This window comes from Carcharodon carcharias, chromosome 5 (genome assembly GCF_017639515.1).
Source record: "Carcharodon carcharias isolate sCarCar2 chromosome 5, sCarCar2.pri, whole genome shotgun sequence".
NCBI classification, from domain to species: Eukaryota; Metazoa; Chordata; class Chondrichthyes; order Lamniformes; family Lamnidae; genus Carcharodon; species Carcharodon carcharias.
This window is the reverse complement of record NC_054471.1, coordinates 83,145,640-83,433,997: the sequence shown is the minus strand read 5'-3', so window position 1 is coordinate 83,433,997 and position 288,358 is coordinate 83,145,640. Positions and strand designations below refer to the sequence as shown.

General features: G+C 42.0%; 1 protein-coding gene across 2 annotated transcripts; it reads left to right on the top strand.

The window, feature by feature from the left end:
* Positions 1-53,006: 53,006 nt before the first annotated feature.
* On the top strand, positions 53,007-283,274 carry lmbrd1 (LMBR1 domain containing 1). 2 transcript variants are annotated; one of them, XM_041188277.1, is made up of 16 exons: positions 53,008-53,169; positions 70,862-71,038; positions 76,217-76,280; positions 121,851-121,948; positions 134,621-134,688; positions 153,128-153,216; positions 157,144-157,217; positions 203,396-203,521; positions 206,554-206,706; positions 211,399-211,463; positions 216,309-216,411; positions 225,586-225,690; positions 226,605-226,754; positions 250,031-250,115; positions 281,534-281,625; positions 282,586-283,274. In XM_041188277.1, exons 1-16 carry the CDS (start codon positions 53,110-53,112, stop codon positions 282,706-282,708), a joined length of 1,632 nt encoding a protein of 543 aa, XP_041044211.1. In that variant the 5' UTR covers positions 53,008-53,109; the 3' UTR covers positions 282,709-283,274. The 2 variants fall into 2 exon arrangements, with proteins under 2 accessions (XP_041044213.1, XP_041044211.1); XM_041188279.1 differs by lacking the exon at positions 281,534-281,625 and having other exon boundaries at positions 53,007-53,169.
* The last annotated feature ends 5,084 nt before the right edge of the window (positions 283,275-288,358 follow it).

Genomic DNA, 288,358 nt, shown 5'->3' with positions numbered 1-288,358 from the left:
CCCCATCCACTCTGTCCAGATCCTTCATGATTTTGAACACCTCTATCAAATCTCCTCTCAACCTTCTCTTCCCCAAGAAAAACAGTCCCAACTTCTCCAACCTAACTACTTATCTGAAGTTCCTCATCCCTGGAGCCATTCTCGCAAATCTTTCAGCTGGGACTGAGGTACAGATGCCAACTGACTTTCCCCCTGGGAAGGTACCAGCTCTAACAATGTGATCCTCTGCAGACTCCAGCTTAGACTCAGGCAAAGCATTGTCAATCTTCATGAACAACAGGAGATAAACTAGGCAATAATTGGTATATTGAGTGAAACTAAGATCTGAATGCCTCTCAGCCACTAAAAGCACAGTTGATTCTTCTAAAAAGGCAACAGAGACTTCATAAGCTGCATCCAACAATGGGAAAGATGGATCATTCACTAGGACCCCAATCTCTAAGTGATCACTCAGTCCTGCAAGGGTATCTTCCTCATCACTCTCTCGGAAGAGCCAGCTCAGGTCCAGCAGGTCTTCATGGGGATGGTGCAGTGCCGTATGTGTCCTCCACCTCTGGCCTTACTTCGTGAAGAATTGAGAGATTCATAACTTCCATGTCCGCCCAGGCTCGAGTGGATGATGTCTCTGTGAAAGGAAGGAACACACTGCTGAGTGTATAAACTTCCTCAGCTTCTGGCAGCTGCATTTCAACAGCTCCTAAATAAAAGGTTGAAGATTGTTGCATGAAAGAATGAGTCGCTCAAATAACAAGCTTTATCTGGTTTTTCTAGGATTCCTAGATGTATGTCAACATCACCACTCAATAAGGGTGTACGTTGATTGTGAAGAACATAGAGAGAATCAACAATCTGTCACTCCTTGCAGCTAAGAGGAGCAACAATCCTGCCTCTGATTGGAAGGTCAATGCCGCCTGGACCTTGTATCTTGATGCCTGATGAAGGGTCATTGGCTGAAAGCAGTCGAGGTCATCTGCAAATGTGTTAACAGCTGCTCCAGTATTGATTTTAAAAATAATATCGAAGCTTTGAACTTGTACTGTATCTGACCAGTAGCCTGGGTTAAGATTATCTACTTCCCCTAGGAACTCTGTAGGGTTGTCAATTTCAGGACTTCTTCGAAGGAATGTGTTTCATAAATACTTTCTTGTAAAATTTGACTGATTAAAATTATTAGATTTGCAGAAACACTTGAAATGGAAGCATCTGTGCCCCTGCTAGGCAGTCTTGGCGTCTATGCTGGGTTTCTGCGTCACAACGCAAGCATCTCAAAATGGCTACCAGAATGGAGTTTTTTGTCCTTTTGGCTTGCTTAGTGGTTTTTGTATAGGTTCGGCCGCTGCCCGTGGGCCTACCCTATCCATGGAGTCATGTGAAGCCTCGGTGTCACCAGAATTATAGCCTGATTCACTGCTCAGAGTTAGGGTCACTTCACCCACTGAACCACTTGCTCAATAACCGGGTTCGTGGCAGATTAAAAAATATATCAAAGGTTCTAATAATGGAATCAAAATCTGCGGTGGACTCTTGCATAACCTGCCTTAGGAGAATGTCATCTGTAATTGGACCTACTGCATAAAGAAAGGAACTAATTTGAAGCTTTGGCTCTTTTTCATGAAGACCTGATGCTGCTCAGTACCAGAGAAAATGGCGCTTCCATAACTCCCAGTCTGGCCTCTCTGAGGGCCCTTGAGGCAGTCAAACAGGTCAGGGAGGGGCAGGAACTGCTCACTAGGTACAGTCATTGTCACCTCTCTCTAGTGTGCCGCTGAAATTTCTTGAGCTGCTTTCGAAAGTTTCTTCACTCTTTGGTTCCTTCATTAACACCAATGTGTCTTTTACATTGATGCCTCTATCGCTGCCACCACGTTCTGGGATTGGGTCCTTCTGTCTTGGACTCTAGGCATGGAACTCGGTTCTTAGCAGATTGTAGACGTACTCTGATATCTGCTTAACACTTGTTTATTAGTACTACATCTAAACGCGTTACAGAGCAGGCATATATCTCTTAGGCATGATCCCAACCTCTCTCTCTCTCTCGGGCGAGAGAGAGAGTCTAACACATGACTGACTGGTGTCGGCAGTGCATCATTATCTATGTCTTTTAGGGAAGGAAATCTGCCGTCCTCACCTGGTCTGGCCTACATGTGACTCCAGACCCACAGCAATGTGGTTGACTCTTAAAAATGCCCTTTGAACAAGGGCAATTAGAGGTGGGCAATAAATGCTGGCCTAGCCAGCAATGCCCACATCCCACGAATGAATAATTTTAAAAAAGCATGTCTCATCTGTTAGCCCTTTACACTACACTCCAAAGCCAGAGGAAGGTCACAATTCTAGTTACTCCAGGAAGCAAAATAAACTTTTCAAACTCTCAGCATAAACCAGATGATGCACAAGTGTTCCAGTAACACCAATCTTCTCTGTCCCTCTCTCCTCCTATACTTTGTCCCTCAGTCATTGCATCAGCTGCCTCCATAAATTGAGAGGTAAGTTTTTGGAAATGGCAATCTCAAGAAAGTTCTAAACATATAAGTTACAGGCTCATTCTAGGGAGCTAAAGGGAATTTTTGCCAGATCAGCAATTAGCAGCATATGCCTGATAACTGTCTCCTTTTTGCAGGGCAGCTCAGTGAATACAACTTGACAGCAACCCCTGACAGGCTGATTAAGAGGATCATCAGATTTTTCACACTCACTGGATTCTCTCAAGATGTAAAGGATATTGATTCTATTAATGTGAATTTTGTATCCCCAGATTTAAACCCCCATATATCCATGTACCACAAAAGTTTCCAGTCTTTAAATGTGCAGGTCATTTCTGACAATAGGTGCTGTTTCTTGAATGTGACTTTGTGATACACTGGGAGTAGCCATCACGCTTTTATATCTTGTTCCTCCAGGATTTCTGCTTTATTTCAACAGAGATGGATGGAATGTTACAAGATGGCTACCGGATGGTAAAGGATACCCATGAGTCCCTTGGCCTATGACACCACTTTGTAGGATCTCTAGCCCTATGGAAAAGTGTTACAATAAAGTACAGATGAAGACAAGGGTAGGAACTGGGCAAGTCACTGGAATTCTCAAAGAAATGTTCCATAGGCAGTATATAGACACTGTAGTGCCTTGGAGTGTGCACCCAGCACAGAATCAGCAATTGTGGCAGCAAGCTATATGCTTCATAATTTTCCAATCATGAAAGGTCTGAAGGCAGAGTCCCCAGAGGATGTGGGAAAGATTAGAGATGACACTGGTTCTGAAGATCAAGCCCAATAAAAACAAAAAGCAGGTGCAGTGGCAACTGCTACAAGACAGCTGAAAGCCAGACTCATTTGGGACATCTTCACAGAATAATAAAGCAATTATTATTCGCACGAATCCTGGAAAAAGCTAGTCGTGGTAAATGGTTACATTTCAGACTGGAGGTTGGTAGACAGTGGTGTTTCCCAAGAGTCAGTGCTAGGCCACTCCTTTTTTTACAATATGACTTGGATTTTGGAATGCAGAGTAAAAGATCAAAATTTGCCAATGATACCAAACTCGGAGAAGCGGCAAACAGTGAGGATGATATGAATCACCTGTAACTTGGCATTGATAGGCTGGCAGAATGGGCAGGCAAGTATCAGGTGGAATTTAATACAGAGAAGTGTGAGGTGACGCATTTGGCAGAAGTGATAGGGACAGACAATATAGACTTAATGGCACAGTTTAAAGTGTGTGCAGGGACCTGGGGGTACATATGCATCAATCTTTGAAGGTGGCAGGACATATTGAGAGAGTGGTTAGCAAAGCATTTGGGATCTTGGGCTTGATAAATGGATGCATTGAGTACAAAAGCAGGGAAGTCATGAAGAGTCTTTAGAAAGCTCTGGCTAGGCCCCAAGTGGAGTATTGCATCCAGTTCTGGTCGCCACATGTCCAGAAGAATGGGAGGATCCTTCAGAGGATGCAGAGGAGATTTACCAGAATGTTTCAAGGGACATAGGAACTCAGCTTCAAGGTTAGGAGAAGTTGGGGTTGTTCTCCTTGGAGCAAAGGAGATTGAAGGGATCAAATAAATCGTTCTATCAAATCAATAGAAGCATACAGGATTATGACAGGTTTAGAGAAGATAGACAATGTTCCCATTAGCCAATAGTACATGGACTAGGGGACACAGATTAAAAGTTTTGGACAACAGGTGCAGGGGGAATATGAGGAGGAACTTTTGACACGGTGAGTGGTGCTGAGCTGGAACTTGCTGTCCACGAGGTCAGTGGAAACACAAACAAACAATGGTTTCAAAAGGAAATTGGATGGGCACTTGAAGGAAATAAACTTACAGGACTACAGGGATCGAGCAGGGGAAGCTGAATTGCTCCACAGAAAGCCAGCATACATTCGATGGGCTGAATGGCCTCTTTCTGTGCCATAAATGATTCTATTGCTCTATGACTGTAAAGACCTCCTTCCCAAGGCAGCCAGCTGAGCATGCATTGCCAGTGGCCATCAGGGTCACCACAGCCTGGATTTTGTTGCTACTGACTATTTCCAGGGATCTGCTGGGTCTCCAGGGTTTTACATTCCACCGAGCACCAGGTGACCAATGCCTTGTTATCCAAGGCTGCCACTTATTTTGACACTGATGAGGCCAGCCAGACACAGGGGGACTCTCAGGTTTGTTGCAGTGGCTGGATTTCCACAGGTACAGGGAGTCATAGACTGCACTCACATGGCAATCAAGGAGTTTTCAGGTCAGCCTGGAGTGTTTATCAATTGGAAGGGATTCCACTCCCTCTTGTGACCACTGGAAGGTCATTATGCATGTCTGGGAAGCTGCTGTGATTCATTCATTCTGTAACAGTCACATCTCTCACAGATTCCCACACCACCAGACAGAGTCATCTGATGGTTGTTTGGAGACAAGGGCCACCCTCTAAGAATGTGGCTGATGCCTCCTGTGAGAGGTACTGCCACTGATGCAGAGGCACAATACAACAGGCACCACATGATCACAAAGGTGATCATACAGTAAACTATAGGGTTGCTGAGTATGTAATTCAGGTGCCTGGACCGATTTCTCCATCTTCCATAAAGTGACCAAAAGATTGTGCCTGGGCCCATGAGTCTGGGCCAGCATGCACGCGGACACCTGCTGTGTCTGATTCTTCATGGAGGTGGACACTCTTCCAACAGAGGTGGACATCAGCGTGAATGTCGGAGATATCATGGAGCTCATGTTAGAGCTGGTCTCCTCTATTCTCTCTCCATTGTGCTCATTGCCACTGAAATTGCTGACAGCAGTTCCCACATTTCCAGTTACTGTTCCACAAGTTCCCTCTTTGTGGGCGAACCCGAGGCTCAGCAATGGTGTCCAGTTGAACAGTCTGTGGAGTGCCCAGTGCTCTCTAACAGGGACACTCCATTACAGTCCTTATCTCCAACAGCTGCTCCTGCTCACATGTTACAACCCAGCTATTGTAATGCAGGACCCATTGGGGTGTGCATACCTGTGCTGGTGGAGGATGTGTGTGTGACATAACCTCAGGAGTGCTGGGCCTCCTCTGAGGACTCCTCAGCCTCCTCCTGCACTGCTTCCTCATCACCCTTGAAATACCTGTGGGAGATGAAAGATATTGATTGGAACTGACGTGTGGAAAAGGCTCAAAGTCTACATAATGCATCTCTTGTCATTTCAGTTAGTGGTGACAGTAATTCAGTATGAGTGAGTGTTGTGTGCCAAGTGGTAGTGTGATAACTAATTCTGTCACCAGGCCTGTTGGAGACTCCTATGTGTCTATCGCCTTCGCCCAATGATTGTGCCATCCTGCTGATCTCCATAGTTTCCTCTTCCACAGCGGTCATTGTGGCTATGGCTGCAGGTCCTCTCCCCAGTTCTCTGTCTCCCTCTGGAGTTCTGCACTCTCTATTGCAATGAGAGAAAGCAGAGAGTTGCAAGTGTGAAAAGTGCAATGTGTGTAGATGAACGAATGAATGACAACATTTGTGGAGGGTGACTGCAAGGGATGGGGTGTGAGATGGCAATAAAATGAAGGTGAGTATGAGTGTTGGCTGTTAATTTGGGGATGTGAGGAGGTACCGAGAGATAGACAAATGAGTGGAGCTGCAAATTGTGTTGTCCTGAGGATTGTTGTGCAGGAGAAAGCTGGGGAAGTCAGAGTGTGGTGATTGGCATCTGAAAGTGGTTTGCCACTCACCTATCTTGACTTAATGAGACGACTGAAGCTTTTATACCACTGGATCCATGTTCCTGGAAGCATGCTGCTGCTGCTGTCTCCTTCTGAAACTTCCATTCACATCTGTTTAATCTGCATGGTTTGCCTCTTCCTCCCATCCAGAGGAAACAGCATATCTCTTATGGCCCTCATCACCTCCAGAGAAGAGGTGGAAAAGCAGAGCCTTTCCATGTCTTCCTCCCATGTTCTTGCTTCCATCTACTTTCACAAGCAAGGTTTCATGCAGATGTTCTGACCCTTGCCAGAGTCCCTTTAGATGGACATCCTTCCATTAACAGAGTGCAGGTCATCATTGTGCCTGCTCTGTAGTTGGGAAACGCGGAGGTGGGATGCTAATGCTGTGACTGAGTTAAAGAGCCACAGCAACTCCCATCACTAAAGCAATCAAGTTCCCGACCTGTCCTGCCTCCTGTCTCTGCTGCGAGCAGGTCAGTTTTAATAAATTCCACCCATTGGGCAGAATTTTACAGCCCCATTTTGGCAGGGACAAGGTCATAAAATGCAGTGGGCCGATATAAATCCCATTGATGACAGCAGGAACGTAAAATCCCGCTGTCGTAAAATTCAGCCCATTTTGTCCAATCCTGGGGACTACACTTTGGGAAGGACGGGCTGATTTTACAAGGACAGCAAAAGCCCTGTTGCCTGGGCTGAAATCAGGAGGCGACACCGCTTCAGTTATTTGGCAAGACCCGGGGATATCCCAATGATGGCTCTATTGGGCTGGTCTGCCAACCTTCTCACTGCTGGCAAATGGCATGTTGATGTGAAGACATCAGGCACCCCCTCAACACCATGCTGCACCATGTTGTCAACTTTTCCATCTCCAAGCACATTACCAAAGATCTGATGAAATTCCTGTCAATGTTAAGGCTTTGGAGACAGAATGGAAGAGATTACAATGGTTATATCAGATATACAGTTCATAAAAGGGTGATTCAGCCCAACCAGTCCGTGCCAGTGTTTCTGCTCCACTCGAGCCTCCCCTCATCTTTTCTCATCTAAATCTACCAGCCTCGCCTTCCCTCCATCATAAAGCCAGAAGTGGGAATGTTCACTGATGATTGCACAATGTTCAGTACTATTTGCAACTCTTCAGTTACTGAAGCAGACCATGTTCATATGCAGCAAGACCTGGACAATATCTAGGTTTGGGCTGATAAGTGGCAAATAACATTTGTGCCACACAAGTGTCAGGCAGTCATCACCTCTATCAAGAGAGAATCCAACCATCTTGCATTGACATTCAATAGTATTTGTTTGATGAGGCTGCACTCACTCTATGATTGACATGAAATAGTTGGTATATAGTTTTTAAAAAACTATTTATTTATACTATTTACATTCCCTTCTTCCTCATCCACTTGAGATTTACTAGAATGTTTCTAGGGTTGAGGGATTATAGTAACGTGGATAGGCTGGAGAAGCTGGGGCTGTTCTCCTTGGTGCATAGAGGACTAAGAGGAGATTTGATAAAGATGTCAAAAATCATGAAGGTTTTAGATTGAACAAGTAAAGAGAAACTCTTCCCAAGATCTGAAGGGATGATAACCTGAGGGCACACATTTAAGGTGATGGCAAAAGAACCAGAGGTGACATGAGAAAAAATATTTTTATACAACGAGTGATTAGAATTTTGAATGCACTGACCAATAGGGTGGGAGCTCTATAGATTCAATTGTAGCATCAAAACAGAATTAGATAAAAAGTTGAAAGAGATACAATTGTACAGATATGGTGCAAGAGCAGGGAAGTGGTTGCAGCATTTGCAACAACCTTCAGCCAGAAGAGCCGAGTGGATGATCCATCTCGGCCTCCTCCAGAGGTCCCCAGCATCACAGATGCCAGTGTTCAGCCAATTCGATTCACTCCACTTGATATCAAGAAATGGCTGAATGCATTGGGTACTACAAAGGCTGTGGACCCTGACAATATTCCAGCAATAGTACTGAAGACTTGTGCTCCAGAACTTGCTGCGCCCAGCCAAGCTGTTCCAGTTCAGCTACAACACTGGCATCTTCCCGGCTATGTGAAAAATTTCCCAGGTATGTCATGTACACAAAAAGCACAACAAATCCAACCTGGCCAATTACTGCCCCATCAGTCTCTCGATCAGCAACAAAGTGATGGAAGTGCTATCAAGCTGCACTTACTCACAATAACCTGCTCATCGATGCTCAGTTTGGGTTCTGCCAGGGCCACTCAGTTCCTGACCTCATTATGGCCTTGGTCCAAACATGGATAAAAGATTCTTGAGGTGAGGTGAGATGAGGTGAGAGCAACTGCCCTTGACATCAAGGCAGCATTTGACTGAGTGTGGCATCAAGGAGCCCTAGCAAAACTGGAATCAATGGGAATCAGGGGGAAAACTCTCTGCTGGTTCGAATCATACCTAGCACAAAGGAAGATGGTTGTGGACAATCATCTCAGTCCTGGGACATTAGTGCTGGAGTTCCTTAGGGTAGTGTCCTCAGCCCAACATCTTCAGCTGCCTCACCTTCCCTCCATCATAAAGCCAGAAGTGGGAATGTTCACTGATGAGTGTACAACGTTCAGTACTATTTGCAACTCTTCAGTTACTGAAGCAGACCATGTTCATATGCAGCAAGACCTGGAAAATATCCAGGTTTGGACTGATAAGTGGCAAATAACATTTGTGCCACGCAAGTGTCAGGCAATCACCACCTCTAACAAGAGAGAATCCAACCATCCTGCATTGATATTCAATAGTATTTGTTTTGATGAGGCTGCGCTCACTCTATGATTGACATGAGATAGTTGGTATATAGTTTTTAAAAAACTATTTATTTACAATATTTACAAGACTTCATGGTAAACACATGGTTCTATAGACATACACTATTCTGTGTCTTGCTCCCTTGGAGCCCCTTGGTCATCTGACCCTGATGTTATGCTCATATCATCATTAACATCATTTTCTAATTAACATAACAATTAACCCTTTACTCTACAAAATTAAAATTGCTGAATCCCCCACCATCAACACTCTGGGGGTTACTATTTGACCAGAAACTGAACTGGACTAGCCATATAAATACTGTGGCTACAAAAGCAAGTCAGAGGCTGGGGAATTCTGCAGTGAGTAACTCACCTCCTGACTCCCCAAAGCCTGTCCACCATCTACAAGGCACTAGTCAGGAGTGTGATGAAATACTCTCCACTTGCTTGGATGAGTGCGGCTCCAACAACACTCAAGAAGCTCAACACTATTCAGGACAAAGCATCCCTGCTAGACTGGTGCCCCATCCACCACCGTAAACATTCATTCTCTTGACCACCAACACACAGAGGCAGCAGTGTGCACTGTATACAAAATGTACTGCAGCAACTCACCACTCTCCTTCGCCAACACCTTCCAAACCCGCAACCTCTACCATCTAGATGGAAAAGCACAGCAGGCACATGGGAACACCACCACCTGCAAGTTCCCCTCCAAGTCACTCACCATCCTCTCTTGGAAATATATTGCCATTCCTTCACTGTCACTGGGTCAAAATCCTTGGAATTTCTCCCTAACAGCACTGTGGATGTACCTACAGCACATGGGCTGCATTCAAGAAGGCAGCTCTCAAGGACAATCAGAGATGGGCGATAAATGCTGGTTTAGCCAGCAATGTCCACATCCCGTGAATGAATAAAAAGAAATGGGACAAAACTGGATTTTTAAAAATTCTTCTGCCTTGTCCTTCCAGGTGGTAGTGGTCATAGGTTTGGAAGGCGCTGGTGCATATTCAAAGGGCTGAATGGCCTTCTTCTGTTCTGTACTATACTATGATTCTATGATTCTGCAGGGTGCTAATGGAGTGCTGATACCCTTGTGGGAAAACAGCCTCTGAGACACTCGCACCAGTTTGTCCAATAGTTCTTGTAAAATAATGGGTTAATAGCATTGGTAATGAGTTGGTGATGCATATCATGATGTAACAGTAACATCAGCAGTCATATGCAAGGGGCTGTGAAGAAAGTGGCTCAGTCCATACAAAGGAGAGAATGTATATAGTGTAAATTAAGCAATTTTGAAGAAACCTACCTGAGTTAGATCTAAGTCACTCGTGAGTAGAGGGAAACCTTCCCAATACAGTTTAGACCACAAGTTATCCAAATAGAAAATTAAATACTATTCAATGTGGAAACCAAACCACAAACTAATACTGGTAACAGGATTCAGGTTATCAGCAACCAGCAGGAGAATGAACCCCAGAAATATTTCCAAATGGACTAAGAGAGAGAGTCAACTGAATATTCTTTAATCCCTCTGAGATGCTTCCCTGTGTGCTTTGCAATTTGCTTAGTAACGATTATCTCCAGGTGATTCACAAAGACCTACAGCCCTTTATTGAGTTCACTGACTGGCTTGGATTTCACATGAAGTGAGTGAAGAGTTGGAGATGTTCCTGCAATAGCCACTTCTTTCATACTGCTCTATTATGTTTTAAAGTCTTCTCAGGTGTTGGCAAACACCCACACTGCAGACTCCACCATTATCCACAGCGATCCTACACTATGACATGAGGAACTTTAGTATTTTGATTAAAAACCCGGAATAAAAACATGATAGTAGATGCAAGGAGAAGCATTGTTGCAGAACTGGAATTCAGGAAGCTGGGCTTGTTCCCACTGGAGTTTAAAAGAGTGAGGGATGATTTGATTGAAGTATATAAGATCCTGAACAGTCTTAACAAGGTGGAAGTGGAAAGGTTGTTTTCTCTTGTGGGTGAGTCCAGAATTAGAAGGCACTGTTTTAAAATTAGGGGTCGCCCTTTTAGGACAGAGATGAGGAGAATTTTTTTCTCTCAGAGGGTTGTGCGACTTTGGAACTCTCTGCCTCAGAAGGTGGTGGAGGCTGAGTCATTGAATATTTTTAAGGTAGAGATAGATTCTTGTTAGGCAAGGGGATCAAAGGTTATTGGGGTAGATGGGAATGTGGAATTCGAAACACAAACAGGTCAGTCTTGACCTTATTGAATGGTGGAGCAGGCTCGAGGAGCCAAGTAGCCTACTTCTGCTCCTGATTTGTATGCTCGTAGAACTGATAAAGAATTTTAGTAGTATGATATAACACCCGCATTACAATAGTTGGAAAAACATTTGGCTGTTTTCTGATTATAAAATGTTGACCAAAGCTAACAGTTCTTCACTTTCACAAAACATCAGATTTCAGAATTAAGCAATAACTTAATTACTTTACACTATTTACCCTAACAATTTTCATCCATGATATTCTTTAGAGGTTTGACTACATATGGCTGCTTGAGATAACTTGTTTACTGGCAATCTGGATAATGCTTTCCTCAAATGATAGGGTGTGTAGGGATATTCAACAGTATATGGAGAATATTAACTTATCTTCAAAGAACCAGCCCAGGAACAAAAGCACACAGGTCTCTTTCTCTACAACAAATGGCAATTGCTAATTATCCCAAGGTGGAGAATATTAAAGCTTTGCTGTGGATTCTTTGCTCAGTTTATTTTGTAGTCAATGCATGACAAACACTGGGCTGAAACATTCAAGGGTATTTCACATTTTGGAAGGACAAGAAGCTAGGAGAAGGTTGTGAGGTAGCTCTGTTCATTAAGGATGACATTAGTCCAGTAGTGAGTGGTGATCTTAGCCCAAGATGTAGAATCAGTTTGGGTAAAGATAAGAAATAACAAATTTAAGAAGTCACTTCTGGGAGTAGTTTATAGGCCTCTTAACAATAGTTACACAAAAGAAAGCATATAAATGTAGTAATAATGGGGCTTATAAGAAACATACTGCAATAATCAAGGGCGATTTTAATCTTCATGTGGATTGGACAAATCAGTTTAGGAAAGGCAGCCTGGTAGATGAGTTCATAGAGTATATTTGGAAGAACTTCTTAGAGCAGTACGTTCTAGTGCCAAACAGGGAGTAGGTTATTTTAGACCTGGTAATGTACAATGACACAGGATTAATTAATCATCTCATAGTAAAGGAACCACTAGGAAACAGTGATCATAATATGATAGAATTTCACATTCAGTTTGAGGGTGAGACATGTGGGTCTAAGACTAATGCCTTAAACTTAAATAAAGGCAATTACAAGGGTGTAAGGACAGAGTTGACAAAAGTGAACGGGGAAAATTGGTTAAAGGGTAAGACATTAGAGAAGCAGTGGCAAGCATTTAAAGTGATATTTCATAACCATCAACAAAGATACATTCCATGAAGAAAGAAAGATCATCCATGACTAACCAAAGAAGTTAAGGATAGCATTAAATTTAATGAAAACTCATACAATGCTGTGAAGATTAGTGGTAGGTCAAAAGACTGGACAGATTTAAGAAAGCAGAAAAGAATAACTAAAGCAATTAATAAGGAGGGAGAAATTAATGTATGAGAGTAAGCTAGCTAGAAATATAACAACAGATAATAAGAGCTTCTACAACTATTTAAAAAGGGAAAGAGTAGCTAAAATGAGCATTGGTCCCTTAGAGGGTAAGACTAGGGAATTAATAATGGGAAACAAGGAGATGGCAGAAGTAGTGAAGAGGTATTTTGAAGAGGTCTGTCTTCACTGTAGAAGACACAAATAACATACAAAGAATAGTTGAAAATGAAGAGGTAAAGTGGGGGGTGAGGCAGTGGACGGGAAGAAATCAAAAGAATCACAATCACTATGGAAAGTTATTAGAATTAAAAGCTGAAAAGTTCCATGGAACCGATGGCCTGCATCCTAGGGTCTTAAAAGAAGTGGCAGCAGAGATAGTAGATGCATTGGTTATAATCTTCCAAAATTTCCTAGATTCTGGAAAGGTCCTAGCAGATTGGAAATTTGCAATTGTGACACCTCTATCCAAGAAAGGAGGGAAACAGAAGGCAAGAAGCAATAGACCAGTTGGCTTAACATTTTTATAGGGAAATTGCTAGAATCCATTATTTAGGAGGCTATAGCAGGACATTTGGAAAATCATAATACAATGAGACAGAATCAATATGGTTTTGTGAAAGGGAAATCATATTTGACTAATTTAATAGATTTCTTTGAGAAAATAACAAGCAAGGCGAATAAAGGGGGATCTGTAGATGTGGTGTATTTGGATTTCCAAAGACGTTCTATAAGGTGCTACATCAAAGGTTACTACACAAAATAAGATCCCACGGTGTAAGGGGTAACATAAATCCAGTATAAAAGTAGGAAAGTGTTGCTACAGCTGTGCAGAGCTTCGGTGAGATCGCCCATGGAATATTGTGTATAGTTTTGGTCTCCTTACTTAAGGAGGGATATAATTGAATTTGAAACAGTTCAGAGAAGGTTCACTCAACTAACTCCTGGGATGTAGGTGTATTTTATAAGGGAAAGTTGAGCAGGTTAGGCCTATACCCCTTGGAGTTTAGAAGATTGATAGGTGATCCTACTGAAACATGTAAGATCCTGGGGGACCTGACCTTCCTGCTGCTTGCCATTTAAATTCACCATCTTGCTCTCATGTTCACATTTCTGTACTCAGCTTCCTACAATATTCCAGTGAAGCCCAATGCAAGCTGGAGGAACAGCACCTCATATTCTGACTACAACCTTCTGGGCTCAACATTGGGTTCAACAATTTCAGAACTTGAGCTCTGACCCCCAAGTGCCAGTCTGTATCTTGTTCTCATGTTTTGTTTATGGACAGTGCTGACCTTTTTTTCTGCTATTATACATTCTGCTATTTTGCTTTCAGACAATGCTGACATTTATTTTGCTATTAACACCTACTCTGGACCAAAGCTTTTGTCTTTAATACTATCATTACCAGTTCCTTTGTTCTGTGTTCCATTACATCTTCCTGTCATTTACTCTCTCCTGCCCCCCCAACCTATCCCTGAACTTTCATTTTGCTCCACCTGCTTTCCACCCCTCTCCACTTTTTCAACAGCATTAAATCCATCACATTTCTACCTCCCTCCAGTTCTAAAGAAGATTCATACTGGACTCAAATGTTAATCCTGTTTCCCTCTCCACAGATGCTACCAGAGCTGCTGAGTTTTTCCGGCATTTTCTGTTTTTTATTTCAGATCCTGAACAGACTTGACAGGGTGGATGCTGAGAGGATGTTTCCCCTTGTGGGAGAGTCTAGAATTAAGAGACACAGTTTAAGAATTAGGTTGTGGCCCATTTAAGACTGAGATGAGGAGAAATTTAGGTCTGTGAAATTCAGTGCAAGGAACTCACAGTGAACTCTTGGTCCTGTTTGTCTCATGTCACTCAGTGAACCACAGTACCTTTGGATCAATTGTTGCAAAGGATCCAGATCAGATGAGTTGTTGCCTCAGGATTGTTAAAATCATTGCAGCCATTGTACTTCCTGGTTGACATCATGATCGCCATGAACCATCAACATGTGACATTTTAGGAAATCAATAGTCTTGTCCCCAAACAATCTTCCATTTTTCTCTAGCACCCTGGGAAGAGGTTAGAAGAGACAAAGGTTACAAACATCGGCAGCAGCAAATGAGAGCTGTGTAGTGACAAGGTAGAAAGGAGGGGGACAATAATATATGAAGAGAAAGTATAATTACAAGGGGTGGAAAAAGAGAAACAAAAAATAAAAGAAAAATGAAATAAGAAAAATCAAATAGTTTATTGCCATTTTAATATCATTCAGCTCTATTTTCAGTGATGACAGCCAGTGATACACTGGTGTAACAGAGCAGAATTTTATGAGTTTAACAGTTACTTTATATTGCGTACAATTCAAAGCCATATAGTCATCCCTTCTGAGTGATTTATGATTGACCGGGGTATTAAGGGTTGCAAAACCAAGGAAGGTAGATGGAGTTAAGATACAGATTAACCATGACATAACTGAATTGAGCACAATGCTGAAAGGCCCTAATGGCATACTCCTGTTCCCAAGTTACTATAATTTAGTTCATAGCACTTTTCCATTAGTCATTGACACATCCTGAGGTCGTGAAAGGTGCGACATGAATGTAAGTCTATTTTTTCTTTTTGATGGGAAATATACTTAGTTATTGTAATGGTTATTAAAGAAAATCAATAACTGGCGATGGTACTAAAAATGGTTACAAAGCTGTGAAGTCAGATCATCGGCCCTTTGGACTGACCGTATATTAGATGTGATTTGCCACTTTATGCTTTTGATGCAATACAGCGTCCTAAAGGGGGCGAAGATGGCATAGTGATAACGTCACAGGACAAGTAATCCAGATGCCCAGGTTAATCCTTTGGGGATACAGGTTCAAATCCCACCACAGCAGCTGGTGGAATTGAAGTTCAATTAATAAATCTGAATAAATTAATATAAAGCTGGTCTTGTTAATGGTGACCACGAAAACTATCATTGTTTGTTATCTAGTTCACTACCATCCTTATCCTTACCTAGTCCAGCTCATGCGTGACTCCAGACCCGCAGCAATGTGGTTGACTCTTAACTGCCCACTGAAATGGGATAGCAACCAACTTAGTTCAAGGGCAATTAGAGAAGGGCAACAAATGCTGGCCTTGTCAGCAACGCCCATATCCCATAAAAGAAATAAAATGTGTGGCTAACTTGCGACTGCTGGATGCCTCACAATTGAGATTTGCCTAATGGAGATAGCTCTGCATGATGCAGACAAAACAATATGTAAATAAACATATTTTTAATCAGATGATATTGTTATAACATATTGGTCAATATTCATATCAGTACTTAGACTATAGTGCACAGTTCTGCTCTCTATATTATGAAAAGGATATGAAGGTGAATGTACAAAAATATGACATCAGAACTGAGAAGTTAGACCAATCAGAAGATTGAACAGATGAGACTATTTCCTGTAGAGAAAAGAATGCTGAGAGGAGGTGTTCTTGTTACACTTTAAGCATAACATGGGCCAGGTGCAAAGGAAAGTTCCCATAACTCTTCTTTTAAAGGTCCCCGCTTCACACTAACACTGACAAAAAGCCTTTTTTTTAATCCTTTCATGGGATGTGGGCACTGCCGACAAGGCCAGCATTTGTTGCTCATTCCTAATTGCCCTTGAGACGTTGGTGTGTGTAGTGTAAGGGTATCTTGCATAGCAAGGTTTAATGTGGGACTGGGAAACAGTACTGCCCACAGTGTGATGTAATGAGACACATGAGCTGAGACTAGAGTCAGTTGTGGTCTGGACAGAGACCTGTCTTGAAGCAAGCATGGAGTTAGCTTACAGTTTGGGCTATACCCTGTATATTTATATAGTTATGTAGTATCAATAAACACTTAATGTTCAACCAAACAAGACTCAGAACCTCTTTGTGTGACCTACTGAACATACAACATGGTGGCAGCTAATGGAAAAACCTAGAACTTCAGAGAAGTTGGAGCAGAAATTCAAAAACTGGAAAATTACAGGAGCGGCATCCTTACCTGATGGAATGTACCTGAATTGAAGATACAGAGAGAAATCATCTGAAAGATGATCCATTGCAGAATTGGAAGTGGAAAGGCAGAAGAAAGTAAACTACTGTGCAGCTGAGGACTCTACAAGATCCTATGGAGGTCCATTGTGAATTCCCAGAGACTGCAGAGTCAAAGGGTCTAGCAGGGGTGAGCAAAAAAATTCAGTTCTATGACAGGACCAATTTAAAAAGCTTCAGTGCTGTAAAAAACAGTCAGAGCAGTCCATTTCTGAAAGCACTGCAGCCAGCCCACATTCACAATTGGCGCCATACCACGTGGTGGTCGAGCTCGTTGTAAGAAAAAAAGATTAAATGAATTAGAAGGTTTTAAAAACCTCAGCAAAAGCCACGAATCCACAGTCAAACACCTGAAAATCCTTCAATATTGCAGGGAAGGCTCAAAATAGTTGATTGAGTAAATCACTGCACAAAACTAATGACAAAGAGGTCAGGACTGCCAACACCACAGGAACCTGCCAAGATGCAACAAGTGCGGGAAGACTGAAAAACAGTCACTGTGGCGCCATCTTTAAAACCTGCACAGCATATAAACTGTTTTCACCTGAACTTAAAAGCAACCATGGGCAACAAATTAACCAAACCAATTTGGATTGATCCAAGCACCAGACCAAACTCAAGATTGGGAACTTTGGCAGAAAAGATTCTTAGTTTCAGGATTAGATTAAAAAAAGTCAGAAGCTGAACAAGTGAATACACTATTTTACTCAGTAGGTCTAATAGTCGATGATATTATTGTAACAATGAATAAACAGATCATCAGATAAATTGGATGAAGTTCTAAAATCATTCTTATACATATTTTAATCTAAGAAACAACAACATTTTAGAGAACAAAATTCAACAAATGTGTCCAAAAACCTGGAGAACCAATTGATACTTATAAACAAATTATACAGCTTAGCTGAAGCCTGTGACTACACTGACCTTAAGTCAGGACTCATAAGGGACAGAATTGTTGTCGGAGTGGCTGACTATGCCCTTTCAGACATACTACAGGCCAAGGAAGACAAATAGTCAGACAGTCTGAAATCTGCCAACAGCACCAATTTATTTTACATGGTGAAAGCAACCATGGTAGAGAGCAATCCCAATCATTCAGCTGGTAAAGCAACAAAGGAGCAGAGAGGCTTCAGGATAAGGAAGGTAATACCCAAGCCAACCACAAGAGGGTGGGTGACCATGTCAGCACTGTGGAGCCAAACAACCTCACAGGTAAGAGCAACGTTCAGCAACCTCAGTGCAGTGTTCGAACTGCAATTATCTGGGACATTTCAGAAATCTATGCAAAGTGTTATGACCGGTCCCTAGGCAAGGTCCTCCAATTCATTAACTTCCCCAAAGGAACCCTAATTTTGTTATGCTCCCAGGTGAGGATCAGTTAGCTGGTTCCCTTTCTTTATTCAAACACCTTAGTTGGTCACAACAAGGTTAATTTAAAAAGGATCCCTCCCCCTGTGGATACCTTTTCCCAGCCCAAATGTATTTATTTTTTTATAAAGAGCCAATTTAACTAAGCTTTCTTGATTCAAAGAAACAGTAAGTTTATTAGTTACTAAAATCCTTCAACACACATACACACAGGTCAGAAATGAGAAATTAAGAGTCCAAATAAAAGTTCAAAAAATATACAAATCAGTCCTTGGCTTGTCCGAGAGGCTCAGATGGTGGTATATTGCGGCCGTTAAGTTACCTGATTCAGTAGAGCTGACTTTGGCAGTTTTGCAGTTGGTTTGGAGGCACTTGGATCTGCAGGGTTGCTGAAGAGGCTGTCCTATTTACTTTTTGATTGTGGTTTCTGCTGAGCCTTGCCTCCAGCAATACAGAGAGAGAGAGAGATAGAGAGAGAGAGACTTTGCATGCAACTGCAGGAGTGACTAGTTGGTCGTCTTGTGCTGTCACTCTCACAGCACACCAGTACACACTGTACTTCTCTGCAGCTAGCTTTTTAACCATTTCCCCATGTATTCCATGAGAGGAAATTGTCATCTTGCATCTATCCCAGAACTATTTACAGATTCTGAGACATATAAATCAACAGAAAATTGATTTTTTGGGTGACTGCTGTGATGTGCAAATCAGTCTTTTATCTCTGCAACCACAGGAGATTAAAATTCAGTCTTTTGCATCTTTCCTATCTCCCTTTCAAGTGTCTCTGCTTGAAGCATGCCATTACACCTTATCAGGTGCACTCAATTTTCTCTCAGGACAGGTCTATCAGCATAATCCATATAGGAAGTTTCCAGAAAGTGGTCGCTTTACATTATCAGCCATCTTTTGCTCAGTGTCTTTCTTGTATTTCATTAAAAACACACACACCTTCTTTAAAATGTTCAATATGCCTGTAAGTAATTTGTGGCAGTAATCAACTTTTCATGATTAAAGCTAAGACACCCAGACGGGCAGAGGATCCCAAGCCACCCATGAGATAGAGGTACCAGACCAGGAAGAGACCCAACCATGCTTCTTGGCTGAGGTCAAGGACCCACACAGTGGACCACATGGAAAAAGAAAAACTAGGTTTCTATGATGAATGAATGGAGTGAACATTCCCTCCAGAAAGAATGGAACAAGCTGGTCATCCCCAGCAGAGCAGATGGGGAGTTGACAAATAAAATTTTAACTCCAAGGAGCAGAAAAAGCATACCAGAAGAAGACAACCAAGGGCCAGAAACACAGACTACAGCTCAAACAATGAAGCAACAAAGGTTACCCAAATCAACAGAGCCAACCACTCTGAATGTGACCAGAACAAGATCTGGAAGAATTGTCAAGCTTCTAGGCCACCTGAATTTATAAAGTCAGAGACTTGAGGGGGTTTGAGGGTGAAGGAGTAGCACAATTATAATGTAAATATGTTGGGTGAAGCGTTTGGGAGGTATATTCTTAGGGTGTCGGCACAGCAAGGGTTAATGTGGGACTGGGAAACAGTACCACTCACAGTGTGACATAAAGAGACCCATGACCTGAGACTAGAATCAATTGTGGACTGGACAGAAACCAGTGTAGAAGCAAGCATGGAGTTAGCTCATTGCATGTTTTATACTCTATATATATGTACATAGTTATATGTTACCAATGAATAGCTATTAGAAGCACATGATCAGCATGATTCACATGCACAAGGGAGAGGCCTCATCATGAGTGAGACACAGCCATGGTGAGTGTGGGTATTGGCAATTTGGTGCACAGTGGGAATTTGATGCAGAGAGGAAGAGGTGCTGTTTGCATTTTTTTCTTTGCTATCCAATGTCTTAAATCTACAGAAAATGGTCTTTCCCTGCTGCAGTGATTCAGGCTACAAGGGAGAGAAATGACTGGTAAGTAGTGGGTAAGGTCGGGTAAGTATTTGTTACTTTTATCGCTTATAGTTTAAGGTCTTTCTGTGGTTAATAGTTTGTATATTCTGTAGGAATGAGGATCATGAAAGAAGGGTCCTAGAGTAATTGTTTTAAAAGGTTAAATTTAAAGGGATGAGTCATGGCAGGGGAGCTCAAAGCCGTGGTGTGCTCCATGTGAGAAGCCAGGAACATTTCTAATGCCCGGGACCAGCATGTGTGCAGGAAGTGTGCCCAGCTGCAGTTCCTGGAAGCTCAGGTTTCAGAGCTGGAACGGCAGCTGGGGACACTGTGGAGTATCCGTGAACCTGAGGGCATCGGGGATAGCACATTTAGAGAGGTGATCACACCATATCTGAAGGGACATGAGGAAGGAAGGGTGTGGGTGACCATCAGGCAGTCCAAGAGAAACAGGCAGGTAGGTCAGGAGTGCCCTGGGCTCCCGCTCACAAATCAATATTCCATTTTGGAGGCTGATGAGGGTGCTCGTTCCTCCAGAGAGTGCAGACAGAGCCAAGCTTCTGGCACCACAAGCAGCCTGTCTGTACAGGAGGGGAGGAAGAGAGAAAGAGCAATAGTAATAGGGGATTCTATAGTCAGGGGAACAAATAGGTGCTACTGTGGCCATCAATGTGTCTCCAGGATGGTGTGTTGCCTCCCTGCTGCCAGGGTCTGGGATGTAACTGAACGGTTGCAGGGCATCCTGAAGGGGCGGGGGCGCGATGTGATAAGGCAGAGGTCATGGTACATGTTGGTACCAATGACATAGGTAGAAAATGGGATGAGGTCTTGCATCAAGAATTTAGGGAGCCAGGCAGTAGACTAAAAAGCAAGACCTCTCAGGTTGTAATCTCTGGATTACTCCTGGTGCCACATGCTAGCGAGCTCAGAAATAGGAGAATAGCACAGATGAATACGTGGCCTAAGAGTTGGTGCAGGAGGGAGGGTCTTAGATTCCTGGATCACTGGGACCGTTTCTGGGGAAGGTGGGACCTGTACAAGTGGGACAGTCTACATCTGAACCAGAGTGGGACCAACATCTTTGTGGGTGGGTTTGGTAATGCTGTTGGGAGGAGTTTAAACTAATTTGGCAGAGGGAGGGGACACAGAATGTTAGCAGAATAGGGACATATCATAATACAGTAAAACAATCAGGTCAGAGGGGGTGCAGCTGCATTAAGTTTCAAGGGAGTAAGTCAAGGCTGGATGGCCTCTACTTTAATGCCAGGAGTATTACAGGTAAAACGGATGAGTTAAGGGTAAGGATTGACATGTGGAATTGTGATATAGTAGCCATCACAGTGGTGTGGTTGAGGGAGGGGCAGGATTGGCAGCTCAACATTCTGGGACATAGAATCTTCAGACGAGACAAGGGAAGGGGTAAAAGAAGAGCAGGCATTGCATTATTAGTTAAGGAGTCAGTTACTGCAGTAAGGAGAGATGATATCTTGGAGGGGGCATCAAATGAAGCTTTGTGGGTAGAGCTTAGGAATAAAAAAGGGGCAGCCACATTGTTAGGTGTTTATTATAGATCCCCAGATAGTCAGCGAGAAATTGAGGAGCAAATATGTGCACAATTTGCAGAGGTGTGCAAAAACAATAACAGTAGAGTAATTATATTAGGTGATTTCAACTTTCCCAACATTAATTGGAATAGACATGGTGTTAAGGGCTTGGATGGAGTGGATTTCTTGAAATATGTACAGGAGAACTTTTTAGATCAATATGTAGAGGGTCCAACAAGGGATGGTGCGGTGCTGATCTAATTCTGGGGATAGGTGGCTGAGGCGTTGGTGGTGGAGCATTTTAGTGATAGCGACCACAACATGGTACAATTAAGCTTGTTATGGACAAAGAAATAGACACATTGCAAAAAAATGTTTTGGATTGGGAGAGAGCGGATTTCAGTAAAATAAGGCAGGATCTGGCCAAGGTAGGCTGGGAAGAGCGATTTGTGGGGAAATCTACAGAAGAGCAGTGGGGGGCATTCAAAAAGGAAGCAGGGAAGGTACAGGCTCAACATGTTCCCTCTAGGGTGATAGGAAGGAGTAGCAAGCCCAGAGAACCATGGATGACCAGAGATATTCAAGATACGATGAGAAGGAAAAGAGGGGCTTTTAGCAGGTACAAGGGAAGCAAATCAGCGGAGGCATTCATAAAGTACAGAAAGTGCAGGGTGGAGCTTAAGAAATAAATTAGGAGAGCAAAGAGGGGATATGAGAAAGCTCTGGCTGGTAAATGTAGGGAAAAACCCAAGATATTCTATAAGTATATCAATGGGAAGAGGATAACCAGGGAAAGAGTAGGGCCCATTCGGGACCAAGGGGGCAATCTATGGGTGAAGCCAGAGGACATCACTAGAGTGTTGAATGAATACTTCACGTCCATCTTCATCCAAGAGAATGAGGATGAAGGTATCGAGCTCGGGGAGAGAGACTGCAAGGTTCTTGAGCAAATTGATATAGGGAGTGACAAAGTATTGGAGGTATTGGCAGGCTTAAAAGTGGACAAATCTCCAGGTCCAGATGATTTGTGTCCCAGACTGCTGAGGGAGTCAAGGGAGGAGATTGCAGGGGCTCTGACCCAAATTTTTAATTGCTCTCTGGCCACAGGGAAGGTGCTAGATGACTGGAGAACAGCTAATGTGGTTCCGCTTTTTAAGAAGGGTTGTAGAGATAAGACAGGGAACTATAGGCCAGTGAGTCTCATGTCAGTGGTAGGGAAACTATTGGAGAAAATTCTGAAGGAGAGAATCTATCTCCACTTGGAGAGGCAAGGTTTGACCAGGGATAGTCAGCATGGCTTTCTCAGAGGGAGGTCATGCCTAACAAAGTTGATAGAATTTTTTTGAGGAGATGAGCAGGTTTGTAGTTGAGGGTAGTGCAGTCGACATAGTTTATGTGGATTTCAGCAAAGCCTTTGACAAGGTCCCACATGGGAGACTTATAAAGAAGGCAAATGCGCATGAGATACAGGGTAATTTGATAAGGTGGATTCAAAATTGTCTTAGTTGTAGGAGACAGAGGGTGATGACAGAAGGATGCTTCAGGGACTGGAAGCCAGTGTCTATGCTGGGTCCGCTATTATTCATCATTTATATAAACGACATAGATGACCATGTGGGGGGTAGAATTAGTAAGTTTGCGGATGACACAAAGATTGGCCAGGTGGTTAACAGTGAGGTTGAGTGTCTTGGGCTACAGGAAGACATAGACAGGATGGTCAAATGGGCGGATAAATGGCAGATGGAATTTAACCCTGAAAAGTGTGAGGTGATACACTTTGGAAGGAGTAATTTGACACTAGGAAGTTCTGAGGAAAAATGGACATTGGCGTGCATGTCCATAGATCTCTGAAGGCGGAGGGGCATGTTAGTGGGGTGGTGAAAAAGGCATATGGGACACTTGTCTGTATCAATCGAGGCATAGGTTACAAAAGTAGGGAGGTCATGTTGGAGTTGTATAGAACATTGGTGAGGCCACAGCTGGAGTACTGTGCGCAGTCCTGGTCGCCACATTATAGGAAGGATGTGATTGCACTGGAGGGGTGCAGAGGAGATTCACCAGGATGTTGCCTCGGGTGAAACATTTAAGTTATGAAGAGAGGTTGGATAGACTTGAGTTGTTTTCGCTGGAGCAGAGAAGACTGAGGGGCAAACTGATCGAGGTGTAGAAGATTATGAGGGGCATGGACAGGGTGGATAGGGAGCAGCTGTTCTCCTTAGTTGAAGGGTCAGTCACGTGGGGACACAAGTTCAAGGTGAGGGGCAGGAGGTTTAGGGGGATGTGAGGAAAATCTTTTTTACCCAGAGGGTGGTGACGGTCTTGAATGCACTGCCTGGTTGGGTGGTGGAGGCGGGTTGCCTCACATCATTTAAAAAGTATCTGGATGAGTACTTGGCCCATCATAACATTCAAGGTTATGGGCCAAGTGCTGGTAAATGGGATTAGGTAAGCAGGTCAGGTGTTTCTCACATGTCTGTGCAGACTCAATGGGCCAAAGGTTCTCTTCTGCACTCTGTGATTCTGTAATAATATTTAACCATAGAAGACTTAGAACCTCTCCATTAGACCTACTGAACATACAACAGTGTGATTTGCGTTCCTGAACCATTACAGCCCATCTGGTTTGAATACTCTCACAGTGCTGTTGGGGAGGGATTTGCAGGATTTTGACCCAACGACAGTAAAGGAATGGCGATATAGGTCCATGTCAGGATGATGTGTGGTTTGGAGGGGACTTGCAGTTGGTTGTGTTCCCATGTGTCTGCAGCAGATTGATTGGTGATGTCCATCTGGTTGTATTCCTTTTCAACTTTTCTGTAGCATTTTGATATAACTGAGTGGCTCGCTAGGTCATTTCAGAGAGTTGTGGCTCTGGAGTCACATGGTAATGTCATGATAAAACTGATTTCCTTCCCTAATGGAAATTAGTGAACTAGATTGGGCTTTTTTTAATGACAATTCATGATAGTTTCCTGGCACCATCACTGAGACTGGCTTCCAATTCCAGATTTTACTAATCAAATTTAAACTTCACCAGCTGCCATGGTGGGATTTGAACCCATGTCCCCAGAGCATTAATATCCAGTGATATTACCACTACACCACTATCTCCCTTTACTAGAAGCCATGAGAGTGATGAAAAGTTTTGCTAATGTATTGGTTTTGCTGTATATTGCTGACTGTAAAATGTACTGGCAGCTATTACAGATAAGCTAAGGACCCATAACTTCTTTAATTGTAAATGTTTAACATGTTGCTTGAGCTTTCCACTTTCAGAAAGTTCATCCAATAGATCAAAATAGCACAAGGATGGACATACTTGGAAAAGTGTTTCAGATTCCTAGAATATTGGGATAGGTTCTGGAGCAGGGGAAGCTGAGAGGAATGGACTTTACCTAAATTACAATGCCCTTGCAGAAAGGGCAAATAGGGCATTGGGAAGGGGCCGGGGCTGGGGGGGGGAGGATTTAAACAAGAAAAGTAAGAAAATTGGATCAATTTTTGATGGAAAAAATTCACAGGACAATGGGGAGAGGGCAGGGGATGGGTTCTAATTGGATAACTCTCCCAAAGAGCAGGCATAGACATGATGGGCCAAATGACCTCCTTTAGTGCTGTACCATTCTGATTTTATGAGGGGGGAAACAAAAATGATGAAAAGACATTAACTGTTTCAGTGAGAGGGGGAATGTCTTGAATGATACACTAATGTTTTTTAATACAAATTGAAGGAACACCGGGACCAAAAGGTTGATGCGACTTGCAAGACTATTTACTTCTCAAGGCATGGCAGCATGATTTCTGATGCTTATAACAACCTTGCAGCAGCCTAAATGCAGCAGTGGTTTGCTGTTAGTGTAATAAAACATGTTACTGAAGCAATGTGTCACATGACTTTTTCAAGGTTAAAAATCACACCACTGATATTGAATGATAAGGGTGATATCATTGATATTTTTCTTATTCAATTTATCTAGCATTTTAGAAAATTTGCTCAAGATGCAAGAAACTCTTTTAGTTCTTCAAAGCCTCTTCTTAACTCTTGCATCTTAAATTTTGTTTCAGCTGTCATGGTGTGTTTGCAGAATTTGCTTATGTTATCATGATGTGATTTCATTTTGTTCCCTCCCACCTGCCCAGTTTCTTCCTTCTCACTTATTTGCATGATTATGGAAGTTATTTTTCTTCTCTTCCTTATCCATGATATTTTTGTAATTTGGGCAAATGCTGTGATTGCTATAGCAGTGCCCTTCCAAGGTTTATCCCACTGGCAAATCTCCAGTAAATGGGAAAAGACCAGCGTAGTACAAAGACCTCTACACAATCTTCATTCGTTTGGCCAAGGCTTACCACACAGCCAGCTGAATGGTTCTGTGAAGACTACTGTCCAGGTCTGAATGCCCAATGACGCTTTTGTCCACATTCAGAACCAGTTAAATGATGGGATATTTGGTAAAATGAGTGATGATAAGCGGTGGTCCTTTGCTGCTTGACCAAACTCCTTTACTTCCTTGAGGAATTGACAACCTAAGTAGAATATGGTCAACCCTGTATATGGTGTATCTTAACTTCCAAAAAGCTTTTGAAAAGTACCCACACAAAAGATTATTTATTAAACTCAAAGTTATGGAGATTCAAGCTAAATCAAGGGAATGGATAAGGTAGGAAACAATAGGTTCTCATGAGAGGAGTTATGTCAAGGTGGAGGGAAGGACAAAGATGAGCGTCATCAAAGAGAATGGATTTGTAAAATCATGTCTACGAAACTAGTTTTGATTAAGTAACTAAGGCGGCAGATAAGGGAGTGTCTATGAATGTTATTTATATGGACTTCCAGAAGACATTTAATCAGGTTCCACATAACAAAACAATGGCAGCTCATGGAGTGGAGGCAACCTATTGGATTGGATAGAGAATAGGTTAGGAGTTGGAACCACAGAACCATGGAAAAGTTACAGCACAGAAAGAGGCCATTCAGCCCATTGTATCTGTGCCAGCCTAAAAGAGAAAATATAGAATCTAGTCACTCATTTTAATCCCAATTTCCAGCACCTGGTCCGTAGCCTTGCAGATTACAGTACTTCAGATGCAGATCCAGGTACCTTTTAAATGATTGAGCATCTCAGCCTCATCCACCAACTTAGGCAGTGAATTCCAGACACCCACCACCCTCTGGGTGAAGAAGTTTTTACTCATGTCCCCTCTAATCCTTCTACCAATTACCTTAAATCTGTGCCCCCTGGTAATTGACCTCTCCGCTAGGGGAAATAGGCCGTCCCTGGTTACTCCATCCAGGACCCTCATAATCTTGTACTTCTCAATCAGGTAACCCCTCAGCCTCCTCAGTTCCAAGGAAAACAACGCCAGCCTATCCAATCTTCCCTCATAGAGGTTAGAGATAAGGAATATGTACTCCAGTTGGCAGGATGTGAACTTTGGCGCCCCTTAGGGAACTGTACTGGGTCCACAACTTTTTGCTACATTTATAAATCTACTCTATTCCTTGGATGAAGGAATAGAAAGCTACATTGCAAACATTTGTTGACAACACTGGCCTGAATTTTACACACATATGTGTGCATGATCAGTGGGCCCGGAAGCAGATGCGTTATCCGCTCCTGCCTGCAATTGCAACCTGAATGTGATTCCACATTGGCTCAATGCTGCTGGCAGGGGCAGAATTGTGGCAGGTGCCAGGCCCAAAGGTGACTTGGAGGGGGTTTTTAAAACAGCCCTTCAGGCCGCCAGGAGTTGGTGAGGAGTCTCAGGGAGCTGTCCATGAAAGAGTGTAAGATTTTCTACTTGGTAGGAGCAATGGGCTCTGTATCTGCTGGCCATGCCAGTGGCTACTAATGTCTGGGTGGGTTGCTGAGAAATCCATGATATCTGTCATGAGATCTGTCACATATTGTGCAGTGTAGCGTGTTCGACCACAGCTTGCCTGTTAATTTATATGTGCCTCATATTAACCCTGAATTTTAGAGAATAAGATAAATATTGCAAATGGTTTTACTTTTCTGACTTTGTCTTGGAAAGTTTATTTTGATGTATTTAAAACCGTGGAATCTTGTAGCTTTATTCTCTTTGTAAGCACCTTGGCTCTCAAAATTTGTCTACTTTAAACAAAATGTTACTGGTCCTTAACCAGATCGTACCAAAATTTGGGGCTCTGGTCTAGGATTATAACACTATATACTCTATCAGTTTCTTTCAAAATTCTAGAAACCTCTATCAAATCACCCTTAAACCCGCTATATGCTAGGGATTACAAACTTGGTTTATGTAATCTCTCCTTGTAATCTAACTCTTGGAGCCCTGATAACATTCCGGTGAATTTGCACTGCACTCCCCCAGATGTGATCTATATCTTGTATAACTTGAGAAAAATATGCATCCAATGCGTACACAGCAAGGTCCCCCATACAGCAATTAGATAAATGACCAGGTAAACTGTTTTGATGATGTTGGTTCAGGGATAATGTCTTGCTCTTCTGTATGAGACCTTTTACATCCACATTAGAAGGCAGACAAAACCTTAGTTTAATGTTTCATTCAAAAGCCAGCAGCTCTGTGTTTCCTCAGTGCTGCATTGAAATGTTGGCCTAGAATATGTGCTCAAGTCCCTGAAGGGGAATTTGAATCAACAACCTTCTAATTCTGAGGTGAGAGTGCTACCTGAGCCAAGAATGACATTCAGTATAAGATTGCTAAAGACATAGAAAAATGTAACCTCGATTATTAGGGAAGGATAAGAGGATGAGCCTGAGGGAGAACAGTGTAAAGGACCGACAGTTAACATCAGTGCCAAGGAGTCAGATGAGTGCTTCTGAAGAAAGAAGGAGAAAACTTCATAATGTGACATCAGAGGAAGATGTCTAAGTGATTGCTTGGTGAGTATTACTTTTAGCTCTCTCTCCGAACCAGGGCAATAAATTAAGCTAGGAGCTGGGAAGTTAAACATTTAATCAGAGTTTTAAAAAGAGTGGAATTTGAGTGACCAGAGCTGTGCAGGGTCAAGCTGTCCCAGAAACGATGGGCAGAATCGTCCCAGATTTGCACAAAGTGTGCTAGCAGGCAGGTAAAACACCATTTTACCCGTCGGCCGCAATGGTGGCTTTTCACGCTGTATTGTCCAAAACCCGATGCATTAATTATGCATTGCCAGGAAACATGCCATTTCCATGGTGGGCGGGGTCTCATTCGCCCACCACACCATCACGTCGCCACTTCATCATACCGGTCACCATACTTAAAGTCCAGCCGCACGCACACCTCTCAGTGCTTCCAGCCCACAATTGCTGCACAGTAGACATGGCCCCGAAAGGCAAAAAGACTGCAGCCCCCAAGTTTAATGACTCAACGCTCGAGCACCTTTTGGACGCAGTGGAGGCTCTCTGTGATTTCCTTTACCACCGCTCTGGCCACAGAATGGGCAGCAACCTCACTAATCTGGCTTGGGAGGCAGTGATCAGTGCCAATGTCCTGCAAAAGAGGACAGCCATCCAGTGCCACTACAGAATGAATAGTCTTATCCGTTCCACCAGGGTAATTCATTCTTATCATCACTCTCAACTCACACACTCACAAACCCATCACATGTCCACAGGGATCTCACACCTCAAGGGACAACAGCACCATCTCTCACACACACCCCCACATCTCCATCAGGCTCATACCCTCTCGAGCTCACATCCTCATCCCATCCATGGCTCCGCTCACCACACAAACATTCCACGCAGTGTCATGTGTATTGCTCACACTTTCTCCATCTGTTTTCATACAGGAGATGCTGGCTCACATCAGCAGAGAGAGGTCCCACACCTGGGGTAGCAGGGCCCACATTAGACCCCTCACTCACTTTGAGAAGCGTGACATTGCTCTGACTGGTGAGGACGTGGACAATGCCTGCGGTGATGGTGAGGTCAGCGTGAGGATCCTGCACCACATCATCCCACTCTCAACACAACTCTCTCTCTCCTGCTTTTGACTCTGCTACCATGCACTAATTATCTCTACTTTGGTTCACAGGGAGCTCTGTCAAGCGACCGACACCCTCAGCCAGCCAGTCCCTCAGCTCCATCCATATCCTCACCTCCAGCCAAGAGGACACCTCCTCTATTGACCAGCTGGAATTAAGCAGCCTGGAAGACCCATCACAGTGTTTACCCACACCCTCCACTAGCGCAGAGACACACACCTCGGTGGGAGCTAGATCTAGAGCAGGCTCGGGTTCACAATCTGGTGGTCACCGCACGGACACATGTCCGCAGCAGGAGGAGGCAGGTTCAGGCGAGCTCCCTGGCACTCAGAGGACCGCTGGGGAAGAGGGATCTGTGAGGTTTGAATCAGATGACAAGCCTCTGGATTTAGCCTTCCAACTCATCCTGGAGAGTCAGCAGAAGGTAGGGGAACATCATGCAGAGCTGTTGGAAGTACTCAGCAGAGTAGCACATGAGTCGGAGGAGTGTGTCCACTTGCTCTCTGTTGAAATGGTGTCCATATGTGCACGTTTGGAGGTCTTCATTGGGAGGATGGCGGATGCCATGGAGACCCTGGTCCAACAGACTGCAGAGATGTGTACAGACCTGCACTCCATCGCAGAAGCCATGGGTGAGTTCCTGTAGTGGCAATGCGAGAGGGAAACAGGCACCTCGACTTCCATCCAGGTGCTCCTTCCCTTCAACGAATCAGGCCGGGGCCCTCAGACACCTGAAGGGAGGGGGAGCGGCAGCTGGACACCACTGGGTCATCCACTCAGGAATCTCAGAGGCTGTCCTCTCCCTCTGAGTCCACTTTGCTTGTGACCCCCTCAACCTCATCCTCTGTCACCACAGAGGGAGCAGCTGGTCCACAAGTGATTCTGGAGGGAAAAATGTGTGTGTGTGTGTGTGTGTGTGTGTGTGTGTGTGGCAGGGCCTTTCAGAGCCTCTTGCAAGCACTCTTCCATGCACATGAGTCCTTCACCTCAATGCTGCCTGCTGGGGTTCGCTTTCAGTTGTCTATCTGAGCTGACCCGCATCTCCGCCCACCCAATGATCACACTCTCATGCAGCACCTGATCCCGCCCACCATGACTCTAGTTTCACTTTTGACTTTGATGGCACGGTCTGGATTCACTTTTTGGTCTTTTCCCCTCCCTCAGTTACCAATTTCCTCTCCCTCATCACAGCTGACACCCTCGGCATCACCTTCCACCTCCCCTCCGTGCCTTACCAGCCGCAAACCTTTTCCTTCGGGGATGTGAATGTGTACATTCCCCTCCTTCCTGAAAATCTCACCTCCATCCACATTAACCTCCTGACCTCCTCCTTCCCATCCCCAGGGTTTGTGTCTGCCTCTGGGGCCCCACCAACCACCCTCGCTGTCCCTTCTATCACTACAATCGAATCCTCACCCTCCCAACTCACTCTGCCCTCGGTCATTCTTACTATTCCCTTACAACACGCCCACTCAGTATGCTCCCGATGAGGTAGTCATGGATGCATCAGATCCCTCCCTTGCACGTTCACCTGGATATCCCACTCCTAGATTCCTTCCCCCCTCCCAGAACCCCTTCCCCCCTCTGGACCCTTTCCCCCTCTGGACCCTTCCCTCCTCTGGACCCTTTCTCCCCTCTGAACTTCTTCCACCAAGAACTCCTTCTCACCTGGACACCCTTCCCCCCACTACCATTTAGTCCTCACATCCCCCGAACTACCTCCCTACCATCGCTTAGTCCCTCCCCATTTCTGACTCCCTCAGACACCTTTACTTCTTCCGCTATCCTTTGCCCTTCTCCACTCCCGACTCCTTCCTCCAGCCTTGCCTCTTCCTCCAACCTTACCCCTTCCCCCTTCCTGACTCCTTCAGATACCCATGCTTCTTCCTCCAGCTTTACTCCTCCCATCTTCCTGACTCCTTCCTCCACCCTTACTTCTTCTCCACCCTTCCTGCATCCCCTGCCTGCACTCCACCCCCCTCCTGGACTCCCTCCTTGCTCTGCACTCCTTCCTCCCCGTGCACTCCCCCACTCTCCACACACATGGCTTCCCCAGGACGCCTTCCCCTCTCTGCACTCCTTCCTCCCCTTGAACTCCTTCCTCTCTTGGCACTCCTTCCTCCCTCAGACTCCTTCCCCTCACTGCACTCCTTCCCTGCCAAACTCATTCCCTTACACCTTTCACATCCCTTATACCTACCTCCCCAGTTGCTATCTTCTCTCCCATTACCCCCTCCTCCCACACACTCCCCTCCCCCTCCCAACCTCACCTCCTCCTTAGATCTTCAATCCCCCCCTCCCAACTTCACCTCCCCAACTCCGTTGTTCCCTCCCCAACCACACCGCCTCAACACCTTCATTCCTCCCTGCGCAACCTTACCCTCTAACACTTTCTTCCCCTCACCCAATCTCACCACCTCTTCCTCTCCCTGTCGATCCTATACCTTCCTCTCCCACCTCCTCGACCATCATTCATTGTGAGCATTAACGGTGACTTTCCAACTTCCATGAGTTGCTTCGTGGCAACTTGTTCATGAGTCACTAAAAGTTAGCATGCAGTGCAGTAAGCAATAAGGAAAACATATGGTACGTTGGCCTTCATCGCAAGGGAATTTGAGTACAGGAGTAAAGATGTCTTGCTGCAATTGTAAAGAACCTTGGTGGGACCACGCCTGGAGTATTGTGTACAGTTTTGGTCCCCTTTTCTAAGGAGGGATATACTTACCATAGAGGGAGTGCAACGGAGATTCACTAGATTAATCCCTGGGGTGGCAGGATTGTCTTATGAGGAGAGATTGGGGAGAATGGGTCTGTATTCCCTAGAGTTTTGAAGACTGATGGGTGGCCTCATTGAAACTTACAAAAATCTTCCAGGGTGTAACAGGGTAAACGTAGATAAGATGTTTCCCCTAACTGGTGTGGGTAAAATGAAGGGATGTAATCTCAGGATAAGGGGTAGAGCATCCAAGACTGAGATGAGAAATTTCTTCACTCAGTTTTTTCTGCCCCAGGAGGCTTTGGAAGCTCAGTTATTGAGCATGTTCAAAACAGAAATCAATAGGTTTCTGGAGATAAATGATATCGGGCAACATGAAGATAGTGCAGGAAAGTGGCATTGAGGTAAGAACATAAGAACTAGGAGCAGGAGTAGGCAATTCAGCCCTTCGAGCCTGCCCCGCCATTTAATATGATCATGGCTGATCTCATTTCGACCTCAACTCCAATTTCCCACCCTCTCCCATAACCTTTCAACCCGTTACTAATTAAAAATCTGTCTATCTGTTCCTTAAATTTATTCAGCGTCCCAGCATCCACTGCACTCTGAGGTACTGAATTCCACAGATTCACAACCCTTTGAGAAAAATAATTCCTCATCTCTGACTTAAATCTACCGCTCCTTAGCCTAAAACTATGGCCTCTCATTCTAGAATGCTCCACGTCTACTTTGTCTATCCCCCTTAGCATCTTATATACCTCAATTAGATCTCCTCTCATCCTTCTAAACTCTAGTGAGTATAGGCCTATACTGCTCAATCTCTCCTATTAAGACAAGGTCCGCATCTCTGGAATCAATCTAGTGAACCTCCTCTGAACTGCCTCCAATGCAATTACATCCTTCCTCGAGTAAGGGGACAAAAACTGTGCACAGTACTCCAGGTGCAGTCTCACCAATGCCTTGTACAGTTGCAACAACACTTCCCTATTTTTATACTCTAGTCCTTTAGCAATAAATGCCAAAATTCCATTTGCCTTCCTTATTACCTGCTGTACCCGCATACTAGCTTTCGGTGATTCATGCACGAGGACACCCAGATCCCTCTGCACTGAAGCATTCTGAAGTTTCTCTCCATTTAAATAATAAGTCGCCTTTTTATTCTTCTGACCAAAATGGATAACCTCACACTTATTCACGTTAAACTCCATCTGCCAAATTTTGGTCCATTCCCCTAACCTGTCCATATCCACTTGTAAATTTCTTATGTCTTCGTTGCAACTTACTTTCCCATCTCTTTTGATGCCATCTGCAAACTTAGCTATAGAACCTTCTATCCCTGAATCCAAGTCATTAATATAGATTGTAAATAATTGGGTCCCAAGGACTGAACCCTGTGGCATCCCACTAGTTACAGCTTGCCATCCAGAAAAAGACCCATTTATCCCAACTTTGCTTTCTTTTGGTTAGCCAATCCTGTATCCAAGCTAATATATTACCCCTAACACCGTGAGATCTTATCTTGTGTATTAATCTTTTATGCGGCACCTTATCAAAGGCCTTCTGGAAGTCCAGATATACTACATCTACAGGATCCCCATTATCCACTTTGCTTGTTACATCTTCAAAGAACTCTAGCAAATTAGTCAAACATGATTTACTCTTCATAAAACCATGCTAACTCTGATGGATTGCATTTTGACTTTCCAAATGCCCCATTACCACTTCCTTAATAATGGATTCCAACAATTTCCAACATTAAACTAACTGGTCTATAGTTTCCTACCTTCTGCTTCCCCCACTTTTTGAATAAGGGCACTATATTAGCATTTTTCCAATCCACCGGAACCTTTCCAAAATCCAGGTAATTTTGGAATATTATAGCTAATGCATCCACCATCTCTGCTGCCACTTCCTTTCAGACCCTGGGATGCAGGCTATCAGGTCCTGGGGACTTTTCACCCTTTAATTCCAACAGTTTGCTCAGTACTTTTTCTCTAGTAATGGTGATTGTTCTAAGTTCCTCCTTCTCTATACCTCCTGCACTACCTGTTACTATTGGGGAGGTACTAGTGTCCTCCACCATGAAAACTGAGGCAAAATATTGATTAAGCATCTCTGCCATTTCTGCGTTCCCCACTATTAACTCCCCAGTCTCATCCTCCAAGGGACCCAATATTCGCTTTAGCTACTCTCTTTCCTTTTATATACTTGTAGAAGCTTTTGCTATCAGTTCTTACATTTTGCGCTAGTTTTCTTTCATAATTTATCTTTGACCTTTTTATTTTTTTTTAGTAATCCTTTGTTGATCTTTAAAAGTTTCCCAATCTTCCAGCCTGCCACTGACCTTTGCAATTTGGTATGCCTTCGTTTTTGCCTTTATGTTATCTTTAACTTACTTGCATTTTCCCCCTCTTACCATTTTTCTTCCTCTTTGGAATATATTTTACTTGGGAGAAATTGAATATCTCCTTAAATATCTACCACTGTTCATCAACTGTCCTACCTTGTAGTCTTCCTGCCCAATCCACTAGGGCCAAATCTGCCCTCATGCCTATGTAGTTACCTTTGTTTAACTCCAGAAAACTAGTGTGGGACTCAAGTTTCTCGATCTCAAACTGAACTTGAAATTCTAGCATGCTATGATAACTCTTCCCTTTACTATGAGATCATTAATTAATCCCATCTCATTACACAAAACCAAATCCAGAATAGCCTGCTCTCTGGTTGGTTCCACAACATATTGCTCCAAGAAACAATCTCTGATACTCTCCATTAACTCTCCCTCGAGGCTACCTTTGCCAATTTGATTAGTCCAGTCTATATGCATATTAAAATCACCCAAGATTATTGCCGTGCCTTTCTTACATGCTCCCAGTATTTCCTGGTTTATACTGTGCCCTACTGCTGAACTACTGTTTGGGGACCTATAGATTACTCCCACTAGGGACTTCTTTCCCTTGCTATTTCTTATTCCTACCCTGACTGACTATACATCCTGCTCTCCTGTGTCTATATCATTCCACACCATAGCACTGATCTCTTTCTTTACTAACAAAGCTACACCACCTGCTTTTCCTTCCTGCCTATCCTTCCAAAATACTGAGTACCCTTGGATGTTAAACTCCCAAACCTGTTCTCCCTGTAACCAGGTCTCAGCAATCACCTCCAAATCATATCTATTTATCTCTCTTTGCGCTGTTAGCTCATTAGTTTTATTCCGAATGCTACACGCATTCAGATACAAAGCCTTTAAGTTTGCTCTATTGTCAATTTTCCCTACTCTTATATGATTCTTTGGTGCAATATGGTGTTCACACACTCTGTCCCTTCCTTTCACTTTTTGGTAACAATCAGCCTTGTCACCAACCTCACTCTTACCCTCTCCTTAAACTTTGATTTTTTATATTTCTATGCAACTGAACCCTCCCCACAACTATTTAATTTGAAGTCCTTTCTACAACTCTAGTTATGCTATTCACCAGGACACTGGTCCCAGCATGATTCAAGTGGGGCCCGTCCGAATGGAATAGCTCCTTCTTTCCCCAGTACTGGTGCCAATATCCCATGAATTTGAACGCATTTCTCCCACACCAATCTTTGAGCCAATTAGTTCAAGGCTCAGGTAGCAAGCCAGAGATTATTACCTTTTTGGTTCTGCTTTTTAATTTAGCCCCTAGCTGCTCGTATTCCCTCAGCAGAACCTCTTTCCTTATTCTACCTATATCGTTGGTACCTACATGGACCACGACAACAGGATCTTTCCCCTCCCATTCCAAGTTCCTCTGCAGCCCAGATGAGATATCCTTAACCCTGGTACCAGGTAGGCAACACAGCCATCAGGGCTCTCGATCCTGGCTACAGAGAGCAGTATCTATTCCCCTAAATACACTATCCCCGATTATAACTACATTTCTCTTTTCTCCCCTGACTTGATTGATTCCCCATACCACGGTGCTATGGTCAGTTTGCTCAGCCTCCCTAAAGTCCCCACTCTCGTCCACACAGGAAGCTAGAATCTTGAACCTGTTGGATAAAGGCAAGGACTGAGGCTCCTGCAATGCTACTTCCTGGATCTTTCTACCTGTCTCACTCATAGTCCACCCTCCTGTCCCTGACCACTGGCTGAATTTAAGGTAGTTAATCTAAGGGTTGTGACTGTCCCCTGAAACACAGCGTCCAGGTAACTCTCCCCCTCCCTGATGTGTCACAGTGTCCGAAGCTCAGACTCCAGCTCATCAACTCTGAGCCAGAGTTCCTCGAGCAACCAACGTTTGCTACAGATGCGGTCACCAGGAACCACAATGAGCTCCACCAGCTCCCACATCATGCAGCTACAACACATCACCTGGCCCTGCATTTCTATTTTATTTAATTAGTTTTCAATTTGTTTTTAAATTTCCTACTTGTCTTTAGTTTATCAATCTGTAAAACATTTCTCCTATTTACCTTTAATCTGAAAGCAAGTTAGAATAGAGATTCAAAATTCACTTTTTAAAATCAACTGGAACTCACTCTCTCTGTTGAGTTGAAGTTGAAGTTGAAGCTGAAGTGTTAGGCCTCCGATCCTGGGTCCCAGTAGTCACCTTTAATCTGAAATCAATTTAGAAAAGGTAGTTCAAACTAACAGTTACTTACCAACCAATGAACTTACGGTTTTCTTGTGATGTCACTCTTGGTTTTTTTTTTGCAAAAATATACTTTATTCATAAATCTTCAACAACATTTCAAACCATTTCAAAATCACCGTCACAAAAATACAATCAGGTTCAACTTTTACAACATGAATCACAAGGTGTATCAGTACAAACAATGAATATTACAATCATTGGCAGACATTCATTTTGAGCTGTACATCCCGAGGGGCTCTTTACAGTTCCCAGCCCCTCGGTGCACTATGGCAGAAAGGTCTTAGGCAGCGACCCTACCCCATTGCGCCTTTGCGGCAGCGGTCCCAAGCTTCAGTGCGTCCCTCAGCACGTAGTCCTGGACTTTGGAATGTGCCAGTCTGCAACACTCGGTCGGGGACAACTCTTTGCACTGGAAGACCAATAAGTTACGGGCAGACCAAAGAGCGTCTTTCACCGAGTTGATGATCCTCCAGCTGCAGTTGATGTTTGTCTCGGTGTGTGTCCCTGGGAACAGCCCATAGAGCACAGAGCCTGTGTCACAGAACTGCTCGGGATGAACCTCAACAGAAACCATTGCATCTCTCTCCAGACCTTCTTTGCAAAGGCACAAGCAACAGTGCAGAGGGCACACTTCCCAGAGGTGAGCTTTTTAGTAAATTTTTTATTTGATCTAAATTAATTAAGTATAAAATAAGGCTAAATTGGTTGATTGATCAATTAGTTCATATACTAAAAACTGAAGCTAATATTATAATTTATCATATAATTACAGTCAATGCTCATTCAATTAATCAGATCTGTGGGATAAAGTTATAGTTAAATAACAACTGATAAACAAAAGAGGCTCTGAATTTTTCAGTAAGTTAAAATCTGAGATTTTTAGATAATAAGTTAAATAAAACACTTAATTAAACTCCCTATAAAATAAAGCAGCATCAGCTGAAGAGAAGCTGTTAATTGGTGAGTAGCTGATGAATCCTTATTATTTAAGTATTAAGTTTTAATGTCCCATCGATACAGCCATATAGGACAGCTCAGACTCTTGGAGTACGCATCCTGTTCCATGTGAGAACTCCAGGATGCATCCCATGTTGTGGATAATCATATGTGCAGGATATAACATCAGCTGGATAAGCTTGAGCACTTGGGTTCACAGCTTGAACAACAGCTGGAGCCACTGTACATCCATGAGTTTGAGAGGTTTGTGGATAATACATTGATGCAGCTTTAAGGTATGCAGAGAGAATGGGATTAAGTGTCTGTCAGATAGTCAAGAAGAGCTAGGCATGTAGTACAGAAATTCCCTGAGTGCATCCCAGTCTCCAACCAGTATTTAATTCTGAATATGGATGAGAGTGATTGTTCATCTGGGGAATGCACCACGGGTGACTCAGCTATACAAGAGGCTACAAGGAAGACTGGAAGAGCATTAGTGATAGGAAATTTGATAGTTAGGGGAATAGACTGGCATTTCTATAGCTGCAGATGTGAATCTAGGATGGTAAGTTGCATCCCTGGTGCCAGGGTCAAGGATGTCACTCAATGGCTGCAGAACATCCTGAGGGACAACATAGGCAGAAAGAGGGATATGGCCCTGCAGTCAGAATTTAGAGAACTAGGCAGGAAATTAACAAGTAGGACATCAAAAGTTGTAACCTCCAGATTACTCCTAGTACCATGCATAAGTGAGAATAGAAGTAGGAGGAGAGAGCAGATGAATGTGTGGCTGGAGAGATGATCCAGGAGGGAGGGCTTTGGATTCCTGGAATATTGACACAGTTCAGGTGGAGATGGGGTCTGTACGGGGCAGAAAGGTTGCTCCTGAACAGAGCTGGGATCAATTTCCTTGCAGGAGGATTTGCTAGTGCTATCGGGGAGGGTTTAATCTAACATGACAGGGGTTTGGGAACCAGGAAGTAATATTAGAGAGGAACCACCAAACTGCACAGGGAATTGAGAGAAAGGTAGAACTGGAATAGGAAATAGTAAGGTATTTAGTATTTAAGGTAGTAAGGTAAGGTATTCAAAGTAAGGGGGAATGTAATGAAGTCTAAATTAGGGTTCCCCTGCATAAATGTGAATGTGCGAAACATGGTAAATAAGATTGGTGAATTGTGGATGTAGATTGCCACATGGCAATATGATGTTGTGGCAATAATGGAACCTGGCTCAAGAAGGGGAGGACTGGGTGCTAAATATTCCTGGATACAAGATGTTCAGGAAAGATAGGTAGGAAGGAGTGAGGGGGTGGGGATGGGTGGTGGTGGCAAGATTGATTCAGGAAAATGATGCAGTGCTGGAGGGAGGTGTCCCAGAGGGGCCACGGATCGAATCTACTTGGATAAAGCTAAGAAACAATAAAGATACCATTACCTTGCTGGGTGTAGTCTATGGGCCACCAACTTGTGGGAAAGATGTAGAGGAACAAACATCCAAGGAAATTACAGAGAAGTGCAAAAATTATGGAGTAGTTAAAATGGAGAATTTTATTATGCTAATATACACTGATATAGTAGCAATGTAAAGGGTAGAGAGGATCAAGGGTTCCTAGAGTGTGTTCAGGACAATTTTCTACATCAGTATGTTTTCAATCCATTGAGAAAGGAGACCTGTTGCAAATGAAGTGGGCCAAGTGGATTAGGTGTTTGTAGGGAACATTTGAGGGACAGTGGTCTTTTTATCATAAGGTTTAGGTTGGCTATGGAAAAGACCAAGCAGCAATCCAGAGTAAGAATAATTAATTGGGAGAGGGCCAACTTCAATGGGGTAAGGATGGGTCTGGCCCAGGTAAATTTAAATCAAAGATTGGCAGGCAAAACCATAACTGAACTCCTTCTGCACAGGCACCCAAATCATGTAATCATCATTGACATTTACATCACAGAAGGAGGCCATTTGAAAGATCTATCCAATTAGTTCCACTCCCCTGCTCTTTGTTCATAGCTCTGAAAGTGTTTACCCTTCGTATGTGTTATATTGTTCTACTATTCCGATATGATTTAGGACCTATACGTTCATGCATATGTATACATTAATATACAGGGTGCCACAACACTCACTACTGTACTAGTCTGTGTATTGAATGAACAATGTATCAGTTTGTGGTACATGGTGCAATCTGAGAAATACATTCCATGAAGATCCAGCATTTGAGTTTAAAAGTGTGATTATTTCAAGCCTTTGTGAATCACAAGGTATAACAGCATGTTTATCACAATCCCTATTGAAAGTTACTATTGAATCTGCTGCCTTTCAGGGAACGCTTCCAGGTCATGTCAGCTGCATAAAAGTTTTCTCCTCACTCCTCTCTGGTTCTTTTGTCAATTACCTCATATTGATGTCCTCTGGTTACAGACCTTCCCAATGCTGCTCCGCCAACCCCACCACCATCACCACATTCTGCTAGTGCAAACAGTTTCTCTTGGATGAAGAGAAAATCTTCTGTATGTTATGAACTCAAATTCTTGGCTTTTACAGAGTTTTAAAAGACCTGTAGTCACAAATGGCTAAATGGTCACCAGCAAAGACCATTAGTGTCAACATCCAAAATTGCTAGTTTGCCTGAGTACTACAGAAACCACATCAACAACATCAAGGCGCATTACTGTTATCTAGGAAGTATGTTAATTTCGGATGGAAAGTGCAACTTAGAAATAAGCTGAAAGATTGGAACGGCTAAAGATGGATTTCAAAAAATGAAAAAAGGTTATGATTAACTCAAAATTATCTATGAAAACAAAGCTGAGAATCCTGGAATACTACATCACACCAATTTTGATAAACACAAATGAGTGTTGATAATCAGTTAAGCAATGCAGAGCAGAATTGAGGCTGCAGAGTTATGGTTTTTGAGATGAATAATGAAAATATCTCAGACAAGTCACACTATCAATGATGAGGTGCCAGTAAAATCTGAGACCAAAAGAACTCTGCTAACCAACATCAGAAAAAGACAGTTGGGATTTCTTGGGCACGGAGTAAGAAATCATGATTTCAAAAGTAGTCGTTTGGTAGTACAGAATTTGAGTATTGCTGAAAAAAGACATTTTGTCGAAGCTTTTCATCTTGTACTCATCAGGACAATCACAAGAATACCAGTGTCGAGGGAAAAACTATTTTCTACTGTATGAGAAGAGAGTGCTGATTGGTTGGCAAGTGTGACTGTGATTAATAGAAGTGTTGCCATGGAGGATGCACCAATTAATGATGACTGACAGTTAACTGCCATACATCGTTTGAAATTTAAACCAGGCACCTTGACTCTCATTGCCGCCTGGTTTAAATTTCAAATAATGCTTTACAGTTAACTTTCAGTCACCATTAGCTGGTGCATTCTCCATGGCAACACTTCCAGCAATCAGAGTCTACTTGCCAATCAATCAGCACTCTCTTCTCATACAGTATAAAGTTGTTCCTTCCCCTGACATTGGTATTCTTGTGATTGTCTTGATGAGTGCAAAATGAAAAGCTTCGAAAAAATGTCTTTTTTCAGCAATAGTCAAGATTTAGAAAGTCTGAAGCTGATGGGAAAGATCGATGGTAAAAGAGTTCAAAGTGGAGAAAGAACAATCTTTCTAAACAGCCTCGTAAACTGGATGAATGCACCACCAACAAAGATGATTCACGCTTCCAGAACAAGATTGACATGGAGATCCATGGTCACCAATGCCCTCTTAGGGCATGGTACCTGAAGAGAGAAAGAGAGAGACTGATAAAAAATATACTATTATCATAAAGATAAGAGCAGACAATTTATTTAAGACAGTTTTGTTTTGATGGTTTGTCTGAATTTTAAATTTCGGGAGTTGATTGAGCTCTGTTGTCATACTTTGCAGATGCAGGTGTTGCCAAAATAAAGAATCATGATACTGCATTGCTGATACAGGTCAGCAAGGTATTCCTGGCCATTAAAACACAGAGAACGTCACTCTCAAAGTCAAAAAGACATAAATCAAATTCATGTCTATATTGCAGTTACAGTTCAAAAAATACGAATCAAATTTATCAGGGCATCAGTATTATAGCGAGGAGGATATGAATCAATTTCATAGATCATGACACCTGCCATCCCTTCTCCCCATAATGTCTATTCTATTGGTTATTAGGACACCACACAAGGAAAACATACTTCAAAAAGCCCGGCAAACTTTGCTAAGTTGGCACTTATCGCTGTGATCAGTAAATCTTAACTCATACTGTTGTAAATAGAATGATTTATTATGATGAAGTGACACATAATTTTCCATTGTTTAAGTGAGCTACCAACACTAATGCAGCTCTTTAATGTGGCTAAACATGATGTTTATTAATAGTGTTCTTCTATATATATTGCAAATTAATAACTTCATGCAGGTAAAATTTAAGTCTTAATGCTAACCCTCCTGCTGTAACGTTTTCCAGCCCGTGGTGGTAAGTTCTCATTTCACTCAGTAACAACAGCAACCTAACAAATGAAAAGCTACCAGCTTGCTGATTTTACTTGCCCTCAGATTGCCTGGCTTTCCTTGCTGTTGCAGCTCAGGTAGCCATTCTATGAGAATTCATGGGTCTGAAGCTGTCTCCCATCACTGTAGTATAGTTCACTGACATAATAATGTATTATATGCACAAACCCCATGACCAGCTCTCTCTCTCCCTTAGGTATTTGGCATAAGTGGCTTTCCCCCAGCTCGGGGATGCTGTCTACTCAGGATTATGAGTTTCTGGCATGGGTCTTCATGTGACTGAACAGGTCAACTCTCAATCCACAGATCTTTGAGCACATGATTCAGGATGCCCCACAAGGTATTGGGATCCAGATTGGAGGATTTGCTTCCTTTTCTTTTCTTCTCTACCTCATCATTGAGATGTGGCTTAAAGCATGATGCAGTTTGATGGACAAGTTGTCACCACTTTGAACGATTGATAGCAAGCTCCTCCCAGTCATTAATGTTAATTTTGCTACACTTCAACGAGAGCTTCAAAGTGTCTTTGAAGCATTTTCTTTGTCCTCCCCAGGAACGTTGGCCATTGAGTGTTGAGAAAACAGCATCTGGTGGGGGAGAGGGTTTTCAGCCATCCGGACACAGCGTCTAGTCCATTGAAGTTGATGCTAATCAACTTTCCTTCGGTGTTAAAGTTACAACATATCATTTTTTCTTGAATGAATGTATGAAATTTGCATGGAAGTAATTCTGTTGTTTCAGTAGGTGGGCTGTGGGGGTCACTACCCGAATCCTTTTGATTATTTCTGGCTGTAGATTTATTACACTTGTGCCAAATAGCATTTGTTTGGCACACATTAATGATTTTTGTTTTCAATTCTCCACACTATTTAAATATAAAATGAAGCAAATAGATATAATTCTAATGTATATTTTGCAATGCGTTCCATTTTGAGTAAGTTGGACCTGAAAAGAATGTGAGAACCGACTGACTGTACACTGATTGTCTGATCTACTGTGATTGGTGCAACAACCTGAAGTTATTTCATTCATGTAGCCATGTTCCAATACTTTTCAAAGGTATAATTGCACTGTAATTGTCATCAAGCATTCACGTAATTTAAATAGGGGGGTTCCCCACAAGAACACTCCTGTCAAAGCTAAAATTGAAAGTGGATTTCCATGGAAAGCAGACAGGAGTACAAAGCACAAAATGTCACTATATGCTGATCTTACATTATGGGCAGGATTTTCCCCTCATTGGGGGTGAAGTTGAAGTGCAGGCACGCACAGACGTGCCTCCGATCAGCGCAGCCAATTGGGGGCGGTGGGGAGGGGGGGGGGTGTGTGGGCGCAGTGCCATTTTACATAGGCGGGCCACCAATTAAGGCCTGCCTTGCATGACATCTTCACGGAAGTGCTGTCAGGGCTTCCTGTGCGGGCGGGTAGGGGGGGTGGGGGCCTCCCAAACCTTAGAACGCGCTCTTTCTTGCAAAGAGCTGCATCAGGGAAATCGCCTCTACTGTCAAAAATATTAAAAATAGAAAAAAAAAATTCCCTGACATGAGTCGGGACATGTCCGTAATTTTAAAAAAAACTTTAAATACATTTTTTAAATCCTACATGAAACCTCACCCCGCCCGTGGATGAGGTTTCATGCTTTTGCTAATTCCCACCAGGGCTCCTGGCCTGCCCGCCAACCTCAGTTGGCCAATTGACAGGTTGGTGGGTGCATAGCTGATTTCGCTGCACCCCCGCCTGCCTGAAAATTTAAGTGGGGTGCGGTGAAGTTGGGAGTTCCACCCGACATCACTGCGTGTCTTACTACACGTCGGTGGGTAGGGAGCAGAGCTCGCTCACCGACAGGAAAATCCTGCCCTATGTCTCACAGCCCCAACAACTTTTAAAGTCTCAACCAACTAAGAGTACTCAGTGCTCCTGCCAGCGAGTGACAGAAGTTTTAGATTCTTGCTTTTTTTCAACTTCACAAGATCAGTAAAAATGAAGAAAGCCCTTCAGACTATTTGATGTTTCCCTTTCAGAACACCAACTTGCCAACTCCCCATTAAAACATGTAGCTTTTTCTGCAGCAAATTCAATGCATTGGTCTCAACAACCCCTCCTGGGAATCCCACAGCACATGTTGATCACTTTCTGTGTAAAAATATATTCTTTCTGGCATCTTCTCTAAACATACCCTCCACAATCTTAAACTTGTGTCTCCTTATGCTGCTGCCTGTGTACCTTAAAATATTCTGTGAGGTTTACCCTGTGTATCTTGTACATTACCCAGATTTCAAGAATTGAAAGCCTCATCTGATCTCATCATTCCTCAAAAGTATGACTCAACACCAAGGATCAGCCTTCTTACAGAGTATTAACAGTACAGAAACTGGTCAGTCATCTCAACAGGCACATGTGGCCTTTATGTTACATTTATCACCTCCCATCACCGCCTCCCACCATCATCTAGCCCCATCAACAACCCTTCTATTCTTTTGTCCCTCATGTGTTTATCCAGCTTCCCTTTAAATATATCTATTCTATTCACTGCAACCACATCATGTGGTAGCAAGCTCCATATTCCAACAACTCTTTTGAGAAAAATGTTTCTCCTGAAATCTCCATTGGATTTATTAGTGACTACCTTATAGTTCTGGCTGTAGTTTTAGTCTTGCCTGCAAGTGGAAACATCTTCTGCCTCATCAAACTCCTTCATAATCGTGAAGACCTCTGTCCTGGCATCCTTCAGCTTTCTCTTTCCTAGAGAACACAGCCACAACCTGTTTAATATTTTCTGACAGGTATAACTTTTCATTTCTGGTATGCTGGTAAATCTTTTTTGCACTTTCTCTGGTGCCTCTAGATCCTTTTTATAGTAAGGCAACCAGAACTGTTTGCAATACTCCATGTGTGGTCCAAACAAGATCCCATTAAAAAAAAACATAAATACTCTGTTTTTGAAGTCTAGCCTTGTAGAAAAGAACCCCAATCCTTTATTATGTGCTTAGTAACCTGCATTTTTACTGTATCCGTATCCCCAGATCCCTCTGTTGCTCTGCTCTGGGAAGCCTGGGATGTTTCCTGTTCCCGGGACCAGCATGTGTGCAGGAAGTGTGTCCAACTGCAGCTCCTGGAAGTTCGGGTTTCAGAGCTGGAACTGCAGCTGAGGACACTGTGGAGCACCCGTGAGTCTGAGAGCATCATGGATAGCACATTTAGAGAGGTGGTCACACCGCAGATGAAGGGACTTGAGGAAGGAAGGGAATAGGTGACCACTAGGCAGTCCAAGTAAAACAGGCAGGTAGTTCAGGAGTCCCCGCTCGCAAATCGGTATTCCGTTTTGGAGGCTGATGAAGGCGCTGGCTCCTCCAGGGAGTGCGGACAGAGTCAAGCTTCTGGCACCACAAGCAGGCTGTCTGTACGGGAGGGGAGGAAGGGAGGAAGAGCAATAGTAATAGGGGATTCTATAGTCAGGGGAACAGATAGATGCTACTGTGGCTGTCAACATAACTCCAGCATGGTACGTTGCCTCCCTGATGCCAGGGTCCGGGATGTCACTGAACGGCTGCAGGGCATCCTGAAGGGGGAGGATGATAAGGCAGAGGTCATGGTACATGTTGGTATCAATGACATAGGTAGAAAGATGGATGAGGTCTTGCATTAAGAATTCAGGGAGTTAGCAAGTAGACTTAAAAAGCAAGACCTCTCAGGTTGTAATCTCTGGATTACTCTCAGTGCCACGTGCTAGCGAGCTCAGGAATAGGAGAATAGCGCATATGAATATGTGGCTTAAGAGTTAGTGCAGGAGTGAGGGTTTTAGATTCCTGGATCACTGGGACTGTTTCTGGGGAAGGTGGGACCTGTACAAGCAGGATGGTCTACATCTGAACCAGAGCAGGAACAACATCCTTGCGGGTGGGTTTGTTAGTGCTGTTGGGAGGAGTTTAAACTAATTCGCAGAGGGAGGGGATACAATGTTTGCGGAATAGAGACACATCATAATATAGTAAAACAATCAAGTCAGAGCGCACAGCTGCAATAAGCTTCAAGGGAGTAAGGCAAGGCTGGATGGCCTCTACCTTAATGCCAGGAGTATTATAGGTAAAACGGATGAGTTAAGGGTGAGGATTGACACATGGAATTGTGATATAGTAGCCATTACTGAGACATGTTTGAGGGCAGGGCAGGATTGGCAGCTCAACATTCCGGGATATAGAATTTTCAGGCGAGACAAGGGAGGGGGTAAAAGAGGAGGAGGCATTGCATTATTAGTTAAGGAGTCAGTTACTGCAGTAAGGAGAGGTGATACTTGGAGGGGGCATTGAATGAAGCTTTGCGGGTAGAGCTTAGGAATAAAAAAGGGGCAGCCACATTATTAGGTGTTTATTATAGACCCCCAGATAGTCAACAGGAAATTAAGGAGCAAATATGTGCACAATTTGTGGAGGCGTGTTAAACCAACAACAATAGGGTAATTATATTAGGTGATTTTAACTTTCCCAACATTAATTGGGATAGACATAGTGTTAAGTTCTGTTGAAGGGTCATGAGGACTCGAAACATCAACTCTTTTCTTCTCTGCCGATGCTGCCAGACCAGCTGAGTTTTTCCAGGTAATTCTGTTTTTGTTTTGGATTTCCAGCATCCGCAGTTTTTTGTTTTTATCATAGTGTTAAGGGCTTGGATAGAGTGGATTTCTTGAAATGTGTACAGGAGAACCTTTTAGGTCAATATGTAGAGGATCCAACAAAGGACTGTGCATTGCTGGACCTAATTCTGGGGAATGAAGCTGGACAGGTGGCTGAGGTGGTGGTGGGTGAGCATTTTAGTGATAGCGACCACAACATAGTACAGTTTAAGTTTGTTACAGACAAAGAAATTGACAAATTTCTGGTAAAAGTATATTTTACTTATTCTATAAGTATATCAATGAGAAGAGGATAACCAGGGAAAGAGTAGGGTCCACAAGGGACCAAGGGGGCAATCTATGGGTGGAGTCAGAGAATATCACTAGAGTGTTGAATGAATACTTCACGTCCGTCTTCACCCAAGAAAATGAGGATGAAGGTATCAAACTCGGGGAGAGAGGCTGCAAGGTTCTTAAGCAAGTTGATATAGGGAGCAACAAAGTATTGGAGGTGTTGGCAGGCTGAAAAGTGGACAAATCTCCAGGTCCGAATGATTTGTGTCCCAGACTGCTGAGGGAGGCAAGGGAGGAGATTGCAGGGGCTCTGACCCAAATTTTTAATTGCTCTCTGGCCACAGGGGAGATGCCAGGGGACTAGAGAACAGCTAATGTGGTTCCGCTATTTAAGAGGTGTTGTAGAGATAAGCCAGGAAACTACAGGGTCTCACACCAGTGGTAGGGGAACTATTGGAGAAAGTTCTGAAGGAGAGTACCTATCTCCACCTGGAGAGGCAAGGTTTGATCAGGGATAGTCAGCATGGCTTTGTCAGAGGGAGGTTATGCCTAACAAATTTGATTGAATTTTTTGAGGGGGTGACTAGGTATGTAGATGAGGGTAGTGCAGTTGATGTAGTTTATATGGATTTCAGCAAAGCCTTTGACAAGGTCCTACATGGGAGACTTATAAAGAAGGCAAATGCACATGGGATACAGGGTAATTTGATAAGGTGGATTCAAAATTGGCTTAGTTGTAGCAGGCAGAGGGTGATGACAGAAGGAAGCTTTAGTGACTGGAAGCCAGTGTCCAGTGGTGTACCATAGGGATTTGTGCTGGGTTCCCTATTATTTGTCATTTATATATACAACATAGATGACTATGTGGGGGGTAGGATTAGTAAATTTGCGGATGACACAAATATTGGCTGATGGTTAACAGTGAGGTTGAGTGTCTTGGCTACAAGAAGATATAGACGGGATGGTCAAATGGGCAGATAAGTGGCAGATGGAATTTAACCCTGAAAAGTGTGAGGTGATACACCTCGGAAGGAGTAATTTTATAAGTAAGTATTCAATGAACGGCATGGCACTAGGAAGTTCTGAGGAACAAAGGGACCTTGGCGTGTCTGTCCATAGATCTCTGAAGGCTGAGTTAGTGGGGTGGTTAAAAAGGCATATGGGACACTTGCCTGTATCAATCGAGGCATAGATTACAAAAGTAGGGAGGTCATGTTGGAGTTGAATAGAACCTTGGTGATGCCACAGCTGGAGTAAAATGAGCAGTTCTGGTCGCCACATTATAGGAAGGATGTGATTGCACTGGATGGGGTGCAGAGAAGATTCACCAGGATGTTGCCTGGGATGAAACATTTAAGTTATGAAGAGAGGTTGGATAGACTTGAGTTGTTTCCGTTGGAGCAGAGAAGACGGAGGGGCGACCCGATCTGGGTGTACAAGATTATGAGGGGCATGGACATGGTGGATAGGGAGCAGCTGTTCCCCTTAGTTGAAGGTTCAGTCTCAAGGGGGCATAAGTTCAAGGTGAGGGGCAGGAGGTTTAGGGGGCATGTGAGGAAAAACTTTTTTACCCAGAGGGTGGTGACGGTCTGGAATGCACTGCCTGGGAGGGTGGTGGAGGCGGGTTGCCTCACATCCTTTAACAACTACCTGGATGTCATAACATTCAAAGTTATGGGCCAAGTGCTGGTAAATGGGATTAGGTAGGTCAGTCAGGTGTTTCTCATGTGTTGGTGTAAACTCGATGGGCTGAATGGCCTCCACTGCATTGTGATTCTCTGATTCTATTTAAACACTTATTTACCAGGTGCTATGTGACCTTCTTATTCTTTCTCCCAGTGTGTGGCACGTCATGCTTATCAAAATTGATGTTTATTTGCCAATTTAAACACCCATCCTACAAGTTTATTAATGCCTTCCTGTAATTTGTTGCACTCCTCTGTTTAAGCTGTACGCTCAATTTAATGTCATCTGCAAATTTTGAAATTGTATTTGAGACTAAATCATTTATGTAAATGCTGAACATCCGTGATCCCAGCACTGATCATTGCGGAACACCACTTCCCACCATTTGTGGTAGCTGTGGGAATCAGTGGGCTTATATATTGGTTGAGAACTTATTCCTAGAATTGGAGATAGAGAAGTCTAGGAAGGGAAGGGAATAGTTGGGGATCGACCATGTGAAGGCAAGGCATGGGTGGAAATTGAAAGCAAAATCGATGGAATTTTACAGCCTGGGGCAAGAGCAGTAAGTGGTACTGATACAGACATCAGTGTACTGAGGAGGGGAGGGGACTTGTGTAAGACTCAAATAAAGGATGTTCAATGTATTCCAATAACTTTTATTTGGAGTAAGTGAGTGGAGTAAAAGGGGAAGTTGTTTAATCTAAGAACAAGTTCAGCCAGGTGGAGGAGGATGGTGGTAGATGGAGACTGGTCAGGCCTCCATTCAAGGAAGAAAATAGGGCTCCTAGGCTGTCTGGATGGGTGATGGACATGTAGAGGGACTGGATATCATGGTGAAGAGGAGACGGTTAGCACCAGAAATTGGCAAGGTCATGTACATAGGTGGGAAGAGACTGGAAAAGGAGAAAAATAGGGTCGAGATGGCAAGAATCAGTTTAGTGTGGCAGGAACAAGCTGAAATGGTGGGTGTACCAGACCTCTTTATGGATTTTGGGTAAACGTGTGGAAGTGGGATGTTCAGAGTTGCAGGTGTTTGGAAGGGAGCGGAGTGCTTTGCCCTGGATGGTGTCAAGCTTCTTGAGTGTTGTGGGAGCTGCACTCATCCAGGCAAATGGGGAGTATTCCATCACACTCCTGACTTGTGCCTTGTAGATGGTGAACAGGCTTTGGGGAGTCAGGAAGTGAGTTACTCATTGCAGGATTCCCAGCCTCTGACCTGCTCTTGTTGCCACAATATTTATATGGCTAGTCCAGTTCGGTTTCTGGTCAATGTAGGATGTTGATAGTGGGGGATTCAGCAATGGCAATGCCATTGAATGTCAAGGGGCAATGGTTGAATTCTCTCTTGCTGGAGATGGTCATTGCCTGACACTTGCGTGGTGTGAATATTACTTGCCACATGTCAGCCCAAGTCTGGATATTATCCATGTCTAGCTGGATTTGGACATGGACTGCTTCAGTATCTGAGGAGCGGCGAATGGTGCTGAACATTGTGCAATCATCAGCAAATATCCCCTCTTCTGACCTTATGATGAAAGGAAGGTCATTGATGAAGCAGCTGAAGATGGTTGGGCCGAGGACACTACCCTGAGGAACTCCTGCAGCGATGTCCTTGAGCTGAGATGACTGACTGCCAAAAACCTCAAGCATCTTCCGTTGTGCTAGGTATGACTCCAACCAGTGGAGAGTTTTCCCCCTGATTCCCATTGACTCCAGTTTTGCTAGGGCTCCTTGATGTCACACTCAGTCAAATGCTGTCACTCTTGCTTCTCTTCGGGAGCTCAGCTCTTTTGTCCATGTTTTAACCAAGACTGTAATGAGGTCAGGAGCACTGGAGAAACCCAAACTGGTGCATAGGTTATTGCTAAGCAAGTCCCGCTTGATAGCACTGTTGATGCCCTTTCCATCATTTTACTGATGATCAAGAGTAGATAACTCAAAAAGCTTGACAGCATCCAGGACAAAGCAACCCGCTAGATTGGCACCCCATCCACAAACATTCACTCCCCCCACCACCGACGCACACTGGCAGCAGTGTATACCATCTACAAGATGCACTGCAGGAATTCACCAAGGCTCCTTAGACAGAACCTTCCAAACCCACGACCACTATCATCCAGAGGGACAAGGGCAGCAGATAGATGGGAACACCATCACGTGGAAGTTCCCCTCCAAGTCACTCACCATTCTGACTTGGAAATACATCGCCATTCCTTCACTTCCCTGGGTCAAAATTCTGGAACTTCCTTCTAACAGCACTGTGGATGTACCTACACCACATGAGCCACAGCGGTTCAAGAAGGCTGCTTCTTAAGGGCAACTAGGGATGCCAGTAATTGGCTGGGTTGGATTTGTCCTGCTTTTTGTGTACAGGACATACCTGGGCAATTTTCCACATAGCCAGTTAGATGCCAGTGTTGTAGCTGTACTGGAACAGCTTGGCTAGGTGCGCAGCAACTTCTGGAGCACAAGTCTTCAGTTCTATTGCCGGAATATTGTCAGGACCCATTGCCTTTGCAGTATCCAGTGCCTCCAGCCATTTCTTGATATCGCGTGGCGTGAATTGAATTGGCTGAAGACTGGCATCTGTGTTGCTGGGAACCTATGGAGGAGGCCGAGATAGATCATCCACTCAGCGCATCTGGCTGAAGATTGTGGGAAGAGGCTCAGGTTCCAGTCTCAGGTGCAGCCTTGGACTGGGAGTTGGGCAGAGCCTTGGGCTGTTGAGTCACTGCCTGGACTGATTTGGGGGTGAGACAGAGTAGGAAAGGAGAGGGAGAGAGAGAAAGAGAGACAGACAGAGTGGAAAGGAAAGAGACAGAAACAGACACATAGAATGGGAAGGGAGAAAGACAAAGTGGGATTTGGAGAAAGAGACAGACAGAATGAGTGGGAAAGAGAAAGAGACAGAAAGGGAAAGGAGGGAGAGAGTCACAGACAAAGTGGCAAAGGAGAGAGAGCGAGAAAGAGAGAGACAGAAAGAGAAAAAACAGTTGCGAGTAGCAACATCATCATTGCCAGCACACATAACAAAGCTCGTTAAGGAAAAGCAAACTCAGCCATCGCATTAAAGCAGTGGGTGAGATGAATATTTCTGTATTCTCTCTAAAAAAAAAATAAATTAAGTTGGTTTTTATGTGTGTGGACCATGACTGATTTTGTCCATGTGTGAGTGGCCCCTTGATAAGAAAAAGGTTCCCCACCCCTGTTGTAGATGGTACACACTGGGCCACGGTGTTTCAGTGGTGGAGGGGGTGAATGTTTAAGATGCCAATTAAGCAGGCTGCTTTGTTATGGTGACGGGTGGGGGTGGATAGGGTAGTGGGGAGTGTAAAGTGTGGTGGGGGTGGATTGGGTCATGGGGATAAGATTGATGGAGTTAGAAAGTGTGTTGGGGCTGTAGGTAGTAAAAGGTGGAGGGGATAAAGGGGGTGAGGGGTGTAGGGGGTATAGGTGGTTGAGAGGCTGAAGGGGTGGGGGTGTAGGGAGTAAAATGGGGTTTAAGGGTAAGGGGATAAATGGTGGTGGAGGTGTAGAAAGGATGGTTGGGGTATGTTGGGGTTGGGGGTGTAAGGGGTGGCTGGTGTTGGGGGTGAGGGTGTAGGAGGTGTAGGGAGTAAATGGGGATGTAAGGAGGAGATGGGGTAAAGGGAGCTGGAGGGTGCGTGTAGGGGGTGTAGGGGTAAAGGGTCATGGAGTGTAAGGAGTGGGGTTGTAGGCAGTGGCGGTTTGTAGGGAGTAAAGGCTGGTGGGAGTGTAGGGGTAAAGGCTGGTGGGAGTGTAGGGGTAAAGGTGGTGAGAGTGTAGGCGGTAAAGGTGGTGGGAATGTAGGGGATAAAGGTGGTGGGAATGTAAGGGATAATGGCGGTGGGAGTGTAGGGGGTACAGGCGGTGGGAGTGTAGGGGGTGGGGATATATGAGGGGTGTAAGGAATGAGGTGTAGAGGTGGTGAGTATAGTGGATGGTGGGGGCGGTGGGCAGGGGAGTTAACCTGCTGCTGTCTAAGCCAGTGAGGGCCAACCACCTCTCTGCCCTTTGATTGACAGGCGGCTGCGGCTGCGGCCTCGGGGAGGGGGAGGGCGCACGCGCACACGCACACGCACACGTGGTGCGGCTGCCGTTGCGCGCGCGCGTGGCGGCCGCGCGGACGGCTGGGTGTGCGCGCAAGCAGGTCCTCCCTGTTGTTAGGGGGTGAGCCGGGCCGGTTCGGGCTGGGTGGCGGAGGCTGTTCTCTGGGTTTTGGCGATGGGTTCGGTCTTGACCGAGTCCGTGTGGGGCTGGTCCATATTCTCCTTGGTTTTACTGGTAGGCCAAAGGCCCTGCCCGAGAGGCGGCCTCTCTGTATCCATTAATTAATGAGTCAAGTCCGTGTGTGTGTGGTTCAGGCCTGGGCTCTGGCGCATTCTTTAATAACAAGAATGAAGTGGCCAAATTCAGTTGGACACCCAGGAGTGTGTGTGTGTGTGGGAGAGAGAGAGAGAATGTGGATAGGGCCTGAGGAAGAGTAAAAATTCACAACATTAAACAACTGGTGTGTGTGTTTGTGTGGTCACATTCCAGTTTACATTTTAAAAAGTAATAAAATAACTTAATATTTAATAGCTAATAATTATTTCGATTTTACATAAAATCGATCTGAGATGTTAAAGTTTGTTTTTTCTTTCTCTTGGCAGAACTTGCTGAATATTTCCAGCATTTTGTTTTCTAATACACACCAGATAGCAAGCAGGGTCTTGATCTGCACTTCATTTTCTATTATACTTTATTTACATTTTATTTAAACAGACCTGAGGTATTAACTCTCCCACGACCCCTCCCCCCCGCTTCCCGTCTCTCTCTCTACAGAGCCTGCTGAATATCTGCAGCATTTTCTGTTTTTCTTTAATGCACTTCGGATGGCAAGCATGCTTTTGATCTCTGCGCTTCACTCTTTGCTGTTGCTAACTTTTCTGGCACTTGCAAAATCGAAACAGAGGCCTTTAACTTATGGTCCTTTCAAAATTGAGGTGAAAGATTTTTGTTTAGGCTAGGGTTATTGCAGGTGGAGTTAAGGAACAGATCACAGGACAACCTACCCAGTGCTGGAACAGGCCCAACAAGCTCCAGCTCTCTGCAGATGAGTGAGTGTACCACCCGTTTCTGCAACAATGCCTTTAATGTAGAAGCATGGCCTAAGATGTTTCAGAGAAATGTTATCGGACCGAATTGACACGAGCCAAAGAAGATAGTAGAGAAAAAAAGACTTGTATTTATATAGCCCTTGCATGACCTCAGCCTCAGGATGTTCCCCAAGTGTTTCAGAGGCAATGAAGTAGATTTGACGTGTGGTCACTGTTGTAGGAAATTTAGCAGCAAATTGGCACACAGCAAACCCCCACAAACAGCAAACTGATAATAACCAGATCAGCTGTGTTACTGTTGTTGTTTGAGGGATAAATATTGTCCAGGACACCAAGAAAAGTTCTTTGAATTAGTGCCATGGGATCATTTACATCGATCTGAAACAGCACATGGGGCAGTGGTTTAAGGTTTCACCTGAAAGTTGTCACCTCCCCCTGGGCAGCACTCCCTCTACACTGCACTGGGATGTCAGCCTTGATTCTTTGTGCTCAAGTCTTTGGAGTGGGACTTGATAATGTTACAAACTGAGGCAAGGTTTACACAGAAATCGAGGTGGTGAGGTAGAGGTTTGGTTTCTGAATGGTTGTAAATTCAACTATTGATGATGTGGCCAAAGGGATTGGGAGATGCTGAAGAGGACAGACTTGGAGAGTTCTTTGAGCACATGGAGGAGTTGGTTTTAGGATGGGGATGGTGTTCAGTGATCAGAAGGGGTAAGGCCCTGAATGGATTGGGCCTTGAAGATGATATTTAAAATTTGAGATGTTGGTGGACTGGGAGCCATTAGGTTCATCCTTTTTTGTATTATCCTGGTCAGAGGTGCCATTCTCCCCAGGCATGGATAATTTTACTTTGGAAATGCTGTAGCTGTTGCAAATGTCTTCATTACATTTATTTTTTGGTGACAGCTCTCTTTGGGAAACTACAACAGCTGTGGTTGGAGTTTTGCTTCCTCCTTTGAGTTTACAATTAAAAATTGTACCACTTTCATTAAAGTTGATGTACTGATCAGTGTTTACATAATATGATGAATTAAAAATAAGTTTCAAAAAGTTTACTTATGAAACAAGTGCTTGGAAAAGTTGGAAAAGCATGTTCCTTTGAAACCCATCCTCACGGTAAATTTATCTTTTATGCACTGCGGGCTTCTGGTTGTATCAATTTTGCTTGTAATTCAAGCAGAGAGACTGTTTGAATGTGCGTGTGCCATGTGATCCAGTTTGTACAATAATGCTCTTTTGAAACGACCACAAACTTCTTTTGTTCTGCAGTGTGTGGGTGCTCTTCATCTGAATTGGTGTGTATTTCTAGATGCTGTCATTGTGTTTGAATATAAATAATGCCACTTTTATAAGGGTGAAATACAATTATAGTAGAACAAAGTGAATGAAGCAGTGCTTAATAACCTCATCCGAGTGCTACCCATGTTCATGGGCCTATGCTCACTAAAGTTTAGAAGAATGAGAGATAATCTCATTGAGATTTATGAAATTCTGAGGGAACTTTACAAAGTTAGACACAATAGATTGTTCCCCCTGGCTGCTGAGTCTAAAACATGGGGAGACAATCTCAGTGTAAGCGATTGACCATTTAGGACTGAGACATGGCGAAGTTACTTCACCTCAGGATTGTGAATCTTTGGAATTCTCTACTCAAGATCTTCAGATGCTCAGTTGTTGAGTATATCCACGACAGAAGTTGATATTTTTTTTAACCCTGAGGCAATCGAGGGATATGGGGGTTGGGCAAGGAAGTAGAATTGAGGTCAACGATCAACCATGATTGTGTTGAATGGTCTTGTGTGAACCCTGGGGGCCCGCTCCTCTTATTTGTCATTCTATAAAATTCTAACAGGACTAGACAGGGTAGATGCAGGAACGATGTTCCCGATGATGGGGGAGTCCAGAACCAGGGGTCACAGTCTGAGGATATGGGCTAGAGCATTTAGGACTGAGATGAGGAGAAATTTCTTCACCCAGAGAGTGGTGAGCCTGTGGAATTCGCTACCACAGAAAGTAGTTGAGTTAGATATAGCTCTTGGGGTGAAAGGGATCAAAGGATATGGGGAGAAATCGGGAACAGGCTATTGAGTTGGATGATCAGCCATGATCATAACGAATGGCGGAGCAAACTTGAAGGGCCGAATGGCCTACTCCTATTTTCCATGTTTCTATATTTAACGTTTTTCTGCATGGATTTTGTAAACATTTGTTTATGGCTATTGTGGCTTTATTGCACACTGCAAAAGGTTGGTGTCTTGTAAGGTTAGCCTAGGTTGTACAGGGGTCAGGTAACAAAAGGGTTAGTTGAATTAAAACTTCTAGTCCCACCTCTTCATCTAGTTTTTCCTGTCAGCAGAATCTTGCTTTGATCTGGTGCCCATATGTGCCTTCTGGTTGGGTTCACAGTATTGTAATGTTCAGGAGTGGGAAATTTTTTTTTTATCCCTAACCAAGGGACACAGAGGACAGGCGCAGTCACCCCCACCACTCCAACAAAATGAGATAACTTGTAGTACAAATTCAGGGTTACACCTTAGACTTTTTGGAATCTTGTGGCTCACTAATTGCTGTGAGAACCTGCTAAGCTTGTGCAAAGCTCGAAGATTCTTGTCTGATTTTGACTGCTTTCATCTTGGATCATGTTGAGCTTTTCTGTAGGCAGTATGTATGAGGATTTGAAATATTCCTGTGGTGTTGTCGCTTGGGAATGGTGTGAGGAAATGATCATGGCAGTGGCTTTGATTCTGGACTAGCAACCCAGAGGTTGGAGAGCTCAAATCCCACAATGGCAAATTGCAAAATTGAACTCAATAAATCTAGTAAGTTTTGAACTAGGACCATAAAAATTAGGATGGAAGCTGCCAAATTGTTTCACATATCCAACTAATTTATTCATTTAGAAAGGATGTGAAGGTCTTAGGGCGGATGCAGAAAAGATTCATGAGGATGGTTCCAGGAATGAGGAATTTCAGTTATGTGGATAGATTGGAGAACCTGGGCTGATCTCCTTTGAGAAGAGAAGGCTGAGAGGAGATTTGATAGAGGTATTCAAAATCATGAGAAGACTGGACAGAGCAGATAGGGAAAAGCTGTCCCCATTGGTGGTAAGATCGATAACCAGAGGGCACAGATTTAAGGTGATTGGAAAAGAAGCAATGGCAACATGAAGTAAATCTTATTTCACGCAACAAATGGTTAGGATCTGGAATGCACTCTGAGTGGTGAAGGCAGATTCAATCATGGCTTTCAAAGGGAATTAGATAATTAACTGAAGAGATCAAATTTGCAGGGCTACAGAGAAAAGGTGGAGGAATAGGACGAGGTAAGTTGCCCTTGCAAAGAGCCACATGGAAGCGATGGGCCGAATAGTCTCCTATGCTGTAACCATTCTATGATTGTCTCCTAAGTCTTTCAGGGATGTACACCTGCCACCCTTACCTATTTTTGATTTGATTAACATGATTTTTTGATTTGCCTCTGGAGAATAGCTCTGGAATCAATCTAGCGAAACTCCTCTGAACCGCCTCCAGTGCAGCTACATCCTTCCTCAAGTAAGGGGACCAAAACTGTTCACAGTACTCCGGTTGCAGTCTCGCCAATGCCTTGTACAGTTGCAACAACACTTCCCTATTTTTGTACTCACTTCCTTTAGCAATAAATGCCAAAATTCCATTTGCCTTCCTTATTACCTGCTGTACCTGCATACTAGCTTTCAACGCTTCATGCACGAGGACACCCAGATCTCTCTGCACTGAAGCATTCTGGAATTTCTCTCCATTTAAATATCCTCCTCCAACACCTGGACTCCATTGTCCAGCTATGTGGGACAGCCCTCATCTAGTTCCATTCCCATCTATCTGTTATAATCATAAAATCCCCAAGGCTCTATCCTTGAGCCCCTCCTATTTCTCATGTACATTCTTGGTGACACTATCTAAAAATACATTGGTTTTCACATGTACACTAATGACACCTAGCGCTACCTCACCACCACCCCTCTGCCTCTAATTTGTCATACTACTTGCATGGCATCCTGTATTAGGTGTGCAAAAATTTCTTCCAGTTAAACATTTAGAACACTGACGTCATTATTCAATGCCAACACCCACCCACCCTCCTCCTCAAATTCTGTTCCCTACCGTTGGACTTCATCCCTCTTCCAGCTGAGGTGGAACCAGATTCCTTGCAATCACGGTGTCCTATTTGACTACGAGGTAAGCTTCCAACCATGCAACCACTCCATCAAGATGGCCAACCTAACTAAGTATGCCTGTCTCCATCCCTGCCTCAGCTTATCTTCTACTGAAACACTCATCCACACTTTTGTTACCTCTAAATTTGACTATTCCAGCTGTTACAAATGCAAAGTTTATAAGATTATGTTTTGGGATGGTCTCTTCAATTTATGGTAAAATGAAGGAATGAAGAGGGTCATGTGACATGTTCTGAATTCTGCAGTATCACAAACTTGGCTGGCTTGTTTGTTAAAGTTTAAAGAGGGGCCTAGATTGTTTTACTGGGAAAAAGGTACAAGATGTTCATGCCTGTGGACGATGGCAAGAGAATTTGTGCTGACTTTCGGTAGACTGTTAGTCTCTAAGCCCCACAGAGGGGTGTTAGAAATGTCAGGCTTTAAAAACAGTTATGCTTACAACTGTCAATTTAATTCTGAGGTGGAATGGAGCTGGGGGTTTAGAAGATGGTTAATTAGCATTTGTATTTGTGCACAAGGTGATTGGCGTTGCCATGGAGATGGGATCTGAGAGGACAACAGGCCAGAGAAAGCAACTGTAGTATCAACTTATAAGTTTCTCTTACGATATTCCTGAAATTCACAAACAAGTCCACAAGAATTTCAGAGAGAGAAAGCAGAGAGATAGAGGCAGCCAGTCTCTCTTTTCACCAAGTAGAATGTGGGTGGCAGCTCACTCTCAGATTGAAGGGACCAAACTCATGAGGATTTAAATAGGGCTGGAAGATTTGTCTAGCTTAGGCACGAGGGAGGAATCTCCAGGGCAACCCTCACTGTGAAAGTCAGTTTGGGGATTAAGTCTTGTACAGCTGGAAAAGGACAAAGGAAGCAAGCCATTGTGAGCTGAAAATAGCTTTGGACTGGTTCCTGGAGAATGAGAAATAATACTTAAAGGCTCCCGCTCCATGTCCCTATTTTTCTTTATTCGTTTACGGATTATGGGTAGGCCAGCATTTATTACCCATTCCTAGTTGTCCTTGAGAAGGTGGTGGTGAACTGCCTTCTCGAACTGCTGCAGTCCCTGTGATGTAGTACAAGCACAGTGCTTTTAAGAAGGGAGTTCCAGGATTTTGACCCAGTGACAGTGAAGGAACGGTGATATATTTCCAAACCAAGGTGATGTGTGGCTTGGAGGGAAACTTCCAGGTGATGGTGTTCCCATGTATCTGCTGCCCTTGTCCTTCTAGATGATAGTGGTTGTGGGTTTGGACGGTGCTGCCTAAGGAGTCTTGGTGAGTTTCTGCAGTGCATCTTGTAGATGGTACACACTGCTGCTACTGTGCATCGGTGGAGTGAGTGAATGTTTGTGGAAGGGGTGCCAATCAAGTGAGCTGCTTTGTCCTGGATGGTGTCAAGCTTCTTGAGTGTTGTGGGAGCTGCACTGATTCAGGCAAGTGGCGAGTATTTCATCACACTCCTAACTTGTGCATTGTAGGTGGTGGTTAGGCTTTGTGGAATCAGGAGGTGAGTTATTTGCTGCAGGATTCCTAGCCTCTGACCTGCTCTTGTAACCACAGAATTTTTATGGGTGGTCCAGTTCAGTTTCTGGTCCATGGTAACCCCTAGGAAGTTGATATTGGAGGATTCAATGCGGTGGTAATACCATTGAATGTCAAGGAGCAATGATTAGATTCTCTCTTGTTGGAGAGATGATCATTGCCTGACACTTGTGTGGCGTGAATGTTACTTGCCATTTGTCAGTCCAAGCATGGAATTTGTCCAGGTCTTGCTGCATTTGGGCACAGACAATTTCAGTACCTGAGTAGTCACGAGTGGTGCTGAGCATTGTGCAGTCATCAGCAAACATCCCCACTTCTGACCTTATGATGGAAGGAAGGTTTGTGAACGTTGAAGCAACTGAAGATGATTGGGCTGCGGGCTCTACCCTGAGGAACTCCTGCAATGGTATCCTGGATTTGAGATGATTGACCTCCAACAACCATGACCATCTTCCTTTGTGCTAGAAATGACTCCAACCCCCAGAGTGTTTTCTCCCTGATTCCTGTTGATCCCAGTTTTGCTAAGGCTCCTTGATGCTACCCTCAGTCAAATGCTGCCTTGATATCAAGGGCAGTCACCCTTACCTCACCTCACCTCAGGAGTTCAGCTCTTTTGTCCACGTTTAAACCAAGGCTGTAATGAGGTCAGGAGCTGAGTGACCCTGGCGGAACCCAAATCGAATGTCAGTGAGCAGGTTATTGCTAAGTCAGTGTTGCCTGATGGCATTGTTGATGACCCCTTCCATCACTTTATTGATGATCTGGAGTGCGAAAGTATACTGATGGGGTGGATTTGTCCTGCTTTTTGTGTACAGGACATATTTGGGCAATTTTTCACATTGCCAGATAGATGCTAGTGTTGTAACTGTACTGGAACAGATTGGCTAGGGGCACAGCAAGTTCTGGAGCACAAGTTTTCAGTTCTGTCGTCAGAATATTGTCAGGGCCCATAGCCTTTGCAGTTTCCAGTGCCTTTAGCTGTTGCTTGACATCATGTAGAATGAACCGAATTGGCTGAAGACTGGCACTTGTGATGCTGGGGATCTCCTTGAGGAGGCAGAGATAGATCATCCACTCGGCACTTCTGGCTGAAGATTGTTGCGAATGCTTCAGCTTTATCTTTTGCAATGATGTGCTGGGTTCTTCCATCATTGAGGATGGAAATATTTGTGGAGCCTTCTCCAGTGAGTTGTTTTAACCATCCATCACCATTCATGACTGGATGTGGCAGGACTATAGAGTTTAGATCTGATCCATTGGTTGTGGAATTGCTCAGTTCTGTTGATCACTTGCTGCGACAAGATTTCCGTATCTCTCTTTTGACTTGCTGCTTATGCTGTTGGGCACACAAGTAATCTTGTGTTATAGCTTCACCAGCTACCACCTCATTTTTTTTTAGGTATGCTGGTGCTGCTCCTGGCATGCCTCCTGCACTCTCTATTGAACCAGAGTTGATCCCCTGGCTTGGTGGTAATGGTAGAGTGGGAGATATGCCAGGCCATGAGGTTACAGATTGTGTTTGAGTACAATCCTGCTGCTGCTGATGGCCCACAGTACCTCTTGGATGCCCACCCTTGAGTTGCTAGATCTGTTCGGAATCTATCCTGTTCATCACGGTGGTAGTGCCACACAACACGATGTAGGAAACACTGAATGTGAAGGCGGGACTTCATCTCCACAACGACTGTGCGGTGGTCAAGCCTACCGATACTGTCATGGACAGATGCATCTGCGGCAGGCAGGTTAGTAAGGATGAGGGCAAGTATGTTTTCCCCTCTTATTGGTTCCCTCACCAGCTACAGCAGGCCCAGTCTAGCAGCTATGTCATTTAGGACTCGGCCAGCTCGGTCAGTAATGGTGCGACCAAGCCGCTCTTGATGATGGACATTGAAGCCCCCATCCAGAGTACATTCTGCGCCCTTGCCACTCAGTGCTTCCTCCAAGTAGTGTTTAACATGGAGGAACACTGATTCATCAGCTGAGGGAGGGTGGTACATGGTAATCAGCAGGAGGTTTTCTTGCCCAATTTTGACCTGACTTATGACTTCTGACTTCTTGGGGGCCGGAGTCGATGTTGAAGATTCAACCAAACCCCCACCCCCCGACTGTATACCATTGTGCCGCAACCTCTGCTGGGTGTCTCCTGCCTGTGGGACAGGGATGGTGAGGGTGGTGTCTGGGACATGATCTGTAAGGTATGATTCCGTGAGGATGTCTTTGTCAGGCTGTTGCTTGACTAGTCTGTGAGGCAGCTCTTCCAATTTTGGCAGAAGCCCCCATATGTTAGTAACGAGAACTTTGCAGGGCTAGGTTTGCCAATGTCGTTTCCGGTGCCTAGGTGGATGCCGGGTGGTTTGTCTGGTTTTATTCCTTTTTATTGACTTTGTAACTGAGCAGCTTGCTATTTGCCATTTCGGAGGGCATTTAACAGTCAACCACATTACTGAGTCTGGAGTCACATGTAGGCCAGGTGAGGTGAGGATGGCAGTAGCACACATAATGTAATAAAAGTAAGACAGTATGTAAATCTTATTAGATAAATACAGATAGTCACCTAGTCAGGATCAATACATTTCTCTCATTAATTAGCAAGGGAGAGATTTCAGAAGGTGGTGTGGTGATAATATTTCCTTCCCTAAAGAAAGAACATTAGTAAACTAGGTGGGTTTTTATGACAATCATTTTCATGGGCATCATTAGACTTTTAATTCCAGATTTTTACTGAGTTCAAATTCCACCATCTGCCATGGTGGTATTCAAACCTGGATCCCCAGAGCATTACCCTGGGTCTCTGAATTACCAATCCAGTGACAAAACCACTGCGCTTCTACCTCCCCCTATATATGCAATTATTCTGATTCTGGTTTCCTGCGCACCCCCTACTTTGCCCCACCATTGACAGTACAGCTTTAATTTGCCTTGACTCTATGCTTTTGAACTCCCTCCTAAACTTCTCGTCTTGCTTTTAAAGCCTGTTCAAAACAAATCTTTGAAATTGAGCCTATGGTTAGCCTTACTGATAGCTTGATTTTGTTCCCTCTTACTTCTCCGAAAAGCATATTGAGATATTTTGTATGTTAAAGATGCTATGTTAACACACAATTGTAATTTTGGGTTCACTGAGTAGGATTGCATTGCTTGTATTTTATCACTTGTGCATAAAGAGACCAGCCTTGTGTACTCTTCTCATCTATATCTTGATTCCTGATACTTACAAACATATCTTCTTGGTGTGCTTTCTTGAATGTCTCAATCTCTCTGGCTTTTACTTTTATCCTTTTTTATTTTTATCTTATTTGACCTCGAACAAAGAAACAAACTTGTGATTAATTTGTACTAAGTGCTGGGATCAGCAAAGGTCTGGTTGTTTGAACAAAGTGCTCCCACAGTGGAGGGAGTAGCAGAAGGCTGGAATTAGGATTAGGGTGTGAAGGAGGTGATGGGGCTGAGTGGAAGAGGAATTGGTCACTAAAGTTCAGCTACAAGAGAGGCATTTCAGAAAGAAAAGAAGTGAAGACTTGTGTTTATAAAACTGCTTTCTCAACCCTGGGGTGCCTGAAGCATTTTACAACCAATGAAGTGTTTTTGAAGTATAGGCGCTGTTGTAATTTAGGAAACGATATAACCAATATATGCACAGCAAGCTGCCAAAACCAGCTTCAAATTTAATGTTCAAATCATCTATTTTAGAGGCTGATCGTTGGGTAAATGTTCCCAGGGTACTAGAGGAGTTCCTGCTCTCCAATTGAATCGTGTGATCTTTTTCGTTCACCTGAAAGGGCAGATTAAGGTCCCATTTAAAAGCCGACCTCTCCAACAATACAATGTCCCTTCAACACAGTGATGAAGTTTTAAACTGGTTTATGTACCAATGCCTCAGAAGTGGAACTAGAGCCCACAACTTTCTGACTCCAAGGAAAGCATATTATCCACTGAGCCACAGTAGACACATGTCTAGGTGTATTGGACCTCCAGGAAAGGAGAAAATGCATGGTGTAAGGCTGAAGAGACAGAGGGGGTACAAAAAGTGAGCGCAAAGTGGGTGAGAAATTGAAATAATAGAGAAAGTGGACTAACTAAGGGTATTTAATGTTGGAAGATGGCAGAATGAAGGAAGGGGAGGGGGACCAAATGAACTTTTGGACCAGAAGAAAAATCCAAACAGGAAGGAAAGCCCCAAGAAAGTAATTTGGAAGGTGCATGAAATGGAAGGAAGAGGAATTATAATGGCAAGTGTTGGTTTGAGGGACGTTGGACTTCAAAATGCAGGGGGACGGATGATGAGTGGGGGGAGAAAAAGAATAGTAAATACGGACAAAGGAGAAACAGTAATAGAAGAAATTGGATATAACTAACAAGAACTGTGCTCATGATGCTGAACCATTGCAAGTACAGTTGAACAATTTGTATTACAATACCACTTTCTATAAAATATAGTTTTATACTTGAGATAACAATGTAATTATTTGAGCTGTTTTCTTCTGAGAATTTAAGTGTGCACAAATCATGAATGTTTTAAACTCACAGCAAATACCAATAGCCTAATTAGCCACATAACTGCTTCCACAAGATTTAATCTGCAATGATATATCGCGCATCATTAACCCTTCTTTCTTGGTTTATACCACACACTAGTGCACTGAAAAATAATGGGTTTATTTTTCTCTGGAGTACTCTAAAATATGTACTAAAAGCTTCCTTTGATTGTTAACTCAGGTGTGCATTTCACACTTGCCTTTTTTAGACCAAGCATTCTCTCTCATCTGTATACAGCACATTTCCTATGGCTTGCTGCCATCCTTTCACACCTATCCACTATTCATTTGTGTGTGGAAAGTTAGTGAGTACTCCAACATATTTGTAAAGTTGAGGAGTGTTCTTTTTGAAGCTGCTGCAGACTGTGTGTTTAATTGCTAGACTTGCCTCCCCATTAAAAACTGCAGATCTTCAAGTTGCTAGTATTTTCTGTTTTTCTTTTCTGATTTCATATATAGTGGATTTATTTATAGTGCTTTGTGACTTGATATAAGATCTGATCGATCATAGAGACGTGTATTGGTGTAGTGAGTTGTCTTCTCTGTGGTTGGGGCTAAGACCTTGATGGAGGTGGTGTTTTTAGCTTTGCTACACCTGTGGTTGACACTAATTTCATGAAATGGGAAATTGCTTGATTTCCCAATGATAGCATCCTTTGTTTTGAGCAGGATGAGCCAAAAAAAAACCCTCCCACAGTGAATTAGATCGCCAACTGAGTGCAAAATATAGTTGAAATTTGGTGGCATATGGAAAAGAAACTGTGCCAGTTGTAGAGCTCATGTTTATATTTCTTTAATGCAAACTAGACTCATGGAGGTGTGGAGATAATCTACAAAATAGAGGACAACTGTGTTCAACCTACACCGCCTTCACTCCAAAATCAAAAACCACTCCATCCTCAGCCATTGAGCTTCAGTATGTTGTGTACACGTGTGTGTGGGGGTGCATGTGCGTGCATGTGGACTTGTGTATACATACTCGTTCAGAAACTGAGCTCCAGGTCATTGTACACGCCTTCTCTGAATCATATGAGAAAATGGGCCTTTCACTAAACATCTGGAAAACCAAGGTCCTTTTCCAACTAGCTCTTCGCAAAACACTTCCCACTGTTGATTAACTTCAGTGGTGAGATCCTGGAAAATGTAAATAATTTTGCATATCTTGGGAATCTCCCCTCGATGAAGGCAGACATAGAAGTCAAAATTCTTCATTGCTTCCAAAGTGCCTGCTTAACTTTCGGCCAACCGAGGCAAAGAGTATTTGAGAACCAGGATATCAAATCCAGAAACTTAAGGTCATGATTCTCCAGGCAGTCATGATCCCCACACTCCTAAATGCTTCAGAGATTTCGACAGCTTACCAGTACCTCAAAGCACTCTCCAGCCTCTTCCCATCCTTTTTCATCCATCTCTAATCAGTGTTAACCCTCTACTCCCTTCTACCTCATATCATTACCTAACTTCCCCTAAATGCAGCAATATTATTCACCTCAACTACTCCCTGTGGTAATAAGTTACACATTCTCACCACTCTTTGGGCAAGTAATTTTCTTCTGAATTCCATAGTTATGCTCTTCCCCAAGATGAAGCATTCTCTCTGTATCCACTCTCAAAACCTTTCATAATTTGAAAGACCTCTTTTCGGTTACCCCTCAGCTTTTTTCAAGGGAAAAGAGACACAGCCTTTTCATGCTTTCCTGATAGGTATATCCATGCCATTTTGGTATCATCCTTGCAAATTCTTTTTTATACTCCCTCCTATACCCTTTTTATAATGTGGCATCCAGAACGCTACTGCAAGTGCGGCCTAACCAAGATTTGATACAAGTTTAGCATAATGTCTCAACTTTTCAATTCCATCCCTCTAGAAGTGAAACGGTAGTGCTGTGTTTGCTTTTGATATGGCCTTATTGTCTTGCACCACAACTTTTAGTGATTTGGTATATTTATACACGCAGACCTGTTAGCTCCTCCACCCAATGTAGATTAATTTTCCAAGTAATATTGACCACCTAGTTTTTCTTACCTCGATGTAATACATCATAGTGTTGAGATTCATTTGCTAATTATATATTTATTTTTCAAGTTTATTAATGTCATTTGTTGTAGGTCTTCATCAATGTTGACTATTCCTCCCAATTTGGTTTTTGATTTCAAAGTTTAAACTTTTAATACAAATTGTGAACAACAGTAGTTTGAGCACTGATCCCTGTGGGACCCCATTTCCCATCTTCTTCCACTTTGTATCTACATTTTCCTCCCTGTCTTTCAGCCAGCCATCTATCCCTCGTGCTAATTGTCCCTTAACTCTGCATACCTTGATCTTGTTCATTAGCCTATTATGTAACATCTTATTAGAGGCCTTTTGCAAATCTGGATATATTTCACCTTCTACTATATCCTTGTCTCCTTTTTTATTTCTTCAAAGAATTCAGTGATGATGTTCAAGTAAGACTTTTTTTAAAAATCCATGTTGACCGTTCATTATTATCTTTTATATTCGAGATGTTTTTCCATTTTCTCTATCATTGATGTTAAACTCTGTACTAAGGTCTACGGTTCCCTGAAAATGTTCCAGTTTTCTTCTTTAGATCTAATAATTGGAAGATTGATAGTCCCGTGTTTCTAGGTCTTGGGTCATTGAGATGGTAAGAAAATCTTCATAGCAAAAAGAATAGCAGAGCGTGCAAGCATGAAATCCAAATTAAATTGCATCCATTTTTATCAAGTGCATGAAGCTTAGTTTTTGGAACATAGGAACAGGAGTAGACTGTTCAGCCCATCAAGCCTTCTCCGCTCTTCAGTTAGATCATGCTGATAACTACCTCAATGCCATTTTCATGCATCTACTTGCTACATAGGCATGAGGGCAGATTTGGCCCTAGTGCACTGGGCAGGAAGACTACAAGGTAGGACAATTGATGAACAGTGGCAGATACCTAAGGAGATATTCAATTCCTCTCCAAGTAAAATATATTCCAAAGAGGAAGGAAGATGGTAAGAGGGGGGAAAAAGCATCCATTGCTAGGCAAGGAAGTTAAAGATAACATAAAGGCAAAAACTAAGGCATACCAAATTGCAAAGGTCAGTGGCAGGCTGGAAAAGTGGGAATGTTTTAAAGATCAACAAAGGGTTACTAAAAAAAAAATACAAAGAGCAAAGGTAAATTATGAAAGAAAACTAGCGCAAAATATAAAAATTGATAGCAAAAGCTTCTACAAGTATATAAAAGGAAAGAAAGTAGCTAAAGTGAATGTTGGTCCCTTGGAAGATGAGACTGGGGAGTTAATAATGGAGAATGCAGAAATGGCAGAGATGCTTAATCAGTATTTTGCCCCAGTTTTCATGGTGGAGGACACTAGTACCACCCTAATAGTAACAGGTAGTGCAGAGGGTATAGAGAAGGAGGAACTACGAATAATCACCATCACTAGAGAAAAAGTTCTGAGCAAACTGTTGGGATTAAAGGGTGACAAGTCCCCAGGACCTGATGGCCTACATCCCAGGGTATTAAAGGAAGTGGCAGCGGAGATAGTGCATGCATTGGCTATAATATTCCAAAATTCCCTGGATTCTGGAAAGGTTCCAGTGGATTGGAAAAATGATAATATAACGCCCTTACCTAGAAAGATGTGACAAGCAAAGTGGATAATGGGGATCCTGTAGATGTAATATATCCGCGTTTCCAGAAGGCCTTTGATAAAGTGCCGCACAAAAGAGTAATACACAAGATAAGATCACATGGAGTTAGGGGTAATATATTAGCTTGGATAGAGGATTGGCTAACCAACAGAAAGCAGAGTTGGCATAAATAGGTCTTATTCTGGATGGCAAGCTGTAACTAGAGGGGTGCCACAGGGTTCAGTCCTTGAGTCCCAACTGTTTACAATCTATATTAATGACTTGGATTCAGGGATAGAAGGTACTATAGCTAAGTTTGCAGATGGCATCAGAATAGATGGGAAATTAAGTTGCAATGAAGAAATAAGAAATTTACAAATATACTAATTAAAAATCTGTCTATCTCCTCCCTAAATTTATTCAGCATCCAGATGTGGACAGGTTAGGTGAATGGGCCAAAATTTGGCAGATGGAGTTTAACGTGGATAAGTGTGAGGTTATCCATTTTGGTCGGAAGAATAAATGGAGAGAAACGTCAGAGTGCTTAAGTGCAGAGAGATTTAGGTGTCCTCGTGCATGAATCGTTGAAAGCTAGTATGCAGGTACAGCAGATATTAAAGAAGGCAAATGAAATTTTGGCATTTATTGCTAAAGGAATAGAGTATAAAAATAGGGAAGTGTTGTTGCAACTGTACAAGGCATTGGTGAGACCGTACCTGGAGTACTGTGCACAGTTTTTGTCCCTTACTCAGGGAAGGATGTAGTTGCATTGGAGGCAGTTCAGAGGAGGTTCAGTTGATTGATTCCAGAGATGCGGGGCTTGTCTTAGTAGGAGAGATTGAGCAGTTTAGGCCTGTACTCACTAGAGTTTAGAAGGATGAGAGGACATCTAATTGAGGTATATACGATGCTAAAGGGGATAGACAAAGTTGACGTGGAGTGGATATTTCCCCTTCTGGGGCATTCTAGAACGAAAGGCCATAGTTTTAGGCTAAGGGGCAGTAGATTTAAATCAGAGATGAGGAATTATTTTTCTCAAAGGGTTGTGAATCTGTGGAATTCACTACCTCAGAGTGCAGTGGATGCTGGGATGCTGAATAAATTTAAGGAGGAGATAGCCAGATTTTTAATTAGTAACGGGTTGAAAGGTTATGGGGAGAGGGTGGGAAATTGCAGTTGAGGTCGAAATGAGATCAGCCATGATCGTATTGAGTGGCGGGGCAGGCTCGAAGGGCTGAATTGCCTACTCCTCCTAGTTCTTATGTTCTTACCTCAATGCCACTTTCCTGCACTATCTCCATATTGCCCGATATCATTTGTCTCCAGAAATCTATTGATTTCTGTTTTGAACATGCTCAATAACTGAGCTTCCAAAGCCTCCTGGGGCAGAAAATTCCAAAGATTCACTACCTACTGAATGAAGAAATTCCTCCTCATCTCAGTCTTAAATGGTCTACCCCTTATCCTGAGATTATATCCCTTCATTTTACACTCACCAGTTAGGGGAAGCATCTTATCTATGTCTGCCCTGTCACGACCTGGAAGATTTTTGTAAGTTTCAATGAGACTGCCCCTCAGTCTTCAAAACTCTAGAGAATACAGACCCATTCTCCCCAGTCTCTCCTCATAAGACAATCCTGCCAGCCAGGCATTAATCTGGTGAATCTCCGTTGCACTCCCTCTATGATATGTATATCCCTCCTTAGATAAGGGGACCAAAACTGTACACAATACTCCAGGCGTGGTCCCACCAAGGTTCTTTACAATTGCAGCAAGGCATCTTTACTCCTGTACTCAAATCCCCTTGCGATGAAGGCCAAAGTACCATTTGTTTTCCTTATTGCTTACTGCACCGCATGCTAACTTTTAGTGACTCATAAATAAGTTCTTCCAGGACCCTTCGGACATCTGCACTTCCCAACCCCTCACCATTTAAGAAATTTTCTGCCTTTCTATTTTTTCTATCAAAGTGAATAAACTTATTCACAATAAATTCCATCTCTCATATTCTAACCCATTCACTTAGCCTGTTCAAGTCTTCTTGAAGCCTCCTTGCACTTCCCTCACAATTCACATTCCCATCCAGTTTGCTGTTGTTGACAGACTTGGAAATATTACATTTGGTCCCCATATCCAAATCATTTATATAGATTGTGACTAGATGTGGACCTAGCACTGATCCTTGCAATATCCCACTGGTAACAGCCTGCCATCCTGAGAATAATCCATTTTTCCTACTCTGCTTTCTGTCTGAAAACGAATTCTCAATCCATACGAACATATTCCCCCCAATCCCACGCACTTTAATTTTCTTTACTAATTTACTGTGTGGGACCTTATCAAAAGCTTTCTGAAAATCCAAACACACCCCATCCACTGGTTCTCTTTCATCAATGCTGCAAGTAATACCCTCAAAAAAAACTCCGAGTTTGTCAATCATGATTTCCCTTTCATAAATTCATGTTGACTAATTTTACTATTCTTTCTCAATGTCCAGTTATCACATCCAGTTATCAGGTCTTAATCTTTGCAAAATAAAACTACATTGCATTACCATCTGTTTATAATATTATAGCCATAGATTAATTTTAACCATAGTAAATAACATTTTAATCACACCACTCAAAGGGTTTGTATCTACAAACCCAAGTTTGTTTCTGAGATGGTGATGCAGTTTTGAATGAATGTGGTCCAGTGTTGGCTCTACTAATACACAGACTTTCTCCACCATATATCAACTCCAATTCAAAATGATTTCAGTTTTAATTTCAATGCTGTCATAATTTTTTAAAATCGTCTTTAACGGGGTCCCATTGTACACCAAGACTTTTTGACAAGTTTTTTTGTGCTTGCCCTTTGGGACAAAACAGTTACTAATATATTGCTAAGATTGCAAGTTTATTTGAGATGTTGTGATTCAGTCAGATGTGATCATTTTCGTTAATTTCTTCATTTTCTGTCTTCTAGGCAATTTTAGTGTTTTGCTGGACATATATCCGTCGATACCAGAGTCAACAAGAAAGTGAGGTTGTCTCCACCATAACTGCTATTTGTGCACTTGCTGTCGCACTGATCAGTTCATCCCTGCTACCTGTTGACATATTCCTTGTTTCTTATATGAAAGACTCCAGAGGGTCTTACAAGGTACTGTACAAATTGAGGCTAAACTGAAGATCACTACCCTAGACATTCAAACTGTGCAATGATTTAAACACATTTGAAAATATAATTTTTACAGTGAAATGGTTATTTTCTAAAGCTAGTAATTCTATATGATTTAATACCGTGTGCAGTTTAATTTATTAGTTCCTGGTGCTTGCAGGGGAGAGGTTTAATTTACAGAGGAGGAAAATTAATTTTCCGCAGCAGTTATACTTGTTAGAAAATTAGTTGATGGATAGAAAGGTCATTTCTAGAAGTTGCAGGTTTGGCTTCAACTTGTAAAATAATTTAATCATCCCTCCTGAATTATGGAGTACTTTATAGGAACATAGTGAGTATAACTTAATTTATTCAGTTTCTGCGTTCAAGTTGAACAGTGTGGGATGCAAGGGGGTTGGGAGGGCAGCAGAGAAAGACTATACCGTTACACCAAAGAACCTTTGCTATACTGCTAACCTTGTGCCCGGATGCATGGTGTTATCATTGTAGATTGCTTTAGACATTCCTCTGTGAAAAATTATTGACCATTTTGAGGTCCTGCTCTGTAGGTTTGGATGAAAAGTAGAAACTTGATCAATCTGTTGTTACCAGCCACTTAAGTATTTGGTTACAGATCATGTTCATTAGTGATATTGTATGTGGCCATTAATTTATGTGACGTGTTACAAATGTAAAGAACATATCTTTTTATTTCTGTTGGACTGTGGATTAAAATTACAATGGCTGCAGTTTGAAGGACATCTCTACAGTGTGAGGGATATATACAATGTTGTTGTCCTGGAACAGTGCCATGAAAGACAGGATAGTGTCGAAGAGGAGTCCGGTCTAATGGGGTACGGCCTGACAGCAATGTTTTAATTGCCCCTTGACCAGGTGATCAGGGATTTTGTGAGAACAGTGCAGCTCCTAGCCTGAAAGGGAAAAGACCTAAACCTTCTTGCTCCTGTGTGTGTCAGATTCCAGTGATTCTACAATAATAGCTAGCTGGCTTTTTCTCCTCATATCTCTATAAACTGCTCTCTCTCTCTGAAAGACTCCCTGTCAAGCGGCAAAGGGGTAAATCACTGTTAGAGACATTGAAAGGCAAGTGCTCAACTAGTGAACTAAAGGCAAAGTGCTGAAAGACCACCTCGTGTCATCAAGAACTGAAAAGAATTGCAAGGCATCGATCAAAATCAATCCATCGAAGCTGGAATTGGTGCTATTGAACTATTTTATCCCACCCTTAAAATCCATGTTTTTGTGTGTCTTATGAGACTTGTATGTGTGAGTATAGGGATTTAAGAACGGGTAGAGTTTAGGTTATAGAGTTAGAAATTAGCAGTTCATATTTTTTTTGCCACGAGTTGAAGACGATTTGTTCAATAAACAATTATTTATGTATTAAGTTTACAAACCTGGAGATCGTATTTTCTTAACCTAAATTAAACAATTAGGTAGGTTGATCAAACCTTTTCACATTTGTCGCGGCTCAGGGAACAGGTGGGCTTGATATTGCAGTGCACTATCCCTAGTGAGTTGTGACACAAAGAATAGTACCAGATGTGATCAGTGTTGTTGCAGGGACGTTGACATTTTGGAGAACTGTTACATGTTTTGTGATTGACCTTGCCTTTTGGTAGCTGTGGCTAGCTTAAAGTGGTACACTTATGAGAGGCTTCTCAAATAGAAAGTCAACATGGTACAGTAGCATCACCTTTGAGTACACATTCACCTCCCTATTCTGCTAAATTGGCAAGTTTTCAGTGGTACTTCTCACCATTGAGATAGTTAACGTAAGTTGATTTGCAATGCAGCCGAATCTATTTTAATCTATTCTTTACCTATTAATTATCAAGCATACACAGTTTTTTTTGTTAAAGTGATATATTCTAAAATGGTAAATGTGTTAATAAGGTACCGACAACTTACACAAATAGTTGCATAGGCTTATACAACTATTTTACTCAGCAATTCACAATTTAATTAGGAATCTTAATCAAGTAATATTAAAGGTAAAAAGAAAACTACAAAAGCAATAAGTTTGAAATAAAGTGAAACTGCCTCAGTTTGCTGCCAAAATAAAAGATCAACATTCTTCCACAGATTAATCTTGCTGGGAAAGTGGTATAAAGGATGACCTCAAATTGCAGATATTTGTGTAACTTGGTGAAATCACATGTCTGAAGCATCCCCATGTGAATGACCCAACTTCTGCTAATACAGAGGGCTGTCCCTGTCCTGCAGTATCTGGTTTTCTCCAGCAAACGGTGAACAGTCACTTATTTGCATGCAATCCACTGTCAAATGTTTATGGGGCCAACAATTTTTGACTGATTTTTTTTTAAAAAAATGTTGTGAACAATGATGGCCAAACAGATTGTGAAGTGTTTTTGTTATAGTTGTCACTGCATCTGGTCAGGATGTGATCTCAGGTGCATGTCTTTATAGCATGATACCACAAGCGGAACAAAGAATTCTGCTCTATTCACCTGGCTTTCTCCCATCTTGAACAGTGGTGCCTACCGGCCTGCAGGCAACACTACTCGTCAGGCATTATTTAGCATTGATATTTGCTTCCTTGCCTCTGCTAGCACTGATGGAGAACAAGAGAGAGGGAGAGCTTGTATCCTGCACAACCGTAGGACACTCCAAAGCGTTTTACAGCTAATTGATTACACCTGAAATATAGTCACTGTAACGATGTAGGGAAATGCGGCAGCCAATTTGCGCACAGCAAGGGAACACAAAAAAACAGTGATCTAATGATCAGGTGTGTTTTTTTACCGATTTTGATTGAGGGATACATATTGTTGAGGGCACTACCTTATAACTTCTCACAAGAGGGCGTGCAGAGCCTCTGTTTAGTGTCTTATCCAAAATATGGCACCTCAAACACAGCAGCAGTCCCTTTGTATTGTAGTGGAATGTGAGGCTAGATTTTTGTACTCAAGTCTGGCTCAAATTACGTGGGATTAATCTTCAAAGTAAGATACTTTATACACTTGTGATCAGCTATACCATTATTTGGATAATTGAAGTGATTTGTTCCACAGTAAGGATCAATTTGGATAGACACAGGTACTTTAATAGTCAGATGTTTAATCGGTCAGTTATGTCTGCTCTGCTTGTTAGATACTTAAAAAATACCTTTTTCAACTTTACAAATCATCTCCATAGGGAGTCCTAAGAATTTCTCCTTTAGTTAAACAGCAGGATAACATATTTATCCCGTTCACCTTGACAACTCTATGTTCACTTGGCGCATACTGGCCAATTATCCAGTTTTTCTATAAATTTTTCAGTTTTCCGACAATTCCAGTCTGTAACCAGTGGCCTGTTCAAGTATTGTGTTCTAGGTCATTGTTACTACCACACGTTTAAAGGGCAAGTTGCATTGTAGGTTTATAACTAGTTTTCAACCACAGTGGGTCAGTTCCTATGGCCCCATTGGTGTGATCCTTGCCATGACTGGCCACCGGTTGTTTTTTTAGGTTGTTATTCCTAGGGAAACATGGGCACATATGCTGATCTCTGTAACCTGTTTTATCCTGGCATGATCAGTCACCTGCACCACTCACATTCTTCACATTTCCCCCCGAATAATACCCGGCCAACCCTCAGATGTACATTCTCCTGGGAGAGTGAAAAATAACAGGAAAAAGTACTAATTTTGGAAAATGTGGGGAATTTCTTAACTACCCTCCCCCCCAAAAAAAACAATCAGATAACTTTCAAGAGACCATGGTTACTGGGTGATGCAACCCCAGATAACATACTAAATTCCTGTGCCACACTCAGGAATTCATCTAGTGCCCTTATGATGTGAATCACACTCGGTGCAGGTGCCAGCAACTTATCCCAGTCGCGGTTGATTCTCTGTGAAAAAGAGTGGCTCTGAGCATCTAACTTTTTTTATTTACATAACTTGCACTGTCTTATAGTCTTCCTAAGCTATTGAATGTAAATAGTACTGGAGCAAGTCTAACTCTGTTGCTGTTCTTAAAGCTCTCATCAAAAATCTCCTCCAAATCTTTGATTTTATAAAATATAAATCCGTATCTGAGTCCACCCCAATAACTTAAGGCCCTTATACTAGAAGGGATAGTATTTCTTTAATGTTGTCAGGCTGTGAAGTGTTTGGTGGATTTGCTGATGAATATAGTTGTGCTGGTTTAATGTTGGTATGCAAGGAACTGGAAGAAGCACACTGAAGGTTCATTTGCTTTGGATCTGTAATTCCTCATATTCAAACTTCTGTATAAAGGAGGAGGCTTATAGTTCACAATCTTTTTTTTTAATGGCCTTAAGGAAAATTGTTGAGTCTGTCCTGGCTATTACTTTGTCAATCGTCACAATACAGAGATGGTTTGATATTCCCTTCCCTTTAAATATAATTGTCTCTTATTTACCAGACTTTCACCGTCTTTCCTCTCTTATTTATAATGGTTCTAAGACGTTCACCCTTTGTAGCTGCTGTGGTGGTACCTCCAGATATGGGGAGAGTAAATTGCACTCAAAGAATAGGGAAGATCATCAAAGATGGATAATCTTAATTTATTTTAGTACCCTTTTAAAATGACTCATCTTCCACTTCTTCTGCTGAGCCAAAACTTGGTAACTTCTTAATACTTCTTGACTGTATTGTTCAATTCTCTAGGTGACCAAACAACATTAGATAAAAATTAAAATGAAATGGGTAAAAGAGAAAAAGGGAAACAATGAAACGATCTCAATATCATTACCTCCAATCTGCCCTGGTTCCCTTTGCATCTGGCACCCTCTGTCTTTACCTGCAATCTTTTGTATCTTCTTCTTTCCTAGACTTGTCTTTTTAGGTTATGTTAGGGAGTGAAACAAAAATTGTAAATCAAACTCATCAGGTACATTTTACATTGCATTTCACTGGTGTCGTTTTAGTTTACAGTTTCTTGTGTGAAGTAAACATGTACATGGGACACCTGAGATGTGACAAACATGCCTCAACTTTTCTTCAGATAGAATTTGGTGCATTCTTAGGCTTTACATAGGTTTGAAAATACACTCTGACCACATGATTAAACTGAAAACCCACTTTATCCATAATGTTTTATCAGACTGCATAGTTGTTAATAGGAATTATTGTATCTGACCAAAACAAGGTGTAGCCCCCCCATTAACCTCATGTATGCTTTTTCTTAGGAATGGGCAGCAGATAACATCACAAGGCAGAATATTGAAGACACTGTGCTGTATGGATATTATAGTAGGTATTCTGATTTTTTAATTGTTTAGCAAATTTAATTTTACAACATACTTAAATCCTTGGTGGAGTTCAGGAAAATTGGTAATGGAGCAGGGTTGATTTTTCTGACAGTTGTTATTTTGAAGAGGTGTTTATGTTGGGGTGTTCTCTGTGCTTTTCTCCTGCAGTATTCCTGGTGCACAAAAAAAAATTCTTTGTTTTGGTCTTCCTTCCAGCTGGTAAAATACTATACTTATTGAGAGGTCATTTCTGAAACTTAATTTGATTGAATTTGCATGGAAGTTGCCCATTCTGGCTCTTCTTTGCTGCATGCTTTGGGTAATGGCTTACTGGAAACTATCAAGCAGATTTTGATGAATGGTGACTCAAATGATCAGTTGGAGGAGGAATTCATGTCAGGTTTAGTGTTATGATGTGGCCAGGTGCCAGTCAAAGTGGCAAATAGATGGCTAATAGCTGCCATTGATGTGGTAGAATTTAGAAGAAATTTTGAGATAAAAAAAGGCTATTAATTTCAGGAAAGAAAACTTTTTGAGGGTTTGAGGAAGGTCGTGCTATTGCTTATGGTATATACAGTGAGGAAACAGAACAGGTTTATTGATGTAACTGGAAAACTGCAAAGCAAATACATTTCACTGGGTTAGAAGTACCGTTGTTGCCAAATGGGCAATAAGAGATGCAATGCTGGGGATAAGGGAATCAACAATAAATTTATTTTAAATATAAACTACAGCTATGATCAAAGGCAAGGATGAGCATGGGGACAGCGTAAGAGGCAATGAAGTCTATTAGAAGAGACAAATTATTTAGAAAGAAAATAAGACATACATTTATGTAGAGCCTCTTGCAACCTCAATGTCCCAAAAGACTTTACAGCCAACGAAGCACTTGTGCAGCAGCCAATGTGTGCAAAGCAAACTCTCCCGAACAAGAAATGACAAGATAATCTGTTATCTATTTTAGCGATGTTGATTGTGAGAGAAATGTTGGTTAAGACTGCCCTGCTCTTTGAAATAATGCCATGGAATCTTGAACATCCACTGAGAGAACAGCCAGAGCCTTGGTTTAATATGACATTGGCAAAGACAGCACCTCCGACAGTGTAGCTGACCCTTCATTACTGTACTGGAGTGTCAGCCTAGAATTTTGTACACAAGTTTCTGGAGTAGGCCTTGAACCCCAATCTTGTGTCTCAGGCGAGAGTGAAACCCACTGAGTCACAGCTGACCACAGGATACATATTGGAATTGTAAAAGATTTTTATAAATACTCTTGGAGACAGCCTTAGGCCATTTAAATCAGAATTACCTGGAAAAACTCAGCAGGTCTGGCAGCATCTGTTGAAGGGTCATGAGGACTCGAAACGTCAACTCTTTTCTTCTCTGCCGATGCTGCCAGACCTGCTGAGTTTTTCCAGGTAATTCTGTTTTTGTTTTGGATTTCCAGCATCCGCAGTTTTTAGTTTTTATCATTTAAATCAGAGCTAGCTGTTCTCCTAGTTGAACATGACGCTGACAATATGGAAGGTTGCCCCAGTATGTCCTATCCACAAGAAAATAGCATATATCTAACTTGGCCAATTATAGGGCGTCAGCCACCTTATCATTAGGAAATTAATCAAAGGAGACATAATGCCTTCACAACAGCTGGACACCATTGACCTGCATAGCAATGTTCATTTTGGGTTTTGCTTGAGCTACTTAGCTCCACACCAATGAGAGCCTTGGTCCAGACTTTGTAATAACTGAACATCAAGGAAACGATGAGAAGATCTGCCCTCAATATTGAGGCAACATTTGGCGGTGGTCTCAAGCAGCTTCAGAAAACCTGAAGTCAGTGAGAGTCAAAGATCCAATGATTGGAGTCATGAATGATGCAACAAAAAGGAATGAAAGCAAAATACTGTGGATGCTGGAAATCTGAAAAGACTGGAAAAACTCAGCAGGTCTGACATCATCTGCAGAGAGAAAGGCAGCGTTAACGATTCGAGTCCAAATGACTCCTCTTCAGAGCTAAAGAGAAGTAGAAAGGGGGAGGAGCAGGTAAAGCAGGATAGAACATCAGCGATAGATGGGAGCTAACGAGAGATTGACAGATGTCATGGACACAAGATAAAGGGAGTGTTAATAGTGGTAAGGGTTAACAAAGGTGCTGTTAGTGGCATGAAGATAATATAGCAAAATGTGTGAATAGCAGAACAAGGGTCAGCACTCTGAAAGAACAACATAGAACAAGTGATAGATGGCCCTTTTGGGAGTGGGGTGGGGGAGGGGGCAGTGGTTGGGAAAAAAGGAAATGGAATGGTTGTGATTGTCCAATTGTCACAGTCGCAAGACATCTCTGCAGGAGTGTCCTGGGCCTAACTGTCTTCAGCTGCTTCATCAATTGCCTTCCTTCTGGACAGAAGTGGGTCTGCACAGTGTTCAGGATCATTCAGAGCTCTTCCGAAAAAGAAAACATCAATATTGTGAGAACACTATCATTAAATTGTCCTCGAGCCTCACTATCCTGATTTGTACAAGTAACTATACAAGCCTTCGATAGCAATGGGCACGTTTGACAGCTGGTGTTCTTGAAGGGGATGAGACCTAAATTGTGGTTGGATGTCTGTGGCCTGTGGGATTGGCTGCATGGATGAAAGTGGGATTTTTTATCTTAGGTTCTTGTTCTCCTATAGATGGGCATTAGGTGTTAAATTGGCCACAGGTATATTTTTCTCTGAAATTTTGATTCCCACTGCAGTTAACCTTTTTTAGTGATTGGGGAGTGTGATATGTTTAGCAGTGAGCATCAATGGGCTTGATGATTTTTTCCTGCCCCTTTTATCTCTCATTTCAGCAACATGTTACATTTTGAGAAAACGGCTCCTACAGTGCCTGCTTCAGTTTGATGGTGGCTTCGTGCTCTCCTACTGTAACCATCGGTCTGCATTGGCCAATGTCACTAAGCACATATCACTAACAAAATCTTTTAAAGCACTTCGATGTATCACAAGATGAATGGGTGAAAATCCTTTATCCTGAATGTAACCTTGGAAAACATCTATTGAGAGAGGTGACTTTCTCAGCATCTTTTATCCAAGTTCATTTCTTAACTAATTTCTACATAGCCAAACTGCTCCATATCAGACATCTAGCAAAGATGCCATCTTAAATTAAAGGTTGAGATGAGTTAGTTCTGGCCTCTCTTGTCACCAGCACTGTCACTCATGATCTGCTTTAAAATAGTATGGGAAAATTTGGTACAGCTTCCTGCAGTTGTCTTTAGCAGATAATGTTCTCAGGACTCCTGAAGAAATTTGGCTTTGTACAGCTTTTGCCGGACTGTTGCCAGTGGTCTTTGTTCTTCTCTGTTTATTTCCACTCCAGCTATATAACAAACAGTTGCCATTAACCTTGTGAAAGAAAAGGTCCTGGGCAACTGGCAATGTGTCAGCTTTCTTTATATCCTCGATGCCCAATGCACCTGCGCTTTTGCCAACTGCATAGTACAGATCCTTGTGAGGGGGGCTTTGGTCAAGAGAAAGGTCTGCCATATATAAGACTGTCCCTCTAGGATCCCGCTAATAGGTGAAAGCAATTGTGCTGTCACTGGTTTCTATGTTGTGCTTTCACAGAGCGCCGACCCTTCTGCTATTAATGCATTCTGCTCTTATCTTTATCTTATTTTTATGCCATTACCAGCACCTCCTTTACTCTTTACCACTACTGTTAACACTCCCTTTGTCTTGTGTCCATGACACCTTTGTCAATCACTCCTTAGCTCCCACCTATCCCTGGCCTTCTATCTTGCTCCACTTCCTCCACTCCCTCTCAAACAGTATAAAGTCCATCACATTTACGCTTCTCTTTAACTCTGAAGAAGTCACACAAACTCAACGTTACCTCTGTTTCTCTCTTCACAGATGCTGCTAGATCTGCTGAGATTTTCCAGCATTTTTCCTCTATGATTGTATATTTAAGAAGCTTTTGGATGTGCACTTGCGATCGCATGGCATACAAAGCTTTGGGCCTAGTGCTGGAAAATGGGATTAGAATAGTTAGGTACTTGTTTGACCGGCGCAGACTCGATGGGTGGAAGGGCCTTTTTCTGTGCTGTAGACGTTTGTGACTTTTTGTTTTTATCTTGGTAGTAGGTGTTTGAAGGAGTTTTGTTTCCCTGGCTTTCCATTTTGTTGCAAATCCCCCTTGTCGCAAACATTTCAATCTATAAAACTTGGAAAAGCTCATGAGCTTCAAAAAATGATGCACCACTGAAAACCAAACACTGATTATAGACCCATGACCAAGGCCAGTCAATAAATTTAAATTCCTTTTCATTATGTTGGATTTATGGAATTTTATTATTGATAACGAATCATGTTTATTTGTTTAGATTTGTGTGTCTGTAGTTGATGCGATGCATCGAGTATATTAGCATAGTGGGTGGGGCGGAGAGGTCAGTCTGCTTGTTGCCTATTACTTTTAGCTCTCGCTGTTGGCTATCAGTATAACTATTGCAAAAAGAGAACTGAGTGCGTAGACCTCTCCTGCCAGTATATAGTGTTGTGACGTAGCAGATGATGTGTGCCAGACAGATCAAATCCATGAGGGAAACGTGATCCTGCTATCACAATGGTTTTGCAATTTGAATTTATTTCGAGATGTGTGCATTGAATTCAGAAGTAATAAGTCCACTGAGACCTTTAAAGATTTTTAAAAAAAGCTAAATTAAAATATCTTAACAAAAGAAAAGGTGTCAAACACATATGTAAGATAAAAACAGAATTACCTGGAAAAACTCAGCAGGTCTGGCAGCATCGGCGGAGAAGAAAAGAGTTGACATTTCGAGTCCTCATGACCCTTCAGCAGAACTGAATATGTAAGATTCCAGTTACTTAATACTATAGCAAATATTCAAATTCCTACCTAACCTGACTCCCAAATATACCCAAAGGGTGTAAGGCAACAGTCCACACTATATTTTAAAATTAAAACAAAACAGGCCAGCACAATTACCATCTCTAAAGGCTGGATGCAACAGACTCATGCAGACATGGCTGGAGTTGTTTCTAAGGCTGTTTCGCAAGCTTCTGCTAGATATCACAGGGCCTCTTTCAACATAGCCTTTCATTCTCCCTTACATACATTTTCTCTCTTTTTAATCTGTAAATTCCATTGTCTCATATGTCTTTGAAAATGTACTTTCCCATAATATAAAACTTCTTGTGGTGCTAATATTGGCGGTAAGCTGTGGGAAAGATAAACGCACTGCTTGGCCTAGCTTCCTTGGCTAGGTATAAGCATCTTACTATTGCTTTGAAATTCAAACTGCCCCAATTTATCAAAAAAATGCAAATTCTCCTCGCACTTTACACTCTAAGTTATCAGCCATGTTTATGTATTTATCATTTCAGACTTCAAGACCAGCTGTCTCCAAATCAATTAAAACTCTCTCTCTCTCTCTCTCACACACACCACACACACACACACACACACACACACAGACACAATTAAATTACTTTTATAATAAATCACGATAATAATATGAAAATTATTATACTTTCGTAACAATAGGGCTTGCTGATGAAGAGGCTGTGTAGTGCCTTCCTATGATGACATACATAAACTAAGTATCTCTCTCTCTCTCTCTCTTTCTCTCTTTCTTTCTCTCTCTGTCTCGAGAGAGAGACAGAGACAGAGAACGAGACATTAAGGAAATAAGCCCTGACAGAAAATTTGGAACGGAATCCCATAGGCGATAATCTGTCCTCTATCAGGCAGCTTTCTGGGTACTAAGCAATACTGATTTCAACCCCGGGTCTCCATAATATTTTCCCAGGCCTGCGCCTTACAGAGGACACTCCAGCTTCGTGGTTTACATTGGCACAACAAGGGAAGAAACATTTACCGGTTGTAAGCTCTCGCTCGATTGGCGTAGTTCACGAACTAGGGGTTGCTTCTGACAGTGAGAGAGATCATAATGTTTCATTGGATAGGGGGAGGTGGTGGAGTAGTGGTATTGTCACTGGACTGATAATCTAGAGACCCAGGATAATGCTCTGGGAACCCAAGTTTGAATCCCACCATGGCAGATGGTGGAATTTGAATTCAATAAAAATCTGGAGTTAAAACATCTAATGATGACTATGAAACCATTGCCGATTGTTGTAAAAACCCATCTGGTTCACTAATGTCCTTTAGAGAAGGAAATCTGCTATCCTTACCTGGTCTGGCCTACATGTCACTCCAGACCCATATTAATGTGGTTGACTTTTAAAAATGCCCTCTAAACAAGGGCAATTAGGGATGGGTAATAAATGCTGCGACACAGCATTGCTGTGAACAAAGAACTTACAAGGCTCATTGTGGACATTGACCTACTGCAAGAAACTAGGCTCACTCAAACTGGATTCCGTAAAGAGAAACACTACATGTCTTCCTGGCAGGGGAAAATGCAAGAGGCCACATGTGAGAATGGAGTGGGTTTCACTGTGAAAAACACTTTGTGGTTATTGAACCCTCACCTCACCGAGGGCTCAGAGATGCTTCTTACACTTCGCTTGTCAATGAGTGCAGGCCCAGCTAACCTCGTGTGCATGTATGCCCCAACACTCGCCTACACTCCAGAGATCAAAGATCAATTCTGAGGCACTTGATGCTGCCATCAGCAGAATTCAAAGCACCAAGCGATTGTACCTTCTAGGGGACTTCACCTTAAGGGTGGGTAAGAACTATGCAGCTTGACCTGATTGGTTCTGATATAGAGTCATTCAGACTCAAAACGTTAACTCTCCGCAGATGCTGTCAGACCTGCTGAGTTTTTCCAGGTATTTTTGTTTTAGTTCTAGATTTCCAGCCTCTGCAGTATTTTGTTTTATGCAGCTTGGCCAATGTTCAAAGGGCACCAGGGAATCGGTAAGATTAACAAAAATGGACAGAGGTTGCTGGAGCTATGCTATTACCGCATGATGACCAGCTACTTCCAAACTAAGCCATGCCACAAGATGTACTGGAGACATCTGAGATCACATCACTGGCACCAGCAAGATCTCATCATCACCAGACGTACCACCTTCAACAGTATCATCACTCATAGCGTCACAATCAGCCCTACCTGGTGTGTAGCAAAGTTGGGCTTCACCAAAGGAAACTAAACCTCTTGTTACGGTGCACAATTATATTACAAATTTTTACAAAACTGTTTTAAACATTACACTTAAAAAAAAAAATAAGCCTTGGACTGAATTTAAAGACCATTTCAAAATGGCTCCAAGCCACCAGACAGAATTGTGGATTTCAGACTGGATCTCCTCTTCTGAGAGGATTCTGGTTCACTGTGGTCTAGTCGAGGAGATAATGAAGCTTTTTTGACGTCTCATTGTAAGAATGTAAATTGTGTCTTTACCAGGACAAAAGCTAAGGACTGTTCCCCCTTACTGGGAGATGACTTGGTATTTTGTACAGGTCACAAGATAACAGTGGGCATCTTAGCTTACCTGCAAAAAACATTGAAAAGAATCTTCTTGAACTACAAGCACCCAGAAACAAAATCTCTATGCCCTCATTGCTGCCAGAATCAAGTCTCAGCAGACTGCTTGGCACTGGACCAGTTAATATTGGTTAAAACTCTGAAACAGTATACAATCTGAGGATGCAGAGGGATGTATGAAGGAATCAAGAAAGCAACAGGCCCGGTAGTAACCAAGTCAGCTCCCTTGAAGACAAAGACGGGGATGATCATTATTGAACCTAGCAAGCAGATGGGAAGGTGGGTAGAGCACTATCTCAAATTCTACGCAATGGAGAATGTTGTCACTGAAGAGGCTCTGGGCACCATTCCAGCCTTTCCTGTCATGGCGGAGCTGTACAGCAAGCCCACACACTGCTGCGACATCTCCATGAACTTTTGTGTCTCTGCTGGAAGGAATGATTTGTGCCTCAAGGTATGTGTGTTGCAAATATAGTGACCTTGTACAAAAACAGAGGGGATCACAGTGACTGCAACTATGACTGAGGCATCTCCTTGTTAAGTATTGTGGGGAAGGTCTTTACTCGTGTTGCTCTATCCAGATTGCAGACCCTGGCATCTCGTTATCTACCCTGATCTCGGTGTAGCTTCAGAACTGACAGATCGAAAGTTAATATGATTTTCTCACTTTGGCAGTTGTCGGATGAGTACTGGCCTTCGACTTGTGAGATGAACAGACTCTTTAAACTTCTGTGGAAAACAGACTGCCCACCTGGACTTCTGGGCATCATTTCTTTGTCAGTTACAATGGAGCATCATTGGTGGCTTTCAAGATCAGCAGTGGGGTAAAGCAGGGCGGTGTCCTGGCACCAACTCTTTGGCATCTTTTTTTTCATGCTGCGATTGTACACTTTGACTCAAATGAGGATGTCTACCTGCATGCCAGAGCTGGAAGGAAAGCTATTCAACTTGGCAAGACTGCACACCAAGACCAAAGTGCGTAATGTCCTAGTTTATGAGTTGCTGTTTATTGATGACACTGCGCTGGCATCTCATACTGAATTTCACTTGCAACAGCTTGTAGATCGAATCCCCTGGGCACTTGAGTTTGGGCTGATAATCAGTGTCAGGAAAATCAAAGTTATGGGCCAGAATTTAGAGACCCCACCTTCCATCAACATCAATAGCCTCACTCTAGAGGATGTCAACAGTTTCACAGACCTTGGATCAACAATTACCAGCAACGTGTCCCTTGATGCCGAAATCAGCACCAGGATTGCCGAAGCTGCAGCTATCATGTCAAAATTGAGAAGTCGGGTGTGGACCAACAGCAAACTAACCGAAAATACAAAGTTCCGCGTGTGCCAGGCTTGTATTTTCAGCATCCTCCTTTACAGTAACAAGGCATGGACAACGTATGCAAGCCAAGAAAAGTGGCTGACAGTTTCCACCTCTGATGCCTCAGACAAATACTGGGCAGATCCTGCCAAGACAGAGTGCCGAGCATGGAAGTACATCGGCGTGCAGGGATCTCCAGCTTGTTTGCTCTCTCGAGTCAGCAGCGACTCTTTTGGCTGGGTTATGTGAGCCGAATGGATGACAGCCTCATCCCGGCGCTCATGTTCTCTGGCGAGCTTACTATTGGCATGAAACCAACAGGTCGCCCATTTCTGCGATGCAAGCAAGACTTTGAGTTGACTGCGATTGGAGTCGATGCATGGCAAGTTCTTGCTGTTGACCAGAGTGCCGAGAACCAAGCTGTCAGGAAGGGTGTGGAAAAGGAATGACCAAATGGCAGAAAAAGAGCCGGCCGGAAGGGGGAAAAAAAGCATCAGTTGACCTCGGATGAACACTATTTATCTGTGCCAGCTGCTGAAGGAACTGCCACTCATCAATCTGCTTCTACAGCCAAAACAGACTATGTTCAATACAGAAGTAGTATACACCCTGGGCATAGTCCATCATCTCCTGAGACGGACGGATGGCAATATATCAATATTGTACATTTGGATTCAGTTTTCACAATTTGTTTTTCTGTGAAAACTAATTTCCAATAAATTGACTTGGCATACAAAAAGTTGTAACTACAGTGGGACATCAGCATTCATGACTTAAGCTGCAGCTAGACCACATCAATTGTAAAAATGCTATTGTGTGCAAATATATAATTTTTGATGTGGTGAATTTAGAAATTTGGATGGGGGTAATGAACCCTGGAGCAAAATTTATTTCCTAATGTGTATTGCATAAATCTTGATGTTTGCAGATACCACGTTAAGAAAGGGAAAACATGAAGGTGCCCTTCTCTGGGAATAAGTGCCACAGTGGACAAGAGTTTTGTGAAGACTAGTTTGCTAGCATAAACCTGTGAAGGAAAATATTTGTGCTGGTAGTATACTCATTAACTGTAACGTCAAGCGTTACTACTAAAACATTTTGGTGAAACCACCTAAAAACAAAAAGTGGCTAAGTTGCTTGAAGATGAAGAATGAAGTTTGACCACCTGACTTCCCTCTCTGACCCCCAAGTTTGCTGATTATTGTTAACTGTTATTTTTTCTCAGGTCCCATTCCCCTTTCCTTCAAATCTGCTAGATCCATTGTCCTTGTAAATTGCTGCCCATTTCCAACTTTGTTTTCTTCTCCATACTCCTTGAAAATGCTGTCACCTCCCAAATTAACGGCCAACTTTCCCAGAATGCCGTGTTTGAATTTGTCCAATTCAGCTTCCGCCAGCTACAGTACTGAAACAGTTCTTATCAAAGTCACACAACATCCTATGCTCTTTGCCCTTCTCAACCAGCCTGCAGCCTTTGCATTGGTTGACTACACATTCCTCCTCCAGTTCTCATCCAGTTTGGTGGGACTGGACTCACCTGGTTCCATTCTTATCTACCCCGTCATAGCCAGAGGTTTGCCTGCAATGGCTTCTCTCCTTACTCCTGAACCATTAAAAATTTTCTCCAACCAAATATGGAGAAGACTGAAGCCATTGCCTTCAGTGTCTCCCCCCCCAAAACTCTGCTCCCCAGTCACTGACTCCATCCTGCTCCCTGGCACCTGAGGCTGAACCAAAGCAGACTGTTGACAACCTTGGTATTGTATCTGACTCTGAGATGAATTACTGACTACATATCCAGGCCATCACTAAGATTGCTTATTTCCACCTCCATAACATCGTCTGACTCTGCCCCTGTCTCAGCTCATCTGCTGGTGAAACCCTCATCTATGCCTTTGTTACCTCTGCACTTGACTATTCCAGTGCACTAGAGGCAAACCTCCCACTTTCCCACCCTTTGTAAACTTGAGACCATCCAAACTCTGCTGCCTATGTCCAAACTCCCACCAGGTCCTGGTCAGCCATCACCCCTGTGCTTGCTGGCATTGGCTAAGCAGTGCCTTGATTTTAAAATCATCTTCATTATCAAATGCCTCAGTGGCTTTGTCCCTTCCTATCTCTTAACCTCCTCCAGCTCTACAACCCTCCTTCAAATTTGCCATCATCACTTTTCTCAAGAAAACTCCTTCGATAGCACCTTCCAAAACTGCAACCACTACCACCTGGAAGAACAAGGGCAGCAGACACATGGAAATACCACGACTATGTCACTGTTTCTTCACTATCACCAGATCAGAATCCTGGAACTCCCTCCCTAACAGCACTGTGGGTGTACTTGAACCACAACGACTTCAGCGATTCAAGAAGGCAGCTCACCAGCACATCTCGAGGGTTAGCAGGGATGGGTAATAAACGCTAACCTTGTCAACAAGGTCCACATCCCATGAACAAAAAAAATCTGCTCTTCTCTAATTCTGGCCTCTTGAGCATCCTTGATTTCAATTGCTCCATCTTTGGTGGCTGTGCCTTCAGCTGCTAAGGTCCTAAACACTGGAATTGCTTCCCTAATTCAATCAATCTCTTTCTTTTCCCTTCAAGACACTCCTTAAAACCTACTTCTTTGACTAAGCTTTTGATCACCTGTCCTAATATCTTGAGGCTCAGTGTCAAATAACATTTAATATTGCTCCTGTGAAATGGCTTGGGATGTTAACTATGATAAATGGTGCTATAAAAATACAAATTGTTTCTGTAAGATGCATTACAATCTTCCTTACTATTAAAATATTTCTACACTCAGATTGCAAAAAGTGAAGTATAAAATGTCAGACAAGCGTTACAAGTATGAAAGCATTGCAGCTCCACCACAGTAACCAAATAATTTTACTAGGTTGATTCAAATTTACCCATAATCTCTCAAATGAAATTTGCAATTTCCTTGCAGCTGCTACGTTATTCCCTTACTTAACATTTTTTACTTAACTTTTTTAACTCGAAATATAAAAACAAATCCTTTCCATTGTATAAATAAAAACATATATCGTAATTTTAAAATTATATTGCACTTGTATAATTCATAAACCCAACAGGATTCAATAACTTTTTAACTTCAACATCCTACTCCAGTAAAGTCATAGTGGGGACCCAGGTACCATCGCCTCTTCTTCAGTTTTAGATCACTGTCTTCTCTGCCCTTGAGTGCAATCCCCTGACCATCTTTTAGCTAATTTAATAGAAACTGAGATTTTTTGTGTAGCTTCCTTGTACTCAAAATGTTGAAGTGTACTTCTAGACAGAGACTAATTTATTAGGAAAGGAATGGGTGTAATTGTGATATAAATAGAGCGATGTACAATTACCCACCCATTATATAAATCTCCCGTTTTTCATTCCCATTGAAGTCCGTGCAAGCGAGAGAAATGTATAACAGGCAGCTGAATTGTTGCTGGTTTTACACCATCACCCAAAGTCGCAATTACTCCCTATGTTATCCACTTTCCTAAAGCGACAACCTTTCATGTCAGCCTTTCCATTTGCTTGTGAAATTTTAAGTCCCACTCAGAGATTAAAAGCCAGAGTAAGTGTTCAGCTCTGCTGTACGGGTAGTAATCAGCCAGAGTAGATCGTCTATCTCTTACAATTTTAATAGATGATCAGTTACTGTTTTCTTTTAAAAAAATTTTTTTTCGATTAAAAATATTTCATTTGTGTATTTGTTGGAAATATGTAAAAAAGGAACAGTGCGGAAAATCTTACAGAGCCAGATTTTGCTGTCAAAATGACAGGCTAACAGTGCTCACTGTTGCTTATATGTGAATGACTTGAGCTGAGGAAGAAATGGGCAGTTAAATACCAATATCCAAAAGTTTCTGCCCAAATTGTGTCGCTTCACTGTTGGCTTCACAAAAGTGGCATTTTGCTGTCTGTCATGCACTGAATGCCATGAGTTGCTGCATTTGTATGGTTGATATGAATAACTCTGCAGCGGATATTTAAGGCTAGTAATTAGAAGTGCAAATGGTATGATAAGTAGTAATTATTGTCAACCTCTCCGGCACTGAACATTAACTATTACAAGTTTGAAGTTTTCTTCCTTAAGTTTTGAATTTTTCAGAGAAATTTTTAAAAAAATGTCATTTTATGTTTTTTCTTCCTTTTCCTTTGTCTCTTTTCCAGCTCTCTGAATCCAAATTCTCTTTCCCTTTCTTTATTTCACTTTATGTACCTATTTTGACATTGAATTGAACCCCTTTAATTTATCATCTCAGTCCTTCCAGTGTTTATTTCCCAATCCTTAAGCAGATACCCTGTTGGTTGCCCTGTTCACTGAGGACACAGGTGCCATGTTTCCCAAACTCCTGAGCTCGTCACTTTCAGTTACTTTGTGGGCACAGATTTTGAGTTCAAGGGTGTAGGAAAATGTCTTAACTAATGGCAGATGCTGTTCGATGCCCCGCTAAGTAAAGACTTTTAAAAATTGGAGTTTTGATTTTAAACATTGTTTAACCCTTTTCTGTCCTACCATGGAGTTGAACTAGGTTCAGATCATATTCTGGGAAAACAATACCATGGATGGCGTCCCTTTTAATGTATCTTGTAAGGCACTGTTGCCTGAAGTTGTCTCTTGTTTCTGCCCTGTGTGATCTCTGTGCATGGTGGAGCAACAATACATTTTTGTGTGTGCATGAATATCTTGTGTCATGACTTCTAAGGTTTTTAAACTCGTCAATTCCATTTCAATGTCGACGTCAGCCTTCCTTTATGCTCTTTTTAACATGATAGGTGCAGTGGCCTTCAGGCAGTTGTTACTGAAATTTGTCATATGCCCATCTGGGGTGCAATGGGTTAATTGATTGCATGCAGTGTTGAAAGCTGAACCTGGCCAGAACCTTGAGGCTGAAAGCTTTGCTAAGAGGATGGTTGGTAATTGAGTGGTTTTTGTTTAATAACTGAGCTGTGGTAAGAAGATTGAAATGGACATGCTTGTAACAAAGCTCGTGGTGGGCAGCCTTGCCAAAATATTGGCATGGGTCATAGGTGGAAAGAGACAACATAAAGATGGAAGCAGGATTAATAAGCAATCTCAATGGGACAGTGACATCAAGAGCACAGGAACAGGCAGCGAGGGGAGGGGACCATGACGTGTGACTTTGTGCCAAAATTGCTTATGACATTGAACTAAATAGGCGCGACAGAATTGTCTTCCCTTCTGCTCATAGCACCATGCAACCCACCATCCCCACCCCCCTTGCCCCTTTCCACCACCACTTCTTCCACCTTTGCAACACACAATGTAAGAAAATCAACATAGCCTTGTCCATCTATGTTTTCAATCCTTACTTGGGGTAACTCAGTGTACCCTGGTGTAACTGTACTTGTAGAATTATTTCCGTCTTAGGACCACATAGGTAACATATTAGTGATTGTCAACCAGTGCTGGGACCTCAACTATTTACAGTCTACATTAATGACTTGGATGAAGGGACCAAATAAATGATAGCTAGGAAAGTAAGTTGTCAAGAGTCTGCAAAGCAATATAGACAAGTTGAGTGGGCAAAAATTTAGCAGATGAAAAGTAGTATATGATTTAAATGGGGGAGAAATTGCAGAACTCAGTGGTACAGAGCGATCTGGGTGTCCTGGTATATGGATCACAACAAGTTAGTATGTAGGTACAGCAAGTGATAAGGAAGGCAAATGGAATGTTGGTGTCTATTGTAAGGGAAATAGAATGCAAAAGTAGGGAAGTTTTACTGCAGCTGTACAGGACATTGGTGAGATTACATCTGTGGTACAGATCTGTGTACAGTTTTGATCTCCTTTGAAAAGGATATAATTGAGTTAGAAGCGGTTCAGAGAACGTTAACTCATTCCTTGGATGAAAGGTTGAGCAGTTTGGTCCTAAACTTAGTGGAGTTTAGAAGAATGAGATGTGATCTTGAAACACATAAGACCCTGAGAGGACTTGATACGGTGGATATCCAGAGGATGCTTCTGCTTGTGGGGGAGACTAGAACTAGGGGACACAGTTTAAGAATTAAGAGGTGTATTTTTCAAGATGGAGATTAGGATGATTTTTTTCTCTGAGGGCCATTAGCCTGTAGAATTCTCATGCCCAGAGAGCAGTGAAGGGCTGGGTCATTGAATTTATCTAAAGCTGAGTGAAACAGATTTTTGATAGTGTGAGGAACCCATTTTTGAAAAATTTGAATTTTGGACATTCTCTCTCCTGAGTTATTTTTAAAAGTTTGCAGCATTAATTCGGGCTGAGAATACGCCATTCTTCAAGAAACCATGGAACAACAGAGATGTCCAGCAGGAACAACTGGAAAGGGAAGAGATACTTTGTGTAACTAAGTTAACGAAGAACTGCTATTGCCAGGCTAAAGACTCTTGTAGTTTGGTTTAAAAACAATTGTCCTAAGAAGTATTCTTTGAACATCTTAGTCTTTAAAACTTTCAGGGTGGGTGTGTGTGGGGGTGCCTTAGAAACAGGCTGCAAGAAAAATACTCTCTTGTCCTCTCTCTGCCCCACCTTTGTGTTAAACCTGCCTCAGAAACTTGTTTTGAAGAAGTAGTTTGTTTTATAATAAATCAACTTTTTTTGTTTACTGAAAGAAGCCTGGTTAGAGTCTGGGAATAAAGGTATCAAAGAGTAACAATCAGTCAGTTTTGTGGGTGAATTAAACATTTGAACTGCGGTTACAACCTGTGGAGAAGTGGGGCTAGAATTAACTGTTCACTCCTCCCATCTTGGCATCTTGGTCCGTAACAAAGACATGAGAGTCGAGGGTATTGGGGGGGGTGCAGTCAGGAAGGTGGAGTTGAGACCACAGTGAGATCAGCTATGATTTTATTGAATGGTGGAGCAGGCTCAAATGGCCGAGTGGCTTACTCCTGCTCCTAAATCCTCTGTTCCTATGCAACACACTGGAAAAGAAATGGTAATCATGGATTTTTCACTGATGTGAAAGTAATTCTAAAGTAAGAATTGAATAAAATGTTTATTTGAGTATTTTTTTTTAGAAACTTTAGTTTAAAGTTTTTTGTGATCATCTTTCTCTTTCCTGCATGGTGGACAGCCCAGAGAATTGTAGAGCACATAAATAGAATAATAGTAGATTTTATTTAAAAGGTCACTCTTCCTGTTAGGCAAATCTTGTAATCTTGTACTTCACTTTGACATGAGAAAGGAGTATTTTCCTTTCTACAGATCTGTACTTGCCTCTTTTTAGCAGTGTTATTGTGTTGTTCTGTCTTCCTCAACTCCCCCACCCCACTTCTAGTTTGGGATTGCAATTTTTCTGTTCTCCTTGAATAATAGTATGGAATTTGCACTTACCTGTTCAAAGCTTCAGCTCACTGCCACATAGTTTCTATTAATATCTGCTTGGATTCACTTTTACTTGTTGCCTCATTAACAAAAATGCATTGCTACATGTAGATGGAAACAAGCAAAACTTATCCCTAATAATTCTAAAGTAAGAATTGAATAAAATGTTTATTTGAGTATTATTTTCAATAATGTGCTTCTAAATGTATCTGCTACCATAACAGTTAAACATCCTACCAGTAGATGGAGGCAAAGTACTTTATGGAAATGCTAGTTACTGATGTACATAATCTATATGTTTGCATTGGTAATTTTCCTTCCTTTTGCTGATCACTAGATCAGGCCTGCAGTGCAATAGTGGACACTAAATTTACAAACATGTGTATTGTCCCATATGCATGAGAGACAACTTACATCTCGAAGCTGATTTTGTAAATAATTTGTTTTCATGAAAATCTTTATTCAGAATGAAAACCTCCTGGCAAGTCAATGGCTACAACAGTGTTACATGCCCAAACAGACAATCATCTAAATTAAAGCTTTTTTATATTGTAGGAAAATTTGCCTGCTTTAGCTCCTAAATGGGATATTTGTATGTGAGGATGATTTGTATCCCATAATGGCACAATTCTATCACTAGGATTTCAGTGAGAAGTACTGCAGGATGTGTGACATTTTCATATGGTGTACATTTAACATTGGAAATGTCCAGCAACGTGATTGCTTTTATATGTTAGCCCTTTCAAATGTTGGTTATGCCAGAATTTTGAACGATGAAACTGAATAGGCTGGAGGACTGATGGTGGTTGTGATGGCAGTAGAGGTTATGATTAATAGCATTCCACAAGATGTGCACTAATGCCATTGCTATTAATGCACAACACCGCAGCACTTCCCATACGCTGAAGCAATATGTTAAGGTAGAATTATATGTTCTCCATACTTTGTGGCAGGTTGCGATTGGGGATGCTTTCTTAATGGGGTTCACTTGCTATTCATGCTCTGCCAGGTTTAATGAATAAGTTACTTTATAGGGAGGTTCCCTTTTCATGTTCCCCTGCCATATGCACACCAGTTTCTGATCTCAATATTGATTAAGTTTCCTGCAACAAATGTCCATCATTATTTCCACCTCGAGGGCAGCAGCTTAATGAGAGAGGCTCGAATATCTCTTTTGTAAATTGCCACAACTACTAGCTGCTACTCTACATCTTGTAGATTCTCAAAAATTGCTCAGCTTTGTCTTTTGTGGTTAAAGTCTAAAACTATTTGGAATGACAGTTGTGCCTAAGTTCATCTTCGTTTTCTTGATGCTACTCCCACTCATTCACTTAAAGGAGTTTTAAAAAGATCAGTAGATCCTATAACACAGGCTCTCCCTTTCTTTGCTATCATGCACAATGGAAATCTTTATTTGAGACCTTAGCTTAATAGTTTAGCAGAGTTCCATGCACTGGCTATAACTCTGGTCTCAAAGCAACAAGTACATTTGTGACTGTAGGATAAGGGATAATACTGCAGCTGGTTAAGACTTGATATTCTCAGTTTAGCGACTAGTTTTTTTGCAAGATGACCACCTGTTCAACTCCAAGCTACCGTCTTTTTGATATTGTGTATTTAGAAAACATATCGACTGTCAAATACTCAGTTTAGTACCATGCTGCATGTGGGAGGCACAGTTGTGCCATTCTCTTGGATCAAGGTTATGGCGAAAATAGTTGGAACTTTATTTGAGAACTTGACTAAATTTGCCTTGCTGTTTGGATACATTTTACAGGTTACAAGAGCATTTTTATTCTACCATTACTCCTGTAAAGCAGTGTTATTGAGGAGAAGTTACTGATTAGCCATGGGTGTGCCTACAGCGACAATGGTTTGGCTGCGTGTGCTAATTTTAGCAGCCAATGCTGTAGGCAATTCAGATAAATAAGTCAGCAGCAAGATTGTCAAATTGTAGACTTAGTAAACTAGCCTGTAATTAACATAGCTTAATAGGTTAAAATGGAGGTCTTGTGGCACTGTGGGTAATGTCCCTGCCTCTGAGGCAGAAGCTTTGAGGTCAACTTCTACTCTAGGAAGATGCGTTCATAGGAGTTGTGATCCAGATTGGATTCTCTCTTGTTGAAAACAAAAACAGAATTACCTGGAAAAACTCAGCAGGTCTGGCAGCATCGGCCAAGAAGAAAAGAGTTGACGTTTCGAGTCCTCATGACCCTTCAACAGAACTGATTTTTCTTTACAAGGAGAGGAGTGAAATATAAGCTGGTTTAAGGTGTGTGTGTTGTGTGTGTGGGGGGTGGTCGTAGGGACAAACAAGCAGTGATAGGAGCAGATAATCAGAAGATGTCACAGACAAAAGAACACAGAGGTGTTGAAGTTCGTGATATTATCTAAACTTTAGTATCACCAATTTCAACACCTCTGTGATCTTTTGTTCTTTTGTCTGTGACATCTTTTGATTATCTGCTCCTATCACTGCTTGCTTGTCCCTAAAACCACACCCTCCCTTCCACTTCTCTCCCCCCCCCCCCACTTAAACCAGCTTATATTTCACCCCTCTCCTTGTAAAGAAAAATCAGCTCTGCTGAAGGGTCATGAGGACTCACAACGTCAACTCTTTTCTTCCCCACCGATGCTGCCAGACCTGAATTTTTCCAGGTAATTCTGTTTTTGTTTTGGATTTCCAGCATCCGCAGTTTTTTGTTTTTATCTCTCTTGTTGAAGATGGTCCTGGATCGATGCTGGGTGGTCTGTATAGTTTCATTCCTTTTAAACTTTTTGGTGGTTAGATACTAACTGAGTGCTTTGCTAGGCAATTTCACAGGGCATTTAATAGTCAACCACACTGCTGTGGGTCTGGAGTCACATGTAGGCCAGACCAGGTAAGGAGGGCAGATTTCCTTCCCTCAAAGACATCAGTGAACCAGATGGGTTTTTATGACAGTTGACAGTGTTTTCATTGGTCACTGTTACTGTGACTAGTTTTTAATTCAAGGTTTATTAATGGGACTTAAACTCCACCAGCTGCCATGTTGGGATTTGAACCCATGTCTCCAGACCATTCGCCTGGATCTCTGGATTGCTAATCCAGTGACATTACCACTATGCCCCCATCTACCCCCATTAAATTCTTGCAGTATCTTTGGACTTTTGTACCCTGCTCAGGCTTCTTATATTTTAGACTTTTCAGATCCTGAGTAGAGCCTTTTGGAACACTATTTTCTTTTTGCTCCAAAGAACACTGTTTTGACCTCCTTTCTTATGCCCAAAACAGTTAATTAGTCCTCTCCTTCACAAGCCAATTGAGCAGTTACCGGGGCACATAATTTTTGATGGTTTTTAATTTGCCGTGAATATCTGATATTGGCTCCTAATTAATTACATTACATTTAAGAACACTCTCACACCTCCAGAGACCTTATCAATTTATACTGGTTCTAACTGGAATGGTTCGGTTTCAGACAGTTACAAACAAGTAGGCAACTAACATCCGTGTGACAAAACTGCCAGGCAACGACCATCTCCAACTTGAGAGAATCCAACCATCTCCCCTTGACATTCAATGACATTACCAATGCTGAATTCCCCACTATCAACATCCTGAGGGTTACCATTGACCAGAAACTAAACTGGACTAAGCATATAAATACTGTGGCTACAAGAGCAGGTCAGAGGCTGGGAATCTTATGGAGAGTAACTCACTACCTGACTCCCCAAAGCCTGCCCACCATCTACAAGACACAAGTCAGGAGTGTGATGGAATCCTCTCCACTTGCCTGGATGAGTGCAGCTGCATCAACACTCAAGAGACTTGACGCCACACCACCCAGGATAAAGCAGCCCACTTGATTGGCACCCCATCCGTGAGCTTAAACATCCACCAACACACCAGTGGCAGTAGCATGTACCATCTGCAATATACACTGCAACAAATCACCAAGGCTCCTTCGACAGCACCTTCCAAACCTGCGACCTCTGCCACCTAGAAGGACAAGGGCAGCAGATAGATGGAAACACCACTACCTGCAAGTTCCCCTCCAAGTCACTCACCATCCTGACTTGGAAATATATCGCTGTTCCTTCACTGTCACTGGGTCAAAATCCTGGAACCCCCTCCCTAACAGCACTGTGTGTGTACTTACTCCACATGGACTGCAGCAGTTCAAGAAGACAGCTCACTACCACATCCTCAAGGGTCATTAGGGATGGGGCAACAAAAATGCTGGCCTAGCAAGCGATGCCCATGCCCCGTGAAAGAAAAAAAATGCAAGCCAAGGTTGCAAAGGTTTACTTAGTCTAAATTAGAATCTTTTAAATTTATACAGACATATATTAAAGCTACAGAATTTAAATACATGGTTTAATTCTTTTCAAAAGTGTATCTCTAAGGGATGATTTTTCTCACAATGCACAACTACAGATAAATGTACTTGGCGTGCATATTTATATAAACATATGCTACAAGCAGTAATCAAGTAAAGCATGCAATGATTGAAAATACACTGGTACATTCTACTTTTCATTTTAGTCCTTCACCATCAAATGCACAAAAACATGAAAATGCATATGTTTTGGTAGTGGTTATTGATATTGCATGCCCAATAATGATGTTTATTACTTCAGTTAATAATTGGAAGTGTAGTTTGCCATATTTGGAATTCCATGCTTGGCCATTGGCTAATGCATTGAACAACACTGCTGGAATGTTGCATAAATCCAAACATAGAAAATAGGAGCAGGAGTAGGCCATTTGGCCCTTCGAGCCTGCTCCGCCATCCAATATGATCATGGCTGATCCTCTATCTCAATGCCATATTCCTGCTTTCTCCCCTTGATGCCCCAATATCCAAAATGTTATCAACTTCTTTCTTGAATATACTCAGTGACCCAGCCTCCATAGCCTTCTGTGGTAGATAATTCCACAGGTTGGCCACCCTCTGAGTGAAGAAATTTTTCCTTATATCAGCCCTAAATGGCCTGCCCTGTAATTTGAGTCTGTGGCCCCTGGTTCTAGATGCTGCAAGCAGGGGAAACATCCTCCCTGCATCCAGTCTGTCTAGCCTTGTTAGAATTTTATACATTTCAATCAGATTCCCTCTCATTCTTCTAAACTCTAGAGCAGGCAGGCCCTGTCAAACCAATCACTCCTTATACGACAGTCCTGCCGTCCCTGGTATCAGCCTAGTGAACCTTCGCGTCGCTCCCTCTATGGCAAGTATATCCTTTTTTAGGTAGGAGACCAAAACGGCATGGAATACTCCAGTTGTGGTCTCACCAAGGCTGTGTTTGAGTAAGACATCCCTACATCTGAACTTAAATCCTCTTGTAACAAAGGCCAACATACCATTTGCCTTCCTAATTGCTTGCTGCACCTGCCTATTTACTTTCTTTGATTGGTGAACAAGGACACCCAGATCCCTTTGTACATCCACATTTCCCAATATATCACCATTTAAATAATACTGTGTCTTTCTGTTCCATAACGAACTGTTCCATAACTTCATGTTTATCTACATTATACTGCATCTGCCATGCGTTTGCCCACACACACAACTTGTCCAAATCAGCCAGAAGCCTCCTTGCATCCTCCTCACAACTCAACCCAGCCCAGTTTTGTGTCATCAGCAAACTTGGAAATATTGCATTTGGTTCCCTCATCCAAGTCATTTATATATATTGTGAATAGCTGGGGCCCAAGCACTGATGCCTGCGGTATGCTTAGTTGCCGCCTGCCACCCGGAAAAAGACCCATTTATTCCCACACTCTGCTTCCAGCCTGTCAACTTATTTTCAATCTATGCCAGTATATTACCCTCAACCCCATGTACTTTAATTTTTCCCACTAGTCTCTTACGTGGGACCTTATCAAAAGCCTTCTTGAAATCCAGATACACCACAACCTATTCTCCCTTAACTATTCTATTAGTTACATCCTCAAAAGACTCCGGTAGATTAGTTAAGCATGATTTCCCTTTCCCATTCATGCTGACTTTGTCTAATAGCGTTAATGCTTTCCAAGTGTTCTGTTACCACGTCTTTTATAATAGACTCTAGCATTTTCCCCACTGCTAATGTTAGGCTAACTGGCCTGTAATTCTCTGTTTTTTCTCTCCCTCCTTTTTTAAATAGTGTGGTTACATTTGCCACCCTCCAATCTGCAGGAACTGCTCCAGAGTCTATAGAATTTTGGGAAAGGACCACCAATGCATCCAATATTTAGAGGGCCACTTCCTGGGATGTAGATTATCAGGCCCTGGGCATTTTTCAGTCTTTAACCCCATTAATTTCTCCAGTACCATTGTTGTTTACTAATACTGATTTTCTTCAATTCCTCCCTCTCACTAGACCCTCGGTTCCCTACATTTCTGGGAAATTATTTGTGTCCTCTTTTGTTAAGACAGAATGAAAAACGTATTCAATTCTTCTGCCATTTCTTTATTCCCCATTACAAGTTCCCCCGTTTCTGACTGTAAGGAACCTACGTTTGTCTTTGTTAATCTTTTTCTCTTCACATGTTTATAGAAACCTTTACAGTCAGTGTTTGTGTTCCTTGCAAGTTTACTCTCATACTCCATTTTCCCCCTCTTGATCAATCTTTTTGTCCACTTTTGCTGAATTCTAAACTGATCCCAATCCTCAGGCTTGCTGCTTTTTCTGGCAAATTTATATGTCTTCTCTTTGGACCTAATGCTTTCCCTAATTTCTTTTGTAATCCAGGGTTGAGCCACATTTCCTGTTTTATTTTTGCGTCAGACAGGAATGAATAATTGTTGTAATTCCTGCATACGTTCCTTAAATATTAGCCATTGCCTTTCCACCGTCAGCCCTTTTAGTAAGGTTCCCCAATCCATCAGTGCCAACTTGCTTCTCATAACCTCGTAGTTCCCTATATTTAGATTCCGGACCCTTGTTTCAGATTCAACGTTTTCACAATCCATCTTAATGAACAGTTCTATAATTTTATGGTTGCTCTTCCCCAAGATTATTAATTAATCCTTTCTCATTGCACAATACCCAGTCTACGATAGCCTGTTCTCTAGTTGGTTCCTCAATGTATTGGTCTAAAAAACCATCACATACACACTCAAGGAAATCCCCTTTCACAGTATTATTGCTAGCTTGGTTTGTCCAATCTATATGTAGATTAAAGTCACCCATGATTACAGTTGTACCCTTATTGCATGCATATCTAATTTCCTGATTTATGCCTTCCCTTACATCTCCATTACTGTTTGGGGGCCTATAGACAACCCCTGCCAATGTTTCCTGCCCCTTGGTGTTTATTATCTCCACCCAAACAGATGCCACGTCATGATTTTCTGAGCCCATATTCTTCCTCAATATTGCATTGATTTCCTCCTTTACTAACAATACTGCCCCACTTCCTTTCCCTATTTGTCTGTCCTTCCTAAATACTGAATACTCCTGGATGTTCGTTCCCATACTTGGTTATCCTGCAGCCATGTCTCCGTAATTGCAACTATATCATAACCGATTATATCTACTTGCGCTGTTAATTCACCTATGTAATTGTGACTGCTCCGCGCATTAAGATACAATGCCTTTAGACTGTCTTTTTAACCTTGTTAGTAATTTTAGCCTTATTTTGCACTATGACCCCATTTGTTTATTGGCCTTGTTTTTCCTGCCTTCCACTTTTGCTTCTTACTTTTCTGTCTTTTGTCTCTAGCCTTGTTTCCCCCTCCTCTGTCTCCCTGCTCAGGTTCCCATCCCCCTGCCGTTCTAGTTTAAACCTGCTTAATTAGATGTCATAATAAAACTCCTTTTTGGATACAGATTGTGTGTTCAATTAAATGCACATTCAGTTGAATGATGGCATTGTTGGCTAACAGAAAGCAGAGAGTAGGCGTAAATGGGTCTCTTTTGGGTTGGCAAGATGCGATGAATGGAGTGTCCCAATTATTTACAATTTATATCAATGACTTGGATGAAGGGACCAAATGTATGGTTGCAAATTTAGCCGTGACACAAAGATAGGCAGGAGAGTAGGTTTTCAAGGGGACATAAGGGAGTCTACAAAGAGACATAGGTTAAGTGAGTGGGCAAAAATTTGGCAGATGGGGTACAATGTGGGTAAATGTGACCTTGTTCACTTTGGCAGGAGGAATTAAAAAAGCAGCAAATTATTTAAATGGAGAGAGATTGCGAACACGAAGTTACAGAGGGATCTGGGTATCCTGGCACATGAATCGGGAAAAGTTAGCCTCCAGGTACAAAAAGTGATTAGGAAGCAAAAATGGAATGTTGTCCTTTAGTGCAAAGGGAAAGGAATAGAAAAGTAGGGATGTTAACCCTAACCTTAACCCTAAGATGCATTGCAGGAATTCACCAAGGCTCCTTAGACAGCACCTTCCAAACCCAGGACCACTAATACCTAGAAGGACGAGGGCAGCAGATAAATGGGAACACCACCACCTGGATATTCCCCTCCAAGTCACTCACTATCCTGACTTGGAAATATATCACTGTTCCTTCACTGTTGCTAGATCAAAATCCTGGAACTCCCTTCCTAACAACACTGTGGGTGTACCTACGCCACATGGACTGCAGCGGTTCAAGAAGGCAGCTCACCACCACCTTCTCAAGGGCAACTAGGGATGGGCAATAAATGTTGGCCCATCCAGCGAAGCCCACATCCCATGAAAGAATGTAAAAAATGCTTTGCTGCCATTGTACAGGTGAGACCACACCTAGAGTCCTGTGTACAGTTTAGGTTTCATTTAAGAAAGAATATAAATGCGTTAGAAGCAGTTCAGAGTAGGTTCTCTTGACTGACACCTGAGGTGGGGTGGTTATCTTGCGAGGAAATGTTGGACAGGCTGGGTCTGTGTCCATTGGCATTCAGATTGAGAGGTGATCCTGTTGAAACATATAAGACCCTGAGGGGACTTGACAGGGTGGATGCTGAAAGGATGTTTTCTTTGTTGGGGGGGGACTAGAACTAGGGGAGCTGTTTTCCAATGCGGTTTCCTCTACATTGGAGAGACCAAACACAGACTGTTTGATCGCTTTGCACAACATCTTCGGTCTGTCCGCAAGCATGACCCAGACCTCCCTGTCGCTTGCCATTTCAACACTCCACTCTGCTCTCATGCCCACATGTCCGTCCTTGGCTTGCTGCATTGTTCCAGTGAAGCTCAATGCAAACTGGAGGAACAGCACCTCATCTTCCGACTAGGCACTTTACAACCTTCCAGACTGAATATTGAATTCAACAATTTTAGATCATGAACTCTCTCTCCTCCATCCCACCCCTTTCCGATTCCCCCCCCCCGCTTTTTTTTTCAATAATCTATATAGATTTTTCTTTTCCCACCTATTTCCATTATTTTTAAATGTATTTCCATCCATTGTTTTATCTCTACCTTTTGGCCTATTTCGATCCCTTCGCTTTCACCCCACCACACCCTGCAGAGCCACCTCTGTTACTGGGAATCTGAAGACATGGCACTGTTAATTCTGAATGAAGTCTACCGGATGCTCGGAGTTAACCTTGAACAAGCACAGCACTGACACACGTGGAACTTGAATGTACCATCACTAATAGTATCGTCACTGATGGGACCTGGGAGAAGAATTGGTGTAACTCCTTCACCTAGTTCAGATGTAGGGATATCTTACTCTACTTATACACTGCCTTGGTGAGACCACACCTGGAGTATTCCGTGCCGTTTTGGTCTCCCTACCTAAAAAAGGATACACTTGCCATAGAGGGAGCGACGCGAAGGTTCACTAGGCTGATACCAGGGATGGCAGGACTGTCGTATAAGGGGGGTTGCAGGCAGGAACGCAGAGTTAAGGCCACAGTCAGATCAACTACTATCTTATTGAAAGTGGAGCAAACTCAAGAGGCTGAATGACTTATTTCTGCTGTTCATTCTTGTTTGTTGCTACTGGTGCTAAGAGAGATCTTTGTAATGTTCATTTGATGTAAATAAGTATTTGATAAAAGTACAGATGCCTACCTTTGCCAAGATAATTCCATCTAAAAAAGGACGTGATCATTCAGTGGAATTTTGAGGAAGCTTTGTGGAAGCAAATAGGAACTATTTTTGATGCAGTGCTTGAAAGTAACCAGCTAGTTTAAATGTTGGTGAACAAGAATCACATAGGATACCAGTTTTACATTTATAATTAAATTTTGAGTTAGTTTGCGAGTTTCGCTCAGGTTTGCATATTTTAGATAATTTTCTCTTTTTTCACTGTATCGATGCTTAGCAATATGGTACAGTTTCAAAAGTGTCTGTTCTAAACTGACTTAAATGGAAAGGGAGCAAAAAATAATAGAACTGGCAGCTTAAGGAGATTATCTTAAAGGAGTCTAAGAAATAATGTCAGTATTTTAGAGAGAGAACACGATTAAACTGCAGTTTGTTTCCTCACGGATTTTAACTTGAAAGTGTGGACAGCATACACAACAGAAATCTGTGGAAAGGTGGAAATCTCCCATTCTTGTGTTGCAAGTTTCTTGATTCCTGCAAAAAAAAAGTCAGCTCTTCACTGCAGTGGGAAATTCAGTGACAGAGTCATTTACTGATGTTTGAGCTGAAATATTTAACCAGTGCATCTTCAGGCTGTTTGCTTCAATGGTACTGTGTGGCATTTTACAACCATGGCACATGCTTTTTCTGCTCTCCTAATTAGAGTACAACAGATTTCTGACTGAATAAGTGGCTATGGGATCAATATGATTGTTCATCCTGAGTAAGTACTGATGCAGTGCTGCGTAAAACTGTATATTCGAAGAAGTATCAACTAACTGGTTGTTATAAGGCCTGTGATATTGCTCTGGATTAGATGTCTGTGGTGAGTCTCAGCATTACTGAAAATATTACATTGGTTGCAGAATATCTGATTTGAAATGTCAGCTTAGAAACTTATTGAATAGAAGTATCCCTGGCTAATTTAAGATAAGTGGAATTAATTTGGTTGGTATTTTGGTGTTCCCTGCTGTAAGTCCTCTTGGAATAGCTGTCAAACTCTTACACCCGTGCTGTACTTAGGAAATCATTAGCCAATATTTTGAGGTAGGAATAATGGTGAGGTTATCAGTGCTCAGTGGTATCCAAGAGTAAATTGGACAACAACTTCTGGCATCCCCACATGCATAGTTAATATGGAAATCAGGAAGTTACTGTCCGATTTGCCCTGCTCCTTCACTAGTTTCTCTACATCTGTACCTTGCTAAGAGACTGTGTATTCACATACATGAAGGACATGAAATTGCTGTGGTTAACTGCTAAACAGGTCAGATAAAGTTCGAGCTCATCTATTCAAGTGTATGTGAATTTTTAACAGCATGATAAACTTTAATTGACACCAAACAGTGTTTCTGGCACTGAAAGTTTACTTTTACAAGTGGGAAGACTCATCCTTCAGATCTTAATTCTTGTTGGAAATGTTAAAAAATATTGTTTTATTTTGTCTTTTATCTCTATCTCAAACTATTTCCTTAGCGTAAAACTATGGAATTAACATCCTGGGATTAACAACCTTTTATGTTCTGTGTGCTTTGGTAAGGATTCTTCAATCTAATTGGTTTAAGAGATAGGCCATTGCTTGCTTTGTTCATACATATCCCTGATTCCTTGTGGAAATGCTGTGCTGTATTGGACTCCTGATGACAGTACGTTAACACTCACAAGCCCACAAAAAGCCTGTGGACAGCTGTGACATGATGAATGGTGAGCAAGTTTTGTTCCCTTCTGACAGCAAATTATAGCTAAATTTCTCTCACATAGGTTTTAGCCTTTTCAGCTGAGCTGTGAATATTCTTATTGTTCCCAAGTTGACTGTTAGTTTTTCCATCTTAACTCTCTTAATATAGCCAATTTTCTCATCAGGCGATTCCAAGGTTGCCTCTGTCTACTTCTTTTGGGCATGTGTTAAAATTGCCTTGTCTTAATACAAATCTCTAACATAAAACTATATTTTTCTTTTTGTTCATTGCAGAAGGAACTGTACTGCATGTAGTTTACTGGTGGATTAATGTCATTATTCTGAACTGAATTTGTGAAGCATGTTGACTTTTATAACGAGTAACTTGTTGCTTGCAAATTTACCCATGTGTTATAAAGGCAGGGTAGACTTTAAGCACTGTCTATTTTCTAAATTCTGCAATAATTAGCTTCTAGATCAGCATTTTCCCTATCAGTATCAGTAACCCTAATATGGTATGAGACAGTGCAACTAAGGAGAAATGTATTTGTATCACATCTTGTGTTTTGGAATCCCATTCAACCATTACCCCTGTGCTCGCTTACCAACCATTACCTCCTGGTTAAGCAATACCTCAATTTTAAAATCATCAACTCTATTTCGAAAGACGCCATGGCCTCACCCCTCCCCGTCTCTGTAATCTCCTCCAGCCATACAACCCTCATATCTCTATGCTCCTCCAGTTCTAACCTCTTGTGTATTCCCAGTTTAAATGCTCCATCATTGGCCACTATGGACTTAAACTGTGAAATTACTTTCTAAACCCCTCTTTCATTCTTTTAAGATGCTCCTTAAACCTATGCCTTTGACCAAGCTTTTGGGCATCTATCCTAATATCTCCTTATGTGACTTTGTGCCAAATTTTGTTTTATAATGTTTCTGGGTAGTGCCTTGTGATATTTTAATTCAGTTAAAGGTGCTTTATACAAATATAAGTTCGAGCATAGTTGGGTTCCAATTATATTCCTTTCAAAAGCAAGTCCAAGCAGCCTACCTAACTTGGGAAGCTGTTTTGAAGTGCGAAATGAGTATTGTCTGTTATGTCTGCATCCATGTTTCTCTGAAAATGTCAAAGTTTATGTGAAATGAATCTAATAATGTTTCTTGCCCCCTGATATAATTGGAGTCATCTCCAGTTGTCATCCATAAATATATGCACATTTGAGTTGCATCCTTTCTCCTCCAATTCCCATGCAGGCAGCTTGCAGCCTTTGCTGGGGTTGAGCATTTAGTGAATTTCTTCCAGCTCACCACTGAGGCCAGTGTTCCTACTTACTGTCCTAGTTAATTTAGTAAACCATCTGGTTGGGCAGAGCATATTTCTAGTATGCATGAGCCTGTATGACATAATTGGGAAGCTTTAAGAAATACATGCAAAGCCCCACTAAGAATCCCAGGGATGGTAGACTTTCTAGGTTAAGAAACAATACCTTTTTCACCAAGGGAGGATTTATTAAGGTTTAAAACATTCCCATCAAGAATTTCCATCAAGAAAATCAGTAAGGATTCTGGGGAAAAAAAAAGGAAACTGCTATCTTTCACCTCGGCCAAACCGTGACTCTCTGCATCCAACGGGAAAGAGGGCAGTGAGGGAAATGAGAATTTTTGGACCCTTTGCTGGTGTGAACTGCTGCCCTGTTTGCAAATTCCCGACCAGTGTGCTCAGAGGCAATGGTAATAGTGAATCTCAGTATTTGCAATCATTACAACTGTGAAACTAACAGGAACTTCTTCTATCCATAATACTACTTCTCTTGAGTTCTCTGCCCAAAGGCAGGTCCAACCCACAGCATTGAGACCTCCACTACCATTAGGACAAGGGAACAGATCCCGAACCCCCACCCCCAGCCAGAAAGGGCCTTGATTGTCTGGATTACAGACATCAATCTGGAACAATATCACAGGTGCTGTGGGCATCAATCTGATCCACACTGACTGTCCGGCCAACTGAGCCAACCGGCCCCCCAAGGAGTTGGAGTTGCACACAAGCTTTTACATGCATGTTGTAGCCTGGTGCTAGGGATAGTGTTGGTAGAGGCTCCAATCTCTTTCTATCATATGGCTGACCAGGCTCTCTCCTGCTCTTACCGCCTGCCATTGGCATATATTGGAAGGATTTTCAAGTTGATTCTTGTTTGGCCATGCTATGAGTGTACCTTAGCCATCAAGTCCTGGTGTGGTTCGTGAACCTGTCTCTGGCTCAGAGGCAAGCACACTAACCATTGTGCCACAAGACCACCTCTATCCATACATGCGCAGTTCAATGTGGAAATCCAAATGTTGCTGCCATTGATTCCTTGCTATTTCACAGGGTGTGCAGTTGGGGTCCCCACATGTGAAAATCTTCAGAAATCACTTAAATTGGTATGAACTTCTACTTTTCTGTTATTAGTTTCACTGTACAAACCCATGATAAAGTTTACACTTTATTGAATCAGGTGTAACTGGGTTTTTAATGGCGTACTATGTTCATAATTATTGATGAACAGCACCTCTGGCCCTGAAAAGCTTAGATTTATGGAATATCAAATTTCTCCATTATCGGAAAACCCATCGATTTTTAATATCATTTTTAAAAGATTTTATGATATTTCAGCTTCTACCTTAATCCCACGTGTATGTCTCGATCTTTATTTCACTCACTGAAAAATGATTAAAACGTGAAGGATAATCGGTGTTTTTTACCTTCTGGCTTGCTGCCTGTGAGAGAATTCTTCAGTGATTGGCTGCTTAGTCTAGTTGACCACCAGGGAGCCCTTGAGTTAATGCGGGAATTAATTTAATATGGGGAAAGATGCAATTCATGCCACAGAGATTGCTAGGTCTTTGTGGGCAGCTTTCTTTGGGGTAAATGGTGAATGTCACTTTGTCACTGACTGCAAAATCTGGGCCATTGTTGATTGACTACATCATATTGCAGATGACTGTTGCTACCAGAATTCTAATGCTTATTGGTGCGGTCCTCTGGCATACTTTTATAGGACAGAATGTCATCCATTTTGGTAATTGCAGATTAGATAAATTCCAGTTGATTGTAGGATAAGCTGATCAGCATGAGACGTCTGTGACAAAACCCATTTAGAGAGATTTGGGTTTTTAACTTTTATGTAGTGTCTGATCACTAACAGATGTACATGCAGGCCGACACCAGCTCTTTTCAGTGCTAGGCACTAACTGATCATTAAAGACTGACACTATTAATCAAGGCAGTTGACAATACCAATGATATGCACTGCATGGTCTACTGTATTAATGTGATAACTGGTCAAAAATTGCTCATTGCTTGATATTGATATTGAATTTTGATCAATTTTTATATTCTGTGAATTTAACTGATAGATTCTGTACTGTGCCTGCTGATTATCTTCCAGGCTTTTAAGTACAACTGTCTCTCTAGAGAGGTAGTAAAACCCTCATAACTGGTTCATTCTGTTGACGGACAGTAATTGAAGCTTTCATTACTTCAGGCCGAATGGCTGAAGTGTTTCTAGTCCATCTTTTCTCATTTAGCTCATTATACGTGAATACTTCATCTTATCCTATTAAAGCTGAAAGTTCCACCTTTGCTTGGCCCTAATCATAGTGTAATGTTAACTCATTCTATGCCCTAATCATAGCGCAATGTTAACTCATTCTATGCCCTAATCATAGTTCAATGTTAACTCATTTTAAATTAAACCTAAAATGCTTGAAACACACAGCAATTGAAAGAGCAAATCCAGGTTGCTATTTTGCAAGGTGATCCTACATCAAAGCTGGAGAATTTTCAACTGCTTTTGAAGAGCCTTTAGATTTAAAACTGTGGCCTTTTGGCACTACTTGTTAAATTAAACATAATGCTTGCATTTGAGTGATATGACACACAAATGTAGAGGCAAAAGTTGCAACTCCAGGGTAGCAGTAGTTACAATTGGCCTTGGTGCTCTGGAGCCTGAGAGAGAAGAATCAACTTGGATTTTGCTACCTAGTGACTTTGAGTTGTATAAATGTTGGGTGAGGATAGGATTAGACACTGCTCCATTATATGTCATGATTACATAAACTGTTAACACTCATTTATGTAAGTGCACTTGCAAAGACTAACCATGTGTTATGTAAGCTCATCGAGGTATGACCCACCATGAACCACGATGGTCAGGAGAGAGTGGGAGAAGATTGAGGGAAGGAGGAAATGGCAGCAATATATTTGCTGTTTTGTCAAATGTGCCGACTGGGCTGGAACTTGGCCATAGATTCAGCCCACGCTCTGATTTCGAATATTATATTGAGAAGAGCGTTTGGACTACTAACCCAGAGGAAATATCGTAAGAGTATGACATAATCAAGAATAGTGTCCTCTAGCTGCACTTTTGCTCCTGTAACGTTTTTCTCTTTAAAAGTCTTTATTAATTGACACTCAAATTCTCATATAATTCTAGAGGTCACTGTCAACCACAACTATTTGACAGCTGCATCAGTAAATAAGTAGGGGTTACACACCATAACCCTGTGGCTGCAGTATCTAACACTTTTATAATTTGGTAACTTTTCAATGAATTCTATTTAAGTTTTATTGAAACAATTGGATTGAAATGAAGTTGTACATGGTGTTTAATTCCATGCATCTACTATCCATATAGAAGCACATATCATTTTTAGTGTAATTACATTGTTGTATTTCCCCCCAAAATCAGTAATTTTTGCTCATTCAATTCACTGTGAATATTCCAGTGCTTTTTGTTCAAGTTGCTAACATGGACTGATCTGGAAATTTAAATGTTGGAGAATTCCAATGTTTTGAGAGATCAATCATGTAAAAAAAGCCGATCACTTAAGTCTAGGATGTGAAGGTACTGAGCATATAACAGAGTGGAAAAAAAAGGTTTCTAGGGCTGTGATTTGAATTCCCATTAACTCTCTGGAGAGATAGCGATTTCAAATGCACACTTCAGCAATCACCAGGTTGGAGTGAATCCTAAAAGAGCTGCCTAAAGCAGTTTCAGGTCATAAATGTCACTGGAAAGATGTGCATAAACATATGGGCCTGGAAATTTGGGTGTACCTATTCTTGGGTGCCTTATCCACACAGTGTTAACAGGCAACATTCAAATGGGGAGGAGCCCTAGATGTTGGGGCCTCAGACCTTATAATAATGTAGGTTGCACTGTGATAGGAGCCTGCACAGATTACTGGTCCAGTTTCCAGTTAAGTGATTGTGTTGGATCATGGATGTCTGGAGAAGGAGCGGGTGGACCTCGGATTCTGTGATCAGGCTTTGGTGGAGCATCAGTTAAGAAAGTCACATGCCTTGGGAGTACTTTTTGGGAGCCATGAGTGCTGTTGGTGATTGGATAGGAAGATTTCAGACCTTGGCAGTATTATTGGGGTGGGACAGATGTTGGGAGATCTGTCGGTGGGTCCTGAGGATGTGCTAGGAGGTCGGGGCCAGTGGGAGATGTGACCTGGTGGCCCTTGACCTGGAAGTAATACGAGCAGGAAGGAAGTTAAGATGTGGAAACCATATAGTCAGACACACAGGAGAGCTGCAAGACAGGAGAGGTTGGACGGTTAAGGTGATTTGCACATAAATACAAACACAAAGAGAAAGCAGGCAGACACAGAAAGAAGAGAAGCCAGCAAAGCTCTATATGAAAAGATCATCTTTCGGCTTGGTAGTAATAGAAAAAAATAGAATTCCAGAAGCCTTGGGGAAGCGATGTATGAGTGACCTAAAAGTGGTGCAAATAGCTCAGTCATTCGAAAGAGCTGAGAGTTTGTGTCAGAGGACTGACCAGACTTTGACCGGGTATTGTTAATTGGTCAGTTCAAAAAGAACTCTGAAAAGCCTCGCTTCGGGACTGACGTGACCCAAGTGAGGGAGAGGTCGTGGATGTATGCCTTGTTGGTGTTAACAGTGCTTGTGGACCTAAGGTGGAATACGGCAACTGGTGAAGGCAACCTGAGGGCCGAATCATTTGAGTGGGAAAGTGAGATGCTACTTTCCAGACGGCGAGTTAGAGGACATTGGAACTGCAAATTGTGCCATATGTGCTTGGAGTGATGTGGGCACACATTGTGTAAGGCATACCATTGTTATATCAACAATTAAAAGTTAAATTTACCATTACTATTTGAAGTATAATTTTTTGATTCATGTTTAATTATGTTGGTTCTGATTTGTGTTAAAATAAATTACAAAATGTGAAATCTTATTGGTAATTTCTTCATTTGGGGGGTTATTTGGTAAGTTTGGTTGCCATATATACTCGAGTAATAGTTGATCTTGTGCATATGCTGAACCCTGACTTAAGGCCAAAAATCCTAACTATTTTTTTACTTGCCCCACTTGCTGTCTTTCTCAGACCAAGTCTCTTTCGGTAATTTGGTTTACTGGGATTATACCACATTCTTGCTAGCTGCATCCTTTTAGAATTATATTCTGGGTAAAGGCATTGCTAATTAAATTTTACCTACCTACCTGGAGAAAGGAGCATTTCTACTCCTTGCCCACTTTAGTTGATCAAGCTTTCTCCTAACTTCAGCCCTTCAGGTTAGGCATCCACTTTTCTTATCCATGCTTGTTAAGTTTTTTTTATTCTTTCACAGGCTGTGGGTGTTGCTGGCTAGGCCACCAGTTGTTACCCATCCCTTATTGCCCCAGAGTGGAATGGGACGGCTATGGCATGTGAGGGGTGCCATGGGAAGGATGGAATGGCATAGGATTCAGATTTAACGAAGTACTGTTGCAACAAATACACTAATTTCACTGCGATTGTTGTTACATTTTGGAAGGCAGTGGGAGCCCAGCAGTGAATTATCCTGGCTGGAAGGATTGGATTGAGTGAAGTGCTGGGGTAGGTTGAGGTGTGAGGCGTGTGATGGTATGGGAGATGGGCATGGGGTGGTGTAAAGGGCACGGATGGGGATTATGTGAGAGGGACGAATGGGATGGCTATGCATGAGAAGCATGGCGTAGGAGGGATGGGATGGGGATTTAAAAGGGTATTGTTGCAATGAAGATTATTACGCCTCAATTTTTTTGCAGGTCTTTGTTAATTGTTAGATATTTTAACTTTTCTGCTTTTTAGTTTGCATGTATATTTGCTTCAAATGTTTAACATACTTAACAAATGTTTGACATGCATTATATTAGAGATAATAAATAAAGACTTGAATATATACAACACCTTTCATGGAAGCCCCAAATCTCTTTACAGCCAATGAAGTACTTTTGAAGTATAGTTACTTTTGTAATGTAGGAATCCAGCAGCCAATTTTTGCATAGCAAGTTCCCACAAATAGTAAATTATGGGAAAAGAAAACCTGGAAAAGAAGTCTTCCAGCCCCTGTCCCCACATACATATCTTTATTAGCGTTTTCTGGACATGATTGGAAGTTAATATTGGGAAAGATCTGAGCAGGGTGACTGTAAACTCTTTGGAGGGTATTTGTGAGCTTGTGTGTATTTAAAATGCCTGACAGCTAATTTGTATTGGTGAGCCAGTGTAGTATTTTGCGTGCACACAAGGTGAGAGTGGGGAGATGTAATGATGTATTTTCAATAGTGCTTTTAGGAACAGTGAGTTGGCATTTTTTTTTAAAACATTTGAAAATATGAGCTGTCCTTGGTAGAGATTCTGAGAATTTCCAGAACTCCGGAAAAATTCTTGCAGGCTTCTAGTGGTCCTGATTTTCATTCTGGTAACTCGGTTCCTTTTTAATATTTAAGTTTATAAAGCTGTGGAGAAGGTTGATTGCAGTCCCATTTGTAATGTACCATTAAACCATGTTCTTGAAACTAATAGGCCATCATAGTGTGCCACATCCATAGTTGTGGAATATTCATTCACATCTGCATGTTGAACCTAAAGTATTTCCTGTTATGTTCCAGCGACTCAGCATTAAACTTGGACAACTGCAAAATTGATGCTGTTTGCTTTAGAATCTAGAAATTAAGAGGGGAATGGTTGTGGAATAATAATTATTCTAATTGTATGGACACAATGAAAATGTAATTCCTGTGCTTCCACACCCTACTGTGTGAATGAGATATGGTTTTGAAATGTAATCTGAAGTCTGTGTAGGTTTGACTGCTGTGTGCACAGGCAATCTTTGTCAACCTTAACAAAAGCAAAGCTAAGTTTGTGGTGATCCCTTTGTAGCAGCTGGACAACTGTAGTAAATGATGTATCTGGAAACAGTGTTCAGCATTTTGCATTTTGAGTCTTGCTTTATTGAGGGAATTAATTAGATATTTGGTCATATATAGCCTCCTAAGCTTTTATGTTGCTATGTTATATTGGATGTAACAGGACATCACACTGTTTTATACATTCCCATTGAGTGTAAATATTCATGCTTGCATGATGAATATTGTTTGTTAAACACTCAGCCATATGCTGGTGGTGTGTTCTGTGGCATTTTAGTATCCCATTTGTTCCCAGATGAGCCAGCTGGGATTGAAAAGGTTATTAACAGAGGAGAACAAGTTTTCTCCAAAGAATGCTGAATGTCAGTTTATTTAATATCCTGTATGTTGTTTAGAAGGCTTAATGCTATGACAGATGGAATGGAATGTGCATAAGGGCTGCCTCCATCAGCATAACCATGTGTCAACAAAATCTGCCATCTAGGAAAATAAAATCTGAATATCCTAACTTTGCTTTAATATTTTAAATTAAATCATTTGAGTTGCACTGAATTTAAAATGATTTATTTAAAGATAACCAAAGAAAATTTAATTTGATGAAACTGACTGGGAGAAGCTTTTATGTACAGCTTTTATTTAAAATATCATCCCAATGGCTTTAAAAGCTGATTGGTATTTTGAGAGTGGAGCTGTTCAGGGAGGTACTTTATAGAATAAATAACGGTATGCAATGGCTTTGAAGAGTAAACATGTGGCCAATATGTACAGCTGTAAATGAGTATGAGTGAAGTGAGTTATTTTGGTGGGAACTTGGTTAATTGTCATGAACTGAAGTAAACTTGGTTGTTATTGTCATATTGTATATGGATCATGTAACCTACCTGTTTTAGGAGAGGATGTTCTTGCTTCAGAGAACCTTTTGTAATGATGCTTGATACAAATAATCTGAGATTGCTATTAACATAGTAGCCAGTGTTAGATGGCTTTATTGCTATCATTAAGGGAATGAAATGTTTAGGACATTCAAGGCAGCCACATCCCTAAAATCTATTGCCCTTACTCTGTTTCAAGACTTGATTTTAAAAAAATGCAGTAGTTTCCATTAATTTTTGTTCTTTAGATATCAATCTTCTGATGCCTTCAGGAATTATGGAAGCTGTTTGTGGTATTTGGAGCTTTACCAATCGTGCACTAATTAATATTAAAAGAAACCATGTCTTTATTTTTGCTTCAATAATGATTCTACAATTCATTTCATCATGATTGATGTAAGAACTGAAAACAACATAAATGCACCCCAGACTCAAACACTGGCACATGCTTTTGTGCAACAGAGAGACCTCAAGGACATTTACTCTACCTGCTTGCTTAGAAGTGCCTGACATGGCTGTCCTCTGCACTTGCCGCAATTAAGAGCCTACCTTGTTTCTTGGCTACCAGTACTGGATGCTGGTCTGAACAGTTCTGTCGAAGGGTCATGAGGACTCGAAACGTCAACTCTTTTCTTCTCCGCCGATGCTGCCAGACCAGCTGAGTTTTTCCAGGTAATTCTGTTTTTGTTTTAGATACCCATATAGTTTGATTATAACTTATCTGACCTATATTCTACTTTTTGCCTCTCTAGCCTGACATTCTATTGGATTTGCTACTCTGCATTGATAGGAGAATCTGGTGTAAGAAAACATCTGTATCTCTTCCACTCCCATCCATGACTATTTCAACAACTTTAATGAAGTTCCTGTGTCATCCAGTGTTCCTTCCCATGTGCAGTGCTTGACAATTACTTATGTTAAATTTCAACTGCCATTGTTCAATTCAATTGCATTTAATTTAATGTTATGACATGGCAGATGATAAAGGATCCATAAAGGAAACTTGGTCGCGCTGTGATAACGGTTTTGCAATGTGTATTTATTACGAATTTATTACGAATTCAGTGTGCACTGAATTCAGAAGTAATGATAAAAGCAAAATACTGCGGATGCTGGAAATCTTGAAACAAAAATAAAAATTGCTGGAAAAACTCAGCAGGTCTGACAGCATCTGGGGAGAGAAAGACGGAGTTAAGGTTTCGAGTCCATATGACTCTTCTCCAGAACTAAAGAGAAGCAGAAATGTGGAGAATTATATGCTGTTTAAGAGGGGTGGGACAGGTGAAGCTGGATAGGCAAGTGATAGGTGGAGGCAAAGGAGAGATTGCAAAAGATGCCATAAACAATAGCTCAAAGGGGTGTTGTTGGTGGTGATACTGGCTAAAGGAGGTACTAATGGTGACATTAAGAGTAGAAAGCAGGATGAGCAAGTGAAAAATGGCTCTAGACAGGGTGGGGTGGGGGGAGGGGATGGTGTGGGGGGAAAAAGAGCGAAATCGGCTAAAAGGTGGGGATAAAACAATGAATGGAAATAATAATAGAAACAAGTGGGAAAAAATATACATAAAAATTAAAAAATAAATATTGAAAAAAGGGGATCAAAAAGGGGTGGGGATGGAGGAGAGAGTTCATGATCTGAAGTTGTTGAACTCAATGTTAAGTCCGGAAGGATGTAACCTGTCTAATCGGAAGATGAGGTGATATACAGTGGATATTTCACCACATTTCTACTCTTTAGTTCTGAAGAGTCATACAGACTCGAAACGTTAACTCAGAAGTAATGAGTCCATCAAGACCTTTAGAGATCTTAAAAATTAAATTAGGATATTTATTAAAAAAAATAAAAGATTTCAAACACACACATAAGACTAGAATTATTTACTACTATAACAAATCCTAAAATTCCTAATTAACCTGACTTCCAGTTATACACCCCCTTAAGGCAACAGTCCAAAATAGATTTTAGATTTAAAACAACCAGCAAGTTAACACACAACCCACTCGAATTCCAAATGGTTTCCCCAAGTTCAGTTATTTTACATAGCAGACATTTGCATGAATGGCTGGAGGCTTCTTTGAAAGCTGTTTCACACACTCCTGTTAGATCTTACATGGCCTTCTCTTCACATAGCCTTTCACTCTTATTTATATATGTTTTTCTTTCTTTAATATGTAAATTCTGTTGTTCCATATGTCTTTGAAACTGTATCTTCCTCATAATATAAAAACTTTCATGTTGCCAATATTGTCAGTAACCTTTGGAAAAAAATAAACCCACTCCTTAGCCTTGTTTATCTGGCTAGTTGTAAACAGATTAGCATCCCTTTAAAATCCAAACAATCCCTTCATTTATCTAAAAATGCAAGTTCCCTTCACACCTTACATGCTAAGCCAGCATCCATGTTTACTTATTAGCATTTCAAGTTCATTTCAACACCTAGCTTCTTTTGATGATTTCAAGCACACAGGCCCACAGTCTACGTGACTCCAAATGTAATTAAATCACACAGACAGGCCCACCCATAATCACATCCGTAAACCTATTTCACAATGACAAGAAAAATATGAATATTATTATATTTTTCATCATATTAACTTCTGAAATTTTGTGGTTTTGAGATAGAGAATCTAGTTGTTTGTGTTTTTGTTTAATGTAAATTGTTCTTAGTTTATTATTGTTCCTTAGTTTGATACTATCCTTAGTTTTGACCAATTTCCATCAAGTTTCTGATTTCAAGTTGGGGATGTATATTTGAACCAGGAGTGGTACTCCTTCCTGAACATTGACAGCACGTTCAGTACTGAAAAATTGTTCCCGATATAGGGTTGACAATAAATGTTGGCCTAGCCAACAATACCTACATACCGTGAAAGAATAAAAAAAATCCAAGGAGACTGAGGGAAATGAGAATGGAAATTGCAGAGGCACTGGCCATAATTCTCCAGTCTTCCTTAGTTTAAGAAATTCACAAATACTTAATGCAAAAAGCTGCAGGTGGAATTTCAGGGATGTCTCTGGTGCAAATCAGATAAAAAGGTATTAAAATTTGATTAAAAAAGGGGTCAAGAGAGAGGAGTGTGTTCATGGTCTAGTTGTTGAACTCAATGTTAAGTCCAGAAGGCTGAATGGTGCCTAATCGGATGATGAGATGTTTCTCCAGTTAGTATTGGGCTTCACTGGAACATTGCAGCAGGCCAAGGATGGACATGTGGGCATGGGAACAGGATGGTGTGTTGTAATGGCAAGTGACAGGGAGGTCTGGGTCATGCTTACAGAAATATTCATTCATTTATTAATAAGTACAGATTGAAGGAATCATGCTGGGATGGAGTGGGAAGGAATGGGAGGAGAGAAACTTGATGGAAATTGGTCAAAACCACAGCCATGTTTACGTATTTAGCATCTGAAACCTTGCTACTTTGATGAGTCAAAGCCCCCAGGCCACCTGTCTCCAATTTAATTAAATTACGCTCCCACATAATTATGAGAATTATCATACTTTCATGACACACTGGCATCTACTGGAAAATTGTCCTGTACACAAAAAGCAGGGCAACTCCAACCCGGCCAATTACAACCCTTCAGTATACACTCGATCACCAGTAAAGTGATGGAAGGGGTCATCAACAGTGTGGTCAAGCAACACTTGCTTAGCAATAACCCGCTCACTGTCACTCACTTTGGATTCCACCAGGGTCACTCGCCTCCTTGATTAAAACATGGACAAAAGAGCTGAACTCCAGCGGTGAGGTGAGAGTAACTACTCTTGAAATCAAGGCAGCATTTGACTGAATGTGGCATCAAAGAGCCCTAGCAAAACTGGAATCAATGGGAATTGGGTGAGGGGGAAACTCTCCACTGGTTGGAGTTATACCAAGCACCAAAGAAGATGGTTGTGGCTATTGGAGGTCACTCATGTCAGCTCCAGGGCATCACTGCAGGAGTTCCTCAGGGTAGTGTCCTAGGCCCAACCATCTTCAGCTGCTTCATCAACGACCTACCTTCCATCGTAAGGTCAGAAGTGGGGATGTTCTGATTGCACTAATGATTGGACAATGTTCAGCACCATCCGTGGCTCCTCAGATACTGAAGCAGTCCATGTCCAAATGCAGCAGGGTCTGGACAAAATCCAGGTTTGGGCTGACAAGTGGCAAGTAACATTTGTGCCACACAAGTGCCAGGCAATGACCATCTCCAACAAAAGAGACCCTAACCATTGCACCTTGACATTCAATGGCATTACCATTGCTGAATTCCCTATTATCAACATCCTGGGGGATACCATTAACCAAGAAATGAACTGAACCAGCCAAATAAATACTGTGGCAACAAGAGCAGGTCAGAGGTTTAGAATCCCGCAATGAGTAACTCACCTCCTGACTCCCCAAAGCCTAACCACCATCTACAAGGCACAAATCAGGAGTGTGATAGCATACTCTCCACTTGCCTGGATGAGTGCAGCTCCAACAACATTCAAGAAGCTTGACGCCATCTGGGAGAAAGGAACCGTTTGATTGGCATCCCATCCACAAGCATTCACTCCCTTCTACACCACCGGTGCATGGTGGCAACAGTGTGTACTATCTACAAGAGGTGCTGCAGGAACTCACCAAGGCTCCTTTGGACAGCACCTTCCAATCCCATAACCACTACCAGCTAAAAGGAAAAAGGCAGTAGATACATAGGAATGCCACTACCTGAAAGTTCTCCTTCAAACCACTCACCATCCTGATTTGGAAATATATCACTGTTCCTTCACTGTCGCTAGGTCAAAATCCTGGAACTTCCTCCCTAACAGCACTGTGGGTGTACTTACACCACATGGACTGCAGCAGTTCAAGAAGGCAGCTCACCACCACCTTCTCAAGGGTAATTAGAGATGGGCAATAAATGCTGGCCAAGCCAGCAATGCCCACATCCCGTGAAAGAATGAAGGGAAGCAATTATATTAAGGCTGCCGAGTGGGAACTGGAATTGGACTTGAGCCAGCCACTGTCAGGGTCCCAGAAAAACCATCTTCTTTGGTGCTTGGTATAACTCCAACCAGTGGAGAGTTTCCCCCTCACCCAATTCCCATTGATTCCAGTTTTGCTAGGGCTCTTTGATGCCACATTCAGTCAAATGCTGCCTTGATTTCAAGAGTAATTACTCTCACCTCACCCCTGGAGTTCAGCTCTTTTGTCCATGTTTTAATCAAGGAGGCGAGTGACCCTGGTGGAATCCAAAGTGAGTGACAGTGAGCGGGTTATTGCTAAGCACGCGTTGCTTGACCACACTGTTGATGACCCCTTCCATCACTTTACTGGTGATCGAGTGTATACTGAAGGGCTGTAATTGGCCGGGTTGGAGTTGCCCTGCTTTTTGTGTACAGGACAATTTTCCAGTAGATGCCAGTGTGTCATGAAAGTATGATAATTCTCATAATTATGTGGGAGCGTAATTTAATTAAATTGGAGACAGGTGGCCTGGGGGCTTTGACTCATCAAAGTAGCAAGGTTTCAGATGCTAAATACATGGCTGAAGTTTTAGAAGGCGAGGTGAGGAGATTTGCATTTTTAGATAAATTAGGGTAGTTTGAATTTCAAAGAAATTGTATGATGGTACACCAAGAGAAAAGCTAGGTCAAGCAGTGCGTTTATTTTTCCCAAAAGTAACTGATAGTAGCACCATGAAAATATTTGTATTATGAGAAAGGTAAAGTTCCAAAGAAATAAGGGAACAATGGGATTTATATTAAAAGGCAGAAATATGTATAAAGGGGAATGAGACGTGTGTCAGAAGACATTATAAGATCTACCAGAAGTGTGAAAAGCCTCCAGTATTTGTGCATTAAGCTGCTGTCTACAGAAACTGAAGCTGGGAGAAGCCACTTTGAATTCTACTGTTCACCAGGCTATTTCTTTTACCATTTCCTTAACGGGGGTATAACTGGAAGGCAGATTAATTAGGGGTTTTAGGAAATATTATAGTAGTAATTCGTAGACCTGTGTATGTGCTTGAAATCTTTTCTTTTGTTAATAAATATTTAATTTAGTTTTCTAAAAAATCTCCAAGGACGTGGTGGACTTAACATTACTAAATTCAGGGCACGCATCTTGAAATAAATACAAATTACAAAACCATTGTGACCGCATGATCAAGTGTCCCTCGTGGATTTGATCTACTTGGCACCCATCATCTGCCATGACATAACAGTATTGTAGCTGTACTGGAGCAGCTTGGCGAGGGGCATGGCAAGTTCTGGAACACAAGTCTTCAGTACTATTGCTGGAATATTGTCAGGGCCCATAGCTTTTGCAGTATCCAGAGCCTTCAGCCTTTTCTTGATATCACGTGGAGTACATCGAGTTGTGTACATCTATGTACATCTGTGATGCTGGGGACCTCTGGAGGAGTCGAGATGGATCATCCACTTGGCACTTCTGGCTGAAGGTTGCTGCAAATGCTTCAGCCTTATCTTTTGCTTTGATACATTTCCAAGTTAGGCGAGTGGCTTAGAGGGAAACTTTCTCCTGGTTCCTAAGTGTTTTTGGAGCTGCACTCATCCAGGACAAGTGGAGAGTATTCCATCACACCCCTCACATGTGCCTTGTAGATGGTGAACGGGCTTTGAGGAGTCATTAGGTGAGTTACTCTGTACGGAATTCCCTGTCACTACTTGTCGGCTAAAGCATCTCACCCGGTCCTGGTGCTTTAAAAACTTGTAAGTATAGACAGCATATATAAGACTTGCTCCTTATCTAATTTAAATCCTTCTAGTGTACTAATTACCTCCTCTTTCACCATGACCTAGGTAGCATCATCTTCCTTGGTAAAGACAGATGCAAAGTATTCATTTAAGACATCAGCCTTGCCTCTGTGTGTAAATCCCCACTTCTTTCTCTGATCGGCCCTATACCCTTTTTCTATTTATATACCTATAGAAGACTTTGAGATTTCCTTTTATCTCATCTGTCAGTCTCTTTCCATACTCCCTCTTTGCCTTTCTTATTTGCTTCTTCACTTCTCCTCTGAACCTTCTATATTCAGCTTGGTTCTCCATTGTATTATCCACCTGACATCTGTCATAAGCACACTTTATCTTCATCTTAATCTCTTTCTTTTGTCATCCATGGAGCTCTGTCTTTATTTGTCCTACCTTTCCTCTTCAAGGGGATCGGTCTTGATTGTGCTCATTCTGTCTCTTGTTTGAAGTTGGCCATTGTTCAGATACTGTTTTTCCATTAGGATAATTAAAGTCCCCCCATTATACTCTATAATTCTATAATTTTTGCACCTCTGTGATTGTCTTGCAAATTTGTTCCTCTACATCCTTTCCACTATAGGTGGCCTGTAGTCTACATTTTTTTGTCCCTTAGCTCTAGCCAAATAGATTTTCTCCTAGACCCTCTGGGCCATCCTCCTTCTCCAGCACTGTAGTGCTCTCCTTAATCAATCCTGCCACCCTTGCCCCTTTCCTTCCTTTCCTATCTTTCCTGAATACCTTGTATCCAGAAAGATTTAACATCCACTCCTGCCCTTTTTTGAGTCAGGTGTCTGTTATAGCCATAACTTCACATTTCCACATACCAATCTTATTAATCACACTCTGTAAATGCACTTACATGCGCTGATTTAGACTGTGTTACTTCCTCCCTTGCTCTGACCACACCACTATTTCCTACTTTATTGCTATCTATCTTTCCCTGTATTCTGTGCACTTTGGTATTCGTCTCTGATTCCTCCTGGTTCGCACACCCCTGCCAAGTTAGTTTAACCCCTCTGCAATAGCACTAGCAAATCGCCTTAAAGAAACTCAGTCCTGGACCTATTTAGGTACAATCCGTCTGGCCTGTAGAAGTCCCATTTCCTCCACAGCTGGGTCCCAATGACCCATTAATCTAAAGCCCTTCCTCCTCCTCCACCTTTGCAGCTACATATCCATCTGCATTAACCTTTTTTTTTTACAACCACTGGCATGTGGTACTGGGAGTAATCCAGAGATTATGACTTTTGAGGTTCTGCTTGCTAATTTCGTATCTACCTCACTAAATGCTGCTTTATATAGCTAGCTGTGGTGTATTCTGCTTTTAAAATCGAGAAGGGCAATCAGTGCATCTGTTTGCTACATGTGTGGATCAGTAATAAATGCAGTCTCTTAATAGAAAAATTACATTCATCTATGGCTTAACATCTGTGCAGTTTTTCCTAAACGATGCATCACGGTTGGTGGGCAGTGGTGTTTTACACCTGTAACTTTTGTTGCATGCTCAATTGTAGCGTGAAATATTATTCATTTGAAACTCATTTTTAATCAACCCACTAAAATCTGTTCTTTTGTAACATTTTTATTGGCGGTTGTGAATGAATTAAATCAGTTGTTTTCATTTTTAATCAGTGCACTGAAGCTAAAATTTAAAACTCACCAGCTAATTGGGCTAGCTTTGTAGTTTGCAAGAAGAACTAGTTGGGAAAAATCTGCATTCTTGGTTGAGTCGCGAGGCAGAATACCTTCGGGTACATGGGAATTGAAAGGAAGCAGTTGTATCTGGGAAATTCTCCCTGGCATTTCTGCTGGAACAGTATTAGTGGTGTCCTTTAAGAAATCTAGTCTGGACAAATCAGAACCCACTTGAAGTGTTTGCTTGTCCCATGTAAACGCTTTTAAGATTAAGTTGAGAAATGGAGTTGTTTTATATCTCAGGACATCATTGCTATTCTCTTGTTACAGCCTTGTACTCCATCATCCTGTTCTGCGTCTTCCTATGGATCCCATTTGTCTACTTCTACTATGAAGAGAAGGAGGATGATGATCCCAATAAATGTTCTGTAAGTTCTGCAAAATACTTTATATAAAAAAAAAGGATTCATGGCTTTCTACAGCATGTTAAGTTATGAGGAGGGAAGACATAATCTAGTGGTGGTGGAGTCAGGGGCAGGGGGACTAACCTTAAAACCAGAGCCAGACCATTCAGGTAAGAAGTTAGGAAACACTTCTACTTATGAAAGATGATAAAAGTGTGGAACTCTTCCCCCACAAAAAAAACAGTAGATGCTAGCACTATTAATTAATTTTAAATCTGACATCGGTAGGTTTTCACTAGATCCCTCTCCCCTGCATATAAAATGATATGGGCCTGAGAAAGGTGGATGGAGATAAGATTCATATCAGCCATAACCTGATTGGAGCAGGCTGAAGGGGCTGAATGACTGACTTTTTTAATATATTTGTTTCTGGGATATGGGCATCACTGGCAAGGTCAGCATTTATTGTGTCTTAGATAAAAGCAAAATACTACAGATGTTGGAAATCGGAAACAAAAACAGAAAATGCTGGAAAAACTCAGCAGATCTACCAGCATCTGTGGAGAGAAAGACAGAGTTAACGTTTCAAGTCCGTATGACTCTCCTCCAGAGCTATAGAAAAGTAAAAATATGATGAAATTTATACTGTTAAAAGGGGGTGGAGCAGGTGAAGCTGGATAGAAGGCCAGTGATAGGTGAGAGCAAAGGAGAGATTGACAAAGATGTCATGAGCATCAAAAGGACAAAGGGGTATTAATGGTAGTGGTACTGGCGAAAGGAGGTGCTGATGGTGGCATTAAGGTAAGAAAGCGAAATGTGATAATAGCAGGACAAGGGTAAGCATTCTGGAAAGAACAACATGAACAAGTGACAAAACATATTAGAAAATACTCACCCCTTGCCCTCCCTCCCAGAACCACAATAGGGTTTCCCTTGTCCTCACCAGCTACCCCACCAACCTCCATATGGAATTTCTGCCACATAATGCCACCACCAAACACATCTTCCTCTATCCTCTCCTTTCAGCATTCCAGAGGGATTTTTTTCTACTTGATACCCTAATCCAGTTCCCTGTCATCCCCAAATTTCTATCTGCTTCTCTCGGCACCTTGCCAATGAAATGCAGAAGAGGTAACACCTGCCCTTTTACCTTCTCTCTCCTCACTGTCCAAAGCTCCAAACACTACTTCTTGGTGAAGCAGCGATTCATGAGCACTACTTTCAATTTAGTTTACTGTACTTGCTGCTCACAATGTGGCCTCCTCAAGTTGGGGAGATCAAACACCTATTGGGTGACCAGTTTGCGGAACACCACTTAGTCCGCAAAGCATGACCCCGAGTTTACTTTACCCTGACATTTTACTTCTCCATCTTACTCTCACGCTGGCATCTTTGTCCGTGGCCTGCTGCACTGTCCTAGTGAAGCTGATGTTACAGGTAGGAGGGGTCGTTTAATTTTAAACAGCCCTGATTTCTCCGCTCGCTACCCATCCTTAAAGAGAAAGGAGTTCTTGATTTTTGATTTTCCCCTTTATAAGTGGTGGTGTATTTTTGCCAACCCCTCAGTTTTGGAGTGACCCAATCCTCTATTAATAACCCCACAGCAAACTCAATATAGGGTAAAATCAGAGGATTAATTTATTTTACACACACTCAAAACGTGGGGAGGGAGTGTCGCTACGTAACCCCAGTACTTTCACACAATAAAAGAGGGATAAGGGAAAGAAAGAGGTACAGGGCAAAGGACCACAGGAAAAAAATTATTGTTTTACGTGAGTCCAGAGTCCAGAATCAAAAGTCCATGCTTAATCCCTTCAGAGAGGTTAGCTGGCTGAAACCCATGGGGGTGATCCACTTTTCTAGTAGCATTGACTTCCATGGTGGGAGAAGCATATAGAAATGAATTGGTTTTACAGTAGGCACTGGCACAGACATTCAGACGTCCCCTTAGAAAATAGTGTAGATGAGGGCCAGACAGTTTAAACCTGGACGGAGCTCTGTTTCTGCTGTTGCTGTGTTGCTGGATGATGGCAGACGGAAACAGGCTGCTAGCCTGGAGTTCGGTTCTCTTTTTTGAGATTAAACCGCAACTGAAGACAGAATTCAAAAGCTGTATAATTAAAGCAGTTCAAACAGAGCAAGTCTCTGTCATGTGATGAGTGGTTTCGGGTCGAGCCATTCAGCTGATGAAGCCCCCTTGTTATAACCCATTGTGCTTTGAGCAGGTAACTGTAGAACCATTAGCACAGCATTGGAGATGGGTCCCAATAGCTTTGCCTTTGTCCAGAGCTGGCTGATGCAGATGTCCCATCTACTAATTCTTTGCAAAAACAGAATCACCTGGAAAAACTCAGCAGGTCTGGCAGCATCGGCGGAGAAGAAAAGAGTTGACGTTTCGAGTCCTCATGACCCTTCGACAGAACTTGAGTTCGAGTCCAAGAAAGAGTTGAAATATAAGCTGGTTTAAGGTGTGTGTGTGGGGGGCGGAGAGAGAGAGAGAGGTGGGGGGGGTGGTGTGTGGTTGTAGGGACCCACCACCCCCCCCCCCCCCCCCCCCCCCACCTCTCTCTCTCTCTATCTCTCCGCCCCCCACACACACACCTTAAACCAGCTTATATTTCAACTCTTTCTTGGACTCGAACTCAAGTTCTGTCGAAGGGTCATGAGGACTCGAAACGTCAACTCTTTCTTCTCCGCCGATGCTGCCAGACCTGCTGAGTTTTTCCAGGTAATTCTGTTTTTGTTTTGGATTTCCAGCATCCGCAGTTTTTTTGTTTTTATCTACTAATTCTTTGCGTTGGCTTGGCCAAATGTTTATACAATACAAGGGTTGTTACATTCCAGGAGTTTGATGAGTTAGCCTTTGTCCATTTTTAAACTGCTCAGAAACTTATAGAACTACAATCATGTGGTCAGCTGCAGCCATTTTATCAGTCAATCCATTTGTCTTTTTTTAGAAAAGCAGAGTTTAAACAAGAGAATATGGAAAAAAAACAAACTTATTTTTTCTTCATGCCTTCATGGCAGGGCATTCAATACAAGCTTGAAGAACAGCACCTCACCTTTCCAGTTAAGCCCTTTACAGTCTTCCAGACTCAATATTGAGTTCAACATTTTTAGACCATAAACTCAGCTCCTCCATTTTGTTTCCTTTTCTTGGCATATTTCAGTTTTTCTCTTCGTTTCACTTTCAGACAGCAACACGCCTACACTAGGCACATCTTTTGTTTCTTTGTCTTTTTTTCTTGCCACATCATCATTCCCTTTGGCCCTGTAAGAATAACTTCTGTCGTTCAATTACTGAGGTCTTCCACCCTACCATAGACTTTTTTGTCCTTGGTCCAACCAGTCCTTGCTCAAAACTTATTACATCTTTAACTTTTCCCAGTTCTGATGGAAGGCCACAGATGTGAAACCTTAGCTGTCTTTCTCTCTCCGCACAGTTGCTGCCCCACCTGCTGAGTATTTCCAGCATTTTCTGTTTTGGTTCTAGAACGTATTGTTCTAAGAAGCTGTTCCAAATACAGTCTATGAACTCATCCTCCAAGCTAAAACCAATATGATTCATCCAATCTATACGAAGAGTAAAATCTCCTATGATTGTTGCAGCACCGTTCTTACAAGTCCCCATTATTTCTTGTTGTATACTGTGTTGTGCAGTGTAGCTATTGTCAGGGACCTAATAAGCCACTCCCACCAGTGACTTCTTTCCTTTCTACATCTTGATTCTCCAAACCAAGATTATTTTTCACTACCATACTGATCTCATCCTTCATTAATAGAGTTGCCTCAACCTCTTTTGCCTTTCTTCCCGTCCTTCTAAAATGTCAAGTATCCTTGAATATTCAGGTCCCAGCTGTGGTCACTTTGTATACATGGCCAGAATTTTACCTGCCAGTAGGTTTTCTGGGGGGCAAGGGGGAATGAGGGTAGGTGCCCATAAAATTCCCCAGGTGGTCTTCCCACCACCCTCCCGCAAGCACCATGACCTGTTTGCATTTTTACATCAGCCAGCTGGCTGGCCTGTCTTTGCCCAATGGCTGTTTCTTGCCCAGCCCCAGTTTTGAGGTTGGTTGGAGGAGTTCAGGGGCAGGGGAATGCCTGTCAGGGCACCCTGTTCGTACCTCGGGTGAAAAGGGGGGCCACCGCCCTCCAGGATCCCCTTTCTACATAGGGTGCGTGTGCACTATCCCCCACCCCCACAAAGTCTGCGCCCCCAAGCTCTCCCTTTTCCTCAGCCTCTCCATCAAGACTACCATTTGCCAGCCTTCCCCTGCCCACCTAGCCTGGCGATGAGACCTCTTGCACCACTGGTTCCTGGACAGCAGGACTTGGAACCTGGAGACAGCTTGCAGTCCCAGACCTAGCCATTGCTGCTGGGGCTACTGAGCTGCAGGCCAATCAGATTAGCTGGCAGCTCTCTGCAGCAGGATATTGCTTGAGTGAGGGGCAAAAATCCTTTCTCCACTCAATTAGCACTCCATGGAGCTTTAAGTGACTGCGGGTCTGCTATGATTGGTCAGGATTTGTACTCCACCTCTGAAAAATCCTGCTCCTTGTCTCTTATCAGACTCGTTTCTATTTGTTCTATCAATTCATCCATCTTGTTGCAAATGCATTCAGATAAATAGCCTGTAATTTGGTTATCTTACCATTTGACTGCTGTGGTTACAAGAGCAGGTCAGGAGCTGGGAATTCTATGAGGAGTAACTCACCTCCTGACACCCCAAAGCCTGTCACCATCTACAGGGCATATATGAGGAGTGTGATGGAATACTTTCCACTTGCCTGGACAAAGCAGCCCACTTGATTGCAGCTACTCACCAAGGCTCCTTAAACAGGACCTCCCGAGAAGGACAAGGGCAGCAGATGCACGGGAACACCACCACCTGCACACATCATCCTGACGCGGAAATATATCACCGTTCCTTCACTGTTGCTGGATCAAAATCCTGGAACTCCCTCCCTAACGGCACTGTGGGTGTAGCTACACCACATGGACTGCAGCGGTTCAAGAAGGTTGCTCACCACCTCAAGGGCAATTAGGGATGGGCAATAAATGCTGGCCTAGACAGCAATTTCAACGTCCCATAAAAAAAATTCCCCCCCTAAGGTATGTACCATCCTCACTTCACACTACATCACCGTTCCTTCACTGTTGCTGGGTCAAAATCCTGGAACTGCCTTCTGAACAACACTGGGTGTACCTATACCACTGGACTGCAGTGGTTAAAGAAGTATGCTCACCACCTTCTAGAGGGCAATTAGGGATGGGCAACAAATGCTGGTCTAGCCAGCGGTGCCAAATGCCGTGAAAGAATACAAAGAAAAATTCCTTCTTTGACCTTATTTGCTGGTATACGTTTACGTTTGTATGCTCTATCCTTATCTGTCACACTGTGGTTATCATTACCCACATCACTACCCTGCACTCTATTGTCTCACCCTTTCCCTTTAACATTCCAAATCATCCCTCACATGAACCCTCCCCCCTCCTATTTAGATTAAAATCTTTACAGCCCTAGTTCTGCGATTCGCCAGGACATTGCTCCTGACACAGTTTGAATGAAGACTGTTACACTGATGGAGCTTCCTCTTTCCCCATACTGCTGCCATTTCGCCCACACCAATCTTTCAGCCACATGTTCAACTCTCTAATATTATTTATCCTGTGCCAATTTGCTTGTGGCTGTTGGAGTAATCCAGAGATTGTTACCTTTGTGGTTCTGCTTTTAAATTTAGTCGCTAACTGTTCACACCCTCAACAGAACCTCTTCCTTAGTCCCATCTATGTCATTTGGTACTCATATGAACCATAACAACCGGATCCTTCTCGTCCCACTCCAAGTTCCTCTCCAACCTGGAGAAGATGCTCTTAACCCTGGCAGCGAGGAATCAACACAGCCTTTGGGACTTTCACTCTTGGGTGCAGGGAACAATGTCCAACTATGTTGTCCCCTACTACACCTACATTCCTTTCATGCTCCCCCTATTTGAATGCTCCCTGCATTACGGTAGTCAATTTGATTATCCTCCCTGCCGTCCTTACTCTTGCCTGCACAAGCTGCAAGAACATCGAACCTGTTGGACATTTGCATGGGTTGAGGCTCCTTCATTGCTATCTTCTGGATCCCATACCTGCCTCATTCATAGTCAACCTTCTTGTCTCTGACCATGGACCAAATCTGAAGTACATAACCTAAGGGGCACACTGCCTTCTGATTCATCGCAGTGCCCAAAGCTTGGACTCCATCTCATCAACTTTGGGCCACAGTTCCTTGAACTGCAGATGTGGTTGATGTGGATCATACATTTATCCATCAGCTCCATTTCCTAAAGCAGCAGCACACCAACTGCCCTGGCATCTTGATTTTGTTTTTATTTAACTAATTAGATTTACAGTTTAGTAATATCATTGAACAATAACCCATAGTTCTATTATGGAATATAACTAGTTAGACTCAATTTTATACACGGCCCCAGTTTAGAGGGAAAAAACCTTAACTTACCAATCACCTACCAGCATATCTAATTAAAGCCTCCTGGCTTCAGCTCTTGGGTCTCGCTGTTTCAGTCTCCCTCTTTTGGACTGCTTTTTATAAAAGGTCAGAACAGTAGCACCTCCCTCACTGTACTGAATTCCCTCACTTACCAGATTCCTAGATTTAAGCACTCGGCCTGGCAACACTCAGTCTCCACCGCCACCTTTGTGTGACTTGCAGCTAGTTTGCTTATCCATTCAATGGCCTCCTAAGACACCAAGTAGAGAAATGAAGTGCCTCCCACAGCAGATCTTAGTGGGCAGGTAGATGTGATATGTTCCATGGTCTGGGACTTGTGGCCACAGTCACACTTAAAATCATCCGTAATCATTTAGTTATGGTGCAGGTGGCTTTATGGTTCATGGCCAGTGTGGATTTGATTAAGTGCTGTCCACTGTCTTGGTGGGAGGTTGAAGCCAGAGACCTCTGTTGTTGAGTCAAAAATGAGCTGTTGGTTCTTTATGCGTCATGCGTTCCACAATTCCATCCATCTGGATAGTTGATACTTGGAAAATTTTCTGAGAATTGATGACTACCTACACATGGTGTCCTTGTGTGAGTTAGTTTGTTGATGACTGAACATCTGAAAGGACCTCAATGATCTGGAAAGCATGAAAGCTTCGTCTATCACATACTTCCACTGTTTAGCATGCACTAACATTTTCAGGTGTAAGTGGTGCTGCTCCTTACATGCCCTCCTATATTTCTCATTAAACCACGGTTGATTCCCCTGCTTTGATGCTAATGGTAGAGTGAGGGATTTTCCAGACATTGTGCAGGAATACAATTCTGCTGCTGTTGATGGCCCACAGTACTCATGGATGTCCAGTTTTGGCTGTGACACCTGTCCTGAATCTATCCCAATTCGCATGGTGGTAGTGCCACACGACATTGTAGAGGGCGTTTTCAGGGTGAAAACAGGAATTTGTTTCAACAAGGACTGTGTGATAATCACTTTTGCTAGTACTGTCCTCTGCGACAGGTGGGTTGGTGAGGGCAAGGTCAAGTCGGTTTTTCCAAGTATTGTTGTTCTCACCATTTGCAGCAGGCCAGTCTGATAGCTGTGTCCTCAGGAGTCAGCACCACTACTGAGCAAGCTAGCTATTGAGCCACTTTTGTTAATAGGCATTGAAAACCTCCGCCCAGAGTACATTCTGTATCCTTCCTGTACTCTCAGTGGTGTTCAAGCAGGTGGAGTGCTGATTCATCAGCTGAGGGAGGGCCTGGTATGTGGTAATCAGCAGGAGGTTTCCTTGTTTATAGGACCCAGAGCCAATGTTAAGGACTCCAGGGACACACCCTTCTGACAGTGCACCACTGTGTCGCCACCTCTGGTCGATCTATCCTACGTTGGGAAAGGACATATCCAAGGGTGGTGATGGAACAGTCTGTGATGTTGGTTATAAGGTTATGATTATATGAGTATGACTGTGCCAGGTTGTTGCCTGACTAGTCTGTGAGACAGCTCTCCCAGTTTTGTTGCAAGTCCCCAAGTTACGCCCGTTCCTTTGTTCTAAGTGATGTGACCTTGTTGTTTAGAATTGCATTACTTGGTCGTTCTGAAGCTGCTTGGTGCTGAGTGATGTAATCATGTGTCTCCCTCCGTTCAAAAAAAAGATTTTTCCTCTTCATTGTAGTTGAATGGAGTACTCCTGAACTGGAATACAGCTGTGCGCTTTCACATTTCTATAACTTGGTACATTATGTTGGCAGCAGCATCTGTTACTAATGAGGGGTTTACTATTCTGTGCATCAGAATGAGTTCTGTTGGGTATTCAAGGAGAAACATCCTTCATGTGGGAAAGGAAGAAATGCCTCTTTGATAGATGACTCCTTCTACCAATCCATCACTGTTGCAAATTAAAATAGCATTTTCTGAGGCAGCTGCAAAAATCTGCATGCCGATAGTTAACTCTGTAGTCCATTGTTTTTTGTACATTGAATATTTAAAGCTTTAAGAAATGGGATGTGTTCTGTTTTTCATAGCCTACTGTCAAAGTGTGATTACAAGCAATTTTAGTGAAAATAATAAAGCCTCAAACATTCCACGTAGAACATAGTTCAAGTTTCAAGAAAGTATAATTGCACGCAACCACAATTTACTTTGTGGATACTGAATGGAACTGAACACAGGCACCTTGGTTTGATGGCATAATCTTCCTTTTCACCAAATACTTTTCTGACCATTTAATCATTAATTATGCCAGACTTATCTCTTTCCCCCTTATCACCAACTTCTACATTCACCCCCCAACAAAGTAATCTCTCTGCAGATTTTCTGGATGTCTCAAAGCCCCAGTGCATCATATTGTTTAGATTGGGGTGATCGAACAACAGCTGCTGGGCTGTGTGGTGTCTGAGCTCCAACAAACTGGAAAATCACATCAAGTCTGATTTCAAAGTCTAACCAGCTTGGTCCTATTAATGCTTATATTTTATCTTTGCTGATTTGGCCCTGTTTGAATTTTGTAGACTTGAAGATTTGTAGCTAGTTTTCCCTTGGTATTTTTGCGTTATTGGCAGATGAATCCAATACCTGTTAGTATTAACAACCTAAGAGGTATGCAGGTTGATGGATTTAAACTTTATATTTGTCCTCTGTAATTCCTGTTTAAAAGCCTCTACATCCCAGAAAGAGAAAAAGTTTGAACATATCTGATCTAGATTTAAATAATTTTTCTTTGCATTATTACATCTCTACTGTTTTTGATCTCTAAATAGAATATTGAAATTGTATCAAATACACAGAAGTATTTCCAACAAATTACACGCAATTTACATTAATGAATTTAAAAGGAAACTAGATACGTAGATGGAGAAAGAACTAGAAGGATGAGGTAGGGTGGGTACAGGCTGCTGGTGTGGGGCACAAACAGCGACATGGACCATATGGGTTGAATGGCCTGTTTCTGTGCTGTAGATCCTATGGGCAGGATTTTCAGTTTGGGGTTGGAAACCTCTTGCCTGGATAATGTCTGGGTTCTCACCCTGCTGTAATTGTGTTGCTCATGCAAAATATTCGTGGAATGTAAATACCATTTTCAGCCAGTAGTGCCTGATAGGTGATCCATCTCTGCTTCCTCCTGAGGCCCCCAGCATCACAGGTGCTAGTCTTCAGCCAATTCAAGTTAACTCCACGTGATATCAAGAAACACCTGAAAGCATTCAACCCTGACAATATTCCGCAATAGTACTGAAGACTTGTGCTTCAGAACTAGTCACATCCCAAGCCAAGCTGTTCCTGTACAGCTACAACACTGGCATCTACCCAGCGATGTGGAAAATTGTCCAGGTCTGTCTTATCCACAAAAAGCAGGACAAATCCAATCCGGCCAATTACTGCCCCATCAGCCAACTCTCAATTGTCAGCACGGTATTGGAAGTGCTATCAAGTGGTAATTACTCAGCAATAACCTCCTCACAGAAGCTCAGTTTGGGCTCTGCCAATGTCACTCAGCTCCTGACCGCTTTTACAGCCCTGGTCCAAACATGGATAAAAAAGCTGAACTCCAGAGGTGAGGTGAGAGTGACTACCCTTGGCATTGAGGCAGCATTTGACTGAGCGTGGCATCAAGGAACCTTAGCAAAACTGGAGCCAATGGGAATTGCAGAAAACTCTTTGCTGGTTGGAGTCATATCTTACACAAAGAAAGATGGCTGTGGTTGTTGGATGTCTATCATTTCAATCCCAGGACATCACTGCAGGAGTTCCTCAGGGTAGTGGGTAGTGACCTAGTCCCAGTCCCAACCATCTTCAGCTGCTTCATCAGTGGTCTTCCCTCCATCATAAGATCAGAAGTAGGATTGTTCTCTGATGACTGGAGCGTGTTCATTCGCTACTCCTGAGATAGCAGTCTTTGGGGATGTTCGTGGATGATTGCACAATGTTCACCATTTGCGACTCGTCAGGTACTGAAGCAGTCCATGTTCATGTGCAACAAGACCTGGACAATATTTAGGCTTGAGCTCTTGTGTGACGCAAATGTTACTTGCCATTTACGTGCTAGGCAATAACCATCTTCAACAAGAGAGAATCCAACCTTCTCCCCTTGTAATTCAATACCATTACCATCATTGAATTCCTCTCTTTCAACATCCTAGTGGTTACCATTGACCAGAAACTGAATTGGACCACCCATATAAATACTGTGGCTGCAAGAATAGGTCAGAGGCTGGGAATTCATGTGGAGAGGAACTCATTTCCTGACTCCCCAAAGCCTGTCCACCACCTACAAGCCGCAGGTCAGGAGTGTGATGGAATACTCTCCATTTGCTTGGATGAGTATAGCTCCAACAACCAACAGCTCCAAAGAAGCTTGACACCATCCAGGACACAGCTGCCTGCTTGATTGGCACCTCATCCACCACCTAAAATATTCACTCCCACCACCACCAGTGCATGGCAGTGCTCAGTAGCAGCATTGTGTACTGCAGCAACCACAGTGCTTTCTTGACGGCAGTTTCCAAACCCACAAATTCTTATCACCTCAATAGACTAGGGCAGCAGACACATGGGAACACCACCACCTGCAAATTGCCCTACAAGTCACTTAGCATCCTGACTTGGAACTATATCACTGTTCCTTCACTGTAGCTGGGTCAAAATCCTGGAACTCTCTCCCTAACAGCACTGTGGGTGTACCTACACCACAGGGTCTGCAGTGGTTCAAGAAGGCAGCTCAACACCACCTTCTCAAGGGCAATTAGGGATGGCCACTAAATGCTGGCTTAGCCAGCAATGCTCACATCCTGTGAAAGAATAGATATTTTTAAAATGGCCGAATTGGGGTGGAGATGAGCTCGGTGACCAATTAGTGGCCCTGAGCGTATCCAGGAAGCACAAGTTGGTGCAGAGCACTAGAAGCAAAGGTAGGCTCGGGAGCCATGATGGGGCCTGCCATTGCCTTGACAAAAAGAGGAGGCAGCATCTCAGAGGGCCAGTAGCCTAATCATGCAGGAAAGTGCCCATGCAGCCAAATGAGATGTATTGCCCACGGTCTGGTGCAAAATAGTCCAGGTCCCGCTACTTTTCACTTCATAAAAGAAGCCTGTCACTCCACCCCTTGAACCCAATGGCTGTACACTAATGTGTTCAGGTTTGTCAAATTCATATTTGAAAATTGGATTCTTGCCCTCCCCGGCCAGTTAACCTCAAGGTCCTTGAGGTGCTTAATAGGCCGTTAATTGGAGGTGAGTGGGTTCCCCGTTTTACCCCATTCTCACCCATCCTTTAACAATTGGAGGGTGTCCCGGAGGCATTGAGATCCAGCTGCACCCTCCAGGAACGCAATTTTTAATCGTGCCTACATCCGTTCTCAATCTTGCTGCCAATTCAAAATCCACCCCGACAATTATATGCAAATCCAAGAACAGAATTTTTAAAACATTTATGTCAGTGTTTATACAGTCAATGGGTTGAGGTCACAGCCACACCGTGTTTACTATTTTCACATTTTAAATAGCTTTACTGGCAACTTTCAGATTAACTTTTTCTCATTTAATTACAAAATGTGTCTTAAAATCACAACATTCAATGAAGAATCTAGGTCTCGAAAGGGCCAATATAGTGAATATCTTATCATGCAAAGTATTTCAGATTTAAAAGTTCAACTATTAGGATAGTGTAATGTTAAGTCAGTATCAGCAATGGCCTCTGCTGTCTCTAGTACAGTGATAGTTATGTTAGTAAGCTGATAGTACCTACCCATCTATGTACAGAATGCAACTTTCAAAATGGGCGTTGAACTGCAGCTACTAAACATTTAGCTATTTAAGTTAGCATGGTTAGTGGTCATGTTGTGATAGGAGTGGGGAAAAGGGGAACCCGCTCCAATTAACGACCCATTAAGCTCCTCGAGGAGCTTGTTAATTGGCTAGGGAGGGCGAGAATATGAATTTGACAAACCTGAACATATTAGTGTACAGCTATTGGGTTGAAAGTACAGTGAGGTGAAAGGTTTTTTGATTTTGTTTTCAAAAGTAAGTTTATTTGGAGAATTGATATGCAAGGTAGTCTTCATCTAGACTTTGAGGTTTACAACTTGTTTGTAAACTGTACAACAGTTAAACCTCTAATCATTTTAAAATCAGAAACATGTAGCTCTCATTTATGGTTGATGTTGATACTGACAGTAACTGCCTCTGTTCTTTTCAGCAAGTGAAGAATGCACTGAAGTATACCCTGGGTTTTGTGTTTGTCTGTTCCATCCTTCTCTTAATTGGGTAAGTTTATTAGAATAAAATAGAAAGTTTTGTGCTGTGTAGAAGTCAATTGCAAGCTAAATATTGTGTTATATTATTTATCCCTGTTTTCCTCACTTTAATAATCTCAGATTTAGTGGTTTAAGGTGTAATTAGATTACAGTTGCAGCATCTGCGCAAAGCAAAACTGTAGCACTTTAATTTTATGTCGTGCCTTTCTCAGGATTGCTCTGCTTCTTTCTTTTTGAAATGGAGACACAGATGCTAACAAATGTGACAGCCAGCTTTCTCACAGAAAGGTTCCATGGACAAACCTAGATATTTTGTTTGTGGTAAATGTTCACTGAGGGAGGTCTGTTGGCCAGGACATTGGGAGAACTCTCTGCTTTTCACACTCTGCTGACTGAACAAGCAGACAAGAATCTTGGTTTCATGCCTGATATGGAAGATAACACCAGCTTTGCACTGGAGCATTAGGTTATGTACTTAAATTCAATGTACAGAGGAAGCAGGGCGGGGCTCAGTGATGGCAAAACACCATGTGACTGCATAATCTGCAAGCCCAAAGCTGAATGAATTTCAAAAATGGGTTTCATCTTAATCATCGATTAAATCCTCTTGTGTGTATTCAAAGGGTAAATGGAATTGAGCTCAGAGGAGGAAAAATGTTTTAGTCAGAGTGGCTTGGGAATATCTAAAGCGGAATGTTCATAGAGGCAGAACATGTCAGTATATGCAAGAGGGAGCTGCATAAATTTTGGTGAAATAAGTGACTGAGGGAATATGAGATAGACAGTATAGCAGTTTTGATTTTTGGGACCTGCCAGTTTCTGGTCCTGTACATTGTTCTTATATCACCGTACTAAAGGATGAGTCAGCAGAAAGGCTTTATCCAGATAAAGTGAGTTTCTTTTCCCGGATGCCGCTGATGCTGCTCAGAAAGAAATACAAGGCGGTAATTAGTTCTCTTCCTCCAGTATCCCATTCTAGCGGAGTGCCTGACCAGTCCTTGGTGCCCTATCTGCAACAATGCAGCTGAGATCAGGGTTTCAGGTGAGAACCTGCCTCAAATATTTGAAACCTAATTATCTATCTTTAGGCTCAAGAGTCCTAGACTTGTCCTACCTCACATTCTTTTTTTTTATTCCTTTTTCACCTGCAGCAATGTTGATTAATGCTGATCTAAGACTATTGTGTTCATACTAGTAGCTGCAGTTGTCTGTTTCCCCCTCCTCCCCCAAGAAGATACAATAAAATTGTTTAAGATGCAATGCTGCAACCCTTTTATTAAAAAGTTTTAACTGAGGTTCATTTATTCATCTACTGACAAATGTATTAGTTTGTTTAACACTAAGTTTGTTACAACCATGAAACTCCAACCATGACAGTTCAATAATATTTATAGGAAATAGCTGTGACAGTTAAGTCGTGAGTAGATGGACAACACCACATTAAATGTCTCAAATATGGACTAGGATTATCTTAACTGGACAATCCTAAATATTGGAACAGAGAAAATTTCATTTGGTGAATGTGAATCTGCAGGATCCAAGAATATAAAACCAAATGATAGTTACTGGCTGCAGAGGTTTGGTCATTTTATCAAAAAATAGAAATGCAGAACATAAAAATTCACCCAAAAAAAGGGCAAAGAGGGGAAAATTGGAAGGGAAGTTAAACAAATCTCATCTGGATGTCACCTTTTTCAGTTATATATTTCTCTGATGAAATTGTGCCATGATTTTGATCCACTAGGACCACTACCCTGGTTCCAGGTTAGAACTTGAATGGATGAATATCCAATAGGTATATGTGTATATATATATTTGGAAAATTGTGGTATATCTTGAGATCATTAGGTTACTCAAGCATGTAATGGTGGAGAATATTCCACTCCACAATGCTGTAGAATGAATATGATCACAATGTATAAAATTGTGCCACATTTTCCAGTTTCTCAAACAGATGGAACATGTCCAGATCCCTGTTAGAGCTTCTGTGCTTAATCACCTTTAATATTGCAACTGCGGTGATGCAAGAACAACATTTTTCTGTCATCCATCTGTTCTTGCAAACCTTGATTAATGGCTGCTGCCAGGTTAAACCCCTCTGTTTAATCTGCATTTTCAGCATACTACATTTATCTTGCAATAACTTTACTTCAGAAACATCTCCGTTTGCTCCACTTGTTGATGCGATATTTAGTCACAATGGCTTATCTGATGGGTGATTGTTGGTGTCATTAGAATCTTTTAATTTTGTCTGCAGTACTTCAGACTGTATTCAACACTGCCTCTGTGCTGCTCCACATGATGGTGAAATGTATATCTCCTATAGCAAGTTTTTCATTGTGGCTGTGTTGCCAAGGGGAAGTATATTGGGTGTTCATTAATAAATCCAATAGGGAATTCAGGAGAAACTTCTTTACCCAGAGTATAGTTAGAAGGTGGAACTCGCTATCACATGGAGAACTTGAGATGAATAGAATAGATGCATTTAAGAAGAAGCTAGATAAGCACATGATCGAGAAAGCAAAGGAAACTATGTTGATAGGATTAAATGAAGGAGGATGCAAATGAGCACAAACACCGTTGTCAATCGGATGGGCTGAGAATCTTGTTTTTGGGCTGTATACTTTACTAATATCAGCTTGAATTCTAGATTACCTGCAATGTTTAAATAATCACTGCTGCCAGCTGAATTGTGCCAGAAGTTATTTCAGGAGATTGAATATAGTATTCTGAAATTTCGAGCACAAATTGATTTTGATGCTAAGAAAGTAGGAACTTAGGAAAGTGAAACTATGACTTGAGCAAATGGTCCTGTGTCATCGGTCTTTCAGTTAAGTGTGGTACTTAAGCAAATTATACTAAAAAAAAATCCAGAATCCAGTAAGTTAAAAGCTCAATTTCAAACCAGTGAAGTATAAGTTGGCAATGTCATGCCCTACAGTTTACAATGTCTACATAACGCAATTACATGATGGATGCATGTGTAGATTACCATTTTGCTCATCCATTCAAAGAGAACAGTCTACAGAAATTTGAGTGTGCTGTCTGAAAAGGGTCTTAGAACAGTAAGCACCTCTAGATTAATATATCTCAAGCCAATGCTCAACATTTACCTTTAAAGTACCCCTTGCGGACCCCTATAATGTTGTTTTTATCGCCTCCTTTTCAAGGTGAAAAGCACAAATTTCTCTGATTTACCTTCAAAAATCAATTCCAATATGTCCTTTTCTGAACTGCCTCCAGGGCTTGAATGTTCTCCTTGTATCCTGTCATGTTTTACGTGACCAAAACTGGACAAAACTCAAGGTTTACTAGCTTAATGCAATAGCCACCTTTACTAATCTCAACTGTATAGCTATGGGAACTTGGACCTATGTGTAAAATGCATGTAAGCAAGAATGTAGTTGAGGCATAGCAGGAATTTTTGAACACCAGTTAGAGAAAGCCGAAAAGGAGAAGAAAAGATTGGTAGTCATCCTGAACTACTTGTGCACATCTCGTTGGCTATAAAGCAGCATGGTAGAGGCTTGGGAGTTAGCCTTTTGGTAAAGTTGATGAAATTTCAGCCTATCTTGCTTTATCTTGTTGCTGCTGCATATGTGCACAAGATACATTCTAACCAATTAAATCTTGTATAAACAAGCAGGGTTAGTCTGTCTTTCGGTCTGTGTGTGATTGGATTAAATTGGATGCACACTATATGCATGCCCTGGTTCCCTTAACCTCTGCCAGTTTACAAGTACATTTTTGGAGAAAAAGGAGTGCCACCAATTTTGGAAGTTACAACCCTGTTAACATGAGGCAGTCATTTGAAGCTCCTCATTTGTGCGCAAAAGCTTACGGTGACTTACAGTTCTTCCACCGCCCCCCTCCCCCATGTCACTTTATGGGTCCAATCTAGAATTCAAGCTGGTATTAGTGACCCACAGTCCTTGGGTAGCGCAGCAGTAATTCTTGCAATCAACGAAATATGGAAAACACCAATACGAAAGTGCACCTTGCTGCATCCATTTAATGTTTGTTATTAATCTTTATAAGAATAATCTTTATAAATATGGAATATTTAATCAAATGGCTTCACCAAAAAGCAGATGTAGCTGCATCCTAGGTGCTTTTCCAACCTCTTTTTAAAAATATGTCTTGTAGTTATCCTTGGAGAATGTCTTGGAGCAAATTGCTTGGGGGATACAGCATCTTTCCTCGACTACTGAATTATTTTGCAAGCTTTTTTGTCATCGTAACCACTGGTGAAAAACTGGAGATGTATGGAGCAATGGATATTTCTTCTTGAAGAATGAATGGATGGACTTCTGCCTCGATGCGGTAGAATCTATAAGCGTAACAACAAGAACTTCCATTTATATAGTGTCTTTTAAGTAAAAGACAAGAAATAAGAGCAGGAGTAGACCATGTAGCTCCTTGAGTCTGCTCCACATCTCAGTATGATCATGGCTGATCTTCTGTCTCAACTTCATTTTCCTGCTCGCTCCCCATATATCTTGATTCCCTGAGAGACCAAACTCTGTTTATTTCATTCTGCGATGGAGCATCCTCAACACTGTCCGGCAGAGAATTGCAAAGGTTCACAACCCTTTGAGTGAAGGACTTTTTTCTTATCTCATTTCTCAGACTGTGCACCTGTGTTCTAGATTCCCAAACAACCTCTCAATGTCTACTCTATCAAAACCATTCAAAATCTTGTATGTTTCAATGAAATCACCTCTCATTCTTCTAAACTCCAGAATATAAGCTTAATTTACTCAGCCTCATGACAGGAGCCGATCTAGTGACCCTTTGCTGTACTGCCTCCGGTGCAAGTAAATCCTTCCATGGATGTGGAGACTATCGCAAGCCAGGAATATTTAATGCAAAGTCCTGCCCCAGGTCTTTGTTATAGTCAGAGCATCATATTTCCACATGGCAATCCGCACCTGTAACCTAACCTTAATTACCATAATGCACATTCACATAATACACAGTAATTTAGACTCCCTTACTCTGAACGTACCTAATAACTTACTATTTCCTAGTATTGTCTGTCTCCCCCAGTATCCTGTGCACCTTGGCATTCCTTTCTGAAGTTACTTCCTCGTTCCCATGCCCCTGTTCAGTTAGCTTAAGCACTACCCAGCAGCACTAGCAAATTATCCCACAAGGAAATCAGTCCTGACTCTGTTTAGCTGCAACCTGTCTGGCCTATTCAGGTCTCATCTCCCCAGAGCTGGTTTCAATGTCCATAGAAACTTGGAAAATAGGAGCAGGCGTAAGCCATTCAGCCCCTCGAGCCTGCTCTACCATTCAAAATGATCATGGCTGATGCTCTATGTTAACGTCATACCCCCATTCTCTCCCCATACCCATACCCCTTGATGCCTTTAGTGGCTAGAAATCTATTTCCTCATCAAATATATTAGTGACTTAGCCCCCACAGCCTTCTATGTTGAGAATTCCACAAGCTTTACACCATCTGAGTGAAGAAATTTCTCCTCAGCCCAGTCCTAAATAGCCAACCCCATATCCTGAGACTGTGACCCCTTGTTCTTTATCCCCCTCAGCCAGGGGAAACATCATCCCTGCACCTAGTCTATCCAGCCCTGTCAGAATTTAATTAATTTCAATGAGATCCCCTCTCATTATTCTTCTAAACAAATACAGGCCTAGCCGACTCAAGCTCCTCATAAGACAATCCTGCCATCCCATGAATCAGTCTGGTGAGCCTTCGCTGCACTTCCCCTATGGCAAGTATATCCTTTCTTAGGTAAGGAGACCAAACTGCACACACTACTCCAGGTGTGGTCTCACCAAGGACAGACCTGTACAGCTGCAAGGACACCCAGGTTACTTTGTACATCAATATTTCCCAACTTATCACTATTTAAATAATACTCTGCTATTGTTTTTCCTACCAAAGTGGATAACTTCTCACTTAATCCATGTTACACTTCATCTGCCATGCACTTGCTCACTCAGTCAACTTGTCTAAATCACCTCACCACTCGCATTCCCAGCTAGTTTTGTGTCATAAGCAAACTTGGAAATATTACATTTGGTTACCTCAGCCAGATCATTGATACATATTGTGAATAGCTGGAGCCCAAACACTGATCCCTGTGGCACCCCACTAGTTACTGCCTGCCACTCTGAAAAAGACCCATTTATTCCTACTTTGTTTCCTGTCTGCTAACCAATTCTCAATCCATGCCAATATATTACCCCCAATCCCATACGCTTTAATTTTGCACATTAACCTCTTAGGTGGTACTTTATCCAAAGCTTTCTGAAAATCCAAATACACCACATCCACAGGTTCTCTCTTATCTATTCTACTGGATAAGTCCTCAAAAAACTCCAGTAAGTTTGTCAATCATAATTTTCCTTCCATACATCCATGTTGAGTTTGCCTAATCCTGTTAATATTTTCCAAGTGCCCTGTTATCACATCCTTTATAATAGACTAATATTTTCCTTACTACTAATATTAGGCTAACCAGTCTGTAATTCCCTGTTTTCTCCCTTCCTCCTTTTAAATTGTGTAGTTATATTTGCCACCCTCCAATCTGCAAGGACTGTTCCGGAATCTACTGAATATTGGAAGATGACAACCAAAGCACTCACTAGTTCCAATGACCACCACCTTTAGTAGCCTAGGAAGTAGAATATCAGGCCCTAGGAATTTATTGGCTTTCAGTCCCATTTATTTATCCAGCACTATTATTTAAATAATACTAATTTCCTTCAACTCTTCCTTCTCACTAGACCCTTGTAGTTCTGGGAAGTTATTTGTGTGAAGACTGAACTAAAGTAATTGTTTAAGTTCCTCGTTTTCCATTATAAATTCGCCCATTGCGGACTGTTAAGGGACCTACATTTGTCTTCACTAGTCTTTTTCTCCTTACATACTTATAGAATCTTTTACAGTCTGCTTTTATGTTCCTTGCAAATTTACTCTTATACTCTCTTTTTCTCCTCTTAATCAATCTCTTGGTCCTCCTTTGCTGAATTCTAAACTGCTCCCAATCCTCAAGCTTGCTACTTTTTCTAGTAACTTTATATGACTCCTCTTTGGATCTAAAGCTATCCTTAATTTCATTTGTTAATCATGGTTGGGCCGCTTTTCCTGTTGTATTTTAGCACCAGAAAGGAATGTATAATTGTTGCAATGCCTGCATTTATTCGTTAGAGATTAGCTATTGCCTATCCACAGTCATGCCTTTTAATGAAGTTCCCCAATCTATTGTAGCTAACTCACCCCTCACACCTTCGTAGTTCCCTTTGTTTAGATTTAGGGCCGTAGTTTCAGATTGGTCGACTTTACTTTCGATCCTAATGAAGATTTGTATCATGTTATGGTCACTGTTCCCTAAAGGGCCCCCGCAAAATAAATTATTAATTAACCCCTTCTCATTGCACAATACCAAATCTAGGATAGCCTGTTCCCTAACTGGTTCTTCAATGTACTGGTCTAAAAAAACCATCTTGCGCACACTCCAGGAATTCATCCGCCACAGTATTATTGCTGATTTGGTTTCCCCAGTCTATACGTAGATTAAAGTCACCCACGATTACTGTAGTAGCTTTGTTACATGCATTTCTAATTTCCTGTTTAATGCTGTCCCCCACCTTACCACTTTTTTGTTTGGTGGCCTATGGACAACTCCCACCAATGTGTTCTGCGCCTTGTTGCTTCTCAGCTCCACCGAGACTGAATCCACATCTTGATGTTCTGAGCCAATATCCTTTCTCTCTATTGCACTGTTGGCATCTTTTGCCAACAACGCCTCCCCACCTCCGTCTCCTTTTGCCTGTCCTTCCTAAATATTGAATACCCTTGGATATTCAGTTTCCAGCCATGCTTACCCTGCAGTCCTATCTCCGTAATCGCAATCATATATACTCATTTACATTTATTTGTGCTGTTAATTCATATACCTTATTGTGAATCCTCCTGCATTCAGACATAGCGCCTTTAGAGTTGTCATTTTAACATTTTTACACATCTTTTTTGTTATTAAGGCCCCATATGCTGCTAGCCCTTCTTTCCCCTGCCTTCCACTTTTGCTTTTTACTTTTCTATCTTTCGTTTCTATCTTTGTTTCCTGTCTTGTGTCTCCCCACTCAGGTTCCCATCCTCCTGCCACTCTAGCTTAAACCCTCCCTCACAGTACCAGGGAATACCCCCACGAGGATATGAGTCCCGCTCCTGCTGGAGTGCAACTTGTTCAGCTTGTATAGGCCCCAGGAATCTAAAACCTTCCCTCCTGCACCCTCTATTCAGCCATGCATTCATCTACTCTATCTTTCTATTTCTGTACTCAGCTGTGAGTGGTACTGGAAGTAATCCAGAGGTTGCTGGCTTAGGTTGTAATCTAGAAGTTATTATCTTTGTGCTTTTGCTTTTTAATTCAGCCCCTCGTTCACATTCCTTTAACAGAAACACTTTTTCAGCTCTGCCTATGTTATTGGTACCCACATTGACCACACCAACTGGATGTTTCCCCGCCCACACCCAAGTTGCTCTTAAACCTGGCACTGGGAGACAACTCTGTCTTTGGGATCCACGCTCTCAGCTGCAGAGAACAGCATTTATTGTTACAAATACAAAGTTCATAAGATTATGTTTTGGGACTGTCTCCTTCGTTGGTAAAATGTAATCATGAAGGGGGTCACCTGAACTGCACTGAATTCTGCCCAACAAGAAGCCTTGGTGGCTTGGTTGCTATGGGGACAAGAGGGGCCCAACTCAAAGAGACTTGCTTAGGAGGTGCAAATGTTCACACCTATAGACAATGGCAAAAGCCTCTGGACTGACTGTGGTAACCTGTTAATCTCCAAGGCTCATAGGGAGGCGTTAGGAATGTCAGGTTTTATAAACGGTTATACTTTAAACTGGGTGATTCCAATACAGAATGGATTTGGAGATTTAGAAGACAGCTAATTAACTTTTCTGCCTGGATACAAGGCCCATGTGATTCACATTGCCATAGTAATGAGCTTTGAGAGGGAATGGCACACAGAAAGCCATTGTGGTATTGTATTACAGTTTTGCTAAAATATCCCTGAAACTCAGACACAAGTCAGTCTGCAAGAATCTGAGAGAGATGGACAGAGCAGGGAAATAGAGGCAGTCTGTCCTGCGCTCAGACAAGCTGCCACCTTCATGCTATTTACCTTGTGCCCCTTCAAAACCTCCTGTATTTATGGTAGCTGAAATTCCAGTGATCTGAGTCAGGTGCTGCCAACCAAGGAACCAGTTCTAACTAGCTGCCTAATTAACTAACTCTGCAGCTGCCTCTCAGTAGGGATCTTGTTTATCATTGGCCAAGAGAGAAAAAAACTACAATTTACCATTACGGCTGCCCCTTGGGATAACTACAGACACGAAAGACCATTTGGCCCATCTTAATTCATGCGTGCAGAAAGTTAGAGGTTCGTGGCATGTAGCCTCCTTGTTGAACTTTTCTAGGGCTTTTTCTTTAAGTATTCGATCTGAAATTATTCATACATTGATTACAAAAAGATAACGTTCAGATATCATTCCTAAAATTTTCTTTGAAGTTGGAATCATTACTCTCTTGTTATATCCTTGTCATTTAATGTAAAATAATATTCTAGGTTTACTTCTTCCAGCCCATTAGACAATTAATTTGCCACAATCTGTGGTTTGAATTTAATTTTTTTTTTAGAAAAACTACCTTTGTCGATCAGGCTGAGCTGTTAACCAGGTGCAAATTTCCTTCATTAATTGCTGCTTAATTAACTCGCCACCTGAGAATCAAGCATACCTTTTCTCTTTCTGTAGCAGACCAGTAGTTATGTTTATTTTAAAAGGCAATTTCTTATCGAAATTTCTAATTAAAGTTTTAAATTATCTTCAAACCTGCGTTGAAGGGAATGATTTTCGAACCTGCATAGTTTGCATTATTTTAGATTATTTTTAACTTGTACTGGTGGAGTTAGTAGGACTTGGCAATCTGTTGCAAAGCAACAGATCTCTTCTAAGTTTTCTCTAAACCTGTTTATAAACAGTTTTAAAGTGTGTTATCAAAAGCCACCTTTATATGGCATTAAAATCTTTCACATAAAAGTAATTAAGGTTACACATCTGTGTAGTGAATTCACAATTTACTATGATCTCATATTCGGAAATCCTGGCAATGCAAGCCAGGTACATCTGAAAAGTAAAGGTTAGAGCTTTAAAATTGACAAAGGTTCACATCCAACATCCAGATCTCTCTATTTCTAGTATTTTCTTGCTAGTATTTGTTTCCTAGCAGTGGTAGGTTTCCCCAACATCCCCCAAATATTTTCATTTGTTTCAATCTTTGCCATTCACTTGTAGGGCTCTCATGCTTGGCTTCATGACCACTGCTGCGTTGAATTTAGCTTCAAAGCTGTTTTGAAGCTCTTAGATCATATGAATCTGTTGGCTTACTACATACTTGTGTTACTTTCTAACAATCTATAACTTGGGTCTTGTGTCTTTCCGTTCGCACTTCTAGCTTGACGGGCATCCATTAGCGAGAATTGGCATAAATCAAAAGCCTCATAGCAAATTAAATCTTTGATTGGAAGATTCTAGTGTTCATCCCAATTAGATTAAAAAGTAGGATTTGTGGATTTAGCTTTTCTCTAATTCAGGAAAGACTTTGCTAAACTAGTACGCCTTTCCCTAGTGCTGCTTTCCAATGATGATAATTGCTGTGAAGTTCAGGGAGTTACAATTGCGGATGACTATCCTCAAGGACAACTAGAGTATTGCGTGCAATTCTGGCCACCACATTACAGCAAGGACATAATAGCTCTGGAGAGAATGCAGAGGGGGCTTACAAGAATGTTGCCAGGGTTAGAAAAGTGTAGCTACAAGGAAAGATTGGATAGGTTGGGGTTATTTTCCTTAGAACAAAGAAGGCTGAGAGGTGACTTGTTTGAGGTGTGCAAAATTATGAGGGGAATAGATGGAGTGGACAGGATAAAATTGTTTCCCTTGGTGCAGAATTCTAGAACCAGGAGACATAGATTCAGGATAAGTGGCAGAAGGTGTAGGATGGACATGACGAAGAACTTCTTTTACACGCAGGGTAGTGGGTGTCTGGAATTCGCTGCTCGAGTTGGTGGTAGAGGCAGAAATTCTAAACTCTTTTAAAACGTACCTGGATCTGCACCTTAAGTGCTGTAAGCTGCAGGGCTATGGGCAGGGTGCAGAAAGGTGGGGTTAGAAAGGGCACCTGGGTGTCCTCGGGCTGGCATGGATAAGATGGGCCGAATGGCCTCCTGTGTTGTAACTTTCCTATGGTTCTATGTAAAAACTGTTGACGAAAATATGCTGGGTAAAGAGATTTTGAAGGGGCAAAGTGCTTTCCCAGCCTTGGCCCCAGCTAAAGATGGGGATAAATTTATAGATATGACGTTGACTTTTAAACAAATATTTATTTCTTGCAGAATTAGTCCAAAATGATTCTTAGCTCCCAAGTCTTTACTTCTGTTCTTTTCCTTTCTCAGCCTGGTAACTTCTAACCCAGAACTGCCCTTCAAGGTGAGATTATTATTGGAGATCAACCCTCTCACACAAGCTAGGCAAATCTTCGTTTTAACTCCTCATGAATTTGGTCTTTTCAGTGGAGCATGAGCTTCCACCGGCATTCAGGCACAATGAATCATAGAGACTTCTGGCCTCGAGCTGATCTCTCTCTCTTAGACCCTGGCAGACACCTGTCAGTGATATTCAGTGATAATTTAGGAAAGCCTGAATTGGATATCACAGTGCCTTCCTCTGTATCCTTTCCATTACCACGACAACATGAATCAAAAGGGCCGCATATCCAGCTAGAGGTGCTAATTAGATATCCTTGAGAGCCCATCATGGAACTAAATGGACAGATTAAAGTACAACTGTTTACAACCTGGCATTCTAAACATTTTTCTGGGACTTTGGAGACTCTCAGTCCCTCCATTTTCTGCACACGGGCTGCTGCTATTGTCTCCAAGTGTAAATACCTTGCATCCTCTTCCCAGTCAAACAATCCAGGCGCCTTTAATCTTTAACAATCAAACCACTCAGACAGACTTCAGAAAAGGTCATGTGACCCCCTCTATTTTACCCTAAATTTAAAGACACTGTTCCAAAGCATAATCTTATAAAGTTCATAATTGTAATAAATGATCCTAGCTTTATAAATAAAAGCATAATAGCACTAAATTATCTGTATGACTACAGCTAGAATAGTGGTCCAGTTTCAGATACTTTAGGCAAAATGCCTAGAATATGGGGAGCATGCAGAAGAAATTCAGGAGAATATGCCAAGGATGAGGGGCTTTTGTGCTGAATTCCTAGAGAAGCTGGGGCACTTCTCATAACAGCTGAGAAAGATAAGAGCAGATCTGGTGCAGGTTTCCAAACTTACGAGGAGTCTTGACAAGGCACATTGTGAACTGGGTAGTGAGCTGGTCGTTAGAAGGGCATGGATTCAAGATTATCATCAACATAAGAGGTTATGAGTATTTTTATGTAGAGGATTATTAAGATGTGGAACCCTCTACCAAAAACAGTGGAAGCAGGCATCATAACTTTTAAGAGGGAAATGGATAAATATTTGAAAAAGGAAACGAAAACTGATCAATGGTCAAAAAATTGGGCTATGTGGATAGTTCTTTCACAAAGCAGGCACAGAAATAATGAACTTAAGGGCTTCCTTCTGTTTGTATAATTCTGTCATGTAAACAGTTGGTATGACTTTCTCAGCAGTTAACTTTGGAGCCAAACCCATTTTCTACTTCATCTGTCTTTTTAATTGGCTATTAGTTAGATATTCTAGATTGAATAATTGAATAGTACAACACAGGAGGCTATTTGATCTATTGAGTCAGCGCGGGCTCATTTGAAGAGCTGCCTAGTTAGTCCCACTCCCCTGTTTTTTCCCATACCCTTGCAATTTTTTCTCCTTCAATCATTTATCCATTAAAGGCTACCATTGAATCGTATCAACAGCCTGACCAGGCATTGTATTCAACTGGTAACTCATTGCAAAAAAGTATTTCCCTTATATCCCCTCTGGTTCTTTTGCCAGTCACCTTAAATCTGTGTCCTCTGCCTAATGACCCTTGTTAGGCTTGTATTTATATTGGGAAAGGGTGGAGTATGTTTCAATTTCTCCTTTCCTGTAAGTATGCTGAATTGTGTCTTCTGATGAATGCAGTAATGCAGAGTGGAGTTTGAATTTTTCTTGGTAGAGGCGATGTTATTCTCAAGTCATCAACTCTTTTTTTCAAAAGAAAAGCCCTTGACCCCTCCTTCATTGCCATCTACTTCCCCATCTCTAACCTCCCTTTCCTCTTCAATGTTCTTGAACACACCATCATCTCCCTAATCTTGCCCAGGATTGTTTGAATCGAGGTTCCAATCAGTTTTCTGGCCCATCACATTATCAAAATGACTCTTATCAAAGTCACAAATGACATTGTATGTGACTGTGACAATAGTAAACTATCTGCCATTGTCCTTTTCAATCTGTTTGTAACCTTGAGCCTTGACATGGTTGATCATGCCATCCTTCTGTGTTTTCCACCAACTGGATGGAACTGCACTATCCTGGTTCCATGTTTATCTATCTGGCCATAGCCAGAGAATCACAAGCAATGGCTTCTCTTTCTGCTCCTACAGCACTAACAAGACGTTATTTATCGTCGATGATTGTTCTAATTGATCCATTTTTATAGAAGGAAAAGACTCCAGGTTGTATCTTTTTGTGTACCAGTGAAATCACAGGCATGGGGGAAAGAGGGACTGTTTTTTGAACTATTAATTGTATCTCAAACTACTGCCATATAGTGTTTTCTATCTAATAAATCAGTCCTATTTTAGGAACTGTAGGACTGGAGCATGAGGTAATTACTTATCGTATTTTGTCATGCCATTTGTTATTTTTAAGGTAAAGAAATGTCACAGTCCAGTACCACTTCACTGTACGTCTCTGGACAATACATAGCAGGTGTGGAGCATAAGGGTAGTGGCTTCACTGTGCCAGTTTCTGTGATTATAAAAGGATTCATGCTGTGAATGCACAGATGTCCTTTTAAATGAAGATTCCAAGGGTACAGAATCTTATTTTTTAAATTATTAAAATGCCAAACATCCTTAAGTCTGTATAAAACGTGATTTCAAAGTTTATTTTTATTTTCTTTTTGGAGTAGAGATCATGCTTTTACCAATTTATTTTTTTTCAATCTCTCACATATTAGTGCCACACATCATGCAGTGGCCTCGAGAGTGACCAGAATTTAAGTCTGATCTGTTTCAGTGCCTTTGGATATGCAACCACAAACATATCATGAGCGTGCATTTAACATTAATATGTCACAGTAAACTTCTGTGCTTTTTATTCAGCAACATGTTCATTTTAAACTACTGACTTTGAGTGGAAAAAATGGCTTTTAACCTTAGACACTAAAATGTCCAAAACATATGTTGCCATTTCAATTTTTTTTAATAATCCATTCATGAAATGTTAGCATTGCTGGCAAGGCCTGCATTCATTGCCCTTGAGAAGGTGGTGGGTGAGCCCTTTTCTTGAACTGCAGTCCGCTTGGTGAAGGTACACTCACACTGCTGTTAGAAAGGGAAGTCTGCACACAGTTTGACCTGAATTTAAATTTTAGAAGTGCTTAATAGGCTATAATTGCTTTTGGACACCCTGAAGTCATGCTATATAATTGCAAGCTCTTTATAATATAGAATTTGCGTTAGTAAAATTTCTGTAGTTATGGTATATTCCTTAAGGATGGATTAACACGATGAAAAACCCTAAGCATAGCAAATAGCAAATAATTGCCACGTTTAATCAGTTGCAGGGTTAATAGATTGTATGGAACAAGTTTCTGAATTGTGTCATTCAAGTCTCTATTTCACAAGATCACAAGGTAAATGCAGACGATGAATGCCATTTGCATCAAAAAGTGCTCACACCATAAATGATTGGTGCTAAACCTAATATATTGCATTTTGTAGTGAAGTAGATGATGAATTGGACTTGCTATTTAGTCATGGCTATTTCTGAAATTGGATGAGATGATATTCAATAACGTGACAAAATTCCCATTAGATGGGTGCTACCTTGAAGATATTAATGTTTATATGATTATGTATTAAATTTTTACAATGTTCAACATGTGAATGTGCATTTTTATAAAAATAATTGAGGAGGGAGTGCTACTGTTGAGCCAAAACTGACTAAATTTTAATCAGTTTCCATGGGCCATTTGTTGAGGTTAGAGCTTTAATTAGGCAGAAAGGAAATGTGACATTTGCAAAAATAACCAAAGGATGGATTGGACAGGTTAGGTGAATGGGCCAAAATTCGGCAGATGGAGTTTAATATGGTTAAGTGCGACGTTATCCATTTTGGTCAGAAGAATAAAAAGGCGACTTATTATTTAACTGGAGAGAAACTTCAGAATGCTTCAGTGCAGAGGGATCTGGGTGTCCTCCTGCATGAATCACTGAAAGCAAGTATGCGGATACAGCAGGTATTAAAGAAGGCAAATGGAATTTTGGCATTTATTGCCAAAGGAATAGAGTATAAAAATAGGGAAATGTTGTTGCAACTGTACAAGGCATTGGTGAGACTGCACCTGGAGTACTGTACACAGCTTTGGTCCCCTTGAAGGATGTAGTTGCACTGGTGGTTCAGAGGAGGTTCATTAGATTGATTCCAGAGATGTGGAGCTTGTCTTATGAGGAGAGATTGAGCAGTTTAGGCCTATACTCGCTAGAGTTTAGAAGGATGAGAGGAGATCTAATTGAGGTATATAAGATGCTAAAGGAGATAGACAAAGTAGACGTGGAGCAGATGTTTCCCCTTCTGAGGCATTCTCGAATGAAAGGCCATAGTTTTAGGCTTTAAGTCAGGGATGAGGAAGAATTATTTTTCTCAAAGGGTCATGAATCTGTGGAATTCATTACCTCAGAGTGCAGTGGATGCAGGACGCTGAATAAATTTAAGGAGGAGATAGACAGATTTTTAATTAGTAATGGGTTGAAAGGTTATGGGGTGAGGGCAGGAAATTGGAGTTGAGGTCAAAATGAGGTCAGCCATGGTTGTATTGAATGGCGGCGCAGTTTCGAAGGGCTGAATTGCCTACACCTGCTCCTACTTGTTATGTTCTTATGAAAAGAAAACCTAAATGTTGGCGGAGGTGACTGAGCTTTGCCTTGCTGGAGGCAGGACCCTTGTAGACTGGCAGGGGTTGCTTTGTTACCAGAAGACCTGTGAATGGAACTGAAGATTGTAGGATGGTCATTGAATGGCCTCAGTTTTGACCTCAACATTGAGTCCAGACCCCATGAAGTCTCATGGCATTAGATCAAACATGAGCAAGAAACCTCCTGTTGATTACCACTTACCACTCACCCTCAGCTGGTGAATTAGTATTACTCTTTGTTGAACAACACTTGGAAGGAAGCCACAGAATGTACTCTGGGTAGGGTCTTTAATGTCAGTCACCAAGAGTGACCCGGTAGCACCACTACTGACAGAGCTAGCTGAGTCCTGATGGACAAAGACTGGACCTGTGGCACGTGTTGAGGGAGTCAACAAGAGGGAAAAGCTACTCTTACCTACTTACATCCTCACCAATCTACCTGCAGATGCATCTATCTGTGACAATATTGGTAGTCCGGTCTTGGCACTGAGGTTACTTACCATTCATTATGCTCTGTGGCACTACCACCATGCTTTTTTAAAAAGTTTATCCTTTCATGAGATGTATGCATCACTGGCTAGGCCAGCATTTATCACCTTTGGGAAGGTGGTGGTGAGCTGCTGCCTTGAACCACTGCAGTCTGCGTGATGCAGGTATGCCCACAATGCTGTTAGGGAGGGAGTTCCAGGATTTTAACCCAGGAACAGTGAAGGAATAGCGATATAGTTCCAAGTCAGGATGCTGAGTGGCTTGGAGAGGAACTTGCAGCTGGCAGTGTTCCCATGCATCTACTGTCCTTATCCTTCTAGGTAGTGGAAGTCATAGGTTTGGAATGTGCTGTCAAAGAAACTTTGGTGCATTGCTGCAGTGCATCTTAAAGATAGTACACACTGCGCACTAAAGTGTATTTAGATACAGATGTGACAATTGATTCAATCAACAGCCGCCTGACTCGGTGCTTACAACGGCTTGGAAATTCTGTCCTTGGGATCCATTACATTTTATTGTCGCTACAACAACTCAACCTGGTCACCGCAGATATTTTATGTTGTGGGCACCACTGGTCCAGTGATCAAAGGCCTCCCAGTGTGCAAGGGTAGGCAGGAATGTGAAGTTGATAAAATTAGATCAGCCATTATTTTATTGAATGGTGGAACAAGCTCGAGGGCCGATTGGCCTACTCCTCCTAACACATAAGTTCATATGACAGGTTTTGGTTTACATCGGGGCATGGATTGCACCATTATCTGAAGAGTTGTTCATGGAACTGATCAACACAACCATCAATGAACATGCCCATTTCTCATCTTACGACGGAGGGCGATCATTGGAGCAGCTGAAGACGGCTGGACCGAAAACATTGCCTTGAGGAACTTTTGAAGTTATGTCCTTGGATTGAGATAAATGGCTTCCAACAGCTACAACCATCTTCCTTTGTGTTAGATATGATTGAAGTCAGCAGAGAGTTTTCTGTCTGATTCCTATTGACTTAAATTTTGCTAGGGTTCCTTCACACCATGCTCTGTCAAATGATGCCATGATGTCAAGAACAGTCACTCTCATCTCAACTGTGGAATTCAGCTCTTGTGTCAATGCTTGAACCAAGGCTGTAATGAGGTCTGCAGCTATGTAGTCCTGTCGGAAATTAATGTAATACATTAGATTTCAATAGGAACACAATGTAAAACAGCAAATTAGTGAATTCCTCTTTGTCCTCAATGCTTAGAAAATTCAATAGATGACATTTTGACAAATTCAAATAGATATTTTGTGACTTAAAATGGCAAGTTACTCTGCAGTCATTATAAGGCCATAAAACAAAACAGGCTTATTAGTTTAGATAAAAATAATTATTTTTTCCAAGTCAAGCCTTTTCATTTCCTAGAAATAAAATTTGAAAAAAATGCCATATAAATCTTAATGCCAAAGAACTGTTGCTGAGTAATTAGTTCCTGTCATTTCTTTGCACCAGTAAATTATCATTTTCATAAAAGACCATTTAAGATGCAAATCATTGAATTCATGAAATTGAAAAGATCTAAAATAAATTTTAATTCCATAATCCATACCATTTTGGGCCACTTTTATTTGTTATAGAATTGCAATTTCCCATTGAGCACTTAAAGGTACCAAGAAATTCAACACAATAACAGCATGTTGAAATATAAATAAGATATGTATCAACTAATAGTTCACATTGAAATCTGTGCAGATATACTGTGCTATCTTTTAAAAAAAATGTTTTTATATTGCAGTGCTTTTGTTCCTTTGAATATCCCAGCGAATCAGAACTCCACGGAATGGGAAAAGGTGAAGCTTTTATTTGAGGAGCTAGGAAGCAGCCGTAAGTAGAAAAGTGATTTTGTATTGCCGAATAGATGGAATTAGTGTAATTATTTGGGAGGAAATAGGGGGAGGTTCTAAATATTGTATAATTAAAGATTTTACTAACCATTAGCAAATCCTAACTACCTCCAGATTGCCTTATTAAATAGTCGTAGAAAACAACACAGCAAATTGCAGTTGATTGCGGAACATTTTAACTTATGCCTTCTTATTGGATACATAAATAATAGGGGATGCAGCATTTCATCAATCACTAATTCTCCTTAAAAACACCTAACCTGGAGTGGGATCTGTAACAAGCTTGTGAGATTTAGCATACTCCCACAGTATTCTCATTGGTGAACTGACGATCTCCTGAAGCCTGGTGTGGAATATATATAGTTTTTGTACTTTTTCTGGGCAAAAAGGAATGAAAAAAATATCCAGTGTTTTTGAAGTTATTCATAATTTATTTCATTGACGTCAATCAATCATCAGCTACCTTGGAATTTCACTTCGTGTGTTGGTGAACTCAAAATTGATTAGTTAGCATCTTTCCCTTGATTATATTTACCTGATTATAACACGGAGACAGCGTGAGATATTTCTTGCCAACGATTGCCATATGCAATTTCAAAATCAAGTGAGCAGATAGTCAGCATCTCAATTACAGCATTAACATGCAAAGTAAATTTCCTCATGTACCCAATTTACTTCAGTAGATATATACACCGATTTAATAAGTGGACAGCCCCAAATTGTTAAGAGAACCTATTTTAATCTCAGAACTACTGTAAAGTCATATATTAAAACATCTCAGACAACACTTCTGGCAAAAGTTAATTTCAGATACTCGTACATGGTTTATTTATACCTATGTATCAACTTTGCCTATACCTTTTATTTCTGTTCATTTCTGACTATGATAAAGGTCAGTGGATGTTAGAGGGGCACTCCAGTTTTTCTAGCGCTCCTTGATGCCATGGCCCTGACAAACTCGGCATCAGTGAGCAGGTTATTGCTAAGCAAGTGCGGTTTGATAGCACTGTTGATGACCCCTTCCATTACTGATGATCTAGGGTAAACTTGATGGTGCGGTAATTGGTTGGGTTGGATTTGTCCTGCTTTTTGTGTACAGGACATACCTGGGCAATTTTCTGCATAGCTAGGTAATTGGCAATGTTGTAGCTGTACTGGAACAATTTGGCTAGGAGCGTGGCAAGTTCTGGAGCACAAGTCTTCAGTACTATTGCCGGAATATTGTCAGGCCCCATAGCTTTTGGTGTATCCAGTGTCTGTGGCTGTTTCATGATATCACGTGGAGTGAATTGAGTTGGCTGAAGACTGGCATCTGTAATGCTAGGAACCTCCAGGGGAAGCTAAGATGTATCATCCACTTGGCACTTCTGGCTGAAGATTGTAGCCAATGCTTCAGCCTTATCTTTTGTGCTGATGTGCTGGTCTCCCCCATCATTGAGGATGGGGATATTTGTGGAACCACCTCCTCCAGTGGAACCACCATTCATGACTGGATGTGGCAGGACTTGTAGAGCTTAGACCTAATCCGTTGGTTATGGGATCGCTTAGCTCTATTTATCACTTGCTGCTTATGCTGTTTGGCATGGAAGTAGCCCTATGTTATAGCTTCACCAGGTTGACACTTCATTTTTAGATATGCCTGGTGTTGCTCCTGGCATGCCCCCCTGCACTCTTCATTGAACCAGAGTTGATCCCCTAGCCTGATGGTAATGGTAGAGTGCGGGAAGAATTAGGCCATAAGGTTACAGATTGTGTTTGAGTACAATGCTGCTGCTGCTGATGGCCCACTGTGCCTCATAGATGCCCAGTCTTGAGTTGCTAGATCTGTTCGAAATTTATCACATTTAGCATGGTGGTAGTGTCACACACACGCTGAAGAATATCCTTAGTGTGAAGACGGGACTTCGTCTCCATAACGACTGTGCAGGGGTCACTCCTACCGATGCTGTCATGGGGACAGATGCATCTGTGGCAGGTAGGTTGGTGAGGGTGAGGTCAATTAAATTTTTCCCTCTTTTAAGTTCCCTCACCACCTGGCGCAGACCCAGTCTAGCGCTATGTCCTTTAGGACTTGGCCAGCTCAGTCAGTAGTGGTGCTATCCAGCCACTCTTGGTAATGCACATTGAAGTCCCCCACCCAGGGAACATTCTGTCCCCTTGCAGCCTCAGTGCTTCCTCCAAGTGGTATTCAACATGGAGGAGCACTGATTCATCAGCTGATGGAGGGCAGTACATGGTAATTAGCAGGAGGCTTCCTTGCCCATGCTTGACCTGGTGTCATGAGACTTCAGGGGGTCCAGAGTCGATGTTGAGGACCCCCAGGGCACTCCCTCCCAATTATATACCACTATGCCACCACCTCTGCTGGACCTGTCATGCGTGTGGGACAGGACATCACCACTTAAGGCTGGTGATGGTGGTGTCTGGGGCATGATCTGTAAGATATGATTCTATGAAGATGACTATGTCATTTTGACTAGACTGTGAGATAGCTCTCCCAAAGACATTAGTAAGGAGGACTTTGCAAAGTTGGCAGGGTTGCAGGATTGCACGGTGCCTAGCTATATGCCTAGTGGTCTGTCCAGTTTATTCCTTTTTTTGAGACTTTGTAGCGGTTGAGTGACTTGCTAGGCCATTTAATTGCTGTGGGCCTGGAGTCACATGTAGGCCAGACCAGGTAAGGAAAAGAGGTTAGTGAAGGACATCGGTGAACCAGATGGGTTTTTACAACAATCAACAATGGTTTTATTGAATTTGAATTCCACCATCTGCCGTGGTGGGATTCGAATCTGGGTCCTCAGAGCATTACCCTGGGATTCTGAATTATTAGTCCAGCGACGATACCACTACGCCATTATCTCCCCTGTTTAAAGTCAAAGAGGATTGATTAGTAATCTGGAAATGGGTGAGTACTTAACACCTGGCAATTATTGTATAGTTTGCTTAATAAACATATGAAGGCAAACTTTTAAAATATCCACAGATTTGTAAGACTTTGTTTAATCTTTTATGCTTTTAACTGAAGTTTTCCCTTCTCAAAATCCTAGATCCATGTTCTATATGAATAGAGCGATCACCTGGCACTGCGTTGCCGTTAAGGCTGACAAAAAGTGCAGGAGCCAGGTGTGGTTAAGTGGATGAGGAATAGCCTTGCCACCAGTGTATCATAGAGAGGATGCATGTTTCTCAAAAATATTAAGACTAGAAAATGACCAATTGGAAAAGGAAAAAAAATCATTTCGGTGAGGAATAAAAAATAATATTACTAAGATTCACTTTACCACCAATATAACAGGATTTATTGTTTATATTTAAGTCAAGCCTCTTGGATCCCACTTTCTATTTTTGAAGTGGGACCAGATTCCTCATAATTTGCTGAAAACTGTAAATGATTTACCTGTAAATGATTTACTTTCTAGCTGCAATGCCTTTTTAGTTGTAAATGTTAATTCTGCATTCCTCTGTTATAGTTACTTTTTAGTAATGGAGCTTGTTAAAAGCTACTGTTTATTTCTAAAGTTACCCTTTCACTTATGAAGCTGATGGAAACGTGTTAATTTGAATATATTTTCAAGCTATTCAATTTTTAAAAAATAATAAAACAGAAAATGCTGGAAATACTCAGCAAGTCTGGCAGCAACTGCGGAGAGAGAAACAGTTACTGTTTGAGGAGAATAACCTTTTTGTAGCACTTATAGGTTTTTTTTCAAATGTTTTTAATTAGTTAAAGGTTCTAGATGATGAAATCTAAGATATTGTATATTTTTAGCCTGTTTACCTTTTTCCAATTTTACCAGCTACATGGGTATTTTGTAACCTATAGGGAGTTTCTTTTTAAAAATGTACATTGGATACTAAAAAAGTTAGCTGCTGTTCCCAGGTATTGTGTGTTTTCTTCTGTTTGTAGATGGCTTGGCTGCCTTGTCTTTCTCCATAAGCACCTTAACCTTGATTGGGATGCTAGCAGTAATAACCTACACAGTAAGTACAAATGATTACTATTTGCTGCCACATTAACATTGACTTGTATGCAGTGCAAGTAAAATATTGGACACCATGGGCCAGATTTTCACCACTGAAGTGGGTAGCTTGAGTCTGAAAATTTCCCAATTTGAGCTACCTGCTTTGGTATAAAATCCCCAATTGTGCACTGCTTTTGCTCTGGGGAGGTGGGAGCAGGATAGAGTCAGGTCCACTGCCTGTGGAAGCAGCTCAGAAGCAGCCACGGGGGCGGCCAAGGTGGGCTGGTTAAAAGGCCCACCTCGGTTCCCTGGCACTTTGTCCTTGCTGTTTTGTTACATTTTAAGTCCTCTACCTTCACTCGTTGCACCCCATCACCCCTCCCCCCTGCACTCACTTCCATGTAACCTCCATGTCAACTTATGCTCCCCTTCCTAGCCTCCTGGCCCCTTATAACTCCCATGCCAACTCATGCCCTCATACCTTTCATGTCACTTGTGGCCCTTCCATATCCATTCACCCACTATACCCTATGTACAGAGCCAGTGAACCAAATAGTAACAATGAAATGCGTGAACTGTTTAGTTACTGCCATTTTTGAGTTCAGTTCCCTTTAAATGTGTATTATTTGAAAGAAAATATCAGTGGGAATTTTTACCATATAGGGCAGGCAAGACACACGGGCCCGAGAGTATCTGTGCAACGGTCTGCTGCCCGCGATCAGGCCCCGACCGCGATTTCGTACTGGCTGGCCAATTGCCGGCCAGCCAACGCGAAACGTGTGCTGATAACCTCAGCGCTGCTTGGGTGGGGGCGGAAGGAGCATGAGCGCTGAAGTGTGCGCATGCACGTGGGTGCACTCAGTGATAGCTCTCTGAATGCACAGAGCTACCTCAGATTGCTGAAGATTTTTAACATTAAAAATAAAGATTTTGAAAATAAGGAAACGTTAAAAATGAGGTTTAAAATTTTTGTATTTTTTTTTAAATCGCTGTTCAAAACCGCACTCTGCCCGTGGATAAGGATTTGCAAAAAATGCAAATTTTCGCCCTCTGCCAACCGTAAGGTTGGACGGGCAGGGGAAATTTCACTTTAATGACTTGACTAATGGGCTCAACAGCCCTGTTAAATGTCAGCTGGCGTGCTGCCGACTCCCGCGCGCACCCTCTGGCCGAAATATCGTGTGGGTGTGCGATGATGTCGGGATGGTCACCTGACGTCATCGCGTGCTATTTCATGCTTGTACACGTCGGGCGCGCGCCCGCACACTGAGCTGAAAATCCTGCCCAGTATCCCTGCAAACGTAAAAAAGAATTAATCAAACACCAGTAAAGTATCAGTAACAGAGCTTTATGCACTTGACATCTCTTAATTTTATGTAAGTAAACATTGACAAAAGAGATCACAGTGAAAAAATAACTTATTGGCTTGGCTGAAAGCCCATATCCTTATTAAGAAAAAAGTGAGTTTATTTACACAGGTGCAGCAAAATGTTGAGTGACATCCCTACGATGTATGATAGTTATTTTTCTGTGATCTCTTTTGTCAATGTCTCAATTGGTCTTGCCCACAATTTTTAAATAGCTCCAGAGTCTTTCTGACTCCATGAAAATCCGGCCCAAGAAGGTTTTCTTTGCGTAAATAATTAATGGATCATTTGATATCAAATGTGTACCACCTCTAAATGTGTTGCTGAAGCCAAGATGTAATATTAATTAATTATAGCAGGAAAGTAATGGTTACTTGTGCACACGTTTGAGATAGGTATGAGCAATAGTCTTACTGCCGTTTTTAGATTCAGTTGCCTATAATGTGTAAATGTTGGTAGTGGAGTTGTGAACATCTTATTCGAGCCCCCATATACAACAAGAAAGACCAGCTTGCTTTTTATTGTTAAATGGATCCTGCAAGAAATGCAACTTTGAGGAAATTGTGCGTGTCGTTTTTAGTAAACCGGGAGGTTTGCTTAAATTTGGATCAGCCTCAAGGAAATTATATGCTGTTTAATAATTCATTTATTTTCTAAAATTTCAAATCCACATGGCTCATTTAGAGGCAATACATAATGGTAAAGGCCTAATGACATTGGACCTAGGTGCTCGGTTTCTCACTATCTGCTGTTCTTCTACATCTATGGTGCACCTCATTCTAACTAGCGTACAACTTCAAAACTGGAAGTACTTCTATTGATATAACCAATCTAGAATTGCATTTTAATAAAAACTGTTGTGCAGCATATGTCTTGGCACAGTAAATTACTTGTACAATTTATATCCAGGCGTGTTTTCTTCTTCCAAGTGAGGGACTCCCCACGTAGAATTTTACAGAAAGCAAGGAAAACGAAGTCTGTTTTTTAAGACATTTTTTTAAACCCACTGGTCCATAGCTCACCCACTACGAAATATCACTCTCTTCCCATCTGTATAGGCACTCTTTCCTTATATGTAAATTGGTTGAACATCGGAATATATATCTCTAAGAAAGGAATAAACTGTGTGAAACCAATTTTTCTTCCAGACTGCTGTGATATTATTAATATAGACAGTAAAACATATTATCCATTCAGGACATTTTTTTTGCAGTAATGAATAACGAACATTGAGTTTTTTTTCCCTAAATCCTACCTATTACATTTTAATGAGCATTCAAGAAGCAAATCCAGGAGCGAATACTAGACAGGAATTTGAAACATTAGCCAAAAGTTGAAAAACTAAGTCAATATTCTACTTCATTTGGAATATACAGTGTGTAGTACTATTTCAAACCAGCTGTGTAAACAAAGTTAAGTACTTGTAAAATAATTAGGCAGTTGGATTGCATTAAAGAACCCATAAAACTTTCCAAGTAAACAAACAGACTTCAGGACTGCTATCGTTCAACAGGTGTCTAGAATGAATACATATGGGAAAAGATTAAAGATTTACACATTGTTACCGTAGGAGGCTACCTTTTAATTGTAGGAAAATACTGTACCTTTTTATCCGTTTGATGATCTTTTTTAACTCACCTGAAGACTTTTCTACGTTTACAGTGTTGGTCTTTACCTTGACAGCTTGCCAATTGGCAGAAGTAACAACCTGGCAAACACATTGTTTAATGAGTTATTATATCTTTCAGTCACAACATGTCATGACTCACCTTAATGATACAACAGATACAACTCATGTATTTCATGATGAACTGTAAAGGAAGCAAAACCATTTCACTTACCTGCTTAATAGATGTGGGTAGGTTCCAGGGTCTGCTTTCTCCCCTGCCCTCATGAAAGTGGCCAAGGGTGGAAACTGAGGCGGGACCTCCGACCACACCACTTGGCGGCCATAATTTTCCGATCCTGCTTCCATTTGGCCCCACTTGGGACTGTGAAAGTCCAGCCCCTCATCTCCCTGCTTAGGTGAATATTCCAAATCCCAAGTCACTATTTACAGAAGAGCTCTCCTGGCGTCCTGGCCAATGTTCATCCCCCACCAATGCCAGCAAAAACAATTTAACTGGTCAGTGATCCCAGTTCCTGTTTGTGGGATTGTGCTGGGTGCAGTTAACTGCTGCATTTGCATGAATATCAAATATGATTACATTTTAAACGTAATTTATTGGATGCGAAGTGTTGTCGACTGTCATGATGTAATAAAGTCCTAGATAAATACAAACTCTTTAACTTTCTTCACCTGTTTCTAACTTTAGACATCTCTGGGCCTAGCATCCCCAATTTAAAAATTATTTCCTATTTGCATTTAAAGAAATGCTCTGCATTTTTAGACATATAAGCAAAAGTCTCAAAATGAGTGTTGTAGGAATGATTAATGATATTTGTTCCAGAGTCCCATTAAGACTAGAAATGAATGTGAACTGAAATATCCAATAAGTGAGGACGGTAAGATGGAAAATCTTGATTTATGATACCCATAATTAATGTAAAGAAATATAACTCTGAATCTAACATTTGATGCCACAAGTTTGGTATATTATACTGTAATTAGCTTGCATTGACTTTAACTTTAACCCAATCAACTCTCCTAAAAGAAAATATTCTGCCATGGCTTGAATAAAATACAATAGGTGAAAAGCTCATTAAACTCAGCTTACTTGAGATCAAGAAATCACAAAATAACACGGCTTGGTTCCATAGCCACTACAGCCCTGTAGCAGCTCAGTTCTGCATAATATATTGATCCAGAGTTTGCTGGAGTAGGGCATGGTGTTCCTTGTTGGTTAAACGTTTTCTTGCACACTTCAGCTAATTTTTTAGTCCTGTAAGTGTAAGCTGATAGTGGTACAGAGAGCAACAGTCATCTGGAACCTTGGACAGCAACAGGACAAATAGTTTATCTGCTTAACGAATGAGAGGGGTAGTGTAGTGATTATGTTACTGGACTAATAACCCATACACCTGGGCTAATACTCTGGAGCCATAAGTTCAAATCCCACCAAGGCAATTGAGGAATATAAATTCAATAAATCTGGAATAAAACGCTATTCTCAGTAGTTGGGCACCTGGTTCGCTAATATCCTTTAAGGAAGGAAATCTGCTGTCCTCACCTGTCCTGGCCTAGATGCGACTCCACCCACAACAATATGGATTCTTAACTGCCTTCAAAAAGGCCTAGAAAGCCACTTGGTTGTATCAAACTGCTACGGAAAAGTCAAAGAGAAAACGGGAGGAACCATCCAGACACTGGATATGTCAAAGGCACACAAAGTCCAGTTGACTCTGCAAAGACCTACTCACTGACATGATTAATGATATTTGTTATAGCGACCTGTGCCAAAATTGGAACACAGATCACAGACCAGGCAAGCAACAGGCTTGACATAGTAATGTTTACTGAGTCATATCTTACAGCCAATGTCAGACTCCCCCATCTCCCTCCCTGGGTTTGTTCTGCCCCATCACCTGGACTGATTAACCAGTTTGCTCTACAGATAGTCAGAATAGACCCTATGGACCAAATGGCCCCCATCTGTGCCATAAATGACTCTATGGCACAGTGGTACACATTGGGGAGGGAGTGACCGTGGGAATCCTTGAAGTGGACTCTGGGCCCCATGTGGTCTCATGGCATCAGGCCAAACGTGGACAAGAAAACTTTCTACTGATTACCACCTACCACCCTTCTTCCATTGATGAATCTACACTGTTCTATTTCAAATACCACTTGGAAGAAGCACTCAGGGTAACACGAGTGCAAAATATACGCTGGGTTGGCGGGGTCCATCACAAAGAGTGGCGTGGTAGCACCACTACAGACTGAGCTGGCTGGGCTTGCGGTAGTTGATGGGGGAACCAACAAGGAGAAAACTTACTTAACCTCGTTCTTACCAATCTACCCTTTTGAAGGTGCATTTGTCAGTGACAGTATTGGCAAGGGTGGCCACTGTTGATCCCTTGGGGTACTGAGAATACCATGTGTGGCACTATCACTGTGTTAAATATGATAGATTCAGAACAGCTCTGACACAGCTCAAAACTGGGCACCCATGAGAAACTGTGGGCCATTGGCAGCAGCAAAATTATATTCAACCACTATCTGTACCCTCATGGCTTAGCATATTCCTCAGTCTGCCGTTACTAAGAAGCCAGGGGACCAACCCTGGTTCAATAACGAGCACAGGAGAGCGTGTCAGGAGCAGCAGGTATAATGTAAAGCGATGTACCAATCTGGTGAAACTACAACACATGCATGCTAAACAGTGGAAATGGCATGCTAGAATTTTAAAAACTGTAACATCAGTTAGTTATTATCTGAAGTAATGAGACTCCACACTGGTAATATTTTAGTTTTCAGTTCCAGACAGATTGACCGATAGTAATCAAGACTTATCATATTGTTAGAAGGATATTTGGACAAAAATGAACAAGGCTTAATTCTCTGTGGCAAAGTTGGCTTGTATCAACCTCGAGGGCACAGCAACTGTACATGTGTCCTAGAATAACAACAGCAACTTGTATTCTCATAATGCATTTAATGTAGCACAGCATCCAAAGGCACTTCACTGATGCATGATCAGATGGTAATTGACACTGAACCAAAGATGGAGACATTAGGCCAGGTGACCAAGTTCTTGGTCAAAGAGAGAAGTTTTAAGTTGCGTTTTAAAAGAGAGGAGAGGGAAGATGTTTGTTGAGGAGGGAATCCCAGCGTTTAGGTCTAGGCAGCTGAAGAACCAACTGTTAATAGTGGAACCTTAGTAGTGGGGGGGATGAACAAGAGGCCACAGTTGGAGTAGTGCAGAGATCTCGGAAATATGTAAGCTTTGCACTTTTATGAGTTCTGTGTCTCTTAGACTTGCAATTCAAACTAAAAAACTAGGACACTGCTGAGATGAACCTAGCTCAGGCATCACCTTGCACACCAGAACCAAATAATCTCCTGCTTATAAAGTAAGTATCTTTGAAGATGTCTCAAACACAGTTTTTAATCAAGTATATCTTTAGGTCAAGTAGAATGTGAATTACCTTATCTACTGATTGCTGAATAATTATATGGCTCATTTTCCCATAGATGGTGTGAATATATGTCCAGCTGTTTTGAAGCAGCTTCTCATTGGTGCCAGCTATTAACATGCATGTACTTAGCATTTCATCTGTAGGTGTGGGAGATACATCCCGAGAGGGGCTCTCAGGTTTCCTGTGGTTCTTCTGGCTCAACAGAAACAGCAGCCCATCACTTCCATTCATTAAACTCTGGGTTTGGGGTTCTGGGCTCTTTAAATGAAAAGATTAGTCTGGAAATTTCATAATGGGATGTACAGTACCAATTCAAATAATAAATTATAAATTTGGCATGTCGTAACTTCTAAAAGCTGCATTTAAATATGTAATGATTAAAGAAAAATAAGTTACTATGTTTGAAAGCCAGATTTCGAGTCTGGTTGATCATCATCTTTTCACCTCTTTCATTCCTGTTTCCCTGTAATAAAATCCAATTCTCCCCCTAACTTCAGGGTTGTCATGTTGGCCAGAGTTTGTTGCTTTATGTAAATGATGATTAAAGTTCTGATTGCTGTTAGATCTATAGGCACATCTCACTGGAAATGCAACAAGGAAAGTGTACTATAAAGTTGCATGGATTACGTGTAGTTGCTCACCTGGGAATAGTTTGAGCAAAATGTTAGCATTACAGTAAAGAGAAATTAGTGGATGATGCTATGTCTAACCCTGTAAACAAAAAGACCTGCTCCATTATGAGACAGAAGTTCTAAAGAGATTTATAATCACTAGATAGTTACTTTGCCATCTGCTTTAACATATGCAAGATGCAAGGAACTTCATGTTTCAACTGGAATTTCATTAAGAATACATGAAAACAATTTACTTTGGTCAAAATAAATATTAATCTGGACTCATTTGAGATTTTGTTTGCTTTTAGTTCAAGAATCTTTTTAAAGGATTTTTTGACCTTTTTTTTGGTTAGCTGCATTTCCTGACTTAATTTTTTATATATTGCTGTACTCTTAATGTTATGCCTTGTAGAATTAGACCTAAGGGGCAAATAAACACTCTGACCTCTATTTGTGTTTACAGTTGTAGCAGATGGTGTATCTGTTCCTTAAGGGTATTATCAGATGAAAGGACTTTAATTGTGGTTGAGCAACCTAACCATCATGCTGCATTCAATAGTGTTATACGTGATGTGTGCCAGAACCCTTCCAAACCGCAGGCTGCCTGCAAGCAAATCCTTTCCTTTGCATGAAGTGTGCATGTTAAATTACTTGCATTCTTTTTAACCAAACTAAAATCTCACTATCATGACAGTTTAATTGTGTGACTGTCAAAATATATTAACATGTCTTTATAAATAGTCAGTGGATGAAAACCTAAATAATGGGTAGCTTCTTCAGTACAAGGTATTGATCCTTGCCACAGCTTTTATACTAGTGTGCTGATTTAAAAACTCTGAATCAACCAATCGTACAGGATAGAAGGAGGCCATTCGGCCCATTGTGCTTATACCACTTTTTGACAGGACTATCCAGTTAGCTCCTGTCCCATTTTCTGTATTCTGTAGTTCTGCAAGTTTATTCAATTCTCTCTTGAAAACTAGCACTAAAACTGTTTTCATCACAAACCAAGGCAACACATTTCATATCATTACAATTTGCTGTGCAAAGCACTTGTTATTTCTCCTTCGGCTCCTCTGCCATCCACCTAAAGCCTGTGTCCTCCAGCCACTGACCCTCCAGCTGGTGAAAAACCTTTCCCAATGCAGTCCATCAAAGTCCTTGACAGTTTCAAGAACCTCCACCAAACCTCCCCTCAACCCTCTCCATTCCAAGGAGAACTATCCTACCCCTCCACTCACCCTACACAACTCCAAAAAGTTTCCTCTACACATTTCCCGAGGCCCTGATATCCCTCCCAAAGTACATTTTTTTTTCTCAGAAATCTCTGAAATTAAAAGTTTTCTTTCCTCATTGACCATACTCTGCAGCATTTAAGAGAGAGGCTTAGGTTGGTGAATTCAAAGGAAAACCACCTCCTATGCTTGTGCATAAGAATGACTTTGCAGATTGATAGTGCTGCACCATGGTCTACTATCCAGTGTCATATTGAGTTCCAGGATTTCTGCCATAGGACCCACTTGTTTCTCCCCATCTATGTTGTTCCTTATGTCATATATTTCATTGCCAGCATTAAAGATAGCATTAAGACTACTAATCTAGTACATTAGATGAAGCACCTTTTGGCACCAAGGTATTTTGTTTTCAAAACAGGCCACTCCAATTATTTTCCTCTCAAATTTCCTGAAAGTATAAGGTACCAAATGAAACTGCAGGGAAATGTCAATATCCAAGGCTCTATTCTAGGACATCTGAAAGGCTAATTAAAATTGATGTTGGTCAGCAAGAAAGATAATTGCAAATTTCGCAGCTTATGGTAACATGTTTCCTAAACCTTGAAGGACAAGGGATCTTTTCGGTGTGTTGGACGTAGTGAAATTGTAAACTGTCCTTTATAGCAGGGTCATGATTTTTCTACTAAGGGAAATTTACCCCTCTGAGAGCAAATGAAGCAGGCAGTTGAAACTCAAGATGTCTGTGACCATATGGCCTCAATTTGGCGCTGAGGATACTGATATCAGGTAGTGCCAAGTACAGCAACTGTACATGCTGGGAATTCTCTGGCATCAGGCAACACAAGTACACTGGTGCTGATTGGCACAGAACAGTTGCCAATACCATCAGCTGCCAAAGTTTTGTTAATACTAAGAATGCACAACTAAAAGAGCATTGGTGTTGATTGGGATCCATTATCATGTAACCTACAGGTGAATCATACCTCATATATGAAATAACTATCAATACGGCAACACAGGAGTTGACTTGAATTGAGATTCCCCAACAAAAATATCAATGAGGAGTTTAACTTTCTTTCTGGGTTGAAAATCAATAAGTTGCACATTATATGGTTTATCAGAGAAGGGAATATGGTTGCTGACTGGCTCTAGTCCTCAACCTTCTCCGATAAACCATATAATGTGCAACAATAGATGAAACAGGAACGAAAACAAAAAACTGCTGGAAAAACTCAGCAGGTCTTACAGCATCTGTGGAGAGAGAGACAGAGATAACGTTTTGAGTCCGTATGACTCTTCAGATCTAAAGGGAGGTAGAGATGTGGTGAAATATATACTGATTAAGGGGGGTTGGAACCGGTGAAGCTGGATAGAAGGTCAGTGATAGGTGGAGGCAAAGGAGAGATGGCAAAAAATGTCATAAACAAAAGGTCAAAGAGTTGTTAGTGGTGGTGATACTGGCTAAATGAGGTGCTCATGGTGACGATAAGAAAGCAAAATGTGATGATGGCCGGATTTTGCTTTCTTAATGTCACCGTTAGCACCTTATTTAGCCAGTACTACCACTACCATTAACAACTCTTTGACTTTTTGTTTATGACGCTTTCAGAATGGCAGGTGATGACTAGTGGGGCCCTGCAGGGATCAGTGCTTGGGCCCGAGCTATTGAAAATATATATCAATGATTTGGATGAGGGAATCAAATACAATATTTCCAATTTTGCTGATGACACAAATCTAGGTGGGAATGGAATGGAGGGGAGGACATTAAGAGGCTTCAAGATAATTTAGACAAGTTGAGCGAGTGGGCAAATACATGGCAGATGCAGTACAACATGGGTAAGTTATTCACTTTGATAGGAAAAACAGAACGGCAGAGTATTATTTAAATGGTGATAGGTTGGGAAATGTTAATGTACAAAGGGACCTGGGTGTCCTTGTACTCCAGTCACTGAAAGCAAGCATGCAGATGCAGCGAGCATTTAAGAAGGTAAATAGTATGTCGGCCTTCATTGCAAGAGGAGTTGAGTACAGGAGCAAGGATCTCTTACTGCCTTGGTGAGACCACACCTGGAGTATTGTGTGCAATTTTGGTCACCTTACCTAAGAAAGGATACACTGCAAAGTCCTCCTTACTAACATCTGGGAGCTTGTGCCAAAATTGGGAGAGCTGTCTCTCAGACTGGTCAAGCAACAGCCTGACATAGTCATACTCATAGAATCATACCTTACAGATAATTCCCCAGACACCAACATCACCATCCCTGGGTATGCCATGTCCCACTGGCAGGACAGGCCTGGTAGAGGTGGTAGTGAAGAGGACATAAGGAGGTTAGGTCAGTGGGCAAGGGTCTAGCAAATGAAGTGTAATGCAGACAAATGTGAAATTGTTCTTTTTGGCAGGAAAGAAGCATATTTTCTAAATGATGAGAGATTGCAGAGCTCTGAAATGCAGGAGGGATCTGGGTGTCCGACGCATGAATCACAAAAGGCTAGTATGCAGGTGTAGCAAGTAATTAGGAAAACTCACAGCATGTTATCATTTATTGCGAGAGGAATTGAATACGAAAATCAGGACATTGTTTAATTTGTACAGGGCACTTATGTGACTACATCTCGAGTAGTGTGCGCAGTATTGGCCTCCTTATTTAAGGAAGGATGTAAATGCATTAGAAGCAGTTAAGAGAAGGTTTACTGGACTAATACCAGGAATGGGCAGGTTGTCTTATGAGGAAAGGTTGGACAAAGCTAGGCTTGTAACCGCTGGAGTTGAGAAGAGTAAGAGGTGATGTGATTGAAACATATAAGATCCTGAGGGGTCTTGACAAATTGGATGTAGAGAGGTTGTTTCCTCGTGTGGGAGAATCTAGAACTAGGGGTCACTGTTTAAAAATAAGGGGTCACTCATGTAAGACCGAGATGGGGAGAATTTTTTTCCTCTGAGGGTTGAGAGTCTTTGGAACTGTCTTCATCAAAGGACAGCGGAAGCAGAGTCTTTGAATATTTCTAAGGCAGAGTTTGATAAATTCTTGACAAGCTAAGGGGTGAAAGATTATCAGGAGTAGGCAGGAATGTGCAGTTGAGGTTACAATCAGATTAGCCATGATTTTAATGAATGGCGGAGCAGGCTCGAGGGGCTGAATGGCCTACTCCTAATTCATATTTTCGTAAGTGTGCAGGTGCAGTGAGAGGAACCAAATTTGCATTCAATAACCTTATATCTCCTGTTGCTTGAATACTTATGGCTTGGGCTGCTGGAGCAGTTAATGCAGTTGTCAGGGTGGGGTTGATTAAATGCTGGCTCACTGTCGACGTTGTTCTTTGCAAACTGTGCAGGTGCATGCAAAATAGCCTGGTGGGGACCCCTGACATCCACCACGTTCCCATCCTAATCATGCAACAGCGTGAATGATCAAGCCTACATCTTGCTATGGGGTTGAAGCACTTGTGCTTCAACATACTGTGTGAATGAATGCACCACTAGTTAATTCTTATTTTGCAGCCACTGTATTGGGGAAAAATATCACGCTGCATATATTAATTACTTAGATGAAGGAATAAAGTGCTCTGTATCCAAATTTGCAGATAAAACCAAATCAACGGTACAGTAAGTTGTGTAGATGAGAGCAGGAGGTTGCACAAGAACATAGACAGATTAAGTGAGTGGTCTAAATTGTGCCACATGGCATTCAGTGCGAGAACGTGGGGCTGAATTTTGCTCTTGACGAGGGGGCCCAACTGACTCAGCAATGGGAGGGCAGGCGATTGCTGCCGCCGAAATGGGCTGTGCGTGCCATTTTGCACGGACGGGCCAATTAAGGCCCGCCCAACAGGTTTGCGACTCCCGTGTACATCGGGAAAATCCAATCAGCGGCGGGTGTGTTCAGACCGCCGGTTCCAATGGGGAACCAACAGTCTATATAAAGAGCGGCCAGGCAGCCTCCTTTAGGCTGTTCACCATGGCCACTCATAGGGAAGGACATAATTTGAGGGCAGAGGAGGAGGGGGACAGGCTGCAGGATAGGCCAGCGGAGGGCCACAGTGCCCCTCCGGTTCTCAGATGCCTGCCTTGCTGTCCTCCTCCAAGAGGTGTCCAACCATCAGGATGTCTTGTTTCCAGAGGATGGGAGGAGGAGGGCCCCCCACGCCATTTGACCCAGCAGGTAGCCTTAGCCTTTGAGGCACCCTCCCCCCACGTCTTAGTGTCATTACTACATTGGGCATTTGGCACACCCTGGGTGGGCAAACAGATAGTGACCATGCTTACATCAGCCTTAGTGGTTGAGGAGAAGATGGGTTCTCCCTGCAGCATATGACTTTTAATTCCAGATTATACTCAAAATATACTCAAAACTCCAACACATGTCTTATTGATGGTGATGAGATGGTGGAAGTGGAGCCTCAAGGTGTCGTGGCCAAGAGCCATCTGCTGGCCTCGGCGCCGCACTTAGTTGTGCCTCCTTGCCATGGGCGTTAAGACCCGTGTGTTATTCAAAGTGATGGATGCTGAATGTGTTCAAGGTGTCCATTGGGGGAGGGGTTTGGGACCAGCTGTACTATCTTCTGGGGACTGATCACCAATAGTGTGAACAGGAGTCGCTGGAGGCCTCAGATGGGCCACTGTGGTTGGGGCGTGGCGTGCGCGTGCAGAGTACATGAGCGATCAGCCCCAATAAATGCTCTTCTCTGTTCTGCAGGCAAAAACGGAGAACAATATGATGGAACGGCAGCAGACTGGTGGTGGGCATGCCATGCTGCAGCGCTTCACCACCTATGAGGAGCAGGACATGGAGCAGGGGAGGAGGCAGGCAGCCAGGGCAGCAGGTGTCAGTGAGGCTGGGGTGCAGTGGCCAGGTATTTGGGGGCTACAGTCCCATTCACTCTGTCTCCCACCATCCAAAGCACTGATGGTTGCTGCAATCGTTAATGCTGCAACACTGCTCATTCACAGACTGATACAGTCAGACGTTTGGGTCATACACAAAGGTCCCTCGGCCCCTTGAGAATGCGCGTCTGTAGCACCTTCCAAAGTCGCCTTATCCCATTTGTGATCATTATCCTCATGGCCTAACATGCCATGGCATCACTGCTGCACATCCAAAGACTTATTGCATCTTAGGAGGGTTTGTACCTCCACCACCCTTTCAGCCAGTGCGTCCCACATTACTCTGTCCAAAAGGTCCTCAGCACCTCATCTGTCAACCTCATGGCACTCAAATAAATGCCACCACGTTAGTCATCCCTGTGCCAAGGGGAAATGTTGCCTTGCTTCTGCCCGTTCTATGCCCCTCATAACGGTATGAAGGTCAATAATGTGACCTGTCAATCTCCTGTGCTCCATGGCAAATGTCTCAAGTGTATGCAATGTTTCCTCATCACTCCAACTCTCCAGGCGAGCAACAGTCCAGGTCAGGTACCTCTGCACTCTCCCCACACCAATGCCATCCCTCCCATGAAGCGCAGGTCACAACTGAACGCAGAAATGTAGATGTAGCCTTGACAGCGTTTTCTGCACTTGCAACATGACCTCCCTTTTCCTGCATTCTATTCCTCGGCTAATGAAGGCATGTCTGGCTTCGAGCTTGTTAAACGTCTTATGTTCTTGTTCTGCTACCTTAACGGGTCTGCCCGGTAAGGCCCCTGTAATCATCGTGACTTCCCACGGTCCTACCATTACTTATGTATCCCCGTAGCTTGCTTGTCTTGCCCAAGTGCTTAACTGAACACTTATCCACATAACATTCCATGTGGCTTTCCTTAAGCCATCTTAACAGCCTGTCTGTATGTGCATGTAATGTTTGGACCTCCTCTTGCCACCCCACCAAGGTTCGTCTCCTTAGGTTCTTGAAGAGTGAGCGACTTATGAGGCTGGGGGGGAAAGGGATGAAAGGTGTTACTGACTGAACGCTAACTGATGCACTGTCCTTGTTAATTTCAGCATCACCACCGCATGGCCACCCCCAACACATCCAGAGCCCCCCATCCACACCTGAGGGCCAAGACTTACAACTTGCGTCACACCTTTTCAGCCAGCCAGGCACCAGTGCAGCGACAAACACTTCGGTGGGGAATATAACGTTGGCTAGTGTCTTGGGGCACAGTGGAGGGGGCACTTCACAATTGCTGGAGGAGATGGCACAGACAGGGAGTGCCGATGGCGCCAGCAGCCAGAGGACTGCAGGGGACCAGGCATATGCTGAGTCCAGCAGCGATGATATGCCTCTGGAGATGTCAGCATTGCAGCAGCTGCAGGACAAGCGGCAGGTTGCATGGGAGCATCTGGCAGAGTTGCGTGAGGGTGTGCTTCAGTTGGTCTCTATGGTGGAGGAGTCCAGGCAGAGTGTCAGTGAAGGTATGAACCTCAGGACAGAGCTTCAGGCTTCCTCCATTGAGAGATTGGTGACACTCATGGAGGGGGGCTTCCAACAGATTGATCAGTATCTGATGGGGTTACGCTCTGACCTGCAAGCCCTCACAGTGCTAATGGCCACAGGTGGTCATTCGCAGGGCACCAAGTGTTGCCGCTCGTGTCCATCCAGATGCGGTGAGCAGGGAGGTCCAATGTGACCTCACATCAGTGCAGCAGCTGCCTGTCGTCACTGCAAGCTCCTCTCAGGGTGCTCCAGATGAGGGCAGCAACTCCTCTGCCCCTCTGCCAGTGACCGTTGCATCTGTTAAGGCTGTGACAACTGGGGAGGTGCCAGTTCTGGAACTGGCCACTTCCTCCCAGCCGGGGCCATCACAGCCTCCACGGGCCCGAGGACGGCTGCCAAGGTCATCGGGGCCAACAGGACAGCAGAATCAGCAGGCTATCTCTCAGGCCACTCCAAGCGATGGGGTGGCACCTAGACATAGCACCCGCAAACATAAGCATAAGGTACGTTAGGCACTCCACGGCTTTGTCACTGGTGATTTTGTGTTGGCCCTAAATTAGGGAAAATATAATTATGTACGTCTGAGCGACATTTCTGTTTTATTTTGGTGGGAATAAAGTCCACTTTTCTGACCATGGCAGATGGTGTTTCCTTTGTGCTGCATTTGTATGTTTCACAGACATCCCATGAGTGTATGAGTGCACATTGATGTTTCTGTATTAAGCCCTTAGTTGCAGCGGATGAGGTGGAAGATGTAGCATCTAAGTGCCACCTGTGGAAGCGCCAGGCAATGCTGGTCCTGCTGATCCATGTGTGTGGAGCTAGCTGAATGTTCGTTGGATTAAAGTGTCCCGGGTGTCCCTGCCTCCTTGTAGTAGCAGGTCGGCGTGCTGCCCCTCATCATTGCCCTGTGCTTCCTCATCCTCTGACGCACTGGTGGATTCATCATGTGCAGCCTCATCCACAGCATCCAGGTCTTCATCGTTATCTGCATTCCCCCTTTCCAGCGCAAGATTGTGCAGAGCACAGCATGCTACTACTATCACAGACGCGATCAGGGGGGTGTTGGAGTGCGCCTCCTGAGTGGTCCAGGCAATGGAAACGCATCTTGAAAAGACCGATGGCGCTCTCCACAGCCCTTGTGGTGCCATGGCTCCTATTGTAGCGCTCCTCAGTTTCTGTTCTTGGAAGGCGTAGTGGTGTCATGAGCCACCTTCGCAGGGGATAGCCCTTGTCACCCAGCAGCCAACCATCCAGCTGAGCCGGAGCACTGAAGAGCGCTGGCACCTGGGAGTGTCTGAGGATGTAGGCGTCGTGGGAGCTGCCTGGGTACTTTGCACATACTTGCAGAATCTACATCCTGTGATCACACACTATCTGCACATTCATGGAGTGGAAGCCCTTCCTGTTGACGAAGGCACCGGACTCACCTGCTGGCGCCTTGATGGCCACATTTGTGCGGTCTATTGCACCCTGGACGTGGGGGAAGCCAGCAATGGCTGCAAAGTCTCTGGCTCGCTGTATCTGATTTGCCTGGTCGCAGCGGAAGTGGATGAAGGTCAATGCCAGTCTGAACAGAGCATCTGTAACCTGCTTGACACAAGTGTGTACAGCTGATTGGGAGACACTGCAAAGATCACCCACTGAGCCCTGGAAGAAGCCAGATGCATAGAAGTGGAGGGCAACTGTGACCTTCAGAGCCGCTGGCATGGGGTGTCCACCCACACAATTAGAGGAGATCTCAGGGCCAATCATCTGACAGATATAGTTGACTGTCTCCCATGACACAGACAGAGCCTCCTTCGGCACTGCACCTCAGTCATATTGAGGTAGCTGCTTCGCCACCTGTATACCCTGGCAGCAGGATAGTGGCATCTTCTGCGGCCCCTTCCAACTTGGACAACCTCTTGGCCCTGCACCCCTTGTGCTTGCGCCTGGCCTCCCAAAGATGGCTACCCTGGAGGCTGATTGTCCACTCTTGGCCTCCTCCTTATTCTATCCTTCCCTTCCTCCTCAGAGGAGCTGCCTCCAGTGGAGATGTCAGAACCCTTACCCAGGCTAAATGGAGGCCTCTGGAAAGCTGCAGGCCCGAGAAAGATTACTGTCTGCAGGCTGCTGAGCTGAAGCTTCAAAGTACAGAGAAAGCTATTGGAAATCGATCTGAGCTGCTAGCAATCACACTGGCAAGTTTAAAACACTTTCTGCATTAAGTACTTCAGAAAAACATCAACAACCCCTCTGAGTCCACATATCCCGCCCGTGGAAGAGGTTTGTTAAAAAATCAGTTACCTGCCCGTTGGGCCCGTGCGCCAAGGCGAAGATCGCAAGGGCTCCTCAAAATTGGCTTCATTTGCAGAGTTAAGGGCCTTAACAAGGCCTTTAATTAATGGCAGGTGCGTGTCGCGTTTCATATCATGCCTGCCCACCTAAGTATCGCGATGCTGGGACGCTCGCCCGATATCAGCATGCGACATTTTAAGCCCTGACGTGCGAGCTCCGTGACCCACGCATCAGCCATAAAATTCAGCCCATGTTGTATAATCTACTTTGGATCCAAGCAAGACAAATCACAGAGGTTCTAGAGGAGTAAAAATTTGGGTTTTCCAGGTATATAAATCACAAAAAACAAATGCACAGGTACAAAATGTATTCAGAAAGGCTCATGGGATGTTGATCGTTATTTCCAAATGATTGGAACATGAAGGGTAGGGATTGATGCCTCAGTTGTGCAAAGTCTTAGTTAGATCCCATCCACTGATTCCTGTTCAGTTTTGTGCACTTCACCTCAGAAGGGGGTACACTGCAGATTTACCAAAATGATACCAGGCCTTCAAAGGATTAAATTATGAGGATGGTTTGCATAAACCTGGGTTGTATTCCCTTTACTTTAGAGGAACGATCTAATTTCAATGTTTAAAATTATAAGAGGATTTGATAGATAAGGACAGAGAAGCTATTTCCACTGATGGGGGAAACCAGAATAAAGTAGCACATTCTTAAAATTAGAGCTAGGCCATTCAGAGTTACATCAGAAAGAAAAACCAGAGTATATAGTGCTTTTCACAACCTCATGACAGCCTAAAGTGCTTCACAGCTAATAAAATACTTGTGAACAACAAATACTGTTGTGGTGGCAGCCTTCTATCCCACAAGACGATGGTTTGCACTGTGGTGATCAACTCTTGAGTTAAGCATCATCTGGTATGGTGCAGCAGCCTCATCCTGGCATGGCAGTCTCTGCTGCTTTTGCTGCAGAGGAAGATAGTGAGCTGAAAAACATGCATGATTCTCTGGCCTCTTTTCTTGCTCACCTTCTTGGTCAGCTGAGCTTTTTGTTTCTGCTCATCTTTTCCAATGCCCATCCAAACAATCAGCCTCCAGAAGTCACGGCTATCAGCAACTGTTTCCCAGTTGTCAGCGTCGCTTTCCACCACCTTCACACCTTCTTTGCGGGTGTCCTTATATCCGAGGTATGGAAGCCCAGGTGATTGTGACCCAGTGGCCAGTTTACCATACAGACGGTCTTAAGATATGCGGCCAACGTTCATCCAGCGAACGTGGTTAAGCCAGTGTAAATGTCGTTGGCTTAGCCATGACGGTATGATGATGGAATTAGCACACCCCAGGACCTCCAAGTTGGTGACCTTGTCCTGCCAAGAGATGTTGAGGATGCGTCTGAGACCATAAAGGTGGAAACTGTTCAGCCTTTTCTCCTGCCTAGCACATGTTGTCCAGGCCGCACCACAGTAGAGGGGATGCAGGCTTAGTAGACTTGTAGTTTTGTGTTCTCAGGCAGGTTGCTGTTATTCCACATACATTTACTCAGCTTGTATGTAACAGTTGCTGCTTTTGCAAAGCATGTGTTGATTTCAACATCAAATGACAGATTGCTGGTGATATTGGAGCCTCGATATGTGAAGTTACCAATAACCTCCAGCGTCACATTGTCAATGCTGATTGTTGGCAATATAACAACATTCTGGACCATGACATTTGTCCTCTTGATGCTGGTGGTCAAACCAAATTTTTTACAGGCATGAGAGAGTCTATCCATTTGCCACTGAACGTATTACTTGGTATGGAATGCTAGTGAGGTATTGGCAGCGTAGAACAACTCTGATGAGAACTTGGCACACCTTTGTCTTGGATCTCAGACGAGCAAGGTTGAATAGCTTTCCATCAGTTCTGGTATGTGAGTAGATACCCTCTGTAGATGTGAAGGCAAATTACAGCAGCAAAGAGAAGAATACTCCAAAGAGTGTAGGTGTCAGAACTGCGGATCTGAAAGGGTTCCGATGTTGACCCATCATAGCTGACCTTACCCATCATGTTATGGAAAGAGGAGATCACACTGAGTAGTCATTTTTCTCCAGCTTCAGTAGACCACCTCTGCTCTCATGGTCGAATGCTTATGGGGAGATCAGTGAAGGCATTATATTGTGGTCACCATTGTCCACGATATTTATTTTACAGGTGCTAGACTGAGAAGATCTTGTCAGTTGTAGATCTTTTGTTCTTGAAACCACACTGGGAACTGGGTTAGGTGCATTCAGCCAGGATCTGCAATCTGACCGAGGCTAATTATTTTCTTTCAATGCTCAGTAGGGAGATGCCTCATTAGTTGTTGCAATCGCAGCAGCTGCCCTTGATCTTGTGCAGGATCACAATCTTTGCATCATACATATCCTGGGTCACTACCCACTCCCTTCAGCAAAGACAGAGATGTTCTTGTAAATGCTGCAGGAGTGCCAGTTTCCTGTGCTTATATATAATAATGGTTTCTAGTATCAGCAACTGAAGCTTGATATCTGGTTTGACATCTGCCTCTCCCATGACAGGCAGGTTTTTCCTGGTGTCTAGAGCTTCCTCAGTGACAATGTTCTCCCGAGAGTGAACTCAACGTAGTGTTCCACCTATCTCTCCAACTGTTTATTGTCGTCAGTGATGACCTTCACTGCCTTTGTTTTCAATGGAGCTGTTTTCTTTGCTGATGGACTTCTTGTCTTTTTGACCTCTTCATACATGCCCCTAGCATTCTATGTGTTGAAGGGAATTTGTATATTCTAGCAGAGTAAACAATAGTCACTGGCACACCACCTAGCAGTTTGTTGGACATTACTTTGAGTGTCTCTTTGTGTATTTAGTTTTCTCACTTGGATCTCTTGGCGAGAGTAGACCGCTTGGCTTCATTGACAGGTTCCATCACAGTGCTGTTAACCTCAAACTAGCCAGTATTTTTTTCCACCCTTGCTTTCATTTGTTGAGAGTGTGGCGTTGTTGATGGCATCTTGAAGTATGCTTCTTTTCGCTTCTGCACTCTGTGTGGGAATGCCGAAGAGTACCTGTTCAGTTAGTCGAGGAACAGTTGGTTTTTTATCCTGAGGCAGTCTGGCTGACATGCGAGGATGGCATTTCCCCTTTGAATGAAAAAACGTCAAGAGTTGCATCCCAACCCTAGTGTACACCAAGGAGTGACCGGTATCACAGTCAGCGCTGTGGTAGCTGCGTGTGTTGAGAATGTTGATCAGGGTGTCACATCTGGTGATGATCAGATCCAGATGGTTCCAATGCACTGATCTTGGATGTTTCTAGGATACCTTGAGGCATGGTTTGTTCTGAAAGGTGTTAGTTACTTGTGGTAGTAGCATAGTTCAAGTACACTCTGTTCTCAGTTCTCTTTCCCAGACCACAATGTCTGTGGCAGGAGGATCATGCCTCATGATCTGTGCCAAATCTTGCATTGAAATCCCCTAGTTGGTAAAAATGAACTGATTTAGGGAATCTGCTGATAGCAGTGTCAAGCTCCTTATAGGACTGGTTTTCACCTGTAGTGGAGCACAGTGTTGGAGCATTGGTACTCATGATGTTAACTGACCCTGTTTGAGTTGAGAAGCAGATGGAAAGATCTTGTTCTGAATTTGTGGGGAAGGGGGTGGTTCTGTCACCAAGGTGGTGAGTTCCTCACAGCAAAGCCTGGCCAAATGAATGTACAATGCTTTTTCTTTCAGTGATCTGCTCTCTGCAAGCCTTGCCCCTTGTAGGGAAACTATATTCATGTTCAGCCTGGCAAGTTCCATGTTGATCACAGCTGTCTTGTGCACATTATCAACAAGCTGCAAGACATCAGTCAGTGTTATGTTAATGCTCTGCAGAAAAAGTGGAGTGTCCTCTCCAGGCCACAAAATATATGGAGCTCTGGGCTGCCCAGACATCGGGGTCCGCCTCTTGACTTCCACGGTTGAGCCTAAAGGAGTGCAAAGCATTAAGTTTGGCACCACCTTCGTTAGCCACTGTTAGTGACTACAACTCAATTGGTGCAGTCACTGGTGTCATGTAGGAGAAATTCAGGAAGCACTTAAATCACACACAGGGTATGCAAATGTGGAATTCTCTCCCCAAAAGAATGTGGATGCTGGGTCAATTGAAATTTTCAGGACAGGGATGAAATGTTTTTTATGAGGTACTGTAATGCTGTCAAAGGATCTAGATCAAAGGAGTTGAAATACAGATTAGTTGTGACCTAATTAAATGCAGAACAGGCCAGAGAGGTTATAAAAACAGAAAATGGTGAAAAAATTCAGCAGGCCTGGCTGCATATGTGGAGAGAGAAACTGAGTTAACGTCTTGAGTCCACATGACTCTTCTTCAGAGCTCTTTTTTCATGGACTGCAGCTCTGAAAAAGAGTCATATAGACTCTGCTAACTCTGTATCTGTCCCCACAGGTGTTGTCAGACCTGCTGAGTTTTTCCATTATTTTCTGTTTATATTTCAGATTTCCAGTATCTGCAGTATTTTGCATTTGGTCAGTGAGGTTGATTGGTCTAATCCTCTTCCTGTGTTCTGAGAAAATGTTATAACGTTTGTACCTTTTAAGAATCACACTGGAAGACTATTTCATCATTTGAAAAAAATAATGTGGAAAATAGATGATTTACATCAGTTTGCTTTTTAGAGAAATTCTCATGTACTATGTAAAAGGGAGTTCTTGGTTTGGTATTAATTTGATATGAGCTTTATCCCACATGGTAAATTTAATAGCTGTTGTAATAAAGCTTGCACAAAATTATTTAAGCCACATGAGCAGTTTTTAATTTTAGTTATCAACAGAACATGACAAAGCTTTATTTCTTTTGGCACCATCGGGGTATAAAGCTTAATGGGAGGCCACTGTCAATTGCAATGTGTGCATTCCGTCAGTACTGTTCTGGTGGGAAATTTAGGACTTTAGTATTCATCTACTGCATCTGTCAGTGAACCAGAGTTACTGTGTGAGTTTGACAAACCATTATTCTGCTTTATGCATTCAATGTTTATCTCTCGATAAACATCACAGAAACAGATTATCACGCCGTTATCACATTGTCGTTTGTGGGAACTTGCTGTGTGCAAATTGGCTTCCTTGTTTCCTCCAATTACAACAGTGACTACACTTCAAAAAGTATTTCATTGACTGTGAAGAATTTTGGGATATCCCGAGGTCATGAAAGGCATGATACAAAAGCAAGTCTTTCTTCTTCTGAAAGATTTGTGGTTTTCTGCTGATTTATATCTTGACTTCCCCAGTGGCCTATGTACAACATAACTCCCCAAAAAATTCTCGCATGTCAGGTATGTCTAAGTAAATTGGTAAAATAACAGTTATCTAATCATTTACTTTAAAACTTTCCTGCTGTTGAAACCCTCATTTGTGCCTTTGCTACTTGAAGACTTGACTATTCCAAAGTTATTTGATCATCTTCTCATTCTGCACTCTTCAGGTAACAAAGGCATGCATGACCCTTCTAAAGCATGAAACACCTGTAGTCCAGTCAAATAAATTTGTTTACTTTTAACAGGTACATCTATTGATACAATAAGTTATATCAATTTGAGCTTTTTAGTCAAATTCCGAGGCAGTGACCAGTAGGGCTTGACCTTTGCTCAGCTCAATGGGTTCTAGCTGGAAATGAATCTGCTTGCCATTGTACAAAGGTTACATGCTTTGCAGCAAGTGAAGATATGCGATTACTTAATGGCCTTTTGTCCAACTCTCCAGCAATGCTAACTTGACAGTTCACTAGTTCCACTGAATGATTCTTGTTCTGTTGTATTTTCTTCCCCATTTGTTCCTCTCTAGTTCATGATATGGTCAGTGATGTTACAGGAATTTTGGTTGGAAAGATTTGTTCCACGTTTGCTCATGTTTCTTCATTGTCACTAAGTCAAAATCCTGGAACTCGCTCCCCAACAGCACTTTGGGTGTACTTACACCACATGGACTGCAGCGGTTCAAGAAGGCAGTTCACTACCACCTTCTCAAGGACAGCTAGGGATGGGCAATAAATGCTGGCCCAGCCAGCGGCGCGCACATACTGCGAAAGAATAAAAAAAACAAGGATTAAGGGACACTGATTTGAGGTTTTGGGCAGGGGATGCAATGGGGATGTTGAGGGAACCTTTTAGTGCAGTGGATGGTGATGACCTGAACTTGCTGCGAAGCTGTGGGGTTTGAGTGGGGTTGTGGGACTGACTGGATTGCTGTGTTAGGAGCCGGCATGGACTCAATGAGCCCAATGGCTTCCTATGCTGTAAATGATTCCATGACTCTGTGATGGTCCATCTTATTAATTGTAGTGAAATTTGTCCAGTTAAATGAAGGTGTCAATATTCAAATTCTTATGAGCCTTGTATTTTTTTTTGCTTTGGTTCCATCCCTGATGTGCATCAGTATTGTAGAATAATGTACTGTGAATTAAATTTGAAACTTAAGTCCCAATTTGAAGTGCTTTGCAGACGATCATAAATAATGCATTTCTGTTTGTGCTGATATGAATTTAACTCAGGAATTTTAACATATGGGAACTTCATTAGAAAACAAACTCATTGATGTAATGACATCTGAGATATGTAAATTATAGCAGAATTGTTCCTGTCCTCTGTGTGTTTCATCAAGCCTTCACATACCCTGCTGTTTCTTGAAGAATGCAATTTTTAAGAACTGCACCATAATTAGCAGAGAACCGTTTGATAATTTTAAATTACAAAGTGGATCCCACTGTTTTTGGATTAAGATAGTAGTTTTAAAAATACAGTCTGTTTTAGGTATTAATGTAAATTGAGAAATTTGGGTGCATATATAATGTGTAAAGCCAGTTCTAAATCATAAGATGGCAATTGTATGGTATGTTGTGAGTGGGCTGTAAAATTAACTAGATTATTTTTATTTCGCATAAAAGAAGTGATAAATAATCAAGCATACCTGAGAGGATATCTTTAACACATGTGTGCAGTAATTAAAACACACCCCACTGTTTTCAACAGTGCCATTGGCCTTAAAAGATCCATTTACTTTTAAGTTTGAGCAAAACTTTACTTCAAATCTTAACTGACACTGACAGCCTTGAAGTGTCATACTTTCAGCTTTTGATTCAGTAGTCAGATTTGTACCTTGATGACCATATTGATATGTGCTTTTAAATTCTGCCCATTAACTTTCCATCTCTCCTTTCCAACTTCTGTACTGTTGTCAAATGAACTTCAACTGGCACTGTCTTTAGCTGTGCTGGGGTCACATGGGTCCTTTCCAGATATAACTTGAAACAGCACAAGTTGCATGTCAGAACTTCTATTTTGTATAGCATCTTAAATTTCACTTATAATTTCAAGGATTGCCAACAAGAATCATAGAATGGTCACAGCACAGGTGGAGGCCAATCGGCCCATTGTGTCCATGCCAGATCTCTGCAGGAGCAACTCACTGAGTCCCATCTAGTCCCACTCCATCGCCTTTTCCCTATGGCCATGTGAACCTTGTCCCTTCAGATAATTGTCCAGTTCATTTTTGAAAGCCATGATTGAATCTGCCTCTACTATACTCTCAGGCAAGCATTCCAGATCCTAACCATTAGCTGCGTAAAAAAAAAATGTTTGTCCTCATGCCAGCATTACCTCATTTGCCAATCACCTTAAATCTGTCATTAATATACATTAAGAAAAACAGGGTCCTAACACCAACTGCTGGGGCATCCCAGCATGTACTTTCCTCCAGTCCAGAAAAAGAACCAATCACAACTATTCTGTTTCCTGTCACTGAGCCAGTTTTTTATTCTTGCTGCTACTGCCTTTTACTCCATGATCTCTAACTTCGCTGTCAAGCCTGCTATGTGGCAGTTCATCAAATGCCTTTTAGAAGTGCATGTATACATTAGCTGCATTACCTTCAGAAACCCTTACTGTTAACTTACCAAAAATTCAAGCAAATTAGTTAAACACCATTTACCCTTAACATATCTATCCTGGCTTTCTTTAATTCGCATTTGTCCAAGTGATTTACTTTTGCGCCGAATTATCATTTATAAAAGTTTTCCCACTATCAAGGTTAAAATGACTGTCCGGGTTTATCCTTACACCCTTTTTTTTTAACAAATTTGTAACATTTGCAATTCTCCAGTCCTCTGGCACCATCCCTGTATCTAAGGTGGAGTGAAGAATTATGACCCGGACCTCAGCATTTCATCTGGTCCCTACTGACTTATCGACTTTGTGTAGTAAACCTATCTAATGCCTCCTCTTTATCAAATATTAGCCCATCCAGTGTCTTAATTACCTCCTGTTTCACTATGACTTGGGCAGTGTGCAGGGAGGCAGTGGTATAATAGTATTGTCACTGGACTGGCAATCCAGAGACGCAAGTTAATGCTCTGGGGATCTGGGTTCGAATCCCACCATGGCAGATGGTGGAATTTGAATTCAATAAATAGCTGGAATTAAAAGTCTAATGACGACCACGAAACTATTGTCGATTGTCGTAAAAACCCATCTGGTTCACTAATGCCCTTTAGGGAAGGAAACCTGCTATCCTTACCTGGTCTGGCCTACATGTGACTCCAGATCCACAGCAATGTGGTTGACTTGTAAAAATGTCCTCTGAACAAGGGTGGACAATAAATAATCCCATGAGCCAATTTTTAAAAATGCATAAGATGTTTTTTTTGTTAAATTTGCTTATTTAGAACAGCTAACTATTTTAAAGCTTTTTGTTTGTACATGTAGTGAGCTTTGACCTCTAAATTTTCCATGTATCATAATATTGCATTCTGTTCAATATTAAGAGAAGTTGATGATGCATTGGGCTTTTCGCTTGTAGGACCTGGGTTTGAGTATAATCCAGATGTTGACATGATCTTCCTTATCTGCTGGTTGTCAGGCTCTTGCATCACTGCAGTTTGGGAAGTTTTAATTTATTATGAATGGGTACAGCACTTAACTAACCCTAATTAAATACCAAATGATTATCAGCCACAGAATGCTTACTGTAGAAAATGGCAAAATATCATAATACGACAGGGGCAGCATTATGAGTTTGGGGCTGAAGAGCAGAGCAGTGAGCTATTTAATTGTGCCCTACTTGAGTTGGAAACCTTGGGCAGGATTTTTGAAGGATGATGAGTATCCGATTAAGGCCTATTTCCAGAGTATGATTGAAATTTTCCAGTTGACCTGCAGGCTCCCCCTCCCCCCGCCCCACCACAGAGGCTTAGGGGACTAGACCAGCATCGAACCTCTCCCTGGTGCGTCAGCTGTGGCCACGGGCCTATCTGTGGAGGGGTTCCTTTCCACAGCAGTGGTACAGCTGCTAAAGCCTTTTGTTCAATTTAGAAGTTTTAAAAAGCACAGAGAGGGCACCTTAGAATGGAAGCTCCCTCTTACCTGAGCTGCAGGATTAATCCCCTTCCAAGCTGAAGGATTTCCTATCAGCTCTATGACTTTGAGAGCCCACCTGCCACCATTAACTGGATGTCAAGCTCCTCCTCTGGCCACTATTTGGCCAATTCAGGAAGAATCACTGGCAGGTGACTGTTTTCCTTCAGATTGTGGAGTTGCAATGCCATTCAATCCCGATATCGGGGTTCAGCCTAAAAGGCAAAATCCTGACCCATGTTGCTGAAATGAAGTTTTCAACTCCAGAGTGTTAGAACTGTCCTTGAGCCCATCATCATCATTCATTTTATTCTGTAAGTCCTGTTGCCACTTGTCCCTTCCCCAGACAGAGCCTTGCTACTGGCACTTCCCCCTCCCACCCTACTCTCATCCTTCCCCTCTCCACTTCCCTTCCCTGTTCACCCCACTTCCCTGCCACCTATTCCCCCCTTGCCCCACTCGCATTTGTCCCCAGTACTGCCCACTGCTCCCCCTGTTCCCCCATGTCCCTACCGAACCCCTCTCATACCTGCTCCCCCTGTTCCCCCATTCCCCACCCCTACTCTGCTTGAGTTGGCGGGGGTGATAAAATGGATGGCAGGGAATGGGGGAGAAGTGATGACGGGAGCAGGAGTGAGGGGTGGGAGGAGTGGGGCGAAGCAACATGGAGCGTGGGCAGTGAATGGAGGGGGCCGCTGGGGGGGAGAGTAGCGAAGGATGTGGGTGATAAAAGAAAGCCGGTTTGCAGCAGGGAGCCAGAATAGTGTTTTGGTGTTCTTTCCTGCTTTTGTTCGATCCTGCGTAGAATGTCACTGGCATTGCATGTGCGAGGGGTGTGCACCCTCTGCAGTTGCGGCATCTACAAATGCAGCCTTGATTTTCTTTGATACTTGACTCTTCTATAACTGCCTTTAAAAGCCCCAAACCGCCTATTTCCCAAGGATTTTTTTCCATAACCAGTTACTCAGAACTGCCCTTAACAGCCACTAACCTCCTTTCTTACAACAAGGTGCACATGGTCATTTTTCATCTCCATCAACAAGCTTCTGCTTGATTGCTGTTGTTTCATACTTCCTCCCCTGCCCTTGTTACCCTTCAGACTCTGTCAGCATCACCCCTTCCATGTTCCCTATAGCTTCATGAATGAACTTCTAACCTAATTCTCTCTCTCCGGGGAACTAATTAATGTCTCTCTTACTGCTTTGGCCAAGGCTTCAGCTTGGCACAAGCTGGGAGTTCATCCTTGATCAAATTTTTGGCCTATTTGACTCTGTGAAAAATCATGGCATTTAATTGACTGGAATGTTTTCTATTTTTTTTTTAAGAAGCGGTGCTGAAGCTCCAGTATGCTGTTTCAAGAACTGAAATTGATTTGTTCCTCGGCATGAATTTCATTCCCGATTGAGGAATTCCTTAGATTCAGTCTTGTTGCAGGGAGAGTTACCGAGGCTGCTTCTGTTCATTGCAAGAGTGGTGGAGGCCTGGGGGAAGGATTGCCTTGTGGGTTAAGGAGTGGTGCTGGATACTATGCCAAAGTGGGGGGAGGGGAGAGCTTCCTTTTCTGCTGGTAGATCCAGGCTAACCTATTGTAATAGTCCTGGTGCTGACTGAAAGCTGCTTAGATGCTCAGGTGTGAGGTATGCTGCAGTTTAGTGCGTCTGGATCCTCTGTTTGTGGAGATAGTGATGGGATTCTCATTGTCATATTTAAATGTTCTCATTGGATCCAACCATAACTATAAATAATTTGTAAATGAGCAGTTTTCCTACTGAAGGAATTCTTCAAGGGCAGGGTTTCCTGCCCCACTGCCTGAAGAATCATTGGGAAATGCATCTTTGCCGATACCTAGCCGTACAGCCATTTTACACTCTTGGAGTTTTAATTGGCTGGAGACAGGACTGCTGCCCCACGCTGAGGATGAAGACCCACCTTAGAGCTGCTGACCAATCTGATTGGCCAGCAGTTCTCTAATCCTAGCAATGCCAGTTTTCAGTGGTGGCCACTGCTGGGACTACAGGCAATTCTCAAAGAAGAGGTGCTAATGGGGGCCAGACTGAAGGTAAGCCTAGTTATAAGTGGGGCCTGGCTGGCAAGCCCCTACAAGGAGCGTGAGGGTGGTGGAGGGGACCAGGTTTGAGACGACGGGAAGATGGTTAAAGGAGGAGTATGGCCTTGAGAGTTATGCCTATGATGGGCACAGCGAACCCCCAAAGGTCGTCTCTCCTCCCGACCCTCCCTTGCTCGACACAAGCTCGCCCAGTAATAGCTGCTGGGCCACCCACACAGTGTGTGGGCCTCCGCTTGCCATGAGCAAAATAGCGGCGGGGGTCGGATGAGGCACTTAAATGGCCACCCATGCCTCCACCACCACCTGTAAAATGGGAGGCAGGCAGCTGGCGTTCAAGCCACGCACTTCATTTCATGAGACCCTACCCCGCGCCCCCACCCCATCTTCAAATCCATCGTAGGGGAACCATAACATTCACCCGATATTTTTTGTGGTCCCTATGTGCTCAAATGAACTCTCTGATTTAAAACTTTGGGTAAAGACTGGATGTCCTGAAAGGAATTACATTGAATGGGAATAAGGGAAATAATAGATGCATTAAATCAAGCTTGTCCAACCTTTTCAAGCAGGGCCACATTTCAAAATCTTCTCGATGAGCAAACTTCGGAAAGATGAAGTTTGGCACAACATCAGACATGAATTTAAAAAAAAAATACTGATGTATGACAAGAAACTTGCTGAGCAAATAATCAATGAGTTATAAAAATGAGCATTAGAGTGGAATAGGTTGTGTGTGCATGTGTCTGTGTCTGACTCACTCCCAGTCTCAGGGTCTCCACTCACTCATGCTTGCCACTGTGAGAGTGGATGGGAGTGCATGATGGTGTGAGGATGAATCAGAGCGTTGCTACTGGGAGTGAACCAGACTTAGGTACACACTGCCTCCACAAACACATTCCCCTCACACCCGCTCTCCCCTGTCACTCACTCTGGCTGCCTCAAGCCCTGTCCGGTCCATCCAGGCCCCTCTGCCTGGCATTTCTGCTCCACGGGCCTCACTCCCTGGACCCCACTCCTTGGCCCCCCTGACTCTCAGCGCCCTGCACCTTGGCCCCCCATGGCTCTTGGTTCCCTGCTCCTTGGCTTCCCGGACCTTGCCATTTAACTCATCAACTGTCCAGCTCTCACTATCTCGTTTCTTAGCTCTCCGACTGCCCGAACCTCACCTTCCTGCTCCTCGGCTTCCCCAGGTTCCGAACTCACTGCTGTTCGTGTTCACTGCTCCCCCAGTCACAGATTGTTTCTGTCCCTCATTTGCTGCTGATAAGCTCAGTATTGAGCCTATCAGCAGCAAAGGAGGGAGACAAACAACCTGTGATTGGAGGAGCAGCTCCACATGGAATCTTCCATTCAAACTTACCTGTTTGACAGGCATTTTGAAAACTGGCTCCGAGGCTGCTTAGTGGGCCGCGTCCGGGACAAGCCTACAATAAAAGGACTCTCCAGTTTTGTCTGCAGAAATAAACTGGACAGATTCTACATTTATTAAATTGAGTTGGGAGATTATAGGAACTTTAAAATAGAATCAGGAGTTGGTAATTCAGCCCTTCGAGCCTGCTCTGCCATCCAATATAACCTTGGCTGATGCTCTATCTCAACGCCATACTCCCGCTCTCTCCCCATACCCCTTGCCTTTAGAGTCTAGAAATCTATCTAAAATATGTAATTATTTTTACATAGATCAATAGAAAGATCAGAAATCAAATATGGTGCAGACTAATTCATAGAATTAAGCGCACTTTCATTTGAGGGGAGATCTGATTCAAGACGAAATGATAGGCTTGCATAATATACTTGTAATTGTTCCATGATGGTTAGAAATGGATTCAATTAACTTGCATCTTCTTGCATATTTTATGATTTTAAAATGGTATATTTCAGCATAATTGTTCACATTTTGACCATGACTTTATCATCAGCTGCTGGAGTCAATATAGTTCAAACTTTATAATAAAATATAGAAGTTGCAATTTTTAACCTATGCAACATTGATTTATGTAACTGGATCATGTAGTAATACTGTTGATTTTATCTTGCAATAGGGAAGCCAGTCCTCTTTATAAAAATGCATGAAATGAAAGCAATGCAGTATCTGGGCATTCTCAACTGGTTTAAGTGAAGATGCTGTCTATGTGAATAAATTAATATTACAATATAATTTAAATTTCCCAGCACACATTCTAATGTCAGCGTAGAATTCATTGCTGCTCTGGCTCCTTGAATGAAATGTAGAAACTCTAGAAACATGATTGTCCCAATAACTACATAAAAGATTAAACCCCTATCAAAACTCTAGGCTACATAGCTTTGCAAGTCAGTGGAATCACCACAGCACAAGTGATCTTGGACAAGACAAGACACTCAGCAGAGCTCATTTTAAATATTGCATACCTCAGTTCACCGAAGGATTGTCAACCATAACAGTCATGCTTCAGCTATACAAAGCCCTGGTTGGGCCACACCTGCAGTGTTACGAACAGTTCTGAGAGGCAGACCTTAGGAAGGATATATCGACCTTGGAGGGAGTGTAGAGTTCATTTACCAGAATGATACCTGGACTCCAAGTGCTAAATTATGAGGACAGATTACAAAACCAGGGTTGTATTCACTGGAACTTAGAAGGTTGAAAGGTGATTTCGTCAAAGTTTTCAAGATATTAAGGGGGCAAATAAGCATGAGTAGTCCACCTAGGGCAATAGAGAGAAGCCATTTCCACTGGTTGGGGAGTCTAGGACTAGGGCACATAATCTTAAAAACTAGAACCAGGCCTTTCAGGAGTGAAATTAGGAAACACTTGTACACACAGGTGGTAGCAGTTTGGAACTTTCCTCTGTGAGCAGCAATTGATATTAGATCAGTTAATTTTAAGACTGATATCATTTTCTTGTTCACCAAAGTATTAAGAGATATAGGACAAAGGCAAGTATATGGAAAAAGGTCACAGATCAACCATGATCTCACTGAATGACAGAGCAGGCTCAAGGGGCTAAATGACCTATCCCTGTTCCTGTGTTCCTCAGCATTATCAGTATGTGCATCAAAAACTGAATGAGTGTATTGAAATGGTGAAAATATATTGAAATATTGAAACTCTAGCCAACCTATAATTGAAGTAATTAACTCTGTGATTCACACTGTTGCATAGAAATGTTGTTTGATTACTTTAAATTTTAAGAGTTTAGATCGGACAGCATTTAGAATTTCATGGATCCCTAGTCAAATTAAAACTGGTCTGCCATTAGTTCTTGCCAGTAGAGGGTGATATAATGCAGCTAGTTCAGCAGAACTTCCGAGTTTGACTGTGGCTTAAACACAAAGCAATATGTTGTCTTAAGTTCCATTTTGCTATGGGGAAAATACATTTTTATTAAATTTGGGAGCTGGACTACTCACACTTTGTTGGAATTCACTTTTCATTTTATAACTGTGTTTAAAAATTATTTGGTGCACAGAATATTCACTCAGTTCCTGCAAACAAAAGCTGTAGTTTATGAGCACTGTCCCTGAAATGGTAGCAAAGCTGCACCTTGCATTCTGCTATTATTTTTGTATTGCATCTTATCTCTGCATAGCATTTCTTTACTGAGCCAAATATTATGAATTTCAGTTGTTCTACTGTTTGACTGTGAAAGGGAAACCAGAGGATAGGGTAAATACACAAATCAATGCTCCATCTCTGTTCCACTCAGCTCCTGACCTCATTACAGCCTTGGTCCACACATGAATAAAAGAGCTGAATTCCAGAGGTGATGTGAAAGTGACTGCCCTTGACATCAAGGCAGCATTTGCCCAAGTCTGGCATCAAAGAGCCCTGGCATAATTGATGGTAGTAGGAATCAGGGAACAAACCTTCCACTGGTTGGAGCCATACCTAGCACAGAGGAGAATGGTTGGAAGCCAATTATCTCTATCCCTGGATATCGCTGCAGGAGTTCCTTAGACCAACCATCAATGGTGAGCTCCTCTCAGTTATAGAGGCCAGATGTCAGGGTGTTGTTCAATGATTGCACAATGTATTTACAGCTGATTAGATAAGGAAGCAATCTGTGCCTACAGGCAGCAAGACCTGGACAATATTCAAGGTTGGATTGATGAGTGGCAAGCGACATTTGTACTACACAAGTGCCAGACATGAACATTTTCAACGAGAGAGTCTAACCACCTCCCCTTCATCTTCAGTGACATTACAATTATTGAATCCCTCACCATAAACATCATGAGGGTCACCATTGACCATAAACTTCAATAGTTCAATAAAGTTTGTTATTTTGGCAAGCCAGCAATACTTGTCTCCATTGCTTTATTAATTTTTCATATTGTGGCGGTGAGATGTTCTCATCAAGACTTGGTTCAGAGTTTCTAAAGATGACCCTTAAAATTTTTGGCACTTGGTCTAATTTTTCACCCCTTAAAATAATGAAACATTGTATTGCAGTTTCCTGGGCTTTATTAATAGAGTACAAGAGCAGGCAGATTATGCTGAATTTATATAAGACACCTGTTAGACCTTGGCACGAATATTATGTACAGTCCTGGGCACCACAATATAGGAAGGATGTGAACGCATTAGAGATAGTGCAGAAAAGGTTTATAAGAATGGTCCCGGGAATGAGAAATTTCAGTTATGAAGATAGATTGGAAAGGTTGGGACTGTTCTCCTTGGAGAGAAGAAGGCTGAGAGGAGATTAAATAGAGATGTTCAAAATCATGAGGGGGCTGGACAAAGTAGACAGGGAGAAGCTGTTCCCACTCATAAAAGGATCAATAACAAGAGGGCACAGATTTAAAGTGACTTGCAAAAGAAGCAAGTGTGACGTGAGAAAAAAACTTGGACCCAATGAGTGGTTCAGGTCTAGAATGCACTGCCTGGAAGTGTGGTGGAGGCAGGTTCAATCGAGGCATTCAAGAGTGCATTAGATGATTACTTAAATTAATGTTCAAAGGTACAGGGAAAAGGCAGGGCAATGGTACTAAATCATAATGCTCATTTGGAGATCCGGTGCAGACATGGTGGGCCGAACGGCCTCCTTCTGTGCCGTTAAGATTCTGTGATTCCTAAATGGTCCTGCAGTTGGTTATTTTCTACTGCATATTCATAATTCTCGTTAATAAATTCTACTTATTGTTTTAACTTAAATGGCGCTGTTTGATAGTGGTGTTTTGCTGACAGAACACAAGGAGTATGTGCTGAGAAATCTTCATGTACTTCAGTACAAAATAACTTACTGCAAGAATAATTAATACTCTTGTACATACTGCTCCAATTTAGAGCACACAAAGATATAGACTTTTAATTATTGGTATTTGACTGTGAGCGCAGGTAGAATAGATGTGAACTTGAATTATAACATTTTTATCACACCAAAGAAAGGTTAATGGCTTTATTTTTTAGCTTTTATTTTCAATAAGTAACTTTTTCCATCAGATTTTCTGATCTAAGTAAATGTGTATGTGCCATGAAGAATGTGCTACTTTTTTTTAAGCATTTGATATTTAAACTGTTGAATCACAGCACCTCATGATCATAATTGATTCTTTCTCAGTTCCCTATTAATAACGCCCAGGAAACAGCAATATGATGTTTCATTATTTTAAGGGGTGTAAAATAAGAAAAAGTGCCAAAAATTTTAAGGGTCATCTTTAGAAACTCTGAACCAAGTCTTGATGAGAACATAGGAGTACTACTTCCAACAGAATCTCATCTCAGCGCCACAATATGAAAAATTTTGGTTGAATTTCTCTTTACTCTGAGGTTGTTTAAAATGTTGCAGGAAGTTGGGAGGAAAGAGCTCTGCATGTCTTTATCTATTGGCTACAGTTTATCTATAACCTATATATGACCAGTACCTTAACACTCAACATAAATTTGTTTCAAGAAAGAATTTTCTTAACAGTCTATATTAAGTAATGCATACAGCCACTGGGGACTCTTGCAGCCAAACACCTGAAGGCTGAGGGACAGGAGATGCAAGTTTCTGCTTTACATGAAATGTTTGGAGAGACAGGCCATTTTTAAGCAAAGAGGAGGAAGCAGGAGGCAAAAGAAAGCATGCAGCCTCTAATTGTTGAAAATTGGGTAAATCCATGTGACCCCAAGGAGATGTAATTTGAGTAGAATCTCTGGAATATAAACAAAACAAAATCCTTGTACAGATAATGAAATGATTTTGTGTGTGCATCCCCTTAGGGAATGGGCTGTTAATCTTGGATAGAGATGAATTGGTCCAAAAGTGTGTGGGTGAGCAACAAATGGTTAGAGAATGGGAAGAGTATGCCCTGGTGGATTCCTGTGTGTTGCAGTATTTGCGTGAAGAGAATCTTTTTAAATTAATGCCTATTCTCAAATCCTGTCGCTTGTAGTCGCTCATGAACAACATTATGGACATGGACAGAGCATGGGCAAATCATCATACTGGAAACTAATCGTAGCCATGTAGGATTTAATATGAGCTCCACCATTCTCTGAAATACATGAGCCTAATGCTCTCCTTTGCATTGTAGCATACCTGCTTCAACAACAACCAGGTTATTTGAGGGTAATTATAGTTTTTAAGCAGATGGTCCAAACCCAGACTGTATCCTGATTCCTCAGTACTTTCTTCTGGATATTACAGTCTGTTTCACCATATTGCACAGACAAGCTTATTTGAATAACCAGAAGATTTGTGTGAATAATTATTAAGTAATGTATGTTTGTAACAAAAACATCATGGATGGGCAGCTGTGACCTGTTGCTTGCAATTCCTGTGCCATGTGGGAACTTCAGGACGTTTCACATCTTACGTGACCATGTATATGGAAAGTGTCACCAGCAGCTTGAGCTCAAGCTTTCCAATCTTGAGGGGCAGCTGGAGTCACTGCAGAGCATCAGGGAGGATGGGAGTTTCCTGAATTGTACATTTCAAGAGGTGGCCACCCCACGGGTAGTAAGGGTTCAGGATAGTAAGTGGGTGGCCATCAGGAAGAAGCAGAAACTACAGGAGTCTTCATTGTGTGTGCCAGTGTTAACCAGATACTTTGCATGAGAGTCTTCTCAGAGTGACGATACCCTGAAGGAGTGTAGTCCAGACCACGACACCAACGGGCAAGGGACTGTATTGGTGGCAACAGCAAAGAATAGAAATACGGTTGTTATATGACATTTTATAATCAGGAGGATAGACAGGCATTTCTACAGTTGTAATTGTGAGTCCCATGGTATGTTGCCTCCCCAGTGCAATAGTAAAGGACATAAGAGAGAGTGCAAAATATTACAAGCATATGGATTAGGAGCAAATAGGCCATTTAGCCCCTTGAGTCTGCTCTGCCGTTTAATATGATCTGATCTGTTCTGCCATGCTCTGACCGTGGCCCCAACTCCACATTCTCACCTACCTTAGATTCTTGACTAACAATGGAGTCAATCTACTTCTGCCTTAAAAATATTCAATAATCCTGCCCCCAGCATCATCTGGGGAAGAGTGTTCCAAAGACTCAGCTCATTTCTGTCTTAAATGTTTTGCAGGGGGAAGGGACTGAGCCAGAAGTTGTGGTTCACAGTAGTACCAACGACATAGAGAGGGCAAGCATCAAGGTCCTGCAGTCAGATTTTCAGGAGCTAGGAAGGTAAAGTTAAAAAGTAGGACTTTAAGGTAGTAATCTCTAGAATACTCCCAGTGTCATGCACCAGTGAGAGTAGAAATAAGAAGATAGCAAGGGTCAGTGTGTAGCTTGATTCTTGGTGTAGGAGGGGAGGGCTTCAGGTTCTTGGGGCATTGGGACCAGTTCTGGTGTAAAAGGAATCGATTCAAAAGGAACGGGTTATACCTCAACAAGACTAGGACAGTGTCCCTATGGGGACGCTCACTAGTGTGGTGGGGGAGGATTTAAACTAAATTTGCAGGGGGGTGGGCACCTGCATGCAGAAGTAGAAAAGGGGAATAAGGTGCATGAAGTTGGAATACTAGGCAGTGTCAGAGAAGTGAATAGTTTCATATTAGGTATGAACAGACTAAGAGGAAATAGTAAGTTTTTAGGTGTGTTCAGAGTATGGAAGAAAGTAATAAAGTGTAAATTAGCATTGCATGTATGTGAATGTGCATCATGTGGTGAATAAGATTGGTGAGTTACAGGTGCAGATTGCCACATGAAAATATGATTTTGTGGCTATAACGGAGACCTGGCTCAAAGAAGGGCAGCACTGGGTGTTAAATATTCTAGGACGCAAGGTGTTCAGTAAAGTAAGGAAAAGGTTGGGGCGGGGGGGGTGCGGGGGTGTGGGGTGGCACTATTGATTAAGGATAACATTGCAGTCATGGAGAGAGAGGATGTACCAGAGGAGTCAATGACAGAATCTATTTGGCTAGAGCTAAGGAATAAAAGAAAGTTGCAGTTACATTAGTGTAGTCGAGAGACTGCCTACCAGTGGGAAAGATGTAGAGAAGCAAATTGGCAAGGATTACAGAGACATGCAAGAATTAAAGAGCAGTTATAATGGAAGACCTTAATTATCTGGATATAGACTGGGATGTAAGTAGTGTAAAGGGCAGAGAGGGGAAAGAGTTCCTAGAATGTGCTGAGGAAACAATATGTTTCCAGTCCAGTGAAAAAGGAGACATTGCTAGACCTAGTTCTTGGGAATGATAATGTGAGCCAAGTTGATTGAGTGCCAGTAGGAGAACATTTAGGGGACAGTGAACATTGTTTCATAAGGCTTAGGATGAGCATGGAAAAGGACAAAGAACAATCCAGAATAAGAATATTAACTGTGGGAAAACTAACTTCAATGGGGTGAGAATGGATCTGGCCCAGATCAATTGAAATCAAAGGTTGGTAGGCAAAATGGTAGCTGAAGAGAAGAGAGAGTCCAGGCAGGGAAGTGGAAAGTCAGGGCAAACAAAGCCAGAGTTCCCTGGATAGCAAAAAAGATTGAGATTAAGATGAGGAAGAAAAATTATGGCAGGTCGACAATATAACTGAGAATCAGGCTGAATATAGAAAGCTCAGAGAGCAAGCTAAGAGAGAGTATGAAAAGAGACTGTCAACTAATATAAAAGGGAATCCAATAATCTTCTATAAGCATATAAATAGTAAAAAGATGGTAACCAGATAGAATGGGGCCAATTAGAGACCAAAAAGGGGATTTATGCATGGAAGCAGGGGCCACGGCTGGGATATTATGTTAATACTTTACACCTGTCTTTACCAAGGAACAAGATGTTGCGCAGATCATGGTGAAAGAGGTAAATTGAAATATTTTTTTCATTCATTTATTGCCCATCCCTAATTGCCTTTGACAAGGTGGTGGTGAGCTGCCTTCTTGAACTGCTGCACACTTTGTAACAATTTGATACAACTGAGCGGTATTTAAGAGTCACGCTAGGTCAGACCAGGTAAGGACAGCAGATATCCTTCCCTAAAGGGAATTAGACTTTTAAGTCCAGATTTTTATTGAATTCAATTCCACCATCTGCCATGGTGGGATTTGAACCCAGGTCTCCAGAGCATTACCCTGGGTCTCTGGATTACTAGCCTAGTGACAATACCACTTCACCACTGCCTAAGAAACCAGGACCAGATGGGATGCATCCAAGGATATTGAGAGAAGTGAGAGTGGAAATTGCGGAGGCACTGGCCATAATTTTTCAGTCTTCCTTAGACTTAGGGTTGGTGCCAGAGAGCTGCGAATTGCTAATGTTACACCCTTGTTCACAAAAGGATGTAAAAATAAGCCCAGCAACTACAAGGCAGTCAGTTTAATATTAGTGGTGAAGAAACATATACAAGCAATAATTTGGGACTTGGGCAAGTGCAGCTTAATTAAGGAAAAGCAGCACAGTTTGTTAAGGGCAAATGATGTTTAACAAACATGCTGGAGTTTTTTGGTGAGGTTGCAGAGAAGTTGATGAGGGTAATGCAAGTGATGCGGTTAAGATGGACTTCCAGAAGGCGTTTGATCCAGTGCCGCACAACAGACTTGTGGGCGAAATTATACCTCATGGCATAAGAGAGACATTAGCAACATGGATGCAAACTTAGCTGAGTGACAGGAAACAAGGAGTTTTTTTTTATTATTCATTCATGGGATGTGGGTTTCGCTGGCTGGGCCAACATTTATTGCCCATCCCTAGTTGCCCTTGAGAAGGTGGTGGTGAGCTGTCTTCTTGAACCGCTGCAGTCCATGTGGTGTAGGTACACCCACAGTGCTATTAGGAAGGGAGTTCCAGGATTCTGACCCAGTAACAGTGAAGGAACGGCGATATATTTCCAAGCCAGGATGGTGAGTGACTTGGAGGGGAACTTCCAGGTGGTGGTGTTCCCATTTATCTGCTGCCCTTGTCCTTCTAGGTGGCAGTGGTCGTGGGTTTGGAAGGTGCTGTCTAAGGAGCCTTGGTGAGTTCCTGCAGTGCATCTTGTAGATGGTACACACTGCTGTTACTGTGCATCAGTGGTAGAGGGAGTAGGTGTGGTGCCAATCAAGCAGACTGCTTTGTACTGGACGGTGTTCAGCTTCTTCAGTGTTGTAGGAGCTGCACTCAACCAGGCAAGTGTGGAGTATCTCATCACACCCTGACTTGTACCTTGTAAATGGTGAACAAGCTTTGGGGAGTCAGGAGGCGAGTTACTCGTCGCAGAATTCCTAGCTTCTGACCTGCTCTTGTAGCCATATTACTTATATGGCTAGTCCAGTTCAGTTTCTGGTCAATGGTAACCCCCAGGGTGTATTCACCCCACCCAGGGTAGGGATTCAATGATGGTAATGCCATTGATTGTCAAGGGGCAATGGTTGGATTCTCTCTTGTTGGAGTATTAGTTAGTGGATGTTTTTTGGACTGGAGGAAGGCTTGTAGTGGAGTTCCCCAGGGGTCAGAATCCTTGCTGCTCTTGCTGTATACTAATGACTTAGACTTTGGTGTACAGGGCACAATTCAAAATTTGCAGATCATGTGAAACTTGGAAGCATTGTGAACTGTGAGGAGGATAGTGCAGAACTTCAGAAGTACATAGACAAGTTGGTGGAATAAGTGGATAAGTGGCAGATGAAATATAACGCAGAGAAGCATGAGGCAATTCATGTTAGTCGGAAGAATGTGAAGAGACAAAATAAATTAAAGGGTACAATTCTAACAGGGTGCAGGAGCAGAGGGACCTGGGGGTGTGTGTGCATAAATCATTGAACGTGGCAGGACAGATTGAGAAAATAAAGCATACAGCATCCTAGACTTTATTAAAAGGAGCGTAGAGTATAACAGCAAGGAAGTTATGTTAAACTTGTAAAAATCACTGGTTTGGCCTCAACTGGAGTAATTTGTTCAATTCTGGACAAAAGGAAAGATGTGAAGGCGTTAGAGACCTTGCAGAAAAGATTCACGAGAATGGCTGCAGGGATGAAGAGCTTCAGTTTTGTATACATATTGGAGAAGGTGGAACTGTTTTCCTTGGAGATTTGTTGGAGGTGCTCAAAATCATGAGGGGTGTGAACAGTATGGATAGGGAAAAGCTGTTCTCACTGGTGGAAGGATGGAGAGCAAGATGGCACAGATTTAAGATAATTGGCGAAAGAAGCAATGGTGACATGAGGAATAACTTTTCCATGCAGTGTGTTGTTGAGATCGGAAATGCACTACCTGATTCAATTGAGGCATTTGAAAGGGAATTAGATAATTATCTGAAAAGGAAGAATGTGCAGGGCTATTGGGAGGAGGTGGGTGTGCGGCACTAGGTAAATTGGTCCTTTGGAGAGCCGGCATAGACACAATGGACCAAATGGCCCCTCCTCTGTTGAAACCATTCTGCAATTCTGTAACATGATTGGATCTTTATTAGCAGCGGGAAATGAAATGGCCCAGTATGTTGCATTGGTAAGGCCACACTTAGGATATTGTGTACAGTTACAGGTACCTGCCTTCCAAATTACCCTAGTGCATTGAACAGAGCAGGGAAAAGTGATTTGGTTAGTTCCAAAAGTTGTCAGAATTCCATTAGTGTCACTGGACCTCAGGCTGCTAAGCAGGTTTCTGAGGAGAGGAAACTTCAGATGGATCATCCATATTACCTAACCAACTGGTTGGTCGCCATAGACTAACGAATGATTGGTCCATGGTTTCTAAGGTCCAAAGTTAACAGTAATATGTAGTCTTACCTCTCTTCAGCTAGCATCCTTGTTGTCCAAGGATTGCTAATCATGGCTTATGCTATGATATCACTACAAGGCAAGATGAGGAGGCAGGCCCCAAGAACTATCTCAGCCAATAAGGAGATTGAACCCATGATTTTGGCATTATTCTACACACATTCTAGCCATGTAGCTGACTGAGCTAACCGACCCTCACCTAGGTTTTCTCTAGAGTCTATTCATGATTGAAGCACTCCTCTGGATTGTGGTACCTCTGTGTATCAGTATTTGGCCTCCAATGTGCCAGCTCAGCCTTTGGCTGACTGGGGGGGAAAAGAGTATTTGAGGACCAGGATCTCAAACCTAAGACCAAGTTCATGGTTTACTTGGCAGCAGTGATCTCCACGCTCTTAAATGCTTTGGAGACTTGGACAACCTACAGCAGGCACCTTGAAGCACTGGAGAAGTACCACCAGCAGTGCCTTTTCAAGATTCTTCAAATCTGGCAGCAAGAAAGGTGTTCCAACAGCAACATCCTCTCGCAAACCAACATGCCCAGCATCACGCAAAACAAGCTAATCACTCAAAAGCAGCTTGCTGGGCGGGACATGTCGATCATAAGCCTGACATCAGACTTCCTGAAGCAATTGCCCTACTCTGAACTAGGTCATGGCAGGAGACTCCCAGGAGGACAGTGGAAACGCTTTAGGGATGTCCTCAAAGTATCTTTGAAGAGGTCAAACATGCCCGTAGACTAATGGGAGACTGTGGCTTGTAACCAGCCAAACTGAAGGAGGCTCATTCAGAAAGGCAGTGAACACACCAGGGGACTTTGCCGGGAGCATGTAGAGGCGAAGTCAAGGCACAGAGGCAGCAGACAGATTCCAAACAACCTATCTAGCCAACCCTTTAATCACCACCTACACCACATGTGGTGAACTCTGCAGATTGCGCATTGGACTTATCAGTCATTTCAGAACCCATTGACCCAGGGTGGAAGCAAGTCATCCTCAATCCCCAGGACTGCCTAAGACGAAAACAGTTTGGCCAATTTGGCTTATTAAAGCCTAATGCCTGTGATCCAATGGAAGAAATCCCAAGCAACTACCAATGCTTTTTGGGTCATGGTAATAATCTCGGGATTGCTACCTGAGCCAAAGGCAAACTGGCATAGGGTAAATAAAGTCAAGGAGTTAAGTGCGTGGCTCAGAGATTGGTGTGGGAGGAATGTGTTGCACTTTATGGGGCACTGGCACCAGTACTGGGGTAGAAGGGAGTTGTTCCAGTGGGACGGTCTTTACTTGAACTGTGCTGGGACCAGTGCCCTGGTAAACCGAATAACTAGGGCTGTAGAGAAGGCTTTAAACTAAATAGAGGTGGGGAGGGTTCTGGAAAGGGGATATGAAGGCTTACAAAGCAAAAGGACATGGCAGCCTTGCAGGGCAGCTATTTAACTAATGATACTCAGAGTGTGACAGGAAGACAGAGTGTACAAACCATAAAACAGCAGTAAATAGGGTCAAAGGGGGAAAAAATGGTAAAAAGACAAAATTAATGGCCTTGGTTTACCTTACTTAAATGCACGTAGTATTCGGAACAAAATAAATGAATTAATGGCACAAGTACAAGATAATGGATATGATCTTATAGTCGTAATGGAGATGTGGTTACATGGAGATCAAAGCTGGGAACTAAATATTCAGAGGTATGTAACTTTTCGAAAGAACAAGCAGGAAGTAAAGGGTGGTGGAGTAGATTTGTTAGTACGAGATAGAATAAGTACGATAGCAAGAAAGGATCTTGGACCCGAAGATGTAGAACCCATATGGGTGGAGGTAAGAAATAACAAGAGGAAGAAGACACTGGTGGGGAGTAGTCTATAGGACAGAAAATAAATCAGGAGATAATGAGGTCATGTAAAAAAGGCAGTACATTAATCATGGGTAACTTTAATCTTCATGCAGATTGGGAAAATCAAATTGGCATTTGGATCTGGAAATGTGTAACGAGACAGGTTTAACAAATGATCTCCAAGTAAAGAGTGACCATAATATGATAGAATTTAGCATTCGGTTTGAGAGTGGTAAACTTGGATCGGAAACAACTGTGCTAAACTTAAATATGAGTAATTACAGTGGAATGAGGGCAGAGTTGGCTGGAATGGACTGGGAAAACAGTTTAGCAGAAAATATGGTTGATGAACAATGGCAGACGTTTAAGAAAATGGCAGACGTTTAAGAAAATAGTTCATGACTCTCAAAAAGATATATCCCAGTGAGGAAGAAGGATTCAAGAAAGGGGATAAACCAACCATGGTTAAACAAGGAAGTTGACAGTATCAAATTGAAAGATAAAACATACAATGTCGCAAAAATGACTTAGGTCATTTTTTTATAATTTCCAACACCTATGTTTTTCTTTGACTTTTGTCAGCTGAAATGCTGAGTCAGTGGTTCTCATCCCTGAATAACTAACCTTTGTTAACCAGTAAGGAGCTATCAGACAAGCTGCTAGGTCACATTTTTCAAGATGTTGGTGGCCCCATCCACTGGTCAGAAATTGGAAGCCAACCCCACCTTGGCCATTATGGGGGCCCTGACCTGATTTTACATGCAGCAGGCGGTTAAATGCCCACTATTGGGGCTCCCTTCCCTTTAAGGAATGAGGTGCCACCTTCAGTTGCTGCCGGCCAGTTGGAGGGCCAGCAGTTCTTCAGGCCCTGCAGTGCCACCAGGAGCTAGGACTGCAATCAAGCAGCACAGCACCAATGGAAAAGGCCTCGGAACCCAGGCAAGTGTGGCTAGGTCTGCCTGATTTTATTTTTTCATTCATTCACGGGATGTGGGCTTCACTGGCTGGGCCAACATTTATTGCTTCATCCCTAGTTGTCCTTGAGAAGGTGGTGGTGAGCTACCTTCTTGAACCGCCGCAGTCCCTGTGGTGTAAGTACACCCACAGTGCTGTTAGGGAGGGAGTTCCAGGATTTTGACCCAACAACAGTGAAGGAACAGCAATATATTCTCAAGTCAGGATGGTGAGTGCCTTGGAGAGGAGCTTCCAGGCGGTGGTGTTTCCCTTTAGCTGCTGCCCTTTTCCTTCTAGGTGTTAGTGGTCGTGGGTTTGGAAGGTGCTGTCGAAGAAGCCCTGGTGAATTCCTACAGTGCATCTTGTAGATGGTACTACACTGCTGCTACTGTGTCTTGGTGGTGGAGGGAGTGAATGTTTGTAGATGTGGTGTCAATCAAGCCAGCTGCTTTGTCCTGGATGGTGTCAAGCTTCTTGAGTGTTGTGGGAGCTGCACTCATCCAGGCAAATGGGGAGTATTCCATCACTCCTGACTTGTGCCTTGTAGATGGTGGCCAGGCTTTGGGGAGTCAGGTGGTGAGTTACTTGTCACAGGATTCCCAGCCTCTGACCTGCTCTTGTAGCCACAGTATTTATATGGCTAGTCCAGTTCAGTTTCTGGTCAATGGTAAGCTCAGGATGTTGATAGTGGGGGATTCAGCAATGGAAATGCCGTTGAAAGTCAAGGGGCGACGGATAGATTCTCTTTTGTTGGAAATGGTCATTGCCTGGCACTTGTATGGCAAGAATGTTATTTGCCATTTGTCAGCCCAAGCCTGGATATTGTCCAAGTTTTGCTGCATTTGGAATGGAATGCTTTTATTGGCCTCAGAGACCATGGTGTTCAGATACCATTGCAACAAATAAGAGCCAGGCTTCCATGGCCTCCAGTTAATGACTCAGTTATTGCAAAACTGATCATTAAGGCCTTCCATCCCTGGTAATGTGTGTCATGATTAGATCATGTAAAGCATTCACTGAGAGATTAGAATGTAAAATAGAAAAAAGGTTTGTACTGTGGCCTGCTAAGCTAGTTAATTATAAGTCATGTGATGTCACTCTCAGGAGGCCTTGTGGCACAGAGGGTAGCGTCCATGCCTCTGAGCAAGAAGTTCCGGGTTGAAAGCCCATCCCATGACTTGGTGGCCACAGAAGGTACGCCGCCAAACAAGTTGATTATCAACCTGTAAACCCTTCCAATATGCCTATGGCAGATGGTAAGAGGAGGAGAGTTTCCTGGTCAGCTATGCATGATGTGGAGTGGTGCCCCTCAAGCTGTAGCCTCTGGCAACAGGTTTGCGACCTGCTCTAGAAAAAAAACTTCACCATGGAAACAGATGTAAGTATATGCTTTATCTGCCTCATGTACCACTAGGCACGGAAGAGGGCTGAATCATTTTCAGCATCTGTTCAACATCTGTTTTACAACCTAGTTTTATTCAAATTGCAGCTATTTCAATTGTTAAGGCCTATTTGTTGGTACTTGTTTATGGAAAGCTATTTAGAAATTCTGCTGTTGGCTTGCTCTATTTATTATATATAACCCTTTTTTCATTCATTCCAAATAAATGCAGCTTCCATTTGAAGCTCTTTGAATGGAAAGCTACAGTTTTGCTACTGGTTTTAGCTCATCATGAAACATAATAACAGTTGTATTTAGTTTACTACTTTGAGTTCCTCAGTTCTTTCACCTGACATCTGTTTTGAGTCGAGAATTATACCATGGCTTTTCTACTGGATCCAAAAGTGTGACCTGAAAAATATTTGGAGTACATTTTCTAGCCAAGTGGGATTGTTCCTGCTGAAATCTCTATCCGTTATTTTCCATTTGGCTTAAGGTCTGCATTTTGTGCAAGGGCTTAACTTTTATACATAAATTGGCATTACAACGGAAGTGTGCATTATTTCTCATAATTTACAATAGGATCCTAGTTTCATCCTCAGACTGCCCTTTTATATTGGGCGTAAAGGGAAACTTCATGAGTCTTGAGATTGCAGCACTTTTAATGAGGGGTGTGAGATTGGTTTTTCAGAGTCCTTGGCCATATGTAGCTCTATAGAAAATTTCCTGCAAGATGGTTAGACAAAGAACGCTTTTGAAATTAACCTTATTATCTGCAGAATATTATCCGTAGTTTCATGCCAGAATAAAGAAGTGTGTATTTTAAAATTTATAGTATTCACCTCCTGCTGTGCACCATTAGGAATATTAAATGTGCCTGGTTCTGGCTGCTGTTCTGATAGGAGTGACTAATGTTGCAGGGAATGGGTTAGCACAGTGTTAATGTTAGTGGGGAGCATGCTCTGTAGCCCAGTTGCTTACCCTGTATGATGTTAGGTCTGGATGCTTTTCCAAGCCTTTCAATAGTTAAGATGTGTATGCTTGAAACTGCAAACTAATAAAAACCTATTAAAAATGTCATTTGAGAGGTAACCCTGAGCCCTTGCTAAAATCTGTAAATTCCTTCACCACTTAATTATAGCTTATTACCAGAAAACCCAACTTAGGTGCAGCTTTTTTAACAGTAAATTATGTCCTTGTGATTATTGATCATGAGATTATTTTTTGCTATTTTAGATTAATTTATGAAAACCACAATCTGGGCTAGTGTTCTGCTATGTACTGAGCATGAATATCAAATCAAACTACAGTGTAAATAATGTAACTCTCAGATTTATTTAGGAATGGGAGGGTATTGTACCTTATTAGCCGCATGAGATTTCTGACAACTAGTTCATTTCAAGTTGTACTAAAATAAATTTACCGATGAAGGTTTTTGCTGTTGGCAACGATCTTTCTTTCCTGGTTTTTAGCACTCATTCTGTATACTTTTTCTTCGAGGCTTATGGTATGTCTGCATTACCACTAAACCTGATAAGAGGTACAAGGAGTGTGGTTTATGAACGATTGCAGAATACTGAAGACCTTGAAGAAGTGGAACAGCAAGTGGAGAAGATTAAATCCAAGGTTTGGATGCATTTACTTGGCAATAGGCATCAGCTTTCAGGATCTTTTAACCCTTATCAACAGATAGGTTAAGTTAATTTTGAATGTATTGTATTTTGAAGCTTTGGTTTATTCATAGGCTTTCTAAAAAGCACTGAAATGCGATGCTGGATAATTAAAATACTAATGAGTTAAGCTTTGATAAAATTAGTTTGTAAATAATTCGGCACGATGGTCATGCTACCGAATGAACAAACAACAGGTTGAGCTTAAAACCCGCCATAGAAAATTGTAAAATTGAATAAAATCTGATGATTTGTGGGCTAGCTTCAGCAAAATAAGATGAAAGCTGCTGTTACTGTAACTGCCCAGCTGGTTTCTTGATGTTTTTCAGGGAGGAACTTACCACCGCCAAGTGACTCCAGTCACATAGTACATTGCTGACTCTTTGCACCCTCAGGGCATCTAGGGATAGCCAATGAAATATTGACTTATCAGCATCTCCCACAACTCAAGGTGTTTTTTTGTAATGAGCAATTTCCTATCCTGTCTCGGTTAGCAACTCACACTCATTGTGTTCTGCAACCTCTGGTTGGTTTTGCGTTGTAAACGGATGAAATTTAAAAGAGAGACGCAGACAGTCAAGCCTGGCAAATGCTGCTAAGTCTCGTGTTCCAAAAAAAGCTATGACGGCAATCCTGGCCAAGTTCAGAAGTAGGAAAAAGCATAATAATTAGGAGTTAATCAAATAAAGTTAACCAGCCTACTGATGTGGGAAAGCATAGTAAATTAAGAAAAATGTATTTGAAGACACAATTTGAACCATAAATAAATCATAACTGTTTCTCTGTTTATTCAACCATTGCAAAATCAAGATGCTTGGTGATTTGTTTCTCATCTCATCTTACAAAATCTTCTCCCTGCCTACTAAAAGCAAGAAATTGCAAAAGCATGCATACAAAATATGAGAATTTCAAATTCAGATTGTAAAGATCATTAGATTTAAATGCATTCCCTAAACATAAGCACTGGCAGTAAGTTAGCATCTGTTTTTAACTTTAAACTAGAAAAATGTTGCAAGCTTCACAGGGGCATTACCACTTTTTGGAACCACAACACTCCTATGCCCAAGAGGGACCCTAAACTTCTTAAATGTACTTTGACTTAATCTTGGCCTGTTAAACTGATTTTAGAACCTAGTAATTGATCAGTCATTTGGAATACTTTGTAACATTCTACACTGCTAAATATTATCCACTTTTCTTAAAGGATGATAAAAACTGAATTGAAGTTCATTTTGGTTTATTTCTGCATAGAATTTATAGCACAGAAACAGATCATTTGGCCCAACTAGTTTATGCTGGTGTTTATGCTCCACCCAAGTCCCCTCACAACCTACCTAACCCTAATTGCTTCCTTTTTATTGTACAGGTATTCCAGGCTACACACCATTCTCTAGCTCATGGTTGTAAGCTGCCTCATTCATTGGATGAATATTTGTTATGCTTTGTAACCACTTTTCTTCACTATAGTTCAATTGATAATGTAGTCCATTGAATAATTCAGGCACAATGTAAGCATTTAAAATATATGCTTAGGGGTGTGAAACCAGGGAATATTTGAAGGGTAATAAAAGCAAGATACTGCGGATGATGGAAATACTCAGCAGGTCTGGCAGCATCTGTGAAGAGAGAAGCAGAGTTAATGTTTTGAGTCGAATATGACTCTTCAGAACGCTGAAGAAGGCACTCATTTGACTCAGATATTAACTCTTTCTCACTCCATAGATGCTGCTAGACCTGCTGAATATCTAAAGTCTAAATCAACTGTGGTACGAAACGTAATGATATATTTGTCAGCTTTATTTTCAAAGGGATATGGTTGGTATGAATCTGATAACTACATCTTTGTAATGATGCAGTCACCCATAATTTGTACAATTTTAGAATTCTAGAAATTCTTAACCATGTTTGTAGTGGATTTTGTCAGGGTAATTTTCAGATGTCCAACTGATGCAAATGCTTTGTGACTGTGCAAAAATTCATAAAATATTTTCTAACGTTTCTTGAGATGATCTGAATTATTTTTCCAATCATAAAGCCAGTTAACTTTTATAAAGCTTTTAATTAAACATTAAGTTACATTTCAACAGCAATTACTTGTATTTATTGTAATAAAATGTCTCAAAGCCCTTCACAGGAACAGAAATATGCCGCTGAACCACATGAGATACTAGGGCATGTGACCGAAGAATTGGTCAAAGAGGTAGGATTTAAGAAGTGTCATAAAAAGGAGGAAAGTGAAGTGGGGATGCATAGGGAAGAAATTTCAGAGCTTGGCCCAAGTAGCTGAAGGCACCGCCACCAATGGTGGAGGGATAAAATCAGGGATGCTCAAGAGGCCAGATTTAGAGGAGTGCAGATATTTCAGAGGGTTGTGATGCTGAAAAGATTAGAGATAGGGAGGCGAGCAAGGCCAAGGAGGTATTTACTAATGTAGGTGAGCAAACAAAAGGTGTTGGATGAACAGGACTTGGTGTGAATTAGAATGTGGGTATTAGAGTTTTGGATGACCTCATGTTTACAGAGGGTAGAATGAGGGAGGTCAGTCAAGAGTATATTGCACTATTCCAGACCAAAGGTTGAGAGTTTCAGCAGCAGATGAACTGTGACAGGGGCAGGGCCGTGCAATGTTACAAAGGTGGAATTAGGCAGTCTTAGCGATTGCATGGATAAATCGGTAGCTCAACTTGGGGTCAAATGTGACATCAAGGCTGGAAACAGTTTGGTTCAGCCTCGGGCAGTTATCAGAGAGAGGGATGGAGTTGGTGGCTAGAGAGTGGAATTTGTGGTGGTATTGAAGACACTGACTTTGACCTTCCCAATATTTAGTCAGCGGCCAAAAGAACAAGCTGAATTATGATGGTGTTCACCATTATGTAAAGCTTAGCACATTTTGATTTCCAAAATGCAGACTGGCTTCAATATGTATTTGCATCAGAGAAAAAGGCTACCTGAACTATGCTCTATAATGCTCATTAAATCTTCCAACAGTGCATGGATGGTCGTCCACTGTCCACAGGGGACCGAAGAACTTTACAGAAACTGCAGGCAAAGTTGCGAACACTTAGAAGACAAGACAGACACCTGGAAACTGCGGAAAGAAGTTGTTGGTTGAAGTTTTGTTGTGCTCTACGACCCTTTAAGGTGCATATATTGGTATATACATATTACTGTTGATTTATTTACAGAGACTTTTGTGCATACTTGGATTGCTCTTAAAGACAGTAGACGGGCAGAACATACATTTTGTTGATGTTGAATGTGGTTTACAACATTGCATCTTGGTGGACAATGTTGGAACTTTGATGATAACTTGACCCCAGCATCTTGTTTATGGATTCCAGTATGCTGTGATATTAAAATGATTCTCAAACAGTATACTTTGAGAGAATAGGCCTACTAGTACACAGCCCCGTGGACAATTAAGCATGTCTCCTTCAGTAATGTACGAGGCAAGGTAATATAAAAATGCCAAAAATATTAAGTGGAGGAGGGGATATTAAGTGGGTGATTGGAGACCTTTTTTTCGAGAAGATTGAAATGATTCATTCAGTGTTTAGTGTTCATTTGTAGATGTTAAAGGCTATGTATCAGCTTAATTTTGGGTATTTGAAAATACATTTCCACATATCAACATTGAGGTGCTTCTCAGATGATGTGCTCGTTTCCGGTTTTCCCCCAGTTCAGCATTTGGATAGACAGTAAGAGCATGAAATCTAGTCAGGTGCTGCAGCTTGCAGTTATTGAAAGTTAGGAAAATTTTCATATTGCAGTAGAAGCCACAGCTGTTAAATCATTTCAGATACATGCAACAACGTGTTTTGCAAAAAAGTTTTGTTTACTTTTCATCAGCCTCTTTTGGTGGTGAGGAGCAGGGGGACGAATGTAAATTATACTTGAATTGTGTCAAAGCCTCTCCAGATGTTCACTTACTCTGATTCAAATTTTCAAGAAAATGGCTTATGGGTGCATTCTGCCCACACTCTCCAAAGGGTATAGATGGCACTTTATGGAATTAATGGGCTGCCTCAAAACATTTACCTGCAGGCAAGTGCATCCAGTGTAAGCTCACTTGAAAATGCATTTTGACACCTGAAGAGCTTACATGGTTTTAAGAACATTTTGTACCAGAAATTGCTTGCACTGCACCTTGAGACTTGTCACCTTAATGCAGAGATACAGGAATTGGGAAGTTGAAATATTAAGGTGTTTGAGAAATCTGATGGATCATTGTAGCCAGAACTTTTTTTTTTATTGTTCCACCACAACTCCTAATGATTATAATTATTATTTGTTGTGTTTGCCTACCTTGCTTGGGCAGCATTCTCAGTCATCAGCACCAGGCTTTGCAGACAGCACCATAGCACTTTTAGGGGGGCTCGTGGGTTGGTCTCTACCTACCAGACCAGCCTTAAGGCGGGGGTCCTTTGTTTGGCTGCCAGGCTAGGATTTGCTTGGGGAAGGGATAGAAGTGGCCTTAGGCAAGGGAAGAGGCTGCAGGGTGAGGGTTGTACTGCGGAAAGGGGTATCCCAGGGTGTGTGTGAGGGCACAAGTTGATCTGTGCAACTGGCCTCAAGCTGTTGAGGGCTGAGGAATCTCCAGAGCAGATGAGGACAGATGGAGAAATGAGAATGTGTGTGAAAGAGCGAGTGGTGATGTCCCTTGAGAGTGAGTGAGATACCAGTGAATGTATGACGGACTTGAGTGTGTGAGTTTACAGTGATGATATGGCTGCCTTACCCTGGCGGCATGGCTGAGATCATTCATCCTCTATCTGCATTGGATGGCCAACCTCTTCTGTGCAGCATTGGCACTGACCACCACTGCCATCCAAGCCAGAGTGGTAATGTCGCTGCCCCTCCTGCGGCCAGATGGAGGTAGAGGACATCACGGCGGGCTTCCACAGCATCCAAAAGGCGCTCGAGGGGCACCTCACTAAAACTGGGGGCTGCAGTCTTCTTTCCTTTTGAGGCCGTGTCTTATTTGCAGCAGTCCTGGGGTGGAAGCACTGAGAGGCATGCGCACGGCTGTAGTTTAAATATGGTGCCCAGCATGATGAAGCAGCAAGGTGATGGTGTGACGGGCAAATCAGAGTCCGCCATCGAAACAACGTGTTTCCTGGGAATGCATAATTAACGTAACGGGTTTGGAACGATACGGCATGAGAAGCTACCAATGTGGCTGGCGGGTATAACGGCTACCGCACTTAATGCAAACCTGGGGTGATTCCGCCCTCTATCGCTATTTTATCTATATATAAATGTCTCAAAAGAGTCAGCCCTTTTCTGCATACATGAGTACAGTTTAACAGAGAGTGGCACTGATTGCACTTAGTGATATTCCATTATCTGAGCTGATTTGAACAGCATTAATATCAAGACCCCATGATGATGGAATGAGAAAAGGATTATTTGAAAAGTTTGTTTCAAATGATGAATAAGTCAGGAAGATCGTTTAATAAATATGTCAAAACTTGCTCACATTGAAAAGAAGCAACGTAGCTTACAGTCATAATTTGATCTATAAAAGTGTTGACAGTTTAAATAGTCTTACAGGCTCTTGTGCTCTAATGACATTATTTTGATGTCATTCAATGTTGACTGTCAATTAGTGCAGTTCAATCTTAATTTCATATTGTTTAATTCAAATTATTCAATATTTAATGCAAAAATAACTATATACCTTGGTTGTAATCTGCTAGATTTTCTTCCACCTTTAGTAACTATTGTCTTCTGTTCTTGTTTCAGCTAGTGCACATACCAGTGGTAGTAAAATGGATAGCTTTGTTAAGAATTGCCCTTCATTACAGCATCATTGGTTTCCTAGTAGCTGAATAATCACTTCTGGGATCTAGAAACATACTTGGAATCCTTCCATTCTGATGAACAGCCCAAGCTACATATTATCATTCGCAGTATAACAATTCCCACCGAGTTGTGGCTCTAGATTCTCTTGAATTAAATTATTGCTGATGGAAGCAACTAATATTCAACCATGTTTGTTATAAGGTCATGGTTGGTTACATCTTTGATTTAAGAACAAAAATTTATGGAGATTTAACTCTCAAGGTGCTGCTGTAAGATTGTCCATCTTGGCCTTTTCACTGTACAAATGCTTGAGATATTGTTTTCCAAAGTAGCCATCTAACATTTTTTAATTGTATTTGAAAAATAATTACTTTCAAACCTGAGTGGCTTCAAATCAGTCATTGCAAAAGGAATGTTGAATAGTATGGAAAGTATTTTAAACTTAAACAAAACATTTGTTCTAATACTTTAATCTCAAGATGGATCAATTAGTCCAGAGGAAAATTAGTTGTAGGCATGTATTGTAAGGTTTTCTGACATGACAGATGCTGTACAAAGTAACTGTCAAAACCAAGAATGAAGATCAAAATGTGGTGGCACAAACAAGAAAGATTAGCCTGGTTACTTAGACTTCATTGTTGTGATGAAGTAATAACATAGGAGGGATTGCTGCCAAGTTTTTCCCCTCATTACTTAGAGGTCTAAGTCACAAGATTTACCCTTACTGCTTGCCTCTAAATATCTTCAAAATGTCAATACCTTTTACTAAGATTGAATGCTGATGTAATTTTGGGTATCCTAAGTATGGCTTCATTAGTAATTTATATATCATTACAATAACTTGTTTTAATTTCTAATTAATTGGTCTACAGATTCTTCCCACATTTAATGGTCTTTCTGAGCAGATTTACATTGACCAGACTCTGAGTCCCAATCCCATAAACAAGGCTTGAGTGTTGCTGAGAAAAGAGATTTGCTGTCAAAGCTTTTCATCTTGCACTCATCAGGACAGATGCAAGAATGCAAAATTTCAATGGGGGCAACATTTTATACTGCATGAGAAGAGGGTGCTGATTGGTTGGCAAGTTGACTGTGACTGGTCGAAGTACTGTCATGGAGAATGCACCAGGGATCTATTGTCCTACATGCTTTTGTTTAACTTAATAAAGGCACAATGCCTGGACATGTTCCTTTTGCCTGCAGAGGATGGGCTTCTATATATGTAGCTTCTAACAAGTATAAGTGAGCCACATTGCGAGCCTGACTGATAATCCTAAATTGGTTACTGGTGTAATTCTTAGCTCAATCGGGATTGTTCAGCAAATACTGTCCAATTCCGGAATCACATCTAATGTTAGACATTATGTTCTGAGTTTTGCAAGCACAGGCTGCTTGATTGTAGTTAGTGACACGCCAATTATTTGATACAATCTGCCCATCATTGGGACACAGGGTCTATGTACTTGGCATCGCACTGGCACTGAAATTCATATCCCACATTGCTCATTTGTGTGATGGGCAGAACATCTTAATGGTTTGGTGGCAGCGTTCTGTTAGTGAAACTTACCACTCTTGTTGCTGCTGCATAGTAGCAATGTGAAGTGGCTAGCTTCACCTGTTACTCAAACTTTTATGATATCATAACTGCGTGGCCTGGTGCTTGATTGCTAAAGTTTGACAGCTTGCCCATTTGCTTGGTTCAGAATCTATTCTGTGCCATCAGTTTCTCCAAAATTTGATTTTATAAACTTTTTATCTGATCACATTCAAAGCTGTCAAATATAACTATGTATTGAACACTAGAGCAGAATTTTTCAGTTGTTTGTTAGTTACTAATCATTGTTGGTTAACTGTGAAGTTCAGTTTTGCATTCATTGAAGAAGTTATGCTTTACAGCAGAACTCTTCAATTTCTCTAATCTACCCATTTTATCTTGGTTGCATTTTAATTTCTGTAGCTGCTGTCATATGCTTATGCTTTAGATGAAATATAATGGGTGTGAATTTAAGAATATTTTCTATTTTGCAGATTGCTTTGGGGATATTTTTCATCTTGGTGGCCCTTTTGTTCGTTATTGCTCTCTTTCTGTCAAAGTAAGTTTATCTCAATTATTTCAGTATCATGCACATCAGCTTCTCTAAGAAAAGAAACAGATAATAACAAGATCAATTATTGTGTTACCTACGTTTTGATAGGCGGGCTTTTCCATCTACAACAGCCTAAAAATGTTTAAACTTTACTGTGAATTGAGATTTGTTTATTTTGTATTGAGTTTGATGGATTATAACTCTGGATTAGAGACCCATGAAAACATACATTGGCTCAATATTGCTACTATTGATGCACGTAACTGTTGTTGGAGAGAGCTTGACAAATATTCAGCGTTTATAAAATGTTCAATTTCCACTGCATCCGCTTGTGTTAATAAGTCAGTATTGACTATTGAGATTCAAATCTAATTCCTTTGAGGGAGGGAAAAGGACAGATTTGATGCACCTGTGGAGCAAGGAGGGAGAAGGGTAGAGGAGGTAGCTAGTGAAGGAAGGGGGAGAGACACATTGCTGAAGAAGGAAAATCCATATCAGCCATCCAGACGGAATGAGAAAAGGATCAGCGAGGCATCGAGGTGAGAGATCATGTGGATGGGAATTACATCCAGGGGAGGGCATAGGGAATAGGGGAGTTTCTCTAAAGTGGATAACTAAAGGGTTAACGTACAGGGCTAGTCTCTGAGGGGCAACTGGAGCCAGTGAGGAGGTAGGCAGCAAGGGGTTTGTAGCCTGTGGTTGTTTTGTAGTGGTAGAGGGTGCTACTGGATCAACATTTGGGGGGGAAGCTGGATGTTGAGACCAAAAATGAGCTAGGTCATTGAGGGTGGGCATGAATTGAAAGTTTGCCTGGTGTGGGGAGCAGTGTTAACACTTTCTAATTTGTCTCCTATCTTATAAATTCCAGCACCCCATCCCACCCCATGTTGCCTTCAGGTTTATCTTACCCAGGAGAGACTTAACTCCTGCTCACTTGACCCCATTCCCAAAATACATCTGCCAACCCCCATGCTAACTGGCATTCTGAGTGGTCCCTTCTCTGTAGGTACTGTCATCTTCCATTTCAAAACAGCTAGCAACACATTCATCCTCATAAAAAAACCCACCCACAATTTTTCTGACTTTTAAACTATCCCTCCATTTCCAACCTACTTTTCATCTCCAAAGTCTTTGATGCATTATTATCTCGTAAATTTATGCTGACCTTTCCTTAAAGTGTATGTTTGTGTCTCTTCAATTATGTTTCTGACCCCATAAGGCCCTAATTAAAACCCGACTATATGATATCTCCCTTTGTTTTTCTCAAACTCACTACTGTCTTTGATACGGTCGACCATACCCTCTACTGATATGTCTCCCCCATTGTCCGTGATCAGCGGGACTGCCCTGATTTGGATTCATTTTCATAGCCAATCATAGTCAGGGGTTTTTCAGGAATTGCTTTTCTTCTCATTACCTCTGGAGTCCCCGAGGATCTGCCCTTGGTCCTACCCTCTTCCTCATTTCCATGTTGCCCTTTAGCCACATCAACTGCAGGCAGCTTTCACAAATATGCAGACACAACCCAATTCAATGTTATCACCACCTTTCTTGACCCCTCCACTGCCTCAATGTTGCCAGCCTGCTTGTCCATCATCAAGTGCAGGATGACCCTCAATTTCCTTTACTTAAACATTGGAATACAAACCAATCATCTTGGCCTCTGCCACAAACTGTGCATCCTCATCACCAATTCCTTCCCCTTCCTCCACCATAAGACCAAAGGACATAGGAGCAGAAATTAGGCCATTCAGCCCATCGAGTCTGCTCCATCATTCAGTCATGGCTGATAAGTTTTTCAACCCCATTTTTCCGCCTTCTCCCCGTAACCTGCGATCCCCTTACCAATCAAGAACCTATCTATCTTGGTCTTAAATACACTCAATGACCTGGCCTCCGCAGCCTTCTGTGGCAATGAATTCCATAGGTTCACCACTCTCTGGCTAAAGACGTTTCTCCTCATTTCCGTTCTAAAAGGTCTTCCCTTTACTCTGAGGCTGTGCCCTCGGGTCCTAGTCTCTCCTACTAATGGAAACGTCTTCCCCACGTCCACTCTATCCAGGCCTTTCAGTATTCTGTAAGTTTCAATCAGATCTGCCCTCATCCTTTTAAACTCCATCGAGTATAGATCCAGAGACCTCAAATGTTCCTCATATGTTAAGCCTTTCATTCCTGGGATCGTTCTCGTGAACCACCTCTGGACCCTCTCCAGGGCCAGCACATCCTTCCTGAGATACGGGGCCCAAAATTGCTCACAATATTCTAAATGTGGTCTGACCAGAGCCTTATAAAGCCTCAGCAGCACATCCCTGCTTTTATATTCTAGTCCTCTCGAAATATCCTCTCGAAGTAACTGCCAACGTTGCATTTGCCTTCCTAACTACCACATCAACCTGCAAGTTAACCTTAAGAGAATCCTGGACTAGGACTCCTAAGCCCCTTTGCACTCCAGATTTCTGAATTCTCTCCCCATTTAGAAAATAGTCAATGCCTCTATTCTTCCTACCAAAGTGCATGACTTCACACTCCCCCACGTTGTATTCCATCTGCCACTTCTTTGCCCATTCTCCTAACCTGTCCAAATCCTTCTGCAGCCTCCCCGCCTCCTCAATACTATCTGTCCCTCCACCTATCTTTATATCATCTGCAAACTTAGCTAGGGATGCCCTCAGTTCCTTCATCTAGATCATTAATGTATGAAGTGAAAAGTTGTGGTCCCAACACTGACCCCTGTGGAACTCCACTAGTCACCGGCCGCCATCCTGAGAAGGACCCCCTTATCCCCACTCTCTGCCTCCTGCCAGACAGCCAATCTTCTATCCATGCTAGTACCTTGCCTCTAACACCATGGGCTCTTATCTTACTGAGCAGCCTCCTGTGTGACACCTTGTCAAAGGCCTTCTGGAAGTTCAAGTAGATAACATCCATTGGCTCTCCTTTGTCTAACCTACTCGTTCCCTCCTCAAAGAATTCTAACGGATTTGTCAGGCATGACCTCCCCTTGATGAAACCATGCTGACTTTGCCCTATTTTACCACCATTTCCAAGTATTCTGAAATCTCATCCTTAATAATGGACTCTAAAATCTTACCAACGACTGAGGTCAGGCTAATTGGCCTATAATTTCCTGCCTTTTGCCTCGCTCCCTTCTTAAACAGGGGGGGTTACATTAGCGATTTCCAGTCCTCTGGGACCCTCCCTGACCCCAGTGATTCCTGCAAGATCACCACTAACACCTCCACTATCTCTTCAGCTATCTCCTTCAGAACTCTGAGGTGTAATCCATTTGGTCCAGGTGATTTATCCACCTTCAGACCTTTCAGTTTTCCTAATACCTTCTCCTTGGTAATGGCCACCATACTCACCTCTGCCCCCGACTCTCTTGAATTTTGTTACTCGTGTCTTCCTCTGTGAAGACTGCCGCAAAGTACCGATTCAGTTCCTCCTTGGGCCTGAAATTCTGGAATTCCCTCCCTAAACCTCGTACTTTCACTTCTCTCCTCCTTTAAGACCCTCCTTAAAAGCAACCTCTTTGACCAAGTTTTTCATCTTGCTTTTTAATATCTCTTCCTTTGGCTAGATGTCAGTTTTTGTCTTGCGTTTCCGTGAAGCGCCTTATGATGTTTTTCTGCTCTAAAGGTGCTATGCAAATGGAAGTCCTAAAGAAGAGTCTGACTGAACTTGAAATGTTAACTCTGTTTTTCTCTCCACAGATGCTGTGCCAGACCTGCTGAGATTTTCCAGCACTTTTTGTTTTATATTATTTATGCAAATGGGTGTTGGCTGGGTTTTTCTGGCCCCGCCCGGCAGTGGACTTTTGGCTGGCCCGCGGCAGGTCCTGCCACGGCAGGGCCAGAAAATCCTGGCTGTTGGTTTTGTTGCAGTTCATTAACTGAGTAGAATTAGCTTATTGCCTAAGCACTTCAGTGTACCTTCAGAAGACAGGTGGATCTTCGTAATTTTGATCTGCTAACCACACTCCTATGATAGGCTGTGCGTTCTGGCGAATAGGCATAACTAATGATTCCTAAGCTCTATAGTTCATATTGCAAGAGCATTTAATTTCCACTGACTACAAAATGTCAATATTTGTTTTTGAACTCCTTGTCGATCTGTTACTTATTTTCTGTAAATGATAGTTTTCATTGTTTAGCTGGAGAGATGTATGTATTTTCGAGACTTCTGTTTATCATGCCTTTTTCTTGTTTTCACAATCTAGTAATGCCTTTATGACATTGTTTAATTCCGAATATGTAACTCTATTACCTGCTATTCAATCCTGCTGCCACCATGACTCCAATCTTTTGCAACAAAAATTAAGTTGGTCAGTTTTCAGGCAGTACATGATAATTTACTAGAGAAGCTATCGCAGCCTAAATGTTATCCCATTCTGGAAAGAGGGAAATTTAGGTACTTGTTAGGGTTTATAAATAGAAATCTACATGGTAGCAACTAAATACTTTATTGATAATTCTTTCAGGTTGACTTATAGAAGTTCTTTGAAGAAATTCCACCATGTGTGGCTGCTTTCAGATATTAGGAAGGCATTATCTTATCCCTCTTCATTTTACAGTTTGCCTATCAATCTTTGCCTTTCAATCAATCAGTAGGAACAGTAGAGGAGCTACAGTTAATTAGTTTTTTTAAAAAAAGCAGAAGTTTTGGATAATTTTTGTTGCCCCTCCATTAAATGTTGTTTCACTGATGCATTAGCCTCTCTCAGATGTAGTGTTGTGTGTTCATATGCTTGTGCTCTGCATTGTGTTTTCAGGGGTAAAAAGAAAGAGAACTTTCAAACATTTGTAGAGATTTAGAGGTTAATCTGTTCTTCTTCTTTCAAATACCTAACAGCCTGGATAAAGCACTCCATTCAGTGGGTTTTGATTCTGGATTTATAATATTTGAAACCAACTTGGCAAATCCTTTGAATGAGTTGCTGCTTGTTCTACAGACAGTAAGTACAATCATATTACAAGACTGCAAGGTGCATTGCACAATAAAATGCTGCAGTAAATACTGATCATTTTCCTGTAACCAGTTATTGATTTATTTCTTTTGGGCTATTAAATCCTTACTAGTTCTCACACTGCTGTTGATTTCAGTAGATGGTCCACCAATGCCTTATATCCCCCCCCCCCCATCTTGGGTTATTTCCTGCAGCTTGGCTTATATTCACACTGTTATTTTCCTTCCCTAGTATACTGGTCTTACATTTATCCACATGAAATCCCATTTTCCAACTTCAGTACACCCCTATAATCTGTTTACATCCCATTGTATTTTGTTTTCATGCTCCCTTTTGTTTAAACCTCCGTCCTTCTCCATTCCTCTTCATTTCCACACTGCAATGACCTTCTGCAAATTTGAGACAGTTTTCCTTCTGCCTCAGCTCCAAGTCATTTATATAAATCGTAGAGAATAGTGGCCCCAGCACTGATCCAGTGGCACCCCATTTGTGACCTCTTATCACCTCAATGCAGCTTGATCCATAACCACACTTCACTTTCTCTCTAGTTTAGCTAATTTTTACTCCACTTCAGGTTGCACCCCATTTCCATAGTTCACCGTCTTGTTGATTGACCACTTTTATACCAAAGTATCAAAAATCCTATTGAAATTGCATCTAGAGTACTGAATAAAATGAATTGATTAATGATCTGAATTAAGCAACACTAATAACCCTGCAAATTAGAACTCTAGAAATTGAATTAGCCAAGTATTAATTGAGTAGACTCTGCAGTACTTCTGTTGAATTTATGTACCACCATGATCTTGAACTGCAGTGAATGTGTTAAGCAAAAGAGCTCCCTCTCATAAATCCATGCTGACTCCCTCAAATCAGCCAATATCTATCAAGGTATTTCCTTACAGTTTCTCTGCCATCCTGTCACATCCAGACATGAATCGTAGTGGACAATTAACTAACTCACTGGAGGAGGAGGCTCCACAAATATCTCCACATTCAGTGATGGGGGAGCCCAACACATCAGTGCAAAAGATAAGGCTGAAGGATTTGCTACACTCTTCAGCCAGAAGTGCCAAGTGGATGATCCATCTCAGCCTCCTCCGGAGGTCCCCAGCATCACAGATGTCAGTCTTCAGCCAATTCGATTCACTCCACATGATATCAAGAAACTGCTGATGGCACTGGATAGTGCAAAGGCTATGGACCCTGACAATATTCCGGCAATAGTACTGAAGACTTGTGCTGCAGAACTTGCCGTGCTCCTAGCCAAGTTGTTCCAGTACAGCTACAACACTGGCATCTACCCGGCTATGTGGAAAAATGCCTAGGTGTGTCCTGTACACACAAAGCAGGACAAATCCAACCCAGCCAATTACCACTCCATCAGCCTATTCTTGATCATCAATAAAGTAATGGAAAGACTGATCACTTGCTTAGCAAAAACCTGCTCATTGACGCCCAGTTTGGATTCCACAAGAGCCACTCAGCTCCTGACCTCAGTACAGCCTTGGTTCAATCATGGACAAAAGAGCTAAATTCCCAAGGTGAGATTAACTGCTCTTGACATCAAGGCCACATTTGACCGAGTGGGGCACCAAGGAGCCCTAGCAAAACTGGAGTCAATGGGAATCGGGGGAAAACTCTCCACTGGTTGAAGTCATACCTAGCACAAAGGAAGATGGTTATGGTTGGTGGAGGTCGGCCATCTCAGCTCCAGAACATCACTGCAGGAGTTCCTCAGCTTAGTGTCCTCAGCCCAATCATCTTCAGCTGCTTCATCAATGACGTTTCTCCCATCATAAGGTCAGAAGTGAGGATGTTTGCTGATGATTGTACAACGTTCAGCACCATTCATAACTCCTCAGATACTGAAGCAGTCCATGCCCAAATACAGCAAGACCTGGACAATATCCAGCTTTGGGCTGACAAGCGGCAAGTAACATTCATGCCACAGAAGTGTCAGTCAATGACATCTCCAACAAGAGAGAATCTTAACCATCGCCCCATGACATTCAGTGGCATTACCATCGCTGAATCCCCCACTAACAACATCCTGGGGTCACCATTGCCCAGAAATTAAACTTGACTAGCCGTGTACATACTGTGGCTACAAGAGCAGGTTCAAGGCTAGGAATCGTGCGATGAGTAACTCACCACCTGACTCCCCAAAGCCTGTCCACCATCTACAAGGCACAAGTCAAGAGTGTGTTGGAATACTCTCCACTTGCCTAGATGAGTGCAGCTCCCACAACACTCAAGAAGCTTGACACCATCCAAGACAAAGCATCCCGCTTGATTGGCACCACATCCACAACAATCACTCTCTCCATCACCGACGCACAGTAGCAGCAGTGCGTACCATCTACAAGATGCACTGCAGGAATTCACCAAGGCTCCTTAGACAGCACCTTTCAACCCCACGACCACTCCCATCTGGAAGGACAAGGGCAGCAGATAGATAGGAACACCATCACCTGGAAGTTCACCTCCATGTCACTCACCATCCTAACTTGGAAATATATCGCCGTTCCTTCACTGTTGCTGGGTCAAAATCCTGGAACTCTCTCCCTAACAGCACTGTCAGTGTACCTGTTCCACATGGACTGCAGTGTTTCAAGATGGCAGCTCACCACCACCTCTCAAAGGGTAATTAGGGATGGGCAAGAAATGCTGGCCCAGCCAGCGAAGCCCACATCCCGTCAATGAATAATAATAAAAAATTACCACTCTTTCAGGTTTCATTCTAAAACTTGGCGAACAGCAGATATTGGAGTCATTGTCCTGTAGTTTACTAAATTTCTTACCCACTTTTAAAGATTAATATAGCTAGTTTCCAATCCTTGGTTTTACACTTGTTTCTAATGATTCTTAAAAACATATGTTTGGAAGGATATGATTCTCCTTTGCTATCCAATACTCTTAATTCTCTAATTATAGTGTCTTATGCTACTTTACATTCCTCAGCCTGTCAATGATTGAAAATGAAATAAAACTGAGCCTCAAATGCCTACACCCTATATATTAAAATAAAAACTGAAACATAAGAGTGTTACCATAGATGCCAGGGTATGAGTCAACCATTGAAGCCCTGAAAATCCCTCCAAAAACAGGGATGGCTTTGTACACTGAATGTAAAAGTGAACCACCAATGTGGGTTGTAGCCATCTTTGTCATTTGCCACATAGGGTCTGCTCTGTGTGGGCATATCTTACTCCTGTGCATCTTTGCAGCATAGCCCTGTATTGCCTGTCTGATCCCTTGCAACCGGTTATAAGGTTTTGGTAAGTAAAACATGCATTTGTGGGTGTAAACATGCAGTGAGGCTGACTACCAGTCGATTTATTTGCCGAGAAATGGTGTGTTATACACAGTGACCTATGGTATTTAAGACCATCTCACCCTGAGTTTCAGAAAGGTTTAAAACATTCAGGATGGTTCATACTCAACTATTTTGTAAATACTTTTAGTACTGTAGGGACAGAATTTTCCCGTTGCCGTGCAGGGTCCGCGCATAAAATGACACGCAGTGACGTCGGGCGAGCATCCCGATGTCACCGCATGCGATCGCGATATTTCGCTGGGCAGGCACGCAATGATGTCCGACACGAGCCTGCCATTAATTAACGGTCACTTAAGGCCCTTGACTCCCCAATCGACAGCGATTTTTTGGCACCCATGTAATCTTTGGCTCAGCGCAACGGGCAGGCGGGTAGGACACATTTGTATAAACCTCATCCACAGGCGGGATAAGAGGCTCACTGGGGTCGCGAGTGTGCACAGTCAAGCATTTATTTTTGAAAGTTTTTGAAACTTGTCTGTGTGAACTGCAGCACTTCAAAACGCATACCAGGTGCTTTTTCTGGACTCTTAACCTTCAGGTCCGCACTCTGCAGTGGATAATCTTTTCTGGGCTTGCAGGTTTCAGGAAGCCTTCCCTTGGCCTGGGAATGGGAGCTGAACTATCCACTGGAGGCAGCTCCTCTGTCGAGGAAGGGAGGGCTAAAAGGGGGAGGAGGCCAGGAGTGCACATTTAGCTTCTAGGGGAGCCACCTTCGGGACGACAGGCACAGGTACAAGAGGCGCAGGGCCAAAAGGTAGTCCAAGGCAGAAGGGGCCCCAGAAGATGCCTCTATCCTGCTGCCAGTGCATACAGGCAGTGAAGCAGCTACCTCAAATATGTCTGAGGTGCAGTTCCGAAGGAGGCTCCATCTCTCAAGGGAGGCAGTCAACTATATCTGTCAGATGATAGGGCTGAGATCTCCGCTAACTGTGTGGGTGGTCACCTCATGCCAGTGGCTCTGAAGGCCACGGCTGCCCTCAAATTCTATGCCTTTGGCTCCTTCCAGAAGTTAGTGGGTCTGCCACTTTGCATCTTTGCGGTGTCTGCCAATCAGCTGTCCACACTTGTGTCAAGCAGATTACAGATGCTTTGTTCAGGTGTGCATTAACCTACTGACCTCGTCTCCTCAGGAGATCTTCCTTCCACAGCTTTCAACCTGATAGTCTCCCAACCTCGGATGGCCCGCTTCTACCTCCTACCCAAAATCCACAAATAGGACTGTCCCGGCAGACCGATCGTGTCAGCCTGTTCCTGCCCCATGGAACTCATTTCTTGCTATCTTGACTCCATTCTCTCTTCCCTTGTCCAGTCCCTTCCCACCTACATCCATGATTCCTCTGACACCCTACATCATATCAACAATTTCCAGTTCCCTGGACCCAACCGCCGCCTCTTCACCATGAACCTCCAACCCCTCTACATCTCCATCCCCCACCGGGATGGTCTGATGGCTCTCCGCTTCTTCCTCGAACAGAGGCCCGAACAATCCCCATCCACCACTACTCTCCTCCGTCTGGCTGAACTTGTTCTCACACTGAACAATTTCTCCTTAAACTCCTCACACTTCCTTGAAATAAAAGGTATGGCTATGGGTACCCGCATGGGCCCCAGCTATGCCTGTCTCTTTATGGGGTATGTGGAACATCCTTGTTCCAGTCCTACTCTGGCCCCCTCCCACAATTCTTTCTCTGGTTCATCGATGATTACTTCGGTGCTGCTTCATGCTCTCGTCTGGACCTGGAAAAATGTATTAATTTTGCTTCCAATTTCCACCCCTCCATCATTTTCACATGGTCCATCTCTGACACTTCTCTTCCCTTCCTTGATCTCTCTGTCTCAATTTCTGGTGATAGACTGTCCACCAATATCCATTACAAGCCTACCGACTCCCATAGCTACTTTGACTACAGCTCCTCACACCCCACTTCCTGTAAGGACTCCATCCCATTCTCTCAGTTCCTTTGCCTCCGTTGCAGCTGTTCTGATGATGCCACTTTCAAAAACAGTTCCTCTGACATGTCCTCCTTTTTCCTTAACTGAGGTTTTCCACCCATGGTAGTTGACAGGGCCTTCAATCGTGTCCGGCCCATCTCCCGCGCATCCGCCCTCACACCTTCTTCTCCCTCCCAGAGACATGATAAGGTCCCCCTTGTCCTCACTTATCACCCCACCAGCCTCCGCATTCAAAGGATCATTCTCCGCCATTTCAGCCAAGTCCAGCATGATGCCACCACCAAATACATCTTCACCACCCCCCCCCTCCCCCCCGGCGATATTCCACAGGGATCGTTCCCTCCGGGACACCCTGGTCCACTCCTCCATCACCCCCTACACCTCAACCCCCTCCCATGGCACCTTCCCATGCAACCGCAGAAGCTGCAACACCTGCCCCTTTACTTCCCCTCTCCTCACCGTTCAAGGGCCCAAACACTCCTTTCAAGTGAAGCAGCATTTCACTTGCACTTCCCTCAACTTAGTCTACTGCATTCGTTGCTCCCAATGCGGTTTCCTCTACATTAAAGAGACCAAACGCAGACTGGGTGACTGCTTTGCAGAACACCTTCGGTCTGTCCGCAAGCATGACCCAGACCTCCCTGTCGCTTGCCATTTCAGCACTCCATCCTGCTCTCATGCCCACATGTCCATCCTTGGCCTGCTGCAACGTTCCAGTGAAGCCCAACGCAAACTGGAGGAACAGCACCTCATCTTCCGACACGGCACTTTACAGCCTTTCGGACTGAATATTGAATTCAACAATTTTAGATTATGAACTCTCTCTCCTCCATCCCCACCCCCTTTCTGATTTTTCCCCCTCCTTTTTGTTTTTTTCCAATAATTTATATAGATTTTTCTTTTCCCATCTATTTCCATTATTTTTAAATGTATTTCCATCCATTGTTTTATCTTTACCTTTTAGCCTTTTTTGATTCTTTCACCCCACCCCACCCCCACTAGGGCTATCTGTACCTTTCTTGTCCTGCTTTCTACCCTTAATTGGCACATTCCTCAGATAATATCACCACTTTCAACACCTCTTTGTCCTTTTGTCTGTGATATCTTTTGGTTGTCTCCACCTATCACTGGCCATCTATCCAGCCTCTTGTTCCAACTCCCCCTCCCCCCCCTTAAAGCAGCTTATATTTCACCCCTTTTCTATTTTTCCTTAGTTCTGTTGAAGAGTCATGCGGACTCGAAAAGTTAACTGTGCTCCTCTCCGCAGATGCTGCCAGATCTGCTGAGTTTTTCCAGGTATTTTTGTTTTTGCTTGCCAGTCCTCACATGCACTGCTGCGTTATGAGCATTCTTCTCCTGAAAATGAGAGACGAGCATTGATTAGTACAAATTGCACGTGGACACTCTTCGCGCACAGCCCACCCCAGCCAGAGTGGGACATCTCAGGGTTCCAGTGCTGCCTTCACCCGGCTGCTGCCGAACACTCACACAAAGATGCTAGGCCTGCTCCCCACCCCCTCACCCCCCTAATGGACATATGCTATCTACATCACATTAGACACCACATGGTATATCCTTCATAGCAAGGAGGCCTAAGCATGTGGAGCGCCGCAGAAGGTTCCGCACCACACCACCTTGAAGCTCACCCCCCCCCAAACTACCACCACCACCACCATGTCATCACCCTGACTTGGACATGTCGTGGACTTCAAACACAGTGCCTACCTAGGTGCAGCTCCTCCAGGTTGCCCCCAAACCAGTCATGTTGGACTCAGTGTAACACATGCTGCGGGGGAAAAACACATCTCTTCATCACCCTTTCAGACTGACCTCAGCATAGGCAATATCTACTGACCCACCCAGCAACGGACAAATGCCATCAATGATTCAATGCAGTCACTACACTCACACTTGGGGGGGGGGTGGTGCAGCAGTGGGGTGTAAGCTGACTTGTTGGGTTAAATGACCAATGCCAACATGGTACTCACCCTGCCAGAGCGCAGCAAGTCTTTGAAGTGCTTAGACACTGGATCCAGGTTCATTGCACCACGTCGCAGGAGCTCACCACCTCCTCCCCGGCATGCTTCGTCATGTGGGGGATCACCTCCTCCAATCCTGGAGAACTAGTGCCTCCCGCCACCTCCTCGAGGAAGGCAGCAAGGCAGTCATCTGAAAAATATGGGGCACACTGGCTTCCCGCCCTACCCTCCAGCCTGGCCTGTCCCGCTGCCCTATCCTCCAGCCTGACCTGCTCTGCTGGCCTACACTCTGGACTGGCCTGCTGACCAGAAGCCCCCTGGTGAGCCCTTACACCTACCATCGTGAGCAGCCTTTGCAAAGGCTGCCAGCGCTTCAAATAAACAGGCTGCCAGGCCATGCTCGGATCCGGCGGATAGTGCACTCCTGCCACCACCCGCCCACTCCTGCTATCCTCGGGAGTCATGCATTACACTGGGCGGGCCTTAATTGGCCTGCCCACATAAAATGGCGGCATGGACCCGATTGCGGGCAGCAATCAGGTCCGCGCCTGCCCACCCACTCTGCCACTCCCACCCCCCCAACCAACCAACCAACCAGAAAATTCAGCCCTAGGTTCTTTGTGTTTAAAAAATAAGCCTTATTTGTTGAGCGATGCATTCAACTAAGATTGTCCCCCAATTTTGCTTTACCCTTTATTTCCTCCTTGCATTTCTTCTAAGTATTGGTCTTTTTTCATTTTGGACCATGGGTGGGGACTTTATTTGGGCTATTCACCATGACATCATGAAAACCAATGCCACCCTTCTCCAGGGAGGTGGCATTAACTAAGCGGATCTCACTGGATAAGTAATCAAACAGGAACCTCAACTGCTTTTATCTTTGTTCTCCCACCAGAGATGATCAGGCTAACTGTAAGATCTCTCAACTAAAACAAGCACTTCTAGACTAGAAATGGACCCCAAAACCTCCTTGGTCTATTCTTGATACAGTTATTTGAAAATTTACTGCTTAGCCCAAGTTCCAGCAAAATTGATGTTAAAGAGTAGGAAGTGGAATTGCCAAAATTGAATATCTAAATTGACCCATACTTGTGAGGACTCTGAATTAAGGTTCAGAAATAGTTATATGCATCTTTTTTTTAAGAAGTAGCATAGCTACATAGAAAGCAAAGTGCTCCTCTGTGCTTTTATACTACTCACCCATACCTACCCTACAGCTCACCACCTTGTTGCAGATTATGACTGAAGTGTGTTCGTAATGATTTGATCACCACATCAGGGTGTATGGGATGAGACTTGGGGGTGAGAGTTTCCTATTACATGACTGTTCAGATTGAGCATGTGAATAAAGATGGATTCATGTTCCTGGATGGCTGAGATACCTGACTTTTCGCTTTGTTAGTGTTCGGATTACTGGCTTTTCATGGGGCATCGAGTTCTCTTCAATACTTGCTGCTGAAATCTCTTTATTTTGCTTGTAGGACCAATGTTTTGATTGGAAAAATTAGAAAGTGTTTTCCTGTTTAGTCACATTTCCATTGCTACAGTGTTTATCTTTGTTGCTGCAGTCTGAAAACTATCCATGCTTCAAATTATTGAAGATAATCATAAACCTACACTGGAATTCCACTTGCAAGTAATTTACTTTAACTTCGTAGATATATTTTTCAATGGAATTTCACTTACCAAAGATCCAGCCAATCAAAAGTTTTGTGACAGTCTCAATTAAGGCAAGAGTCAGTAACATGGATTTTAAATGGCCTGCCACTATTCATAACAACATTGTTATTTTGCTTGTTTTGCTGCAGTTTGGTTATAAGTAACTACAGTTACAACTTACTTATTTTTATAAACACAGAACTCATATTCTTTCTTTTCCTTCCTCTCCAGGTTTTCCCATTGGACTATATCCTTATTGCTATCATCACAATGTACCTAGTCTTCACTTCCATGGCAGGGATCCGAAACATGGGCATTTGGTTTTTCTGGATAAGGGTATTTTCTCTTATTGTCGGTATGGAGTGTGCCTGCACATGGGTTGAGAAAGAGGGAGGGAAGTATGAAAAGAACAAACTAGGAACCTATCAGTAAATTTCAAAGAACGACTGGTCTTGCTATACTGCCCAATTTATGCCTACTGAGCACTATAAAATCCAGTGTATGAGCCATGCCTCTTATGTTCTCTCAGTACAAGCAGCTAACGTATTTTGACAAAATGGTAATTGTGAAATAGTGGAGCATCGTAAACAATGCTGAAAGTCATAATTTTAGGTTTTATGGCCTCTAATTTGCTCTGACAGGGAAGGTAAGGCATTTGTTCAAGGTTGTAACTACAACATCTTCAAGTTGCTTCACCTTCATAAAGATCACCACTACTTCGGCAAATCTTTTCTTAAGCTGGATATTTTCTGAATAAATAAAAGTCAAAAAGAAGTTGGAGGAAAAGGGAATTTGGTGAAATGAACTAAAGCTATTCCTTTTAAAACTTTGAAAATTGTGTGATTAGTTGCCCAGTTATTGCTATAGTATTAAGCTTACTCAAAAGTTTAAGTCCCTTTATTACTGTACTTAGCCTCAGCCTTTTAGCTCATAAGTTAATTTTTTTTAAGGAAAGAGCTCAGTGGGCCTGGAATGCCATTCTGTCATTTTATGGTTAGATTGAAATTGTGAATTCTTCAGTTTGTGTTTTGGCATTTTATGGAAAAATTTCATTTGGTGTATCAATTTGGTTTAACTGTTGTTTTAGGTAAGTGCACAAAGTATGTTTTTATATAATCTCAAATATTTGTGGTGCAGAATAATATTGAAGAATTCTGTAGTACTGATGGCAATGAGGAACATTTACTGTATAAATAACAAGTAGATATGGTGGTTTGAAAATCTCTCTTTTTCTCATCTCTTGCACCTAGCTGTACAAGATTAGACCTGGCCGAACACGGCCTCAAGCTCTTCTTTTTCTTTGCATGATTCTGCTGCTGATGGTTCTACACACGAGCTATATGATTTACAGCCTTGCACCCCAGTATGTTATGTACGGAAGTCAAAAGTATCAAGAGCATGTAAGTCTAATTATATGTTCATCCTTTTCATCATTCCAGTTCGACTTGGCTGGTCTTTATGACATCTGTCAGACCACAAGGTAAATGTGGTTGAGGGAGGCCATTTGGTTCATCTACCCAATAGCAAAAACCTTGCAGTTCCCCATCACAACATCTAATTGAGTGAATCTGAGGTTTTTGGTCTCTGCTGCCCTACCCTAAAACAATTCCAAGTATTGATCAGCTAGAGTGAAGTTTCCCCTCACGTAAGTTCTCAGTTGGCCTTTCACCAATGTTAACACATGTCCTGTTTTTCTAATGTTTTAGCAAACCTACCACAGTGTTCTGAATGTTGAGATGAAATGCCAGTTTTTCCCCCAGCCTAATTTTGTAATCCATAGTTGTTTAAAAATTGCAATACAAAAAGTGCACACTTAAGCAGAGCAAGACTTGAATAATATTAAAAGCAGTTTTAAAGGTAAAATTCATTTGCAATTTAAATATATTGGATTGCTACAACTGTACTTCTACATAGATGTAGCTGTGTGTATAGAGACTTTAAATTGCTGAAGTAAAAGCAACAAATGATGAAAGCATGCAACTGGTCTATCAATATTTGAAATGGGAGTCAAGCATTCTTGTTAAGTCTTTTCATTAAAACTGGCATGGATATACTGGAGAAGTACCTTTTTAGGAGTGATTAAAACAATTTGGGAAAGGAAGAATAACTAAAAGCAAAAAATACCCAGAAAGATTGCAAGATATTAAAACAAAAACAAATTGTTGAATATTTGTCTTTTATTTTAAGCAGTTTTATAAATGACTTGTCTAGCCTGACCATGCCAGTTTTGATTTAACTCCCCACCCAAAGCATTAACTGGTTATCTTCCTCTTTCAGATACTGACTAAGTTGATGCGCACTTACAACATTTTCTTGGTTTCTGGTTTTATAATTTTAGTCATTTGGTATTCTTCTAATACAATTTCTTCTTAATGAACATTGTTTTTGAAGTGAATAACTCAAAACACCTGGCTATAATAGTGCTCATTGGAAAAGGAATGTATAGATGACGAATGAATGAACTTGTATGTATTAGATCAAAGTTGTGACTGAACAACTTTGATCGAAAACAAGCTGCAAACACATTTGTTAGACTTGTGTAAGAGTAATGTGCTGCCTTTCAACATACGTGATAAGATTTGTCCTCATGGTTCACTATGTCCATGCATATATGGACTGCTGAAGCCACACAAAATTGATGTACCGTTACACTCTGTTTTATCAATAACGCAACGTGAATTGGCTAAATGGTTGATTGAATTACTATAGCTAGTACTTAGCAAAGTTTCCACGTAAGCAATGAAGGATTTCTTCACCTTTGCAGAGACTATATGTGACATGCTTATTGATGGCAACACCTTGTTCGTCATTTCAAACTTATTTACAAAAATGTCACTGAAGGAAGCCATTGACATCTGCGTCACGTTGGCATATAACAGCAATATATACACGCTGCCGGTTTCTGAATCTGTATTCATTGAACTTAGCAACTTTGCAAATTGAGTTCTGTTTTAATGACACCATGTATGCCCAAGAGATGGTGTAGCCATAGGTCCAACGCTCACTGACGTTTTAGCTGGTTTCCTGAGAAACACATATTAATGGAATGAACCCTAATCTCCCACCCTGTTCATATTTCCATTACATAAGTGATACGTTTGCGATCTTTGGATCTGCAGCTGCATATAACCGTTTCCTTACACACCTTAATCGACTCCATCCCACATCTAAATTCACTTTTGAAGTGGAGCAGTCTAATGCTCTCCCTTTCCTTGACGTGCTAGTTGAGAAAACCACTAGTGGGTTCTCCATTACTGCCTGCTGCAAGCCAGCTGTCAAAATACACATTAGGATTCATATAGTTCCACATGTTATAAGATTGGCATCAACAGCAATCTTATGCATAGGGCTCTAGCCATTTGCTCACTTTGCAAACTTGACACAGAAATAAAGTGCATCCAAGCTATCCTGCGGGGCAGTGGCTATCCTGATCAGATCATTGCTATCTGTGTATTGCACAAACTCGCAAATGGGCCAAAGTACCTTCAGACCTGAAGGGTGCCAAGTCTACCTTAAATTGCCCTAGAAAAGGCAAAGTTTCTCAAAAATTTGAACAATAGATTAAGCAAGCTGTTTCATACTGCTACAATATAGTTGGCAAGTGGTAGTTTCCACTGACAGGATGCTGCTGCCAGTCTAAAAAGATGTCCTCCTTACCACAAGATTGAGAAACATAGTGTATGAATTTCAGTGCCAGTGTAATGCCAGGTATGTCCCAACGATTGGATGATCAAACAACATGTTCCTTCAGTTGTTCATAATAGGTAGAGTACAGACCCTGCTAGACCAGCCCGCGCTTGCAGAACTCAAAACAAAACATCAACTGTTAGATTTGATTCTGCAATTGGGCAACATTTGCTGAACAATCCGGAGTGCACTATTAGTTATACGAACAACCAATTTAAGATAATCAGTCAAGTTCATAACGTAGCTCATTTACAGCTAACAGATGCGACAAACATTCATATGCAGGGAGCCATTCTCTGCAAACAAAGGGCATATGTTCAAGGGCCTTGGACTTTTTTTCTGGGAGCCTGAGCAGCCCATAGCTCCCCATTGCTTTCTCCATGCAACACCTCAAATATTCAGGGTCGTGTTGCAACACCTCGAACATTCAGGGTCGCATTGCAACACCTCGAACATTCAGAGTCGCATTGCCAACCAATCAGCACCCTTTTCTCCTGTAGTAAAATTTGTTGTGACCGTTTGAAATTTGGCTCTCTTGCATTTGTTCTGATGAGTGCAAATCATAAAGCTTTGGTAATATGTCTTTCTTTTCAAGTGAATGATGGTTTACAAAGATGCAAGCAAGCATCAGTCAGAGAGTTTTCAGTCAATGTGAATCAATTAACAAGCACTAGGTTGCATCTTGGGGAGATTTATTACGTTTACCAGGTTATTCTAATCTTATGTAGATTATTGCATAAATCGCATTTGAAAATATTAAGTCATTCTCGCAAAGCCAGGCACACAATGCAATTCAGCACATTGAGTGCCTGTTCACTATGAAATCAGGCACACAGGTCAGCAAGAAACCAAGATCACACTCCGGGTGGGGAACCCAAAGGGAACTGGGAAAGCTGTGCCCGAATTATCTGCTAGTCTAATTATTCTCAAACTTTCTTTAGGTTAGGTGGATATAGTGCAGCATTGAGCATCTTGGCAGTGTTCCATCTGCACAGCACCCAATCTAAATGGACACCAAGAGGAAGTTGCCATTAAAGCATATAAAATTTGAATCCTCCCTTCAACTGCCCGCCCACCTCCAAAAACCAGGACAGTGCCTGGCTACCTGACACATATTGGTCAGCCAGCACCCTTTCAGTGGCTGCTGGCATTTCTACAGTGCAGCTGTGACACTCGCAGGATATCATGAGAGACACATCCAAAGCAGTGGTAAATTATGCAAAAGGACAAGGGCAGTCCATTTGTAAGTAGGTGCTTGCTCAGGCCAAGTTGTTAGCCTTGCTGAGTGATTTTCAAAATGACATTGACCTGTTGCAGAGATTTCAGGGAAGTCTTGGAGCCCTAAATTATGAAGAGAGATTGTTGTAACTGAATTTCTTTTCAGTAAAGAAGGCTGGGGTCAGAGTGAGTGTCAAATGCTGAGAAACAGATAATGTAGCTGTAAAGCATTTAATTTGAACTAAGCATGCATTACTGATGTTTAAAATTAACAAGCCTCAGGTGAGAGTAAATAAGTTCATGGCACATTGATGCACACACCCCTGTGGTCATGGGCAGACTGCCAGCAAAAGCATTTAATGTCATTCATTGATTTCCTTGAAAAAGAGACTTGGTTATAAATAGAACTGTAGATCATAGGAAAAGTATAGATGTTGAAGATTGAGAGATTGCAACCACCTAAATTAGCTTGAACAGCTAAAATACTAAAGATATTCTGCCATTTCCAGATTAAGGAGAAAGTCTGCAAAACATTCTGCCAGGATGTTAATTAGGTTAGATTGTGGGCCACATATGAACATACGAAATAGGAGCAGTAGTAGACCACTCAGACCCTCGTGCCTGCTCTCCCATTCATTAAGATCATGGTTGATCTGTTTGTACTAAAAATTCCACATTCCCATCTACACCTGATAGCCTTTGATTCCTTTGCCTAACAAGAATATATGTACCTCCATCTTAAAGTTAGTCAGTGACCCCGCCTCCTCCATCTTCTGAGGCAGAGAGTTCCAAAGTGTCTTAACCTTCTGAGAGAAAAAATTTCTCCTCCTCTCTGTCCTAAAAGAGCATCCCCTAATTTTAAAACAGTGCCCCCTAGTTCTGGACTCACCCACAAGAAGAAACGTCCTTTCGACGTCCACCTTGTCAAGACCGTTCAGAATCTTTTATACTTCAATCAAATCATCCCTCACTCTTCTAAACTCCAGTGGAAACAAACCCAGTCTGCCCACCCTTTCCTCGTAAGACAACCCAATCATTCCAGGTATCAATCTAGTAAACCTCCTCTGAACTGCCTCCAACATTTACATCCTTTGTTAAATAAGGAGACCAAAACCAAACACAGTATTCAAGATGCGGTCTCACTAATGCCCTTTATAACTGAAGCATAACCTATTCTCACTTTTAGGTTCAATTCCTCTCGTAATGAAGGATAGCATTCCATTTGCCTTCCTGATTACTTGTTGTATCTGCATACTAACTTTTTGTGACTCATGCATGAAAACACCTGATCTAGGTGTTCCCCTGCACCTCGGAGTTCTGCAATCATTCTCCATTTAAGTAATACTGTTTTTTTTATTCTCCCTACCAAAGTGAACAACTTCACGTTTTCTCACATTGTACTTCAGGTGCCAGATTTTTGCCTGCTTACTCAACCTATCTATATCCATCTGCAACCTCCTCATGTCCTCTTCACATGGTTCATGGTCAGCAGTTGAAGTTGGGTTGATGACCCTAATGACTTTTCCCTCTTTCTTTCTTGTTAAATGAAGTAGGCTAAGAACATGATCCCTTTAAGAGTTCAGTGCCCATGTGCACATAGTATGATGGATGTGTGGCTTTTTTCTTCACCAAATGTTTTGCACAAGATCCCTTTGTGACATTTCCCAATTTCTTCTATTTCTTCTCTCCCTCTGCATAAGACTGTTTTGTTTCCTTTATAAAGGGAACCAGGAAAATGTTTCCATTTGCTGTTTAAATTCAGTCATGCTGAGTTATATTTTAAGTATTGCCTGCAATTCTTTGCAGAGTGTATCTCTAAAGTTCATAAATGATTTTATGAAATCAATTTTGGTTTAGGACGAACTATTTTTAAAAAACTGATCAGTGCGGACTCTGCTGCATAGTGTTAATTTGGTGGAAGTGAAATCTACATGATCAAGCAGCCATATCTAAAGTTAATGTTCAGCAAAAGCCTCGAACGCATTTAAATTGATTGAATGTTGCAACGTTTTCTCTTGTTTGCAAACTTTAAGTTTCTCTAATGCAATGTATACAATATTATTATTTCTGGGTTGGGCCCCTCACTAATATTGATATGTTCCTGCTCCAACTTCTGAAAAACTGTCAACTAACCAGAGAAAAACAGTGCTGCTATTTCAGGAAATCTTTTATGGGTTTTATTGGCATACAGCAACACAAATAATGTGTCTTTGTTTCATTTGTCCCAGAAGATTGGTGGCCTGTCTTCATTTCCTTCTTAGCACACAATGTTTCCCATCATTTTATCATTTTATTTTTAGAGGCGGGACATTATATGTAACAAGAACTAAGAAAGTATATCAGTCATGATAATCATGGTAATCCTACAGCAATGCATTGTTATGTTTCTCCAAGTTCTTCAGCTGATGGAGAACTATGAAGGAACAGTAACGTTCATTCAGCTAGATACCAGTAGGGAGTCAGTTATGGGGAACAGGCAGGAAAGTGGAATTAAGACCATAGTCAGATCAGCCATGATAATGAATGGTGGAGCAGGCTCAGAGGGCCAAATGGCCTGCCTACTCTTGCTCCTATTTCTTATGTTCCTACATGGTGGACAATGCGCCTCAACCTGCACAAAGTATTTTTGTTTGGATTTTATCGGTCAAGACTGGCACTCTACACTGGCCTAAGTATTAAGTTGTTCAGGTTCCCAGCTCCTAAATGCTATACCTTTTCAATTGAAGAACTTGGGTTTAGAGCCAAAGCCAACACTGCAGAGCATCACCAAAATTGACATGAGTTGGTTAATGCCAAATTTGTCTGTAGACTTAGAAAAGGGGAAATAAAGAATTTGAGGGCTAGAAATTTGTTTACATAGCACTGGGAAGACTGTGATTGGCCATTATCCTAACATCTCAAAACCAAACTAACTGATGTGACTCCAGGATTGAAAACTCATTTTATGCAGGTCCAGGCCACACACCTCAACTAAGATCAGGCCTGCAGCTGCAAGTTGAGAGCTGAACCTGTACTAATTAAAGGGCCACTCCATAAGCTGCAGGTGAGTGTTTTTCAGTAAATTTTGCTTAGGCACAGTAGATGCAAGCACTGGGCCGGGTTCTTGGAGGTACTTCTATGGTCAGGGAGAGGAGAGGGCTCCCTGACACAGGTGTGGGGACAGGTGTTGCAGTGCCTCCTGAGCTGCAAGATGACTAGGAATTGGAACAGAACAGGCAAAGCGTGGAAGCTCAGTGAGGGAAGAGGAACAGGAGGTGGCATCCTGGACTCTGTGTAAGTAGGCAGACTATGAGAGAGTAAATGGAAAAGCTCTGGTTTCTACTCCTACTACCAGCAGCCCTCAGTTCAGTTCAGTTCAGTAGCTTCCCATCCCAACCATTTAGCATTACCACCCCCCATTTCTCACACTCCATCACAATGTGCCCTTGGCTGGCAATGAACAATAAAAAAAACCATCACAGAACATCTTTATAAAGCAGCACATCCAATTATAGAACTGTTCACCCTTGTGAATTCTCTTAGTGCTTGTCTTGAGGGTGCCCTTACCTGGCCAAATGTCCTTATGAGGTGCTACCTAAAGAGGAGATGTTACACTTTCGAATCCCGCAACAACCACAGAGACTCAGGCTTCCATTTAACCGGTTTTATTCAAGCATATGCAAAGGAGCTGCAATCATTCCTAAGAATGAAGACCCAGCTCCCTGACTGATTACATTTCACTGCTTTTGTACCTTTTCTTATTATAATACATTTGAGTACATTTGTATACATCCATTTGGTAACCGAAACACCAGTTCCAAACTAACTTTAGCCTATTGAGTACATAAACATGTGCTTTTGCTAACCAATTATTCTAAAGGTGTACACATAATTATATTATCTAATCAGAATTAAAACACGTACGCAAATACCTTGATTCTTACAACTCAAAACTGTTTCTGTTTCATCAAAGCCCCATCTTTGTCCTCTGTTCATCTTCCCATATCTTAGCTAAAACCATCTGCCCGGTCCCTATGTGAGAGGGGAGTACACTTAATCTAATTTATGTCTTACTTTTGTCTCCAGTCTGACTCAAGGCTGTGCAATGTTCAGCTGGTAATCTTCAACTCTTAATATGTTTAGCAGCCATGTCTGCCTGGAGATTTTAGGGATTTTTCAGTAAATTCTTACTGTATTCTCTTTTAGCATGTTTAATTTCCCCCTAACAGTCCCCCCTTTTGGCCCTTGGCAAAGCCCAAGCTGGCCACACCTTAAGTTGAGAATCCCTCTTCTGGTCCTTCGGGTAGTCAGTCGTCCAGACCGCCAGAGGAATCCTAAACCACCCAGTTGTATAACCTAACTTTCCCTTCTCCTATCTTCTCCCTTGGAGTATGCATAGGTCGGGTAATTGTTGTGCACCTTTGGTTGGTTGCTGTCTGTGCCTGGAGAGTCCCTTTCCAGGTTTTACATTGGTAGCAGTAGAGTCTGATAGCCCATAAGACCATGATTCCTGTGACTATCATCAGACCCATTCTAACAGTCTCCCACCAATTCATCAATCTTCCAGCTGTAGCATAGTAAGTAGCTGATTGGGCTAACCTCCTGGCCGATTGGCTGGCTAAATCCAATTTGTTCTCTAGAAGCTTCTTCATACGATTGAACTATTCTTGTGGCTTCCTGCGTGGCTAGGCGTGCTATTCTGACAGGAGTTTGATCAGTGAACAATGTGTCATCCCACCAAGGGCTAAACAAGTATCCCGTGGTTCTATAATAAAAGCAAAATACTGCCAATGCTGGAAATTTAGAACAAAAACAAAAATACCTGGAAAAACTCAGGTATTTGCGGAGAGCGATACAGTTGACGTTTCGAGTCCGTATGACTCTTCATCAGAACTTCACTCTGTGGTTCTGCCTGGCAAATGGAAGTCTCCTATAGTAAAAGGATCAGTCACCTGTAGGCAAAAACTCGAGTTGCTAGCACAAAGTATGGCCCCATAAAGGAACTCAGCCTCGTTGGTCATAAAGCACCATTGAGTTGAGGGCATCTGAATTGCCTTAAATGCTTCCTGAATCAGTAAGGCAGTGAATGTAACTTTGTGTTTGTAAATACCTCCAGTGTTTGGTATGAGCACACAATGTAATTTCTTGATTCTGTACAACAATCTCTAATACTCATCAGTCCCATGTCTTTTACATAGGATGTATATCCATATAGCCCTATGTGGAATGCCATCCCCCCTTTAACTACCCCTAGGGACTCAAACCTATAGCTGTTCAGGAAAGCCCTGTTTGGATGAAGTTCTTGGGGAATGGCCATGATAAATTTTATAACTCCATCCTCCCCTCCACCTTGAGGTTGTGTAATCACCAATTCATACTGCTCCTTGCGTAGATTTGAGGTTTAATTGGTATACTGACTCGAACATGTGTTCAGGAATTGTTCCGAACCTGATATCTTCAATGTCGGATTTTACCCCATCAATTAGATCGCGCGCTAGCATATTGCATACCCTCCCTGTGGCTTGTAATTCAGCTGTGCCTATTATCCCTTCTGCAGTCGGCCTAAGGATCTGTAGCAGACCTTCTCCTGGTAACTCCACAGCTGTCAGGGCATATCCTGTCCTGCGTTTACTGAAGTGCAACCCTCGGGCAGTCTCAACGGCCACCCAGGAGGCATAATCATTTAAGCCGTGGATTTGATCTGAATTAAGCATGGAATTGGCACTCCCAAATAGCCCTCCAATATCGTCTGGTATACTTTTTAACCTAGCCTGTGTTTTTGCTGTAATTCACGGAATGATTTGAGATTTATAGTCTTTAACTACCCTCTTCATTTGGCTTCTAGCCCATTTTATGGAATTCTGGTGGCTGTGACAAGTAATATGTAACACTGACAGGAGTCCCAAAATATTGTATGTTACTTCCAAGGAGACCATAGTTACATCATGTAGTTGTGGTTTCGACTTTCCTATCCTGACTATCCCACCTGTGGGGGGACTTACTACATCTGGACATTGAGTGGGTCTTTGATATCCGTCAAAGTGAAACACCGTGTATCATAACAATCATGCCCATCTATTACGTATTTACATATTTCTTGACAATATTGTCCTTCAAGACCAGGTTCCCAAACAAAGGGAGGTAGGTCTGTCCATTCAGTGGTCATATTAATCTCTTGATACATCCAAACGCTTGTTGTTGAAAAACTGGTAGGGACCGCGTTCTTGGGTAAGTACCACCATCCCGTAAAGCTCCCGTTGTTACACTCGAGTGGTGTCAATCGAACTGGCTACCCTGGTACTGTTAAATATGAAGTACTCTTACAATTCTTTGTGATCACACGTGGGGGTCCTGTTCCCAATTGTTCGTTTGATTTGTCTGTGTAGTGACTTGATCCGTAATCCAGGTGTTGGGCTTTCTTACCCATTCCCCACTTCCTCCTTGGGTAAGTAGTACGTACTGCCCAGGGTGAAGGCAGATGTCATTATTGACTGACCGTTGGTGCTTCCCATGGCAGCGCTGATGCTCCCATGGTCAGGATCACAAGCCTGCGAAAACATTGACATTGGCTCCCGTTGCCCGGGTTATCATTGCTTCTTTCATATGATTTTAATTGAGGATAATGTTTCCATTTGCTTCCTGTTTTTGTATCCACATGTGCACGTATCACCTGTCATAATTACTTCATATGGTCCGTGCCATCTGGGTGCGGACCCAGTTCGTCCTGGGTTCATCTTGACCATTACCCTGGTCCCCACCTGAGGGCTTCGCTGCTGCTCTTCATACTTATCTGCCTCTATGTCCCTACTCATCTGTCTGTCTCTAACTTTTTCTCAACTCATGTAATTGCTTATTTAATTCCCTTACATAGTCCTGTATTCTTCCTTTAAGTGGCCCTACATCTCCTCCTCCTACTATAATTCCTTCAGGTAATTGCATGGCCCTGCTGGTCATCAATTCAAATGGGGTGAACCCGGTAGTCCTATTTGATGTAGCCCTAAGGTGCATCAGAGTGCTGGGCAACACGGTGGCCCATCTGTTCCCTGTCTCCTGAATTGCTTTGGCTATAGATGTTTTTAAAGTTAGGTTCATCCTTTCCACCATCCCTGAACTCTGGGGGTGGTAAGGAATATGGAATTTCTGTTTAATCTCCATAAGTTTACACATTTCTTTAATGACTCTCCCTGTGAAATGAGTTCCCTGATCTAAATCCATCTGGGTAGGCACCCCCACTCCTTCCAGTTTACTATCTCCTGCTGCTGTTTCATGTTGGACCTCAATTCCTTAAGCTGTCTACACTACTCTGCAATGCATCTTCTTATCCTATCTTTCAATGGCTCACTATTTTCACTTCCAGCGGCAGCTCTCTCTGGGAGCCGCTGAATTCTGCCTGTCATCAGGGTGTTAATCTTGTGGCCTTACTCTTTGTAGCTCGCAGGCACATTAATATAATCAGTAATACATCTATTTAGACTTTTCCAAGCTTTCACTTTATCTGTATCCATCTTGTGGTAAATTGTTGTTAAGTATTATTTTTCCTTACCCTTCAATTGCCTCAACTGCCGACTCTGAATAGTTTTACCTCTAAGGTTTTTTTCCCTGGCCACAATCATCCTAAGATTCTCTTGAGGTCAGCTTCTCTATTGTCTTGATTGTTTAAAATGTTTCCTTACTCTTTAGGCCAAATTAACTATTCCTTGTCAACAGGGATCTCTGTCCATAGATCTTTACTTATCTTCCCCTGTACAGTTCCAATGCCTCAGTTGATGGCCAGATTATCAAATTCAGTTCCCTTAAAGCAGTTTGTATATTATGTGCTCTTTCCCTAACTCTTTCTCCTACTTTCCTCATACCATCCTACACATGCAACAGCTACCATCTTATCTCGTTCAGATTGTCTGGAGAGACTTTACAGTCCAGTAAAGTATTCTCATAATAGTTTTAAAACAGAAATCAGGCATTGACATGTTTTGCTTCCTAATCTTCTAACAACATTTTATTGTCGCAAAAGTAACCCACTAAATTGTGTAACCCACCTTTTTTTTAGCATTATCCCAGATTCATTAACTCAGCCAAAAATTGGATTTCTGCCAAACTTTGTCAAGGTCTTGAGCTTAACTTCACATTTTGGGAACAGACTTACAAAAACAAAAGCTTACAGCATTTGATTTAGTGCCAGTTGTTGTCAAAAATTTTAATTGAAAATGAAAATTCCCTTTTGAGAATTTAATCGGGAACCAAATTGCAATTTTTTAAACTTTTTAAGAACTGTAATTTACACTATCAAAACTAAAACTCTTTCTCATATGTATTGATTTGTATCCAGATTTGAAGTCCCTTATATTTATCGACACATTCTTTATCTTTGGATAGCATCCTCGTTATTCAAAAGTAACCTGTTAAAAATTCAAATTACAGTGCTGTTGGAATGCAGATTTCCTTTCATATTTAATCCATCTCTTCAAAAGAAACCCCTTTTTATCCATTGGAACCACCATGTGTTTATGTATTTTGGTTTTTCTAGGATCCTTATGAATTTCAGGTAATTTTTTTTTCCCTCAGAATTTTAGAATACCAACTCGTATATATCAATCCCAATCAGCTTGGAAGCTGATAAGGGTTATTCCCTAGTCTGCAAGGGTGTGGTACCAAGGTTGGTTCATCTCAAACAAAAGCAAACCCTGTTTTATCTTTACAATACCTTCAAATTGTGATTTTTGCCAGAAATCTCAACTCAAACCTTATACTCAAAACTTTGCAATGTTTGAGTACACTTTTCCTTTAATCTAATATGTGGCTTTCGACTCTAAAGTGCTGAACTACACACACACATGACAATTTAAGGAAGAAATCACATACAAATGCATCTTGCACACAAACAAACACATACATCAAGGTATGTATTTACATTCCTATGATATTGAACTCAACTCTAAAAGAAACTTCAAGTAGCAGTGGGGGGAATAAAGGGATCTTGGAGGGTCCACCTATAGGGACAATCAAACTGGCTGAAGCTCACATTTCCACTACTTCTGCCTGTCACTGCTCACTAACCCCCTAAGCGTACCCCTTTCTCTCTCTCTCTCTCTCCTCAGCACAAACAGCTCTTGAAACTTAGATTAATTCATTTCTTTTAAATTACAAAAATTCAGTAGAGGACCTTTCAGGCCCCCATTTTCCTTCCACATATTCCCAATATCTGTTGGTGGCCTCTGGGAGAAATTGGTCTGCCGCTGCGACCGGCGCAACTCGACCAAGATATTTCTGTATTAGTTTAGCTTGTTGCAGATACAGACTCAAAACGAGTACTGTAGCTTTCTCAGTTTTATCATTAACCTGAGTTTTCCACCACTCAGAGTGTGACAATGGATCGCCCAGCTGCCAACCTTGTTTCATTTTGCTGATCAGCTTTCTGTGCTTCCTGGCAAGGTGAAGGGATATGGTTCCTTCACCTCCCCATTCTGCAACGAACTCGAGTTCAGTCTTCTCGGCCATATCCATACACACACACTAAATGGTGACACACACTAAAACAGGGACCCACAGTTCCCCCGAGATCTGAGTCTCCTGAGGTTCAATCGCCCCACACTAAAACAGGAACCCACAGTTGCCCCGAAATCTGAGGCTCAATCACCCCAACTAAAACAGGGACCCACAGTTCCCCAGAGATCTGAGGCTCAATCACCCCACACTAAAACAAGGACCCACAGTTCCCCCGAGACATGAGGCTCAATCGCCCCACACTAAAACAGGGACTCACAGTTCCCCCGAGATCTGAGGCTCAATCGCCCCACACTAAAACAGGGACCCACAGTTGCCCCGAAATCTGAGGCTCAATCACCCCACACTAAAACAGGGACCCACAGTTGCCCCGAGACCTGAGGCTTAATCGCCCCACACTAAAACAGGGACCCACAGTTCCCCCGAGATCTGAGGCTCAATCACCCCACACTAAAACAAGGACCCAGAGTTCCCCCGAGACATGAGGCTCAATCGCCCCACACTAAAACAGGGACCCACAGTTCCTCCGAGATCTGAGGCTCAATCGCCCCACACTAAAACAGGGACCCAGAGTTCCCCCGAGATCTGAGCCTCATGAGGCTCAATCACCCCATATTAAAACAGGGACCCACAGTTCCCCCGAGACATGAGGCTCAATCGCCCCACAATGAAACAGGGACCCACAGTTTCCCCGAGATCTGAGCCTCCTGAGGCTCAATCACCCCACACTAAAACAGGGACTCACAGTTCCCCCGAGACATGAGGCTCAATCACCCCCCACTAAAACAGGGACCCACAGTTCCCCCAAGATCTGAGTCTCCTGAGTCTCAATCGCCCCACCTGTCCACCTGAGTCCTCCTGGACAAAACATTCGGATTCCCCCTATTAGACCTCCATTCTAGTCTGACGCGAACAACTGGAGAGTATCTTTCAAATGAAAATACTCACCAGATCATTGTTCCGCCGTCGCAGAGGTCAGGGCGAATCCTGCCAATTGCGCCAACTGAAGAGGAGATGTTACACTCTCCAACCCCACAACAACCACAGAGACTTTTAACCGGTTTTATTCAAGCATATGCAAAGGAGCTTCAATCATTCCTAAGAATGAAGACCCAGCTCCCTGACTGATTACATTTCACTACTTTTGTACCTTTTCTTATAACATATTTGAGTACATTTGAATAAATCCAATCGGTAACCGACACACCAGTTCCAAACTAACTTTAGCCTATTGAGTACATAAACATGTGCTTTTGCTAACCAATTATTCTAAAGGGTGTACACAATTATATTATCTAATCAGAATTAAAACGTACGCAAATACCTTGGTTCTTACAACTCAAGACTGTTTCTGTTTCATCAAAGCCCCCTCTTTGTCCACTGTTCATCTTCCTATATCTAAGCTAAAACCATCTGTCCGTTCCCCATGTGAGAGGGGAGTACACTTAATCTAATTTATGTCATACTTATGTCTCCAGTCTGACCCTCAAGGCTGTGCAATGTTCACCTGGTAATCTTCAACTCTTAAGATGTTTAGCAGCCATGTCTGCCTGGAGATTTTAGGGGTTTTTCAGTAAATTCTTACTGTATGGTGTTTTTTAGCATTTTTAATTTACCCCTAACACTATCTGAATGGCTACAGCAGGACTGGTGGAAGGCTGCTGACTTTCACTGAGGGTGACTGCAGACAGCCTTGCAAGACAGCCTCGAGTAGCTCTGGGCCTTGAGGGCCCTGTCTTTAGACTGCACTATCTCATCGTGGGCAACAGCAAGGGTAGGGTGGCAGTGATTGGATGATTAATGCTGTCATTCCAAGGCACCCCCATGAGTTGGCTCCTCAGTAGTGCTAGTAATCTGTTGGAACTGCTGTGAGAGCTGCATGTCCCTTTATTCGCTAATATTCATACCCACAAAGGCAGCCGTCCGAGCCTGCATGGCCCCAACCATCAATCTCACGGCTTCCGTCTCTGAGGTGTCTGTCTGCAATTTCATTGTCGCAATGAAATGTCACAAAGATTCTGCCAGTGCTGCAGAGAAAGCTGAAATGACAGCCACCTAACACTCCATCGAGTTGGCTGCTACCTCCATGCTGGAAAGGGTGGACTCCAAAGTCTGCACAAAGCATTCTACCACATTGGAGCTGGATCTTTTCATATTCCTAGACAGCGAAGTGAGGTTGTCTAGCAGACCTTTCAAAGCAACAGATCTTGATCTGCATGCTCATCAGCATTTTCCTGCAAGCCACCCCTTTGGGGTCCTCATTTCAGTACGTAGACAGTAGAACTAATCTGCAACACCACCATCTAAGGAACTAACACATGAGCTCAACTTACACCCTGGCTTGTCTGAAACTCTCTAATACCCAGAGAGTCATCACATGTTGATCCCAACCCTATACTAGTCTCCCAAGTTATGCACAGTGCCAGTATCTGAGCTGGTGGCTGGGAGATCAAGTGATGGTGCCTCCTCATCGCTCTTGTGGGTCTTCTGCTTCTGTTCCTCCTGGCTCTGCTATGCATGTGAAGGCAGCATGTTTTGGGTATCTGAAGCAGACAAGCAGAAGGCGGGTAAATCAGGCGTTCCACAGTCACACCATCTGAAGCTTCCATTTCATGACGCCTCTCAGGATGAGGGTGAGGAGGTATTTGAGAAGTGGCATTAGGCAGTCTCTTACTGTCATTCTGGATAACATCAGTGGCCCTTGATGCCATTGGCTGTGTCACCTCTGGGTCCAAGATCTGGAGCACCATCTCCTCTAGAGGGGGGTCAGGTTGGAGTTTTAAACCACCACTTCCTCTCCCCCCTGTCACCCACCCCTGGTCACCCAAGTTCACTAGATATCCCAATTGTTGTGCACAGCATTTTTCTGAAGTGGTGGTTGTGTGGTATTGTGTTTAAGTGATATGCCTGCCAAACCTGAATAGCTGGAGGTCTAAAGCAGTGGGAGGTAGGTGTGTGGCAGCATTGGAAGCTGTGTGCTAGTGAGATTCAGTATGCAAATGTTAGATATGAATCCTGAGTGCCAGGGATTGTTGCTGGATGAGTGATGGGTGTGTGGTGCATTGAGAAGAATGGGGAGGTTGGGGGTGTGGTAGGTATGGGATGTAAGATGAGGATGCTTGCATTCACCTTGACCATACTTGAGGTCATTGTACTGCTGCCATGTCTGGGGGCCAGACTCTCTGGTGAAGTGCTTCCGCTCCCACCTCAAGTTATAGTGCAAGGACATCCTGGGCAACGAAACATCCCTCCTGGAGTTCTCCTTGCTTACCAGAGCCTGCAAGACACTGTTGTTGAACCAGGGAGCTTGCTGCCTTGTATGCTGTACCATTGTGGTTCTTGGAATCTTCCTAATTGATTTTCCAGCAGCCTTCAGTTCAGGTACGTAGCCTCCCATTAATAGGGAGTGAGCCTTTAAGAAGAGGCGGTGTTTGCAGACAAATAATGCTCCGAGACTGCCTGAAAAGTGCAGAGGCCCCAGGCTACTTAGAGAGAAGTAGCACAAGAGCCACTTGGGCCAACATTACAGTCTTTCAGTTGAGGCAGATGCAACAAGTGTGCATGTTGCCTGTCTCAATTGGAACAGCCATAGGCAGATTGCAAATCACAACTCCAAAACGCCAAAAAAACAGGGATGTCCAATTTCTAGCCCTGAATTTTAAGGTCTCACAAAAGAATAACATTATGCAATGAACCTTGGAATTACAGGGAAGAGGACATTAGGACATCGTCTTTCTTTTTCTGGACCCATTTGCAATGTCTGACAACCTTTGACCTGGATGCAGCACAGTAAGTAGAATTTGTAATTTCTCTAAAAGATCTGTGGAATCTGTAATTGTTTTTAATAATGTTTGAAAGGGATTTTTAAGAGTTTGCATCAATTGTAAAGAGGTCAGTTGTAATTTTCTTGAGTAATAGGAAATACTGGTCCATATGACCTGGAAACCCTTTACCTGGAAGCAGTACCAACAGGAAGAAAGTTAAGAAAGAAGCTTTGTGGCTGTCAGATACAAAGGAGAGCTGCAGGTACAATGGAGTGCTGCAGGCACTGGAGTACTACAAGCAGAGGAGCTGGAGGGTGAAGTCATTCAGCACATAGATGAAGACACAAAGAGAAAGGGACAGAAAGAAGAGTGTACACATTTTGAGGAGAAGAAAATCATGCTCAGGAAGAGGTCAGTTTTTCTGTTTAGCAGAAAAGGAGATAGGAGCTCTTGGTACTGCCCAAACTGGTATAAAAAAGATCTAAAACCTAGAAAGGTGTGTGAATAACTCAGGAGATGCTAAAGAGCTTGGGGCTTTCCTTGAAATGGCTTAACCGTGAACCAGAGTGTTATTGGTTGATCAGTTGAAAAGGAACCCTGGAAATGTACGTCATCAGGACTACCGTGACCTGAGAGAGAGAGAAGGCTTGTATAAGTGTGCCTTGCTGGTGATGATCATGCCTGTGAAACTCCAAGGTGAAAGCTATTGTCAGGTAGGACTCCTGACCTACCCTGCATGAATAAAGAACAGCAAATGATGGAACTGTGTGGCTATGTGGTGCCACATTTGTGTGTGGAGTGATGTGAATGCTTATGGTTGCTTATTTTTGTTGTCTTGACTAAAGTGAAATTTACCTTCTTTATTTGAAGTATCATTTGCCTGTTAATTAATGCATGATGTGTTGGGTCTGATTCATATTAAAGTAAAAGCTACAAAAAGCAGGATCTTGTTAGTAATTTCTTCATTGGGGATCATTCAGTAAATTTGGTAATGCTTTACAATTTTCCCACAGGGATTGTAATAAATGGTTAAACCTAAGTTTTTAACTTAAAACTCACACTTGAGATAAAGAAGCATTTTCCATCGTCACTTGTTACAAGCACAGCAGGTTTAGTGTGGTTACACATTATTGATGGGATCAATGTCATGTATAAAGGACAAAAAAAATTACCTGTAGAATTACAGTTACTGCTGTGTTGTATTTGTTTTGACACTTTCAGCTTTCCCTCATTTAACCTTGCCTCAAGACTGTCTGCTTCAAGGTTATTGTGTACTTGTAGTTTTGTTGAGCTTGAGGCCTTGGGGATGGGGCTGATATTAAGACTAAAATGCCTGCCTCCCAGCCAGGTGGTGCTTGAGTCCCAGAGCTGCTAGTCATACAATTGGTCTGTTGTAGTTGGAATTTCATTAATTCTAGGCCAGGCTGCTCTATGGGAAAAGTGGATCATTTTTTCTGGGTGATTTAACTACGGTGGGATCAAAAATTGGCTTAATATTGTTAGCTCTGCTCTGAATGCACCTAGTCATTCCAAAGTTGTAGCAAGAGTTCCATAAATGTAAATGATGTAATAGTTCCAAGAAACTAGATCAGTTGGAAGCATCTTAGCCAAAGACCTTTCCAGAGGCACAGTTGTATATTGGGGAAGAGTTGTATTAAGTGAAAATATATTCATCAATTTTTTTGGTAGATGCTTGCTTTGTTCAGTAGTTTGTGATATTCTCATCACCTTGGAGGCTGTGATGTTTTTTCTTTCATGGTATATGAGCATCGCTGGCAAGACCAGCACTTGTCGGCCATTCTGAAAAGTCCTTGAGAGGGTGGTGGTGAGCTGCCTTCTTGAACCACTGCAGTCCCTGTGCTGTAAGTACACCCACAGTGCTGTTAGAAAAGGAGATCCAGGTTTTTGACCCAGCAACAGTCAAACGGTGATATGGTTACAAGTCAGGATGGTCAGTAACTTGGAGGTTAACCTGCTGGTGGTGGTATTCCCTTGCATCTGCTGCCCTTGTCCTCCTAGATGGTAGAAGTTGTGGGTTTGGAAGGTGCTGTCAATGGAGCCCGAGCAAGTTGCTGTGGTGCATCTTGTGGATGGCTGGCGGTGCCTCTTGTGAATGGCTGGTGGTGCAGGGAGTCAATGTTTAATGTGTAGATGTGGTGCCATTCAAATGGGCTGCTTTGTCCTGAATAGTGTTGAGCTTCTTGAGTGTTGTGGGAGCTGCACTCATCCAGACAAGTGGAGAATATTCCATCACAGTCCTGACTTGTGGCTTGTAGATGGTGCACAGGCTTTGGGAAGTCGGGAGGCAAGTTACTCATCTCAAAATCCCTATCTCTGACCTGCCCTTGTAGCCACGGTATTTATATGACTGGTCCAGTTAAGTTTCTGGTCAATAGTAATCCCCAGGATGTTAATGGTGGGGAATGCAGTATTGGTGATGCCCATAAACGTCTTTCTTGTTGGAGATGATCAATGCCTGGCATTTGTGTGGCACGAATGTTACTTGCCATTTGGCCCAAGCCTGAATGTTGTATAGATTTTGGTGCACACAGGAACAGGCTGCTATCTCAGGGGTTGCAAATGAATACTCTCCAGTCTCAGAGAACAAGCTTACCTCTGACCTTTTGATGGAGGGCAGGTCATTGAGAAGCAGCTGAAGATAGTTGTGCCTAGGACACTACCCTGAGAAACTCCTGCAGTGACATCCTGGGACTGAGATGATTGACCTCCAACAACCGCAAACATCTTCCTTTCTGCTAGGTATGACTCTAGCCAGTGGAGAGTTATCCCCTGGATTCCCGCGTATTGCACTACTCAATCTGATGACAAGCTACATCTGCACGAACACCTGTATTGGATGTATATTTGCTTTACTTCTCTTATATGAGGGGCAATTCTCAAATATTAAATTGGCTTTTATAAAATATCAGTAGACCACCTGTTCTTTGAAAAATGTGGCTTTGAACTAAATTGAACATATAATATGTGGGTAAAAGGCCAAGCAGTGTAAAACTGTTTAATAAAGTTGATCTTTCAACTTTGCTTTCACTGAACCTCAATCAAATTTGCAGCCAAAATCACTTCAATCAGTATGAACATAATAGTATGACCTATGCTGGATTAGATTGCAAAAGGTCTCGGGAGAGAATATACATGTCAAGGCTGATTCTGTGTTAGCCCTCCTGAGTAATTCTGATAATACAGTCCACCGGGCTCCGTCTACCACCTTGAAGGGCAAGGGCAGCAGGTGGGTGCACCTACACCAGTTGGACTGCAGCAGTTTAGGAAGGCAGTTCACCACATGATCAAGGGAAATTGGGGCTTGGCACTAAACGCTGGCTTTGCCAGCAATGCTCACATTCCTAGAATGAACAAAAATAGATATTGTTCTAAGGCAGATGCTGCAGGCAGAGAATTAATCCCACTCGTTCGTTGTTCTGAGAAAAAGCACTTTCCACCCCTCCCTATTGGCCAAAATGAAAATTGTGTAAAAATCCAGAATATTCCAACCTTACATTCTGCCAATTAACGCAACACCTGTTGCCTAAGCATGACATACATCGATCTGTACATCTCGGCAACCAACCTGTTTCACGCCTCTTTTGATTATCTGTTATTTTCTTTCACCTTCAACCCTTTTCCCAACCAGATAGTCATCAAATCATTCTTCAAGGGTGTCCTCAAAATGTTAACTGCTTTTTTTCTGAAAATCTCATCCGTATATCCATGACCTGATTCTGAGAAGATGGAGGTAGGGCACAGAGGAGAGGACAGAAATTCCTTCCAATCTGGAACCATGCTCGAGTCACATGTAATTTTGTCTTTGTATAATCTAGCTCTGACTATTCATGTTAAAGTATTTGTTTGTTTCTTTAGTATAGCTGTTACGGCTGATGTTCCTCCTGTGGGATAGATACTATTTTTTTTTTCTTCATTTATGCTTTAGTATCTAAAATGTTTGAATCAGTAGCTGTGACCTGTTATTTGAAGTTCCTCAATTAGAATTAAAGTTTGATAGAATTATATGCTAAAATTCAAATCCTATCCTATGAAACAGTCTGTTTTATATTCGTTAGTGATTGTTTAGGTCAAGGGAAAAAGTAGCATTTTATTTTAAATCCAAATTGTGAATGTGAACTACTACTCTTAACCTCCCTTGTGACAGGCTGCTCTTGTAATCTGAATTTGTACATTAAGCAGTGGAACTAATTATATTACACAGAGAGGTACTATTAATACAAGAAAATTGCTAGGAAATATTAACTTTTCTAATTGCATGAAAATTATGAATTCTTGAGTATGCTGATACATGACTAAATGATTCATTACGATTTCAATATTCTTACTGTATAAATGAGAAGAATTGATTGAATTTGATTAAGTTGCCTAATGCACAAAATTTGTGATTTGGAATGAACTTGAAATCCATATCTTTCCTCTTCAAAATTAAACACGTATTGCAGTTAAATTGAAGGCTGTTTTTCTATTAGAAAATAGCTTCCATTTCATGGTCTCCTGTTGAAATATCTGTTCCTATCTATTTTCTTGATGGAAATTTAACATAATTTTTTATGTATAGTTGTGATAAATTGAGTAAAATATTGTGCTATCGTTAGACAATATGTGTGTGTCACTAATATCTTTTGAAGACTTGTCATTCTTACAATTTTTTCTCCATATGCAAGGCACATTTTTAATAGAAAGGTCTGATCTGTCATTGTTTTAACCAGTTTTAAATGATCTCGCATGTTACTTTAATTGTTTTATCAAAGCAATTATCAAATCATTGACTGCCAGCTGAATTGTTCCTTACTGTCTAGATATAATTAAATCCTAATTTTTGTCACAACCTGGTAAATGAGTGATAGTGTCAACTAGGAGCAATGTTTGCAAGATTTTATGGTGCAGTGTTGCTCTGAAATAAAGCAATCTGCCACAGAAGCTTAGAAGTGCAGCTTCTGTTGACGTTATCACATTAAATCTTGTGTGTTGGTGATAAATGAACACTGGCAAGCCTCAAGGTCACTAGTACAGATCATTCTACTTGTAGAAAAGATTGACTGTAATATTGGGCTTTAAAAAAAACATATTAGTGTGACTTTTTAATAAAGCTGAATTTTAATTGGTTTGAGCTACAAATAATGAACATGCTTTGGTTTTAATTAATCTCTACTTCCCTTTTAACTTGTCTGAAGTTTTATTCTGCATTCTGTTTCAAACATTTGTTAAGACTGCTTGGGCATGTGCATTCATTACATTGATGGTGCAATTTTGAATTTGAAGCTTCCAACACAACACATTTGGATCAGAGAAATTTACAGAGCTACAGATCAATTGGACAGTAGGATTGGTTTCTAATTGCTCTAGCCAACTCCTGGCACAGATACAATGGGTTGAATGACCAGTTCCTGTGTTACAAAGGTCTGTGGGCTCCTCAGCCTTGGAAAAATTGACCATTATTATGAAAATAACCCATCTGAACTATTTCAATGTAAAATTATTGAGTTAGTCCTCTTATCTAAATTTTCTGAAAAAAAAATTAAGATTGGGAGTTTAGTTGCACAGTGGGAAAAAATGTTTTTTCAAAGACCGGGGTTTAGAAGCCTTATGTTGTGTTTAATGTGGAACTCAAGGATGTGAAGTGAACATTTTGACATTCATTCATCACCAAGTTGATTCTCTTCAGCAGGTAGCAGACATAAAACTATTGCCTTCAGTTACAGTCAAGAGTTTTCTAAAGCATTTTTATACAGGGACAATGATGTTTCATATATTTTTGGACAAAACTCACTGTGAGGTGCACTATAAATGATATGATCTGAATTTATTTTTGTGGAATGGATCAGGATCTTACCATGTCCAAATTATTGTACTGGCTCATAATGTTAAGCTATGGTTCATAGCACAAATCATTTCATTTGGAAGCAGTCTCTATTTTCTGAGCATCATTGAACTCTAAACTGATTAGAGTAAGACAAAAGATAATTGCAGGTTAGCATTGTTCCTCTTTGTTGAAACTAGTAAGTGGAAAAGCTTTAGCCATTGCAGAGATGTTGCTGCTCAGTTTGCTTCCGTTTTTCATCCTCGAATTGTAACCATTGATTACTGGCGTTTGTATTTCTATCAGTTTTTACAAAGGTGATGTGATGGGGGAAAAAAGTTTCCCACTTCCTGAAATCCTTAGTTTGAGCACAAAGCTTAGTCAACTTTACATGTTGAGTCACTTGTTTGAATACATGTACAGGTGCACTGATGATATGCATTAGTCCACTAAAAAATAATTTTGAGGAACTGAACCACAGCCCATTCCTATTGGAGCAAGGTCTGGTAAAATAACAGGGTTAGTTTATGTAAATATTGAAAGACCATTCACTTTATGAAAAAATTCTACTGCCCAAGGGTCTTGACCTAATTGTAAGTGTGTGGGGGGAATTACAGAAATGGAGTTCATGTATAAATGTAAGGCAAGTAAGCTTTATCTAAACACAGTAAATAATATTTGTATTTTTGTGTGTATATTTTTCCAGGCCAACCGTACATCATTTGACTCAAGACAAGAGAATTCAAATGCAACTTTGGTGACAAGGATGTGTGATGCAAAGGCGCCTGAAGGTGAGTTGATACAATTTCTTGCAGATTACTGTGCAATCTTACTTTAGCCTTTTAGCAGACAAACTTGAAGAGTTTACATTAAAGCCAAAACACCATGTAAAACCTTACAGTGACATAATATTTTCAGAGCTACCAAATGTTGCTGTTTAACTATAACTTTCATTCACAAACATTTTCCTGTCTACTACTGAAAATGTGCTTTTCAGCCATTTACGTAGAGATCTAAAAGACATTTTGTAAGATGACTGATCATGATGCATTATTGCATGGCCTTTGATATGGTGGGTCATAACCATTTCTCTCCTCTCTATTGTATAATCAGTAGGACTGCCCCGCTTGGTTCCACTATTGCCTATCTGATTGTAGACAGTGAATCTCCAACAATGCCTTCTCTTCCCAGCCCCACTGCTCCAAATTATTTTTGGAGCCCCCCCAGAGATCTTTCAATGGCTGCCCCATCTACTGACATGGGTCAGCTTCCACATGGCATTAACTCTAACCTCCCCCAACCCCCTCTCCAAGCACCTTGCTTGACCCCTTCACTTTCTCTGTGCAGTCACATTATTTGTTCAGCATCCAGTCTCAATGAGCTACAGTGTCTTCCAGCTAAGCATAGGAAAGATCAAAGCTTCCATCGTCACACCTTGCTATAAACTCTATACACTTAGTCACTGACTCTTCATTCCTGGCCACTCCCTCTGGCTGATTCACACTGTAAGCAACCTTTTTGACCCCATGTCCAACCCAACACATAAGACTTCCTACTTTCACCCCGAAACAGCAACTTCAGCCCCTAACTCAGCATATCTACCATTGAAAAACTCATCCATGCTTTTGTAACCTCCAGATTCAACTGTTTCAAGATCCTACAGGCTGGTTTCTTTACAAGGCTCGAATCCTTGTAAACTTCAATTTGTCCCTGTCTGTATCCTATCTGCATAAAGATCTGTACTGACTGTACCAACACTCTCTCCTGGCCTCCAGTGCCTCAGGTTAAGATCCTTAATCATCCCGTGACCTTGCTCACCTCTATCTTTTTAAACTCTCTCTATATCCCATACAGCTAACTCCATTGGGACCAAGACCTTTAACTGTCTAAACCGGTACTCTGCAATTACGTTATCCGCAGAATAATCTTTTTTTTAAAACTTGTTGAACTGCAATAGTATGGTCAAAAGTATATTTTATGACTTCAAGGATCTCACTTTAAATGTAGGTGGGAGACTGTTCACCTATTGACATATTTATTCTACCTTCTCTAATTTCTCAATAACAGCCATCTTATTTGTAAAAATCCACAGTAAACACAAGTCACAGATGGCCACCGTTTTACACGTACTGAGACAAGATTGCCTATCTGCGTGGCTTTATTATTTTGTAAAATTACTGACTGGTAATTTATCTTCACGGGGAATTATGCAGTTTATAAGGAAATTGAAGCAGAGCATGTATATGGCAAAAGGGAGGATAGGAGCAATACATTTCAACCTTTTGTGGACCTAGAACTCGACATCATTTTATCACATTGATAGGTATGCCAGGATCTCTATTAGTCGGTAATTTTAGGCTGAGTATATTAATTTCCAATGGAAGCTTTGAAGTACTGATATAGAATATGTGTGATTGAATTATCTGATAAGTTGAGATCTTGGTGGATCTAGACCTCAGTTACCCTAATATGATCCTCAATCCTATAATCCGAATAAAACATTACTTGCATGAATCCAGTAAGAGGTGAAAAACTTTTAGGAATAGCAAAATTAATTCAACCCAACAAATTTGCCAAGCGTTGATGGATCTCTTATCAGAACTACCCAGCTTTTCACCTCAGCCTCTTCTTTCTTCAGAAGCACAACTGCTTAGCACTTCACCTATTTATATAATTCACCGTGGTGACCAGTAGTATTTTTCATTTAGAAGTATTTTTTGTGAATAAATTATACAAACGTCTGTCCAACATTCCTTCCTCCTAGTAACTTCTTAATTACTTTTCTAAATTGTGTCATCTGCTATTTGAAACTACCACAATGAACAATTTTGTCTATATCATCTTTAATGAGCCCTCTTCCGAATAATCTTGAGAACATTGAATCTTAGAACTCAAATCTGCTTATATTCCTGAAGATGTGCTATTTTTAGTGTTTGATGTTAATGCTCAAATCTTGCAACTACTTGTGATAAAAAAAAGAAAATTAATCTGCATTTTAGATTCTCCTATGTTAAGATTAAGTATTTATCATTGAAGCATTCCTCTTCTTGGCATTTACGTATGTTCTACGTATTTAAGTTAACAGAAATTGGAATTTAAAAATCCTGTTTTTAGCCTGGGTTAACATGGCCAAAGAAAACAGTTACAAATATCTATGGCCACACTTTTTATTAAAGTTGTTTTCAGAATCTCAAACTTAGTCTTCCGAGCATAAGAAATTATTTCATTGTGACCTGCAATGGTGTAGGTACGTTTTTAAACTGACCAGTTTGATGTACCATTAAGTGATTTCCAAAGTGTTATAACAGCCTTTGATCAGATAATTACTTTAATGTTAAGCATAACAAGGTGCATGTCTGTATCTGTTTATCCTATTTCTTATCGTCCTCTCCTCGGTGCGTTCACCTGCATGATGCAAGTTTTTTTTCATTTTAGTTATGTGCATATTTTTGTTTGAAGAAGAATTCTAGTCATAATTAAAATATGGGAGATCTGAGTAAAGCAAATTGTGGAGAATTGGAGGACTGCAGTCAGATAACAATTTTATTTTGAAAATGACCACTATCTCATTCTACAGTCAAATGATTTGTCTTAGGAATGTGTGGGTGCTGGTAGGGCCAATCTTTATTCTTCAGAGAAGGTGTTGATGGGCCTTCTCTTTAATCCACTGTAGTCCTTATAGTGATGGTACTCCCACAATGCTGTTCAATTGGGAATTTCAGAATTTTGGACCAGATGAAGGAACGATAACATTGGCCATAGTCAGGATAGTGGTAATTTGGAGTGGAATTTGAAGATAAAGCTGTCTCCATGGTATTGCTACTCTTGTCCTTTTTAGTGGTAGAGGCCACATAGACAGAGAGACCAACAAAGTAAGTCTAGTGAATGACCAGTGTATTGTGCAGATAGTATATTCTATGACTACAATGCTTCAATGATGGAAATGTGGATATTGAGTCCAGAGACTGGTAATTGAACTGCTTTCTCCTAAATGGTGTCAGGTTTCTTGAATTTAGGGGCTCTGTTCATCCAGGTGACTGATGAGTTTTCCATCTTGCTCTTAATTTGTAGAAGGTTGAGTGATTTTGAGGGGTCGGAAGGTGAACTACTTGTTGCAGAATACCAAGCCTTTATCATGTTCTTCTGGTAATAGTACCCATATGAATGGACCAGTTCAACTTCTAATCACTTGTGGTGACCAGATTATGTGGTGGGGCTTTTAGGAGTGGTGGTGCCATTTGAAGCTCAGGCTTGTGGTCGTTACCTGGTACTTAACGTGGCATAGATGCTACCTATTGCTTGCCAGCCCCAGCCTGGATATTGCCCAATTCCTGTTGTAGGCTGCAATGCCGTGCTTCATTATTATAGGAGTTGAAGCTGGAGCTGAGTACTGTAGAATAGGCGGCAAACAGCCCTACTTCTGAATCTGTGATGGAGGGGGCCATTGATGAAGCAGCTGAAAATGATTAGGCCAAAACTATTTATGCGAGGAACTCCTGCAGAGATGTCCTGTAAATGTGGTAATCGACCTCTGAAAACTGGGACAGTACTCCTTAATGTTGGTATGACTGCAGCTGCTGAAAGGTTCCTTTTAATGTCGACTGACATCATTTTTATTGGGCACCTTTGTCATTCTCGGTTGAATGCTGCCTTGATGGTTCCTGATTTTTTTTTTGGTACTATCCAGATTATTGAACTCATTTTCACAGCTTGCCATTGTGGAATTTGCACACTCGACCCCTGGGTTGCTGGTAGAGCTCTGGAACCACTACACCTGTAGCATTGCATATGAAACCATGTTAACTTTTTAACCGTACATTTTGTTTTAAATATCTAGTTCATGAGTCATAGCAATATTTTAAAGGTAATTTTTAGTTCTACAAAGATTAAAATTAACTATGGAAAATGGGAAGTGCTACTAAAGCAGCTTGAAGACTATTACGCTTAAAATATTGGGGTCATATTGATTAAGGAATTAACAGCTAGAAAGTAAGATCATAAAACAGCAGGTGAGTTTACTTAGCTGGAGAATTGGAGACGAAATGTCGACACTGCTTGCAAAGAAATGCAGTCCAGAGAGTTATTTTGTTTTGGGAGTTAAAGCTACAATTAATTTAAAAGCATTTAGTAAGCCCTGGAAGGCTACGTCATCATGGAGATGGGTGGAGCTTAAGAAAGTTCTAGGGTTTCAATGTATTTCTGAGTTTGCTGGGGGAATGAGTGTTCTGCAGTAAGGGAAAAGGCCGTACAAAAAAGGTGCTTCGGTTAGCAAGCTCCAGTCAACAAAAGTGTTGCTGCTAGCTGGGTCTGTGTAGTTCGGACTCAGGAGAAGTCCCAGGATTCGTCTGATAGCTTTGTGCAGTCTTCCTCGATCCCATTTGGACTCCTATTTTCCAACTGAGTTACTGAATCTGTCATCATCTTATTCCTGCTACCAAAATGCACCACCTTGCATTTATCTATAATGAAATTAAGTTACCATTTACCAGTTGTGGAGAGGTGGTGGTGTAGTGGTACTGTCACTGGGCTAGTAATCCAGAGGCCCAGGCTAATGCTCTGAAGGCATGGGTTCAAATCCCATCAGAAAAGCTTTTTTTTCAAAAAAATTTTTTTTTAAATCTGCAATATAAAACTAGTCTCAGTAATGGTGATCATGGAACTATCATCAACTGTTGTAAAAGGTTCACTAATGCCCTTTAGGGAAGGAAATCTGTCATCCTTACCCGGTCTCCAGACCCACAGTAATGTAACAAAAACAGAAAATGCTGGAAAAACTCAGCAGGCCTGGAGTAATGTGGTCACAGTAATGTAGTTGACTAATTGCTATCTGAAATGACCTTACAAGCCAATTCAGTTCAAGGGCAATTAGGGATGGGCAACAAAAGCTGGCTTTGTCAGCGCCACCCACATCCCATGAAAGTATTTTTAAAAAATCTATTCAGTAAGTTTATTCACATCATCTTGTATTTTGTTGCATTCTTCCTCAGTATTAGCTATACCACACAACTTGGGCCAGGATTTTCCAGCCCTGTCGCAGGCAGGACCCACTGCTGACGAGGCGGCGCCCCAGCCAGAAGTCCATTGACTTGCGGCGGGTCCGGATGATCCTGGTGACAGGCTGGTGCAGAAAATCCCGCCCTTGACATCATTCTCAAACTGTGAAATTGTACTTCCAATTCCTAGTGCAAATCACTTATGTAAATGGTGAGCAACATTGTTCCCAGCACTGATCCCAATGGAACACCGCTGCCACCCTCCGCCATTCTGAGTGAATACCTTTAACCCTTACTCTCTGCTTTAAGCATGAAGCTCCATGAGCAGTCAGGTCCAGCAAAGGCAGTGAGGTTAAAATAAAGGGGCATCTTTAGAAATTATATTGTTTAAGTCAAGCAAAGTATCCATTGAAATGGGAAAGCATAGTACATTGTTTTGTATTGTTAGGCAAAGTCAAGTTGAATCTCTGTGAATATCATAACTGTTACTCAGTTTCACTATATGCGATTAGTGATTAGTCTCTGGCCTTTCCTCACCTGGTGCTCCTTTAGGGAGATTTAGCAGCACAATTGCAATAACTGTGATTGTGCTGTTCAGATCAAGGGAATACCATTGCTACACAACACACAAACAGAATTACCTGGAAAAACTCAGCAGGCCTGGCAGCATCGGCGGAGATGAAAATTACTGAATTTTTTTTCTTCTCCACCGATGCTGCCAGACCTGCTGAGTTTTTCCAGGTAATTCTGTTTTTGTTTTGGATTTCCAGCATCCGCAGTTTTTTGTTTTTACCATTGCTACACGCCTGGCTCCAGCTATTATGTAGTTAGATTTTGGGCAGTATGGGCATGCACTTAAATACAAGTTGCTCAGACCACGTATGGAAGTGACTGCCACTCCTGTATCTGAGTGAATATCTAAGAGAAGATCCGACTGAACTTTCAACAAAACTTGCAATATCATTTCTATGGACTTCAGTGGGGAGAAAAATCAACCAAAGCATCTCTAATTACCTCAGTTAATTTCTTGGGGTTTCTAAGATGTTTTGTGAGCATTTAATTCTTAGTAAAGAAAAAAAACTTGCATTTATGTCTAAATTCTTTATATACTATAGTTCATTTAGTCTCTTTAGCTATGACTTTGTTCTCCTTTGTAAAATTTGATGCAAAGAATCCGATTGTTATGTAGGTCACGTCCTGATAACCTGTAATAGTTTTACCCAAAACATTGTTTAACAAACCCAGTTGTCCCTTGACCCTTTATGTTATTAATCGAGCTGTCAAACTTTGGCAGGGTGGGATTGGGGGTGGGGGGGGGGGTGGTGCAGATGGTTATTGCTGTCCTTTGTAATGCGCCTGTACTTTTTCTCTTATTCTGAGTTATGAAGAAAGAACTTATATTGCTATAGCACCTCGCCGCATCCTCGGATCATCTTGGCACTGCTGATGAATTTCTTCAATTACTGAATTATAGTCGTTATACAGGGCATCAAATTGCGCATAGCAATTTTCCACAAGCAGAAAATGAGATATATGACTAGTTAATTTATCCCTGTGGTAATATTTGATAGAAGGATGTTGCCTGGGAGACCTCCCTGCTTTTGGTATTACCTCCACTTCCTGTTAGCTGAGCCCGCACTTTTAAATGTAATCCAAATGATTGAGTTCAGGAGGAAAAATATTTTGGCACAAAAGAGTCTTAATGTCTTAGAGGCAGCTTTAGCAATGCAGGAGCTCTGGCAGTTCTGTTTGAAGTCAGACACAGTAGAACAGATGGTGTCCATTGAAAAAATCTTAGAGGTACGTCGCGGTAGCTGTTGATTGCAACTGCAAGAGACCTGAAGAAGTTAAATTTTCAATGTCTTTCAATGGCATTGAGGGGAGATTATGATGTACTGACTAGCACCTGCATTAGGAGACAAATGAAAATTGTGTGCATTAACAGTGTGTTGTCTGAAAGCTATTTATTGTGGAGTAAAATCATCAGAAAATGACTGTAGGGATATGATCAATGAGTAGAGAAGGTGATTGATGTGAACAAGAAACATGTTGGGAGTGAAAACTGAGCCCCGGGGAACCGTAAATTGATTGGAAAAAGTGAGAGGAGAGCTATCAACTATGGCATAGAGAAAACAGTTTGAAACAGCTAATTTGAGACAGCCATGAAAGTAGCTTTTATGGGAGGTTATTTGATGACAGCAGTGTCAGACCCTGCTCAAGGCAATAACTGACGATTCACCACTCCCAAATGTGATTAACATGGGCATAAAGATCACTACTGGAATAGTCATACTATTCACAAAGTAGCAATGACAGTGAGTTTTCTGAAGAGGATCACAAAAGAGGCCAAAGCTTTTAAGTATATGTGTAATTTGATATTTTATATGAAATGGTGTATGTTTTAGTTGTTTGTTATAATGAGCTAAGTGCAAGTATGTGTGACTCTTGTCACATCATCACCAGAAGTGGGAGGACTAGATAGGAGGCAGCTAAGGCATCATATGTTTGTCTTCTTTATCTCCTTTGCCTTTGTATTGAAGCTTCTCTTTCTCTTTCTTCTTTTCTTTGTTCTTTTCTGCTTCCTTTTTCTTTTTAGGTGAGAGGTAGTGGGTGATATTTCTGGAAATGAGGTGCAGAAGACTGCAGGCTGCACCTCTTGCTCCCTGTCCTGTTTTTTGACCTGTGTATCTTCCCTGCTGTCCTCCTATTCCATTCCTTCCTTCTTTTCACTTACTCCCACCCTTTTTTTTCCTCCTCCTGTACCCTCCTGTTCTCCTTTTGCTGGATCCTCCTCCTCATATCTCAGCATGTGTGTAACTTTCTGCTTCTCACCTAAAATTCCTGACCCCTTTCCTTACAGCCTCTTGCCTCTACTACTCCTTTGTTGCCCTAGAGCTTTTGTAGCGATCAGCCTTTATCTCCCCTACTGCCCCTTAGATTTTTAAGTTGCCCAGTATTTTCAAAGTGATAGGAGTGCTTTGACAGTGGAAATGCAGATTTCCTAGTATAGATCTAGAAAATCGCAAAGATTTAGGAGCCAATCAGAAGAAGTATACCCAGGGATAAAAGACAGGCCCAGGAGAGGATGTTGTTGGGTCAGGGTGGCAGATGAGCCCTCAGTAAAGCAACGACACAAAAACCAGGAAGAGAAATTAAGGGGCTGGGGGCACTAGGTTCAGGGCCAGGAAATTGGGAAGGAGAGAGGAAAGTCTGCCTGGTCAGAGTTGGAGCCAAGAAGCAGAAGAGGCCTAATCAAGAGGTATGGAAGGCCCAGGAGGTGCCTTGAGACAGCAGGCAAGAGTCCAAAGTTAAATAAAATGTGAATTTAAAATAAAACTGCATAGAATACAGTGTACTTTTTCTCTCATTCCATTACTCTTTCTGTTATCCTTGCTGATCCTATCTGGTGCTTAGTCTCTCCCAGCCAACTTCTTCTGATTTTTTTTGTCCACCTATCTTTCTCTTTTTTAAAAATAAATTCTATTATTTTCAGTTCTCTTCGCTCCACTTGCCCAGCCCTTGTCTTGTGGCAGGTGATATAAAGGGAAAGGCAGCATTTGATAGTAACTCTTTCGAGTACAAACCTGTTTCCATCTGTTCCTATTCAGATGAAGTTACATTGTTTCATAGTTTGCCATTGTGAGATTTGAACTCTTGATCTTGGGGTTACAAACCCGGTACCATAACCACTTGGCTATTTAGGCCAAGCAGCATTTGATAGTAGTGGCAGCAATGAACCAGGCAGGTAATGGATTACAGGTGCGATAGAAGCTACAAGTGAAGGAGAACCAGGTCCACAGTCCACGATATTTGACAACAGTTATGACTTCCAGTTAGTGAGAGGATTCAGTCAATATTTAGAACTGGCAGCTGGGAGAGGGGAAGCGTGAAAACAGGAAAGACAGTGGATGAAGAAAGTAAGTGCTTGATATTGCTTGAGGCAGAAGTTGGTAGGCAGGAAGGCTGAATGGCATGGACGCAACATGTGCTTGGAGTGTGAAGAGGGAATAGGAGCTTTTAGTTTCCTTCCAGCCTAGATTGGGGTTTTTTTTGGAATGCTAATACCCCCAAAATCTTAATGTTAAAGCAATAAAGATTTTTTTTTATTCATTCAAGGAGCATGGGTTTTGCTGATGAGGCCAGCATTTATTGCCCACCCTAATTGCCCTTGAGACAGTGGTAGTGAGCTGCCTTCTTGAACTGCTGCAGTCCATGTGGTGTAGGTACACCCACAGTGCTTGGGTGGGGTGGGGAGGACATTCCAGGATTTTGAGCCAACGACAGTGAAGGAATGGTGACATATTTCCAAGTCAGGATGGTGAGTGGCTTGGAGGGAAACTTCGAGTTGGTGGTGTTCCCATGTATCTGCTGCCCTTGTCCTTCTAGATGGTGGCGGTTGTGGAAGGTGCTGTCTAAGGAGCCTTGGTGAATTCCTGCCGTGCATCTTGTAGATGGTACACACTGCGGCCACTGTTCATTGGTGCTGGAGGGAGTGAACATTTGTGGGTGGGATGTCAATCAAGCGGGCTGCTTTATCCTGGACAGTGTCAAGCTTCTCAAGTGTTGTTGGAGCTGCACTCATCTAGGCAAGTGGAGAGTATTCCATCACACTCCTGACTTGTGCTTTGTAGATGGTGGACAGGTTTTGGGGAGTCAGAAGGTGAGTTACTCGCAGAATTCCTACATTCTGACCTGCTCTTCTAGCCACAGTATTTATATGGCTAGCCCAGTTCAGTTTCTAATCAATGGTAACCCCAGGACGTTGATAATGGGGGAATTCAGCAATAGTAATGCCATTGAATGTCACGGGGTGATGGTCAGATTCTTTCTTGTTGGAAATGGTTATTCTCTGGCACTTGTGTGGCACGAATGTTACTTGCCACTTGTCAGCCCAAGCCTGGATATTGTCTAGATCTTGCTGCATTTGGACATGGACTGCTTCAGTATCTGAGGAGTTGCGAGTGGTGCTGAACATTGTGCAATCATCAGCGAACATCCCCACTTCTGACCTTATGATGGAAGGAAGGTCATTGATGAAGCAGCTGAAGATGGTTGGGCCGAGGACACTACCTTGTGGAGCTCCTGCAGTGATGTCCTGGAGCTGAGATGACTGACCTCCAACAACTACAACCATCTTCCTTTGTGCTAGGTATGACTCCAACCAGTGGAGAGTTTTCCCCCGAATCGCATTGACTCCAGTTTGGCTAGGGCTCGTTGATGCCACTCTTGGTCAAATGCAGCAACCACTCTCACCTCACGTCTGGAGTTCAGCTCTTTTCTCCATGTTTGAACCAAGGCTGTAATGAGGTCAGGAGCTGAGTGACTCTGGCAGAACCCAAACTGAGCGTCATTGAGCAGGTTATTGCTAAGCAAGTGCGGCTTGATAGCACTGTTGATGACTTCTTCCATTACTTTTATTGAATCCTCTGTACTTGTTGATGACTGTGGAAAAAGACTTCAGACTGTTTTTGGACCAAAAGAATGAATAAATGACAGTGGCCAATGGTCTCTGGGACAAACCTCTACAGCCATGTTGCCTGTTAATACACCGCTGGCCAGGGATGATCTGTTTCTCAGATCTTCAGGTACTCAGCATTTCCTAACCCATCCAGGTTAGGATTGTGGAAATAGTCAGAAACTGAAATGTTACGCAACATTCTGACTAAAATGGCATTTTTTCCATTCGCAAAACTAAAAATATTCGCAAACTACCCCTTTGGTGTAGACCAATGTTAGGTGAGGTACAGGAAATACCTGCATGATGGCTGCCCATTAGCAAAGATAAAACAAGATATTGTCCGGATTGACCAGTCATTGAAATGGGTAATCATTGCAAGACCGTTATGTGCTTGTATTATTCAGCTACTGGAATGTATCCCGAAAGTTTTTGGTTGTAGATCAAAACATGTTGCTTTAATCCTGTATAGACCTTTGCTAATATGACTATTTGTTAAGTTTTCTTGTAGTCATTCACTTTATTCAGGGACAGTTAAGTTCGCAAGAGCCCATGTTGGTATAAATTGTACGTTATCTATTGATAGGTACAGGATTGCTGAGATAAATGGTTTTGGTTCATTCATGCCTATGTCTAGAGTTCTTAAGAAAACACTGACAAAACATTGTTAATCAATCCCTCATGTCAGATGTAACTACTTTTGTGTGATGTAATGAATGCTTTATTGTCACTTCGAGAGAAAGAGGGAAGAGGGAGTGGATATGTATAAGCAATCTCAGTTGCATTTTCTGAATAAGGTGTCTGCAGATTTCAGGTGATTAATAGATAAAATTATTAGAAAATATATAACAGGCCCATAGAACGTAATCATCCTGAATCATTGCATAACCTAATCGGAATATCATCATTCGTGTTCAGATTTCTGTTAAATCTCCCATCAGTACTTGTAGGATAATGTGCAGGCACAAGTTCATCCAGCTTTCTTTTCCCAAGCATTAGAGAATCCTAGCCCACAATTAACTTTGTAATTGCATTACAGTATTGTAACTTCCAGTATGTTTGTAACAATTGGGTGCTTTTTAACCTCAGAATGAATTAAATGGCAGTTAGTAGAAGCAATTATTTGGAAAGAGGGAGAGAGAGAATAAGAAATTATCATAAATAGCTGTTTGTAATTTGGCATCCTTGAGTGTGTACTTATGTTGGTAACTTGGCAAGAATAGGAGATTAATGACAGTATCCATTCAACTGAAGCTATGCAGTGCCATATAGTTAATGGAGTATTTACCACCCTTGTTATTGCCACAAACTGTGCAATCCCAGAACAGAATTAAAGTTAGTATGCAGTTACAACAAATGATTAGGAAGACAAATGAAATGTCGTTTATTGCAAGGGGAATATAATATAAAAGTAGGGGTGTTTTGCTACAGTTGTACTGGGCATTAGTGAGTGCAATTTTGGTCTCTTTATTTAAGAAAGGATATAAATGCATTACCAGCGGTTCGGAGAAAGTTCACTCAACTGATATCTGGGATGGGGGGTAGTTACCTTATGAGGAAGGGTTAGACAGGCTGGGCATTTGGATTTTGGAAGAATGAAAGGTGATCTTAATGAAACGTATAAAATCCTGAGGGGACTTGACAGGGTGGATACTGAAAGGATGTTATCCCTTATGGGAGAGACTAGAACTAGGGGACACAGTTTAAAAATAGAGGTCCATTTAAGACTGAGATGAGGAGAAATATTTCTGTCAGAGGGTCACAGTTCTTTGGAGCTCTCTTCCCTGGAGCACGGTGGAGGCAGAGTCGATGAATATTTTCAAGGCAGTGGTAGATAGATTGTTGATGAACAAGGGAGCCGAACATTACTGGGGGTAGGCAAGAATGGAGAGTTGAGACCACAATCAAATCAGCCATGATCTTATTGAATGGCGAAGCAGGCTCAAGTAGGCCATTCAGTCTAGCCCTGCTCCAAGTTTGTTTGAGGGTGGTCTATTTGTGTTCCCTGAGGTGGGTAAGAGGACTCATTTAATGACATTTCTTGAATATTATGATTGACATTCGTTTATCGTGGATGCCAGTTTTCTTCTTCCCATTCTTATGTTTCCCCAATTTGCCAATTATGTTATGCAAAATGTTTCTTCCTGTACCAAATGTCTTTAGCATCCTTCATTCCTTCACACATTAAAATATTACGTTATATCTAAGTAGATATGTACTAGAAGTTGAATAGATTCATTTTAGTAATTGGGTTTCATAAGAATATTTTGGAATTGTTTCATAAGTGACAAACTTCTTGTGCAAGGTCTCTCCAAGAAAGTTTGTGTTGGAGGAATGTTGTGTACAGTTTTGTTCTCCTTACCCATGGAAGGACATTCTTGCCTTGGAGGGAGTGCAACAAAGGTTCACCAGATTGTTGCTGGGATGAGGAGATTGTTTTAGGAAGAAAGTTTAAGTAGACTGGGCCTGTATTCCCTGTAATCTAGAAGAATGAGAGGTGATCTCGTTGAAATATAAAATTCTTAAGGGACTCGACAGGGTACATGGTGGAAGGATGTTTCCTTGCCCAGGCTAGGCAATCTAGAATTGGGAATCAGCCTCAGAATAAGGGGTCATCCATTTAGGATTGAGATGGGGAAAAATTTCTTCAGCTGCAGAGTATATTCAAGACTCAGATCGCTAGATTTTTGGATACTAAGGGAATGAAGGGATACGGGAATAGTGCAGGAAAGTGGAGATGAGATAGAATCTTATTGAATGGTACAGCAGACTTGAAAGGCCAGGTGACCTAATCCTGCCCATATTTCTTATGTACATTGCAGGAACCTTGTAACTAATGTTAAAGTCATTGAAGATGATGTAGTAACCTACGTGAAATTGGTCAGATCCATTTTACTTAATAGTTTTCAACAGAAGGTTTTGAGATTGTTCCAATAATTGAGAAACTTCACTTGCATGTCCCCTTGAAAGTTCTGAAGTAGGGTAGCAATTAACACGGTACTGCCCCTTAAAGGGAGAGTACAAGTAGTTTGATCTTCAGTTTCATACGTTTTCAAGGCCACTCCAAGACTTAAGTGCATAGTTCCACATTTCATCATTGTGTAATATTATTCCATTAATCTTGCTTTAATTAAACAACAATTTTTTAACCAGAATTTTTCTGCAATTAAGTTTTAAAAGGCCAATCTCATGCATTTGGCATTTCAGTTCCTCTAACTTGGACTTGTGGCCATTTTCGTAATCATTTTTATGTTTTTACTGAACTGTATATTCCATCAGTATGAAGCAAGGGTGAATATTTTCTTTGTAATGGTCCAATAAAGCTCTGTCATTTGAAGGTTAAGCAGGTCAGGTTTATTTTTTGTTGCAACGATTTGTTAGTGAGACCAGTATAGTGAACCATCTGTGGATTGTACTCAGCTGCAGTGTAATTCAGGTGAGCAGCTGGGGAACTGCAGATGAGGAGCAATGCTGTTTTTCATCTCCGTGTGTTTGTTTCATTAAACGTGAGCTTGAACTACTTTTGCAGCAACAGTTTTAACTGTTAATATACTAATGTTGATTTTGTTTGGGGAGCTACGGAGAGGGTGTGGAAGAGCCCGAGGAAGTGATATGACATTTATTGAATATTAACGTAAGATTTTGATTGGCTTGGTTTACAGCCAGCTGCAACATGATACCACAGTAGTAAATCCTTTCAATCTCAGCCCTGCTATTGCAGTCCATATGGTAGCGTAGATTACTTTTAATGAGAAATTATCACCCAATCTAGCTAGACGAACAAAAGCAGGGTCAAAGATGTAGCTGGATCTATTGCAAAGCAAGTGATTTGTTGAAAAGTCTCAACAAGCAATACATAAAAGCCTCTTTAGTATTGCACACATCTGCTGACTTGGAACTAGAAATATAAGCCTATAAGTTCCGACCTCTGGGTGGTCATACTTGGGAGATACCTCAAAGGATGCACTGGGGGACCCCCAGGAGGTCCCCACACAAGGACTGTAGAGAATTGCCCAGGAAGTTCAAACTTCCGCTGGAAAAATACCCTGCACTGGGAACCATCGTTTACCCTGAATTAACTCAGCCTTTGGATAGTTCCAACTGCCTGAACAGAATAGTTACCAGGAAAAGTTAGGAGAATTAAAACCACTTCAAACTCCTGGGTAACCATGGTACTAGACACTCCCCACCCGACCCTCTCCTCTGATCACCCTCCCAACCCCCTGACTACCCACCATTCCCTTGACTACTTTCCCAACCTTCCCCCACCCAGCCCCCTGACTACCCTCAAGATCCCCTGTGACTACCCTCCAGACACGCCGAAACTGACCACCCAATCCACCATCTGATTTTACCCACCACTCATCCTACCACTTGCCTACTCCCTGGTGTCACAAAGTGGCTGGGACCTTTAAACTGACCTGCTTTAAGGCAGTTGGCGCTGTAAGGGGCGGGGAGGGGGGGTGGGGGTGGACAGCGTAACTTCCTTTCCCCTGACTGCTGCCTTTGACTGAAGGACTCAGGAACCCACTGCACTGCACTATTCTCACTCGGCTTGAGTCGGAAGGCCAGACGATAAAGGTGCAGCTCCGTTCCAGGGTAGCTTAAAAGGAGCAATCAGACTGTCCTTACCAATCCTTGGAAGTTCTGGCCCATAATCTTGAATAGCTATCCTCAAGTAAGACCCATTAAAGTTGATTTCTGATATTCTGGTTGAGAAATAAGCTTTACTCAGCATCACAACAATTGAAACTGTGACTTAATAATGCTAAATAATTATCTCGAATTGTACTGTATTTTGTTAAATAGAGTCCTGCCTCAACCATTTTGTTAGGATAGCTTTTAATTTTTGGGGAGGTTGTCAAGACTTTATCGGACTTACCAAGCATTGCCCTTTAGAATAGGCCTATGTGTACTTTGTTTTAAGATGTGTTGTTCTTGGTGTATTTTAATAATCCAACACATGGTTAAATAGGTTTGAAAACTATTAACTGTCTTGCAGTTAAACTGGACCATTAAAATACGAAAATACGAATTAGGACCAGGAATAGGCCTCTTGACCCCTTGAGCCTGCTCTGCCATTCAATTAGATTATGTCTAATCTGAATGTAACCTCAACCGCCCCCATTCCCGCCTACCCCCAATAACCTTTCACCCCTTGTTAATCAAGAATCTATCTAGCTGTGCCTTAAAAAATATTCAAAGACTCTGCTTCCACTGCCTTTTGAGGAAGAGAGTTCCAAAGACTCTCAGCCCTCATAGAAAAAATTCTCCTCATCTGTCTTAAATGAGTAACCACTTACTGTTAAACATTGACCCCTAGATTTAGAGGAAGTACAAGAGGAAACATCCTTTCCACATCCACCCTGTCAAGACCCCTTAGGATCTTAAAGATTTCAATTAAGTCTTCTAAATTCCAGTGGATACAAGCCTGACCTGTCCTGCCTTTCCTCAGAAGACAACACCCATTCCTGGTATTAGTCTAGTAAACCTTCTCTGAACTGCTTATGACACATTTACCTCTTTCTTTAAATAAGGAGACGAGTACTGAACACACTACTTCAGATGTCTTACCAATATCTTGTACAACTGAAGCATAATCTCCCTACTTTTGTAATCAATTCCCTTCACAATAAATGATAACATTCTACTAGTTTTCCTAATTACTTGCTGTACCTGCATACTAACCTTTTGTGATTCATGCACTACCACATCCTCGGAATCTCAGAGCTCTGCAATCTCTCACCATTTAGATAATAAGCTTCTTTATTCTTCCTGCCAAAATGAACGATTTCACATTTGCCCATATACTCCATTTGCCAGATCTTTGCCCACTCACTTAACTTATCTATGTTACTTTGTAACTTCCTTACATCCTCTTCACAATTTTTTTATTTGTTCGTGGGAAATATGGCAGATTCCCTTCCCTAAAGGACATTAGTGAACCAGATGAGTTTTTACGACAACTGGCAATAGTTTCATGGTCATCATCAGACTTTTAATTCCAGATTTTTATTGAATTCAAACTTCACCATCTTCCTTGGCAGGATTCGAACCCATGTCCCCAGAGCATTGTCCTGGGTTTCTGGAGTACTAGTCCAGTGATAATACTACAATGCCACTGCCTCCCACATTTACTTTCTTACCTATCTTTGTCGTCAGCAAATTTAGCAACAATTCCTTTGTTCCCTTCATCCAAGTAATTGTAAAAGTTGAGGCCCCAACACTGAACCCTGTGGCACACCACTCGTTACATCCTGCCAACCAAAAAGACCCTTGGCCTGCTGCAGCGTTCCAGTGAAGCTCAACGCAAACTGGAGGAACAGCACCTCATCTTCTGACTAGGCACTTTACCACCTTTTGGACTTAATATTGAGTTCAACAACTTTAGATCATGGACTCTCTCCTCCATCCCCAGCCCCTTTCCGATTCTCCTTTTTCCAATAATTTATAATTTTTTATATATTTTATATATATTTTTTTCTTTTCCCACCTATTTCCATTATTTTAAATGGTTTTTCATCCATTGTTTTATCTCTACCTTTTAGCCTATTTTGATCCCTAGCCCCCCCACCCCACCCCCACTAGGACTATCTTGCTCGTCCTGCTTTCTACCCTTAATGTCATCATTAGCACATTCCTCAGCTAATATCACCACCGTCAACACCCCTTTGTCCTCTTGTCTATGACATCTTTGTCAATCTCTTTGCCTCCACCTATCACTGGCCCTCTACCTAGCTCTACCTGTCCCAGCGCCCCCTTCAGCCAGCTTATATTCCACCTCATTTCTTAGTTCTGATGAAGAGTCATTCGGACTCGAAACATTAACTGTATTCCTCTCCGCAGATGCTGTCAGACCTGCTGAGTTTTTCCAGGTACTTTTGTTTTTGTTTCCCATTTATGCCAACTCTGTTTCCTGTTAGCTCGTCAATCTCTTATCCATGCCGATATGTTACCTCCTACACCATGAGCTTTTATTTTCTGCAATAACCTTTGACGTGGCACTTTATCAAATGTCTTCTGGGAACTTAAGTACAGGACATCCACCGGTTCCCCTTTATCCACAGCATAATGTGTGACTCCTTCAAAGAACTCCAATAAATTGGTTAAACATAGTTTCCCTTTTACAAAACCATGTTGACTCTGCATGATTGTCTTGAATTTTTCTAAGTGCCCTGCTATAATGTCTTTAATAATAGTTTAGTTAATAGTTATATTTTCTAAACATGTGGTGGTCCCGTGCTGCATTTTTGGTAAGGGATCTCAGCTTTGCACTGGAAAGCGGATGCTGTTTTTGTATCTATGTTTATCTGGCTGGCACTTGAACCTTGGGGAGGCCTTAATTAGGGAGCATAATAAAGTAATTACGCATTTGATTCTCATTAACTTAACAATGAACATTGTAAACATTTCAGTATACATCCTCATCAAATTCATGTTAATGTACGACTTCATTCCTGATTTCAATGATTTTAATAATTATGAAAATAGAAATATTGTAAGAGCAGAGTTAAATGCATAAGAGGTGAAACCGGCCTCTCAGGATTTTTGAATTTAATTTTTAGCTAAGTTGCTATGGCTCGCCTCGTTTACCAAGTGTGCTCATTAGGAGTGACAGTCTCTCTTCTTGTAATTTTCCATTAATGTTTAGAGTTTATATATAGTTAAATGAATCTGCAGTCTATGCAACTAGTCGCATTTAAATATTTTTAGCACTTCTGCATTGTTGACAATTTCACTGATCCAAATGTTGCTGGCTCTGCTTTCCAAATGCAAGCTAGTTATCCTGATTGTATTTGGCAGCTGCATCCTTGAGGGTTATTGCACTGAAGGAGCAATCTCATGTTTCAAAGATTACATATTAAATGAAAATTCTTTTTTTCCTCTCCCTCTGTCCACCTTATTCTAATTAAGCAAACTTCCCAGTCCTAGTAGTGAAAAGATGCAATAGAAATAGTTAATCCTTATTAATAATCATCCTCCTTATACAGAAGTGCATATGCTGATTTTCATTGGCAACAGTTCCAAGAAACAAATTCAGTGGCCCATCTCCATTGGAAGACTTGCATGAGCCGAAATAAAAATGGACAAAGGGTCAGAGTTTGCTTGTATTACTGGTTGGACAACCAGCAAAACCATATCTTGAATATTGAGTAGGTTTGCACACCTCATCTTCAAAAGATACTGATTCATCAAAGAAAAGCACAAAAGGATGATGTCATGAAGCTATTAATGCATAATATTATTGGAAAATATTTTTCTTTTAAAATAGAGGTTTAGTCTGTGTGTGTGTCTTAATTGGATTAAAGCCAGCTAGTCTGGGTGCTTTGATGTGTACTAGTTTTGATTTAGCCTGCATTTGCATTTTTTGAATAGAGTATTCAATAAGTGGGATGAAAACTGACAACTGTCTAGCAGATACCAAGCAACTTGTTTATATTTCTAATAACATTGGTGCTATGAAAGAAGTTTTATTGTTAGAAGAGGCTGGTGATATAATTGGGTGGTGGTAGGTATAACTTCAGTTTTCGGGTTTGTAATGCAGAGGCAATGTGAGATCAAAAGGCCTCCAGCTGATCCACAGGAACCAAAGTGAAAAGAACATCATTTTGAATTTGTACGGTGAAATGCTTTGGTGTTTGGTTAAGTCTATGAGTTGCTGTTGCCTTAATAGAGATTAGTTTGGGAATTTGTTATAAGTTACGATAGTAGTAATTTGTAGCCATGTGTGTATATATTTTGACCTGTGTAAATTAATAAAATGCTTCATTTAGTTTAATGTAAAACCTCAAGAACTGATGGTCTAATTCCTGAGTTTAGAGTCGCATCTCAAAAGTAACACTTAAAATTATAGGCTATGACAGTTGTTTAAAGTTTCCCTCTGGGATTTTTAAATAATTCAGCTGTACCAACTGTATAACAGATGATAGGCCTTGGAGCTTTGTTGTGAAACACTCACACAATCAAAGTTTTGAAGAGAATATTGAGATGAGATTGGGTTAAAAGCATGGAGTGACATAAGTTGTTCTGGGCACGCAGAACTGAAGAACACTGGTTCAATTTTAATCAAGCCTTGGTGAGACAAAGGCCTCCCCATCTCCACCCCCCGCCGATAAACAAAGCACCACCATCACCACCTCTTTCTCCCCTGTCCGGGCTATGCAGTATTAACAATTGAAGCTGTGTTAATCAACTGCTTTCTGAAAAGAAAAGTGTGTAGAAATGGGATTGAAATTTATAGGAATCAGAATACATTGAGAGAACCTGCTACTTCACTCAGATCAATAGGTCTTCCGCTTGTAGTGCTAGGAAGGATGGAGGAACAGGCCAAGCTTGAGTAAAGGTATGCTAAGCTCTCTGCATCTTTACCTCTTTCTTCCTTGAAGACACTTCTTAAAACCTACATCTTTGACCAAGCATTAGGCCATTTGCCCTACTTATCCTTATGTGGCCCAGTGTCTAATTTTGGTTTATAATAATCCTATGAAGCGCTTTGGGACATTTTATTATGTTAGAAGTGTTCTATAAATATTAGTTGTTGGGTCTTGGTTTTCGCATTTAGCAATTTCTACCTTTCTCCAATATACTACAGAAGATCTTTTCTATTCTCCACCTTTCCGAAAGCAAGAAAAATGTTGGACCTGCATGACTGAATGAATGTTTGGGGTTTTTTTAAGTATGTTCCCATATGGTAAATTGCTCTTTTTAAACTTTGTTTGCTTATATCCTACCTTCTGTGTACAGATTATTGAGGAGATACTCCCATAGTGGTAATGTTACTGGGCTATTAAACCAGAGGCCTGGACTAATGCTCTGGACATGAGTTCAAATCCCATCAAAAAGGCTGGAAACTTAAATTCAATTAATTCATAAATCTAGACTAAAGGGTTAATCTTAGTAACGATGATTAACCTATCAGATTGTTATTGAAAAACCCATTTGGTTCACTGGTGTCCTTTAGGGAAGGAAATCTGCCAACATTATGTGGTCTGGCCTACATGTGACTCCAGACCCATGACAATGCGATTGGCTTGCTTTTAAGAGTCATTCAGTTGTATCAAACTCCTACAGAAAGGTCAAATAAAAGTAAAACCAGACAAACCTTGGCACTGGAAATGACAAGGCCCTGCTTCGTCAAGCCTACAAAATCCTCTTCACTGATATCTGGGGACTTGCGGCAAAGTTGGGAGAGTTCTCCTATAGACTAGTCAAACAACAGCCAGATATACTCATATTCTCAATGTCCCAAAAGCTTCCATTACTATTTAAAGAAAATTGATTCACAGGATGCGGACTTCACTGGCTGGGCCAGCATTTATTCCCCATCCCTAATTGCCCTTGAGAAGGTAGTTGTGAGCTGTCTTCTTGAACCGCTGCAGTCTGTGTTGTGTAAGTACACCCACAATGCTGTTAGGAAGGGAGTTCCAGGATTTTGACCCAGCGACAGTGAAGGAACGGCGATATATTTCCAAGTCAGGATGGTGAGTGACTTGAAGGGAAACCTCTAGGTGTTGGTGTTCCCATGTATCTGCTGCCCTTGTCCTTCTAGGTGGTCTTGGTCGTGGGTTTGGAAGATGCTGTCTAAGGAGCCTTGGTGAATTCCTTCAGTGCATCTTGTAGATAGTACACACTGCTGGTACTGTGCGTCGGTTTGGATGGAGTGAATGTTTGTGTATGGGGTGTTATTGAGTATTGTTGGAGTTGACTTGTGCCTTGTAGATGGTGGTCAGGCTTTGGGGAGTCAGGAGGTGAGTTTCTCGTCGCACGATCCCTAGCCTCTGACCTGCTCTTGTAGCCACAGTATTTATATAGCTAGTCCAATTCAGTTTCTGGTCAATAGTAACCCCCAGGATGTTGATAGCAGGGGACCCTATGATGGTAATGCCATTGAATGTCAAGGGGCAATGGTTGGATTCTCTCTTGTTGGAGATGGTCATTGCCTGGCATTTGTTTAGCACGAATGTTACTTGCCACTTGTCAGCCCAAGCCTGGATATTGTCCAGGTCTTGCTGCATTTGGACATGGACTGCTTCAGTATCTGAGGAGTCACAAATGATGCTGAACATTGTGCAGTCATCAGCGAACATCCCCACTTCTGACCTTATGATGGAAGGAAGGTCATCGATGAAGCAGCTGAAGATGGTTGGGCCTAGGACACTACCCTGAGAAGCTCCTGCAGTGATGTCCTGGAGCTGAGATGACTGACCTCCAACAACCATAACCATTTTTCTTTATGCTAGGTATGACTCCAACCGGTGGAGAGTTTTCCCCGATTCCCACTCGCTCCAGTTTTGCTAGGGCTCCTTGATGTTACACTTGGTCAAATGCTGCCTTGATATTGAGGGCAGTCACTCTCACCTCACCTCGGGAGTTCAGTTCTTTTGTCCATGTTTGAACCAGGCTGTAATGAGGTCAGGAGCTCAGTGGCCCAGGCAGAACCCAAACTGGGCACCAGTGGGCGAGTTATTGCTAAGTAAGTGCCGCTTGATAGCACTGTTGATGACCCCTTCTATTATTTTACTGATGATGGAGAGTAGACTGATGGGGCGGTAATTGGCTGTGTTAGTTTTGCCCTGCTTTTTCTGTACAGGGCATCCCTGGGTAGATGTCAGTGTTGTAGCTGTACTGGAACAGCTTGGCTAGGGGCGCAGCAAGTTCTGGAGCACAAGTCTTCAGTACTATTGCCGGAGTATTGTCAGAGCCCACAGCCTTTGCAGTATCCAGTGCCTTCAGCTGTTACTTAATATCACATGGAGTGAATCGAATTAGCTGAAGACTGGCATCTGTGATGCTGGAGTCCTCCTGGAGGAGGCCAAGATGGATCATCCACTCAGCACTTCTGGCTGAAGATTGTTGCGAATGTTTCAGCCTCAACTTTTGCACTGCTGTGCTGGGCTCCTCCACTATTGCCTCCATTATTGAGGATGGGGATATTTGTGGAGCCTCTTCCTCCAGTGAGTTGTTTAATTGTCCATCACCATTCACGACTGGATGAGCCAGAACTGCAGAGCTTAGATCTGATCCGTTGGTTATTGAATCGCTTAGCTCTATCACTTGCTGCTTATGCTGTTTGGCACGCAAGTATCCCTGTGTTATAGCTTCACCAGGTTGACACTTCACTTTTAGGTATGCCCTCCTGCACTCTTCAGTGAACCAGGATTGATCCCCTGGCTTGATGGTAATGGTGGAGTGGGGGATATGCTGGGCCATGAGGTTACAGATTGTGTTTGAGTGTAATTCTGCTGCTGCTGAAGGCCCACAGCACCTCATGGATGCCCAGTCTTGAGTTGTTAGATCTGTTCAAAATCTATTCCATTTAGCACGGTGGTAGTGCCACGCAACACAAAGGAGGGTATCTTCAATGTGAAGACGGGTCTTCGTCTCCACAATGACTGTGCAGTGGTCACTCCTACCGATACAGTGTATCTGCAGCAGCCAGGTTGGTGAGGATGAGGTCAAGTAACTTTTTCCCTCACCACCTGCCCAAGACCCAGTCTAGCAACTGTGTCATTTAGGACTCAACCAGCTCGGTCAGTAGTGGTACTACCGAGCCACTCTTGGTGATGGACATTGAAGTCCCCCACCCAGAGTATATTCTGCGCCCTTGCCACGCTCAGTACTTCCTCCAAGTGATGTTCAACATGGAGAAACACTGATTCGTCAGCTGAGGGAAGGCGGTACATGGAAATCAGCAGGACGTTTCCTTGCCCATGCTTGATCTGATGCCATGGGGTCTGGAGTCACTGTTGAGGACTCACAGGACAACTCCCCTGGACTGTATACCACTGTGCCATCACCTCTGCTGGGTCAGTCCTGCCGGTGGGACAGGACATAACCAGGGATGGTGATGGTGGAGTCCAGGACATGACCTGTAAGATATGATTCCATGAAGATGACTATGTCAGGCTGTTGCTAAACTAGTCTCTGCTCTCCCAATTTTGGCACTAGCCCCCAGATGTTAGTAAGGAGAACTTTGCAGGGTCAATGTGATTACTGTTAGGCATTTCTGGTGCCTAAGTCGATGCCAGGTGTTCCATATGGTTCATTCCTTTTTTGTGACTTTGTAGCGGTTTATTACAACTGAGTTGCATGCTAGGGCATTTAAGAGTCAACCACATTGCTGTCGGTCTGGAGTCACATGTAGGCCAGACTAGGTAAGGATGACAGATTTCCTTCCCTAAAGGGCATTAGTGAACCAGATGGGTTTTTACAACAATTGACAATGGTTTCATGATCATCATTAGACTTCAAATTCCACCATCTGCCATGGCGGGATTCAAACCCAGGTCCCCAGAGCATTAACCAGGGTATGTGGATTACTGTTGAAGGGTCATGAGGACTCGAAACGTAAACTCTTTTCTTCTCCGCCGATGCTGCCAGACCTGCTGAGTTTTTCCAGGTATTTCTGTTTATGTGGATTACTAGTCCAGCGACAATACCACAACTCCATTGCCTCCTGCATCCCTGGCTATGTCCTGTCCACTGGCAGGACAGACCTAACAAGCATGGTGACATGGTGGTATACAGTCAAAACGGAGCTGCTCTGCAAGTCCTCAAAATTGACTATGGAGCCCATGAAGTCACATGGCATCAGATCAGAAATAGGCAAAGAAACCTTCTGCTGATACTCCTCCATGTTGAACACTACTTGGAGGAAGCATTGAGGCTAGCAAGGGTACAGAATGTACCCTGGTTGAGGAACATCAATGTCCATCACCAAGAGTGGTACCACTGCTGACCGAGCTGGCCAAGTCCTGAAGGATATATCTGTCAGACTGGGCCTGCAGCAGGCAGTGAGGGAACCAACGAGGGGAAAAATCTATTTGACCTCCCCCTCACAGTGTACTAGTAACAGAAGCATCTATCCATGACAGTATCGATGCGAATGACTACTGCACAGTCCTTGTGGAGACGAGGTCTAGTCTTCACACTGAGGGCACCACCCATCGGATTGTGTGGCACTAACATTGTGCTAAATGGGATATAGCTCAAAACAGGACAACTATGAGGTACCATGGATAGCAGCAGCAGGATTGTATTCAAAGGCAATCTATAACCACATGCCCAGTATATCCCTCACTCTACCATCACTATCAAGCCAAGGAAGTTCAGTGAAGAGTGTGGGAGGCATGCCAGGAACAGCACCAGACATATCTAAAAATGAGACACCAACCTGATGACGCTACAACACAGGACTACCTGCATGCTAAACAGCAGGAGCAGCATGCTAAGGACAGAGTTAAATGATCTCACAACATCGGATCTGATCAAAGCTTTCCATTCCTACCACATCCAGTCATGCCAATAGCCACTTTAATCAGAAGAGGAGGTTCCACAAACATCCCCATTCTCAATGATGGGGGAATCTAGCATGTTAGTGCAAAAGACAAGGCTGACACATTTACAACCAGCCATATAAATACTGTGGCTACAAGAGCAGTTCAGAGGCTAGGAATTCATCAGCGATTAGTTTACCACGTAACTCCTTAAAGCCTGTTCACCATCTACCAGGCACAAGTCAGGAGTTTGTTGAAATACTTTCCACTTGCCTAGATGAGCGTGACTCCAGCAACACTCAAGAAGGTTGACAAAGCACCCTGCTTGATCAGCACCCCATCCACCAACTTAAACATTCATTCCTTCCACCACCAGCACACTCCGGCAGCAGTACCATTTACAAGGTGCACTATAGCAACTTTCCCAGGCTCCTTTGACAGCCCTCCCAAACAGCACCAGCACTTGCATGTTCCCCTCCAAGTCATTCACCACCCAGATTTGGAAATATATCGCCGTTCCTTCACTGTCGCTAGGTCAAAATCCTGGAACTTCCTCCCTAACAGCACTGTGGGTGTACTTACACCACAGGGACTACAGCGGTTCAAGAAGGCAGCTCACCACTACCTTCTCAAGGGCAATTAGGGATGGACAGTAAATGCTGGCTTTGCCAGTATGCTTTCATCCCACAAATTTTTTTTTTTTTTACAAATTCAAGACATATAGGACACCCAGTAAGAAATGCTCTGATAAGTAACTTAATTCAAAATATAGTGGCGTACATTGAGATTTTCATGCTGTGACAGCAGGGGCATGTATGCATGAGTCATCGAGCTGAAAGGAATGTGTTCAAGCCCAGGGGTAAATGACTAATCATTAATAAAGGATCATAAAGTAGGTTCTGACAGCTACTTTAATAGCACATAAAATATCAGTTATAACAAGCTGATTAAATGTATTTAGACCCCAGTACAATGTGATATACAGCTCTAATTACTAATATCAAAAGTCAATTCCATCATTATAACCACTTGATTAGATTACTCAATTGGTCACTTTGCAATAGGGAAAGTTTCTAAAAATATATTCATTTAGCATTTGGTACTTGCAACAACTATATTATCAAATGTAGTACAATTATACTTCAAAGTGACTGTTATTTAAATGAATAATCCAGGGAGGGGCTCACTAAACCATAGTGGTGAGTATCACTACAATGGCTTTAAGTTATGAGGAAAGCTTTTTAAAATTAACCCAAACCCGCACTTTTTCTTGAACCTCGTCGACCTTTAGCATGGAACGTCTCCTGACCCGAGCCAACATGACCAGAGTTGACATGAACCTCGCTGACCGCACCTGACATTTAGCACAGGTAGTCTATGACCCGAGCCAACATGAACCTTACCAACCGCACCCGACTTTTAGAAGGGGAGGTCTCTGACCTGGACCGACACAAACTTCGTGAACCACACCCGACCTTTAATGCAGAAAGTCTTATTACTTTTCTGCACTATTTACCTTGCGAACCCTCTCCTACAAGCAGAATTGCAGATGGCACCATGGGTGGGAATTTATTACAGGTACCCTGTTTTTATTATTCAGCGGTACATCTTACTTTTCTAGCCATTTTGTTTACTTTATAGCTAGCATAGGCTTCAACCATTGTAAAGTAAGTGGGCCTAGGCCTATATGCGATATCCAAAAACCGAAATTACCTGAAATCCGAAACTCAATCAGCCCCGGGGATTTCTGATGAAGGATACTTGACCTGTATTTGTAATATGGCTCTTTGTGTATCAGTGGCTGCTCCTCACGTTAGTATCTGCAAAGCAAATAGTCTTGCTAAGTTCTAGTGCAGGACACTTCTATCTCCGCTTCAATGCTAAGCCATTTAATTAAAATAAAATCCCACTTATTTGAAATTCTAATTCTGCCTCTCGCAGGGCTTGGTGTTTGAGTTTGAACTGTGTGTTCGTTTATAGAACCCCTGTGGCATTGCTGTGGGTGAGTCGGGGTGACCCTGTGTTATAACAATTGAGATGTTACCAATAAAATATGACTAGGAAAGGTTAGAAGTGCCATCCTTGTTTCCCATATGTCCGTGCCAAAAAGTCAGTGTAATGTTGTTAGAGGGAGCGTTATTATTTTTTCCTTGTCCAATCTTATAGTGCCATTGAGTCTTGTAAATAGCTGGGATAGCTTTCCAAACCAGTAAAGAGATGTTCTTATTCTCCCCATTGGGCATTGGCCTGCACTTTAAGAAACTTCTGAGCTATTTGCTATCAAATTTTTTCAGGATAATTTTGCTGCAGTTGTCCTGTGGGATTGACATCAGCTTATATGGCCGTAAGGTATTAAATAATTTTAAGGAAGATTTGCTTTTTTAAAAGCCTGTCAGTCCATCTGTCTGTGTACGTCTTTCTCCTCCTTTGCCTTTTTAACCATGAGCTGGAAAGTGGGATTAAATTGAATAACTGTTTTTCAACTGGCACAGACACAACACACCAAATGACCTCCTTCTGTAAGATGCATTTTCTGTGTTCTTACTGCTCTCCTCTTAGACTGGGGCTGGTGGTGGGTGGGTAGTCAGGATGGATGCTGACATGTATGTGTGCGTGCTGTATACATTTTTATGTATTATTGTGTGTCCAGGAAGACGTGTATCTGAATATATACAGTCTGGCGTTGATTTTCAATTTGCATGCGTTTCTATATCAGAATTGCACAACAGCTATTTACCAGGAGGCTGCAGTTCCAGTTTTACAGCACACATGTGAAGCAGAATATTCATAATATTTTTCCCAATTTTGACAATTAAACGGTGAAAAGTTGGGAAATAAATGGAGGGTTTTAAAACTTGAAAATAATTGACCTCTCTTTCCTACTATGTGGAAACTCTTTTTTAAAAAAAAGAGTTCCATAAAACAAGCTTGATACTATTGTCCAAATAATGTAAATATTAAATTTTAGTTATCAGCTGCGTGTATTTCCCTATGAGTCTCAAGTTATAGTTATCAAATATAAAAGCTGACCAGAATGCTGATCAGCTAACTTGTAGCTAAATTCCCATTTGCATCTGTCTTTAAAGGCAAGTGAATTTTATTTCCTTCAGTGGGTACTCTGATCAGTGCTATGCATCAGTGGTCACCGTTGAAAAATTACAATGTAATTTAACTGTAAATGGACCAAATTTGAATCCTCCAGTAGTTGGTGAGAAATAGCTCTTGTTTTAATAGCAGAAAACCTCCAGTGGCGTGAGCCACAAATTCTCTCAGGCCAGTTTGTGGTTTTTGCAGCATCACATACTACACCTTGGCTCTGACTTAACGGCCCGGATCTTCCACAAAGCGGCAATCACTGTCGCATTGTGCTGTGCTCGACCTTCTCAATGCCCCAATGCGTCTGCATTTCTGGCCAGATTTTCTGAGTATGGCTTCTTCAGAAATGCGGAGCACACAGTCCCATGAAGAACTCCATCACAATGCTGTGGCGCGGGGGTAAGACAAGACACGCCCCCTTTTTATGGCACTACCTGGCACATGGTAAGTTTAAGATCCAGTGTAAACGTTAGTGAATGTGTAAGTGTATGATTGAGTGAATATGCACTTGCCAATGAGGAGGAAGAAACAAAGTCATGAAAGGATCTGATTGCTCAGTGTCGAGTGAAAATGATGTAAGATGGGCACTTGGAAGGAATTTTGCAAAGCTTTATTGTTAGTGCATTTTAGAATCAGTTTGGGACATAGCTGCAGAGTTATAGACACTTTCGTGCTGAAGTTGTTTCAGTAGGGACCGAACAATGACAGTTAAAGTGCAACCATGTTAATGTCATCCCACTCTATTGCTCATTACTATTACTAATTCTTAACACTGTCATTCCTTACTTTGCTGATCTATAGATCTCTCTTTGTTGAACACATTGGCTTTTTTCTTCTTCCTTTGATTTATTGAGATTTTTTCCCCCTTCTATAACTGGTTTCCCTTCTCCATCTTTATATTTTCTCATGCCAGTTAATTATTTTTATTCTAGTTTGATTGTCATCTCATCTCCTGCCAAGCCAAAGTGCCTTGATCCTGTCATCAAAAGTGCCAATAACTAAGGAGGATGGGGTAAAAAGCAGAAGTTTATTATGGCTTAAAAAAATCCTGCATGTTGACCATAGAGAGATTTTACATGCATGGTAGCCTCGATATCAGGGAATATATTCAGAGTTCAAAAATGAGAAGAGGGCAAAACATTTAGATGTAGGATGAGGAATTCTGAGAGCAAAGGAAGGAGCAGAGTCCAATCCCTAAAATGAAGTGAAGAGAACTGAGGGGGAAATTAAAATCGGTTCTGGCATCTGAAGGCCACTTTACTTTCTCTTCAGAGATGTGATTTTGTTCAAGGAAAATAGTTTTTCGAGAGTGCAAAATGTACAGGGACTTTGTGAGTGTGCCAAGTCTGATTTACACAAGTACATTTTTTAGACCTTGAAAATTAAGCTAACTGGCATCCTTTACAAGTTAAATACAGTCGTCAGACTGTTCCTCACACCTTTTGAATAGGTGCTAGATGCAAATCTTATATAGATTTGTGGACAAAAATGGAAAAATTGATGTAATTTCCTTTTTAGTCCTGCTTTTAATTTAATTTCAAAAGCATTAATTCTGTTTCAGCATGAAAATGCCAATATGAGATTGGAGCCATACCCCAAACTAACTCTGAAGTGCACTCATAATCAAGTTTTGCAAAATTCATACCCTTCTCACTTGACACTGGTGTAGTTATGATATGTATTCTTACATAGTAACTTGCAAAATACTGCTTTTTTAACATGCAATACCTCAAAAAATCTATTTGCTTTCACAACAGAATTAATACATTAAGTTTTAACAAACTATCATTGGCATAATGAGACAGTATACAGAAGTCTGCCTTCCCTAATGCCTTTAAAAGTGTATTGTCAAAGATTCTCAGTTTTTTGTCCTTTTTTTAAACAATATTTGTTTTATGACCTGCCTGTATTGGTTTTAGTGTTGACAAAGATCTCTCTCTACCCTCTCTTGGCCTCACAGCCACTTCCAATGAACTACAGGATTCCAACCTTGTTCTCTCCTGTTCATTCACATGCCATCTCTCAGTTAGATCATTTGCACACACACGGTCAGCTTCTACGTAAGTACCAGAATGGAGCAGAAAGATATGGTGTTTAAGGAAGGACTTAAAGAAGGAGAGAGAGTTGGAAAGGCAGATAAATTCAGCAAGGAATGCAAGAGTGCGGGCATAGGTGGCTAAAGGCATGGTCACCAATGGGTGTTGGAGGTGACTTCATAGAGAGTTTAGGGTTATTAGGGTGGTGGGGTGAGAGGAGGTTACAGGGAAAGAGGGGTGTAAAGCCATGAAGGGTTTAAAACATGTCAATTTTAAATTAGATATGTTAAGGGGCAGGTGCCAATTTAAGTTAGCAAAGACAGTAGGTGATCCAATTATCTGAAGTTTAGAAGGTGGGGACTGGCCAGGAAATGCCATCACAGTACTCAAGTAAATGTTTGATAGGTAACCCTTAACTTACTTTTTCAGTTAAGTTTTCATGAGGCTTTAATTCATACGATAAAGCTTTTTGCCCAATTTCAAATTGAAGTAACTAGGCAGATTGAAATAAGGCCACACACTACATTTAGTAAACTGTGTTTAAGAGGTAAGCTTACGCAGTGCATAGTTGCTGCATTTCTTCAGCACTGTACTTACGCATTGTTATTCAGAGCTGCATTTCTGAAACAGCTGTCATTTAATGTGTGGTAGATAAATGAGCTATGTCTGCAGACTCTATTCATCACAGTTTAAGCTCAAACCTCTGAAGCACATTGCTGACTACAGTAATGTGGCATTTACAGGTTGCAGTCTTTTACCCCAATGAGTGAGGCTACTACTTTAGCACCAAATTATGGGATGTTTTATATCCATTGTACTTAAAAGAAGTACTCTTCCTTTAAGTACACAAGCATTCAGTTGTTTAAAAGATTCATGTGCATATCCTAAATGTAGAGAAAAAAAAGGTGAAAGTCTGAATACAAAAAGTAAACAAGCATGCCTTTTAATGAAAAACACTGATGTTGATCTCTGCTGGCTCAGATGATTATCATGGATGAGGTATACAGACCAGGGAGGTCAAGGTTTAACTCCTAGCCTGCCGAATTAGCTAAATGCCAATGCCCTGTGTGGAGGAGAAGGAAATCCATTCAGTTTCCTGGCTACAATCGCTGTCCAATCAGTCATCAGCTTAGACAGCTTTGAACATGGCTATGATGCTGCTGCTTGTTGCCTACCATATAAATTTGAATGGTCACTTGTGTACAGTACTCAAGGGAATGGCATTGGTATCAAGAGCAAATTTAGGAAATATAACCAAATTGCTGCTGTGACCGGACTCTCTCTTACTTGTGAATTGTTAAAAATATATTTTGATGTCAGATCTTTGATTGTTGTCTTTACTCTGAACTTTAGATCAGTGCACAGTGACAAGAACATTTCTCTTTCTTCATAAATTCTGGTTCTTCAATGTTGTGTACTACTTTGGAAACTGGGCTTTCATTGCAGTAAGTATATTGTTTTGTTGCTATTTTAATTTAACTGTTGACGAGTGTTTATCTTTGAAATGATCTCTCAAACTTACCAGAAAATCTTGGATCATTACAAAGTATTGGCCTACCAGTTAAATCATACATACCTGGCTTTGCAACTTTAAGCTACAGGTATACACCTCATTCTTTTACTTGCATTGGAGGGAAAAGCACGGAGGTTGGATTTTCCACAGGTAGCCACTGTAAATCCAGTGGAATAAGATGGGGAAGGCAGCAGAACCCTAGTCACTGGTTCTCCAATTGTCCCCACTTCTTCCAAAACTTCCTTCCAGAATTAACAGGGATTCAAGTCCACCTGCCATATTTTCGGCTGGTTTGGAAATCTGATACATATGGTGGCATTTCTATCTCGTATCAAGTGAGGATTGGCAGAGGGGCCCTTTCTGTTCTGAGAATTGCTGCCTGGAGCATGCAACAGCCTCTTCATTAGCAGCAAGTCCAAGAGCAGTGTTGAGGGAAAAGGTGCCCATAAGCGCTAAATTTCATTAGCAAATGATGACTTCCAAAATAACACACGTGGAATGTGCAAGGCTTTCATTTTCATCACTTTTGTTTTACATACAATGGATATAAAACATACCATAATTTGGTGCTAAAGTGGTAGCCTCACTCATTGGGGTAAAAGGTTGCAACCTGCGGAGAATGTAAATGCCACATTACTATAGTCAGCAATGTGCTGACTACAGTATGAGGTTTGAGCTTAAACTGTGATGATTAGAGGAAACTGGCTAAGCCTAGGAGCGTTTAATGTTAGCCTATCATTCAGCTTACTTATTTTCTGTGGCCCAAGTTTCTACAGTGCTCTCTCTCTGTCTCGGTCAATATTGTATCTCTGAACAGTTCTTGTTTAAAAAGTCACTTTTTCAAATTTTCCAATTCGTGCTTTGCATTAATGGGACTATTTTATGTCCACAGGTCTTCCTAATTGGGCTAATTATCTCCTGCTGCAAAGGGAAACGATCGGTCATTGAAGGGGAGGTAGATGACGACGATTCAGATTTAAGTGACGACGATCTCATGGAGAGACATCGCATTTAAATCTATGCTGTGTTCCTCAGCTTTAGCTTCTGCACACTGTGGGGGTGAAAAAAGATCTCTAATCTATTTACACTGACGTGTTTAAACTGATCTAGAAAAGGGGTTGCTTTTGTTCCTCTTTTGAGTGCAAACTTTGAAGAAGGGGTACAGGAGATGTGTGAAGTTGTAAAAGGGAAAAAACTGAATCCATGCTGTAAATTGTATTAAATTCAGGCATACTGCTAAATATCTTTTTTTTTCCAAATGCATTAGAAGGGGCTGCTAATTTTTTTAATGGTTTTAAATGGAGCAGACTAATTTGCAGATCGCTGCATGTAATCTCTAAAATTACATTCAATAAGTGTTTTTTGCCTCTTAACATTAAATTGCAATCTTGGAAAATTTGCTAATCTTAATTTTGTGGCTGCATACAGAATTTAAACTGGGTATTTTATGGTTTAGTTAAAATTGTTTTCATGGTGTTGTTCACTAAGTAATCACTGACTGTCGAGTTTAATTGCACAGTTTAAAAAAAGCAATCTACTGTCATCTGTAAGTTACTTTTATAATAAAAACAACCACAGAAATTCATGGAGTATTTGTTTTTTTTCTTCAAGTAAGGGGGATATGATAGCATAGTGGTATCATTACGAGACTAATAATCCAGAGACCCAGACTAATGATACGAAGATGAGTTCAAATCCGTCCATAGGGGATTTAAATTTTTTTTTTATTCAGTCATGGGATGTGGGTGTTGCTGGCTGGTTCAGCATTTATTGCCCATCCCTAATTGTCCTTGAGAAGGTGGTGGTGAGCAACCTCCTTAGTCACTGCAGTCCATGTGGTGTAGGTACACCCACAGTGCTGTTAGGAAGGGAGTTCCAGGATTTTGACCCAATGACAGTGAAGGAACAGCGATATATTTCCAAGTCAGGATGGTGAGTGGCTTGGGGGGAAACTTGCAAGTGGTGGTGTTCCCATGCATCTGCTGCCCTTGCCCTTCTGGGTGGTAGTGGTCAAGGGTTTGGAAGGTGCTGTCTAAGGAGCCTTGGTGAGTTCCTGCAGCCCATCTTGCAGGTGGTACAAGCTGCTGCTACTGTGCATCGGTGGTGGAGGGATTGAATGTTTGTGGATGTGGTGCCAATAAAACAGGCTGTTTTGTCCTGGATGGTGTCGAGCTTCTTGAGTGTTGTGGAAGCTGCACTAGGTAAGTGGAGAGTATTCCGTCACACTCCTGACTTGTGCCTTGTGGACAGGCTTTGGGGAGTCAGGAGGCGAGTTACTCGCCACAGAATTCCTAGCCTCTGACCTGCTCTTATAGCCACAGTATTTATATAGTTAGTCCAGTTCAGTTTCTGGTCAATGGTAAGCCAGGATGTTGATAGTGGGGGCTCAGCAATGGAAATGTTGTTGAATGTCAAGGGTCAATGGTTAGATTATCTTTTTGGAGATGGTCATTGCCTGGCACATGTGTGGCATGAATGTTACTTGCCGCTTGTCAGCCCAAGCCTGGATATTGTCCAGGTCTTGCTGCATGTGGACATGGACTGTTTCAGTATCTGAGGAGTCGCAAGTGATGCTGAACATTGTGCAATCATCAGCGAACATCCCCACCTCTGACCTTATGATGGAAGGAAGGTCAATGATGAAGCAGCTGAAGATGGTTGGGCCTAGGATAATACCATGAGGAGCTCTTAACTAAACAATTAACAAAATAAAATCTGAAATTAAAAGCTAGTATTGACCATAAAACTACCAGATTGTTGTGATAACCTATCTTGTTCACTTATGTCCTGTAGGAAAGGAAATACACTATCCTTACCCATTCTGGTCCATACAAAACTCCAGCAATGTGGTTGACTCTCAACTGCCCTCTGACAAGGCCTAGCAAAGCATTCAGCTGTATTCATGAAGGCAGCTCACCACTTCATGTCCTTCTCCCTTTGCGTGAAAATCCATGCAATTTCACAGGACTGGCAGCCTCCCAGTATGCTATTGGCATTGGTTATTCATCATGAGTGCCAGCAGGCCATTCAACTGTGGAGGGCATCGTAGCTGTGCCCCATCTACACCTTTGTTACTTTTTTGTTAGTCTATTCATTAAGAGTATGGACCTCATTCTATGCCCCAGAAACATAGCAGAAATGAGGCCTTTGGCCTCTCTTGTCTTTCATTCCCCACTTCAAAGCAGCCAGCAATGCCCTTTAAATGAATAGGACAAGTTGACCTGAGGCCAGAAAATGCCAATCTTAGCACTGATCTCTTTCAAACATGTAAAACAACTGTCAGTATAGGTACAAAGTACGGACCTTCATGAAATCAATATTTATACAGTAGGTATGACAACAAAGGATCCCAACCTTTAACCATCCACATCTGTTGAAATGCACCAGTTGTGCTGTGGAGAAGTCAGTAAAAGATAATGTTGAAATTCCCTACTTAAGCTCTGTGGTAATACATCAGATGGGCAGTTAAATCAATAAGTTGATCTTTTGAAATAATTTTCATGTAATTCGTGTGGTAAGCAATGTTTTGCTTAACCGGTAAACATATTAAACAAAATTTTTTAAGCATCTTATAACTGTCACTGCCCAGCTTCGGTGAAAATACTGCTTGTATAAAGTTACTGAAATGAAAATATCTCGCAGCTTCCATATTAAAACATCAAAAACTGGAAGCTCTTTAATGCAACAAACATTTCACAATCAAAGAAGGTGACTGTTCAGTTCTATTTTAGCTCGTTAGCCAGATAAATGGAAATGTTTACATTATAACTAACTATAATTCAAAATGACAAATCTCGTATTTCTCTTATACAGAGACACTTTAAATTGAATAGCCAGATGCAATATATTTTTCTGAACAGAGTTTTTGATGAGCTGATGTAGTTTTAGGATGGGGGGCAGGGAAGGCATTGTCAAGACTAGATACTAGTCTATACATTTCTCCATTGTCTCACTGCACCTCCTAAAGATTACTCAACTTTATACCTTTGACTCTTGCGCTTTTGGCCAACTCTACATTCCTATTTTCTCCCCCTCCCTTCATCCGTGGCAGAACCTTCAGCTGTAGTGTTATTTCACTTCTGGAATTCTCCTCTTTGCACTACTATATCAGTCCATGGCCTGGGAGAGAAATCATGGGCCCTGGTGCTTCTGTTTCTGGGCCCATTAGTTCCATCACCCCTGCTCCTCCTTTGACCCTCCCCTCAATCATGCATATTTTTTCCCGTTTCAAGATTCACTAATCAGTTCCCCAAACAATCACAGAAAGGTCCTAGTAAAATAATAATGCCCGTTATTGGCACTTGGTTACAAATATTATCTGATATATGCAGCATAGGTCATTAATACTAAGAGCAGCAATGATATAATGCAGTGTTAGCTTGTGCACACCCTAATGGTGATCCCACCGTTACTATTAAACAAGCCAGAATGTACAAATTTTACTTTAACAGCATTGAGTACAAATGTTAATTTGACCGGAAAATATCCCATTAGTTATTTATAACACAATTCTCTGCATATTGCGCCATATTTGGGGGAAAGATTCAATACTTGCAACTCAGATAAACTGCACAAGATATTTTCCATTCTGTAGAAGTAGAAGACTTTTTCCTGCTTGGGTACATGATGATATTCAGCATTTTTATTTCATTCAAGGTGTGTAATTGGATTTTATTTTGTCAGAAATCTCACAGGGTAGAAAGATCAAATGACTCCTGAGCAACAAAGTGAATGATTGAACAACGTGGGTCTTCACTGTTAGTGAGAAGCGTTGAAGCCCTCAGGTGTCTCTGTCTGACACAACTTTTAAGAGGCTAGAGGACAAAGACTGAATGGTTCACAATTGTATATTTTTTTTGATCAGTAATTCTGAAGACTCTGCTGACTTCTGCTCACTACAATATATTTTCAATATCTACTATGCAACTTTATCACGATATTTCAATACCTCACAAAAGCGCCAAGATAGAGTAAGTAGACAAAAGGACAATATTGAAGTCAATAGAAAGGATTCTAGAGAATCATGTGCAGGGTAAAACAGGTTAATGATTCACTATGAATCAATTACGCACTCGCTGCCCTGGCAGTCGCACCCCACAAAGCCCGCTCACAGTAAACTTTCATTAGCAACCAAATAAACAGATCTCCAACCACGAAACCATCTCTGTTTGCAAAATAATTATGAATGACAAAGGCCATCCAGCCCAGCTCATCCATCCAGAATGACACACAAACATGCATATGAGGAGCAGGAGTAGGCCATTCGGCTCCTTTGAGCCTGCTCCACCACTTGATAGCATTGCGTACATTAGATCAGTGACTCAGAAGTACTGAATGGCTGTAAAGTGATTTGGGTCTTCGTGAAAAGCGCTTATAAATTTCTGTGTTGTCTTTCTTTCATTGCACCTGCATGCAGTAGGCAGAGTGACTGTAGCAATGGTGAAATTAGAGGCCCATGCTAAGGATAATTAATCAGAGCAATCAACTGATGCAGGGTAAGTGGCTACAAAGAAATCGCTATATTTACAAAAACAATTCAATTCTGTAGCTAATACAACCGTACCATTCTGACTCTCTGGTGCCAACCCACAATATACCATAATAGGCATCTATCCCTTGTAGGCTGTTCACACTATGCCCAGGATTTGTCAATCACATATCTACCAGCAGCTCAGGAAAAATATAGATTGAATTGTCGATCTGATTTTTTTCTAAGAATGATACATGGTACAAAAATTCATAACAGCCTTAACTCAAGAACTGGATTGTTTGCCTTCCCCAAGAAGGTTGTGTTGTACACTGAGTTTACAAACTATCTGGGATGAACCTGGGAAGGAGTACAGATTTGTAAAGCCTAGTGGCAAATAGAGATTTCATTCTCAGACTTTGCAGGAGTAATAAAATGGGTGATAGTCAACACCCTGTTTTGTATCACTTCTGGTTTTTAGTTTCTTTCATTTATTTTGATGAGGCCTCTGATACATCAACACACAATGTCATCAGAATTGTGCCTACCTACTTTAGGGCATAATGAAAATTTAGACAGCTATTTATATGCTGGTTTAAATTCAAAGAGAATTTTGAGGTACTAAACCTTATAATTGACCCCCCAAACTCCTCCCCTCATCTCCCATCACCCTCCTAGCCCTTTCACCCATCGACCCCACCAATACCCCATCAACCTCCCGCCTCCCCTAACCCCACCACGCCCCTCCCCAACATCAAATTGGCTTTAAAATAATTACAGGAATTCGACTTACCGTTTTTTAAGCAGATCGCTTGTGACAATACCTGCAAATAGGAACTGCTGCTTCCAATCTTCGGGGAGCTCTCTGGTTTTCTGACGGGCTTTTCAAAAAAACTTGGAATCACAAAGCTGCCTGAAGGTTGGAAGCAGCAGCACAGTAACTCAGTGAAATTGACCTGACACTGACAGACCGGCTTTAAAAAGTAAAATCGGAACTGTCCAGCTGATGGTTCCGATTTTTAAAAAATCCTGTCTTTCAGGTCTGTAGCTCGTCTGAAGGACAACAAGAAATTCCATTTAAAACGCTGAACCTGAGCTCCCACTGAGCCCCGGTGCTTGACACCGGCTGCACCACCCTCTCCTGGGCCCTGTATCTGTCTACAGCTTCCTCAAAACATGGCACTGAAAGTCACAGGCC

What these genes read in the sequence shown, in the direction of transcription:
- lmbrd1 (XM_041188277.1), top strand. Translation starts at nt 53,110, where the DNA reads ATGGGTTCGGTCTTGACCGAGTCCGTGTGGGGCTGGTCCATATTCTCC. An exon ending in ATTGCTCTCTTTCTGTCAAA is followed by an intron (nt 211,464 to 216,308) that starts GTAAGTTTATCT and finishes AATACCTAACAG; the next exon opens with CCTGGATAAAGCACTCCATT. An exon ending in GAAACTGGGCTTTCATTGCA is followed by an intron (nt 281,626 to 282,585) that starts GTAAGTATATTG and finishes TTATGTCCACAG; the next exon opens with GTCTTCCTAATTGGGCTAAT.